Source organism: Notamacropus eugenii, chromosome 5 (genome assembly GCF_028372415.1).
Source record: "Notamacropus eugenii isolate mMacEug1 chromosome 5, mMacEug1.pri_v2, whole genome shotgun sequence".
Classification (NCBI taxonomy): Eukaryota; Metazoa; Chordata; class Mammalia; order Diprotodontia; family Macropodidae; genus Notamacropus; species Notamacropus eugenii.
In genome coordinates, this window is record NC_092876.1 from 321,668,711 (window position 1) to 321,957,068 (window position 288,358).

General features: G+C 36.9%; 1 long non-coding RNA gene and 1 pseudogene across 2 annotated transcripts; one reads left to right on the top strand and one right to left on the bottom strand.

Moving 5' to 3' along the window:
• Positions 1-58,597: 58,597 nt before the first annotated feature.
• LOC140506355 (uncharacterized) lies at positions 58,598-215,824 on the top strand. 2 transcript variants are annotated; one of them, XR_011967896.1, is made up of 5 exons: positions 58,599-58,692; positions 59,954-60,010; positions 167,930-168,057; positions 204,036-204,368; positions 215,068-215,824. It is a non-coding gene; the product is annotated as an uncharacterized lncRNA (long non-coding RNA). The 2 variants fall into 2 exon arrangements; XR_011967895.1 differs by lacking the exon at positions 215,068-215,824 and having other exon boundaries at positions 58,598-58,692; positions 204,036-204,423.
• Positions 158,795-160,474, bottom strand: LOC140509231 (F-box/LRR-repeat protein 6-like; annotated as a pseudogene).
• Positions 215,825-288,358: the final 72,534 nt, after the last annotated feature.

Here is a 288,358-nt window from a genome sequence, read left to right on the forward strand (position 1 = left end):
CTTTCAGAGACCCTGCATAATCTCTTTGATACCTTTCACATACAATCTAAAAGGCAGGTCTTCTGCCATATTGACATCCCTACTCCAAATGTTAAGGGATTATTAAGCAGCACTGAAAAGATTCCTGAATTCTTGGGTCTGCAGTTCTAATGAAATTTATTGAAAGCTCTAAAGAAAATTAATTCGACCCAGCGCAAAAGTGCAAGGAGGAGAAATGGGAGGAGACCTGTAAGTCAAAGTTGGCAAGAGTAGGGCACTCAGGAATACAACATTTAGCTGAGTGCCTTTGAGTGTTTTTCCAAAATATAGGAATGAAGTGTGACCTTGGTGTCAGTTTTGATGTTGTGTTATGAAGATTTCATCTTAGTTTGTAGAATCTGTAAGGATAAAAATTAAAATGCCAGGGATTTCTTGTCTCTACCATCTTTTGTTGGAGGTAGTTATTAATGTTCTATCAGGCCAGCATCAGTGTGTTAATTGTACCTTTAGCCACTGACCACTGTGAAGAGATTAGTGAACAGCACAGTTATACATCAGTGAGCTGTCAAGACCTAATTACCTTCATATGCATCTGCAAATGACATGAAGAGAAGCAGAATGGATGGGCTCCCCTCTTCTTATTGGGTACTAATATTTGTGAGCATGAATTAAATTGAAATCAGCCAAGTTCCTAAGCAACAAGTAAATTTCATTTAAAAGGAAATATGTGTTTAGAAGTTTCATTCCCATCTCTATACTTTTGCTTATGTGGTGTTTTCACATGATTGCTTACTACTTTTCCATAGTCTAACCATTCTTCAAGGCAGAAATTGAGTCTCAGTTACATCAGAACCTTCCTTTCCCAAGGTACTCCAGCCTATACTCATCTCTTCTTTTGCTGAGCTCCTTTAGCGCAAAGTCTCTGTAAAACTCCTTTGGACTTTGTCACATGCCATATTGCATTGGTATTTAAGTGTTACATAAGTTTCTATTTTTATGCCTTCAAAATCCTCAGAAGAAGGATCATAGTCTTATAGTTCCTTTCATCTCTTCAGTGCTTATTTCTGGGCACATTGTGGGCCCTCAGTGATTTGCTGAGTGGCTAGTTGATTTCATCTCTACAGATACTAAAGATGATAGTATGCCACCTGTACTACATTGTTATTTACTTTGATGATGCTGTAGCTTCCAGGAAGTACCTTGCTATCTTCCATTTTCCTCCCTTTATTGGAAAGAGTAAATCCTTTCTTTGCCATTTCACCGAACATAAAATCACACTCATTCTTCAAGGCTCATTTCAAATGTCATCACCTACATAAAGCCTTTTCTGATGTCAGAATTAGCAATGATCTCTCCCTTTACTGAACTCTATTACTTTGAATTTTATTGCTGTGTTAATCAACAATTCAATTTAAGTATCCATTAAGGACCTACCATGTAGAGGGTACTGTCCTGGCACTGAGGATACAGAAACTAAAAAAATGCAAAATAATCCTTTCTCCCAAAGCTTTTCTAGGTATCAGATCCTGAGTGATGCTTATTTATCTTTCTTTTTTATCTCCCCTACTAAAGCCAAAGTTCTTTGAGGGTAGAAACAGTTTCTTAAAAAACTTCACACCAGTGCCCAGTCCATTACCTTGTAAATAACAGGTAATAAATATTTGACGAGCAAATGAGCATATAATAACACCAGAAAATCTAAAATTAAATTGGAGAAAAAGTATACGTGACTTGAAATGCCCTTTTGAGGTATTTTATTTCTTTAATTTAAAAGCCTATAGCAAGCTGGACTATCATGTTCTGGTAGTGTATATTTAGCTCTTCCCCTTCCATATCCTGCCATGAGAGAATCCTATAGTATTAACATATCAATCAGTGTTCTACTCCCTGCAGACTTGAAGACTCAGTGGTTTTTCAAGCCCAGAGATACTACTATCATTTCATGCTTTATAATATGGTAGTTAGGAAATTAAATTCCCCACATAGTACAGAAATGCTAAGTTCTCCTTAGATCAGATCAGAATGAAAAAACGCAGTTTTGCATATCAGAAAGAGGAAAAAAAAGAAAGAACAAGACAGGTCACATTCTACCCATTTAAAGTAGATTATGAATAATGAGCAAGAGCTGGTAACTTGCACGTAACTGGAAATCTCTTTAGAATTATCCTTTCAACTTCAAGCTGTGGAATCCTGAGTGAAACTGGAATTTGTCATTGGACTTGAGAGTCCCCAATGCTATGGTGTGTAGAGGGCAAAGAGACTTTCCACTAAAATGAATTACTTTCTTTTGACAGTGCCAGCTGTTGAATTGGAGGGAGATGACTGATGCGCTGAAGCAGAAAAGGGCAGCCTGATGTATTAATAACAAAATCCTTGTCTTTCAGGCTGGGTCACAACACCGCCTTTTCTAACACTTGAAAAGAAAAAAAAATCTAGGTGCCTTTCTATGGCACAGAAGAGTTAGCTCCAAGCTTAGAGTCTAGACGTCTGGGTTTTAGTACTTTTTATTATAGAGATTAATCTTGTGATTTTAAGCAACCAATAGAAGGCAAGTAGAAAGAAACTCTGGCGGAGTAATGAATAAGAATTTTTTTTCATTTGAGACAAAAAAAATCAAGGGGGAAGAATAGTAGTGGTCACATTGAGGGCAGGTTCTGTTTCATCTCCCTCCAACCTCTCTCAGAACTTAGGAAAGTTCATAGCAAATAATAAGTTCTTAAAAACGCTTATTATTCGATGGTTTGGAATAGTAGACATTTATATACCTGCCACGTTTGCCTATAACTTTATTCCATTGCTCTCTCCTGGGACCATCTTCCCCTTCAACTTCTATGGAGTAATGCAGCTGTAAAATAAAAAGTCTTGGCATGAAAGTTGGCAGACCATCACAGGAAGGGACTATACTGGCACACAGAAGGTTGGCTTGAGTGAAGGAAACTCTTGGTTATTCTACATGAGTTATGGTGCTTGTCTCAGGACTAGGACTTCATAATCTTGAGTTTGGAATTCTAACAAAAGGAGGAAGTATGCTAGAAGATATCTAATGTCTCTCCCAGAGCTAACATTTTATAGTTCCATATTTGGGAAGAACAAGGGAACTGACGTGACAGTAGGAATGTGGTGGAAGCTACCTCTGTGCCTTCTTATTTGACTCTGGAAGAAATAGGAAATCATTAGAGTTTATTGAACCAGGAGACAAAATGGTCAGAATGGTGCTTTATAAAAATCACCTTGGAAAGTAAGTGATGGGTGAATTGGATTGTCAAGAGACTTGTGGCAGAGAGACCAATTAGAAGACTATTACAATATTCTAGACAAGGAGTGATGAGGCCTGTTCTACTATGATGGCTGTGGAAGTAGAGAAGAAGGGTCACGTACAAGGATGTTATAAATATATTAATGTCAGGTTTGGCAACTGATTGGATAAAGTGGAATGCAAGAGTGAGGAATTGAGAATGAACTTGAGTTTTCCAAACTGAGAGACTTTGGGGATAGTGATGTTCTAAACGGTAATAGACAAGTTCCATTGAAGAGAGGTTTTTGTTTTTCTTTTTTGGCAGGGGTGGAGTAGAGGTTCCAATGAGTTTTATTAGCAATATCTGAGAAGCAGTGATGATTAGGAGACTGACAAAGGTACTAGACACAGGCAACTATGCTGATTTTAAAAAACAGGGAAAACTGGGAGCAATTTAAACTTTACACTGATGACCTTGATTCCATTTTCTGGCAAATATCTATAAAGAACTATTAAAGGGATTATTTGTGATTCCTCTGAAAGGAAACAGGTAATCAATATGGGTCAAGATGGGTCTGTTAAGAACAAATCACTTATTTCTTGTATTCTTGTCATTTTATATGTGTTCTTTATTCTTCTAACTAAGGTATATGGTCCCTGAAGATAAGGCCTATGATCTGCTTCATCAGTATAGCTTCAGTGTTCAGCATCATGTATTGTACTTAATAAATGGTAATTAGAATTAAAATCTTGCCAGGTCAAGTTCATTTTAGTTTTGGCAAAGATTACTAGATAATAAATCAGTTAAATGTTGTAGACCAAGAGTATAGGTGGATTTCAACAGTACATTAAAGAAAATTCATCATAATATTGCTGTGGACAAAATAAAAGAAATATAATTCAATTTATTCAACAGCTAGGAGAATTGACATTTTTGAGTGCCTAGAACATAGAATATTAATTAATGAATTGGAGTCAAGCAACAGGGAAGTCTCTTGTCAAATGTGGCAAAACCCTATCCTTGACCCTATTATTTTCAATTTTTAAAAATTGAATTTATGAAGATATAGATGACATGCATAACAAATTTCTAGGTGACAGGAAACTAGGTGGGATAGAGCATTGTTTGACAAAAGAGGAATCTGAATTGAACTTGACAGGTTGAAAGAGTAGACTGAAGCTACCCAAATGAAAGTTAATCGGAATAAATACTAAGTTCTGCACTTTCCTTAAAGAATAAAGCAAAATCAAATGAGAATAGGATGGAGAGCAAAAAAGCAGTGAATGTCAGAAAGACCTCAGGTTTTTGTTTTTCAGCCACTTGGACATGGTTAACTCTTAATGACTCCATGGACCATAATATGCCAATATTGTCCATAGTGTTTTCTTGGCAAAATATTAGAGTGGTTTGTCATTTCTTTCTCCACAATATTGCTTTACATCTACAAATACATGAAATTAAGTCCATAATTAGGAAGGCAACAAACATTGTTTTCTGACTGTGAGAAACCACAATTGAATCACTGCATTCAGTTTTGGATATCTTATTTTCAGGAGAACATTAATACCTTAGAACATGTTAAAAAGATAGTGACCAGAATGACCTGGTCTCATGGAAATGAAAATGATGCCTTACAGAGATTGGTTAAAGAGACTAAGGATGTTTATTTTGGAGAAGAAAGGATTTAAAGAGAGATTAATGGCTGTTTTCAAATATTTGACATGCCACCATGTGAAAAAGGGATTATTATTTTTTGTTTGTTTTGTTGCTGCTACGTTGCTTCTTTTTTCTTTTTTGATTCTCCAAGACAGATCCAAGACCAGTCATAGAAGTTACAGGGACACAGATTTTGGTCCAACTTTTTCTAAAAATATAGCGGAAACAATAAGAGGATGTGTTCTTTTGACCCTGTTCCTTTCCAATAAGGAGAAAGTGGTTAATATAGTAATGATAGGTACTAAGAAAGAAATTTCAAAGTTCATGATAGGGTAGTAGCAGAAAACTAGTCATATCTGATGCAGATATTAGATTTAGAGAGAGGATATTTCACAGAAGTAAAATAAAAGACAGGGTCCCAGGAAATAAAATTCTACTAAAAACATTGGTCCAAGGAGAGGTAAAAAACTTTCCTGAATGACATATCAATGATACAAACACAAATGATTTGAGAGTGGGAGTGGGGAAGTGAATGCTACTTGTGGAAACCAGAGTAGATACACAGAGAATTAATTGACACAGACATAGATTTAGAAATGTATAGACAAAGGAAGCAACGGAAGGTACCCAAAGATGAGTTTAAAAAAAGAAAGGAATAGTCCATATTAGAATAATGTCAGAAACAACAATGCTTATAATAAGTTGAAGCTAGCAATGCATTCTGGGGGCAAGCAAGGGGGCTTTAAATTGCTATGAAGAAGAGAAAGGTCAAATACAGGACAAGACCACTATTTGAGATAAAAAGCACAATGATACCGAACAATGAAAAGAAGGGAGAAAAATTCCATACTTAATTTATTTCCATTTTTCCTAACAAAAAGAATGATATATAAATCAGGAAGGATATAAGAAAAATGATCAGTACTACATGAACTTAATTTCAGAATACGAAATAAACTATCAGATGTGACTTATGACTTACGACTCAACAATCTTTGAAAATCATAGATAATGGGAAAGGTGCCCTAGACTCACAATGGACAAATACACTGAAAAAAATACATATATACACACATATACCCATGTATATGTACAGATACATATCTATCATCTGTCTATCTATGTATCTGTGTATCTATCTATGATGTATATGAGTGTTCAGTGAAGACTAGTACTTCTAGTGTAAAGGCTACCAAATCCTTTTCAGGACTGCTTTCCACCTTTGATATTCATCTGCCACCCAACTGTTGCCTGTGGCTCCAAGAAGCTGTAGAATGCACAGGTGCCACACTCTGGTAAACCATTTCAGTAGATAGGCTAAAGCAGATTAAATGTAGCTGAGGGCCCTCAAACCCATTGGGGAGTTTGGGGGGGCACATCTACCCCCATGTGAAGACTTCCCCAGTAGAATAGGTAGATGTGAACAATTTGTTCTTATGGGCCAAGAAAGTGGAAGCAGGCACTGTAGAATGCTTAGAGATTGGTTAGATATTAAAGATGTTAAGGTCATCCACTGCATTTCTAACCATCACCAGTTATATTGGCTTTTCCCCAATTAATTCTGATGAGTTATATAAATAGCTAGCTATTGTTGATGTGGTGGTGGTGGTTATCCCCATAACTTCTACTTTCCAGAATTGTTATGAGGATCAAATGAGATAACATGCAAAATGTTTCACAAATCTCAAAAGTGCTATATAAATACCAGATATTATTACTGTTATAATTATTATTGGAACAAACTGAGAGAAGGATGAATTTGCCTCACTGCTATCATTAAATAAAAATGAGAGGTGTGGAAAGGAGAGAAGTTTGGGGATTTTTAAATAATCTTTTTCATGTCTTTTTGGTGTCATTATATGGAGTTTGACAGTGCTGTTCTGGTTTGTACCAGATTCTACCATGGTTACAGGTAGCATCACTTATGATATACTTTCAAAATATAAATATTTTGTCCACCTAAGAAACAAACTCTGAAGTGCCAAGTAGTACATGTACTCTTGAGTGTACTTGGAATATTAGTAAATTAAATTCCCTTTGAAACGCACAAGGGGAGCTGGACACTTAAAGAAGCCCTGCAGCAAATCCTTTTGAAAAGTGAACATACTCAAACCATACCACTTCAGTCAAGTACACTTCAAGCCCATGGTACCCACAGCCTGGAGAGTCAAGCATTTTAAGAGCTGTGTAAAAGGTGTTAGAAGACGAAATGGTGATGTTATTTGTATAGAAGCCAAGAATCTGGGAATAACATTAAGGGTCATAGTGGATATTGGCAGTACACTAAGGAAATAGTTTGATGAATTAAAAAGAACAATTGAATCAGAAGAACTTAGTACTGGCCCTTTCTGTTTCCCTCTTACCATGTGACATGGGTCAAGTTGCATTAGGGCCTTCCTTTCTTCATTTGCCGAATGACTGCCTACTTTATATGGTGAGAGGGAAAAGGTTTGTGAAAATCAAACGAGATTCTAGATGTGAAATAGCTATGAAAAGTGGGAAGGTCTGTCTAGACAATGTTTTCAGGGGAGTGTACTGGATTTCATTGGTTTAGAGAATTCCTAGTGAGGAACTTTCTCTGTCAATGAAAAATTGAACCTGCAGAAGAACAGGACCTACAATGTTACTCATCATTTTAGAGTTGTCAGAAGCCCCAAAAGTTAAAGTGATTTGCTCAAGGTCACACAGAGTGTATGTGTCACAGATAGGACTTACTTGAAGGTCAACTTCCTACTATATAAAGATAATAAAGATGCATTATTAGTGATCTACTCATCAGCTCCATGATCCAACAATCTCTATGCTCTGGCCAAGTCTAAGTCAGAGAAAGGAGAGTTTGTGGTGGGTTAAATGGATTGTACTTTTATGATATTGACCTAAAAAGGGAGAAGATAGACTTCCAAATGCTCACCTTAGTACGGGAGCAATGGAAATCCTCTTCTGACTCAGAAAATCATTGCCTCATCTATCTCATGAGGCAGTCATAAACTAACTTTGATCTTCCTCTAGCAAAGATTTAAAAAAAATCCCTTTTGTTTTGTGTTTAATATGTATCACTAGTTTCAGTTTATTCTGTAGAACTGCCATGTTGGAGTCACCTCAAAACTGTGTGTTAGAGACAATTGTTAAATTTTCAATGTGGGCATTTATATTTTAGAAATTGGCAATTGCTAAAAATCAGCATTTAATTTATTATTTTATTGATTACCGAGTTTTAAGAAAGTAATAGACAATGTTAATAATTGAGATTAAACTTAAATGTGTATCACATATGCATCTATTTTTTTGAGAAAACCAGTTGTTAACTATTTACTAGTATACCTGTGAGGGCTCATGTTCTCTCTGTTCCCCCTCTCCCCTAACTAGCTTAAGATTGTAGAAGCCTCTAAGGGAATAGATAAATGACCATCCTGACTGTTAAAATGCCAGTATGTTATCTGAGGGGAGAAGAAGGACAGTCATCTGAGTTTCTACCATTACCATTGCTATATGGATTTTGTCTATGGTTTTACTAGTTTTCACAAGGGAAGAGACAAGTTGTTTGAAGAGATATAGAGTGGGAGAATTTCACTGGTAATGGCATGCTTGAGCAGGAAGGGACCTGAGAGATATTTTAGTGTAACCCTTTTATTTTCTATTTTAAGGAAATAAGACCCTAGAAAGATTAAATAACTCAACCAAAGACAGGAGAGTTAATGACAAAGACAGAACTTGAACCTAGATATTCTGAGTCAAAGACCTGAATTTCCTTCTCTATAAGAGAGTGTCTTTCTATCATGGACCCTTTGGGAATTTGATGAAACCTAAGAATGAACCCCTTCTCAGAATAGTGTTTTTAAATTAATAAAATAAAATATATAAGATTTCAATGAAATGAAATTTTGTTGAAATGGTTACCAAAATATTAAAAATAAAACAAGTTCATAGACCTTAGGCTATATAATATTCAAGGATGGAGGGACAAATCTTAATAATTTTGGGGCAAGATAGGGACATTGGAGTAGGATAGGTGGACCCTGGAGAAATTTATTCCAGGATCCTCAAAGAGCTGACAGATTTCATTGCTGAGCCAGTGCTAGTGATCTGTGAAAGACCATGGAGAATAGAAATGACACTATAGGATAAGACAGGAGTAAATGTTTCAATTTTCAGGAAAACAAAAAGGGTGAAATCTGTGAAATATAGTGCAGTAAGTATGGTTTTGATTTGTGTAATGATTCTGTGACATGTTGTCACACTCAGGATCCACCTCAGTCATAAGCATCCATAAACCTACCCCACGTTTTATAGGTACTGTGGGGGCCAAAATTCTCTCAAAACCACAAGCCTCAATTTCCTAGTTCTCTAGAAGACACATTCAATTAAAAGCAAAGCTATTTAATGGGATAACAGAGTACTAAAAACAAACTCAGAATATTTTCCCTTAACATCCCCCTTAGGCCCAATTTCCCACAAATACCAAATTACAAAAATCAAAAAGAGAAATCCACAATAAACAGAGAATAAATAAGAAAAAATGAGTCCAAATTAGAACACATAACTATATACCAACATGCCTGGAAATGTAAATAAAATGGGAAAATATCTACAAAAATATAAAACAACTAAATTAACAAAATAGAATATAGAAAAAATTAAATAATCTGCTCTCAGGAAAATTATGCGATCCACCCACTAACTATAAAAAGAAAAAAGAACAACTCTTATACAACAAAAACTGTTAGGAAAAATTGAAAGAAACCTTATAATTTTCTTCTGTGACTCATATAATATCCTGATAAACATATTAGGAGAAATAAAGCAAAAGAAGACAAGTTCAAACTGAAAGCATTAATGAATATTAATGGAGACATGTGTATGTGTTATCCAAAGATGATACAACAACATGTTCAAAGATAATTATTATGACTTGGTCATCATGAGACTGTGTGCATTGGTCAACATTCTGGAAAAAAATTAGCGTAATTACATTTATAGTGAAAATCAAATTATGCCATTGGTTACAAAAAGCTATTAAAATATATTACTGATTTTAAAAAATCAGAGGTATATTAATGGAAAAGTATGCCTTTAATGTCATCAAAAGAACTCACCTAAAATTAAAAGTTATCATTATTTGCAATCAAGAATGACTGGAAACTTTAACAATGAGAGTGGTGAACCAAGCATGTCCACTGACCATTATTGTTTGATATATTTATTAAAATAGTAACTACTAATAATACATGAAATATATACTAAGGAAATATTCACAAAGAAGAGTCATGATTATCTCTGTTTGCAGAACACTTAAAGAATCTCAAGCAACAATAAAAATCAATCCAAATTATATAGCTTCAGAAAAGTAGCAGGAAAAATGAACTCTTAGAAATCATCCACAGTTCTGTATCTTACTAAGGAAAAGAGAGAAAAAAAGCTATGAGGAAAAAAATAATTTTAAAATAATCATAAAGTGCACTATGTTTCCAGGATGCTATGGATTCACACCCCACCTTTAACACATACTTATTTGAGCCCAGGCAAATCATTCAGTTTCTTAGGTTCCGTAAACAAACTTTCATTACCGTTAAGTACATACGAGGTGCTGAACCTCATTGGTATTGTGACTTACCTACAGAAAAACACAGGGTTAAGCAGGGGAAAAGTAATCAACAATCATCAAAATCACTAATAATGTGAAGAATGAAAATAACTTTGAAGTATCTCCCCACACACATCAAACTAGGGAAAATGAAAAGGATGAGAAGATGCAATGTAGGAGATCTGGAAAGTTGGCATGCTAATTCACTCCTTTTGGAGTTGTGAAAAGGTTTATTTACTCTAGAAAACAATTCAGAATTATGAAAGAATATTTATTAAATTATTCACACCCTTTGACCAAGAGATTCAGTTATTAAAATTATACCTCAAGAGGTTAATGACAATGAGAAAAAAAATCTATCTCCATAGCAGAATTATTTATAATAACATCTGCAAACAGTATTTGTTAGGCAATAACTAACTGATTTTAGATGAAGAAATTAAAGCTATCTATAGTCATATGGAAAAATGTTCTCAATCACTCTCAATTAGAGAAATGTAAATTAAAACAACTTTGAATTACTAACTCACACCTATCAAATAATATGGCTAATATGACAAAAAAGGAAAATGATAAATGTTGGAGAAAATGTGGGAGAATTGGAACGCACTAATGCATTGTTTGTGGAATTGTGAACTGATCCAACCATCCTGGAGAGCAATTTGGAACTATGCCTAAAGGGGTATAAAATTGCACACATTTTGATCCAGTACTACTGGATCTAGTCTACTATATCTGTACCCCAAAGAGATCATAAAAAGAGGAAAATACTCCCATGTACAAAAATATTTATAGCAGCTCTTTTTGTGGTAGCAAAGAACTGGGAATAGATGGGATATAAATCAATTGGGAAATGTTTGAACAAGATGTGGTATATGAATATAATGGAGTACTATTTTTTCCATAAGGAATGAGCAGAAAAACTTGGACTTACATGAACTTATGCTGAGTGAAGTAAGCAGAACCAGGAGAACATTGCACACAATAATAGCAACATAGTGTGATGACCAACTTTGATAGACTTAGATCTTCTCAGTTATGCAATGATCTAAGACAATTACCAGGGACTCATGATGGAAAATTCTGTCCACATCCAGAGGAAAAGAAAAAAAAAACCCTGTGGAATTTGAATGCATATGTAAGCATTTTATTTTCTCTTTTATTGTTTTTTTATTTCCTTTTTAAATTTTCCTTTTTGTTCTGATTCTTCTTTCACAAAATAACTAATATGGAAATGTGCTTAAGATGATTGTACATATATAGCCTATATCAGATTATATGCCTTTTGGGGAGCAGTGTAAGGGGAGGGAGGGAGGAAAAAATGGAACTCGAAATCTTGTAAGAGTGAATCTTGAAAACTATCTTTGTACTTAGAAAAATAAAATCCGATGTGGAAAAAAAAAAAAAGACTAACAAACTGAAGTAAAAAATGTAATGGAATACCATTTCACCACAAGGAATGATGAATATGAAAAATTCAGAGACACATTGGAAGATCTATATCAAATAATACAGGATGAATAATGTATATCCCAAAGAACAAAATACAAATTATACATACTTACTATGACACTGTTAATAAATACAATGTTAAATGACCAAACCTGGTCCAAATAAATTGGACCATGTCGACATTATTACAAGTGCTAAAACATGCAAAATTACTTTCTATTTAAGTGTATGCATGTGTATATATACATATATATATGTATGTATGTATGTAAGTATGTATATGTATTTAAACCAATAACCCCCATCCTAATCAGGCTATTAAATGGTTTTGTTGAACTATTTTCAGATTGTAATTTCTTTTGTGGAAGGGAGTTCTTTGTTTATCAGGGATCTACCTGTCTCCTCTGTCAATGCAAATGTATTATTGAAAAAATGAACAACAATAACAAAAACCAAACAACTTTAAACACTTTGATGTGATGATGCTAGTTTTGTTGAAAAAGGTAACGGACTATAGTGGTAGACTGGGGAAATACCATAAATGTGCTAGATTTTACCAAAGCTTTTAAAAATGTATTTCAAGATGTCCTTGTAAATAAGATGGAGAAATATTGGCTAAACTCTAAGCGGAGTGGGGAAATGGCTTAATAGTTAGACCTAAGAAGTTGACATTAATGAATCTCTGTCAGCTCTGAAGAATTTCTATAGTAGAATTCTCCAAAGAACCCATTCTTATCATTGAGTTTAATATTTTTATAAATTATTTTGGATAAAAGCATTTGGAGGAATTTGTGTTCATCAGATTTGCAGATGATTTGAGTAAGGAGGAAAAGCTAACACATTTCTTAAATTATAGGCTTCAAAAAGGTCTTAATATGCTGCAAGTAGCCAAATATACTAAGTTATAATCTTATAGGAATAATTATAAAGTTCTACATCTGAACTATTTTAAAAAAGCCAACTTCATGAGTATAGATTGTACCTGAACGTATTTCACATGAACAAACCTAGGGGCTTTAATGGACTGAAAGCTCATAATGAGACAAGTGTAAAATGCTAGCCAAAAAAAGTAATGCTATCCTTGTCTATTGAACATGCGCACACACACACACACACACACACACACACACACGCATGCAAGAGTTATAGTGTCCAGACATGGAAGCAAAATAAAGTGGATGAAGAACTCATACTCCATAATGTATTTAGTTATATAGGAAGCCCACTGAGTTAGTATATCTGGGCACATATCTTGGACGGGGACCAGCTATGGACAATGAAACAGGCCAAGAATTGAAAAGAAGAAAGAGAACGATCTAGACTACATTTGAAAAAAATATGCAACACTTTAAATTATTCCAAACTGCTCCCAGACTAACAGTGATCAGTTACATCAGTCTCCAGTCTCTAGAAGAGGGAGAATGTGCAGATAGAAAACCCTAGTTTGGTTGGTGAATATAAAGGAGTATAGTCTCTGACACTGAAGGAATTCTGTATAGCCTTATATTTAACCATATTTATTTGTCCTAAGTGGATGTATTTATAAAAGATTCTTTGTCTACCTCAATGTAAAAATCCTCTACAACTGACATCAGAAGGGCATCCAGAAACAGCTTGAACCAGACTGGTTTCTGAGGAATCACCTAACTGCACATGTGACTGTACTTGCTAACATAGGACAAAAAGTGAGGATCCTAGGATGAGTGAGGTGGAGAGTGTATACATCTTACCCTTTTTCTGCATAAGTGATTGGTCCACTAAATTTATTTGTAAACTCTGTAGCTATCTTATCATTGGGTTGAGGCTTTTTCTGTGCTCTTTACATTCCCAAACCTGACTTCCAAGGTCATACAGAACCTATCTTTTAAATACCAATATGGTTCTGGTGATACTTGTAGTGGTAACTATGAGAATTTAAAGATCTTCCCCACCCCTTAATGGGCCTGCCCTTTTGTTAATTTTGTTAATTTCCTGATAAGGTCCTGGTTCTCAAGGGCTGTGATGCCGTCTAGCTCTAAAACAATGTATAAATACTCTGAACTGAGGTTTTACTTTGGGACTTAATCACTGGAAGTGTTTATTTGGCCAGACAAGACTCTGGGCAGCTGCTAAGCAGCTCCTCAGAATTGAAAATCCAGATGTTGGTGCTTCTCTCTCTAATAACTATGTATGTAGGGTCAGATATGTCTGTTGATCTGTGACATATGTATTGCTTACCGTTAGGTAGTTGGTAGTCCTGTCTGTTGATTTTGATTTCTCTGTATGTTCTCTGAAGTTCAGGATGCTGACTTTTCCCCCTGAACTAAGTGAATGATACGTGTGCTTAAAGTGATTGTTGACCCCTCAAAAGTTGCTTTCCTTTTAGAAAAGCAGATCTAAGTACCTGTGAAAGGCCTTCCTGTGTATGCTGAGGTCCTTGCTGTTATAATACCACATATCTATATATATCTCTCTATATATATATCTCTATATCCATCTATATATCTATATCTATATCTATCTATCTATCTATCTATCTATCTATCTATCTATCTATCTATCTATCTATCTATCTATATATATATATATATATATCAACAGTTTGTAGAACACTATACAACAATCTCAGAATAACCAAAAAAAAAAAGTTTCCTCAGAGTTCACTGAAGACATACATAGTGCGTAAAATTCTACTACATTATCTTGTGATGACTTATATGAAGGAAGTAAGTTAAGGGCAGGAAGGTAATGGATGGAAGGGTAGAACTTGATGACATTACTAGTGATGACATATAAAGGAAGTAGCATTAAACACAATGCCTTATCCTAGCGACTTTATCAGTGTGGGTACTCAGGTGATGTGGATTGTGACCCATTCAATTCTGTCAATGCTGTAACATTCTTTCCTTGTCTTACTATAAATTCTCCAAAGGTTGCCTAACTAATAAGTTTGGAGTCTTTCTTGATATTGTATAACTATCAATGGAGCCCACAGCACTCCACCCCATCGTTTTCCCTCACAACACACCTGGCCCATCATCTTTCCCACTCATGCACCTTACTGATGTCATCCTTTACATTATAGCCTAAGACCAATTATCCAAAAAATACATTGTTAGAAAAGGAGGTAGGCTAATCATGTACAGAGATAGAACAAAGTCTGAGTGGATTGGTACCCACTAAGTATTAACACACCTAAAGGAAGATATTCAGTGTATTTGATATATCATTAATGCAATATTTATGTGGATATATTCCTACAAAAATAAACAAAACTATTTTGATTTCATCCTGTACTAGTGGAGAGTATTCATATCACTGAAATAATTGATCCATCATGGTACTGAATTATCAAATGTTCTGAGTTACTCTGAACTTTTATATACTTGACAAGATCATAACCTATATATATGTGTATATATATATTTTTTTGGGGGGGGTTGAGGGTATTTTGGGGAAGGATGTCCCTCCTTCACTTTCTTTTAGTTTTAGGATTAATTTTATTTAGTATAGGAATCATCCCCAAATGAGTCATAGGAGGTAGAAGTGACTTTTTCTTCCTAAACGGGACAGGAACCTCTAGATTCAAAACTAGAGTTTCTCAATGACTAATGCGGACTGGATTCAGAGGTGGTTTTCTATGTAGTAATAGAGTCAAGATGTCTTCAATTCAAAACTGACTGCTTTTCTAGCATGACTGTTAATGTAGGAGATTGGATTTCACACACACATATTTATATTTTCCTTTCTTTTGGAGGGAGGAGTAGCTTTAGATTCTATCAAGAAAGAACTTGATAAGGAGTCTTGACCAGTCGTAATAGATGAAGTTATTAAATCCAGATCTTGTAAGTTCTTCTCTGACCCTTACTCTTTTCATTTTTCTCTGGCTTGAAGTACAGTAGCCTCTTAACTCTTCTCCCTCTCTACTTTCCCAAAGCTCCTCCCTCCCCCCCACCTCCAGGATTTCTCTTTTTCCTTTGATTAGGCAGGGTAATTAAGGTTTCCCTTTGTCTTTCTTTTCTCCTTGAGGGTAGAAATGAGGGAGGAGAGTGGTTCTTCAATTTCTTTGTAATCAGAAAGAATTTTGTGAATAGAAAACTTCTATAGATCAGGGATGAGACTAGTCAATTTTTTTTCCTTTCCCTCTTTCTCTTTCTCCACCTCTCTCTGCCAGGAGTTAGAAAGCACATATAATCTTAGGTCTAGGCAGGCTCTGCTGGGGATGAAATCAGTAATGACATTAATCTATTGTCATCTGCCATACTCTCTCCTTTTGAGAAATATTTCTGTCTAGTATTTTTAGCCTTATTCTTAATAATTTTATTTTCATTATATAGAAATTAGTAAAGATTACACCAGTGTAGGAAAATGATTCTCATCCATCATGTGAGAACTTGGAAAGGCCTTTGGATATGGAATCAAAACACTTGAATTTTAATTCCAACACTAATATTTATTAGTTATGTAAATTGAGGTAAATTATTTCACCTCTCTGATTTTTAATTTTGTCCTCTGTAAATTGGGGATTATATTATTTGCATTACTTAGCTTCTTGGGTTAGTGGTAGTGAGGTGATACAGTGGATAAGAGCACTAGACTTGGGCTCAGAAAGACTAGAAAGTCTTTCTGTTCAACTATGAACTTACTCACTGTGTGACCCTAATCAAGTAACTTAATTTCTGTCTACATAAAATTAGAAAAGGAAAAGGAAAGAATAAACCATTCCAGCATCCTTGCCAAGAAAAACCCATGAACAATCAGGGTCAGGAAGAGTTAATGTAACTGAGTGACAGAATGACAAAATCTCATTGGATTGTTGTAAAAATAGTACTTTTTAAATACTGAAGTGGTGTGTGTGTGTGTGTACTATTACAATTATCACTCTAAATTGTCATTGGGTGTCCTTTAGACTTTAGGAACTTAACAATTTGCTGTAAATGTTTGAATGGTTTAACCATTCTAAGCATCCAGTTAAGACTTGGGATGCATGGAACATAATCTCAAAAAAAAATCTCTAAATAAACAATTGACCATTGACAGATTTGACTCCCTTGGAATCTAGTATCCTTCTGTAGCCTCCAGCAATTTCCCAAGCAGATTCAGACCCATGCTTCCGTGGAATTCTAATAGACAAATTCACTCTGTTGTGATGCCTTGAAACTAGCTACTTTGTTAATCCTTCAGTAGATAAATACTTAAGGGAACTTTAGCTCTACATATCCCTCCTGGATCTTTGCCTCTTAGTGGAGAAACTGACAGTGGGTTCAGATCTCGAACTTCCTGTTGCAAGACTCAGGCTGAAATTGAAGAAAGTAGGGAAAACTGTCAGACTGCATACATATGACCTAAATAACATGCTTATGAACATGAAGTCAAAGTGACAAAAAGATTTAAGATATTAGATTTGGTAGATTATGAAGAACTGTGGAGTTTTGCAATGTTGTACAGGAGGCAGTAACAACAAAAAAATTCCAAAGAAAAGAAGAGCAGTGACTGTCTAATGAGGCTTTACAAATAGCTGAGGAAAGAAGGTAAGCAAAAGGTGAAGAAGAAAGGGAAAGAAATAGCCAACTGAATGCAGAATTCCTGAGACTGCCAAAGAGAGATAAGGCTTTATTAAGTGAGCAGTGCAAAGAAATAGGAGAAAACAATAGAGTGGGAAATAAAAGAGACTTCTTCAAGAAAATTAGAGCTATTCAGGGAACGTTTCATGCAAAAATTGGCATGATAAGAGACAAGAAATGTAGGAGCTTAACAGAAGCAGAAAAGATTAAGAAGGGGTGACAAGAACCACAGTAGAACGATACAAGAAAGAGATCTTAACATCACCAATAAGCATGATAGTATGTTTACTGATCTAGAATCAGACATCTTGGAGATGAAGTCAATTGGGTCTTAGGAAACACTGTGAACACTAAGACAAATGGAGGTGATGGAATTCCAATTGAACTATTAAAACTTTAAAAGATGGTTGCTGTTAAAGTGTTGCACTCATTATGCCAGCAAATTTGGAAAACTCACCATTGACCACTAGATTGGAAAAGACCAGTTAATGTCCCAATCCTAAAGAATGTTTAAGTTTTTAATGCCAAAGAATGTTTAAATTGCTGAACAAGTTTGCTCATTTCATATGCCAGAAAAGTTATGCTTAAGATTTTGCAAGATAGGCTTGCAAGACAGGTGAATCAAAAATTACCACAAGAGCAGGCTGGTTATCAATGAGGCAAAGGAACTAGAGATCAAATTGTCAACATTTGCTGGATTATGGAACCAGCAAGAGAGTTCCATGAAAAACAAACAAACAAACAAACATTTACTTCTGCTTTATTGACCACAGTAAAATCTTTGACTGTGTGGATTGCAACAAAAAGTGGCAAGTCCTTAAGGAGATGGAGCTACCAGATTGTTTTATTTGTCTCCTGCAAAACCTTGCATGTAGGCCAAGAAGTAAGTTAAGACTGAACATGGAACAACTGATTGGTTTAATATTGGAAAAAAGAGTACAATAAAGTTGTTACTTTATTTATTTAACTTACATGCAAAGTACATCATACAAAATATCAGACTAGATGAATCAAAAGTTGGAATTAAGATTGCCTGGAGAAATAAACAAACAAACAAATAGATGAATAGATAGATAAATATATAAAAAATCTCAAATATATAGATGATACCATTCTGATGTCAGAATGTGAAGAAGAATTAATAAGCCTATTGACGAGGGTAAAGAGGAGAGTATAAAACATGGCTAATGCTTAACATTTAAAAAAACATTAAAAAAAATAAAATAAAAAGCAGTCTTGGCCTCTAGCCCCATCACTTTCTGGCAAAGAGGGTGAGGAAATTGAAGCAGTGTCAGATTTTATGTTTTGGGGTTCAAAGATCAATGTAGATGGCAACTGCTGCCATGAAATTAAGACATTTGTTACTTGGAAGCTATTTGAACAGTATAATAACAATCAGAGTTATCATCTTGCTGACAAAGGTCCATAGAGTCACATCTATGGTTTTTCCAGTAGCAATGAATGCCTGTGAGAATTGGACTACAAGAAAAGCTGAGTATCCCAGAATCTATGCTTTCAAATTGTGTGCCTGGAGAAGACTCTTGAGAGTCCCTTGGACAAGAAGGAGATCAAATCACTTAATACTTAAAGAAATTAATTCACACTATTCACTAGAAGATCAAATAAAGAAGCTGAACCTTAAATATTTTGACCATATTATGAGAAGATGGAACTCATCAGAAAAGACTCTAATGTTGGGACAGATTGAAGGAACAAAGAAAAGGGGGTGACAGAGGATGAGATAGTGTCATAGAACCAATGACATGAACTTGAACAGACTTCAGGACATAACAGAGGAAAGAAGGGCCTGGCATGCCATGGTCCGTGGGATCATGAAGAATCAGACATGACTGAATGACTGAACAATAGCAAAAGCTTAACACAGTGGTGTGAATCTTTATTAGTGAAAATTTAGGCATAATCATAGCTTGATTACAATGAGCAATGAATAAGTGAAAACTAGAAAAGGGGAAATATGGACTTTACGTAAAGAAAAGTTTTATGATAATCAGTCCTATAAAAGTGGAATAATTTGCCTCAGGATGCAACAGATTTATCTGTTGCCAAAAGCTGGATGAACATCTTTCAGATATGCTGTTCTGTGCAAGTAAAAGTTAGGCTAGATAACAGTAATATATTCATGTAGTGCTTTAAGTCTGCAAACCTCTTTTTTTCCCCAACACCTTTGTATAGAAGGTCATTTTTACAAATGAGAAAAGGGAGACTCAGAAAGTCTGTGATTTGCCAGGAGTCATGTTGGCTTATAAGCATCAGAATTGGGTAGAAGACTCTTTCCATTCAAGAATCAAGAAACAGAGTTAGAAGACATTTGGGCAGTCATTAGATCTACTTCTTTTGGAAATGGAAGCCCTACCATAAACTATTTGTCAAAGAGTTATCTAGCCTACAAATTCATGAGTGGCATAAGTTACCTCAGCAGTCACATAGTCCAGAATTACAACATATTGCCTCTTAAATTAACAAATAATTAATCAAATCAATTAATTAATTAATTTAATTAATCGTTCAGTCCTCTCCAACTCAATGATTTCTTGATATTTAGAAGCAAGGACTTTTTTCCTTGCACCTACAGATAAGCACTTGCCTCCTCCATCTATGTATGAAGCTAGTGATATCGATATCATTTCCTTCTGTGGGGAAAGGAAAGCAGAGTGTACACTGGCTGTCTGCTAAAGTTGATCTAACTCCCAAGAAAATTGTTTAGCATTCTGCTTGCATTTGCTTGGCTCACTTCAGCCTTTGGGTCATGTTAGAAGCTGAGAGATAATGATTCAGGGGCTGTGTAGGCACTAGAGGGCTATAAACCCTGTAATAGTTCCCATGGGGGCTTGTAGCTTACCTTGCATATAATTCCTGACCTAAAGAAGCTTACATTGAAGTGAGAGATAAGATGGCTGACACTGATATGATATAAATACACATAAAATACTTAGTGGAACTACTAAAGGCTTTGTCCCTTTATTCCTTAGGATTAGGAGCAGCCTATTCATGTATAGATGTGATATGAAAAACATAGGGAAGGCCCAGGATCCGAAATTTCTCCCTCCTGATATCTCATAGATGCCTGAAAAATGTCACAAGATTTAGGCCCAAAAAAAGGATGGTATAGATTAAGCTCCTCATTTAATAGTTGAAGAAACTGGGGTCCATAGAGCTTGAGTGACTTGTCTAAGGAGTTATAGGCAGCAAGTAGCAGAACTAGGGTTTTAACCTGCTGTTTTGTGAGTTCTCCACAATTAGACCACACATTCTTTGAGAGCAAAGGTTGTGCTATATATACACTTCTCCTATAAACTTTTTCTATGTAACTTAGGACTGGAAACAGTATAAGTCCAGAATACTTTTTTGAATACATAGTCTTTATTTGGGTCTTTGTTTCATCAACTGTACAGCAAGAACTAGAAGATGTGAAGTTCCTTCCATACTGAAAAGTTTTATCCTATGATCCTTTAAAAGGACAAACACAGCCAACTCCCAATTCCAGATGTTAATAGAACAGTGTCTCCTATATGAAAAATACTGAACTGAGCCCAATAAAATGCAATATAGCATATCAGTACTCATTATCTTTCCCCCAAAACTTCCTCCTCTTCCTAACTTCCCTATTACTATAAAGAACAAAACTATTTACCCAGTTACCTAGCTTCATAACCTTGGTGTTGCCCTGGACTCCTCCTTCTCATACTTCTCACATACTCAGTTTCAATATCCTACTGCTTGTCATCCATTCTTTCTGAATACTTCTTCCTCTCTGGGTTTCATTGCATTTTTCTGCTGGTTTTCCTACTTTGAATGACTTCTCAGTCTTCTCTACTCTATAACTGTACGTTGCTTTCGTTAAAATTGGCTATTCCCCCATACCTTTGGACCAGGTCCTATTTTCCTATATTCATTCTCCTCTAGGATCAGTTATTATCTCTGTAAAGATAACCCCCAAATCTAAATATCCAGTCTTAGTCTGTAATCTGAACCCTAGTCCCTCATCACCCAGTGTGTATTTTGTATGTTCAGCTGTATTTTAAACTCAACAAGCCCAAAATAGAACTCATTATCTTGTTCCAAAACCACTTGCTTCAAATTTCCCTATTTTTGTTATGAGTAGTGCAATAGTTCTAATCATTCAAGAATGCCTTAATATTCTTAAGGTCATCATTCTAAACCATATAAATTGTATTCTAGCTATCAAATTCATCCTCTTCAAACCTTTTCCACTGAAAACTTGAACTCTATCCTTGGAATGACTTTGAGCTAAATTTTATAGGAGAGCTTAACTTACCTAGAAAACTAGTCAACCAGATCTCTTTCTAACAACTAACTCCCATGGTACCATTTCAAGCATGGCTTCCCGCATGTCCACCTCACATTTATGCATTGTCTTCCCCCACTAGAATGTAAAATCCCTGTGGGCGGGTACTAGCTTTCTTTCTTATATTTATATCCCTAGGGCTTAACACAGTGTCTGACATATAGTACTTACTTGCTAAATGTTTTTTTCATTCATTCTGTGATTATTTCATTCATTCTATATTCTCCTTCTCACTCAGTAGCCAATCACTTGCCAAGTCATCTTAATTCTACCTCTAAAATACTGTTTATATCAGTCCCCTTCTCTGCAGTGATATTTTCATTTCCATAATTCAGTCCCTCAGCATCTCCTGCTTGAACCATTGCAATAACCTATGAATTTGTTTCATGATTTCTAATCACCCTCTTTTCTAATCCATTTTCCACACAGCTACCAAATTCACATCCCTAAAGCAAAAATCTGACCACATCACTATTCCACTCAAGAAACATCAGTGGTTCTCTCTTGCTTCCAGGAGAAATCCAAAACTCCATTTTTGCCATTTAAAGCCTTTCAAAACTCTTCTTTCTAGTCTGATTTCACATGTTTTCTATGTTCACAGCAAACTGGTTTACCTCATGCTCTTTGATAAACAACTTTTCATCTCTCTTTAACATCATGGTACAATTTTAATTTCTTAGTATCCCAAGTTTCCCTGAAGGTTAAGCTTAAGCATCTCCACCAACTTGAGGCCTTTCCTGACCCTCCTCTTAGTTTCCTTTGCCCTGAAATTTCTTTCTATTGATTCAACAATATGCTTGTTCTCCCCTCCCCAAGTACACCCCACTCTACCAGGGTAGAATGTAAACTTTTGGGGAATAGGCATTATTTCACTGTTTTTTCCTTTATATTCCTAGAACAAGCTCTAAAAAGAAAAGCTTTAGTTGAATGTAAAGAGAGCAAATACCATCATCAGACTGAAGTTATTCAGAGATGTCTGGGAAGAGTACATGAGATATATTCATGTGAGCTTTGAGAGATAGGATAGGAGAGTTGAGGCAGAGTTGTTTATATAACATTTCCTATCTAATAGGTGAGCTATCCTGACTTTATAGCTTCCCCATGCTTACCTGCTCCGTTTCCGAGATGCATCGACATCTCAGAATAGGCAGAGCACACACCTAAAGTGGAATTAGATTTTTCTAGCCATTTTTCTTTTTGGTTTACACTTTTCCTAAGCCAGGAAGGTAATTTTGGGAGAGTACAAGAAATTCCCTTCCAAATTCCACTGAGCTAGATTCTTCTTTTGGATGAGCAGCAGGAAAGATTAGATATTGACAGAGCACTTTTACTAAACAGAGTTGGTGACAGCTCTGATTAGGTTTTCAGAACAAAACAATCCACAAAGCAGGTTTTGTTGCGGTTGTTCTCTAGTTGTACCTGACTCTTCATGGCCCCATCTGGGGTTTTCTTGGCAAAGATACTGGAATAGTTTGCCATTCCCATCTCCAGCTCATTTTACAGATGGGGAAACTGAGGAAAACAGGGTTAAATGACTTGTCCAGGGTGACCCAGCTAGTAAGTGTATGAGGTTAGTTTGGTAAATAGGTTTTTCTGACTCCAGGCCCTGAACTATACTCACCTTGATCTACCATAAATCAGGTAATGTGATTCTATACCTAAGTCATGGTTCCTTCAAGGTCTACTTTCTCAAGGGATTTAGCATTTTTGAGGATACTATAACTCTAATTCATTAGAATTCTTCTTAGTAATCCCATCATTACAAAGTATACATCTTTCTCCAGCAAACAATTCTTAGAGGCTCAATCAATCATTTAACAAAGTGCTTTCTATTGGCAAGGTTCTATGCTACTTGAAAAGGGAGAAAGACATATAAGATATTGTCCCAGCTATCTTCAAGGAGTTTACTATTGAGATCAAGAGTCAAGAGAGATGAGGTGTCATTATCTCAGATATTTCTTCCTGATCTAAATAGTCTAGTCATAGTTTTAGGGTTCTTTCTACTCTTTGACTTGAGGTCTGTACAGGCAAGGCAATATTCACTGCACTGGTGGTGACTGAATATGCCAGAATAGTTCTCAATGGCCAAGTATAAAAGACTCTTCATATAGAAGGCAGAAGAAAAACATTTATTTAAACACCAGAAAGCCAAATCCCAGAACTAGAAGCAAAATCTGTCATGGTGACCAAAAAATTAATAATCATGATCACAATAGGGAGCAAAGCCATTCCCAAACCTCCTCCCCTCAGCCAGGGCCTTCTCACTATCAACTGTCATGAACCTCTGTTGGTTGCTCTGACTCAACCCTGCTCACTCCCTCCCAGTTCTACTCCACCTTTCCTGTTCCACCAGTTCAGCAAGCTCCTCCTACCACATGTGACCTAGGCTTCCAGGTGATTTCAGAACATCATATGGGCCTATTAATGAATGAGAAAGATCTTTCCATTTAAATTACTATTACGTTTGGCCCCAAGATCTTTCATATTCATTACATAGGTTGGTGGGGCAACTGTTATTAACAGAACTTTAACAAAGATAAGAGAAAATAAGCATATAAAACAATATCTTAGGCAACTAGTGTCAACTTTACAACAGAATAACAGGGATCCCACAAAATGAGTAGAAAAAAAAATTTAGGATGGGTCTTGAGCACAAGCACCCCATCATCCCCCTCATCAAATGGGGACTAAAATCTTGGGTAAGAGGTGAAGGTCTCTTCTTCCTAACTACTTCCTGCTGAGATTGGACATAGAGCTGTCCCTGCCCCAAGAGGTCACATTTGAGGTATCAGTTCTTTAACTGGCATCTGGAGTTTGATCGACTTCAGGTCCAGAGATGACATATCTTCATGGATAGGAAGCGACATCTGGCTTAAGTGATCAGGCATGTGCAGGTGGAAGGTACTAAGCCTATAGGAAACAAATATAGCAAACAAGTTTAACAGATGAAAAGCCAAAAAATAAACCAACAGCAGCAGCAACAACAACAATAACAAAACAAGGAAACAATAACCAGAAGCCGGATAGATATAGGATCAATTGTGTTTCTGGAGTCTATGAACACACTATCACAGTCTCATTCATGGTAGAATATGAGTTAAGGGTACAATTTCGTAATCATCCTCTCCTGAATAAACAACAGCTACAGTATCATGTTTCCCATGTGCCTTTGGTACATCATCTGGCTTCCATTTTACCCATACTTTAGCTCCCAATTTTATTCTATCAGTAGAACACAATCTTTCAGTTCCTTTATTAGTTATTTCAGAAGGAGGATAAGTTTTCACAAGTGGTCTTGTTTCATAAGGAATAATAATCACTTTAACTATTCTATCATTTTTACAAAACTATAAATCCATCACCTAAATTTAGGAATGTTACAATAATTTCTCCTTGATAATTAGAATCTATCACTCCAGCCAATGCATGTATTCCTTGAGCTGCTAATTCTGATTTAGGTAATATCCATCCAAAATGATTCTTAGGGATTCTCCCACAAATTTTGGTAGAGATTGTTCTTATTTCTTTCATATCTAACCAAAAGTCCTCTAAACAATGTAAATCATATCCTGCTGAACCAGGTGTCCCTGGATACAGTGCTGGAACATCTGGCCTCACGGTCCAATATTCAACATTTGGGATCTTATGCATTTGTTGTTTTCTGATTTGCAGGTTTGGGGTCATCATTCTGGCTAGAGGTGTACTCCCTCCCAATGGTCCATTATCCAAATTACATAAAGCAATGAACAAAGTATCTTTCCAATATTGATAGAAATTATTAGAACTTAATTTCCTTAACTGTTCTTTCAATAATCCATTCATTCTTTCAATTAACCCAGATGCTTGTGGATAATATGAAATATGATATATCCATTCTATGTTATTTAATATACAATATCTCTTCATTTCATTACCTTTGAAATGTGACCCATTGTCACTTTGAATCTATGTTGGGGTTCCATAATATAGAGTTATGATATCTAAAGTTTTACAGGTGTTTTTCTGGGTCACATTCTTATAGGGACAAGCCATTAGTATACCTGAATAGGTGTCAGCTCAAGTACATATGAATTTCCATCCTTTATCTTGGGATAGGGGTCCAATTATAATCTATTTGCCAAATTTGGGCTGGTACTTTTCCCCTTGCTATCTCTCCAGTTACTACCCAAGGGAGAGTTTATTCTTTTTCCAACTAACATATATAACGTTTTTTGGCTACTTGTTTTAACAATGAATGAGAAATACCAGTACCTTGGTCTTGTCCCCACTGGTGTGTGGCTTGGACCCCTAAATGGCTGGACATTTGATGGCACAGTTTGCTAGTACTGGATCATCAGCTGGTGTCAGAGTAGGGACAATATATTGAGTAGCAATATTTACTAGTCAATCAACCTGTGCATTGTACTCATGCTCTGGTGTGATGAGGGCCACGTGAGCATATGCATGAAAAACTGAAAAATTAGTAACCAAAGACATGTCCCATATATCTTCCCATAATTCTTTGCCCCAGACTTGTTTGCCATGAATTTCCCAATTTTGATTTTTCCACATTAGCATCCATGTAGCTAACCTATTAGTTACCACCCATAAATCAGTGAATACATGATACTGTCCTCCTTGTTCTGTTTTGATAACTTTGTTTACTGCCATAAGTTCAGCATATTGACTACTTCCACTCATCTCAGTATTTTCCAGAGTCTGCCTAGTACATGGATTATAGGCTACTACTTTCCAATGGCTTTTGTGACCCAAATATTTAGCTGTCCTATCAATAAATCATGCGTGTCTCTTTTGTTCTTCAATTAATCTATCATATCCCTCTTTCTATTTAATGAAGGACTGTAACAATTGTTGCTTTGGTTCAGAGGGTATATCATTTTCCTCAGTACCTATGTTTGCTATAGATCATGTAAAGCTGAAACTCTACTTTTACCTGTTATAGATCTATCTTGAATATACCATTTCCATTTAATTATGCTAGCTTCCTGTGCATGTCCAATTCTATGAGAAGCTGGGGTACTCATTATCCAGGTCATAATTGGAATTCCAAGCCTTAGCATTACTTAAAGTCAGCTGTTCAGTTTCTACCAAAGCCCAAAATATAGCTAACACTTGCTTTAGTAAAGGGGTATATTGAACTCCAGATGAAGAGAGTTTCCTAGACCAAAATCCTAAGGGTGCATTTTGGCTTTGCTGTTTTCAGCTTCAATTTGCATATTCATTCTGTACAGTGACTTGTAATTCCACTGGGCCACTTTGTACAACCCATAAATCTAGGGCCAATTGAATAGAAGCCTTAGCTTCATCAAAAGCTTTACTCTGCTCAAGTCCCCAATCAAATTCATATTTTTTTTTTTGTAATTTTAAATAAGGGTTTCAAAATTTGCCCTAGATGCAGTATGTAATGTCGCCAATATCCAAATGATCCTATAAACCTGTGGGTCTCTTTCTTATTTGTGGGGATAGGAAAATCCTGAATCTTTTGTCAGAATTGTGGGAGAGTCTCTTGAAGCCCCTGATTCCATTGTACCCAAAAACTTCATGGTTTGAGCTGGCCCTTGAATCTTTGCAGGATTAATCTCCCACCCTTTGATTTTCATACACTCAATTAAAAGTGTCAAACTCTTCTCCACTTCTTCTACAGTTTTTTCCCTGTATCATAATGTCATCTGTGTAGTGGGTAAGCTGTAAACCAGATAGTTCTAATTCATCCAAATGCTCAGCAACAATTCTATGACAAATAGTGGGGCTATGCAGATATCTTTGTGCAAACATGTAAGTATATTGTCTGCCCTGTCAAATGAAAGCAAATTGGTCCCACTGTTTTGAATCTATTGGGATAGTAAAGAAAGCATTGGCTAAATCAATAAATGCATACAAGTCCCATCATATTTCTGGATTTTTTCTATTAAGGTAATTGTATCTAGAATAGCAGCATACAAGGGAGGAGTAAATTTATTCAATTGTCTATAATCCACTGTCACCATCCATGTCCCAGCTGACTTTCATACTAGCCAGACAGGATTATTCCATCAAGTGGTTATAGGGACTAACGCTCCTGCCTCAAAACATTCTTTTATAATACTGGTAATCTCATCTTGTCCACCTGGCACATGATGTTGCTTTAAAGTAATCACTTCAGAAGGTTCAGGTAAAGTGATTGGGTCCATTTTTATTTTACTCAATAAAACTGTATTAATTTCTACCTTCCTTACTGCAAACTGGTATCTCCTCTCCGGTAAATTTAAAGTCATACATCCTGATATATCTATTCCAGTAATGTATTTAGGAATGGGTCCAGTTACCATGGTATATTCTTTCTTAGGTAATCCTTCAATTTTCATCATTTTATTCACTTGGCTGACTGATATTTCAGCCCCTCCCTATCCTATGATGGTGATGGGAATTCCATGTTTAAACTTATCAGGGTTTGCATATATAAAGAAAGCCTCCACCCCAGTATCTATTAATGTCTTAGTTACAATATTTGATTCATTTTTCCAATATATGGTCAAATTGATATGGGGTCTGTAATCCAGTCTGTGTATTTCTTTAATCTGAACTGGGGCTCGGCCAACTTCCTATTCTCCCTGAAGGTATGACCAACTTGGAAACAAGAGTTCAGAAGGATCTATAGTAGCATGTCTTACTTCCATATTTTTTCTAGTATCAAGTCCTTTTTCTTGGTACATTCTGTATAGTTCATTGGTTGGTATACTATCTATGGTTCCAGAATCTACCCCTGATCTCAATAAAGCAATAGATAATTCTCTCCTTGTCAATTTATCCTGATTTTGAATCCACTGACTATTTACTCTTCTCTCCCTAGCTATTTTGTGTTTTCCCCAGTGTCCTAAGTCACCTAACTGTGAAAACTTGTCCAGCACCTCTGAAAGAGGGTGCCCTATTTCCCCAATTATTAGAGTCAAAATCAAATGTTTATAAGTAGGAGGAGTTGCTTCACTATTACACTCCTATGGTAAATGGCAAATAGAATATCATAGCATGAATCTGCATTTCCAGTCATTATGGCAGTCTTCATTACCTCCTCCTTTAGCTTTTTATGCAGTCCCTAAGTGAATACCAGGGTCTGTTCCCACTAGACCACATAGAGTCAGTAGGATGCTGCCTACTGCAGCCTTCTGCAGTCAAAACTAATAGATTAGTTGTATTGAATATTGTAATCTCTAAAAGTTTTATGTGCAAAAGGATTCTGAAGAATACATGTAAATTTCAGATAGTCCATGGGACCTATAGCTATTCCTTCAACTCCTTCATCGCTGATTCTCCCTATCCAAGATATTAATGATTCTCCCATCCTTTGGGTGAATTTATTCAGAATGTCTGTGACCTCCTGCTGAGTAAAGTCCTCAGTTATTTCCCTGAACACTGTGTTACCTCCTTGGTTCTTCTGTTTCTGTTGAGCGTACTTCTGAATGAGAGATTCCTCCCTCTAAAATTTTATCCCTTCCATTGTCACTGGGGCAACAAGCCTGGGTCTGTTACAAAGGAGAGATGAACATTTCTTTTGTCAGCTTTCAGCTTCTTCTCATCTAAATGAACAGCCTTTTCTTCCACCTGAGATCCCCCCAGGCTGCTCTTGTAAAGTAGAGCCCAAAGGAATTCCCATGCAAACTAGCTAACACTTTTTCCATCTGAATTTTTTCCCTAAGCAGCTCATCTATGTTTCTACACATAATATGTTAGCCCATAATTAAAATCCAGCCTCTCTTACTTACCCCTGCCAACTCCTTCCCTTGCAAACACCTTTCCAAATCTTCAGGTTCTGCCTCCTGTAATCTCTCTTCTCAGTTTTTACAGGGTCCAGTGCTTTTAGTCTATTCCCTTGCTAGTGTGGAATATGGCAAATCTTCCCATCCTAGGATACTAATGTCTTCCTCTAAGTCTTTCCTGCTTCCAAATAGAGATTTTATACCTTGCGATCTTTTTTGTGGCACCAAATGTATCACCAAGGCAATATTCACAGCATGACTGGTGACTATGAATATGCCAGCATAGTTTTCAATTGCCAAGTATAAAAGATTCCCCATATAAAAGGCAGAAGAAAAACATTTATTTAAACACCAGAAAGCCAAATCCCAGAACCAGAAAGCCAAATCTATCATGGTGACAAAGAAGTTAATAAACATGATCGTAGCAAGGCAAAAAGTCATTCCCAAACCTCCTCCCCTCAGTCAGGCCTTCTCACTATCAACTGTCATAAGCCTTAGCCTGGCTGTGTTAGTTGGCCTGTGTTCTTTTTCCTTCTGACCTGACCCTGCTCACTCCCTCCCAGTTCCTCTCCACCCTTCCTGTTCTGCCTGTTCAGCAAGCTCCTCCTACCACATGTAAGCTAGTCTTCCAGGTGATTTTAGCAAATCATATTGGGCCTATTAATGAATGAGAATGATCTTTCCATTTAAATTACTGTTACATGGTCCCACCCAAGTTGAATCTAAACATATTATTATCTAGAACTCCCCTAAGCACAATTCTCAGTTCTCCTTTTAAGTACTCAGGGTTAAAAGGCTCAAAATGAATAGTAATTTTATTCATGAATTAAAGGACATAGAAAGGAATCTAAACCCAAATAGAATCAAGAAGAGCTGTACAGTTTTCATGACTTAGGGTATTTCCTTTTGCAGAGCCTTAGTAAGGAAGAAGGCTGGAGTTTTCCTTCCTCTGTTGGAACCTCCCCCAGCCCCTTCTTCTATACTCATATAGAGCTCAGGGCCATCCCTCAACTCAGAGGGTAGGTTATCAAGCATCCAGCTATTCCATGATTAATGCACTATATGAATTGACACTTTACCCACTGTACCTTATAATGCCATTCTGACTCTCTATCTTTACTATTAATAATCAGGCAGAGGACACAGTTACCAAGTAAAGACATTTAATAGCATATAATAGTAGGAAAAGCAATAGCAAAATGTTTTCTCCATAAAACTGAGGGCCACTCTCACATAAATACACCTAGCATGAACAGAAAGAATAGAAACAAATAAAGAACACAAGTAGAAGATGGAGTCAATATGGTAGAGTAGAGGCAGCAGCCTCTTGCAGCATTCTCCTCCAAACAACTACATGCAGCAAAAGAAGGGGGGAGAGGAAGAATGACAGAAATTATCTCACAAAAGGAGGTATACAAGGAAGAGCTTTTATAGTTGAGGAAAAATGGGAGAGTGGCAGGCAACATTTGGACCCAACTCTCATGGAAATTAGTTCAAACTGGGAAGAACACACACACATGTATAAGTATGTATGTATGCATATATGTATGTATGTGTCAACTGGATCAGAACCATCCTCTAACCTTGGAATGGCCAGAACCTAATAGAGCAGTCCTGAGGCAGGTGTGTTCAGGATTAAACAGAGGTTTAATTAACTTCAGAGTGAGGAAACTACTTGCAAACAGAAGCCCCACCCCCACCCCCACCCCAACATCCCCTGAAAGAGGGTGTAACATTCTGGGTCAAAGGCAAGTGAGCTACATAATAATTCTTACTAGTTCCCATGGGAAGTTCATGCATGAACAATGCAGGTGAATGAGACATAGATGTAGATAGCATTTTCCACAATGGGTCTTGGAATTGTCTTGGATCATTGTATTGTTGAGAAGAGCTAATAAGTTATTTACAGTTGATCACCACACAATATTGTTATTACTTTGTACAATTTTTTCCTGGTTCTACTCACTGCACTCAGTGTCAGTTCATTTGTAAGTCTTTCCTGGTTTTTCTGAAATTCTCTGGCTCATCATTATTTATAGCATAATAGTATTCCATTACTTTCATATGTCACAACTTGTTTATCCATTCCCCAATTGATGGGCATCCCCTCCATTTCCAATTCTTGGCCACCACAAAAAGAGCTGCTATAAATAATTTCTGTACATGTGGGTCTTTTCCCCATTTTTATGATCTCTTTGGGATACAAACCTAGAAGTGGTATAGCTGGATCAAAGGGTATGCACAGTTTTATAGCCTTTGGGGCATAGTTCCAAATTGCTTTCCAGAATGGTTGGATCAGTTCACAACTCCACCAAAAATGCATTAGTGTTTCAATTTTCTTACATCTTCTCCAAATACACAGTTATCTTACCTGAGAATGTGAATGGAATGAACTTACCTATGAAATGGAAGCAGGTAGCAGAATGGATTATAAACCAGAATTTGACTATATGTTGTTTATAAGAGACACACTTAAAACACACACACACACACACACACACACACACACACACATACACACACACACACACACACACACCAACTTAAAAGAAGGTGTTTTTGCATCCTGTGGGAACAGCTCTTAAATTGATGGTCTTAAGACTTAAGAGTCATTGAGCCATAAGGGGTGGGGTACAGAACCAGAGTTAAAATAAGGGACTGGAGCACAATCTATTATAATTCAACTAAAGTAAAGAGGGCAGTGGTAACAATCATGATTCTGGACAAATCAAAAATAAAAATTGACAACTAAAAGAGATAATCAGGGAAACAACATTTTGTTAAAATGCACTATCAATAATAAGGCCATACAAAAATATTTACAGCAAATTTTTTTTAACAAAGACCTCATTTCACAAATATATAGGGAAATGAGTTAATTTAGAAAAAAAAGCCATTTGCTAATTGATAAATGATCAAGGGATATAAACAAGAAATTTTCAGAAGAAATCAAAGCTATCTATAGACATTTGAAAAAATGCCCTAAATCACTATTGATTAGACAAATGAAAATTAAAACAACTCTGAGGTACCACTTAACACCTACCAGAAATTACAAATGCTTCAGGGATGTAAAAAAAATAACTATACTAATGAACTCTTGGTGGAAATGTGAACTGTTCCAACAATTCTGGAGAATGATTTGGAACTATGGTTCCAGAGCGTTAATAAAAATGCATATGCTCTTTGACCCAGCAATAACATTATTAGGTCATCTTCTCAAAGATATGAAAGAAAAAACAAAAAGGACCTATTATCTACCAAAACATTCATAGCAGTTCTTTTTTTGTGGCAAAGAATTGGAAATTGAGGGGATATGCATAAATTTGGGAGTGGCTGAACAAGTTGTGCTATATAATTGTGATGCAATACTATTGTGCTATAAGAAATGACAAGGGTGGTGGTTTCAGGAAAAAAAAAACCAGCAAGACCTACATGTATTGATGCTAAGTGAAGTGAGTAAAAGCAAGAGTCCACTGTATATAGTAATTGCAATATTGTAATGATGATCAACTGTGAAAGATTTAGTTACTTTGATCAATAAAATGATTCATAACAATTGGAGTGACCCATAATGAAAGTTACTATCTATGTACAGAGAGAGCTGATAAATTGTGATTGTTAATTGAAAAAAAATAACACAAAGGAAGAAACACATATGTAGGAAATATATTGTCAGGGCATGGAGTTTTGACCAAGGCACATTCATACTCATTGAAAATTCTTCACATCCTTTTGATACCACAGAGATGATAATATCTTTGGACTATTCCTACTGACACTCATCCCATAATCTTTCCTAGACATGCCAGTTCCACTGACTTCTGCTGAAGTCCCTGGAACTCAGCTAGCATGTTGTTATGTTAATTTATTTGGACTCTTAAGAAATAAAACAAATTTCTCACACTAAAGATGTTACAGTAAATTAGGGAGGAGGAAAGGTTAAAGGAGTGTAGAGTATGTGCTTTGGGTCTCTCAGCTCCAAAGCAAGTGATTCTCATCCTTAGGCACTAAGATCTTAAGAATAAGAATGAAATCCACCCAGCTGTTTCTTGCCCTTAGGCTTCACCATTTTTTTGGCTATGACTTCCTGATAAAGGGCTTAGCCACTGTGGTCAGAGACCTTACCCTAGCTTATGGTAACTCCATCATACTTCCCAAATTTATATTTTATCATCAGAGAATATTAACTAGTTCTGGTGTTCAGTATTATCCATTGTGTTTATTTGTTTTTAAAGTTTGCCTCTTCTATTTACTCAGGTAGATGAGTTGGTGGAGAACTAGTAGTATAAAGCCAGGGTAAGCCCTGTGTCACTATCAATGTCATTGTCTTTGCCATCTACTTAGTGGCATATAAATACCTTGCAAGTTTATATACTTTTTTGTCTCGCAGCTCTCCTCAGTTGCTGTTTTCTGTTATTATTCTTCCCCTCTGGTGAATCCCTTATCTCCACATGTGCAATGGTTCCTCTTACTGCTCTCCCTTAACTCTGCTTTGCTGTGCCCTACAATTTTCTCCCCTCTAGCAGCTGGTTCTTGTTACTTGCTCTTGAGAGGACCAGCTCTAGTGTAGCTGGAGTGTGAAAAGATTGTCCTAGTGTTGCAGGTGACAGTCTTAGAGCTCTTAATACTTCTGGACCAGAGTACCTCTGGACTTATAAAAAAAAGTATTTTTTTAAAAAAAATGTTGGTTCTATAAACCTACTTACTATATAAAGGGTCTGTTCAACTAGTTTTATAAACACCTTTGTTAGGCATTATAGGGGATACATGAAAAACATGAAACACAATTCTGGACCTTCCAGAACTTATGGTCTAGCTGGGAAGATGAGATGCATATATAAAAGTGGTATCAAGAATGAAAAAACACTATCAAAAGTGCAAAACCCCATCCAGCTGTAAGGAACCATGATGCAAAAGGACATTGTGACTTTCCTGTCCCACAAAAATGTCACAGTGTGGTTTATTCTCTAGGGTGGCTCCCTAACAAAATGTATGTCCCTCTACTTCCTCTACATTCCCCAAAGGGTCCAGTCCAAGGGTCTGCAGATACTAGAAACTTCCTTGAATTGGCACTGGCAGCTGAGAATTGACTGTGCCCTGGTGTTTTTCATTTATCTATTCAAATACTTATTAAGCCTCAGCTTTCTCACTCATTGGAACTAGAGTCCTGTCTCTAAAATCCCTCAGGGCTCTTTTCTGTGCCTATCATGGTGCTAAGCAACACAGCCTAATCAGAAAAAGTTTAGAGGAACAGACGTCAGGCAAGGAAGGTTAAGTTCAGCAAGTGCTTATTTTGTGAGACTCCAGAAGTCTGAAGTCTTATTTCCTGAGGTCTGGTATTATATAGAGATAAGCCAGAGACTCTTTGCTGGGCCAGGAATTTATCTTTTGCAGTTAACCCAAATCCCTCTCCTATGACTTGTTCTCCTAATTATCCTGTTTTCCTCCTCTAAACAACCAGGCAACTCATTCCTTTCATTCCTTTTCTGCTAGAGGAAATTCTGTATTCATAGATGCTCATCACTGACGTCACTCTCATGATCACAGACTTGACAAGGTAGTTGTTTCCTAGGCAAAGTCTGAAGCCTCTAGCCTTTATGTGTGGCCAACCACATGAAGCTTTGGACTTTTATGTGACATGTACTGCTTCACTTATTATGAAACAAATTCTGATGTGACATAGAGAGAAGACTTTTCTGTAATTAAAAACTTGCAGTTCTCAGCAACTAAGAAGAAAAATCAACATCCTGGTCTTGAATATGCCATTGAGGAGCTAAACTGACCCAAGAGGCAGGAAGAGCAGAGCCTTTGTTACAATTCACTTAACCTCTCAGTGCCTCTATATGATGAACAAGTTAGACAGACTGATCTCTGAGGCCTTTTTCCATATAAAGCTCTTTAAGTATGATAATTAATATGACAGAAGAAAAAGTGAATTATATTTATTAGAGAACTGGCCTCAGAATTAGGAAGATATGAGTTCAAGTTTTGCCTCAGAAACAGACTGATCCTAGATGAATCATTGAATCTTACAGTGCCCTCAGACAACTCTTTTTCAAAGTTTTAAAAAAATTATTTAATTTTAGTTCACAACATTTAGTTCCACAAGCTTTTGACTTTTCTTCCCCTCCCTCCCCTTTGCCTACTCCCCAATATGGCAAGCAAACTGATATAGGCTCTACATGTACTTTCATATTAAATATATTTTCACATTAGTCATATAAAGAAGAATTGCAACCGATGGAATGAACCACAAGAAAGAAGCAATGAAACAAAACAAAAAAGAGAGAGAGCAAATAGTAGTATACTTTAATGTGCATTCAGACTGTAATTCTTTCTCTGGGTGTGGATAGCACTTTGTCTCATGAGGCTTTTGGAGTTCAGACAACTCTTTAAGACAAAAAAATCACAGAAAAAGTGCCCATCTGCATTGGCAGAGGGAATTTCTTCTTAGGAGCATCTCTATACCTATGAAATCATACTTGTTTTTTTTTTTTTAAGTAGAATAAAAAAAAGTAGATCAAATATGATTCTTTAAGGTCACATCTGCAATTTAACAAGGACCTTCAATGCCTTAACTAGAAGGTAGCTCTAAAAATGAAAAGGGCTACTTTTGGCACACAGGGGAGGAAAAACGGGGTGGGGAGGGAAAAGCCAGGGAATAAAATAGAGATTAACTCTGAGTTAACTCTTAACGAGAACTTCTTAAACTGTGAGTCATGACCCCATATAGGGTGGAGAAATATTTGTCAACAGTAAAAGATTTCTGAATGCACAGGGACCAAAAATTAATTAAAAATCAAATAGGTAATGAATCCCAAGGTGTTTCTGGCAGGGTTTACACTCCTGTTGCATTGTCCAACTTCATCGTATCCTTGGTTCTGAAGACAAAGCAAGCACACTTTGTATTGGGCATGCCTCAAGGCCACATGATACCAACCAACACTGCAGAAATGTTGTTGAAATGCAGAGCAGGGTTGCAAGTGAAGAGCGGAAAAAGTTTAAGAAGCCTTGACTTACAGTTTATGAGTAAATGTCCTGTGTTGGGAACATTCTGCCATGCTTTGTGTTAAGGAAGAAGTTTTTGCTCAGATGACTGTTTTCTTCATTTAGAAGGGAAATCTATGCAGATTACACCCTCCAACCATATGTGTCCCTCCAGTTTCTATCCTGGATCTTCTTCTCTTCTCCCTCTATACTATTTTACTTAGTGATTTCATCAGCTCCCATCAATTTAATTACGATCTTGATGCTGATAATTCTCAAATATACCTATCCTTCCCCAAACTCTCTGTTGCCTCCAGTATTGCATCTCCTACTGCCTTTCATACATCCTGAAATGGATATGCAGTAGATGTCTTAAAGTCAAAATATCCAAAAGATAGTTCATTTTCTTTCACCCTAAACCACACTTCAAATTACCTCCCTATTATTTTAGAGGCAATATCATCTTTCCAGTCCTTCAGGTTCACAACCAATAAGTCATTCTGGATTTATAATTATCTCTTACCTCCATGTGTTGCCAAGGCCTGTTAATTTCTCCTTTGCAACATCTCCCAAATGTTCCTCCTTCTTCCTTCTGACACAGCTGGTACAGGGCCTGATCACTACAATAGCCTGTTGGTGGGTCTTCCTGCCTCAAATATCTCCATTCTCCATTCATTCATTAAAGTGATTTTCCTAAAATGCAAGTCTGATCATGTCACTTCCCATTCCCATTTAATAAACTCCAGTGACTTCCTATTGCCTCTAGGAGCAAATACAAAATGCTTTATTTGACATTCAAAGTCCTTCACAACCTAGCTTGCTACCACCTTTCCAGTCTTCTTAGATTTTATTCCCCAACACTTACTCTTCAATCCAATGATACTGGCCTCCTAGATGTACCAGGAAAAGATACTCCATCTCTCAGCTTGGGACATTCTCTCTGGCTGTGCAAAGAATTCTCTCCCTCATCCACTCTGACTACTGACCTCCCTGACTTCCTTGGAGTACCAACAAATGTCCCAGACCTTCCCCAATCCCTCTTAATTACAGTGTCTTCCCCCTGTTAATTATTTTCTATTTATGTATGTATAGCTTGCTTTGTATATATTTGCTTGCACTCCCACCCCCATTAGATTGTAAGCTTCTTGAGAATAGGGACTGTCTTTTGCCAAGTTTTGTATCCCTAGCACTTGGCAGTAGTAGGTGTTTTACAAATGTTTACTGAATTGAATTGATTGTCAGAATATAATTATTAAATGCAACAAGCATTTTTAAGCATAAACTATGTACAACTTGAAGTGGTATCAAAAGGAGTGCTACTAGAATAAGATTAAAATGTAACTGGGAAATGTTTAGCAAAATAAATAAAAATTCAGTACAGCATAAACAATGTTAATTTGTGTTTTTCTAAGTCAGCAGACTGTAGGAATTTGATTTGAGTCTGATACCACTGATGTAAAAGGTGCTGTAATTAGTCCTGGTGCTTGGTGCCAGTGATACAGAATTCAGAAATTAAATAGTCTCTGCCCTCAAGGAGATTCGATTTTACTGGAGGGAAGCAGCACATACAGAGATAAATCAATACAAATCAATTTGAGGGAGGAGAGAGCATTGGTGATTGGGGAGACACGGGAAGACTTCACAACGTAGATAGATACTAAACAGTGTCTTAAAGGAAGAAGGATTGTGATAGAGGTGAGAATGGAGAGAGGGCATTTAGGAATGAGGAATAGGGGGAAATGGCTCTGTTTTTATGAATGCACTGAGACAGGAGATGGAATGTCAAGTTCAAGTAAGATTAAATATGGTTTGATTGAAATATTGAATGCATAAAAAGGAATCATGTGAAATAAGGTTGGAAAGACAGACTGAAGACAAATTGTGGACAGCCTCAAATGGCTAAGGACTGTATTTGATTAGAAGCCCTGTATTCATGGCCAATAAAAGTTTTGAACAGACAAGTGACAAGGCCAGACTTGGGTTTTGGAAGTTTATTTTTCATAGTTGTATGGAAGATGGATTGGAAAGTAATGTAACTGAAATCAGGGTAACCAATTAGGTAGCTAACTCTGAGGTCAAGGATAGACATAATGAGTGCCTGAGCTAGGGGTGAGTTGGGTAAATGTTTACTAACTGTCTGGGAGAAAAATGGAGGCAGTCTATGCTTTGTTTTATTAACGCTTTCTTGTCTAGACAACCAACCAAACAATAATTCAAGCCTTCCTTTGTAATGTCTGCTGATATCCAAGGTGTAAAAACTCTGAAAATTTAACAGTCCAAGCCATTCAATCTGGCTCACGTACAACCATAGTCAGTTGAGTAAAGTGAAGGAGATGGATGCCAAAGATGTCGTGGAGATAGCAGTTAAGAGAACATTGACAGCTTTGGAGAGAACAATCTAAGGTCATTGATGGAGTTGCAAGTCAAGTCAAATCAAGAAGCGTTTGTTAAGTGCTTACTATGTACCAGTCACTGTGCTAAGCAACAGGGATACAAATAAAAGCAAAAAGAAAGACAGTCCCTGCTCTCAAGGAGCTTAAGTTCTAAAGGGTAAAACACAAAAGAGAGTGGAAAAGCAAGCAAGAAAGAAAGGTAGCTGTGTGAGAGCATTGTGAAGTTTTAAGAATGAAGGATGAGTAAGCTGGGCCCTTCAGCACAATGGAGGTTCTCAGAAGAACTCACTAAATGGGAGAGGGAGTCCCACAACAGTGGAGGGAGAGGGTCATAGTGATATACATAGGAAATCAATGGATAGTAAATAATAGCACACAATGCACATAGACAACACTTTCTGGGAACCTGGCCATGAAAAGGAGAAAAGATAGAGGGCAGTAGCTTGACCAAAGGTTTCAATAAAGGCCTTTCTACTCAAGAGGACAGGGTATGCTTGAGCATGTTGGCAGACATTTGAGAAAGAGTTATGGACAGAGAGAATTTGAAAAGTAAAGAGTATATCATTGGAGGGGCAAACTCCTGGAGAAGTTACAAAGGGTTAGTATCAAAGGAATAAGTAGAAAGACTTATCTTGACAAGGAGAGGAGACATTTCTTCCTCCATGACTTGTTGAAAGACGTGCGAATGGATGAAGATGTAGAAGGGTTTTGAATTGTGCAATTAGGGAAATGAAGTAGCTTATAGTAGCCCAAAAATCAAAGGAAAAAAAGAATATCCAGAAAGAGAAGGTTACCAACAGTTTCCAATGCTTCGAAAAAGACAAGGAGAATGAGGTCACTGGATTTGGCAGTTAAGAGATAGTTAGTGAGGTTTGAAAAGATAGTCACAATAGGATGGTGGAAACAAGACCCAGTCTGCAAAAGAATGAGTGAGAGTGGGCCCTATCTTGGCTGGATAATTTAACATTGATTAAATGCAAGTCTGGGCCTGTTGCAGAATTTTGTGATTTTTTTATGTGCCGTACTATATGTTGGTCATAGTACAAAGGATGGACCAATAATTTTACCCTTAGCTAGACTCCAGCCTATCCATTTTGGGGCAGCAATGCAGGGGAGCAGGAAGACATAATAGACATTCAACTTGCTAAGTTCAAGCCAGTGTAAAGAAAAATTAGATTAAAAAAGTATAATCAAAAGCCCCTTCTAGTCCCAAATTCTGTAAAGTTTTAATGTCCATTTATAGTATAAGATCAGATACATTTTTGAAGACAAAGCAATAAATTCCCTTCCCCCCTAAATAAAGTGTTATGATTTAAGAGTTAAGTTTTATTAGCATGGATAATACTGATATAATTGTTCTTATCTATGTGAAGGTTAATGGGATTATTTAAATATATGTTTCTTTGATATAAGTCAATTTAACATTTAAGAATATGAGTAGTATGGCAGAATGGCTACAGCACTTAATTTGCTACTAGGAAGACCTGAGTTCAAATTCTGCATCTATTAGGTAGGTTGCTTAACTCTCACAGTCCTGGCAACTCTCAGATGATATATTACAGATGAATTGCTGATTTGCTTAGTGAAGGCATTTTCCACACACTGATACAATTGTGGATTCAGACAAAGAAACATTAACTTAGCTGTTGCAGCTGTAAGTGGGAAAGACTTGTCAAGAAGAATCCTATATCATATCAACCTTGGTATTCTTCTCATAAATAAACCAGAAGACAAAAGGAAGATACAGCTTTCATCACTCTTTACAGCTGATATGATGGTATACTTAGAGTCCTAGAGAATCAAGTAAAAAATATTTGAAATAATTAAAAACTTTAGCAAAGTTGCAGTATATAAAATAAACCCACATAAATCATTGGCATTTCCATATATTACTAACAAAGCCCAAAAGCAAGAGATAGAAAGAGAAATTCCATCTAAAGTTACAGTAGACATCATAAAATATTTCAAATCTACTTGCCAAATCAAACTCATGAACTATATGAGCACAATTACAAAACACTTTTTATGCAAATAAAGTCAGGTCTAAGTAGCTGGAAAAAAAATAAGTTGCTAATGGGTAGGCCAAACTAGTATAATAAAAATGACAATTCTACCTAAATTAATTTACTTATTCACTGCCATACCAATCAATCTACAAAAAATTGCTTTATAGAGCTAGTAACAAAATTCATCTGAAAGAACAAAAGGGCTATGTAACTGTGCACACCATTTGATCCAAAATATCACTTCTAGGTCTGTATCTCAAAGAGATCATACAAATGGGAAAAGGACCCATATATACAAAAATATTCATAGCAGCTCTTATTGTGGTGACCAAGATTGGAAAATGAGGGAATGCCCGTCAATTGGAGAATGGTTGAATAAATATTGGTATAAGAATATAATGAAATAATGTTGTGCTATAAGAAATGATGAGCAGAGAAACTTCAGAAAAGACTCAAAATCTTATGGAAGTGAAGGTTGACAACTAAAAACAAACAAACAAATAATTAAATAGATAAATGAGTAAATAGATGAATGAATAAACAAATAAAAAACAGCAATCTTTTTAAAAATAATTTTATTTGTTTTTAGTGTTCTACAATCACTTCCATATATCTTAGATTTTTTCCTCCCTCTACCTCTTTCCCCCTTCAATCCCCCCACCTTTCCTGACACAACATGTAATCTTATATAGATTCTACACATACATGCTTATTAAATACATTTTTACCTTAATCATGTTGCATAGAAGAATTAAAATGAATGGGAGGAACCATAAAACAAAACAAAACATAACACAAGAGAAAATGATATGCTTCATTCTGTGATTCAGTTCCATAGTTCTTTCTGTGGCTGTGGAAGGTATTTTGCCTCAAGAATCCATTGGGAATTTTTTAGGTCCATGCATTGCTGTGAAGGACTAGGTCTACTAGAAAAATTCCTCACACACAGTGGTTGTTGCTATGTACAAAGTTCTCCTAGTTCTGCTCGTTTCACTCAGCATCAGTTCATATAAGTCTTTCCAGGCCTCTCTGAAGTCTTCCTCTTCATCATTTCTTACAGCACAATAGTATTACATTACATTCACATACCACAATTTGTTCAGCCATTCCCCAATTGATTTCCAGTTCCTGGTCACCACAAAGAGAGCTAGAAAGCAGCAATCTTGAACCCAGTTCCTTGGATTCCAAATCTAGCTCACTTTATACTTTACCATTCTGGCACCCAAGGGAATTCACTGCTCAGAGACTTTTCCTGAAGAAACAAATAAAGGAATTGGCAAAGATGGTTTTATCACACATCCAAAGGTAAAAGGAGACATCATTTCATAAAACATGTAGTCCCCTTGCCTTGCAGTATTATTGATAAGCAATTTCAAAAAGACTGTGATAAAAAATATTTACAACTTATGTACCAATATCTGGTATTGACGATGAGGAGGCAGATGGATTCTGGGGAACTTGAAATGACTTTCTAAATTAAACCAATCTTTTCTTTAATATATTATATCAATGATTAATTAGTTACTTCAATATAGGAAAATAGAAAAACATGTTGTAAGATCTTTCAAGAGTAAGAATTGAAAAAAGCTAAAAATTGAAATATGCAGAAATAATTCTGATTTGGAGAGGCAAAGAGTATCAAAACCTAAAGTTACAACCTATTTCGTTGGTTTCCTGTTCATTTCCTTTTTCATCAATAAATAATTATTAAGCAGCCTATGTGCTAATCACTATGCTAAGCACTAAGAATATAAAGACAGCTTTTGAAGAGCTCACCCTCACTAGGGAGATAACATGCAAACAACTATGTACAAATACATTATATACAGGGTAAGTGGGAAATAATCAACAAAGAAAAGACAACAAAAGTAAAAGAAATCAGAAAAGACTTCTAGAAAAAAAAAGACTTACTGTGTACCTCCCCTGTTTCCCCCAGGGGAATGAAATGCGGGGCTATGAAAATGTGTATAATTCCACCAGGCCTTGTTCTCAAAGACATTAAAGATCAAGCAGAGAAACAAGAGTAACATACACTGTGAAACGACAGAATATTTGTGGGACTACATGCTTGATATACATAATCAATCAACCAGAAAAAATCTTGAAAAGAATGACTAGTCAATGTGCACTTGGGTGGTAGTGATGGAAGGCTTTATGGAGATGGTTAAGCTTAAATTTAGCTTTGAAGGATCAGGATGATATGGGTAAGTGGACAACAGAAAGGATGATATTCTAGGTGTGTTTTTGTTGGGAATAGGATAAAGATGGCAGAAGGCACAGAGGTAGGAAATATTTGAGATATAGGTTGTTTTTGGGGAGAGAGGTCAGTTAGCATAATATTGGTTTCACCATATCATTCATTGGCTCAGTAATCTCCAGTGGTTTCCTTTTACCTCTTGGGTCATGTAGAACATCTTCTGTTTGGCCTTTAAAGTTCTTTCACATTATGGCTCCAAACGGTCTTTCCAGGCTTAGACATATTGGTGTCCTCCTCACTCAACATTCCAGCCAAACTATCCTTTTCACTGTTCCTCACACATGCTATTCCACCTCTGTCCTCAGGGCTTTGTGAAATCTGTCTTTGGTGCCTAGAATGTTCTCCCTCTGCACCTATGCCTCTCAGAATCCAGAGCTTCCTCCAAAGCTTAATTTAAGCACTGTCACATATACAGGGATTTTCCTGATCCCATCAGCTGCTAGTGCCTCCCTCCCCAAAATTACCCTACCTTTATATTTTATATATTTTACACTTATCATGCTACTTACAAGTTGTTTCCCCTGATGCCATCTAAGTTTCTTGCAGGCATAGACTGTTTAATGTTTGTCTTTATATTCCTAGTGTCTAGTAAGTCTCTGCCACATGGTAGGAGTTTAATAAATGCCTGATACTGATTGTTTGATACCAAATAGAGACCAGGGAGCCTCTACCTTTCAGCCTCTAACAACACATTTTTTTAATCAGTCCTAGTTAAGTCAAATTCCTGCTAACAGTCAAGTTTAATTGTGCTCCTATTTTCTAGTCAGTCCTGTGTTAGCTGATGAAGAGGGAAACAGAAATAGGAGAAAGAGGCTGTGGGTAGATTTTAAAAGAGGAAAAGCAAGACAGCATATCTCATCATAAAGGAAAATCACATCTTTTCTAATCAAGCAAAATGTGTTGAAAAATTTGATGTTAGATCTAATCCTTTCTACATTCTTTCTCTCACGTTCTCATTTTGCTAATACCCCTCCCAACCCAAATCTGAATAAGCAGTCATGTTCAGCTGATGCTTATGACTGCTCTAGCAGAAATCACAAAGAAACCCTATAATCTCCTGCCTGACACTGCAGTCATCAAACTACTTGGCTCCCTGCCTCTGTTGTCTACCAGCCTTCACAGCTGGGACCACTTACCTCTTACCTAAAGGTTCAACTCCTGCCTTCTCCCCCACTGTAAGTCTGATGTAACACTTTGTTTTGCATACATCTATTGAACTTACAGTGTATTCTTGTCTACCCCAATTGTCTGTGTTTTCATCTTATTTCTCTACTACAGTAAGTTTACCATGAGAGAGACTGTATGCATCATATCTGAACTTCATTTCTTATTTAGCTCCTAACATAGTCTTCCAACATATAGGTGAACAACAGATGTAGAATTATGGGTGGATAGATGGATAAATGGATTTGTTGAATGAATCCTATCCAAGGACAGGATGAATAATAGGAGTTTTAGAACAGTAACTCTTGTTTAGCAGATCAAACTTCCTGGTCTATCTGGTTTGTCTCTTGAACTTTGAACCTAGAGTCCAATAATTGTACTCTTGTCTTGATGTCCTGGGACCAAATTCCCAACCCCCTATGAACTGAATACTCTGGGTGCTATAGAAAATCAGGACCTAAAAGCAGGATAAATGAAAGACCATAGGAGGTAAGTTTTAATAGCATTACAAGAAAGTCCAGAAAGGACATCGACAAATGATATCAAAAGGTGATAGCTGAATCATTATCAAGTACAGAGAATATATTTAGCAGCATACCACAGTGGTGCAGAAAGGCAAGTAGTAACATGAGGAAGATATAGAGCAGATTGGTAGAGGTGAGGAGGAAGGAGAGAAGTCCAACCACTGGGATGGATTCAGGGCAGGACTGCAGTCCTGGACATGACTACATGCTGAATGTCTTTCATGACAACAGTAAACATCTTGGGTGGATTTATAGCTCTTTATTGACTTATTTATATACTGCTTGATGCTAATAACCACAGGGTTGTCAGGCAAAATTATCTATGTTGGCACATTTTTCAAGAAATCATGTCTCATTTTTATGTATGAATAGGAGACACCTTATCAGGAGAGAGACACTAATGAGTTATATTGCCCTACTGAATTATTTTTATTTTTCAATAATCAGATCCATGATTCTGTTGTTTTAAGGAACTCCCAAGGAGGAAACTCCATCTACTCATATAGACTGGCACCTGTTCTTCAGTTTGTAGTGTAACAGAATTTCCGGGGGCAGTGAGAGAGGTTTTATTCAAGGTCTCATAGCCACTATATTTTTAACTTAATTTTCCCTCAAATTTATTAATTTATTTGTTTTCAGTTTTCAAGAGTCAATTCCTTAAGTTCCAAATTTTCTCCCTCTCCCTCCCATAGACAGCATACGATCTTATATGGACTCTACACATACATTCCTATTAAACACATTTTCACATGGGTCATGTTGCAGAGAAGAATTAAAATGAATGGGAGAAACCATGAGAAAAACAAAATAAAACAAAAGAGAAAATAGTTTGCTTCATTCTGCATTCAAAGTCCATAGTTTTTTCTCTGGATGTGGATGGCATTTTGTATCATGAGTCATTTGGAAATGTTTAGATCCTTGCATTGCTGTGAAGGGCTAAGTCTATCAAAAACAGTCCTTGCACACTGTGACTGTTATTGTGTACAATGTCCTTCTGGTTCTGCTCACTTCGCTCAGCACCAGTTCATATAAATCTTTCCAGGTTTTTCTGAAGTCTGCCTGCTCATCATTTCTTATAGGACAATAGTATTCCATTACACTCATATACCACAACTTGTTCAGCCATTCCTCAATTGATGGGTATCCCCTTGATTTCCAGTTCTTGGTCACCACAAACAGAGCTGCTATAAATATTTTTGTACTTGTGAGCCCTTTCCTTTTTTAAAAAAATTGAAATTAATTTTTTAATGTTAAATTCCAAATTCTCTCCCTCCCTCGCTGCCCTTCCTTTCAATTCAGAAGGCAAGCAATTTGATATATTCTACATGTGCAGTCATACAAAACATATTTTATATTAGCTGTTCTGTGAAAGAAAACACTGATCAACCCCTTCCCCTTGCTCTAACAAGCAAAATAAAGACAGTTTTAAAAGATGTTCTTTGATCTGCATTCAGACTTCAGTTATTCCTTTGGAGGTAGATACCATTTTCATAATGAGTCCTTTGGAATTATCTTGGATTATTGTATTGCTGAGAATAGCTAAGTCATTCACAGTTTCTTATCATACAGTATTGCTGTCACTGTGTATAATGTTCTTCTGGTCCTGCTCATTTCACTTTACATCAGTTCTTGTAAGTCTTCCCAAGCTTTTATGAAATCATCCTGCTCATCCTTTCTTATTGCACAGCAGTATTCCATCATAGTCCTACAGCACAACTTGTTCAGTTGTTCCCAAATTGATGGGCATCCCTTCATTTTTTCAATTATTCTCCACTAAAAAAAGAGCTGCTATAAATATTTTTGTGCACATAGGTCCTTTCCTCTTTTTATTTTATCTCTTTGGGGGTACAAATCTAGTAGTGTTATTGCTGGATTACTGTATGTACAGTTTTATAGCTCTTTGGGGATAGTTTCAAATTGCTTTCCAGAATGACTGGGTCAATTCACAATTGGTTGGGAGAGTTTCTTTTTTTTTATTGTTAAATATATAATTTATTTATTTTTAAGTTCTTAACATTCACTTCCACAAGAATTTGAATTCAAAATTGTCTCCTCATCTCTCCCCAACCCCAACTCAGAACAGCATGCACACCATACACCTCTTCCTCTAGTCTGTCCTCCCTTCCATTATCCATACTTCTTCTATCCCCCTTCCCTTCCATTTTCCTGTAGGGCAAAATAGATTTCTACCCTCCATTGCCTATACAGCATAATTTACAGTTGCATGCTAAAACAATTTTCAACATTCATTCTTAAAGCTTTGAGTTCAAACAATTTTCAACATTCATTCTTAAAGCTTTGAGTTCCATATTCTCTCCCTCCCTCACCACCCATCCTCATTCAGAAAATAAGCAATTCAATACAGGTCAAAAATGTGTAGCAATGCAAAGTACTTCTAATAACAGTTATATTGTAGAAGACTAAGGACATTTCCCTCTGTCCTATCCTGCCCTTCATTCTTTCAGTTCTCTCCCTTCACCAGTCCTTCCACAGTAGTGTTTGCTTCTGATTATTCCTTTCCCCAATTTGCTGTTCCTTCTATTACCTTTCCTCTCCTATCTCCTTCCCCTTTGCCTTCCTGCAGGGTAAAATAGATTTCCATATCCAACTGAGTGCGTGTTATTCCCTCCTTCAGCCAAATCCAATGAGAGTTAGGCTCAATTATTTCCTTTCATTTCTACCCTCTTCCGCTCCATTGTAAAAGCTCTTTCTTCCATCTTGTATGTGAGATCATTTGCTACATTCCACCTCTCCCTTTTTCTTACTCCTAGTACATTCCATTCAACAGTAAATTTTATTTATTTAGGTATTCTCTCTTCATATTCAGTTCACCCTGTGCCCTCAATCTCTCTCTCTCTCTCTCTCTCTCTGTGTCTTTCTCTCTCTCTGTCTCTGTCTCTCTCTGTCTCTGTCTCTCTCTCTCTCTCTCTCTCTCTATATATATATACACACACACATACACACATGTGCATATACATACCTACATATATATAATATATACATACATACATACCCATACACACCTACATATATATTCCCTCTAACTACCCTAATACTTAAAAAGGTCTCATGGGTTACTAATAACATCTTTTCATGTAGGAATATAAACAGTTCAACTTTAATGAGCTTCTCAAGGTTTCTCTTTCCTGTTTACTTTTTCATGTTTCTCTTGATTCATGTATTTGAAAGTCAAATTTTCTATTCAGCTCTGGTCTTTTCAACAAGAATGTTTGGAAGTCCTCTATTTCATTGAAATTACATTTTTTCCCCTGAAGTAGTATACTCAGTTCTGCTGGATAGGAGATTCTTGGTTTTAATCCTATTTCCTCTGACCTCTGGAGTATTGTGTTCCAAATGCTTTGTTTTTCTTAGTGTAGTAGTAAATCCTGTGCTATCTTGATTGTATTTCCACAGTACTTGAATTGTTTCCTTCTGGCTGCTTGTAATAGTTTCTTCTTGACCTGGGAACTCTGGAATTTAACTACAATATTTCTAGAAGTTTTTCTTTGGAATCTCTTTCAGGATGTGATCAGTGAATTCTTTCTATTTCTATTTTACCCTCTGGGACTAGAATATCAGGGCAGTTTTCCTTGATAATTTCTTGGAAGATGATGTCTAGGATATTTTTTTGATCATGGTTTTCAGGTAGACTAATAAATTTTAAATTATCTCTTCTGGATCGATTTTCCAGATCGGTTGTTTTTCCAATGACATATTTCACATTGTCTTCTATTTTTTTTATTCTTTAGTTTTGTTTTATAATTTCTTGGTTCCTCATAAAAGTCATTAGCTTCCATCTACTCCATTCTAATTTTTAAAGAACTATTTTCTTCAGTGCACATCTGAATCTCCTTTTCCCTTTGGCCGATTCTGCTTTTTAAAACATTCTTCTCCTCATTGGTTTTTTTGGACCTCATTTGCCATTTAGTTAGTCTATTTTTAAAGGTGTTATTTTCTTCAACATTTCTTTGGGTCTCCTTTAGCAAGCTGTTGACTCACTTTTCGTGATTTTCTTGCATCGCTCTCATTTCTCTTCTCAATTTTTCCTCTACCTCTCTTACTTGATTTTCAAAATCTTTTTTGAACCCTTCCATGACCTGAGACCATTGCATATATTTTTTGGAGGTTTTGAATGTATTTGAATGAAAGCCTTGACTTTGATATGTTCCTATGATGGTATGCTTTGTTCTTCCTCATTCAAAAGAATGGAAGAAAACATCTTTTCACCAAGAAAATAACCTTCTATAGTCTTATTTTTTCCCCTTCCTTTTTGGCATTTTCTCAGGCAGTCACTTGACTTTTAACTACTTTTTCAAGTCTAGGGTTCAACCCTAGACTTCAGAGAGTTTGTGCCTCTGTTCCCTGAGATATCTGTATGGACTTGTAAGTTCTCAGTTCCCCCAAGTGGCACAATGAAGGGAGAGAATTTATCCCTCTCCTGGCCTGCACTCTTGTATGTGAGCAACCACTAGTACTCTTTTCTTCCCTGAAACTGTGAGTAGGGTTCCTTCTCAACAGCTACCACCAGCTTTACCATACCAACACTACTCCTCACCCCTGGACAGTCACTTATGCCTGAGACCCAGATTAATTGCTGAATTCCCAGAGGGTCTTTAGGCTGAGGGCTCCAAAAGTGGGGGCTGCTGCTACAGTGTCTATAGCTGCCATGGTGCTGGGGCTGGGACCAGACCACATTCCCTCTCACCCAGATGAAAGAGCTTTCTCACTGAACTTTAAAGCTATCTTTGATATTTGTGGTTTGAGAAATCTGGCAACTGCAGAGGCTATCCATGATTCTGTTCCCTGCTCCAGTCCTGTCCATGCCATGTTGCCCAGGCTGGGCTGCACTCTGCTCTGAGTCTGGTGTGGTAGATCTTTCCTGTGAGCCTTCCAGGCTGTCTTGGGCTTGACATCTGTTCTGTCTTTTTGTGGCTTCTGCTGCTCTAGAATTTGTTCAGAGTCATTTTTTATAGGTATTTTATGGGCTATGAGTGGATACCTTCTATAGGTCAGTCCTTCTACTTCCCCATCTTGGCTCAGTCCCCCTGTGTGTGTCCTTTGCATAACCACTATACTTTAGAAGCAGAACTTGAATCCAGATCTTGTCAAGTTTGATTGTGTTGTCGCACCCTGAGCACCAAGTGAATTCACAAGCTCACAACAAGATATTTTACCTTCTCAACCTAACTGCTTACTTGTATGTTGTTTAGTAAACAGAACTACCATGTATTTCTTTAGGTCTAGGGGCATTTTGAGAAAATTACCGAGAAACTAAAAACATCATAAACTGAGACAGGATTTTAGCTTCTGTAATACTAAAATGACTTTCCATATGATTTTATAGTTAAATAAATGATTTTCATAGTTAAATTTTGCTAACACACAATGTGATCATGTATTTTCTATCTTTTTCAATCAATAGTATATATCTCTAAAGATGTAGTCTGCTTTACAATATTATTTGTGAATATCCAGTTGATCCTTTCTCATAACTTCATCAAGGATCCTCTTAATATGTGTGTAGGTTATTCTCATAAAAATTTTATAGATATGAGAAAGTAGAGCAATATGGTAGTTATTAAAGTTTTATCAATTACTTTTTGATTAGTAATAATATAATCTCTATTTTTTTTATATCTTTCTCTCTTTCAAATATCTTGAGAAGTTTTCCCTCAAGATCCTCAAAGTTGTGTCACCTTCAATATGGACCTTCTCTCTTACTACTTGTTCTACTTCAACTTTTTTTTATCATCTTGGTTTTGTTTATTACTTTTTCTGCTTCCTCATGCCTTACATTAAAGACTGTAATATTTCGATCTAAATGTGTTTCCTTCATATGAATGGTATGAATAGTGAGTTAGTGTAAGTGATCTCATATGAGGCTATGACCTCCAGTTTAATAAGTACTGAAAGGGTTCTGAGTGGAAAAAGCTTAAGGATCCCTGAGCTAGACAAAGTTGTTTCAATTTTAGTCTGTTAGTTTTCTTCCTTCCACTTTCACCCTTATAAGCTCTCAGGATGGTCTAGCTTCACTTGGTTTTCCACTAAGTTTTCTATAATCTTATTTTCCCTTCCTTTGCTTCTTGCTCTTGAAATGCTTTTGCCAATTTTCCATTGTCCAGCTTGCTGAGATTTTACAAATTTTTTTTTAAATTAATTTTTTTATTTTTTTAATGTTTAACAATCACTGCCATACAATTGCGATTTTATCCCTCCCCACCCACCCCCCACTACCTCCCTCCCTCCCCACGACTGCATACAATTCTGTATAGATTCTACATATACTTTCCTATTGAGTATATTTTCACTATAGTCATGCTATGTAGTCAGACTAAGATAAATGAAAGAATCCGTATAACAAATCAGAACATGATACACAAACAGATACACATACACAAACATGATCTGCTACATTATGTGAGTGACTTCCATATTTCTCTCTCTGAGTGTGGAAGGCATTTTGCCTTGAGGTCCACCATTGGGATTTTTTTTTTTTTTCAGAAGTTCTTGTGTTATTACAAAAATCTAAGTCTACCAGAAAAAACTCTCACACACTGTGGTTGTTGCTGTGCATAAAGTTCTCCTGGTTCTGCTCCTTTCACTCAGCATCAGGTCATATAAGTCCTTCCAGGCCTCTCTGAAGTCTTCTTGTTCATCATTTCTTATGGCACAATAGTACTCCATTACATTCATATACCATAATTTATTCAGCCATTCCCCAATTGATGGACATCCCCTTGACTTCCAGTTTTTGGCAACTACATAGAGTGCTGCTATAAATATTTTTGTACATGTGGGACCCTTTCCCATTTTTATGATCTCTTGGGGATATAGTCCTAGTAGCGATATTGCTGGGTCAAAGAGTATGCACATTTTTGTAGCCCTTTGGGCATAGTTCCAAATTGCTCTCCAGAATGGTTGGATGCGCTCACAGCTCCACCAACAATGAATTAGTGTTCCAACTCTCCCACATCCTCTCCAGCATTTATCATTTTCTTGTTCTGTCATGTTTGCCAATCTTATAGGTGTGATGTGGTACCTCAGAGTTGTTTTGATTTGCATCTCTCTAACCAATAGTGATTTAGAGCATTTTTTCATATGATTATAGATAGCTTTAATTTCTTCCTCTGAAAATTGCCTGTTCATATCCTTTGACCATTTATCAATTGGGGAATGACTTGTATGATTATACATTTGGGTCAGTTCTCTATATATTCTAGAAATGAGGCCTTTATCCCCGAGCTTAGCTGTAAAAATTTTTTCCCAATTTACTACATCCCTCCGGATTTTGGTTGCATTGGGTTTGGTTGTGCAAAAACTTCTCAGTTTAATGTACTCAAAGTTATCCATTTTGCATTTCATAATGCATTCTATCTCTCCTTTAGTAAAGAATTCTTCCCTTCTCCATAGATCTGATAAATACACTATTCCTTGCTTCTCCAGTTTATTCATGGTATCAATCTTTATACCTAAATCATGTACCCATTTGGACTTTATTCTTCTGTACGGTGTCAGGTATGGGTCTATGCCTAATTTCCGCCACACTGTTATCCAGTTTTCCCAGCAATTTTTGTCAAACAATGAGTTCTTATCCCAGAAGCTGGGGTCCTTGGGTTTATCAAACAGAAGGTTGCTATATTCCTTGCCTACTGCATCTTGAGTGCGAAGTCTATTCCACTTGTCTACCTCTCTGTTTCTTAGCCAATACCAAGTGGTTTTGATAATTGCTGCTTTATAGTACAGTTTAAGGTCTGGTAGCGCTAGGCCACCTTCCCATGCATTTCTTTTCATTAGTCCCTTTGATATTCTGGACCTTTTGTTTTTCCAAATGAATTTTGATATTATTTTATCCAGCTCTAGAAAGTAATTGTCTGATAGTTTAATTGGTATGGCACTAAATAAGTATATTAATTTGGGTAGAATTGTCATTTTTATTATATTAGCACGGCCTACCCATGAGCAACTAATGTTTTTCCACTTACTTAAATCTGAGTTTATTTGTGCAAAAAGTGTCTTGTAATTGTGTTCATATAGTCCTTGGGTTTGTTTTGGCAGGTAGACTCCTAAGTATTTTATACTGTCTACCCTAACTTTAAATGGGATTTCTCTTTCTATCTCTTGCTGTTGAACTTTGTTGCTAATATATAGGAATGCAGAGGATTTGTGTGGGTTTATTTTGTACCTTGCAACTTTGCCAAAGTTGTTTATTAATTCAAGTAATTTTTTACTTGAATCTCTGGGATTCTCTAGGTAAATCATCATATCATCTGCAAAGAGTGATAACTTAGTTTCTTCTTTGGCTATTCTAATTCCTTGAATATCTTTATCTTGTCTAATTGCTACAGCTAACATTTCTAGTACCATATTGAATAATAGTGGTGATAATGGACAACCTTGTTTCACCCCTGATCTTATTGGGAATGCATCTAGCTTATCCCCATTGCATATAATGCTTGCTGAAGGTTTTAGATAGATACTGCTTATTATTTTATGGAAAGTTCCCTTTATTCCTACGTTCTCCAATGTTTTTAGTAGGAATGGATGTTGTATTTTGTCAAAAGCTTTTTCTGCATCTATTGAGATAATCATGTGGTTTTTGTTAGCTTTGTTGTTGATGTGGTCGATAATGCTAATAGTTTTCCTAATATTGAACCAGCCCTGTAGTCCTGGTATGAATCCTACCTGATCATAATGTATTAATCTCGTGATAAGATGCTGTATTCGTTTTGCTAAAATCTTATTTAAAATTTTTGCATCTATATTCATTAGGGAAATTGGTCTATAATTTTCTTTCTCTGTTTTGTCTCTTCCTGGTTTGGGTATCAAAACCATATTTGTATCATAGAAAGAATTTGGGAGGACTCCTTCTTCCCCAATTTTCAAGAATAGTGTATGTAGTATTGGAATTAACTGTTCTTTAAATGTTTGATAGAATTCACTTGTGAATCCATCTGGCCCTGGAGATTTTTTCCTAGGGAGTTCATTGATGGCTTGTTCAATTTCTTTTTCTGAGATGGGGTTGTTTAAGTATTCAACTTCCTCTTCTGTTAATCTGGGCAATTTGTATTTTTTAAAATATTCATCCATCTCGTTTAGATTATCGAATTTGTGGGCATAAAGTTGGGCAAAGTAGTTTCTAATTATTGTTTTAATTTCCTCCTCATTGGAGGTGAGTTCACCCCTTTCATTTTTAATGTTAGTAATTTGGTTTTCTTCTTTCTTTTTTTTGATCAGATTAACCAAAGGTTTATCAATTTTATTAGTTTTTTCATAAAACCAACTATTGGTTTTATTTATTAATTCAATAGTTTTCTTTATTTCAATTTTATTAATCTCTCCTTTGGTTTTCAGTATTTCTAATTTGGTATTTACTTGGGGGTTTTCAATTTGTTCTTTTTCTAGCTTTTTCAACTGCAAGCCTAAGTCATTGATCTCCTCTTTCTCTATTTTATTTATGTAAGCATTCAGAGATATAAAACTTCCCCTAATAACTGCTTTTGCAGTGTCCCATAAGTTTTGGTACGTTGTCTCACTATTGTCATTCTCTTGAATGAAGTTGTTGATTGTTTCTATGATTTCTTCTTTAACCCAATCCTTCTTTAGAATTAGATTATTTAGTTTCCAATTGATTTTTGGTTTCTCTTTCCATGGCCTTTTATTACATGTAATTTTTAATGCATTATGATCTGAAAAGGATGCATTGATTATCTCTACCTTTCTGCACTGGATTGTGAGATTTTTATGTCCTAGTACATGGTCAATTTTTGTAAATGTTCCATGTACCGCTGAGAAAAAGGTATATTCCTTTCTATTCCCATTTAATTTTCTCCAAAGATCTATCATATCTACCTTATCCAGAGTTTTATTTACCTCCTTAACCTCTTTCTTGTTTATTTTAAGGTTGGATTTATCTAGTTCAGAGAGGGGGAGGTTGAGGTCCCCCACTAGTATAGTTTTGCTATCAATTTCTTCCTTCAACTCCCCCAACCTCTCCTCTAAGAATCTGGATGCTATACCACTTGGAGCATACATGTTTAGTAATGATATTGCTTCATTGTCTATGGTGCCTTTTAGTAGGATATAGTTTCCATCCTTATCCCTTTTGATTAGATCTATTTCTGCTTTTGCTTTGTCTGAGATTAGGATTGCTACTCCTGCCTTTCTTACATGAGCTGAAGCACAATATATTCTGCTCCATCCTTTGACCTTTATCCTATGTGTATCCCCCCGTTTCAAATGTGTTTCTTGTAAGCAGCATATTGTTGGATTATGGCTTTTAATCCATTCTGCTATCCATCTCCGTTTTATGGGAGAGTTCATCCCATTCACATTCACAGTTATGATTACAATCTGTGTATTTCCCTCCACCCTCTTTCCCACCATTTGTGCTTTTAACTCTCCCGTCTCCCTTCCCCTCCTCAATAGTATTCACTTTTCTCCCCCTCCTCCTGCAGCCTTCCCCTCCTTCTTTTAGCCCCCCTCCCTTTTAGTCCCCTTTACTCTTATTGCTTCTTTCCTCCCTTTTAGCCACCCTCCCCTTTCTTCCCCCTTCCCCTCCTACTACCTATAGAGCTAGTTAGGATTATCTGCTTAAGGTTATTGTTCCCTCCTTTGAACAAATCAGATGAGAGTACCTCTCAAACAATGCTCATCTCCCTCCCCTCCTTCCCTCTACTATGGTTTTGTACTTCTTCCTGTGATATAATTTGCCATTTTCTGCTTCCCCCTTTCCACACCTCCTATTACATTCCCTTCTCATACTTAAATCATATTTTTGACATGACATCATTTACTTTATGCCCGTTCCCTCTACATATATCCCTTTTATCATAATAGCTGCACAGTTCTCAAGATTAACAGGTATCACCTTCCCTTACAGGGAGGTAAACAGATTGCCCTAATTGAGTTGCAAGTTTTTGTTTTTGTTTTATCCCCTCTGTTTACCTTTTTATGATTCTCTGGAGACCTGCATTTGAAGATCAAATTGTCTATTGAGTTCTGGTGTTTTGGTCAGGAAGCTCTGGAAATCCCTTATTTCGTTGAATGACTTTCTCCTTGCCTGAAATGTTATGCTGAACTTTGCTGGGTAGTTGATCCTCGGTTGGAGTCCCAACTCCTTTGCCTTACGGAATATTGGGTTCCAATTCTTTCGATCTTTTAATGTAGAAGCTGCAAGGTCCTGTGTGATCCTGACTGTGTGACCTTGATATTTAAATTGTTTCTTTCTGGCTGCTTGTAGTATTTTCTCCTTCACTTGATAGCTCTGGAATTTGGCAACTATATTTCTTGGGGTTTTGAGTTTGGGATCCCTTTCCGGTGGGGAACGGTGGATTCTTTCGATGACTATTTTGCCCTCTGAGTCTACTACTTCTGGGCAGTTTTCCTTGATGATTTCCTGGAAGATATTGTCCAGACTCTTTTCTTCATCATGGGTTTCTGGCAGGCCAATAATTCTTAGATTTTCTCTCCTGGATCTATTTTCCAGGTCAGTTGTTTTTCCAATTAAATATTTTAGATTTTCTTCTATCTTTTCATTCTTTAGATTTTGTTTGACTGATTCTTGTTGCCTCATTGAGTCATTAGTTTCTACTTGCCCAATTCTAATCTTGATCGTATTGTTTTCTTCAGTTAGCTTTCGCATCTCCTTTTCCATCTGGCCAATTTTTCCCTTTAAGGAGCTATTTTCTCCATTTAATTTTTGTACTTCTTTTTCCATTCGACCAATTTTCCCAGTTAGGTTTTGGGTTTCCTTTTCCATCTGATCAATTTTCCCTATTAGGTTTTGAGTTTCCTTTTCCGTTTGATTAACTCTTCCTTTTAGGGAATTATTCTCTCCAGTTAATTTTTGAACTTCCTTTTCCATTTCTTCAATTTTCTTTTTCAAATTGATGTTCTCATCAGTGAATTCTTTTTTTATGGTTTTAAAATCATTGGCCAGTTTTTCTTTTATATCCTTCTTCAGACGTTCCAGGTAATCTAGTTGTGCTTGCGAGAAATTCATAGTCCCATCTGAGGTTTCAGATGGAAGTACAGACTCAGCTCTGACCTCTTTGGTGTTTGTGTTTTGGTCCTTATCCCCATAGAAAGATTCTATGGTTTTTTCACTTTTCGTCTGCTTTTTCCGATTCATGATGTTGGCTGAGTGTTGTAGCTTTTGGTTCTTTCAGTCAGAAGGTACAGATCTTTTAAGTTGAGTTGATGTTTGTCTAGGCTAAAAGCAGGCTTTTTTTTTTGTTGTTGTTGTTGTTGTTGTTGTTTCCCAGATCAACCCTGGGTTTAGCTTGATAGGTGTGTGGGAGGGGTGGTCTGGTCTCAGGATATCTCCTCAGCTGGCCTGAGGCAAAGGCAAGGTCCGGGGGATGGTGATCCCAGCTTCCCTATTGTCTTCCCTTTCCCCTGGAGGGCTGGGGCACGCCTAGAGGCTAATGCGTGTTCCCGCCCCTCCTGGGGCTCGTCTCCTGGGCTGAGGCTTGCTTGGGTCTCAGTGCGAATTTTTCTCTGCCCTGGGTCGTCTGTCCCTCCAGATAGCCTCCGCCACGGTAGGAAGAATCCCCCTTTGCCACCTCTCCAGCCTCTGGTGTTATGAGACCACCCGCCCCCTTCTGCTGCTCCCACTGATCCAGGATCAATCTGGGGAAGAATTTTATGGTTCCCTCACGGTCATCGGGGGGGAGGGGAGAGCACTTACTGATCACTCCGGCATCCCAGCTTCTGGATGTTCAAGTAGTGACCCACTGAAGTCCCGTCTTTAGGCTGAAGATTTCAAAGGCTGTTGCGCTGATATCGTTGGCTCGGCCTGGCTTATCTCCTGCTCCGCTTGTCTCGCCCGCCACTCTTGGGCCCCTCGGGTCGCCTCCGCCCTGCCGCGCCGACCGCGCTGCGCTGTGCGCCGGGGTCTTACCCCCGCGGAACAGATCCCTCCCGTGGACCTTCCAGTCCAGCCTGGGCTCCGAATCTGTCAAAGTCCGTCTCCCACTGGATTCTACACCTCCAAAGTCTGGTCAGACTCTCCCCCCAGAGATATCCAAAGGAGTTTTTCCAGGAGCTTAGGTGAGTTGTTGCTTTCACTCCGCCATCTTGGCTCCGCCCTCTCCGATTTTACAAATTTTAATTCTAAGCTGGTGCTGTCCTTGGCTATCATATCTCTATCAGGCAAGGAGATTTTGTTTGAAAAAGTGGTTGCTATACTCTTTTGTTTTCCTCACATAGGGGTAATAATAACACCTACATCCCAGGGTTGTTGTGAGGATAAAATGACATGGTATTTGGGAAGTTCTTTGTAAATCTTAAAACATTAGCTATTAGTATTAAATAGAAAATCCAGGGTTTAAACTTAAGTCCTCTTATATTTATATCCATCTTCTTTTCCCACTGTTCTATAGTTCTTTTTTTATGACCTCACTAGCAGTGTAACCAAAGGCAAGTCTTTTACTCTTTTTCTAACTGTCTTCTTGAGGAAAGTGTTCATGAAGTATAGGTGTTAAGCTTGTGTTTATAAGTTTTATGCCTTTTTCATTTCTAGCTCCTGCAAAATATATTTCAACACATTTTGAATCATCCTTCCCATCCCTGCCTTAACAGTGAAGTCACCAAGTAGTCATCATTGATTTAATTCAGGGATTGATTCTAATAATTTCTTTGTCTTCTTATCCTTCACAACATATGTTGGCATATAAACTACAATTATCTTCATGGTGACCTTTTAAAATGTAGTAATTATGAACACAACAATAGGAGATGACCGAGAGTCCAGGAAATGATGTTTTTGGTTGCCTTGGATTCATAATAAATAGAACTCCATCAGCTCCTTTATCTTCCTCACTAGCAGGACTTCATGATCTATTCTTTTAGGTATGTTTTCCTTTCTCCTTATGGTTTCATATTCATATGTATAATTCAGTTGCTGCTGTGGTAGGCACATTTCTTGGTCATTGGACAAAGATCACACATTTACAATTCTCTATGCCATTTGTTTACAAACTATTACTCTTCCTCCCCATGGGCATTTTTCCCTCTACTCTGAAAAGGTCCTTATAGAAGTGGAACATCATCTTAGAACTGAAAGGCACCTTAGAGACCATCTAATTCAACTTCCTTATTTGAAATATGTGGAAGAGAAACTGATGAGATTAAATGAATTGCTAATGGTCTCATCAGCAGCCAGTATTTGAGGTGGGACTTGAACCCAGGTTCTCTGACTTCAGAGCCATTGTTATTTCCATTTAATCACTTTGAGATGATGCCAGAGAAAATATTCATGGCCTTCTTCAAAGTTTTTCTCTGCTTCGATTTCAGAGACATAATCTAGGGCTGGATGATCATGGGCTTTATGTGTTTAATGTCTTCTACTCTTCTCTCATTGTTCACATGTAGCAGTTGCAGGGCTCCTGTGCAATCCAGATTGAATATTGTTGAATTCACCACTAACCTTTGCCTTGTGTTCTATATAGAGAATGGTAAAAGATATGGGCAAAGTTGAGTTAAGGAAACTTCGGAGAGAGCTTTTTATGGGCTCTCCTTTGCTGCATTCAGAAACATGGAGATGAGAGAGAAGCAACATTTATAAATAACGTTTAAAAGTGAAGCCTTGCAGTTTTGCTATTTTAAATGAAGAGGTAACATTTATAAAAAAAAAAAAAACATTAATAACTAAAAATAAATGAGAGGACGAAAAAGCCCTTAGGTCTGATACAGAAATGAACAAGTTATGTGAGGGGATTGATAAAAGGAATCAGAAGATCATAAAACATGACCTTAGACAGAGTCATAAGAGTAAAGCTGAAATAAAACAATAGAAAATGAAATATTTTCCATGGAAAATCCCACCATGAGTACAGGGAAGACCAACAATGTGCAAAATGAATACATACTTCTATCAAGTCAGCAGGTCAGGCCCAAGCACTCACTTTCAAAAGTCAGATAGAGTCCTAAAAGTTTTTAAATGATATAAAGAGAATAGGCAAGAGTTTTAAAGAGAATTTAGTATAACCCTTCTTTTTGCTTTATAAAGTAACTGAGTCCCAGAGAATGGTAGTGAAATTTCTCATTGTCACATAGTCATTTAGTAGAAAAAAATGGGACTAGAACCTGATTTTTCTCTCTTCCAATTCAGGGTTCTTTCCACTGCCTGCTGCCAAAACGATCCACAAATTGGAAGACAGAGCTCCAGGTGGGTGCAATTTTAAGAAACCCCTTTAAATAAAATCTAAATTTACCAGATTCATCTAGTGCTACAGCATTTTAGAGGGGATGGGTGGGCATTGTGCCAAAGGCTGGTCCAATCAGGGAGGGATGAAGCTGATGACCTGAGATTACAGGAAGAGAAGGGGGTGGGGAGAAGGATAAAAAAAAAGCATCTATAGGAACTCAAAAATCACAGCAGTCTAGGAGACCAAGTTAGATGATGCTTGAAAATTACTTTACAATGATCAAGTATTGTACAAAGATACGTTGTGCATATAACACTGAACCTGGAGTCAGAAGACCCGAGTTTTACTAGTTGTGTGATCCTGAGAAGGTAACAAACTCTCTCAGCATCAATTCCTCATTTATGAAATGGAGATAATAATAATGGCATTTACCCAACAGGGTATTGTCAAGGTCAGATGAGATGACAGATGAATCACTTTTGCATGTTGTAAAGCACTATATAAAGGATACTTCTCTATCATCTCCATATATGTCTATATCTATGTATCTGTGTACACACACATACACATACATGTATATATATACTATGTACAATATATTATGTAGACATACTTATATGTGTGTATAAACAGGGATGTACATATATGTATATATGTATACATACATCTATATGTATATCTATATATAGACATATCCGTATAAATTTCCTTGTTGGTATAGGAGGAAGCCCACCTCAATAGGCTCGGATATTTGAGGCATTCTCGCGTAGCAGAAGGAACACTGTACTTGGAGTAAAGAGATCTGGGTTCAAATCCAGATTTCCAAACTTACTAGTTAAGTGACTCTGGAAAAATAATTTCAACTGTCTGAGTCTTATTTTCCTAACTAATAGGATGAACATAACATTGGACATGCCTACTTGTCAGGGTTGCTTTATAAATCATAAAGCATTCTAAAAATATGAGTTACTTCATTCACAGTGAGTCATCAATACAAGGCTAAATCATGGTCGGTATATTCTGTTTAAAATACAGCAGGGAAGCATGTAATCCATTTTAGAAAGAGTTCTATCAAAATGGTTATTATTTTTTAAGATTTGTTACTTAGAGGCTCTCTTTCAAGTTATCTGGAAAATTCATTTAAGTGGAACCTTGCCTTCTCCTGCCATGCCTGATAAATTAGGTGTTATTATAGTTCATTGTAATTTCTATAGGGATGATGACACAGATGAGTACAAAACATGGTTGTTCCTTTGGCAGCAAGATTGACTTTGGGAAAAATAATTCCAAAGGGGTTGAAGTTTGGCTTTAAATACAAGTTTTCCCTTTTTGAGCCTCCAGTGTTATTATTATAATAATTTTGCCCCCATCCAATGTCATTTAAGCTTCTATTAAGCATCTTTTACATGTAAGGCATGACAATCAAGCCAAAAGCACTAATTGAGCACCTAAGAATACAAAAGCAAAGAAAAACAGTCCCTTCCCTTGGGCTTCAAAGAGCCAGAAATGTGGACGGAGAGCATTTCAGAAACAGGAGATAATCTCTGTGAAGTCATGGGATTTAGAAATGGAAGTCCAAGTTCAATGATTAGGACACTTTGGTTAGAACACAGAGATCATGAAGGGGATTGTGCTAAATAAGCCTGAACAGGCTTCCTAGAGCTAGATTGTGAAAGTCTTTAAATGCTCAACTTGGGAGATTTTATTTTATCCTAGAGATAATAGGGAGCCTCTGAAGTTTCTTGAGCAGGAGAGAGACATTTTTATGGCCTAAATTAGGAAGATTATTTTGGCAGCCTGTGTGGACCATAGATTAGAGAAGGGAGAGCCTAGAAGTCAAGATCTAGTCAGAAAGCTGGTGTAATAGCTTATGAAATAAATAATGAGGATCTGAACTGGAGAGGCAACAATGTCCATGGAGAAAAGAGTCCCTGTGCAATCAACTCCTGCCTGATTTCAGAATAATTTGCACTTTCAGTCATTTATATCTTGGTACTGAATTAAATGTACGTTTTCCCTCTCCCTGGGTAATTCATAATTTGATCTTTATCTATAAATGTGTAACAGAAGGTTTGTTTTCCATGAAGGATATTTAAAATTTCTTTCTAGTCGGTGAGGAGGAATTTTTTTCAGGGGGGACAGAGTGTCCATCTAAAAGCATTTTAATAACCCACCATTCTGACTACTCCTTCTCTATCTCCTTTGCCCTATCATCATTCCTGTTCGCTCTCTAAATGTAGATATTCTCCAGGGCTTTGTCCTGGGCCTTCTCTTTCCTCTCTGCACTTCCTCATAGTAACCAGGTAACTTCCATGGGTTCAACCATCATTTATGCTAATGATTCCAAGATCTATATATCTAACCCAAGACTCACTCTCCATTTCCAGTCCTGGATAACCAACTGTCTATTTGAGAGTTCTGACTTCTTTAAGCATCTCAAACTCATGACCAAAACTGAAGTTGATTATCTTTCTCCCTAAACCTACCCTTCTTCTAAATTCTGTTTCTATTGAGAGTGCCACCATGCATCTAACCACCCAGATTCATAATCCTAGATCAGTCCTCTACTTCACTCAGAGGCAGCTGTTGGCACATTGGATAAAGTACTGGGCCTGGAGCAGAAAGACCTGAATTTAAATCTAGTCTCAGAGACTTACTAGCTATATGGTCCTGAGCAAATCATTTAACCTATTTACCTCAGTTTCCTCAGTAGTAAAATGGTGATAATAGTATAACCTGATTCACAAGGTTATTGTAAGGATAAAATGAGATGTTTGCTAAAAAGCACTTAGTACACAGTGCCTGGCACAAAGTCAATGCTATATTAATGCTTATTCTCTTCCCCTTTAACACCCATATCCACTCAGTTGCCAAGAGTTGTAAATTTTACCCGCAGAATATTTCTTATGGCAGTTCCCATCTCCCTGCTCACATAGCCACTTTTCTAGTTCAGCTTTTCTTCACTTGGACTATGACACATTCTCCTAATTCATCTCCCTTGCTCAGATCTCTTACATCTCCAATACATTTTGCACATGGCTGTTTGAAGTTACATTTCTACAGATAGTCTGACAGTCTCCCTCTCATGTTTACAAAAGATCTAGAGACTCATTACCTTATTTTTCGTGGGGAATATTTTAATTAGAAAAAGGTTTCAAATGTAAATTTCCTTGGGAAAGAATGAAATATTAACTCCTATCTTTGGCATGTAAAGCCTTTCACAGTCTGACTGGAGTCCACATCTCTGGTCACATTAAATGGTATTCCCCTTTGCATATGCTGTAGTCCAGAATAGCCAAGCTGGACTACTTATTGCTGATCAAACATGACATTCCATCTCTTTCTTTGTGACTTTCTGCAAGTTGTCTCCTGTACCTGGAATGCATCTTCTCCTCAACTTTGCCTCATAGTATCTCTAGTTCTCTTTTTTTTGCAGATGATTGGATCAGAGTATATACAATGTATGAGGATGGGACTGCATCCTGGTATGTTTGCTAAAGAGTACTTTGACTCTTTGCTAAAAGGCATGTATGACCTGGATTGGTCCCTCGTTCCCCAAGGTAGCTACGACAAATAGGATTGGTGACTTAGGCACATGGAACCACCTACTTGATAGGCTAAAAGGAGAGGTCAACGTTACTGCCACTTTTTCTTTTCCTTTCTTTTGAATTTAAGACTTGAGATTCTGACAGCCATGATTTAAACTTCCTGAGAGGGGAGGTGAAAATGATTTCCCTTCTCTCCCCTTCCCCAGCAGCAGCTATCACAGCTACCCACATATGTTAATGAGTCAATTTTGAGTTCCAAATTTTCTCCCTCCCTCTCACCCCTCCCCCACCCACTGAGAAAACAATTATACATGTGAAAAGATGCAAAACATTTCCATATTAGCTATATCACAAAAAAGTAAATAAAGCAAGAAAATTATGCTTTAATTTGCACTCAGGTCATCAGTTCTCTCTCTGGAGGCAGATAGCATTTTTTTCACCACTAGTTATATGGAATTATTTTGGATCATTGTATTGATCAGAGTTACCAAGTCTTTAATAGTTGATCATCATTACAACGTTACCCTTATTGTGAACAATGATATCTTGGTTCTTCTCACTATACTTTGCAGTAATACACATAGATCTTGCCATGGTTTTATTTTTTTCCTGAAACCTGACCCCCACCCCAGTCATTTCTTATAGCACTTTCATCACAATCATATAACACAACTTGTTCAGTCATTCCCAAATTGATCAATTTTCAATTTTTGCACCACAAAAATAGCTGCTATGAGTGTTTTGGTATATGTGAATCCTTTCTTCTTTGATCTCTTTGAGATAGTGACCTGGTAGTGATATTGGTGGATCAAAGGATATAGACTATTTTATAGCCCTTTGGAAATAATTACGGATTGTTCTTCAAAATGATTAGATCAGTTCACTACTCTACTAGCACTCCATTAGTGCAATTATTTCCCCATATTACTTGACCATTTGTCATTTGTGATAGGTGTAAGGTGGTACCTTAGAGTTGTTTTTAATGTGCCTTTTCCTTATCAATAGTGAATTAGAGCATTTTTTTTCAAATGACTGTAGATAACTTTGATTTCTTCTTCTGAAAGCTGCCCATTCATATCTTTTGATCATTTATCATTTGGGCAATAGTTCTTATTGTCTATAGATCTGACTAAATTTCCTATGTGCTTGAGAAATGAGACCTTTATCCAAGAAACTTTCTGTGAAGTTTGTTGATATAACTTTAGTCTATGATACCTTTTAACAAAATGTCATTTCCCTGATTGTCTCTTTCAATTAGGTTTATTTTTACTTTTGATTTGTCTGAGATTATGATTGGTACTCCTGCCCTCTTCACTTCAGCTGAAGCATAATAGACTGTGCTCTAACCCTTTATTTCAATTCTGTGTCTGTCTTTCTGTTCCAAGTTTATCTCTTGTACACAACTTATTTTTGTATTCTGATTTCTAATCCATTCTACTATTTGCTTCTCTTCTATAGGTTTACTCATCCCATTTATATTCACAGTTATGATTACTAACTGTGTGTTTCTCTCCATCTCATTTTATTCCTTCTCTCTCTTTTTATCCTGTTCCTCCTCAAAAGTTTACCTTGCTTCTGGCCACTGCCTCCTACAATCTGCCCTTCCCCCTTTCATGACCCCATCAGTTCTCTTACCCCGTTTTCTTCTTATTTCCTTGTTGGGTAACATAGTTTTCTGTAATCAACTGATTATGTATGTATACACAAAAGCACACACATATATTCTTCCCTCTTTGAACCAATTCTGAGGAGAGTGAAGTTCAAATATTGTCACCTCCATTTACCCCTCTACCATAAAAGTTTTTCCTTGAGTTCCTCCTTTGTGTGAGATAATTTGCCCCATTTTATCTCTCCTTTCCACCTCCTCTCAGCGCATCCCTCTTTCTCTCTCCTGCATTCTTCTTCTTCTTCTTTTTTGTTTTTTGGAGATCATCATAACATTATCAGCTCACACCCATGCCCTCTGTCTATGCAGACTCCTTCCAACTGTCCTAATAATGATAAAGTTCTTAGGAGATATAGTCAGGAGAATATGAAATCTGTTCAACAATCTCATAAATCTCCGAGAGTCTTTCCTCTTTCCTGGAAGAGTATTATAAGAGTACTGCATTACTTTTTAATGTTTAAATATTTGCTAATATGAGCTTATAAACCTTGTCTTTTTAAAGCATTTCTTTCATGTTGGTATAAATAAATAGCTATTCTCTTTCTTACATCTGCCATCTTGTACACTAACTTTTTTTAGAAGAGATCCTGCTAATTTGGGGGGGAAATGTGGTCCATACCAAAGCCTTTTAAAAGAGATATTACTTGGAACTAAAGAATGTGGGGCATAATGAGCCTGAGAGTAAAGAAAAAGCCCAATCCCTTTGTGATGTTTTTGTTAATTTGTCCCTCCTTTTTTCTTTAAATAATTTCTTTTGTCTTAATAGATGGCTCTCTGGGAAGATAGAATAAAAGGGATAGAAGTGGAAATGTATGTGATAGAAGAACAAAAATTAACAATGAAATCTAATAATTTTTCAGATTATGAAAATTTGGAAAAGTAGTTGGTTTCCCCCAGGAATGAGCTGGATTTCTCTGTATTGATATTTGGAGGATTTTTGAATGAAATGGCACACATTGATCTGTGGGTAACATTCTGAAGCTCAACTCAAGTACCATCTCCACTACCTGCTTCATGAGACTTGTCCTATTACCCTCTCCTCCACGCTCTATCCACTAACATTGTATTTTATCTACGTATTTTATATTCACTTGTACATGTTCATTTTGTCCTTCCCTATTCCCACCTCCCTAATACAATATAAAGTCTTTGTTCCTTGAGTGTCAGGATTTGTTTGTCTGTTGTAAATCCAGGCTACTGTATTTCCTGTATCTAGTAAGTATCTGATAAATCCTTGTGGATGTAATGACTTCTATTTAAGGCCAGGACCTAGGCAGGAATATAAGTAACTACTATTGTCTCCTTCTAGTATTACTCACATGACCCCCATACTGTGCTTACAAAATTTCTGTCTTATCTCTAAAATAAAGATAAAATTCTTGACTCAGTCGGTTCTGTGATAGTTTAACTTTTGACATACTTTTCTCCCATGTCTCCCTGACAAAGATTCTGGTTCTGAAAAAGAGCAGTGAAATGAAAACGTTTACATTTCCTTGTGAATGGAGAGAAATTGTTTGAGGGATAGGGTTTCCCTCAAATACTTTTTCACTGGTTATTCTGAGTAACTAAATCTATACTTAGTTATATAAGTTGTATAAGTCTATGCAACTATACTAACTTTAAAGGATAAATAAAAATGCCTTCCTCTTTAAGCCTTCTACTCAATAGACATCTTGCTACCTATCTTACATTACTCTTTTCTCTGAGATAGAAGGGTGGACAAGCATGCCACAGATGCAAGTCAAACCAGAAAGAAAAAAAAAACCCAAAGCAGACATGTATAAATGATTGCAACCTGGGAGACAAAAAGGGAGCTGATAGGAGGACAACATAATTTGTAGCTGTAGTGACAATGTGATATTCATTATGCCTACTGCAACCATGAAAATCCCAGTGTAATTCTGAATTGCAAAATATAACAGATTCTCCACTTGGAAGACAGAACCAAAACATTTATTCAGACACCAGAAAGTCAAATCCATCATAGTAACAAAGACATCTATACACAATAACAATGCAGTGGGCAATATCATCCCCAAGCCTTTCCCACACTATGCTTCCTGCAAACCAGATCCCTTAAACAAATCACAAACAGGCTCTTTCACTCCCACTAGTCAGCTGCTTACCTGCATCCTTCCTATATCTAACTGTTCTCATGACTGTCTTTCTGTCAGCTCTACTCTAGCTTTCCCTCTTCCTGCCCCACGCTTTCCTCTTCTACCCATTCAGCAAACTCCTCCAACTACAGGTTCCATGTGACTTAAACAGGTCATGTGGGCCTCTTGATAAATGGGAAAGAACTTCCCATTTAAGTTACCATTACAGGTCCAATGTACTTCTTCAGAGTCAAAGCTATTACTCTGCTCTGGTCAGTCTAGTTTCCTCATTGCCCTCATTGTTACACAACAGGCTTAGTCCTTCTTCTAGGTGTTATGTTCAGTTCTGGGAGCCAATTTAAGAAACAACTTTGATAATTTGGACATATAAAATGATTTCTACCAGGAGAGTGAAGGGCCTCTAGTTCATGTAGTTTCAGAATAGAATGAAGGAATTAGGGATGTTTAGCCATGAGAAGAGAAGGGGTGGGAGAGGAGGACTTGATCATTACCTTGAAGGATTTGAGAGGATATCATATGGAAGAGGGACAGAGGATAAATTTACAAGCAATGAATGGAAGTGGCAAAGGGCAGCTTTTGGACTGATAAGAGGAAAACCTTCCTAACAATTACCAATGTATAATGGATGTTGACTGTATATTCCCCCCACTGGAAATCTTCAAGCAAAGGTTGGATGACCATTTGTGAGGTAGGTCAGAGAGAAAAATTCTTCAGGTTTACATTAAACTAGATACCTATAGAGGTTTCTTTCATTTCTGAGTTTCTACAGTACTGTTATCTTTCATAAGAAGCAAAAAACTTACCCCTTATTTTATGTATATTTTTATACTTATAAACATGGGTCATTAGAGGTGGAAGACATTTTGATAGAAATTTAAGTCAAGCCTCTCATTTGACAGAAAACGAAGACCTGGAAAAATTGATTTGTCTACTATTAAATAACAAATTAGTGGCATAGCTAGGAAGAGAAAACCAAGGTCCTAATCCCCCCAGAACTCCTCTTACGTGGTAGAGCATTGTATTTCACTAAAATGAAGATAATTATGATTTAAATTTGGCATTTTGTAGGAAATTTTCCCTGGTGGGATTTTTACATTCAGATTTATATTTTATAGACACAATAGTAGCTTATTAGAGAACTGAACAATTCATATTCCCATTTTACAAAGAAGGAAATGATTAGTATGGCTAGTCATTTTTCAGTTGTGTACAATTCTTCCTGATGTGATTTGGGGTTTTCTTGGCAAAGATAATGGAGTAACTGATGAAAAAAGGAGGCAAAAAGGGTTAAGTGACTTATGTGTTCAGGGTCACGTAGCTAGTAAGCATCTGAGACCTGAATTCAGGTCTTCCTGAATCTAGGCCTGGGACACTAGCCATTGCACTATCTAGCTATCTGCTTTAGCAAGGGTTCCCAGGTAATTTAGAAGAAAAACTAGGACTAGACCCTAATTATTTGGAAACTCAGTTGCAGGCTCTTTCTGACTCACGAAACTGCTTCTTTCCAGGTAAAGACCAAATAATATTAAACTGATGCTTTCAGCCCTTTGAAAGGAAAAGTAATGTGATAGATATTTGTCTACTCCTGATATTTCCTATTTGCATGAGCTTGAACATATTACTAACCTCCCTGATCCTTTTAAATGAGGGAATTGGATTAGATCATTTTTGAGATCGTGTTCCAGGTGAAGATCTCTGATTGATTCAATGACACAAAAATTGGAATACAACTTTTGAGATATGAAAGTAGCCTTGAATCCTGTATTTTCCACTAGCACTCCTAAAATCTTAGTGGCAGATAAACTGAACCAAACAAGCAAGTCACAGACCAAAGTGTAAAATTTAGCATGAGTCTTTAATGCCTTGCTAAGATGAATATGCTTTTGCATGTTCCCTTGACCTCTTACACGATTTCTCTATAAAAGACTGACATTGTTCCTATGGCAAGCAGTATGATATACTATGTGGGACATCATCAACTAATTATATCTCCCAATATTTCCCAAACTTCCTGTCCTTTAGAGATGCATTCTTTTGTGTATATTTGAGGGATGGGATAAGAAATCATACATTAAGTCCCTCATGCCTCAGTGGGAATGTAGGAATTGGATAGTTTGCTTTTTGGTGGGTGAAATCCTGGAAGCAACACTAAGTCCATAGCAAACTGAGACTCAAAAAGTGAAAGGGGGAGGGAGATACAAGGATAGGGAATGAAAGAATAGTAGACTTCTGGAGCTAAATCACTTCTTATGAAAGAGTCAGCCTTTTATCCACTAGGCAGAAACTGTGATAATCTGCTCCATTGAAACCAGGGGCAGCCATCAAGAAACTGGCAGTGAAGATTTTTATTTGAAAGAATCAAATACAGGACTGTAGGTTCAAGGTGAAAGAATTGAGAGCAGTAGTAACGGATGAGGGAAAATTGGAGATGAAAATTGGAGATGAAAAAAGGGGGGAAAAGAAATCACAGTCAGTGATTTGAGAGAATTTTCTTTGAGGTTACATTAATTGAATGTTCCAACTATCCCTTCATCTCCCCAAGTCACCATTACACCCATTACTGTGGTGAGTCTTCTCTAGTTGTATTTTAAAAAGAGGGATAGAAGAAATTTTGAAAAGATACAAAAACATTTTATTTAACTCTACGTGTGTTCTAGTCACCTTTCAGGGTTTAGATAGAGATAAGCATTCTTCCAGAAGCCTTCCTTGATCACTCCATTCCCTCCCAAACTCTCCAAATTCTTACTCTCATATCACTCTTTTCTCATGAATAAATGCAATAATTTTTATGACTATAATTTTTTCAGGGTAAAAATGTATAACATTTGCTTGCAATTATTTGTACTTAAAGTGCATTTGCACAGGTAGGAGAAATTATAGTAAATCATAGGAAAATTATAAAAATTATGAAACATTCTTTCATCTATTAACAAAATTGACTCTCTCCATCTTTCTATTAAATACAAGGTCTTTGAGCACTTTGAAGCTAGCATGAGTTCACAAATAACAAATCAAGCCAAATTAACTTTATTGTCTTTTTTTGATATGGTTACCAGACTGCTTGATAGGGATGGTGCCATATTCTTAGCAATTCTTGATTTCAACAAGCTAATGAAATGTTTCATGATATCCCTAGGATAAAAATGAAGAAGTATGGGCTGCATAAAGTATTTAGTGAAGAAGACATAGTTGATTTATCAACCTGGTGCAAAGAATATTGATTAAAAGATCAATGTCAGTTTTAATGAAAATTTTCAGAAGCCTATCCCAAAGGTCTGTTGCACATCTTGATCAGTGGCTTGAATGAAGCCATGATTTTTTAAATTAATTTTGCAGATTATATAAAACTGAAAAGGACAACAATTATATTGGATACCAAGTATAATATTAGAAAAAGATCTTGTCATGTTGGAATGTTGGACATAAATCAATAAGATGAAAAATTTAACTGGAAAAAAATGTAAAGTCCTGCATTTATTTTTTTTTTTAATCATTTACACATGCATAGAATCAGGAGAACTTGGCTTAATATGATTTCAAAGGAAGAAAAGACCTAGGGATATGAATGAACTGGCAGTTTGACTTGAGCCAATGCTTTGATGTAGCTATTAAAAAATCTAATACATCTTTAGGCTCAATTAGTAGAAATGCAATGTCTAGGTCAGGGGAAGTAATGGTCACATCTTACTCTTTTCTAATCTGATGACTTGTACAGCACATTGTTTAATAGTATCTCACACTTTAAGGGATACAGGAGCACAATAAAATGCCTCCTGGAAGGTGAGGAATTTAGAAATTGTGCCATGAGGGATTATTCATGAAACTGGAAATAGTTACCTTGAAAAGAAAAAAAAAACAATTAGTACAAAGTGTTAGAATCAAGAGAATTTGAGTTTGAATCTAGTCTCAGATCCTTACCAGTTGTATGGCCCTGGGTAAGTCAGTTACCTTCCCTCAGACTCAGTTTCCTCATTTGTAAATTGGGTATAATAACATCACCTACTTCCCAAGGTTGTTGAGAGGATAACAGGAGATATTTGTAAAGCCCTTTGCAAACCTTAAACCATTATATATAAACTAGTTCTTACAATTCTTAAAAAAGACATGATAAATATCTTTACATATTTGAAGAGTTACAGGAGAAAGTGACTAGATTTCCTTTATAGAATCCTGAACCAGGACTAAATGAAAGGAGGAGTTTGATTTAATACAATAAGAACTTTCTAAATGCTTAGCAATTTTCTGACACTTGAACAGGTTCTCCTTCAACGAGAATCTCTTCATCACTGGAAGCATTCAAGGTAAGCCTGGACCTGTAAATCAATCAGTCAACACATGTTTATTAAGTACTTACTCTGTGCCAGGCAGGGCATCTAGGTCCCGTAGTGGATAGAATGTTGAGCCTGGAGTCAGGAAGACATTCCTTCCTAAGTTCCAATCTGGCCTCATATAGTTACTAAGTGTGTGGCCCTGGGCAAGTAACATAAAGTTATTTGCCTCAGTTTTCTCACCAATAAAATGAGTTGAAGAAGGAAATGTAAACCATAACCATAACTTTGCCAAGAAAATCCCAAATGGTGTCGGACATGACTGAAATGACTGAACAATGACAAGAAAATATTCCAGGTGTTGTCCTGTCTACTGAGAAAAATGAAACAAAGAGCTTAATTCTGTAGATGGAGACAACATATACACATATAAGTATATGCAAATATATACAAGGTAATTTTAAGAGAGAAGCGCTGGCAGCCAAGGAGATCACAAAAGGCCTCATGTAGCTGACATTTGCACTAAAATTGAAAGAATGATTGGGATTCTAAGAGGCAAAGGGGAGGAGCAAGTATATTCCAGATTTAGAGGACAGGCTGCACAAAAGAATGGAATGGAGAGATGAAACACTATGTGTGAAGAATAGTAGGAATAACAATGTCGTTGGATGCAAGCATGCAATGGGGAGTAGGGTTAAGAAAGCTAGCATGGTTGAGAGAAGTTAGAACTTTGAAGAACTGTGAAGAACTTTATTTGGCATACACAGGAATTTATATTTGATCGTAAAGGGAACAAAGTTAGTATCATTAAGCAAGGAATTTGAAGAAGGGATTCCTATATCTTTGAGGCTGGTGGACTGACTACACATGATCTCCAAATCCCCTTTTGAATATGCAATTCCATATTCCTATTGTTTTTTTCTTCAGGAACTCCATGGACAAATTTAGCCTTCTTGTCCACAGAGAAGCTGTTGTTCTCAGATTATACCAAAGAGTCTGAATAACAAGGTGATTTACTACCTAAATGGAGGGGTTGAGGTGTCCTAAAAATGCAAATTGAAACCTCCTGAGAGTAACAAATTGTTGCAGCAGAACACCTCTGGCCCAGTTCCTTTCATTCGAAGATGAGTTTCAGTTTAGTGCTGAACACCTCTGGCCCAGTTCCTTTCATTTGAAGATGAGTTTCAGTTTAGTGCTGATGTTATAAAACTTTGGAGGGACCTCAGGGCACTCAGATTTACTGTTAATAGAACTGAAATGGGGTTATAAAGAGCACTAGTGGTTTAAAAAAAATCACCCCTTTATTTGATCCTAGATATCATTAGATAATAGAAAATTAAGAGGTGGCCTTTCACCTTTTCTTACCTAAACTTCTCCCCACACAACAAACCACATATCCTGCTGTGATGTATATAAGATCTGCTTCCATGAAATATGATGGCTATCTACTTAGGGTAGAAAATGGTGCAGGGTCAGATCCTTTACATAAGCTGAAGCATAAAGAGATGGAAACAGACATATTATTTTGCTTCAGGCAGTATAAATTTACATCTTTGAAAACTGAAAACTAGACACTGCTCTGCAAGTCTTTCTTATCACCTCTCTCCTTTCCTTTTATGTCATCATTTTAATAATTGATATTTATAGACCTCTAACAAAGAACAGTGTAAAACTGCATTGTCAAATTGAGCTATATTTGTGAAGGTTCCTCCACCAGCCTCCCCCTTTTATTAGAAAGTAATTACAGTTTTGGTAAGATATTCATGGTCTGCCTTTTTACTCTTAACATGAAGATCAAGGGCTATTATGAATAGGGACAGCACAGAAGAGGAATTCATTATAGAGGAAGCAACATTATGTAAGAAGTGAGATTCGAAAATAAGTGCGGAGTTCTGCCCAATTCAGATAAATCTACATCTTCAACTAAAAACAAAGACTTTTGAAAAAGATTAAATGGGAGAACAGAGAAAATCAGAACAGTAAATGCTGAGCATGCTTTTTGTCTGGCAGAAGCCAAATCCACATTTTTGCAAATGGCAGCTTTCCCCTCTTCTTCTCTGATAGGGTACCAAACCAAAGTGTTTCTCCCTCTCTTCCCTTCTTTCCTCCATATCTTGCCTCCTTCTTCTATTATGAGACTGTATTTTCCCATTACACCTAGGCTAGAACTACACAGCTACTAACAACTTTTATCCATTACTGATTGGCAAGGGAGTTTTGACATGATCGATTTCCAATCTGGACTAGTTCACACCTTCTTAGATAATTCAGTGATTCTTCATTTCTGAAGGATCACCACATTGATATAAAATTTAATGCATAGTCCACTGCAGCTCAGAACTGTACTTACCTAAGTATCCCCAATAGTTGGAATCACCTGCATGCACTAAGAGGACTGGCCAGGTAATACTTAGTTAATGACATCACTAAATTAAACCCGAATAGGCAGTGGCTGTTTTTATTATCTTTGCATCAGAGATTTCCCATTAGGATAGAAAAAGGATATTTACTGATGACAGGAAACAAGTTCAGTAAAGCCCTTCACAGAGCCAACTGAGATTGTCAGCGTAGGTAATACATTTGTGGAAAGACAGTCTAAACTATGTTCAGGATGATGGGCTTAGATATCTCAAAGAGATTGGAGTACTCTGCAGTCTGTGCCCTTCAGATGTTAACAAAATTTGTTGCTTTAATGGAAAAAGGATCATACAGAGCTGGGAGGGCTTGAAAACAAAACAGTAAATACTCTCCTGCCTGAGTGTTAAGGTCAAAAATCCCAGGAGGAGTCAGACAACCAGCTCTGAAGGGAAGACATGGTGTTCATGAAGCTTTTTAGGCCCTTAATTATCCCCCATCCATGGACTATTGAAAACTGTGATGCCAATGCTCAAGGATGGTTTGATGCCACTGTGATGGACAAACTCTATTTGTGTTTGTGTAAAAGTAGAGTCTGGAGACTTTATTTATGACTTGATTAATGTGCATGAGTGAGGAAGAGGGCTTGGATTCTGGAGTATGGTCAACATAGAACTCAATGGCTTGGGAGATGATAGAGTGAGGGGCCTTCACTTGGATCTCTAGGAACAAGGGGGAGTCTAAAGAGCAGGAGAGGTTCCACAGACTGTAGTTATCTGGGGAAAATTCTACATCCAGTGCTTTCTGCCTGTGTATCTACCTGGAGAGATGCCACAAGCTCTGAGTCCTTATAATACCTTCCCTATACACAAGCATCTAGTAATTTTATTTGGGGAGCAATAGGGAGCTAATTGGGAAGTCCAGCACCAAGAAGTCATTTGGGAGATAAAAATTTAGAGTATCCTGAGGTTGGGACTGATCACCATTGCCATTGTTAGCAGGAATTTAATATGAGAATCCTAGTGTTGGACTACATTGGCTGGATATAGTCATACAGTCATGTTGCTGAGGCAGTTTTAGCAGAATGTGGAAACTAACAAAAACTTGTAGATGACCTAACATCAGTATGAATATTCACTCCTACTGATCCTCCATGTAACGTGGGGCTTATATGGCCAGTTGTTTGTGGGAAATCCATCTAGGTTGGGTAGAGTCACAACCACATGGGAAAGCAAACCAGAAACAGGTATGATGATGATAGGACCCTTAAGGAGTTCTAGTTCAAAGCAGGTAAGAAGACAGCACACCCCCCCCCAAGACTCCCACATACGTTTTGGGGGGCCACTTCATTGCTGAAACAATCCTTAATGGTTTTCAACCTCTAGTGAGGAAGCAGCATACCCTCTACATATCAGTGACCTGATAGGAGTTAGGAAGCTCTCCTGGATGTCAGTGGCCAATGACAAAGCTCCCATTGCTTTGAGGAAGAATAATGAGCAGCTGCTGGTTAGATTTAGTCATGTACCACTTCTGAATTTTCTGATCCTTCTTTAGTCTCCGTAGCAGAAAAAAAAAAGAACACTAAGTAGAAAAACTAGTGCAAGCTGATCCAGAGCTCAGGGAAAGACCGAGAAAGTGGTAGATATGTAAATATTTCTTTGTCACAAAGAACAAAGCATAACGCCTTCACGTTCATGATAGTAGCTGTCATAGGTCTGGTCACTACAACTCCAAAGTGACAGATCCTATGCAAAAAGTCAAATAGAGTGATCAAGCCAATTGATTTTTGCCATAGCTTCCTGCCTTTTGGGGGGCATGAATATAAATACAAATACCTACATGCCATGTACACACAGATACATTTTATGAACACATGGATGCAATTCCATATTTAAATTATTTTAAATTAATTATTTTAAAAGTAATAAAGTGTGCACATATGCATGTTTATATGTATGTATATGTACATATATGCATGTGTGTATGCATATGCAGGCATACATAGGGGCAGCTAGTTGGCACCGTGGATAGACCAATGAGCCTGGAGTCAGAAAGACCAGAAAGTTAAGAGCTCAAATCTGACCTGAGACACTTACTAGCTGTGTGACCCTGGAAAGTCACTTAAACCCTGCTTGCATAAAACTGGAGAAGGAAATGGCAAACTACTCTGGTATCTGTGCCAAGAAAACTCCACGGACAGTTGGCAAATGGAGTCACAAACACCTGGACACAATGAACAAAAACAACAAAAACCATAAATGCATATGTGCATGGATATATATGCATATGTATGTATATATTTATGTGTATATGTGCATGTGCGTGTATATGTACACATGCACTTGTATTTATATGGCTATGTGCATATGCATGTGCTCATGCATATATAAGCATATGTGCACATATATACATGTTCATGCAGAAATATACATGTAGATATACAGCATAAGAGTTCGATTTGTTAAATCTGAACTCAAGTTCCTAGACTGGCTCTTACTAGCTATTTGACCATGATCAACTCAGCAAATCTCTTAGAGCCTGAATTTTTGCTTTGGGATCAAGTAATAAAAGAATTCCAAGACTTGTAGTATGCTATGAAGCCTCAGGTCTATCAACCATGAATCTTCTTGCAAAAGAGAGGGAAAAAAGATGAAAGTGCTGGAAAGGGGGAGTATATAACATGCAAAAAATGGAATTCTCTCTTTGATCGTTCCATGTCTCTTTGATTTCATAAATGCTCATACTACATGCACTGCCTTCATACATCCAGATTACAACTCACTCTTGTCTTCTAATCATGTGTGACTTTTGTCCATCTCCTCCCACAATCCTTCAGAGGTGGTCTTCCAATGTGGTGGGTCCTTTTTCTAGGTCATCATTGTAAGTATAGCCACAGCACATGCAGGATGTCCATGATTTATCCTTTACTCTCAAGATATGACTGACTCACCTACTTTTCCAATCATATATCTGTCTGATGCTATATTTTATGTTGTGCCTCCTGATTATTTGTTCATATGTTCCAATCCACTCATGCCCACCATTCACCACTCTTATTGCCCTTATGTTATCTTTAGTTTAGTCTTTTTTTGCAATTATCTTTAGCTTTTCAAAGACTGTTGAATTTCAAGAATTACAGATGTGAAGCTTTGTTAGAAAGGTCCATTCAGATGCAAGGTCAGAGTCTTCAAAATATTAAATAATTTCACCAAAACAACCCAGTTCTTTCCTCCTTTACTTCCTATTCAATTGTTGGCACAGTCTATTGCCTATCCACAGTTTCTTTTCAAAATGTGTCATTGATGAATGGGCTCTGCGTGTTTATTGTTCCTCCAACAGAAAACAGCAACAGCAGCAGCAGTAACAACACAACACTACTTGGGCAAGTTCGTAGACTTTGCCAATCCTCAACCAATCCTCCTGACCTCTTTATATGCAAGTAGGCTGCTGCTGACGTAAAATGGTTACACCCTTACAACCTGAAAATTCAGACAGTCAAGCTGAGAGTAGTGAAACATTACAATTTCTGTTACCTGTTCTATGATTTCTATAATCTGTAATTGGATTTGAGGGATTTAACTGATGCTTTAGATACCTATCCATCCACCTATCTGTCTGTCTAGATGGGAAAGATCCTATCTAGCTACAATAGATTGATAAATAGATAAACCTATGGTGTGATTAGAATCTTAAGCACCCTGTGAGTGGGAACCCTTTTCATTCATTGTACTTGTGTCCTCATGACCTAGCGTAGTACCTGATTTATGATAGATGGTTAATAAATATTTGTTGATTAATTGGTTCATTCTTCCTCCTCCCCTTCCTCCAGTGTTATAGTCAAAGGTGCCTGGGATCTATTAATCCCATATTGGTACATATGTAAAGGGTACTCTTTTTGCTTCATATATTCTTGGGCATAAAGTAGGATACACCTGTTTTAATTTCATCCTAAAGATTTGCAACTTCAAGGGAGCTTCAGAGATTAATTAGACCAGCAATTCAATTCTGGAAGCAATAGTCCTTTATTGATATATTTGAACTCACTGTGGGGAATTCATGGCTTACCCAGAGATATCCAAGGATGGAACAAGAAGTCAGAGATGGGGCAACCAAAGAAAGGTATAAGGGAGCTTCCATCTTCCATATTATGACAACAGCTGCTAACATCTCCAAAACTGTAGCATCATATACTCTGAAAATTAGAATATCAGTTGACATTTCCAAGGATAGGAAAATAATTTCACTAAGAATGACACCAGAGTCTCAGACATGATTAACTTCAGGCCATGGAGTTTTTGAGAAGCTTTCTCCTAGGCTTGCAACATTATTATATCAAATTCTGGACACCCTTCCTGACTTCAACGAACAGTATTCCTGGATCTGTAATTACTCCATACATCAGGTTAGTTCATGGATATTGACCAAGCGTGGGTATTTTATGGGGAAGAGCAGCTTATTATCTAGTTGACTTAGAAGGACTATATTGGAGCAATAACACATTAGATTATGAAGTCAAGGCACCCCCCAAAAGACATATTGACATGCTAGAATAATGGGCCAAAAATAAGATGAAATTGTATACTGATAAACGTGAAATTTTGCACTTAGGTTGAAATGATCAGTTTTATAATTATAGATGAATAGGGTATGCTAGATAAAAGAAACTTAATAAAGTGAAAGCTTTATATGAGTTAATGATATAAAATGACAATTCAAAAAGCTAAGGCTACCCCATATTTCATTTAAAGAAGTGTAATACCAAGAATGGCGATAGTATTCCCACTGGAGTCTGCCCTCATCAGACCACATCTAAAGTTTTGTTTTCAGTTCTGGGCACCATGTTTTAGGAAGTACATTAAGAAGTAACAGTACATTCAATGAAACCACATGAAGGAGATGCTTGGGGTGGGGACAATGCCATATAAGGACTGGCTGAAGCAAGCGGAAATGTTTAGCCTGAAAAGGAGACAACTCAGAATAGAAATAATAGCTGTCTTAAGTGACTTGAAGGGCTCTAGTTTGGAAAAGAGACTTTGTTCTGTGTGGTCCCAAAGGACAGAATAAGGAAAAATGAGAAGAAGACTCATATAAACATAATTCAGCTTCATGTAAAAATACTTTCTCATTATTACAATTATCACAAGGCAGAAAGTGCTTTTTCTTTTTAGAGGTAAGGAGTAATGTTGTCTTTTCTATCAAGTTTTCAAGCAGTAGCTGGACCACCTATTATTGGTGATAATATAGAAGGAATTCTTTTAGTAGGACTTGGGATAGATGACTAATGAAGTCTCAGAGATTTGTGATTCTGCGACCCTGTGGTACTGTGGAGAAAACAAACAAGGAATGCAATGTGGTCCTTGCCGTTTGGGAAGAGAGATTGCCTGATGCATAGGAGGAACCTAATGTGTCAAAAAAACCCAAAACAAAACAAAACAAAAAACTACAATATAACAGCAGAACCTAGAATAATGCTGAGTACGTTAAAAACGTTCATTAACTATCAATTGATAATAACATATTGCCTTTGTATGGTTATAGCTTTTTTTTCATCAAAATATTTCATATACATTTTGTCCTGACATTATCATTTCTTTCCAAAAGTGTGTTTCTACAGATTCAAGTGATGTTATATATTCAAGAGACCCAGTAGATCATCTAGTACAATTTACTCATTTCAAAGATGAGGAAATTGAGTCCCAAAGAAGTGAAATGACTTGTCCAAAGTTACATATCTTTTTAATGGCAGAGACAGGGATGGAAGCTCTGATTTTTTGCTTCTCAGTCTAATGATTATTATACTACAATAAAGGCCATTTGATCAACTTTACCTTGTGATGTCCTTCAATACTTCCACTTTCATGTCTCCTCCCCCACCCCATATCCTCTTCTTCTTTGCACACCTCTATGGAACGTGTCAGGGAGTTAATTCTGACCAATTTGAGTATCATGGCAAATCTTGTGTGATGAGGCAAGGAGCTATGTCAAGGTCAGGGAAAGTTGCAATTATAAATCATTGAGCGTCTTTGTTCTGGGAGAAGTCTGTCCCCATATGTGTGAGAGGTTCTAATCTCCCTGAAAGCATCAAGGTCACCTTCCTTGTTCCAGAAATCCTACTAGTTGGATATGAGTTTCTCTGCTAAATTCTCAGATGTTACATGTAGGCTCTCCATATTGCCATCAAGGCAATGGAGTAGAGTTCCCAAACCAGTATTATATAAGAACTGCATTTGGAGCTGTTTGCTCCACATAGAATCACCCTTTGTCATATTTCTGATTTTTGTCCCACATGAGAACTTTACCAAGTGCTGCCTCAAGATGTTATGATACCCAGGGAAGGGAAACACGGATACGCACCCCCCCAGCCTGACTCCCTGTTGATTTGTATACTAAGAAAAAGACACAGAAGTATCCGTATGTGAGGAAAATTTTTCCTTGGGGAGACAACAACAGGACAATGTTCTTCTTAAATCCTGAAGGACCAGTCCTTCTCTTTCTTTGTTGGAAGTTCAAGCCATCTAATGACAATAAAGCAGCCAGACTAGTTAAATCTACTGACACCATTAAAAATCCTTCCTGCTTAATATCCATGCTAATGCTGCCCCTACATGCCGCTGCAGTGATTACCTCACTTTCCCATTGCTTTAATGCTAAACAAAGGAATTGTTCTTCCTGGCCTGAAGCTGACTGTTTCTATAATAAGGGTAAGATCAGGGTAAATTGGGAGCTCTTATGAAACTAAAATGGATGAGTTCTATTCAGAGTCCTTGCGGCCTAGCTGTCAGAATCATCTTCCTGGAGGCAGCCAAGAGGGCTGGGGAAGGGATATTTGGCTGGGAGCCGGTCACCAGCTTGGGTAAATTTCCTGCTTGTTCTTCCTTCCCTATCAGCATCAGCACTAAGGAATGTAAACAACATCAATCTGGAAGAAAATTATGTAAATATTTTGTTGACTGCCAGCAACCACTGTATATCCTTAGAAGAAACACAGTTGCATGCTGTAACAGGAGATAGGACATATCTTATGGCATGTGTTAGTTCTGGTGGTTTATGCCTTTCAGGGGAAATGGTCTAAGTGTGACACTCTCCCAAGTAATATATATCCAGTTCAAGAGGGTAGCAATCTGGATGATTTCTCAAGGACTTTTCTTTAGGGAGCCAAGATAATGCCTGTCCTATGAAGCAAAGTCATGACAGTTGCTGATAAAAGTAAAATAGATCCAAGAGCCATTGAGCAAGTAATGAGTGTCAAGGTAAAACAGAAAGCTCAATATATCCGATGATTGGATCATTTTGTTTTCCCATATTTCTTGAATTTATTTATTCTGATTTCATTCTTCCTTTTAATAATTTCCAGTTTAAGGTCTTTTAAAAACTCTGACTCTGGTGTTAGACTTCAAATTTCTCATCAGACTGATGTTGATATTTAGACTTATCTTGACCAAGTTTGTCATAAATGAGTGAACCAAATTAATAGTTCACCCATTTATGACAACCTTCAGCACATGGGCAGTAATGGAGAGAAATATCAAGTGATTGTGCTAGGCTTCATGAAATAGGATAGGTTCATGGGTATGTGGGAGTTAGCTCTTGAAATGGCTACAGAGAACTGATTGTTAAATTTTCAGTTAGAATATAATATAACTTGAAAATCGGCAAATACTGCAAGTAGATTTGATTTATTGTTTTGTTGGTGATGTTGATTATCAAGACTTTTAAGAGAGTGAAGGAAATGTTAATAATGAAGTTTAAACTGAAATGTGTCATGATTGTTGGGGTCTAAGGGTGCCAGGACCCCAAAATTCAATGGCAAGCAAAGCAGGTCCTGCCTCAAATGAATTTGACTCAAGCCTTCTTTCAGCCAGAGGTAAGGTTTATTAGGAAACTGATCAGGGTGGGTGAGATTTTAAGAATCCACTATATTTGTGACACTTGTATTGACAAAGAAGCCAGACTGTGATTCCAATACAACCAGGTCAGAGATTACAGACTGTGAAGGACTGGGCTGGGTTAGAAATAACAGAAAAGTAGATGTTTGGGAGTGGGGTCACAATGAAAGACCAGTTGAGTGGGATGGGTCAGTGCCTCAGGCGAGCACCAGAGACTTGATCATGTGGGAAAGTTCAAGGAATTTTGAGGTAAGGGAAGGTTCCCAGGGCCTATACCCCATCAACGATTTCTTTTCTTTTGGAGAGCCAGTTGTTAAACATTTCCCAGCATACCATTGGATAGGTCACTCCTTATTGTCCCCCACATTTCATGGGTTAAATAATGCAGTAACTCTATCTTTCCCTTTGGATATGACTGTCTCTCTAGGTACTTTCTTATCTTTGTCCTGCAGTCATGATTTGGATTCTTTTCAAGCTAACCATGGGATAGAAACAATTGGAATTGGAAGTATCTGAGATGTCTTCTATTACACAAAATCTAGCTTACCAAAGCTTTCCTCTGACTAAAGATAGCTAAACTTAATTGCCTAGGAAGATTTGGGTTGACATTTTCTCCCTGCTCTGAGAAGTTATTTTAAAAACTCAATAATTCACTTTTGTTGAGCTCTGAGCCCTTATGCCTAGAAACTTAAAAACAACTTTTTTAAATCTCACTTTCTGTGCATCCTCCCTTCCTTTATCCTGTCATTTTTCTCTCTTGCTCCATTGAATCTGAAAAGACCAGTAATGCAATGGTTATCCATATCTATCATCAAAAATATGTTTCAAAATTAATGCAATAACAGAAATCAAACAAACTCTAGACTCAGAGATTGATGACTAAGCTCATCTATTTCTCTGGAAGGAAAAGTAGGGAAAAAAAGAAAAGCAGAGAGGAGAAAATATCAGGAAGTGAGAAATCAATAACCCATTCTTTTCTTCATTGCTTGTCAGCATCTGGTTTGTGTTTTCGCCTTTGAAACACTGCTCACATATATCCCCTTCTCTCCTCTGACACTGTCACAACTCTTCTGCAGGCCCTTATCACCACACGCCTAGACTATTGCAATAGCCTGCTGATGTGTTTGCCTGCCTCAAGTATCTACACTCTTATCCAGTCACCAATAAGATTTTCCTTGAGTGCATGCTCCTGCCTTCACAATAAACTCCAGTGTCTCCAAATATAAAAAGCTGAGTTTGATATACAAACCCCTTCATAACATGCCTCCCCCCCATCTTTCAAGTCTTACACCTTACTCCACAACATGTACTTTGATCTAATAGCACTGATTCCCTTGCTATTCCATGAATAAGATACCCTATCTACCTGGGCATTTTCTCTGGCTGTCCCTTAAGTCTGGAATGCTCTCCCTCCTCAACTATGCCTACTGACTTCTTTGACTTCCTTTAAGTCTCAACTTTATGGGAAGTTTTATTAACCCCTCTTAACTCTAGTGCCTCACCTCTTAGTTATTCGCTGTTTATCCTGTATATAGCTTGCTTTAGTTGTGTGTGTGTGTGTGTGTATGTATAAAGACACACACACATAACAGCATAACATCACTTTATATCATGTTACATTGTATTGCATTGTATCATATTATTTCATGTTATTTCTTCCATTAGACTGTAAGCTTCTAGAGGGTAGGGTACACCTTTTTTGCCTCTTTTTGTATCTCTAGTGCTTAGAATATCACCTGACACGTAGAAGGTACTTAAGAAATGTTTAGTGATTGATTGATTGGTCTGGGGGGCCCCTGCACATCTGCTCACTATTTTTGTGATGTTCCAGCACTTGTTCCTCATAGTTCCCAGTGTCACACAGTGGCTATTTTTTATTCAGTTGTTTTGGTCATGGCCAATTTTTCATGACCTCATTTTGGGTTTTCCAGGCAAAGAGGAAGTGTGTACGTCTCTGTAAATATACTCTCTTCTCTGCTTCTCAGATTCTCCCATCCTCAACTCTCAACCTTTCCCCTTACCCAACCCCACTTTGAGCCCTAGCCACCCTTGATGGAAGCAGAAGTTCTATTTTTCTCTTCTCCAGATCTGTGTCTTCACTCTCTCACTCCAGTGGGGCTTCCCTTTTCAGTTATCATAGAGTACAGGACAGCTAGGTGGTGCAATGGATAGAGCACTAGTGCAGGAGTCAGGAGGACCTGAGTTCAAATCTCATCTTAGACACCAGACACTCACTAGCTCTGTGACCTTGGGCAAGTCACTGAACCCCAATTGCCTCATCCTGGGTCATCTCCAGTCATCCTGATGCATATCTGATCACTGGATTCAGATGGCTCTGGAGGAGAAGTGAGGTTGGTGATCTGCACAGCCCTCCCTCACTCAAAACAAAGTCAAATGCAAGTCATGTCACTATTTCTCTGATGGCATGGTCTTCTTTGGCAACAAAGGATGAATACACTTTGAGATCACAGTCAGAGACCACACTGCCTAGCTGCCCAGTGCCTTTCTTCAGCACATTCCATATGAGGTATACCCAATTCATACTCCAACATGCATGCATTTGTCTGTCTGTGGCTTCTTTTCTTTCAGGACAGAATCATGAATTCATGAAGGATTCATTTCATGAAAGCAGAGTAAAGGGAATTTTTATCCTGATCAGCTAAGATCCATCTTCAAAGTCCCTATCTTCTTAGAATCCCCAAATATTACTCCGAAGAGTATCTTGATATTATGCCTAAGTCCTTATATCTAACTATACCTAAAATCCTACAGTTTTACAAAGCAGTTCCTTATTCCTATTTATGGATACCAAGCTCTAAGCTTTAGCATACTTGCTAATCATGCACCAAAAAGTATTTATTAAGTGCCTAGAACATGCCAAGTTTTGTGTTCACTATTTGGGGAGGGGGTGGTAAAAGAGAAGAAGACATGGCCCTTGCCCTCACTGATTTTGCAACCTGGTTGGTGAAACACCAGTAATAGACTCTAACTAAGAAGATGATTCTCAATTGTGTACCTCAGGTGGTAAATGCTACAGATGCACAGAGAACAGGTGATAGGTAAATGTAGACTATAGTAATGGAAAGGAAACAAATGGTACTAGAGATATTTCAAGTGACAAACTGAGGAGAGTTGAAAGCCATGTACATATGAGGAAGAAGAGTGTGATGGGTTAGAAAGACACCAAGATTGATGTTCAGGATGACTTCCATGATTGATTCAGGTATGAGTGCCTGCTTGTATTGGGAACTGGCCGTGAATTGTTGCTATTCAATTCCGACTCTATCTAGATGCTCCTATATACCACCATGCTTCTCCCCTATTCTCTGTGCTTATTCTTGAGGACTGACTACTCTCATAAGAGGATTCACATAGACACTCTCTAGCTGAGAGTAAGAATGTTTTCAGTAATCAAGGTCCTCCATTGCTTTGGAGCTTCTCACTGTTGGCCTCCTGTTTGCTTTTCCCATTCCTTCAGCTCCAATATATTTCTTGATTCCTGAAAGTTTCTCTAGACAAACCACTACCTACCTCACTTGCTGTCAGAGCCCACAGCAGCACAAGTAAAAGCTGAACAAGGTGGAGGAATGACTACCTTGCTGCTAGCATAAATGGAGGCTGCCATCAGACACTTTGGATGAGACACAATGTCATTCATTGGCTTCTGGTGTTTCTCCCCTTATGGTGCACTTCACTCTATATAGACCTCACTCTACCTCTAAGCTTTGGACCTGTTGTTCCAGATGCATTTTGAACATCTTTTCTTAACCCAAGGATGGGGAATCACATGTAGCCCTCTAGGTCCTCAAGTGTAGCCCTTTGACTGAATCCAAACTTCACAGAACAAATACCTTTAATAAAAGGTTTTGTTCTGTAAAATTTGGACTCAGTCAAAAGGTCATACCTAAGGACATAGAAGGTTATATGTGACCTCAAGGCGACAAGTTCCTCACCCCTTTCCTAACCTGTTGGGCTGGGTACATCTATAAATTTATTTTAACTTTGACTTCTGTACAGAGTTCCATTTATTCTTTTTGGATCATTACTTCAACTGTGATATTGTCCCCCAGGCATATTCTTTCCCAGTGAAGACAGTTAATAATTTCTCCTTTTCATTGGCACATAGTGGCCTCTACTCCATTATCCCCATAGGGGGTAGTGAACCATCACTCTTTCTTCAGAACATTTTTGGATATCCTTGTTGTTGCTTTATCTTCCCCTGAACCACAGTCCTTTTTGTCCTTCAGTCAGGACACTCTCCCACTGTAGATTTCTCTACCATGTTCTTTTGTCTGCAGTGGGGAAAATCCTTTAGAATTAAGGGAAGAAGTCTCAGCCACCACAGTTAGACATACGGCTCCTGATAGAGATCATCTCCAGTCAGTTCAAAGTGTGGTATCATCTATGCTTATAACAGCACATTTACATACTCATGTTTATAACCAAAGAACAAATACCACTTTAATTCCTAGTCTCCTTGACCAGACATTTAGCATATGCAAAAAGGAAGAGAGAGAAACAAGGAAACCCAGACCCTAATAACTGTGCCCCAGTGCCATTTTCATTAATCCTACATGATTATTGCTATCTCATATTCTACTTAGAAAGTTTTTTCCACTATAAAAGCCATGTCTTGATAATCCTAAGACACCAAATCTCTTACCATTGACACTTCATCTTAAATATGGCACTAAAAATTGTCCAGAATAGTTAGAAGTGCTATGGAGAAAAATCCCTAATATATGGCCCCACTATTCTGTCTTGAAGAATTGTTCATTTAAATGTGTTACTGGTTAGAGTAGATTTCATACGTAATACTAGGACTGATGCAAGAAAAATCTTTGCAACAGAGCTGGTCAAAAATGTAATGGAATACATTAGTATATAATGGATTATAATGGAGGGAGAAATAGCTCCTCTGGTGTGAGGGCTCACTTAACCCTTTTCAGGGCTGCTGTCATCCAACTCTTGCCTATGAGTCTAACAAGCTACAGCATCCTTAGAAGCCATACCCTGGTTAAAAAAATCAAAATAAAAAAGAAAACAAAACATCTGAGCACATGGGCTAAAAAACGTTGAGGGTAACCAGTAGGCCTCAAACTTATCAGTAAGTTAGGGGGATGTCTACCCCAAGCATGTGAAGAATTCCACTGGCAAAATGGGTGGATAAGAACTATTTGTTTCAATGGTGATGAAGGTGGCTAAAGTGGGTGCTATGGATCACTTAGAGTTTGATCAGACATCAAAGTTGCCAAGATCATCCACTGCATCCTAGGCCATCATTATTTGTCTTGATTTTTGCCAAGTGAGGCTGAGGACTTTGCACAAGTCTACCTCACTTAAATCCAATTCACCACAAAATCAAGACATCATGTTCATGATGTCATTGTACCTCTTTGAAAATGAAGGACAAACAACAACTACCTCCTATCTCTGTTCTTTTATGCAAATGGCATACCCACCTGGCTCCAGAACACTGGCTTTCATCAGATCACCTAGAGACAACTAATTCTCTATCATGTATGAATGCCTGTTGCCTACGTTCTAAGCACTGATAGTGATTAGAAAATCAGTGTCACTTTTCATTAAGATTTATGAGAAATAAACTCATGAATGGAAGTTTAATTAGAGTCAGGGGTGGGCTTTGGGGAGGTGATGAATATTCTTTTGGACCTTGCTTTTTAGCTGGAATGAAATCTTTCAAGTACCAATATATAGGACTGGACCTCAGAAGAGAGGTTAGGGTTATCGTGTTAATCAGAGTCATCTAGGCAATAATGTATCTGGAACCATGTAAAGAATGAACTTATCCAGAAAAAGACTATAAAATAAGAATAGTGAAAGAGTCAGGGTTAAATGTTAGCAAGTACTCTTTAGATGGATCAGATGGAATCCCAAGGGAAACAAATCTCATACTTCTTGGTATTTTCAGGAATTACCTCATAGCCAAACCAAATCTTCTGTTGGGGTTTCATTATTTCCTTTGCTATTTTTATCTCAGAATCATGAAACCAATTGTACCATTCAAGGAAATCATTTTAATGAATTGAGCCAAACCACAAACGCAAATATGCTTGAGGCCCCAAACAAGCTTTGAATTTGTTGTACCCTTGATCTCCCCAGCATCTCCCAGTGATGGATGACATGAAAAAAATGATTCTTTCTCTGCTTGGAATATCTGAAAGGAGATAACTTCCCAGATCTGAACTGGAGAGACAATTGCCCCATCACTTCTTCATCTGTTCCACAGTGCTGTCACTAATTAGTGACCACATTTTAGAAAAGTTCCAGTATCAGCACAACCTGAGTGTAACAACATGCAACAAAGCTCAGTGAGTCCTCATGAATTGGAGCCCGTGTTTCTATCTGTCTCCCATTTTTTTAGTTGTTGTTGTTTTAAAGCAAATTGATAAAACTTAAACTCAGTGTGAAAAATGATCTCCAATGGAAAGCACAATAACAAAAGGAAAGAAAAGAGCAGGTCAACCATTACTTGTCTTCATATTCTTAAACAAATCAGACTACTTCTCAGGGCTGCAATTTTTTATCAATAAGATGGAATTTTTAATAATTTTAAATAATAATCCACGTTCTATCTCACATAGAAGGGTGTTGAAAGGATCCAAAGACAAAAGTAATGAAGAAAAGCCATTTGACAAAGACAAGTGCTTTAAGAAGCTCTTATTAGCCTGTTTATGTTTTGGGTTGGAAAGCAAGACTTGCTCAATGTAGAGGCAGACACCTATCTGGAGGGGAGCCAAAGTGCTTAACCATACCTTTCTATAATATCTTATATTTTGAAAATTGTTTTATATCTTTCATCTCATTCATCTGGGAGATAGGTAGGGTTATAATTATTACCTCCAGCATTATTAAACATGTTGAAGAAGAGGAAACTGAAATCTAGAGAATTTAATTGGCTTTGATCTTAACAATCATCAACAACTCACAAGAGGTGTAGTCAGTCAGTTAGCAAGCATTTATTAAGGGCTTGCCGTGTGCTGGACACTGTGATGAGCACTGTGATTACAATAAAAAAGGAGATGGAAAACTATGGCCCCTGTACCCAAGGAGTTCACTTTCTAGTGAGGGAGAAAACCTGAAAATAACTCTATAAGACACATAAAGTGTAAATAGAAGATAACCTCCGAGAGAAGGCAATGGGAAGAAAAGAAGTAGGGAAAATGGAAAGATAAAGAAAAACCTCTTACCAAAAGTGGGATTCAATCTGAATCTTAAAAGAAAGCAGGAAAGCAAGGGAGGAGAGTATTCCATATATGGGTGAACTGAGTGGTCAAGATTCGAACTCATATCTTCTAACTCCAAGTTCTGTAGTGCTTGTATCATTCATAGTATCATGGGATCATAGACTTAAAGCTGAAAGGTTCCTTAGAAATCAACTAGTATAACTTCTTTGCTTTACAGATGGAGAAACTGCGTCATGGATTTGTCCAATAGATAATTTTTATATTATTATTTAAATTTGTTTGAGTCTTATACAATCATGTGATTTTGAGGTGGAAACTGTCTCTCTTATTAAATTTCACCTTGAAATTTAAAAAATATTTCTCTCCTATTTCCAGTCCAGGATCAGGCATGCAGTAGTCACTTGGTGAAACACAAACAATAATAACTTGTTCAATAAGTCATCTCACTATCTTTATATCCCATGACTGTTCCTAGGCCTAGATGCCTCATCAGCTGAGTCTAACTATGTCACACCTGGACTCAGTGATGCCATTTTGTTCTATGTCTAACCCTTCTTTACCCAGGAAGCTTATTACTCCTTAATTCCTTCCAGTTCCAAGCTGATTATAAAAAATCAGCACACATTTGCTAAATGCCTTCTATTTTCAAGGCACTCTGCTAGGTATTATAGGATATGCAAAGATGGAACAGATGTGTGTTCTTCCTTTCTCCTGTCCTCCCCTGTCTCAAATATATTGAAGAAATTGAACCTTTTGTCATTAAAATTTCTATGAACAAAAACAATTATTACATGTCGACATCTGCACAATTGTCAATTAAATGCATATGTATTTCAGTAAACATTTATTTCTTATTTGTGTTAACATAAAGAGTACATGTTTAATTAAGTTCATTTAAATGATCTCACTTTCTTCACTGACTATTGAATCATATACATCTCACCACTGCTCCCACTTCTGTCATCAAGCAAAGCTTCTGTAAGGCACTTGACTTTTGTAATGACCTCTTCCTTTCCTCAGACAAATGTAGAGGAAGATTTTCTGGTAATAGACCTTGGAGGAAAAGAAAAACTCTTCATGCCAAGGAGGTGGAGGGGTTTCTTTATATGAACTGCTTGTCAATGCTCATCTTTCATTCTTTCTTTCCCTCCTTCCTCCCCTCCCTCCTCCCTCCCTCTCTCCCTCTTTCCTTCCTTTCTTCCTTCTCATCAGTTTCTCTCTTGCTGAGTGGAAAAGCATTTATAGAATTCTCTGAAGTTTCTCTTTATATCTCTCACTGATTGTCTGCATACTCTTACATGACACATACCACACAATCATCTGCCCCATTATCAACTGTTTTTTTCTACTTAGTGGCACCTGTCAATCCATGTACTCCACTGAAACCCAGGATCAGTTTCATTCCATGATGAAAATTGAGAGTATGACATCAGTAGATGAAAGAAGGAGAAAACTGTGTTCTGAAAAAAGCTCCAGCAAAATGAAGCATTTTCTGATTCCCCTCGACCTGGGAAAACATTTCTCTTCTCTGAACTCCTGGAACATATTGTTGGCTCTGGCCCTTTTCTACCTTTGAACATTTGATTTTGCTGCATCCTTATCCCATCTTAATGAAAAGATTCCTTCCCTCCTCTTCTTTCTCCTATTTTACCCTCCCTCCAATTGAAAGTTTTCCACCCTTTAAGATCTTTCATCATTCCCCACCTAGAAATTATTTCTTCCTATCCAATTTCTCATGACACTTTGTTCTGAATTTTCCTATGGACATATCAGAGTCTAATCTGCATTGCAGTTATTTGTATATAAGACTTTTGTTTTCTGAGGGCAAAGATTCTGTCTTTCTGTTGTAATTTTTAACTCAGTATATACACCATCACCTACTATCTGATACAAGTATGAGTGCATATCAAGTAGAAGATACATTGTTTTTTGATTCATTTATAATCATTCCTTTGGTTGCTTTGAACAGGGAGAATTGTCTCCCCAACTAGACTGTAAGATTTTCAAGACAGTGATTTTGTCACCTTCCATAGCATCCCAGGGTACAGTGGTAGGCATGTAGTAGGTTCTGTATAAATTCCTTTCAAGTGAATGAATGAATGAGGAATGAATACGTGAATGGATCACTAAACTGATGAAAACTGAGTTCTTGAATACAAAGAATGAATCTTAAACTTTTACAACATGGGTGGCTGTGTAGTGCAGCAGACTCACAATCAGCTGAATAGATTAGTTTCCTCACTTTCCATGAATAGACTACCCTCATTCACACCTGTGAATTCACACACTATTTCTTTAGCATGAAATGCTCTCCCATCCTTCAATTCTCACAATCTCTCCCCTTCCTAGAAGCCTTCCCTGGTAATAATCACTCCCAAGGATCTTTCCCTTTTCTCTAAATCTTCTCTCTCTTCCACATAGTCCATTAGGCTCCATCCTACATATGATTATCTTAAGAATGACTGACTACACAACCCCACCTCAAAAATATGCTTATACTGTACAATAATTGTTTGCTGTTTCATATACTTACATTTCATTTTCCCAATTGATTAAACAAAAACATTTGAGAACATTCCTTCTTATTTAATCATTCAATATCCAGGACAAAATTGGGCAAACAGTAGGTGCTTGATAGGTGCTTATTGAGTTTCATACTATATTTTCCATTTTAAACAAAGATTTATTGAAATAAGAAAGAGAAAGGAAAGTGGAAGGAGAGGAAATAAGGGGGTAGACAGAGGCAAGGGAGGAAGGGGACTGAGGAAGGGAAAAAGGGAGATGAGCTTTCCTTGAACCCTCAGGCATAATTTCTGTCCTGATATATCTCCTGATCATTTGCTTGTAGTTCTCTTATGCACTTAAAATTGTATGGTTTCTTTTTCTTTTAGAGCCCTTAAGGACAGGTGCAATATTTTTTTCACTTTTGAATATCTCTTGCTTCACAATACTTAGTAGATTTCTGCATAGTAGATCATATATATATATATGTGTATATATATATATGTGTGTGTGTGTGTGTGCACATGTATGTGTGTGCCTATATATATAAATATACACATATATATTCTTTTAGTTTAATAAGAAAAAGTAATAATAACTCAGCTTTGAGCATGTTCATTTTGCCTAATATGGAACACAATTCACCCTCTGCCATGTCGGTGGGATAGCATTCTTTGATTGGCTACCTTTTTCTTTAAAATTGGTGAGACCCAGCTGGCCCCTTTTTCTGGCCATTTTTTTTCAGTCCTAAAGACTCCTATCTACTTTGTTGGGCGCAGAGTAGATGCCATGAACTGAATCAGTTTGATGGGGGTGGGGTGGAGAGGAGCAACTTGCCCTTCCCCTGCTTTCCTTTTATTCAGCAAGAGAAATGGGTCTTAAGGTGCTTTTCTCTGCTTTATGTTATTTATCCTCTGTTTCAGGTGCTAGAGGTGATCATTGTTGGCTTGGGAGTTGCGCTATAACCATCTTAGATTGCAGATGGAGTGGGACAATAGCACCACTCGCCCAGAATAAAACTTTGAAAAATCAGGGTGCCTGGGACTCCACCCAGGGTGGTGGTGGGAGGGGGGGGGGTGAGGCGAGAAGAGTTGTGGATTCAAATCTAAACTCCTAATCCCTTTTTCCTTGCCAGAGACTGAGGTGGTATAGAAAAGGAAAGGGAATTATGACTCCCATGTGTTAGGGACTCAGAAGCTCCATGTCAGGTAAATTGAACATGCTCAGAGCCAGGTTCAGGTACACTAAACAGGGAGTTAGACCTGGGTTCTAGTCATAAGTCTACTGCTAACTAGCTTTGTGACCTTGGACAGGCTGCTCCAGTGAAATGAAGAGACTGGAGGAACTGATTTTTAGAATTCTCTCTCACTCTAAATTTCGAAATTCTCTGAAACAGGCTTTTGTGGAGGTGATCCAGACTCCACAGGAACCATGGAAGACATAGCAGGATTATAGCCAGTATTCCATTTGGCTTCCAGCCCCTATTTTGTGCAATCAGAAGGAAGAAAGGATTAGTGAAGGGTTGTTTGCTGCAGGCAGGAGGTCAAGACTCTGCTTTTGTGAATTTCTCCCTCCTGACTCAGTGCAGATGCTTTCCATATCCATTTAGCTTCCTTATAGAGTCATCAAGCTGGACTAGATTTCAGGGTGCTCCATTACTATGCTTGATTTGTTTAATCTTGATAAGGCCAATACATTGGGGAAACTGGGAAACCACTGTGTTTAGAGGTCAGCACTCCATATGGGGAAACCTGGGCCCCAGCTGGAAGCCCTTCCTTCTGCTATCCCGAATTATTTACACATTTAAATGCCCCCAAATTAGCCCTGAGGCTCATTAGTATAACATCTCTGCAGAGATCCTTGACTGTGATCATTTTTCTCATGTTGAAGAAGAAGCAGATGTGGGCACCTGTATTTCCAGCATATCTGCAGCAGCATAAATGCCTGGAGTGGAATTTCTTCCTGGAGGGAAAAGTGCCAATTGTCCTTGAAAGCTCTGACCTCTCAGTATCCCAGGACTACAAAAAACTTGTGAAAACCTTCATTCGAAGTGGAATTGATTTGGTCTCGGTTTGGTCTGCCATCACTGTGGAAGTCCTTGAAGGGTTAGACTGACCTACTTTGTATCAGGCAAAGGTCTAAAAATATAATTCAGCCTTCCTAGAATTTCTTCCAAATTTATAGAGTGATGATGTGTTTGTTTATTCTTCTATCAATTTATTTGCATATTTCCTCATGTTTTCTTGTGTTCCTATGGGTATTTTGTAGACATGGGAAAGCATGGTATGGTGGGAATTTTCCTGCCTTCAGAAGCAGAAGATCTGGATTCAAATCCTGTCTTGGATAGATATTACCTGAGCATATTTGGGCAAATTCTTTCCCTTCCTTACATTTCATTTTCCTTCTCTATAAAAAGAGATTGTCTCTGATGATCCCTGAGGTCTTTTCCAGCTTTTTTTAAAATATGTCTATGTTTCTTATTGTTCTGTGTTTACCTGTACTTGTGGCTGTGGAGGTTATTTTTTCTGCCTGTTCAAATATCACTGGTAAGGCAGCTAGATGGCTCAGTTGATAAAGCACTGCACCTAGAGTCGGTAAGACCTGAGTTCAAATCCAGCCTCACACACTTATTATATGGGTGATCCTGGGAAATGGAAATGACAAACCACTCCAGCACTTTCGTCAAAAACAAAACAAAACAAAACAAAAAAACAAAAAAATACCCAACATGGACAGTATTGGCATGATATGGTTAAAAGGGTCATGAAGAGTATGACATGACTGATTAACATTAACAAAAAATCACTGTCAGCTGAACAAATGCTTCCTAATAGCCTGCTCCATAGGCATTGTGTCAGAGAAGACCATTGTAAGCACTCTTGGCTAGAAGAGGAATAAACAAAGCGCCGAATTGTTGCTTGCATAGCAGCAGCAGAAGTGAATAGGAAGTCAGAAGAGAGGGCTTCTACTTCTTGGGAAAGCTCACTCTCTGATCATGAGCTTGTACTCCCTAAGAACTCGAGACTTAGCTGATTTCTTTTTGACCTCATGCAGGGCCAGATGTCCAAAAGCATGCTTCTCATGGCCGGAGTCAGGAACTGTCTTGGCAATAAATAATTATGGATAAGCATAAATGGATAAAGTATTGTTCTCATTGTCAGCAAGTCCTGGGTTCAAATATCACTTCAAACACTAACGGTGCAACTATGGATAAGCCACATCACCTCTTTGTGTCTAGATTCTCGCATCTGTAAAATGGGGATAAAAAAATCTGCAGTACCATCACTTTACAGGGTTGTTGTAAAGCTCAAACAAGACAATAAGCTCAAATGAGATATGCAAAATCATTTTGTAAATCTTAACGCACTATATAAATGTGTTAGGTTTCTTTTGTTGTTGTTGCTGTTGTCCAAGCTATTTATAAGTAAGTCTCTCAACCCAGCTTGTGATTGTTAACACTCTATTTTTTAACAGATTTCATTGTGCAGTGTATAGATCTTGCACTAGAGCTGGATATATTTGCTGGCATTTAGAAGGTAGCTATGTGTCTAATGCTAAGGTCCTCTGGTGGCACATAAGCTATGGAGGAGTCTTACCTGCAGGAAATCCTGATACAGATTATGACATCAAATGTACTGCTATACCCAATCCAGGAGACAGTTGAGAACATATTTGGAAACAATTTATTTTAATTCAATTAGTATTCATTTGTTCTCTACTAATTATCCAAAATGGTAATGGATGTTTGAGTGGTAATGTTTCTGTATTCTTTCCTTTGCCATTGGCTTTCCAAATAATCTAAATCCTGTACATCCTTGAAGGTCCAGTTCAAGTCCCACCCTTCTATTATATATTCTTCAACTTTCATTGATTTCTCCCACCTCAGTGTTTAGAGATGTGCTGTCTCTGCCATTCTTTGATCATTTAGCATATGCTAACATGTTGTTATTGATTACTTGGTATGACTATTGTTCACATTTTTATTGACCCAAATAGAGGTCACACTTCATCATGCCACCCAAACCAGAGAGCAGATTTTATACAAATTAATCTACTAGGTCCCTCTCTAAGGTTCTGATTCCTACATATAAGTATAAATGATCCTAGGACTGCAGAAGCATCTCCATGGAGGAAAGAGAGTAGACAGAGAGATAAATCCAATGTAATGGAATTTTAAAACTTTATACCATATCTAAGCACTTCTATGCTAGTGGTCTGAGTAAAAGAGGGAGATAATAGGTGAAAATTGATAGTCTCTTATTTATCCTCCAAAATCTACTTAAATTCTGGCTAATAAGTGAGTACTCATTATATTCTTAATGAAGACAGTGATGAGGAATTTTTGCAAGTTTGAAGATGTAGTAGATAGAGTACTAGGCTTGAAGTCAGGAAGACCTGAGTCCAAATCTTTCCTGACATTTACTTAACTCTGTGACTCTGGGAAAGTCATTTAGCCTCTCTTTTAGCCTCAATTTCCTCATCTGCAAAATTAGGATAAGAACACTTGTAGCTAAGTCTTCATTAGTAAGTATGTTATTTAATTTTGGATTGACCATGTTCCTTGGGCTTGAACAAATTACTATATTCTACATATCATAACACTGAATAATGTGAATTAGAAGTCATGTGACTTCTTCACTGGATTCATTATTTGCACTATTCAGGACTTAGCTGTGTCGCATGATATTGATATGAAGAACAAATGTAATGTCCTGTAAAGCAATTCGAAAACCTTAAAGTGCTATATAAGTACTTGTTGTTAATTTCATTTGTCCACATATGGACGCTGAGTTACCCAAGTTGCATGGTGGTAGGCCTTAGTGTAAGTCAGGATGGGGTACAGTTGTGTTTGGGATATTTGCATCCCAGTGTTGATGTCTGCCAAGTCCATGGTCAAGTTGGTGTGGTGAAAGTGGTAGGGGAAGGCAGATATATGCTACAGATCTTCAGAAGTGTTTTGGAGAAAGGACACTGTCATATGAGATGGCCATCAGAATGTTGGCAAGATTATTTTCTTCCCAAGAAGAATCCCCCTTGTATCATCAGCTGTTGGTTTTATACCTAATCTTGTCAGGATGCTCCTGAAATGGAAATAAAATTCAGGGGGAAGTTGTACCTGCATCTAGAAAGCCTAAAGTGCAAAATAATGATCGGCAGTAAATCCCACTGCTTTGGAGCTCCAAATACTCTAGGGTTTTTGTGATCCCATAAATGTGGATATTTCATTCAGTGATGCAGATTACAACCCATTAATGCCTACTGAGTCTGTGACTCCTGGATCCTTCTTTCCATACATTGACCATCAGGTCCACACAGCATGCTGAGCTTCTTCCTGGAGTCCTTTTGACATAATGTGCATACCAATGGAGTACATGATGGGATGCCCATCAGTTACCCTTTGCTCTTGTTGCATGATCATCTTTTTGTCCTGACACATGCTTTTTTAATTGCATCTACCATTGCATTACTTGTCCTGGGTCATTCATAACTTGGAATATATTGCTAACTACTCACTTACCCTATGTATCTCTTCATTCCCCCTTGGGAAATCTTCAATTCAAAATTCAATTCAACTTCAATTCAGTCTTTATTACTGCATATACAAAACATTTAATTTTAGAAACAATAATATCTCCCAAATAGGTCAATTTAATTAGCATCCAATAATCATATTTAACTCTTTTTATTGTATATTTGTGTATAGTTTTTCCTTTAAAAAATCTCAGTTTAGAGGAATAGCCTAGGTTTGGGGGAAAATAGATTTTATGGAATGCGTGATTGCAAGATTTTAATGTATTTATATAATGTTTTACCACTCAGTAACTAACAGTATTTGGATTTGACCTTATCTGCCTGACCCAGAAACATCTGGCAAGTTCATCTAAGAAATAAATTAAATTGTTAGGTAAAGCATCTGGATTACCGATTGGATTGATTATGTAATTCACATGAGGTTCTGAAATCATTTTGATGTGGTTTTAATCTCCTGCTTCTATGCCACTGAGAAAAATGGGCCTGTGACAAATGAAAGTGGATGGGGTAACTGAATATGGAAAGTGAAGTGGCTGGAAATTAAATTGTGGAAGAAATTAAATCGTAGACCCAGATGCTTTGGACTGACTTCAGTTATTTTCTCTCTAGCTATCTCTGTGTCTCTCTTTGTGTTTGTCTCTGTCTCTCTGCCTCTCTCTATTTACTTCTGGGTATCTGAATTTGTATCTTGGTCTGTCTCTCTGTGCCTCTGTCTCTGTTTTTCTTTTGTTCTGTCTCAGTGTCTGTCTTGCTGTCTTTGTCTCAGACTCTCTGTCTCTTTCTCTTCAAATTACCTTGTATTATATAGATTTGTGTTGAGAGTCATTGTTGAAGTTGCTAGAGTATCAGCTTTGGAGTCAGAATGCCTTGCTTTCAAGTCTAGCTTTTGACACATACTGACCTTATATGACCTTGGTCAAGTCACTGAGTTTTTCAGTAAACCCAGGCAAGTCTCTAAGACTATATAAACTAAAATTGTTCAGCCTATTAGGTAGAGAATTTCCAGTGAAATTCTCAGTACTGGGGAAAACAACAAAAACAACAAAGTGATTTCTGTGCTATCTTTCTCTCTCCCCCCACACCCCCTGGGATGGAACTATTCTACTTACATACACACAAACATACATACGTATAGATATACATGCACATATATGTGTGCATCCGGATATACACATGTGTATATATGCACATATACATACACATATACATATTATATATGTATGTATGTGTGTATTCTCATCACACAGGTCAGCACCTTGTATGTGGGTGGCTTTTAATAAATGTTTGTTGAATTGAAGTTTTCATCCAGTATTTCATACTTCAGAGACTATGCAGTGAGACCAAAATGATATCAGTTAGACACCAAATTTCTCAGAATATACATGTGGTGATTAAAATCTGTATGGTGATTAAAGAAGAGTTAATGGACATTTTATAGTTTTTGCCACTTTTCCTTCCACTCCTTGTTGCTACTTTTTTTCACTTTTTAATCACACTGCATATGCTCTATCACCACAAGAATATATCTTTCTTGAAGAACCTTGCTAATTAACATTAATGGCTGGGGGACCTTTCAAGAATACTAAGTAGTCAGGATCTGAGACAGACAGACAGAGAGATAGGAAAAAAGAGGGCAGGAAAGAGAACTTTTTAAAAATCCTCGTGCTTTATAAGGAAGGATAAGTTCATTAATTTTGATTGATATGTATAATTTTGCTTTAATTATTTATGATCATGTTTTATTTAAGCTACATGGTATAGAGTCTTTTGCAAGTGCACTAAGTGTTGGTGAGATGAGCCCACGCAGTGACACTTTGGCATACATCGGTGCTGAAAGCTGAAGGCAGATAACAACTTTTTATCTAGAATTAATGACCAGGCAGATTATGGAATGGAGAATTATCAGGCTTCTGACATATGGTATGAACACATTGGGAAGTTTTGAAGAAATACATTTAAAATATGAAAACTCAATTTGTCTGCAATTCATGGAGTACAATTAGTCATCACCTTGAAAGATGTAGGAATCATATTTTGAGTTAAAATGTGTAAATTCCAGCTTTGTGAATGAAAACAAGGTAATGGAAAAGGTGAATGTTATTTAGTATAATAAACAGGAAATGCCTCAAAGATACTTATACTGCCATTTGTGCCCAAATCGAGCAGCAACTCAAAAACCTTCTGTGGAAAGGGAACAGATTTGCATCAAAAAATTGATGGTGATGCTGATGAAGATGATGGTTATAGTTACTTCTGAATGAAACTGAAATAAGCAGAAATATACCTGAAGTTAATATCAGAATTCATTTTCCAGATCTGATGATGAGGAAGCAGGGTAACCAAATTTTCCCATTCCTGAAAAAAAAAAATTCCCAAAAGACATCATTAAGGATATTTTTTTCTGAAAAATTGTCATATTGGTGAACTTTTTCTTTAGTATTTCCAGTCTTCTTTCCTTGACCTCTCTTTCCACCTGCCACCATCACTCCTCTCATATTCTTTGTTGGGCAAAGAATTTATTCTTCCACTCTTATCCAGACTTATCCAAAGCTACCCTCAGTAATGGATCTCACATAATTTTGTTCAATTCTAACTTTATGTCAAGATCCCCCTAAGAAGTAACCTATAGGGGGTCGGAGCCAAGATGGCAGAGTAGAAAGACACACATACACATAGCTCCGAACCCACAACCCATAGAATGGCTACAGGGAAATAACTCACGGCAAATTCTGCACCCAGAGGCCACAGAACATTGGAGCGAGGGAGATTTCTGTTCCGGAAAGACCTGCAAACCTCTCGCAGGGGGTCCTTCGCGCTGCGGACTGGGCGCTGGGACTGGGAGCTGAGTGCAGCCCTGCCGCGACTGCGGCACAGAGAGGAAAAGATCCGAGCGGGCTTCAGGGACGGGATCTCCAGCGGCCACGTGGGTCCCTCCACCCACAGAGGGACCTGCAAACCTCTCGCAAAAGGTCCGTCGCGCTGCAGACGTGGAGCCCAGCCCAGACCTGCCACGGCCGCGGCACCAAGAGATACAGATCCAAGCAGGCTTCAGGGACAGGATCTCCAGCAGCTGCACAAGACCCTCCACCCACAGGTGATGGGGGTCCGTGAGAGAGTCTCTTTGGCGGGTTGAGAGGGGAGTGGGGTGCCCCCATAACTCAGCCCCCCCCCCCCCCGGGGAGGTAGAAGCTGAGAGGCGGCTGCAGACAGGGGCTCCCCAAGGGGACAGGAGCCTGGATCCATTGTGGAAGGTCTGTGCATAAACCCCCTGAAGGAACTGAGCCTGAGAGGCGGCCCTGCCCCAACCTCAGCACATGAACTTAATCTCACACTGAATAGCAGCCCTGTCCCCGCCAAAAGCCCTAAGGCTGGAAGCAGCATTTGAATCTCAGACCCCAAACGCTGGCTGGGAAGATCAGGAGGCAAGGTGGGTGTGAGGAGAATATTCAGAGGTCAAGTCACTGGCTGGGAAAATGCCCAGAAAAGGGAAAAGAAATAAGACAATAGAAGGTTACTTTCTTGGAGAACAGACATTTCCTCCCTTCCTTTCTGATGAGGAAGAACAATGCTTACCATCAGGCAAAGACACAGAAATCAAGGCTTCTGTGTCCCAGCCCACCCAATGGGCTCAGGCCATGGAAGAGCTCAAAAAGAATTTTGAAAATCAAGTTAGAGAGGTGGAGGAAAAACTGGGAAGAGAAATGAGAGAGATGAAAGAAAAGCATGAAAAGCAGATCAGCTCCCTACTAAAGGAGACCCAAAAAAATGTTAAAGAAATTAACACCTTGAAAACTAGGCTAACTCAATTGGCAAAAGAGGTTCAAAAAGCCAATGAGGAGAAGAATGCTTTCAAAAGCAGAATTAGCCAAATGGAAAAGGAAATTCAAAAGCTCACTGAAGAAAATAGTTCTTTCAAAATTAAAATGGCACAGATGGAGGCTAATGACTTTTTGAGAAAGCAAGATATCACAGAACAAAGAGAGAAGAATGGAAAAATGGAAGATAATGTGAAATATCTCATTGGAAAAACAACAGACCTGGAAAACAGATCCAGGAGAGACAATTTGAAAATTATGGGACTACCTGAACGTCATGATCAAAAGAAGAGCCTAGACATTATCTTTCATGAAATTATCAAGGAAAACTGCCCTGAGATTCTAGAACCAGAGGGCAAAATAAATATTCAAGAAATCCACAGAACACCGCATGAAAGAGATCCAAAAAGAGAAACTCCTAGGAACATTGTGGCCAAATTCCAGAGTTCCCAGGTCAAGGAGAAAATATTGCAAGCAGCTAGAAAGAAACAATTCAAGTATTGCGGAAATACAATCAGGATAACACAAGATCTAGCAGCTTCTACATTAAGGTATCAAAGGGCATGGAATAGGATATTCCAGAAGTCAAAGGAACTAGGACTAAAACCAAGAATCACCTACCCAGCAAAACTGAGTATAATACTTCAGGGGAAAAATTGGTCTTTCAATGAAATAGAGGATTTTCAAATTTTCTTGATGAAAAGACCAGAGCTGAAAAGAAAATTTGACTTTCAAACACAAGAATGAAGGAGCCATGAAAAGGTGAACAGCAAAGAGAAGTCATAAGGGACTTACTAAAGCTGAACTGTTTACAATCCTACATGGAAAGACAATATTTGTAACTCTTGAAACATTTCAGTATCTGGGTACTGGGTGGGATTACACACACACACATGCACACACGCACACATACATAGAGACAGAGTGCACAGAGCGAATTGAAGAGGATGGGATCATATCTTAAAAAAAAATGAAATCAAGCAGTGAGAGAGAAATATATTGGGAGGAGAAAGGGAGAAATTGAATGGGGCAAATTATCTCTCATAAAAGAGGCAAGCAAAAGACTCATTAGTGGAGGGATAAAGAGGGGAGGTGAGAGAACAACATGAAGTCTACTCTCATCACATTCCACTAAAGGAAAGAATAAAATGCACACTCATTTTAGTAGGAAAACCTATCTCACAATACAGGAAAGTGGGGGATAAGGGGACAAGCAGGGTGGGAGGGATGATAGAAGGGAGGGCATGGGGAGGAGAGTGCAATTCGAGGTCGACACTCATGGGGAGGGATAGGATCAAAAGAGAATAGAAGTAATGGGGGACAGGATAGGATGGAGGGAAATATAGTTAGTCCTATACAACACAACTATTGTGGAAGTCATTTGCAAAACTACACAGATTTGACCTATATTGAATTGCTTGCTTTCCAAAGGGAAGGGGTGGAGAGGGAGGGAGGTAAAGAAGTTGGAACTCAAAGTGTTAGGATCCACTGTCGAGTAATGTTCTTGCCACTAGGAAATAAGAAATACAGGTAAAGGGATATAGAAAGTTATCTGGCCCTACAGGACAAAAGAGAAGATGGAGACAAGGGCAGAGAGGTATGATAGAAGAGAGAGCAGATTGGCCATAGGGGCAATTAGAATGCTTGGTGTTTGGGGGGGGAGGGGATAAAAGGGGAGAAAATTTGTAACCCAAAATTTTGTGAAAATGAATGTTAAAAGTTAAATAAATAAATTTAACAAAAACAAACAAACAAAAAAAACAAACAAAAAAATTTATTAGGGCTCCTTCTTTGACAGTTTTCCCAAATGATTTATGTAGTATTGGAATGAATTGTTCTTTAAACATTTGGTAGAATTCATATGTGAATCCATCTGGTCATAGTGATTTTTTCTTAGGGATCTCACTGGTGGCTTATTCAAGTTCTTTTTCTGAGTTAGGGTTATGAACTATTTCCTTTTCTGATAACCTGGGAAATTTATAATCTTGTAAATTTCCATCCATTTCACTTAGGCAGTTAGATTTATTGCCATTTAATTGGGTAAAATAACTCTTAATAATTGCTTCAATTTCATCTTTATTGGTGGTAGCATCACTGTTTTCATTTTTGATACTAGTAATTTGGTTTTCTGTCCTTTTGAAATTGAATTGATCAATGGTTTATCCATTTTCTTATTTTTTAAGTGAAGCTAAGTTTAAAAAAAATGCTATATTAGTCCTATGGTTTTCTTACAGTTTTATTAATCTTACTTATTTTCAAGATTACTAATTTGGTGCTTAATGGGGAGTGTTTCATTTATTCTTTTTTATTTTTAATTGCATGCCAAATTCATTCATCTACTCTTTCTCTATTTATTGATATAAAATATAAAATTATCCCTTATTTTTAATTCTTTCTTTGAGACTGTTTGGAATATTTTCTCCTTGGTCTAGGAGCTCTGGATTTGTCTATATTATACTTGGACATTTTCATTTCGGAATCTTTTTCAGGAGGTGACTAGTGGATTCTTTCAATTTTTATTTTACGTTTGGTTTCTAGCATATTAGATCATCTTTCCTTGATAATTTCTTGAAAGATGATGTCTGGGATCTTTTTTTATTGCGGCTTTCAGATAATCCAATCATTCTTAAATTACTTCTCCTTGATATATTTTCCAGGTCACTTTGTTTTTCCAATAAGGTATTTGCCATTTACTTTCTTTCATTGTCTGGATTTTGTTTGATTGATTCTTCATATCTTATGGAGTTATTAGTTTCCATTTGTCCAATTCTAACTTTTAGGGAGTTAATTTCTTCAGTTAACTTTGTATCTCCTTTTCCATTTGGGCAAAGCTCCTTTCTAAGGGAGCTCTTCTCTTCAGCCGATTTTTCTGCCTCTTTTACCATTGGACCAATTTGGTTTTTAATGTCTTATTTTCTTCAAGACTTTTGTGCCTCCTTTTCCAAACTGTTGACTCTTGTTTTTATAATTTTCTTCTGTTGCTCTCATTTCTTTTCCTTACTTTTCCTCTACCTCTCTTATGTGATTTGTAAAATACATTTTGAGCTCTTCCAGCACCTTTCAGGATTTGAACTTTTTTCTCTTCTTCTGAGTTGGTTTTCAATCTTCTTTTTCACCATGATAACTTTCTATGGTCAGGTTGCTTTTTTGTTGTATGTTCATTTTTCTAGACTATTTTTTGACTTTTAACTTTATGCTAATAATAGGCTTTGTTTTGTGGAGTGGCAACTATCCCAAACATCAGGTTTTTTGTGCTTCGGTTTTCAGAGCTATTTCTGGGGGTCTACAAGTTTTTAGTTCTTTGAAGGTAGTATGATCTAAGGAGTGGCATCCTCACTCCTCTCCTGGACTGTGTTCTGGACTGTGATTGGCCATAAGCACTCTTTTCCTCCCTGAAACTGGCAAGCGTTCCTTTTCCTGTTAGTGCATTTCCTCACCTGGGACTGTGACCCAAAACTGCATGTGGGCAATGGAGCAGAGTCCTGCTCACAGTGCCAGTATAGGGTCCTCTGTAATCTTTTTCTGATTAATTATCCAACCCTATATTGTCTCTGGGCTGAGGGCTCAAGAAAATGCCACTTCCCATGCCAATTCAATTGCCCCCAAAGCCTTCTATTGTCTTGTGGCTGTGGCCTGCAATACACTCTCAACCCAGTGAAAGACTTTTCCTGCCAACTTTTTAAGTTGTCTTTGACTGGAAAATTGTTTCATCCCATCCTTCTGTTGATTCTGCCACTCCAGAATTCATTTGAGGCATGATTTAATGTTATTTGGAGGTGAATTTAAGAGAGCTCAGGTGAATCCCTGCCTTTACTCTGTCATCTTGTAGCTCCATTACAAGTCATGTCCCATCATTCATTTAATCCATCTGCAACATATTCAATTACTCAGTAAATATACCCCCAAATTCCCAAAGGAACCTAAGCAGTTCTTTCAAGCAGCTCCATTCTTTCTCCTCCCCCCCTCCCCTTCTGGAATGGAAAGAAGCCTGAAGTGGTAGTGCCAGACTTGGTGAAGCATATTGAAGTGGATTAAGTTTGGTTACCATGAGAAATAGGGTAATTATCCTGGAGTAGGTGACCATACTGTTAAGGAACTACAGGAACATAGGACTACGTAACTACAGGAACATAGCTACAGTCAGACTACTGAAAGAGTCCACATTAATGAGTACAGGAGAAATAGATGAATGGAAAGCTGAACTGGGACCGGAGGGGGAAACTTAACCTAAAGGAAGAGAACATCCAAAGAAGTAGCAACAGCTATCGCAGGAGATAGGAATGGAGACCAAGATGGAAGAAGAGGAACTTTCAAGGAAATAACGACTTTAATTTTCATCTTGGAGACTATTAATTTATCGCTGAATGATGAGTTTGGGGTATGGTGCTCCATTTGGGATGATGGCGGAGCTCATCAAATGAGCAAATTTGTATTGTCTTTTCTGTGTTTTTATTATCTCCATAAACCTGTTTGCTGTAGTTTTTGTTTGTTTGATGTTTTATTTGCTGCTTTAGCCAGCAAGCACTAAGGGGATTGGCCCTTCACCAAGGTCTTCACAGTTATTACAGATATCCTGGTCTATGAAATTTTGGAGATGCTGTTAAATTCTCTCTCTCTCTCTCTCTCTCTCTCTCTCTCTCTCTCTCTGTGTGTGTGTGTGTGTGTGTGTGTGTGTGTGTGTGTGTGTGTGTGTGTGTGTTTAGGGGCAGGATTCACCAGAAGTAATAGGTCTGTGGTCTATTTCTATTGACTTTTCTGTGTTCAATGTATCATTTCTAGCAGTCATGATCTTTTCAACATGTTTTATTCACCTCAGAGACTCAAGGTGAGAAGAAACCTTAGAAAGACATCAGCCAAGTTCTTATATTGTCAGAAGCTTAGCCTTTATGGAGGTTGAGAGATTAAAATCATTATGGAGACACAAGTTCCTAAGTTCGAACCCAACCATGTGTGTTCAGAGTTGAGATTCTGAGCTATAGGTTACATAAATGTCACTAATTGTCAAGAACTCTAGTTCAGAATGAACAGTATCAGGCCACAGGTATATCTCAAATACACCCTCCTGATTAAACAGATAATGTCATACCTGTTTGTTTCACGTGTATATTCAAAGGTGGCATGTTGTTCCAAATGTGGGTCTCAGTTCATCAGTAAAATAAGAAGGTTAAAGTATAAGCTCTGTAAAGTCTCTTTCCAGTCCTACAATTGTAGGAGTAAAACATTTATCTGGTTCACACTATAGACCTCAATACTGGGCTTTTCCACTTTGAGAAGCAATTTTGCGCTATTAATCAGGCTGCCATCTCATTATCTCCAATCCTATGCTGCAAAGTCTATAATTTTCCAAATCCCAACTCATGTTTTTATTCCATTACATTATTGAAAGTAATAGTTAATAGGAAGCATAAAGCACAATAGGTTTATCAGATAATCATCAGGATTTAGTGCCTTCCACTTTGTTTGGGGGATTATCCATCAAAATATCATAAATTATTCTGTGAAAAGATGCACTCTCAAAATCTGGGAGGCTTATATATAGAGATGTACTGAAATGTCTAAAAATATTACAGCCATGAAGTTTGGATAAATGGCTTTCAAGAACAAAGCCATCTCCTTTGGGGAAAAGGGCTGAGATTTTTATATACTGTAGTGCAAACACACAACGCTTGGTAAACTCTACCATACTGGCTGTCAGAAGCATAAAATATACCTCTGTTTTATGACACAAGGATTAGTAGAAATCAGGGAGGGCTTCTTGGAGGAACTGACACCTACGTAGTTATCTTGTCTTCCCCAGGTAAGACCCTTGAAGTCAATGGACACACTATATGTATTTCTATAGTGCTTCACACAGTGCCTTGATAATAGTTGAGACTTAGTAAATCTTTGGCAAGTAAATGTTAACAAAATGAATGGGCTCCTGATGGGGTTTGAAGCTTTGAACCACAGATCACTGGGGTTTATGAACACTTACCCCACAGAAACAGAATTAACCCTACTTGAGACACAATTCCTGTTCCCAAAAAATCATTTAGGGGAAGCATAGGAAGTACACAGATATGTAAATGAAGTGTCAAAAGATGACTAGAATGGTTCTTATTAGATTTCCAAATAGGATAATCTGATTCATTATTCTCATCTACCCAAAACCTTCTGAAGAGTCTCACCTGAATCTATGCGTATCTATGCTACCCAGGCTGTAGCAGAGTGTAGATGTAAGAGACTCTACTAGAGTCTCTTAATTGGAAGATGCTACTCTTGGGAGTCAACATGGTAGAATAATAATAGTGATAAAAATAATGATAGTAAATAACAAAATAGTTATTATCATCATTATTATTTACTAGCTATACGACTCTGGGCAAACCACAGTTTCCTTGTCTGTAAAAGGATATAATAATAGCTCCTACCTCCTAAGTTTGTTGTGAGAATAAAATGAGACATTTGTAAAAGTATTCTGAAGACCTTGAGACATTATATAAATAGCTATTAATATTATGAGCTATCATGAATCATAGGGTTTTTATAGTGCTTTAAGGTTTTCAAAATGCTTTTACCAATATAACATTTTATCCTTCCAATAAAACTGAGAGATAGCTGACTATGATTGTTCCCACTTTTCAGATGATGAAACTGAGGTATACAGAGATTTAGCAGTTTACCCAGGGTCACTCAGTTAATAATTGGCTGTATTTTAACTCATGTTTTCCTGACTCCAGTCAGTGGTCTATATACCACACCATCTACCTGCTCTGATTCTGATTCTGAATTATCATCATGCATTCAAATTGATAACATGATTATTTAAATATGCAATGAAATAGATCTCTTTGGAGAATTCTGAATGTACATATGACTCTTTATAAAAGAAGACTGCTAAACACCTGGTGAAACAGTGTTTGTTGGTGCCAGTAATATATAATACACATGGGGTAAAGATGCTATTGGCTACCAGGTATGACTGTAAGATATAAGGGATAGATCTTTTTGATTCATATTCCAGAACTTGACCATCCAAATGAACATAGCGGCTTCTATTTTTTCGCCCTATAATTCTGTTGCCATTCACTGTTAAACTGAAAAAAAATGGTCTAAACTGGCTACCTCTATCTTGTGTCTGCCTACTCGAACTTTAATCCATGCAACCTGACTCAGACTTCACTCTTCTTTTGAACATATTCTCTCTAGAGTGACTAATGACCTTTTAATCATAGGATCACAGAATTTCTTCAGGAAAGGGCCCCAGAGGTTCATGCTTAGCTGACTGAGAATTCTCTCCATGACAAACCCAACGAGTGGTCATTCACAGTGCCAAATTATGTGACATTTTGTCTGTTCTCATCCTCATTGACTTTTCTGCTATTATTAAGTCTATTGACCATTTTCTCTTTCCAGATAATGTCTCTTTCTTTGGGAGGTTTCAGAGATTGTAATGTTCTTCCATATATCCCCAATTACAGATGCTGAAAATCTTCATCTGACAAGGAAGTATTTGCTTTTTGGAAACAGGGAGAAACCATGGATAGTACTCATTTGGAAATGCAGTGCCACTGGAAGAAACATATGACCTTCAAAAGAAAGGGAAATTGTATGCGGTAGTCTGATATTTACTATAGTAGAATGTCAGTCACAGTTCTGATACCTGTATGGGCTTCTCTGGACCTCAAATTCTCATCTGCAGGATGATAACATTCAGATAAAAGGGATGATCAAAAATGGTTTATAGGACTGAAGATAGAATCTATGTCACTGTTCTTGGTAGAGAGGCAGAGAACTACGGGTTCTAAATTTGTACTTTAAATGTGCTATGTATTGGTTTCTTTTGCTTACTTGTTTTTCCCTGAGACAAAGGAAGTGTGTGTGTGTGTGTGTGTGTGTGTGTCTCCATGCGAGTGTATGGAGGGGGATGAATTCAAGAAATTATTGTGGTTTTAAAAAAGAAAAGCCATCAACCAAACTTTAAAAAAAAAATTAAACACATTAAACTAGATAATCTCTGAGGACCTTTCAAGGTCTGATTCATTTGAGAAGACTATTAGTCCTTTGTGTTAATCCATAACATTTGGTGGACTTGCTAGAAAAGAAAAATCTCTGTTTTTTTAATATTGTAAGTGTATATATATATATATATATATATATATATACACACACACACATATATACACATACATACACATAAATACATATACATATGTTGCACCTGCATACACACATACATGTATATCTATGTATAAAACATATTGTGTAGATAATGTAGCTATGTAAAAATGCCCACAATACATAAAACATATCATGCTCATATAAATATATATATTACAAAATATTATGCAAAAATATATATGTATTTTCAGGTACGTTCTTGATCCTCTTGTTTGTTATTTTTTATTTCTATGATCATCACCCATCACTCTTATACCCATTGATGATTCAGCCAGACCTGTCCTCAAAATCTAACAAAACTTATTCCTCAGCAGCTCACAAGAGTAGGAAAAGAACTGGAGACCATTAATTGGCCTGATCAATGGAGGAGTGTTTCCTTGTGAAAGGAAGGACAATCAGGAACACAAGACCAATAAATCAAGGCCCTGATTGGTGGGATTGATATGCTTCCATGTACATGCTAACACTGGTATTTTCTTTCCTAACCTTTCAGTGTGCTGCATCATCCAGAACTGCTAAACTACCTGAAGCATAAAATTGTGTTCTTTTGAGCCTGCTAAGACTGACGTGGTTAATATTTGTTCCTTCTTTGCTCTCTTTAACAAACACAAAAAGCTTGAAGGAATCAAAAGCCTTTTTTCTTCTGACTCCCTGAGTCACTATTAGAAAACACATTTTGTTCAAGATAACATTAGAAAATGAGAATAGCACAGAGTCTGATATTCTCCATGCAGAATAATTTATCATTATCATCATCATCATCATCAAAATTTATGCTGAACACCTTTGTGGTAGGATAATACAATATCTACTGAGATGAAAATCATCATATCATCAGGGAGTATGGCCCTTTAGAGTTCAAGGTCCAGTTATACTGCTGACTAATCATATGAACTTGAATAAGTAAGTTAACCTGCTTGGGCATAAATTTTCTTATTTACAAAGATATGCATATATTATATATGCATATAATATATATTTAAAATGAATAGACACATGCACATGTAAATATATATACGTATACATATATGCATACATACATACATATCTATCTAAAAAAAACAACCTCAATTGTCTTAAGATCAGCAAATATAATCATTGTAAAAGTACTTTAAAAGAATGAAGTTTGGAGAAATATAATAATTTACATATTTATATACCACTTTAAAGTTTTCAAAGGACTTGAAATATACTCATAGGATCTGTATTGATAATGCATTTTTGCTTATTGTTAATGTAATTTTGCTTCTTAATAGGAAGATATTTACCATACATTAATAGGCCCATGTGATCTGCTTAAGTCACATGGAAGCCTTAGTCACATGAGTCACATCACATGAAACAGGAAGAGGTGGAACAGAAAGGGTGGAATAGGAAGAGACAGAGCTAGAGGAGAGCTGGGAGGAAATTGGTTAGAACAGTCAGAACTGAGGGAGAGAGAAAGGCAGACAGCTAGGCACTTAAGTATTCATTTGTGAAAAGACCTGATAATGTGTATAGACTTCTTGGTTATAGTGATGGATTTCTTTGTTACTATGATGGATTTGGTTTTCTGGTGTTGGGATTTGGCTTTCTGGTGTCTGAATAAGTGTTTTGGTTCTGTCTTCCATATGAAGAGTCTGTTGTATTTTGCAATTCAGAATTACACTGGTGTATTTATGGTGCCATAAGACCTGTGAATATCATGTTGGTGCTACAGGATCATAACTGTAAGGAACCTTAGCGGCATTGAGTCCTCCCCCTCATTTTACAGATAAGGAAACTGAGGGTGAGAGAGGTTAAGTGACTTGTTCAGGATCACACAACTATTAAGTATTTCAGGCAGAATTTGTACTCACTACAAGTCCAGAACTGTACTTGACTTAATTGATCCATAAAACCCTATGAGGGCAGTACAAGTATTGTAACTCTTATTTTATGTATGAGAAAATTGAGCCTCAAATAGACTAAATGGTGTTTCCATGGTCACAAGCTAATTAATGCTAGAAGTGGGATTTCAACACTGGATTTCCTGATTTCAAGTCTAGCACTCAATCCATTCTATCATTCTGTTTCTTAATAAATAGATGTAAGATGTTAATATTAACAGTGCTATAGAATTGCTATTGTCTTTAATGTACAATATGATTGCCTCCCTCATTTTGGCAAATCTTAGTACTTTCTGCAAAGCCTCATTGTGATTTCTGTTAGTCTTGCTGAGGAATTATGACACAGTCTTGCAAAGATCAATTCATTCCTTAGCTTTACTCAATATTAAATAAATCTGGTATGTTCAAATTAAGGGTAAGGGTGCATTGTTCAGATGAAATAAGCATCTTTTGAAGGACTGACGATGGAAACTATGGAATTTGAGGATGTGTTGAAGAAACTGGGGATGTTTATCCTGGAGAAGAAAAGGCTCAGGGGAATATCATGGCTCTCTTCAGTATTTGAAGAGCTGTTATGTAGAATAAGTTTTAAACATGATCTGTCTGGCTCCCGGAGGCACAACTAGAGGAAATACGTCAAAGTGGATAATGTATTTAGAATCAGTATAAGGAAAAAGTTCCACTCACAGAGCTGTCTCTAAATGGAATGGGCTACCTTAGGAGTTATGGGCTCCATTTTGCCTCACTTCAAGTACAGGATGGATGACTACTTGTCAGTGACATTGAAGAGGAGATTTCAGGTAAGATTTGAACTAGAATTTGGTAACAGGGAGAAGTTTTTGTAGTATCTACAAAAAATGGTCTTTTAAAAATATCTTTAGAAAAAGTTTTATTGTATTTATCAATGAAGAAAAAAAAAACATTCTTAGCTCATGGCCTGAACAAAAACAGGCAGAGGGTTTGATTTGACACTATTAAAGTTGTTTGCTACTCTTGGAGTAGGTGATCTCTAAGGTTCTTTTCAGCTTTTTGATTTTATGCCCTATGTGAAATAAGACGTGCCATTCCCCTTCTCTGGGTCTTTGTTTCCTTATCTATAAAATGAAAGGATTGGAAGAAATGATTCCTAACTTCCCTTTCTGCTCTAAATCCTTGCCTCCTAAAAGGAACTGACCCTTTAAGATCACTATGTTCATAGTTATTGTAACCCAACTGAATTTATGGGATGTACCCTGAAGTTAATAATTGCTTCCTACTTTGTATTTCTTAGTGCCACACTGAATCGCATGCAGCATCATAAAGTAGTAGACAGAATTCTCTTCTTATGATACAATCTATAATACAGAGGGAGTAAGATTTGAAAATAATCTTCCTTATGCTCAGGGGCACACTCCATATGGAAAAACATAAAAAAATAAAAATAACCATAACCCATAATAACATTTTCCCAACCAAAATAAATGTGACAGCTAAAAAAATAATCATATCCTCCCAGTGGGTCTAATCATTTAAAAATATTGCCGGCCAGTGTTTACATGCTTTCTTGCTTGAAAGGTAAAGAACAAAGATGCTCCTGTCAAATGGATGAGGAACAGATGTTCAAGGTTCCAATTGCAGTCAGAAGAAAGATTGGGATAGATTTCTTGAAGTTGGGTTTTGCCTGAGTCTTCCTCACATGGCCCTTTCCCAGCACTCAAACTAGATTGTTCTACAACCTAATTCCTTAGTGAATTCTTTGTTCATTGTTGTCTCTGATCAGTAAGATATAATACAAAGCAAAATGTACCAAGACTCAGGAGACCATGGTCCTGGTCACAGATTTGCCATTAATTTTCTACGTGACCATGGAAATATCACTTAACCTCTTTAGGCTTCAGTTACAAAAGGAAGTACTTGAATTAGGTGATCTCTATGTATCTTTCTAGCCCCAACATTCTATTATGGGGATCTATCTTTTTTCATTGCTCTTGTCTAGGCAATGATATACTGAGAAACTTAGAGGAATGCAAATATAGCCTGGGTCCAAAGAGCTACTCTCTGGATCCTTTTCCTTCTCAATAAGGGAATTCTTCTGTTCTGAATCTATGTATATAGTGAGTAGGTTCAGTCCTGGAGGAAAAATGACTAGCTAAGGAAAGGGACAGACTCATTTTCTTAAACTTTTCCCCTCCTCATTACACCTTATCTTGGTAGCTAATAGTTTAAGTGTAGCACATATGTATGGGAGTCCCTTAAGAGGATGGGTAAAAAAAAGGTGCTCATATATTATGAATCAACTATACAACAGCTAATTATTTTCTTTACTTGCAAAAAATGCTAAATATAAAAGGTTCTCTCTCACCAATACAAGTTTTATAAGATTTTCTTAAAAGCAGCAATACTAGTTACTTTTTATAGTATTATTCTGTAGTATTATTCATACTCCAGGAGTATGAAATTTAAAACCATTTAAATATAAATTTTTTGATGGTCTTTTTGAACAAACTTTTCACATTTCACCTTGGCTGTTTACTGTTTAACCAGTTCTCTCCAAGCTTATATCTTCTGGCAAGTCATGCTAAGACTTGGCCTCCTTCTCTTCTTGGAGTTGGCTTTTCTAATCCAGAAACTCCTATTGTTTCCCATCATTTCTGAACAAAGGACCCACGATCTCTAAACATGAGGACTCACTAGGATGTCTCCAAGATTAAGTTAATTCATCCTTGAATCTCTATAGTCAGGGGAAAAATACAAAAATAAGAAAAAGAGAGGAAGTTAAAGACTGAGGCTAATCCTCATTTAGTTTACCTCCCTCCTACTCCACTACCCTACCCTGTTCTAGCTGCTGTATGGGAGTCATTGCCATGCTGCTGGAATGGATTAAGGGTGGTAACACTTTCCAAGCATTTCTTTATGGATAGATACAAATAGTTTTGAAGTGATCTGTGTATGAGAAGAGAGAAGCAGAGAGATTTAAAAATTTGAAAGATCTATCCAAAACATCAGCTTTTCCTACTTAGTAGTAAGGATCCATGAGTGTTCCTGTAGTCCCTGGAAGTTTTTGGAGAGTTCTAGGTGCTTTTTCCCTTGACTAGCCTCCGTAGGCCAATTCCCAGGAATGCCCCCTGGCAAAAGCTCCTGTTCTATCCCTGATATAATCAAATGAAAATTTTAGAGCTGGATCTTGTGGATATTTCCCACTAAATAAGTACATGCTAGGCAGACAGTGCCCTATATTTGGACTAGGTAGATCATTGCCTAACTGGTGTGAATTTTTTGAGGTCCCAGGAATATGCCTCCTTTTCCTCTCTCACTTTTCAAATGCCTTCTTCACCAATGGCCCAAATTAACACTCCTAAAATTTCAGCCTAAAACAAGCAAACAAAAACTTTTCAGAGAGTCATTTAATTTTTTGCTTATATTCCTAATATTTAGCATACAGATTTGCACAGAGTAGATACAGTGGCAATGTCTGTTAGTTAATTGATTTTATAAGCATTAACACGTGATTCTTACAACAGCACAAAAAATTAGGGATTATTATTCACATTTTATTGATGAAGAAACCAAGGCTGAGAAATTAAACAATTTGCTCAAGAATGGCGAATTAGAGCATTCACATTAATCTTACCAGATTTTAAAAAAGTAGCAGCATTTGAAAATTAAAACCACAGAACCACACTGATGTTCCTTCCTTCCCTCCCTCTGTCCTTCCTTCCTTCCTTTCTTCCTTCCTTCCTTCCTTCCTTCCTTCCTTCCTTCCTTCCTTCCTTCCTTCCTTCCTTCCTTCCTCCTTCCCTTTCTTTCTTCCTTCCCCTCCTTCCCTTCCTCCCTCCTTCCCTCCCTTGTTCCTTCCTTCCTTCCTCCCTTCCTTCCTTTCTTTCTTCCTCCATTCCTTCTTTTCTTTCTTCCTCCATTCCTCTCTCCATCTCAAAATGTTTTTATCTTACTTTTATACATCCTCTTCCTACTACAATGTAATGCCTTTCTAATTAGTTTTTATCATGTCTAAAATCCCACCTTTAGAACTACAATCTTTGGATTTAGTATTGCCCTCTCCAGGTTCCTCTTTTAAAAGGCAAATTCCCTTGGAAAAAGAATATATTAAGACTCTACTGCCGTTTGTTAATTGGTTTGTCAGATGCTTTCTAAAATTGGGAAACAGGAGGGCTTTGAATAGTCATATGGAAAGTAGAAAAAGGTCACAGCAAGAGAAGGGTATCATTTGAACACATTTTCCTATTTTGCTGAAGGCTGTTCCTAATTTGTAACCAATTTTCTTTTCCTTATCACCACCCCACCACCCCCTGCCCCAAGAATTCTGGCCTATGTCGCTGGACAATCCCTCTCCTACTTTTAAACTCATGTTTGTATATGGGTTGCTATTGTAGGCATTTGACATTGAATTCCAATGAGTTTCCATAATATTGACATCTGAGTGTATCTGCTTTTTACCTATTAGGATAAGGATGAATGATTATTCTCACCTACAAGCCTCTACATGTTCTGACCTTATAAAATTTTTTCAGCTTCCAGAAAATTCTGCTTCTGGAAATAACTGAATCTTCTCTTAGAGAGAGAGTTATAGCTCTAAAGAGAGGTTGAAAAGTATGAGAGGGACTAGGAGGAATCTTCTGTAAGATAAAAGGTACTTCTTTTTCTTTTTAATTAATCTAATATCCCTGTAGACATTGCCTCACTGAATAGTAGCTTTTGAGCTGAAGGGCACCTTATACGGCCATCCCTCTTATTATACAGAAAAGGAACCTGAAACAGAGATGTCAAGTGATTTGCTTGGTTACACAGCTAGTAGGAATTCAAAGCAGGGCTTGAATCCAGATTTTCCTGACTGCAAGATCGGTTCCCTATTCACTATGGTATGCTGTGTTGGAAAAACAAAAACAAAACAAAACCAACATCCACACAAAGTTCCTTCTCACAGCTATTATGATTATAATTTGGGTTTCCTAGTCCCACCATTCTAACTCAGGAGATATATATTTGACTGTCTACACAAAGAAATTCAAATGGTTAAAGAGAATGTTGTAGGGCCTAGATATTTACTGTAGAATCCAAAGGGAATGGTTTGCTTTAAATTATCCAGATCTGTAATCTACATTTAATTCAATAAACATTTATTAAGCACCTCTTGTCATATACTAGATTGGAGATACAAAGACAAAACTACAGCAACCCAGGGATTTAAGGTCCTTATATTCACCTGGAGGAAAACAACATATATTGAGACAAAGAAATGCAAAAATATATTCATAGTAACTTGGGAGTAGGAGGGAAGAGGGCAGAACCAAAAATTAGTCCCTTTAATGAAGATCACTTCAACTCAGCCTTGAAGGAAACTAGAGGTTCCAAGATGCAGAAGTTGGGAGGGCGGGAGGTATATCATCCTTGGGAATGTGCAAAAACAAGGAATAGGAGATTGAATATCATGTAAGGGACCAGTAAACAGGACAGGTTGGCTGGAAATTAGAGTATGTGGAAAAGGTATGTGTACATTCTATGACTATGTAAAATACTGCTTTTTTATTCTTGTCCACAAATCATGTAGCAACAATAAACATCAACCAATTACGGATAATTGCTATCAAAACAGGATAGAAGGAATTTAGATTTCTCTAGCTCTTAATATCTGCAACATTTATATCTAATTGATCATATACTTCATTTTACAATAATTACAGGATAAAATTTAATACAAAAGGATCTGGCCAGATGGACAAGGCTGTTGCCAGCTTTCAGAATGTAGCCCAGGAAGGGCTAATTTGAATTACGTATTTTCCTATACCTATTAAAGATAAAGGATCATGAGTTTGCCCCACCCCTCTACCTCCTGCTTGAGTCTGAAGTTAGAGTGTTGAGCCTGTGTTTATAATGATATCTTGGGCGGAGTGATCAGATACCCTGTGCTATTCTGATGGGTTGATCCTTTACTACGAGCCTTCATCCACCCATGCCATCACCTCAGAAACACAACCTTCTCCATCTATCCAATAAGATGAAAAACATTTTCTGAATTAGCTGTTTCTGTGTCCAGCCCCATTTGCTTCTTATGTCTAACATAGAGAGCTACAGGCTGGGTCACATGTGTACCACCAGCAGTTTAGGTTCCCTCTGGGGTGGCCTGGAAATGGAGAGGCTGATCTAATCAGACTTACCTGGTAAAGATAACAGGAGAATCACAAGATATCCACAGGATAGGAAGAATTTCTTTAATGCCTACAGTGATGGCCCTTTTACCATAAATGGCTTCTGCTTGTCAGAATGATAATATAGCAGCAGTAATTGAAAAACTCTGGCTTAGTGTTCTGAATTGAGGTGATAAAGGTTTCTGATTTCTTCTCTAGCTGGAAGTTCAGAAACATTTTTTTCTTCCAGTATTCTCATCAGTGTTGCCTAGATATATTTTGAATTTGGCTCAACTCAGCAATTATTGAATTAATACCTACCATGTGCCTTTTCTATTTCCCTGGTCTTGATCACAGGTGTGTCTAGGTGATCCTTGTTACCTGTTTGACCTTGGACAAATTACAACTTCTTTGGGCCTCAGTTTACTCAATTGAAAAAAATAAGGGTGTTGTACTAGATAGCCTCTAAGTTCCCCTCCAGCTCTAGCTCTTATAGTCCTAGGAATAGTCCTGGCCAGGAGCCACAGCCCAGAGCTTTCCAGTTAAATATGTCAGATTTTGTGGCAGGATGCCAATAGCAAGCACAAAGTCACTGACATCTGTGACTTTGTTAAATTCAAGAGTTCTATATACATTTTACCATTGAATATCAAAACCCATATAGAAAAGTAGAAACCTCCGTATGATAAACGCTCGGGGGTTTCCTGAAGCAAATAAAGGATTGACCCCTGAATTCTGCTAGAGAAGTTACACAATGGTGCTGACTGGATCAATTTCATAATTATTATTTAATTGCAAATGAGCCTTCACTGATACCTGTATCAACCCTTATGCTAATCTGTATGTTTGAAATGAATTTTGTAACATATTCATTAATTAATTTTTTGTTTTCAACATTCATTTCACAGGATTTTGCATTCCAAATTTTCTCTCCATCTCTGTCCTCTGCCCACTCCAAGACACCATGCATTCTGATTATCCCTTTCCCCAATGAACCCTCCCTTCTATCACATCCTTCCCTTTTCTTTTCCCCATCCCCTCTATTTTCTTGTAGGGCAGGATAGATTTATATACCCCATTGCCTGTATGTGTTATTTCCCAGTTGCATGTAAAAACAATTTTTAACATTCATTTTTAAGAATTCCAACTTCTCTCCTTTACTCCCTCCCCATCCATCACCACTGAGAAGGCAAGCAATTCGATATAGGGTTATACATGTATAGTCCTGCAAACTACTTCCATAACAATAATGTTGTGAAAGACTAATTATATTTCTTTCTATCCTCTTCTGGCCCCATTTATTTTATTCTCCCTTTTGACCTGGTCCCACCTCAAAAGTGTTTACTTCTAATTATCCTCTTCTCCCATTTGCCCTCCTTTCTATCCTCCCCCCACCCCTGCTTATCTACTTCTACCTTACTTTCCTATAGTGTAAGAAAGATTTTCATTCCAAATTAAGTGTGCATTTTATTCCCTTCTTAAGCTAAATATGATGAGAGTATGGTTCACTCTTTCCCAGTCACCTCCCCCCTTTTTCTCTCCATTGAAAAAACTTTTTCTTGCCTCCTTTAAATGAGAGATAATTAACCCTATTCTATTTCTTCCTTTCTCCTTCTCCCAATATATTCCTCCCACCCCATAATTGATTTTATTAGATATCATCCTTTTTTATTCAACTCACTCTGTGCCCTCTGTGTGTATTTATACTCTCTTCCCAACTACCCTAATATTGAGAAAAGTCTCAAGAGTTACAAATATGATCTTTTCATGTAGGAATGTAAACAGGTCAACTTTAGTAAGTCCCTTATGATTTCTCTTTCCTGTTTATCTTTACATGCTTCTCTTGATTCTTGTGTTTGAAAGTCATGTTTTCTATCTAACTCTGGTCTTTTCATCAAGAATGTTTGAATGTGCTCTATTTCCTTGAATGAGCAGTATTATACTCAGTTTTGCTGGGTAGGTGATTCTTGGTTTTAATCCTAGCTGCTTTGACTACTGGAATATCATATTCCAAGCACTCCAGACCCTTAATATAGAAACTGTTAGATCTTGTGTTATCCGGATTGTGTTTCTACCATACTCTAATTGTTCCTTTCTGGCTGCTTGCAATATTTTGTCCTTGACCTGGGAGCTCTGGAATTTGGCTACAATATTCCCAGGAGTTTTCTTTTTGGGATATCTTTCAGGAGGTACTCAGTGGATTCTTTCAATATCTATTTTACCCTCTGGTTCTAGAATATTAAGGCAGTTTTCCTTGATAATTTTTTGAAAGATGATGTATAGGATCTTTTTTTGATCATGGCTTTCAAGTAGTCCAATAATTTTTAAAATTGTCTCTCTTGGATCTATTTTCCAGGTCAGTTGTTTTGCCAGTGAGATAGTTCATATTGTCTGCTGTTTTTTCATTCCTTTGGTTTTGTTTTCTGATTTCTTGATTTTTCATAAAATCATTAGCTTCCATCTGCTCCATTCTAATCTTTAAAGAATACTTTTCTTCAGTGAGCTTTTGAACTTCATTTTCCATCTGACCAATTCTTTTTAAGGCATTCTCCTCATTGAATTTCTGGATCTCTTTTGCCATTTGGATTACTTTATTTTTTAAAGTGTCATTTTCTTCAGCATTTCTGGTGTCCCTTTTATCAAGTTGTTAACTCAATTTTCATAATTTTCTTGCATCACTCTTATTTCTCTTCCTTTTTGAACTCTTCCAAGGTTTGGGACCAATTCATATTTTCTGTGTAGGCTTTGGATGTAGTAGCTTTGACTTTGTTTTCTTCTCTTTGTATATTTTGGTCTTCTTGGTCACCAAAGTAAGATTTGATAACCTATTCTTTTTCCAGCTTTTGCTCATTTCGCCATCCATTTACTTGACTTTTGAGCTCTTCTCTACTTCCAGTGGGGATGGGGCATTGTAGTCAACTGCTCAGTCCCCCACAATCTGTGGACCTAGAGCTCCAGAGATAGCTACTGTGCTTTCCTTGCTGCTGCTGAGGCTGTAGCATACTCTACCCCCTCTGCTGCCCTGGGTCTGGGGCTGCACCACTCTACTCACCTCATATAGGTCTATAGGTTTTTTCAACTGACCTTCCAATTTGTCCTCAGCATTTTAGGATTGTGAAGTTTGGAAACCACCGCAGGTGCCAAAAATTAAGTGCCACCAACGCCTGCTCAGGTCCTGTCTGTTTTGGCATGACCCATGCTGGATTGTGGTTTGTTCCCAGCACAGCATGATAGATGTTTCCTGTTGACCTTCCAGGCTGTCTTAGGGCTGGAAATTTGATTTACTTCATGAATCTGTGGGTACTGCAGCTCCAAAATTTATTTGGAGTCATTTTTACAGGTATTTGGCTGGGTTTTGGGGGAAAGCTCTATCAAGTCCTTGCTTTTACTCCACCATCTTGGTTCTTCCTTCCTATGCTAATCTTATCAGATAAACTTGATTAATACTTTATAAATTTATATGCAAGAAAATGTAAACGTATGTGTGTATATATGTGTAAACATATACATACATATGTACACATACATATACATGTGCATTTATGCATGCATACATGTATGTATGTGTGTATGAGCACATGTGTGTGTCAATGATCTGTATTAGATGATTCCCTTTCTGCTCCCCAGATGCATTTCTAATATCCTTTAGAATCTTCAAGCTAGAAGTCAACCATTGGGTATCTCCAAAACATTTCAAATACATTATTGCTTATTCTTTTCTTCTTTGCTCTAATTTTAGGGGTAGAGGTGGTCCTTCCTCCTTGCTAAGGCCAACCCCTTTACTTATGCCTTTGAGCCTACTTACCTACTACTCTATCCCATTTAAGAGCTTGGCCCTTTGATCATACCTTACCTCATCAATCTTTTGATCTCTTCTTCTCCGCTCTCTTTCCCCATATTACTTTCTCAAACACCCAGATTGCTTCATCCTATTAAAATATTTGGCCCTACCAAAACCTCAAGTTATTTTTTTTTCTTTACTCCCTTTCACAGTCAAACTCTTAGGAAAATAGTTATCAATTCTTCTTGACTATCATTTGCCACCTCCCATTCATTTATAAACCCTTTGTAATCTTTTGACCCTACCACTCCACAGAAATTGTTCTTTCCAGCAACACTAATGCTAGTTTCATTGTGAAATCCAGTGGTCTCTTCTTGTGCCTCAAAGCTTCTGGACTTCAGTTGCATTAGTCATTTGATAGTCCCTTGCTGTTGGTTGTCATAATCTCCTTGACGCTTCATGGAATTCTCCTTTGTGGTTCTCCTAGCTGTATGGCTTCTTTTTCTGCATCTCCTTTGTAGTATCATCACATGTGCACTGCTATGAGTGAGTGCACCTTGTGGCTCTGTCCGAGGATTTCTTCTCTTCTCGTGTCTTTGCTCCTTTTAGTTTATCTTATTACCTCTGAAGAGTTCATCAGTCACTGTGATGTGGATAACTCACAAATATAGGAGGCAATTCTTATCACTTTCTTAAACTTTTGTCCTACATATCCAATTGAATCTGGGAAATTACCACATTTCAAAGACATCTCAAATTCAGTAGTTATACAACTGAACCCATTAAATTTACTTTAAAAATTATCATGAATTTAGAATCATCCACAAACATGACTATTTGCATAAACAGAGAAGCATCAATAACAAAAAAATTAAATGAAAAATGGGCATCTGTTACAGTTTTATTTTAAGTTACAAGTTAAATTTTATTACTATCCTTTCCTCTTAAATCCCATCTCTTTTTGATTCCAGATAATCTTGACTAACTGATTTCACATCACTTCCCCTTTACAATACACATTACAATCACATTGGTATATTTGATGCTTCTAGTATATGGGCATTCTATCTCTTCTTTCTGTGTCATTGCATAGGCATTCCTATCATATGATAGGTCAGGCAATATATGATATAACATATACATAATATATATCTATATATTTCTATGTATTCCTGAAATGCTTTCCTTTGTCACCTTTGCTTTTTGAAACGTACAACTCCTTTCAAGACTCAGCTCAAGTGTCACTTTCTGCTTGGCTCCTTTCTTGATTCCCCAAGTTCCAATGTTTCTTTCATAACCAGAATTCACTTCAACTAAAAAAAAATGATTTAAATGTGTATATATCCTTCCCACATTCCCTGTGGAGGGTAAGCTTCTCAAGAATATTAACTCTTGGGGAGGAGCCAAGATGGCAGAGTAGAAAGATACACATTTGCTACCTCCTAACCAACAGCCTATAAAATACCTGTAAAGAAGAACTCCCAACAAATTCTGGAGTAGCAGAAACCACAGAACAATGGAGTGGAGGAGATTTCTGTTCCAGAGAGACCTGAAAAACTGACACAAAAAGTCCATCACACACCAGACCTGGAGCAGAGCCCAGCCCTGCCTTGACCCTACAGCACTGAGAGGAGCAGATCCGAGCTTTAGGGACAGAATCTCCAAAATCAGCAAAGGTCTTTCCACCCACAGGTGCCAAAGGTCAGTGAGAGGGTCGTTTTGGCTGCCCAAAAAGGGAGTGGGGTGTCTCCATAACTCAGGCCCCCTCGGGAGGCAGCAGTGGAGGTGGCAGCAGACAGGGGCTTCCAAAGCAGGCAAGAGCCCAGATTCATGGTTGAAGGTCTCCTCACAAACCCCCTAAGGGAACTGAGCCCTGTGTGGTGGTCCTGCTCCCACCTGAGCACCTGAACTTAATTTTGCACTGAATAGCAGCCCTGCCCCCGCCCAAATCCCTGAGACTGGGAAGCAACATTTGAATCTCAGCCCCCAAGCACTAGCTGGGTTGATATGGAGGCAAGGTGGGTGTGGAGAGTATACTCAGAAGTCAAGTAACTGGCCAGGAACATACCCAGAAAAGGGAAAAAAATAAGACCATAAAAGGTTACTTTATTGGTGAACAGATATCTCCTCCCATCCTTTCAGATGAGGAAGAACAATGCTTGCCATCAGGGAAAGACATAAAAGTCAAGGCTTCTGTATCCCAAACATCCAAAATAAATATTCAATGGGCTCAGGCCATGGAAGAGCTCAAAAAGGATTTTGAAAATCAAGTTAGAGAGGTGGAGAAAAAACTGGGGAGAGAAATGAGAGAGAAGCAAGAAAAGCATGAAAAGAAGGTCAACACCTTGCTAAAGGAGAAACAAAAAATGCAGAAGAAAATAACACCTTAAAAAATAGAACTAATTCAACTGGCAAAAGAGGTTCAAAAAGCCAAAGAGGAGAAGAATGCTTTCAAAAGCAGAATTAGCCAAATGGAAAAGGAGGTTCAAAAGCTCACTGAAGAAAATAGTTCTTTCAAAATTAGAATGGAACAGATGGAGGCTAATGACTTTATGAGAAACCAAGAAATCACAAAACAAAACCAAAAGAATGAAAAAATGGAAGATAATGTGAAATATCTCATTGGAAAAACAACTGACCTGGTAAATAGATCCAGGAGAGACAATTTAAAAATTATGGGACTACCTGAAAGCCATGATCAAAAGAAGAGCCTAGACATCATCTTTCATGAAATTATCAAGGAAAACTGCCCTGAGATTCTAGAACCAGAGGGCAAAATAAGAATTCAAGGAACCTACTGATCAACGCCTGAAAGAGATCCAAAAAGAGAAACTCCTAGGAACATTGTGGCCAAATTCCAGAGTTCCCAGGTCAAGGAGAAAATATTGCAAGCAGCTAGAAAGAAACAGTTCAAGTATTGTGGAAATACAATCAGGACAATACAAGATCGAGCAGCTTCCACATTAAGGGATCAAAGGGCGTGGAATAGGATATTCCAGAAGTCAAAGGAACTAGGACTAAAACCAAGAATCACCTACCCAGCAAAACTGAGTATAATACTTCAGGGGAAAAAATTGGTCTTTCAATGAAATAGAGGACTTTCAAGCATTCTTGATGAAAAGACCAGAACTGAAAAGAAAATTTGACTTTCAAACACAAGAATGAAGAGAAGCATGAAAAAGTAAATAGCAAAGAGAAGTCATAAGGGACTTTACAAAAGTTGAACTGTTTACATTCCTACATGGAAAGACAATATTTGTAACTCTCAAAACTATTCGGCATATGGGTACAGGGTGGGATAACGCACACACACATGCACATGGACACGCACACACACATAGAGACAGAGTGCACAGAGTGAACTGAAGAGGAGGGGATCATATCTTAAAAAAAAATGAAATCAAGCAGTGAGAGAGAAATATATTGGGGGGAGAAAGGGAGAAATAGAATGAGACAAATTATCGCTCATAAAAGAGGCAAGCAAATGACTTTTTAGTGAAGGGAAAAAGAGGGGAGGTGAGAGAAAAACATGAAGTTTTCTCTCATCACATTCCACTAAAGGAAGGAATAAAATGCACAGTCATTTTGGTATGAAAACCTATCTTACAATACAGGAAAGTAGGGGATAAGGGGATAAGCAGGGTTGGGGGGATGATGGAAGGGAGGGCACGGGGAGGAGGGAGCAATTTGAGGTCAACACTTATGGGGAGAGACAGGATCAAAAGAGAGAACAGAAGTAATGGGGGACAGGATAGGATGGAGGCAAATATAATTAGTTCTTACACAACACTACTATTATGGAAGTCATTTGCAAAACTACACAGATCTGGCCTATATTGAATTGCTTGCCTTCCAAAGGGAAGGGGTGGGGAGGGAGGGAGGGCAGATTGGCAGACAGGGGCAATTAGAACGCTCGGTGTTTTGGGGTGAGGGAAGGGGACAAAAGGGGAGAAAATGTGGAACCCAAAATTTTGTGAAAATGAATGTTAAAAGTTAAATAAAAAAAATAAAAATGAAAAAAAAAAGAAATTATCCAGGAAAGTTTTCTTGATGTTCTAGAACCAAAAGGTAAAATAAATATTGAAAAAATCCAGCAATTACCTCCTGAAAGAGATCCAAAAAGAAAAACTCTTTGGAATATTGTAGTCGAATTCCAGAGTGCCCAGGTCAAGGAGAAAATATTGCAAGCAGCTAGAAACAAACAATTTGAGTATTGTGGAAATACAATCAGGATAACACAAACTCTAGCATCTTCTACATTAAGGGATCAAAGGGCATGGAATATAATATTCCAGAAGTCAAAGAAACTAGGATTAAAACCAAGAATCACCTACCCAAAAAACTGAATATAATACTTCAGGGGGAAAAATGGTCATTCAAAGAAATAGAAGACTTTCAGTCATTCTTGATGAAAAGACCAGAGCTGAATAGAAACTGACTTTCAAACACACAAATCAAGAGAAGCATGAAAGGTAAACAGGAAAGAGAAATCATAAGGGACTTACTAAAGTTGAACTGTTTACAATCCTACATGGAAAGACAATATTTTTAACTTTTGAAACTTTTCTCAGTGTTTGCGTTGTTGGAGGGATTACACACACACATATCTTCACATATATACACACACAGAGAGATGACAGGGTGAGTTGAATAGGAAGAGATCACATCTAAAAAAATAAAATTAAGGGGTGAGAGAGGAATATTTTGGGAAGAGAAAGGGAGAAATGGAATGGAGCAAATTATCTCTCATAAAAGAGGTAAGAGAGAAAGCTTTTTTAAAGGAAGGGAAAAGGGGCAAGGTGAGAGAGGAAAAAGTGAAGCTTACTCTCATCACATTTGACTCCTGGAAGGAATAATAGGCACACTCAATTTCGTATTAAAACCTATCTCACAGTACAGGACGGTAGGGGAGAAGAGTATAAGCAGAGTGGGGAGGGTGATATAAGGGAGGGCAAATGGGAGGAGACAGCAATTAGAAGTAAACACTCTTGGGGAAGGACAAGGTCAAGAGAGAGAATAGAAGAAATGGGGGCAGGATAGGATCGAGGGAAATATAGTTAGTTTTACACAACATGAGTGTTATGGAAGTCATTTGAAAACTACACATATATAACCTATATTGAATTGCCTGTCTTCTCAGTGGGGATGGGTGGGGAGGGAGGAAAGAAGAGAATTTGGAACTCAAAGTTTTAGGAACAAATGTTGAGAATGTTTTCGCATGCAACTGCAGGTAATGGGGTATAGATGTTTATCTTGCCCTATAGAAGATGAAGATAAGGGAAGGGAGGGGTATTAGAAGGGAGAGCAGGTTGGTGGAAGGGGTAATCAGCATGTACAGTGTTTTGGGGCTGGGGAGGAGAGAGATGGGGAGAAAATTTGGAACTCAAAATTTTGTGGAAATGAATGTTGAAAACTAAAAATAAATAAATAAATCATATTTATAAAGAGCCCCAAATCTTAAAAAGTTAATGAGTGTAAGAAGAAAAAAAGGAAGAAAGAAATGAGATAAATGCAATAAAATTATGAAGGGAGAATTAACAGGTTGTTTAAAAAGTCACCAAATAGGCAAGAAAAATAACTTTTTGAAAAGCAGAAATGACAAAATTATAAAATTAACACAAAATTTCAGTGATGAAAATAATTTCTTAAAGAAGTGGTTATGTAGAATTAATGAATCCATGAGATATCAAGAAAGAATCAAGAAAACCAAAAGACTGAAAAAAATAGAAGAAAATCAGAACTTTCTCATAGAACAAAAAAAACAGTTAACCTGGAAATTTGAAAGAGGTAATAGAAAAGTATATATATTAGACTACTTGAAAGTTATGACAAAAGGTCTTAGGTATCATATTCCAATAAATCACAAAAGAAAACTACCTACATATCTTAGGTTCAGATGGCAATGTAGAAATTGAAAGAATCCACCAATCTCTTCCTGATGGAAACCTCAAAATGAAAACTCTCAGAAATATTTTAATCAAATTCCAGAGCTTCCAGATCAAGGAGAAAATGCTGAAAGCAGAGAGAAAGATATGCAAATACTATAGAATCACAGTCAGGATCACATGAGATTCAGCAACTACCCTCTAAAGGAGCAGAAGAGTTGTAATATGATTTTTTGAAAAGCAAAGGAAATAGGATTACAACCAAGAATAAATTACCCAACAAAACTTAGGGGAAAAGTGGATATTTAAAGTAATAGACTTTCAAGCATTCCTAATGAAAAGGCCAGAGCTGAATAGAAAATCTGACATTCAAGCCCAAGACTCAAGAAAAGCATAAGAATGTAAACATGAAAGATGAATCATAAGGGAACATAAAATGTTTACATTCTCATATGGAAAAATGATACATGTAACCTGTATGAACTTTATTATCATTACGGTAGTTAAAAGGAGTCTACTTAGAAAGAGGGTATGAGTAAGTCTATTATGTTGAGATGATCTCAAAGGAAGAATGGCAGTATGAGAAATAGGGATGTAGTACTAGAAAGGGGAAAGAAAATGACAAATGGAAAAGAAAAAAAATCTCGTATTAAAGAGGCACACAAGAAAGAGTTTTGCTTTTTTTCCCAAAATATGTGAAAAAGAAGGAAGAGTGGGCAGTGCTTGAACCTCACTCTTATCTGAACTGATTTATAGAGGAAAGAATATATATATATATATATATATATATATATATATATATATATATATATATATATATATATATAGAGAGAGAGAGAGAGAGAGAGAGAGAGAGAGAGAGAGAGAGAGAGAGAGAAAGAGAGAGAGAGAGAGAAAGAGAGAGATATGCATAGATATATAGATACACATATGTGTGTGTGTATACACACACACACACATACACACACACAGATGGATATAGAAATATAGAAATTCATCTAACCCAAGAGGTAAGTGGTAGTGGTGATAGTGATAAAAGGAAAGAGAGATTAAGGGAGGCAGAGGTCAGAACCAAAACAGACTTTTGAGGATGGAATAAAGTTAAAATGTTGTATCATTTTTTTCAGTCATGTCTGACTCTGTGTAACCCCATTTGGAGTTTCCTTGGTAAATATACTAGAGTGGTTTGCCATTTCCTTCAACATTTTTATAGATGAGAAAAATGAGGCATATAGGGTTAAATGACTTAAATGAGTTTTATGCACCTAACATGTGCCTAGGGCCAGACTTGAACTCACAAAGATGTCTTCCTGACTCCTGGCCTGGAGTTCTCATCCATTGTGCCATCTAGTTACCAGGGTTAAAAAAGCAATGAATAAACAGAAGAGGGTTTTTAAAAATTCATGGCTAATGCAGAAATGTTTTGCATGACTTCATAGGGATAATGAGTATATGTCTTTCCTTTTCAATGAGTGAGAAGGGGAAGTACTTGAAACTGAAAAAAAAAAAAAGGTTTTGGGAGAGTTACAAGTTAAAATCATTTAGTGACCAGCCCTGTTCTGACTAATATTTATAAGAATGATTATGCTTGTCCTTGGTCAATGGACACATAGTACCTACTTGAAACCTTTCTAGCATGGTAGACACTTTCAGTTTGATGGCACATAAATTAGCGTTTTTAAGAGAAAATGAGGTTTTGGGGGATAGATTTTATTTTTTTATTGTGAAATTGCTAACAAAACAAACATTTCCATGTACAAGAAGAACTAAAATGATTAAACATGAAATTTAAAATCTATTACATAGGGCTTAGTTATTTTTAAAGTGCAAATTAAAATGAACAAGATAATATCACCATGCTTATTTATGTCCCTTTCTGAACTTCCTTCTACTCTCTTTGGAACATTTTTAATACTTTATTGCTTTTGTTTTGTTTTGTTTTGTTTGTTTTCACCATTAGTGTTGCTTCTCAATATCCCCCAACTCCTTTGACTAAAATGAAAGTTTTTCCTTATGACAAATATGTATGATCAAGTAAAGAAAGTTGAAATATTAACCCTGCATGAAAATGATATTTTTTTATTCAGCATTCTAATCCTTTATATTTCTCCAGATAAAGTGGGAAGCATGATTCCTCATCACGTTTCAGGTGTAATTAATGAAGACTTCATTGGTCAGAGTTCTTCAGTTTATTGTTTCCTTTACATTATTGTAGTTGTATAAAATATCCTCTTGGTTCTGATTATTTTGCTGATTGTACTAGTTCATCCAAGTCTTCTCAGGTTTCTATGAATCTATCCCTTTTGTCACTTCCTACAGCCTCCAAATATTTCATTACGTTTATATATCATAATTTGTTAAGTCATCTCACAATTTATGAGCCCTTACCTTTGTTTCCAATTCTTTACTATTTCTGCCATATTAAATTTGTCTATATTGTACCTTTCTAATCTCTCTTTGTCCTGTTGGGGGCACATATTTGTAAGTGATATTGCTGTATCAAAGTGTAACCAGAAATTAATAACTTTTAGCTCTGCCACCAGGAAATTAGTCTACCTATCCTCCCACAGCTCTTCCAAGCATTGTATTTTCCTTTTTTGTTATCTTTGTCATTCATATAATTTGTGGGGTAGAATCTCAAAATTGCCATATTTATGTTTTAAAGCATATGTTCATATTAGTGGTGATACTTTGTTTTTCTTCTATTCAGAACTGCCTATAAATAGCCTTTGGGACTTTGACTACTGGGATGGCTCTTGTACCTATAAATTACTAAGGAAATTAAATAAGTAAAAAAGAATCCCTATGTATCTTGGATATAAGACCTTTAGTAAAGAAATTAGCTGCAGATATTTTCCCCAGTTAATTATTTCTTTTCTAATTATGCCTTGGCTTTGTTTGTGTATTTTTTTTGCTATATTTTATGTAAACAAAACTATTTTTCATTCTTGATAATCTCTGTCATTTATTTGGGCAAGCGTTCTCCTCCTATCGTCTTTAAAGGTATCTCTTTCCCTTGTCCTCTAATTTGCTTATGATAAGGACTTTAATATCTAGGTCATGTATTCATTTAGATCTTGAAGTGTATGGCTTGAGATGCTGGTCTATATTACTTTCCATTTTTTCCCAGAATCTTTTATTGTAGTTGTTGTTCTTAGGATTATAGAACAGTATACTATTATGTTCTTACCTTCTAGATGGTGTGCCGCTAATATATTCCATTAATCAATATTGCTAAATTTTGACTAGCATAAAATTATTTTGATATTATGTTGCTTTACACTATAGACTGAAAATCTAGTGCTTAAAATGCTCTTTTATTCTTTTTCATAAAGATTCTTGAGAATCTTGTCCTTTTGTTTCTCCGTAGGAATTTCTTTATTTTTTTTTCTAGTTCTCTAAAGAAATGTTTGTTACTTTGATTGCTTTGGCAACAAAGTCATTAAATAAAAAAGGAGTTCTGTAATATTATGTTGCCCAAACATGAGTAATTTGTATCTCTTTAATTACTTACCATGTTATTTTTTATAAAAAATGCTTTATGATGATATTTACGTAATTCCTGTTTGTAACTTAGTAAATAGATTGCCAGATACTTTATTTTTTCTGTATTTTTAATGGAATTTCTTTTGTCCTATATCTTCCTACTGAATTTTTCTTAGATTGATATATTTTATAAAGCTTATTTGCTAACCTGTTTGCTTAAATTAGTAATGATTATAATTAATTTTAGCTTACTCTAGTGTTATCAAAACATTATATAAAAAGGACAATAATTTTGTTTCATCGTCTACCCTTATTGCCCTCTTATTACTTTTTCTTTTCTTATTGCTATAGTTAGCATTTCTAAAGCTACTATCTAGTAGTAAGAATATACCCTCCTTCTTTACCCATGATGGAAAGGAAAGGCATCTATTATTTCTCTGTTCCCAGTCCATAGCATATTATATACAATAATATGTTCTTAATATAATATTAGTTCTTAGTTTTACATAGATAAGGTTACTTTACTAATTTTTTTTGTGCTTTTTATTTTTTGCTATAAATGGTTTTCGCAATTTAAAAATAGGTTTTATTCATCTATTAGTAAAATTGTTGTGTTCCTTATTTTTGTTATTGGTATGTTATCACTTATGGTCACTTATGGTTATAGTTTTTCAATCTTGTGTTAATCCAATTTGGTTACAGTGTACAAACATGTATTACAGATATGTGTGTGTGTGTGTGTGTGTGAGAGACAGAGAGAGAGAGAAAAAGAGAGAGAGAGAGAGAGAGAGAGAGAGAGAGAGAGAGAGAGAGAGAGAGAGAGAGAGAGAGAAACTACTGAATTCCAGTTTTCCTTTTCTATTTTATCACTTGCTGATTGAGGGAGTAAAACCACATATGTGTGTCTTACAAGACCTTTGATAGAAGGTCTTCTTTCTCTGTTCTTGAAACTAATTTTTGAATATTGAAATTAATTGTTCTTGAGTGTTTGATAGAGTTCACTTTTAAGTACATTTAATACTGGATTATCCCCCACCTCCTTTTGTGTTTTTTTGTTGTTCAATTTCTTTTTGCTGAGTCTGAGACGTTTATTATTCATATTGGTAATTTACATTTTTGTGAATATCCATTAATTTCACTTATCAACAAAATTTAGTGAAATAGATTCTAATAATTTCCTTTGTTCTGGCCCTGAATTCTTTTGGTTTACATATCTTAATAAATAAAATCAGCTATTTTTTTCCATTTTATTAGGGTTTTTAGAAGATATTAGTTTTGTTTGTCAGTTTTTTTATGTTAAGTTTGCCTCTAGTTGATTTTTCAAATTTCCATTTGCAGTTTAGCTGATTTTAAAAATTTATTTTATAGTTTCTCCTTTTTTGTTATTTAATAACAAATACATTGACCCTCATTTTTTGGTCATTTTTGTTGATAGAAGTTAGCAGAGACATAAAATTACCCTCTTATGAATGCTTTGGCTGCATCCCCAAAATGTTGGTGTGTTGTTAATGATATACTGAGAAATATTTAACTATCAACTGTTGAGAGGGGAAAATTACACCTGACACAATTCTATACATAATCTTCATTACTAACATCTTCTCTATCACTTTAAAGTCTAGACAATCAACAAAATGATAAATCAAGCCCTGATTGTATTGTTTAATGATTTTTGAGGTATAAATTTTCACACTGAATATTTAACAGATCTTCAAAAGCCATTTCAGGTTGACTCCAGATTATCCCATACATTATTTCACTTTTTCTTATTCTGTGTGATGAAATTATGTATTTTTCTATGGTTTATTCTTTGATATACATGTTATTTAGGACTTAATTATTTAATCATATAAGTTTGATTCACTTTTTCAAGTGATTTTTAATAATTATATTGTTCATCATCTTGTAGTCATTAATACTTCTGCTTTAGCTTTGTTTATGAGAAATGTATGGACTAGTATATGGTTAATTTTGTAAGTATGTCACATATAGCTTAGAGATATTTAGCCTCCTTTCAGTTTCCATTTTAGTAATAATGATAGAAACTCTAATCTATTTTATCTAACATTTCTAAAATATATTCAGATCTTTAATATCTTTATTGCTTATAGATTTTTAAAATTAGATTTCTCTATGTCTAAATGGGAGCACATTGTGGGAACCAGCTATTATATTTTTTCTTTGTATTTCTTCCTGCAATTATATTACCTTTTTCTTTAAATATTGAAATGTGATGCCATTCAATGTTTGTGTGAATGTGTGTGTGTGTGTGTGTGTGTGTGTGTAAAGTATTGATAGTTTTCAATTATCTATGTCACCTTTACCCAGATTATATTTTCTTTATTTCTTTTAATCATGTATAATTTACCCTTGCTTTGTCTGAGATCATGATTGCCAACTATAATAGAGCTAACATCTACCAGGGTTGTTCCAGAATATGGGTCAGACCTTCCTCTCCTTTTTTCCTCCTGACCCAGGCTTAGTTTTCCCTAAAAGGAAATAAAGCAGTCCTGATACCTGGATGATTACAGTTTCCCAGACAAAGGTCCTAGTCACTTAAGAGCATAATCTCTCATCCATCTCTAGTCAGGATAATTTGGACTGAGTGGATTTCTGAAGGCCTTATTAGTCACCATATCCTTTACTATGTCACGCCTTGGTAACATAACACATTTCCGCATGGTGACAAGGGGAGCTGCATCCAGAGAAGCTAAGTGACCTTGTAAAATAAACTGTACTTCAACATATAATTTTAATTTTTTGAAGTTTTACATTTCAAGTATATTCCATTTAAACTCTATGCTATTGAATACTACTTTCTTATACATTTTTCTAGCTTCCTCTATGTCATGAGTAAGTTTATCCTATTATAGTCATGATTATGATTAATAATTGAGCAGCAGTAATTAACAATTAACACTATGAATAACGGCTATGATTAATTTGGTTTTACCCACCATCATATTCTATTATACATTTCCCTCTATCCTCTACTTATCTCTTTAGAAAGAAGAAAGTGGTTTAAAAAAAAGAAATTTGAACACTAATAATCTAAAATTAAAGTGGTTTGACATCCTGTCTCGTATCTCCTCATGTTACACAATCATTCTTTCAGATACTTTCCTTCTCACCTTGTAATGCCCACTTTGCAATTTACCCTCTGAAGTCAAAAGGTTTTTTTTGTTTGTGAGTATTCTCTTTCCTCCCATACTTTCCTTCTTAAATTTCTTTCCTCCTTCCCCTTTTTCACTGTTTAATGGACCTTATTTTTACACCAGCTTCCAGCTGCTTTTCCCTTACTTATTCACCTGGGGCAATTTATACAATAATAGAATTTCAAGTTGGAAGAGAATTAGAGGTCACCTACTAAAATGAATTGAGGATTCATTCAGTTGTAAGGCACCCACAGAGACAATCTGGTTCAGTACCAGTTGGGGAAAGAGTAGGAAGAAGCAGACCAGAGAAGAAAAGGTCAGTGAGGCCTCCATTTTCCAACACCTACACAGATGTTCTTTAGCAAGCAGTGCCCCAGATTACATCTAAGGTCTCTTCCACCTCTAAATCTTACGATCCAAAGAAACTATTTCACATTCCTCTCCACTTCCAACCCAACTAATTCAGTCCATCATCAGCTTATGCCAGGATTTCTACAACAGCCTCCTATCTTTTCTCACTTCTTTAATCCACTCAGCATGACCTTTTGACAGCTTAATCTTCCTAAAACCCTGTATACTTTCTTCTCCTTTATTCAAGGGTTATAGTGAAATATGCAATATTATTTTGCATTAGTTAGCATAATGTGATACATTATCAAACATGTTATTGGTTCATAAAGCAATAGGATCATTTACCTGTTTTTCTAAAAAGAGTAATACAAAAGACCTCAGAATTTATACAGCTCAAACTTGGCTTTTAATAGACTGTGGAAAGATGAGTCACAAGTTTAAGGTCACACAGTTACTTGCTGCAGACTTTATGTTTTAAAAGTCTAAACAAATATTTCTGGCATACGATGAAGCCATTTTTTTATGTGTTTTTTTCTTTCTATTTTGTTTCCTTTGTTACCTTAGCAAACAGATAACACTGCTCCTCTGGGTATAGTAGGTCATTTCCCTTTAGCTCTGAAGACCTAACAAGAATGTTACAGGCTGAATGAGTCTATACCTCTGGGTGCCTCAAGTCGGATCTGGGGAGATGTCTGTGTTACTTGCCCATATGGTTGGTTCCAAGGAGCAGATATCCACATGTTCTTTTTTGCAAGACCAGGGACTTTTTCTTGCACCTTGCTGTTCAGTTCAAATCAAAGTAATAACATAAAGAGTCCCCTCTGTACATTGTGCTAGGGGTTTGGGGAGGACGGGATTCAGAAAAGGAAATGCTAGACCTGATCCTTGGCAGCTAATTAGTATGCCAGGAAACCAATCACAGGCCCAGAAGCAATTATTTTAGTCATTTCAGATTTCTGCCAGCTAAAGATTCCTCATTCAGCAGGAACCACCCGCTGGGCAGAGCAGACTGGGTTCCTGATTGGTGCCTTTCATAGGAAGGTGATACACCGCACTTCCTGGGATGGAAACCATTCTTTAGAGATCCACTGGGAATGCTCCCTTCCTTACAATATTTCTATTTTGGGTCAGCTAATTATTCAGGAAGCTGATTTGAAATTTCCCTGCTGTGATTTTCACACTGTAGCTGAGTTATAAATATGTCCAGTTTAGGAGCCCTTGCTGATGAAGCTAAAATATAAGCTCTTAGCATGGCAGTTTTCTACAGCTCAGCATTCTATGATCCATGCAAACCATGGAATTCAGTCCACTTCAAGGTTGGATGGAACCATGGAATGAGTGCTGGATGTGGAGTCAGAGAACCTAAATCCACACACTAGCTCTGTCATTTAATATTTTTTAATAGTTTTTGCAAATCACTACCTCTCTTTGAGTATTAGTTTCCTTATTTGTAAAGTTAGGTATCTGAATTAGATGACCTCTAAGATATATATCGATGATCTTAAGTATTGATTTGCATAAGTATATATATATATATAAACATACAATATACATATTTGAGTATGTATACATATATGCATACACATGTCTATATGTACACATATTCAAATGTGCATATTTGTACTTATGCATACATAGAGGGGGGTGTGTGTCTGTGTGCACATGCATATACATACATACATATGTGTGAAGTTTTTGTTATCTATATACCTTTGACTTTCCTTATTATTTTTTCCTGGACCATGCTTTCCTGTATATTTTTCATCAGCCTCACTTTTCTCCACTTTTTCTTTGAAATCACCAATTGTCAGAGCACATGTGGATTTAATCTGGAGAGTCTTATCTAGTTCTTCATAGAATTTCTCTACCATTTTATCTTGAGCAACCAAATTGCGGTATTTTCATGGTGGTATTTTTTGCATATACTTATTAATACTGCAATATTTGATGACAAAATCTCATGAAAAAATGAGATTATTGTTACTTTTCTATTCATGTTAAAGCCTGCTTTTCTATTTTTTTCCTTTTTGTTTCTCCAAGGAATCATTTACTTTCAGGTTCCTTCTTCTGGGTATTATTTATAGTGACATTGTCAATCTTGTTTTTATTCAGTTCTTACAGCTATTTGTATACTTGTTAGTCATTGGAGAAGAATATCAGATTTAAAATACCATCAGTCAAATTCAAGTTTATTGATGACATAAAAGCTATTATTTCTAGTGTCCTCTAGATATGGCAACTCTCCAAAACACCATAGAGAATGAAATAAATTATATTTACACACATAAAATTATTTAGAAACAAGATAGAATAATAGTGAGAAAAAGATGAGTACAATTGAAAAAACTAGACTTAATTATTTAAACAAGTAATTGAAAACAAAAGTGGGAAATGGATGACAGAAATGATGTTAACAGTAACTATAATAGCTTTGTCTATAAGTTTAACCATGTAAATTAATTACCACAAAAATGAGATCAAAATGCTCAGAAAAATACCTTAACCATCATCTCATCTACTTGTCAGACTGAGAGATGGCTAGCAAAGGAAGCATTAAATTAGAATATAAACTCAATTCTAAATTCTTTGAAGAAAAAGATGAATAATTATGTGATGTATCATCTGAAAGACTAGAGAGAATCAGTGGAGGGTATAACCAACTTATTGAAATGTTGGCAAAATATCCAACTAAGCAAAGTCACCCCAAGACATCCAAGAGTAAAATGTAAGGACAACAGGGAGAATAAAAATAGAAATGATGTGCCAAAAAAAAATTAACAAACTGCTTCCTTCACCAAGGATGGTGCAGCCACCACACTTAGTCACTAACAGCACAGATCCAGATATGTTTAGAGTGGAGCTAAAAGCAACATCAAAAACATCAAAATGGAAAAACGTCTCTTTTATTAAAATACTTATTCATGTCTGTCAATTAACTATTGATATAGCTAAAGGTTCTTTCTTGGGCCACCTTCTCTTTTCTTTCTACAGTTTCTCATTTAGTGAACTCTTCAACATCCAAGGACTTAATTGCTCTCTCTGTTCACAAGAATCTCAAATCCATTTCCATCTGAAATCTCTCACCTAGGTCCCTGTGCTATATCACAATCTTCATATTAGAAACAACTAACTATATTTTCTATAGGTGTCTTATATTATTGGTATTTCTACTGGTCATGTCCTCCTGCTCGAGTTCCATTATGGGATATTGGGGGTTGTTTTGTTTATATTTGGTTCCCCACAGTGTTTAGCACAGGTATATTTATATACTGACTACTTAGTAAATCTTTGTTGAACTGAAATGGTATCCTGAGAGTTCAACCTTAATACCACACATCAGTAAAGTATTTTTTTTACACATAACTTTTCATTGGTTGACTAGGAAATTCCAAGGTAATAATTTACCTTGTTATTCTTTTCATTTAACTACATCTAGGGTTGACTCTACAGACAAGGTTATGTGACAACCAGCTGCTACACATAATATGATTTGAGGACAATCTATATTTCAATCTTACGTTTTCTACTTGGATGTCATAAGAACTCGAATGTCATTGTTAGAGATTCATTCCTTTAGTTCTTAAAGGTGTTATGTCTTAAGCCATTTTCAAACAAGTATATAGTAAGCATCTACTAGGGAAAATGACAAAGTGAAGAGGCAGTAATAAAGTTAATATTTAGTCTAATTTTAAATTTTACTTGATGCCTTTTGTACATCATATTTATATCTGCCAACTTGGACACATCATGCCTTCTTGGAATTTGGGAACTGAATCCTTCTGTGTAACAAAGAAAAATGCTTAAGGAAAAACAATAAACTCTGACTACATATACATACATATATACATACACATGCTACATATGTTACATACATACTATATATGTATGTATATACTGCATACATAGATTGCTATATAGATCTGTATCTGAAGATAAGTAGATCAATCTATACTGCTTCCTCATTATCTATCTACAGCATTATCCCTTCTGAGTGACTCTTTCCTCTTTCTGCCAAAAGAAGACAGATGAATTTTATTATCTGTTCTCCCAACCCACTACTGAATTTTCAGTTACTCAAAGGTATTCTTTAGGTGCTCTTTTCACTATCAATACCTAACCTTAAATAGATTTTCCATTTACTATCTGTGTGACAAGGGTGAACTATTTCATTTTTCTGAGTCTCATTTTGCTCAATCTGTTAAATATATATAATGATTTTCAACATATAAGGTCCTAAAAAGACTCAGAGAATGTTATACACATGCACATACATACGCACATACATGTATGTGTGCATATTTTTATCTATCTATCCTATTTTTATGACCTAGTTAGAGAAAAAATAAATAAGCACATGAAAAATTAAATGATAAAATGATACACTGAAGGAGTAAGTGACAAAAGAGTAGGTAAGTTTACCAGTGTTATGAATTCACTGGAAAAAAAATCAACTTGAGTTATAGTGATCACCAATTTAATTCAATTTCACAAGCATTTGTTAAACACCTACTATTCATTAGGTGCTGAATTAGATGCTGGGCATGCCAAAATAGAAATAAAAGCCTCCCTTCAAGGAACTTACATTCTACTTGGATTAACAATATGTAAAAAGATAAATACAAAGTAATGTTTTGGAGAGAACTACAGTTGAGAAAATCTGGAAAGCCCTCAAGTAAAAGGAAGCACTTGAAATGAGCCCTGAACAGAGAATGACAGGGGTCAAGAGGCAGAATTTCCCAAGCATTGAATAATGAACAATGCTAATGCATGGTGTTGGGAAATAGAATGTTGCATTTGGGAAATATCAAGTAGACCCGATTGTCTGGGACTTTGAAATCTCAAGAGGGTATGATATGTAGATGGACTGAAAAGATTAATTGGAGACAGATTATGAAGGAATGTGATAGCCAAATAGATATATTTGTGCTTTATCATAGTGATAACAAGCAATTACTGAAGCTTTTTGAGAGGGGTGGTGAATGATATGGTCATATTTGTGACTGTTGAAGGAATACTGAATGTGAAATACTTATGAGATATCCCTATATAAATGTCTAGTAGGCAATGGAAGTTTCTTAAGAGAGAACTAAGAACTGGATACATAGAGGTGGAATTCATCTGCATATGGTGGCACAATCAAGCCTGCACGCTGATCTGGGAGCACCCAGAAACTTCTCTGGCTAGAATCTACAAGTAGTAGAATTCCCTCTCCACAACCACCTTCAGTTCTGCCAGGCCAGCACTCAAGTCTAAGATTCAGATCAGCTGTTCAATTCCCCCAGGGGCTTTAGGAGAAAGGTTCCTAGGGAAAGGCTGCCACTCAATGTGAGATTAAGGTCAGCTGCTCAGTTCCCCAGAGACTTTAGGCAGGGGCAGGCTGCTAGTCAGGTCTGAGGTTCAAATCAGCTGCTCAATTACCCCAGAGGCTTTAAGCTGAGGGCTCCAACAATGGATGCTGGCTGCTTCTTGCCAAAGCCACTGCCACCACAGCCACTGCCACCCACTGCTGCTGCCTTCTCCACCACTGCCTGGGGCCAGAGCTAGGGGGAATCCCTGCTCCCTTCTTGCCTAGCTGAAAAAGCCCTCTCACCTTTGATGCTGCCTTTGGTGCCTGTGGGTTGAAGAATCTGAGAACCACTGCTGGTGCTGGGGATTCCACCCACAAGGCCTGCTCCTGTCCTGCTCCTCCTGGTGCTACATGGCCAAGGATGGACTGTGTTCCACTTTGCATCTGGTGTGACACACCTTTCCCATCAGCTTTCCAGGTCGCCCTAGGCTGGAAATCTCCTTCACTTCATCATTCTGTGGCTTCTGCTGCTCTAGAATTTGTTGAGAGTCATTCTTTGCAGCTATTTTATGGGTTGTAGTTATTGTACTCTAAAGGAGAGTTTATATTAACAAGTCCCTACATATTGTGGTTTTATGATTAATTCAGTTTTTCAGTGCCTACAAGGTCTAAGACTCTTCACTAAGTAAGCCTTGTGGACAAAAATGTTTGAAAAAACATAGCTTGTGTCATTGAGTTACTTACAGTCTAGTTAAACAATTACCCATTTAAATTTGTAATCAAATCATCCATACTTTTTATTAAAAACAAAACCACAACAACTGTATGTGATTGCATTAATTGCAATGGTATCATCCTATTTATGAAAGAGAGAAAACAATTCCACCATTTCAATGATATATTCCTGACACAAAACAAAATATAATATGTACCTATAGTGGATTATTTAAATTAAGGGACTTAATATATTTCAAGCAGTATACTTCTTTGTCATATATGTTCAAAGAAAACCTTGGAAAATCCTAGAAGTGATCTTATCATTAGAACATTTTGGGATTGCAATGAACTTGTGAATTCAAATATTCCCTGATGGCATGTTCTAGTTTTTAGATTCCATTTATACGTCCAAAATTTTTCATTTTCTTCTAAATCCTTCTGATGATTTTAACTTAGGTTGGCACTTTCAAAACATCTTTTACTTGATTTATATCTAGTTTTTCAATGTTCAAGACAACTGGTTGTCTGCATGAATAACTATAGCTAGTCAGCTTTTTTGCAAAGTGATGCAGTAGAAAAGATTTGTCCTTGTCATGGTTCTCAGATTTCTCACCTGTAAAATGTAGGGGTCAGATGATTTTATGTTTCAGTTGCTATCCAGTTTCACTGTGCCATGATTCTATAGGCAGGTTACACCCTGCCTTTCAATCTTATATGCTTCTTCCCTCTCTTATCCAGCCCCTTTCATTTTCTGTCACTCAGAGTTCAATATTTTCACCAGTATGTAACAAAAGTAATTCACTTAAGCCTCCAAGCATAGGCTGGTGAGTGGAAAGGGATAAATTTAACAAGAACATAAATATATTAGAAAAATATGTGTAGTGGATAGACAGCTGGCCTCAGGGATGAGAAGATATGGGTTCAAGTTGTATCTTTGGCACACATTTTTTTATTACTTTGAGATATAGATCTGATAGGAGAATTACTGGATAAAAGGGTATGCATGGTTTGGTTGCCCTTTGGTCATAGTTCCAATTTTCTCTCCAGAATGGTTGGATTAGTTCATAATTCAACCAATAATGCATTAGTGTCCCAATTTTCCCACATCTTCACCAACATTTATCATTTTCTTTTTCTGGTATATTAGACAATTTTATATGTGTGAATCAGTACTTCAGAGCTGTTTTAATTTGCTATTCCCTGATCAATACTTATTTAGAACATTTTTCATACCACTAGAAATAGCTTTAATTTCTTCCTCTGAAAACTCCCTGTTCATATCCTTTGGTCATTTATGAATTGGGTAACAATTTGTATTCTTATGCATTTGACTCAGCTTTCAATATATTTTAGAAATAAGGACTTTATCAGAAATATTGGCTGTAAAAAATTGTTTCCCATCTTTCTGCTTTCCTTTTAATCTTGGTTGCTTTTGCTTGTTTCAGCAAAACCTTTAAAATTAATGTAATCAAAATGACTAGTTTTGAATTTTATAACGTTTTCTATCTCTTGTTTGGTCATAAATTCTTCCCTTCTTCATAAATCTGACAGGCAAACTAATCATTGCTCTTCTAATTTCTTTTTATATCTAAATCATGTATTCATTTTGACCTTGTCTTCGTATATGGTGTTAGATGTTGGTCTGTGCCTATTTTCTGCCATAATATTTTCCAGTTTTCTTAGCAGTTTTTATCAAATACTGAGTTCTTTTCCCAAAGGCTGGGGTCTTTGGGTTTGTCAAAGAGGAGATTACTTTAGTCATTTGTTACTGTGTCTTGAATACCTAATCTATTCTATTGATCCACAACTCTATTTCTTAGCCAGTATCAAATAGTTTTGATAACTGCCACTTTGTAGCTGGTCTACCTTCCTTTGGAATTTTTTTCATTAATTCCCTTGATATTCTTGACCTTTTGTTCTTCTGGATGTGTTTTGTTATTATTTTTCTAGCTGTATAAAATAAATTTTTGATAGTTCAGTTGTTATGACATTGAATAAGTAAATTAATTCAGATAGAATTGCCATTTCCATTTTATTGGCTTGGCCCACCCATTAACAATTGATATTTTTCCAGATGTTTAGATCTGATTTTATTTGTGTGGAAGTGTTTTGTAATTGTTTTTGTATAGTTCCTGGGTTTGTCTTTGGATATAGAATCCCAAATATTTTATATTGTGTACAACTATTTTAAATAGAGCTTCTCTTTCTACTTCTTGGTGCTGGAGTTTGTTGGTCATGTAAAGAAATGCTGATGACTTCTGTGGGTTCATTTTATATCTTGCAACTTTGCTGAAATTGTTTATTCTTCCAAGTAGTTTTTTAGATGATTCTCTAGGATTCTCTGAGTATACCATCATATTGACTACAAATAGGTATAGTTTTGTTTACTCATTGTCTTCCTAACTGCTTCAATTTCTTTTTCTTCTCTTCTTGTTAAAGCTAATATTTTTAGCAGAACATTGAATAATGGCTGTGATAATCAACATCTTATTTGGAATGGTTGTGGCTTATCCCCATTACATATAATGCTTAATGATGATTTTAGAGAGATGCTACTTATCATTTTAAGGAAGTCTCCATTTATTCCTGTGATCTCTAGTGTTTTTAATAGGAATGGATGCTGTATTTTGTCAAAAGCTTTTTCAGTATTTATTGAGGCAATCATATAATTTTTGTTAGTTTTGTAATTGATATGGTCTGTCATGCTGAAAGTTTTCCTAAAATTGAACCAGCCCTGCATTCCTGATATAAATTCCACCTGGTCATAGTGTATTATTGTGGTGATAAATTGCTGTAATCTCTTTGTTAATATTTTTATTTAAACTTTTACATCAGTATACATTAGAGAAATTGGTCCATAATTTTCTTTCCCCATTTTTGCTCTTCCAGGTTTAGGTGTTTGCATCGTATTTGTGTCATGAAAGGAGTTTGGTAGGACTTCTTCTGTACCTATTTTTCCAAATAATTTATATTATATTGAGATTAATTTTTTGCAAACCCATCTGGCCCTGGGGAATTTTTCTTAGAGAGCTCATTAATGTATTTTTCAATTTCATTTTCTAGGATGGGGCTATTTAGACACTCTACTTCCTAATCCATTAATCTGGGTAATTTATATTTTTGTAAATATTCATTTATTTAGCTCAAACTGTTAGATTTCTTGGCATATGAATGGCCAAAATGTTTCCATATAATTGCTTTAACTTCTTTTTATTGGTGGTGTTTTCACCCTTTCATTTTTGATTCCAGACATTTAGTTTTCTCCACTGTTTCTATTTAATAAAAATGACCAATGACTTGTTTTTTGTAAATTTGTAAGAGGTTTTTTTTTTTCTTCACAAAACCAGCTCCTAAATTTACTTATTAGCTCAATAGTTGTTTTATTTTTAATTTTCACTCTTATTAGTCTCCTGTTCGATTTTCAGGATTTCCAATTTGGTGCTCAATTGGAGAACTTTAATTTTCTCTTTTTCTAGTTTTTTTTAAAAATTACATGTCCAATTCAATGATCTGTCATTTTTTGTTGTTGTAAGAATCTGGAGATAAATTTCTCCTTAAGTACTGCTTTCTCTGCATCCTATAAAGTGTGATAGGTTGTCTCATTGTTGTCATTTTCTTTAATGAAATTATCTATTATTTATATGATTTAGTCTTTGACCCACATATTCTTTAGGATTATTCAAGTTCCAATAAATTTTTCATCTATCTTTTCTGCATTTTGAGTATAGTTTATTAGGCTATCATTTGAAAAGAATACATTTAATATTTCAACCTTTTTGCATTTGATTTTGAAATTTTTATGCCCTAATACATGGTCAATTTTTGTGTAGATACCATGTGTTGCTGAGAGAACAAAAAGTATATTCCTTTCTGTTCCCATTCAGTTTCCTTCAAAGGTCTATTATATGTAACTCTTCTAATATTCTATTTACCTCCTTAGTCTCTTGTTTATTTTGTTATTGGATTTATTGAGTTCTGAGAGTGGACAGTTGAGGTCATCCACTAGCATAATTTTGCCGTCTATTTCTTCTCTTCTCCTTTAAGTAATTGGATGTTGTACCACTTGATGAATATGTGCTGAGTATTGCTATTATTTCACTGTGCAGGGTACCCTTTAGCAACATATGGTTTCCATTCTTATCTCTTTTAATTACATCTATTTTTTGACTTTACTTTGTCTGAGATCAGGATTACTACACCTATTTTGTAAATTTCAACTGAAGCATAAGACATTCTGCTCCAGTCCCTTTACTCTGTATGTGTCCCTCTGCTTCTAAGTAGGTATTGTGTAAACAACATATTGTAGAATTTTGGTTTTTGATCCATTCTGCTATCTGCTTCTATTTTATGGGAGAGTTCGTCTCATTCACATCCACAGTTATGGATACTAACTGTATTTCCCTTCATCCTATTTTTCCTCCTGTTTGTGTCCTCTCTCCTTTCCCCCTTCCCTTCTCACCTCTGTTTCACTTTTGTCTACTACCTCTCCTGATCTGGCCTCCCTACTGTCAGTCCCCTACTCTGTACTTTGTCTCCACCTCTCCTACTTCCCTGTCATTTAAGATGGATTTCTATATTCAATTGATCTTATATATTATTCCCTCTTTGAGCAAATACTTATGTGAGTGAAGTTCAAGCAATGCCCATTGCCCACCCTCCCATTTTTCCCTCCACTTTACTGTGTCTTTCATGCCTCTTCATCTGAAATAATTTACCTCATTCTACCTCTCCTCTCCTTCTGCATCCAGTGTACTCTTCTTTTTCGTCCCTTAATTATTTTTTATGTTATTCCCTCAAACTCATCTTATACCTTTACCCTCTGTCTATGTATTTCTTATAACTATAGTATTAGTGATATAGTTTTTAAGAATTACAAGTATCATCTTCCCATATATGATGTAAACAGTTTAGCTCTTTATCTCTTAAGATTGTTTTCCCCCTTTATACCTATTTATGCTTCTCTTGGGTCTTGATATTGGAGGTCAAATTTTGGGTTTCCCTCTTGACTTCTACTTATGAAAGCTTTAAATAATTTTGTTTCATTGAACAATCAATTTTTTTCCCTTGATGTATTATGCTTATCTGGGTAGGTGATTCTTTGTTGTAATTCCAGGTCGTTTGCTTCCCAGAATATCATGTTCCATGAACTATGATCCTTTAATGTTGCAGCTATTATGTCCTATTCAATCCCAGTTGTGCTTCCCTTATATTTTAATTGTTTCCTTTTCATTACTTGCAATATTTTTTCCTTGACTCGATAATTCTGAAATTTCACTATAGTGTTCCTTGCCTTGGAGTTTTTATTTTGAGATCATTTTCCTCAGGTGATTGGTGGATTCTTTCAGTGCCTATTTTGGCCTCTCATTCCAGGACCTCAGGGCAGTTTTCCTTGATAATTTCTGAAAAAAATGCTGTTTAGGTCTTCCTTTTGTTTATGGCTTTCAGGTAGTCCAATAATTTTAACATTGTCTCTCTTGGATCTGTTTTCCAGGTCAGTTGCTTTTTCTCATGAGATATTTTACATTTTCATCTATTTTTTCATCCTTTTGAATTTGTTTGATTGATTCTTGATATCTCATAGAGTCATTAATTCCCACTTGCTGATTTCCAGCGTTGAAGGCATTATTTTCCTTTTGTCCTTTCTTTTCTATTTGTTAGTTTTACTTTTTGAAGAGTTGTTTTCTTCAATGAATTTTAATATTTTTTACATTTGGTCAATCCTGCTTTTTAAGTAGTTGTTTTCTTTTTCCAAGCTATTAACTCTTTTGCCATTGTTCTCTTGCTTCATTCTCATTTCTTTTCCCAATTTTTCTTCTATTCTCTTACATGATTTTAAGCTCATTTTTGTGGTCTTCCATGAGTTCTGTCTGAGCTTGAGACCACTTTCTATTTTTCTTTGAGGTTTTGCCCATAGGTGTTTGACTTTGTTGTCCACTTCTGAGTTTGTGTCTTGATCTTCCCTGTCACCATAATAACTTCCTGTGGTCAGATTCTCTTTTGCTGTTGATTGTTTGCTCATTTTTTAAAATATTTTTTTCTTTTAAATTTGAACTCTGCACCTGTGATAGAATGGGCACATCTCAGGCTTCTTGTGTCAGAAGCTGTAGGTCCTGGATGTTTACTTGGTGTTGCACTAATGTTGACCTGGAGCCCAGGGAGGACCCTTGTGTCTTGTGCTGTGCTGAGAGGATGAGGAGTAGCTGGCACTCCTGGAGGCTGTAGGGGTCTGGTAGCTTATCTGATGCTGATTTGGGTCCTAGTTTTGGTATCTGAGGTTATTTGCCGAGGTGATTTCTGTGTTTTCCAATGGATACACAGAAGTATGTGATGGTGCCCCTGTGTTGGTGGCTTCCTGTTTGCTTAAGCACCCATAGTGTTGGCAGGTACCTATTTGCTTAGGGATACACTGAAGCATGTAGAGGCCTGGCTGCTGGCCAGGTGGTTTGGCCCAGTGATTTTAACTCATCGACAGTAGCGAAGTGCTCTATCTTCTGATTTATCTTGACCATCAACTTTCTTTCAACCACTTTTAGTCTATCTTGTACAGTTCAAAGATGATTTACTTTACCAGCAAAAAAGGATCAAAATAATATTTAATTTATAAAAAAATACTTTATTGCAAATTTAATAATCGCTAATAAATGCAAAATTTTAAGATGTCAAGATATTTGAACAAAACTATGGAGATCTCTTTTGTATAACTTGTTTTAAAATAGCATATTAAAATTTAACAAGATGGTAACAAAATTCTCCCTTTATGTGTGCAAGGGGGAAGGGAAAATGATTTATTAGGTATCTGCTATGTGCTAGACACTGAGTAAAATAATTTTCAAGTATATAATTTGATTTGTATTTTCTTCTGAAGTTGTCTTGAGACATTTTTGCTGTATTGATTTTTTTTCTTTTTAAAATTCTCTACCACTTCACTAAGTCTTTCCGAGCTTTCCTGAAATCATCATCCTAAATTACTGATATGGAAATGTTTCACATTATTGTACTTAAATAACCTATATCTGATTCTTACCATCTCAGATAGGGAAGAGGGGAGAGCAGAAAGGATAGAATTTTGAACTCAAAACTTTAAATAAAAATGATAAAGGAAAATATTTATCACTACTCTTTCATTCATCTCCCTATGGACTATAGCATACTTCAGTTTTATTGATGCCTTTTATGTTTGAATTACTTTCATTTCAATATATACTGTTGTATTCCTATAAGAAATAATTATATTCCAGTAAAACACGTTAATAGATTGGCCATTTCTAAAAAAAAATGCATGTGATATTCTTCACCCTTTGTCTACTACCTGTCTTCCAAAAATGAGGGACATGTTTCATCTTTACTATTTTGTAACTATGATCTTTCACTACATTAATCAGAATTCTGAAGACATTCAAAATTATTTTTGCTAACAATATTATTGTTCTTATCAAAGCATTTGGTGTCCTTGGGTTTATGAAACACTGTTTTTCAGTTATTTTTTATAGAATCTATTCCATTGATGAAGTTTTCTATTTTTTAGAAATAAGAACTAGATATATTTCATGACTAATGTTTATGAGCAAAATAAAAATTAAAAAGCCCTATTTTTTCTCTTTTTAAAGTTACCATTTACTAATTTACCTTAGGCATCAGTTCTTTCTCTTCTTTGATCCTCCCTCTTTCCCTTAATATAGTTAAACAAAAATGTAGTTCTGGTTAATTGTCCTTATCAGCCTCAGATTGTTATAAAACCAAACAATTCTGACAGTATTTTTATAAGGCAATGCCATTCTTGTTCCTCTAAATTATCTACCCTAGCTTCTATCTATACATGTTTTTTTTTTTTTTAACAATTTAAGTTGCTTGGTAAATTCCATGTTATTCTACATCAGTCTCTTTAAAATATAACCCTTTTCCTCCCCATTGGGTTTGTTTATCTTTGTGCCTTAAGTGTTTTAATTATTAATCATAAAATATATTTGTATGTCTAATTTGTATGTAATGTTAGTCTAAGTTATTGATATTTATTGTATCATATTTTAATGTTACTAGTTAAAATAATATTTTATTATTCAATTACAACCAAATTAATTTTTCTTGAGCTGACTACCTTTATATGATGGAGAATATAGTTCATGGAATCCTATGTATCCTTACTCTGATTCTTCTTAAATCTATTCTTCTCAAATCTAGATGAATGGCAGATCAGGTATGACTTTTTTCTCCTTTAAGAGGGAGTGGTTACTTTTCCCCCAAAGTTCCCTTCATTTCTGTCCCAACAACAGTGACTTTATACTGATGTTACCTGAAATAAAATTTTCCCTTTTTGCATCTATTCCTTGAGATCTTCATTTATTTTTTATGCTATCCAATAATATGTAAGATTTCTATGATAATATTTTATTCTTATTTCTGTCTTCATTGATCTCTGGGTATCTCCTATGCAGTATACTTCCTACCACTGGTTCCTGGTTGGTTTGTTTGTTTTTTTCACAAGAATTCGAATTTGTAATATACAATAGACCTCCATTTTCTCTTTTTCACTAAAATTCCCCAATAAAACACCTGAAATGTATAGAATGAGTGATGGAAATTCATCATTGGGCCCCTGAAACACTCAAGCCAACGAAAGGCCATTCAGATTTGCCTTGTTGTGTTAGAATTGGTGATGGCACTGATAACGCTATAGATACATTTTCTATAAGGTCTTTTATTGGAGTTGTTTTCCTTGTAGTAACAGATTCCATTGATCTAGTTATTTTTTCATCTGGTCCTCTTGTGACTTAAGGGCACATATATGAGATCTCTGCTTCAGGCTGGAGTATATCTATAGTCAGAGAATAGAGATAAGCTAAATGATACAACCGATTTAGGATCAAACCTATGATCTTGGCCACAATCACATCGAATTGTAGCAAATGAAAGGACTAGAGAAAATGAATATTGCATCTTTTCTTAGTATTTTACTGTACATTTTAGAATTCTGAAGGACCTAGAGATCTCCTGGTTCAGTCCCTTCATCTTATAGATGAGGAAAACTGAAATTCATAAAGATTAAATAGAATCACCATAGTGTCACAGTGTATAGGTTAATGCCTTGCAGTCAGAAAGATCTGATTTTGAGTCCTGTTTCAAACACATAATTGCTGTGTAACTCTGAGCAAGCCATTTAATCACCCTGAGATTTAATTTCTTCATCTGTAAAATGGAAACAACTCTGTCAATTTCCTTTAAGGGTTATTGTGAGGATCAAATGAGATAAAGAAAATAAGATGCATCCCAGGTCCCAGTGGCTTGTGATATAAATGCAAGTTAGTAAAATTATACAGATATTGAGTGCTAGAGACAATATTTGAATTCAGGTTGTCTGTTTCTGCTTAATAATTTTTTTTCTTCCTTTCTTCTTCCATTTCTTCCTCCCATCCTTCCTTCCTTTCACTATATTAAACTGTCTTTTAAGCAAGAGAGTTACTCAGTACCTATCTGTGTTATGCCAAGCAACTATTATTTGAGATGACAAGAAATACAAGAGTATTTCTTTCAATAATCCGATTGGAGAAACAAGAAACGTGTTAAAAGATAACTAAAAATCTAAGATAGTCTACATAAATGCTAAATGAATGTTGCAGATGTGAATGTTGCAGTTTAGTAGGGAGAGAAATCATTGTGGTATGGCATGGTCAGGGATGGTTTAACAAAGGAAATAGAATTTGAAAGACAAACCCATTTATTTGTCCCCCCTTCCAACATTATCTAGAATTAAGCTTGCAGCTGTACAATCAAAGTAAGAGTGAGAGATGAGCAATTATAGCAGCATCCATTGTAGCAAGCCTCATTATTACTCTATACGGTTCAGATTTGTCGCAGGTCAAGTAATGTCACAATACCTTAGGTGTAATATAATAAGCACTCAATAAATATTTATTGAACAAATGAATGACCTGAAATGTAATAATTTTGATAGTAAGTGCCTAATATAGCACACTTAAACTATAAGATACCTTCTTGCTTTATTCCCAAACACTTGCATTTCATGAAAGTTCCCCAGGATCTGGTGAACTTGGTGAGCCTAGACTATTGGGAGAAACCAAGAACTAGATAACTCTCCTCACTCTTTGGATAATTGCCTGGGTTCATGTTGTCTGATCATATCTATTGACATTTTTTACTACATGAAACTGGTTTTTGTGCAGTTACTAAGTATTTGTCTGCCTTACTATTTCTCTTTCCATAGGAGTTGAGTTCTAGGAAGTTTTAAAAAAAGAATCAGTGTGCCTTTATGATCACGTAGTTGTTGTTGTTGTTGTTGTTGTTTTTTCGTTTCATCAGTGAGGAAACTGAAGACCCAAGAAGATAAATAATTTGTTCAAGGTCACCTAGATACCAAAAAGCAGAGATAGAACTCAAACTTAAGCCTTCTGACTAGTACCCCTTTAGCATTGGTGCCTTCTTTATAGTAAAATTTTGTCAGAAGCTAAATAATTCATCCTAACCCCAAGGATTAATTAACGTGAGTTTATATTCCTTGCGCGTATTTCTCTCCTACTTGGGGAAATATGAACGATGCAGAGTAGAGAGACAGAAGGAGAAGGGGGAGGTGTCTAGTGAAATGATGGAAAAATGCTCCTCTGTGTGTTTATTTGTATCTATGTATATGGATGTAGGTGTATGTATATGTATTTATATGTGTGTATGTGTGTCTGTCTGTATGTAATAATTTGCCCAGGGATAATCCAGAATCAATTTTACTGATAGACTTCTGATAAAGCTGTAGCATGAAGAATATATTGGAAAGGAAGGACTAAGGGGATGTTACATTGAGAAAGGCAACGTATTCCCCTCTTGTATAGTTAGTAAGCCTTCTTTAAGCATTTACTATGTTCTTGGCACTGTTCTGAGTTCAGACAACTGCTTGCTGTGTGTAGATCAGGGGTCATTCTTCTTTAAGGTGATTCAGTGATTTACATTTAAATTCTATGAGAGTGGTGTCAGACTCAAATAGAAAAGGAGACCACTAAATCATACATAAGGATACCTTTGGGTCACACATTGACTTTAATACTATAAATTAACATTATATACGTTTTATTGTATTTTTAGTTTTTCAGAAAATATTTCCTAATCATATTTTAATTTAGGTGTGCATATGTGGGAGTGTTGCTACTAGATTGATCCTCAGTTCATGTGTTTCATGTCTCTGATCTAAATTAACTTGGGAGTTAACTTCCAGCCCTATCTAGTCCATAATTGCTCCCTATTTAACATGTATCTGACTGAAATTCTGACTCTGAAAGTTCACCTCAATATGATGAAAATGGAATATATCTTAGTGATTGAAAGTAGTATCTGGAGTACCAGAAATCCGATTGTCTGGGCTGACTACTTTTAGTGTCTCTGAAATAGGTGGAAATGCTCCTTTCTTTTATGTGTTTTAAGTTTAAATGCTCTCTGAGAATCCAAATTCAGTTTAGTGCAGGGATTGGTGGATGGGGGTGGGAAGATCTCCCTCTAGCAGTTAGTTGACACAGAATTAATTTCCCCCTCTATTCATTATTCAAATTCATTATCAAAACTAGTTTTCCTCTAAGGTACAGTACTGAAATTTCAAAACCAGTGCAGCCAGAGTACATAAGAATCTATTAAACAGTCAAATTATATCGTTTACACAATCATTTTCTTCACAGAGGTTTTCCAGTCTAAAATTTCTCACAGTCTGAACATGAGTTTTACATGAAATACTCTGGGACAAAAGAAGTATAATATCCTTCCAAATTATAGTTCAGCACCTGCCTAAAGAACAGTGCCAGCCAAGAAATGAGACAGCTTTGCAATTACCACAATAAGGTCCCTGGTACTCAAAGTCAGTCATAATATGTAGGTTGTGTCTCTGTTATACTCCTGATCTCTGCTAGGTAAGTAAATGGAGACTGAAAGTCACAAAGCAGGAAAGAGGACAGTGAAGACCATTCTAGCTCCTCAGTCACTAGAGAATGTGTTGTCATGCTGGGTTATATGTGGGAAGAGAACAAAATTAGGAGGGATTAGGAAGTTCAGCTAGGCAGAAAAGGCCTGAAAGATATAGTAGGCTGGAGAACTAAGGCATTGAGTTCTGGGAAGGATTAAAAAGGATTAATTAGGTAATGTTAATTCAAAATGAGTACAGAAATTAGGAAACCAGTAAGAACAGGCCCAGCTAATGTGGTTCAATGTAAAGTCTAGTGAATTTGGAGTCAGAGAATCTGAGTTTAATACCTGTTTTACTACCTATATAAACTTGATCAATTCACGTAACCCATCTCAGCCTCTATTTCTTCATCTGTAAAAATGTAGTATTAGGAAAGATAACTTCTAAGGCCCTATTCTAGAAGTGTAGAGCCATGATAGTGGAACATATGAAGCAATTCAACTGAACTTTCCCAACATTCCCCTCCAAATAACTTAAAAATAATATTTCAAATCAAATTCTAGAGTGGCAGAAATCACAAAAGGTCAAGGTGAGACATTTTTCCAGCACAAGACAGCTTAAAATGTCAGCAGAAGAGGTCAGTGACACTGGCATGATAGCACAGAGTGAAGTGGAGGCTGCAGCAGCACCAGCAGCAGGCCTTTTAGTCAGCTGCAAGAGCAACAGCTACATTCTCCTTATCTCTAAGCCCACAGATGATAAGAAGGTTAAAGAACTGGTCAAAAAAGATTACAGGATATCCTTTGCTGTCACTGTGTACAGGACCTTATTGGATTGCCTACACACACACACTTCCAGGTCACATTTTCAGGGCAAAAAGCAGTAGTGCTTTTGGCCCTAGGGGACCAGGGGTATCTGGCCACAGTTCTAGGGCAGAGAAGAATGCTTATGACCAATCACAGGGGAGCAGAGTGTATGGTCACAGTTCAAGGGCCAAGAGGGGACCTATCACTTGTGGTTTCAGAGAAGCAATGTCCCTTCCTGCTTAAAAACATGAGCATAGGCTAGAGGAGCAGTGACTGCAACTCTTCTTAGATCATTCTACCCTAGAAGCACCAAAAAGATAGAAACTCCCCAAACTAGTTCTGAAAACAAAAGCATGAAAAACCTAAAGCTTCTGACAGTGCTTCCTCCACCCTGGGAGGAGAGCCCAACTTAAATATAAAGTTAAAATTTAAGAAATAGGCTGGAAAATGGAGTAAATAACAAAAAGAAAACTTGACCATAAAAAGAGCTACTATGATTAAGTGAAGATGAAGACACAAACTTATTACAATGTCAAAAACATCAATGTCAAAAAAGGTACAAGCAAAGCCTCCAAGATAAATGTGAATTAGTCCTGATAATAATATAATAGTTGCTTAAGAAACAGAGTGATTAATAAGTGGAATAGATTAGGTTACACAATACACAATAACAAATGACCATAGTAATCTAATGTTTGATAAATGCAAAGATATAGGCTTTGAGGACAAGAACTCAGTATTTGACAAAAAATGCTGAAAGAACTAGAAACGAATTTGGCAGAGACTTGGCACAGAATATCTTACTCTGTATACCAAGAGGAGGCCAAAATGTGTACATGATTTAGCCATAAAGCATTATATAAATAAATCATTGGGGCGTGGAAAAATGTAATTGCCAGACGTGTGGATAAGAGGGAGAATTCATGACCAAACAAAAGACAGGTGAAATGATGGGAAATAAAATAGATAATTTGGATTGCATTATATTAAAAAAATGCACAAACAAAAATAATGCAGCCAAAATTAGAAGAATAAAGGATCTGGGGAGAAAATGACAAGTTCTCTGATAAAGGTCTCATTTTAAAAATATAGAGAGAATTGAATCAAATTTATAAGAATATAAACTGTTCCCCAACTGATAACTGGTCAAAGGATATGAACAGGCAGTTTTCAGAAGAAGGAATCAAAGCTATTGAGAGTCATATAAAATGCTTTAAATAACTTTTGATTAGAGAAATGCAGATTAAAACAAGTTTGAAGAATTGTCTCATACATATCAACTTGGTTAATATGACAGAAAGGTAAAATAACAAATGTTGGAGGGGATGTGAAAAAATTCATACACTAATGCACTATTGGTGGAGTTGTAAAGTGATTCAACCATTCAATAAAACAATTTGAAACAATGTTCAAAGTTCTAATAATATATGCCTACCATTTCACTCAGCAATGTCCCTAATAGGTCTTTATCCCCAAGAGATAAAAGACAAAAAAATAAAAAGAAAGATGTGATATTTATAACACCTCTTTTAATATAAAGATATTTATAACACCTCTTTTTATTGTGGCAAAGAATTACATATGTAGAGGACTGACTAAATAAGTTATGGTATATGATTGTAATGGGATACTATAATGCTATAAGAAATGATTCAAGAGTCAAAATGCTATCCATCCTCAGAAAATGAAGTGCATGAGTCTGAACGAAAAATGAAGCATATTTTTACTCTATTTTTTGCAACATGGCTAATATGGAAATAGGTTTGCATGATTTCATATGCATAATTGATATCACATTTCTTTCCTTCTCAAATGGTAGAGAAGTGATGGGAGGGAAAGATAGAATAAAGAACTCACTTTTTAAAAAAAAAAAAGAATGCTCAAAATTAATAAATAATTATTTTAAAGTAGCTCATTCCTCTCTTTATTTTATTTCTATTTGTATATATCACACATACACACACACGCACACACACACAAAGGCACAAAAAGAGAGACAGAAATAGAGATAGAGACCAAGAAAGATAGAGAGCTGCAAGGGCAACTTGCTTGAGATTTATATTTACAAAAAATTTAGGCCTTCTAGGAAGTTTTCACATAGAATTTTTGGAGATGAATGTAACCTTAGAGATTTCTAAAACAATCTTGTTATTTTGTAAATAAAGAAATTTTGGGTCAAATAGATGAAATAACAAGTGTACTAGCTAACATGGTTAAGCAGGTACAGTTGACCATAGAAAAAAATAGGTAGGAGGGCAAAAATGAAGAAAGAGTGGAAGGAATATATCAAAAGTCTATAACAGTGCATTGGGAAAAGGTGCTTAGTGAAGCAAGTGCTTTATGAAGCCTATGTGTAGATGGAAAGGACAAGAAAGGTTTCTGCAACTATTTAATAGCTTTCATCTTTGTCATTTTCAGTCGTGTACAGCTCTTTGTGACACGTTTTGGGGTTTTCTTGGCAAAAATGCTGGAGTGATTTGCCACTTCTTTCTCTAACTCATTTACAGATGAGGAAACTGAGGCAAAATGGTTAAGTGACCTCCCTGGGGTCACACAACTAGTAAGTATCTGAGGCCAGATTTGAACTCAGGTCTTCCTAATTCCAAGTACCATACTACCACATTACTACCTTTTAAGCTGAAGCAATTTAGGACAACCTGTTTGACCCTCTCCTATGGGGCTCATACTGTCACTGGGCCAGTAACCTCCCTGTCTATATCCTTTGGCACAGGTTTCTTTTACAGAAAGATGGAGAAACCCATAGGGGAATCCTAATGTTCAAGAGCTCAGAATGAAATATCATAACCCATTTCTTTCTATTGTTACAACTGAAACAATTCATTGGGGGTCCTAACCAAGGGGAAGTCACCCAACCTTTTAGTGGCACTGCCTACATTAGAATACTTGTCTTCTGATTGCCCAGTTCAACGTCATTTTCATGCCACAACATTGCATTTTTAAATACCAAATATTGCATCCTGATTACCTTGACATTTTCCCATATATTTTGCATCATATTGTCAAGCAAAAAAAAATTCTTATAAGGGCATGATTTAAAAAAAATGGTAGAACAGTAACAGCAAAGACTAGGTTTTTTATACTAAAGATTATATAAATATCCAGGTTAGATTTGCAAAGCAGACAGAGACAGCAGACAGAGAGCAGCAGAGAGGTTCAAGTAGATGAGAAGCACCAGGAGTATGTGTGTGTATGAGTGTGTATATGTGTGTGTGTGTGTGTGTGTGTGTATAAATGTAGTTAGCATGAGGAGTCAACAAAAGCTAAAATAGCATCTTTAATTTGGACCACAAACCACAATATGTCTCTTGGCACCCATCCCAGTTTAGAGACTTACCTTATTTAATTGATACTTTAGGTTAACATATGCTCTGAATATTGGTTTCTGCAGCATTATTCTGTCCCTTAGGCTATAGTCAGAGACTATCCCTGTTTAAACTACTTTGCACATAGTAGTACTCACTAAGATGCTTTCAGTGATGAAAATGATAGCAATGATGACAATGATGGTGATGTTCATGGTAATTAGGAGGACAGTGGTGATAGTGCTGACGTTAATGTGTAGGATAGCTAAGCAGATAAGGAAATTCATCCCTTCCAAGAGAGTCATCAGTCTCTTTTCTTCTGAGGGCTGCTACAATCTTCAGGCCTGTGGATGAAGTCTTCTCAATTCTCAACAGTTGCCAACTCTTGGTGACTTTAAAACCTCCTCAGTATCTCCTAATATCCTTTCCATTTATGCCACAACCACCTACATTTAGGTTTTTATCACCTCTTGCCCAGATTATTACAGTTACTTCCTACTTGATCTCCGTTTTCAACCTTTCTCTTATCCAATTCACCTTCCACATGTGCTGCATTGTTATTTCTGAAGTATAGGTCTGACCATGCCACATCCTTGCTCTAGAAGCTTTACTGACGTCCTGCTAAATCTAGTACAAAATGCAAACTCTTCTGTTTGGAGCTTAGCTTCATAGCCTGGTTCAAATCTATCTTTGCATGATGATTACACATTGCTTTCTCTCATGCACTCTCCAATCCAGTCAAACTGGCTTACCTAATGTCCCCAGTACAGGACTTTAACCTTCCACTTTGATGACTTTGCCAGTGCCTAGAATGCTACTCCTTCTCATCTCTGTCTCTTACAACTCCCAGTTCCTTTCACAACTCAACTAAAATGCCATCTCTTTTAAGAGACTTTTTCTAATTATCTCAGTTCCTCTAATTATTATTAATAATTATCTCTAATTCTTCATCAAATCACTTTGTATTTATTTTGTATACATTTTGCATATATTTATCTGTGAACATGGTGATTCTTCTTCCCCTTTTCCTATTTAAAATAAGCTTCTTGGGGGCTGGGAATGTTTTGCTTTTCTATTTGTGTCCCTAGCATTGAGCATACTGCCTTATGTGCAATAATCACTTAATAAACTTTTGCTTATGGTGATAAGAACTCAGTGAATAATTGTTTCTCCTCTATCCCCTACATCTATCACAAATCTAGGCCTTGTGAGCTGACTATTTAGTAATTTTTCCACTGAAGAATTAGTGGGAATAAAGGAAGACCATAGAAATGCTTTCAAAAATATGCTTGTACTGAAACTCTTTGATTTTTGCTTAACATGTGTTTTCTTAAAAATGTGTGTGTTTTCTCCACTGACCAAATATTTACACAAATTCTTTCTCCAGATGGGGAAATATTTCCTAACATATTTGTCCTCTCCTAAGTGTCAACAACAGATGCTATAATCAATAGATGAAGCATTTTTGTTTGAGTGCATTTGCATGCATATATATATATATATATGTATATATATTATATATATACACAAATATATGTATGGCATATACTTATATATGTTACAGTGGAAATGTTGGAATATCATATATTTCACTAATATTTATTTATTATTATTTTAGGTTCTAAACATGCATTTTATTAAATACATTTTCACCTTAGACATGTGGCATAGAAGAATTAAAATGAATGGGAGAAACCATTAAAAAAACATAACAGAAGAGAAAATGGTCTGCTTCATTCTGAGATCCAATCCTGCAGATCTTGCCCTGCATGTGGAAGGCATTTTGCCTCAATAGTCTGTAGGGAAATTTTAGGTCCTTGCACTGCTGTGAAGGGCTAAGTCTACCAGAAAAATTCCTTACACACTGTGATTGTTGCTGTGTACAAAGTTCTCCTAGTTCTGCTCCTTTCGCTCTGCATCAGTTCATATGAGTCATTCCAGGCCTCTCAGAAGTCTTCCTGTTCATCATTTCTTTTTTTTTTTTCAGTTCCAATGGAAAATTTTTTATGAACTGAGAGAAGAGAAACCAATGCAATATACACAATGTCTACAACATCAATGAAAACAATTTTAGAAGGTGGCTAATTATGGTGACCAATCTCATAATCTTTCTCGGTCTAGGAAAACAGGTGTTGAAACATTCTTTCCCCCTTCCTGTAGAGAGGTAAAGGGCTTTAGCTAGAGATGTTACATGAACTATCAAATGTAGCTGCTATGTCGATTGGCTTTACCAAACTGGTTTAATTATAAGACAGAGTTGGGGGTGCTGACATGGGGAATGACTATGAGGTAAAAACAGAAAGTATCAATACAACTTTCAACAAAAAGGAAGAATAAACATCTGGATAGAACAAACATTGGTATCCACATGTTAAAAGAACAAGTGCAAGGTTTCCAGTGTTCTAGGCTGTTAGGTCTTTGAGGGAGGATTTACAGAATATAGTCAAGAATCTACTATGGGCTAAAGAAGGGCTGTGGGACTTGGGCCCTTTATTCCCATATTCTTCCTGGATGCAGGGAATGAGATAAAGATCTGTCACCTAATCAACAAGTATTTATTAGGCACCTACTATAGGACTCTTCTGCTAGGCACTGGGGATAGAAGTATAAAGAATGAAAAAATTCCTCTCAAAAACAGTTTACATTCTAATGGGAAAGACACATTGATATAAAAAATAGACAACATAAATACAAAGTGAATGAATACAATTATATACAAAGTAGTGAAATGCAAGATAGCTTGGGAGGAGGACATTTGAAGTTGCATGGGAGGAGTCAGGAAAGGCTTCATTCAGAAGAATATGGATGCCAGAACTTTTTTAGAAATGATGAATTTAAGACATCTCTGGAAATCTGGCTTGAAATCACCTTCAACACCCTCAGAGCTTTTCTTTACTATTCCAATATATTCCAATAGTAATTCCATTACTATGTCCAATAGACATATTTCTTGTTATTTTTAGAAAAGGATTTTAATTTTACAAAATTTTTAATATTTTTTAAAATGGGAGAAGGGGAAGATACAAGAAGCATGCCCAGGAAGGGATACAGGGAGAGTGAGTGGGACAGCTGGGACCTAGGTGGCAGTAAGGAGCTAGTCCAAGCACCACTGGATCTCTGCTTGTCCTCAGTAGGCTCTCTTCAGGCCCCAAGAAAGGTATGAGCAGGAGGACAGGTTGAGGTAGCTGAGAGCTGAGCAACTGCTGATCACAGAGCTGACAGTTGCCACAGTAACTTGGGTACCCTTGGGCAGTGCCTATGCTCTGTGTTTGAGAAAGCTGCCAGGTCCTGCTTCAGATCCTCTGCATGGTAGTACTGGCCATTAAGGTCTAGCTCCTGGAGAGTGTGATGCCATTTCCACATGAACAGAGGGCTTCCCTTCTTGGGCAGGGTCACCCAAATTATGGACCCACACAGGCCCAGGTGTAGCTGTTCTAGGTCAGGGCAAGGCAAGTTGGTCAGGCCTGCAGGTATGAGGAGGCCATAGCCTCGGAGGTCCAGCTCCACCAACAATGAACCACAACAGGTGAAGAGATGCATGCAGCAGGTGGTGCAGGATCTCATCACTTATGTAGATGGTGGTGGACGTGATCAGATGGAGTTCCTGCAGGTCTGGGAAACCAGGCCCCAGGGATACCCCCATGCCTTCCTAGCTTGGGAGACCAAACCAGATTCAACAACTGCAGGACCTAGAATTGAGGACAGCCAGCCTACAGAACTTCAATCTGTATCCGAAAGCACTGGCTCTTGGGTTTCATTCCTATGTCCACCTCAAGAAGCTGGAGTTGGGGGCAACATCCATTCAACAGTGAGGAGATAATGGAGGTCATCTGGCTACTGGAAGTTAGTCACAGCTGCTGGAGTTGTTTGCCTGCTGCCTCCAGGAAGCCAACTACTGCTGCTGGCACCACCTGGCAGTTCTGCAGGTTGAGGCAATTCACCTGGGGTCAGGCCTTGGGCAAAGGAACCAAGGCCTCTGGTGTCACAGACTGACAGTGGGAAAGCTTGAGAGATGTGAGGTGGGACAAGACTCACTGAAAGATTTCAGCATCAGAGGTACATAGTTTTCCAGTTGAATAGAGAAAACTCCTGTGGTAATGAAAACCTGTTGGGCACCAGCCATTCTAGAGAACTGAGAATCCTCTTCTCCTCCTTTGACGGGGGACCCTTTGAATGAGAAGGCCAAGGTAGAGCCAGAGATATCTTCTACCACAGCATGGAGTGAGAAGCAGCATCACACCACAGGCGGCACACCTGGGTAGCTCTGTAAAGAAATGGCACTGCCCCATCAGATGCCATGAATACTTGAACCAAGTATTGGAATATTTGAACCAAGATCTCTAGAGGAATGTGGTCTCCCTAACCTGACCCTGAAGTAGTACTGTCCTGAGGAGATTGCCTCCCCTGCGCTAGGTTGAAATGTGCACTGTTTGGGGTCTCCATTTGATGTGGCTGGTGGACCTCTCATAGAGCTAACTTCTTGAGATGGGAGACCTTTTTCCTGTGGGTCAATTATGTTGACCTTTCTAGATTGGGTACAATCAGCAGCATGTCCTCAGCTTCATGAATGCGGTAAGCAACCCTTGCAGATGGTTGTCTTCATGTACCTCTTCTTTTCTTTTTCTTCTTGGGATCCAATTGGAACTGAGGGCCTTGACTTCTTGCTAAGTCTGCAACGTGAGTGCTGTGATGAACTGGAGTCCCCTTGAGGAGGTAAAGTCATTCTATTGCCAGCATTGGCAGAGACCTCCTCCATGTTCTCAAGAGATGGGACAAATCATAATGGTGCCCCTAGGAGATCCTGACTTGGGCCTAGGTCTCCCTCAGCCTTCTTTTCAACTTTCAGTCTTCCATGTGTTCAGTTGCCACTCTGTTCATCATTTCTTATGGCATAGTAGTATTGCATTACATTCACATATCACAACTTGTTCAGTCATTCCCTAATTGATGGGCATCTCCTTGATTTCCAGTTTTTGGCCACCACAAAGAGAGATGCTATAAATATTTTTGTACATGTGGGACCCTTTCCCTTTTTTATGGTTTCTTTGGGATATAGTCCTAGAAGTGATATTGCTGGGCACAAGGGTGTGCAGGTTTTTGTAGCCCTTTGGACATAGTTCCAAATTGCTCTCCAGAATGGTTGGATCAGCTCACAGCTCCACCAACAATGAATTAGTGTTTCAACTGTCCCACATCTTCTCCAACATTTATCTTCTTCCTGTTTTGTCATGTTAGCCAATCTGATAGATGATAGATGTTTTGATTTGCAATTCTTTAATCAATAGTGATATGAGCATTTTTTTCATATAACTATAGATAGCTTTAATTTCTTCTTCTTAAAGCTCCCTGTTCATATCCTTTGAGCATTTATCAATTGGGGAATGACATATTCTTGTACATGTTACTCAGTTCTCTATATATTTTAAAAATGAGGCCTTTATCACTGAAATTAGTAGCAAAAATCCTTTCTCAGTTTTCAGCTTCCCTTCTAATCTTTGTTGCATTGGGTTACTTTGTGCAAAATCTTTTCAATTTAATGTAATAAAAGTTATCCATATTGCACTTCATAATGTTCTCTATCTCTTGCTTGGTCAAACATTTCTCCATTCTCCATAAATCTGACAAAGACGCTATTCCTTGCTCCCTTAATTTGTTTATAGTATCAGTCTTTATACCTAGATCATGCATCCATTTGGACTTTATTCTTGTGTACAGTGTCACGCATTAGTCTGTGCCCAGTTTCTGCCATGCCGTTATCTAGTTTTTCCAGGAATTTTTGTCAAACAGTGAGTTCTTATCCAAGAAGCTAGAGTCCTTGGGTTTATCAGACAATAGATTGCTATATTCTTTGACTACTGTGTCTTGAGTATCTAACCTATTCCACTGGTCTATTTCTTAGTCAGTACCAAGTGGCTTTGATGATTGGTGCTTTAAAATACAATTTGAGATCTGGTAGGGCTAGGGCATCTTCCCTTGCACTTCATTTCATTAGTTCCCTCAGTATTCTGGACATTTTGTTCTTCCAGATGAATTTTGATATTATTTTTTCTAGCTCTAGAAAATATTTTTCTGGTAGCTTGATTTGCATGGCACAAAATAAGTAAATTAATTTAGGTAGAATTGTCATTTTTATTATATTAGCTCGGCTTACCCATGAGCAACTGATGTTTTTCCATTTACTTAGATCTGACATATTTGTATGAAAAGCGTTTTGGAATTGCGTTCAAATAGTCCCTGGGTTTGTTTTAGCAGGAGGTAGACTCCCAAATATTTTATAGTGTTTACTTAGCTTTAAATAGGATTTCTCTTTCTGTCTCTTGCTGTTGGACTTTTTTAGTAATACATAGAAATGCAGAAGATTTGTGTGAGTTTATTTTGTAACCTGCAACTTTGCCAAAGTTGTTTATTATTTCAAGTAGTTTTTTACTTGAATCTCTGGAATTCTCTAATTATATCATCCCATCATCTTCAAAGAGTGACAGCTTAGTTTCTTCTTTGTCTATTGTAATTCCTTCCATTTCTTTATCTTCTCTAATTGCTACAGTTAACAATTCTAGTGCCATATTGAATAATAGTGGTGATAATGAACATTCTTATTTCACCCCTTATTTTATTGGAAATGCATCTAGCTTATTTCCATTGCATATAGTGCTTGCTGAAAGTTTTAGGTAGATACTGCTTATTATATTATGGAAAGTTCCATTTATTCCTATGCTCTCCTGTGTTTTCAATAGGAATAGGTGTTATGTTTTGTGAAAAGGTTTTTCTGCATCTATTGAGATAATCATGTGGTTTCTATTAGTTTTGTTGTTGATATGATCAATAATGCTGATAGTTTTCCTAATACTGAATCAGGCCTGCATTTCTGGTATAAATTCTACCTGATCATAATATATTTTTCTGGTGATAATTTGCTGTATTCTTTTTGCTAATATTTAAAATTTTTGCATCTATATTCATTACATGTTTTGGGTCTGTTTTGGCTCCTCCTGATTTAGGTATCAGTACCATATTTGTGTCATAAAAACAATAAATAGGACTCCTTCTTCCCTGATTTCCCCAAATAGTCTGTGTAATATTGGAATTAACTGTTCTTTAAATGTTTAATAGAATTCATCTACCTAGCCCTTGTAAACACATCTAGCTCTTGTGATTTTTTCTTAGGGAGTTCATTGATGGTTTGTTCAATTTCTTTTTTCCGAGTTGGGCCTATTTAAGGATTCAACTTCCTCTTCTGTTGAATCTGGGCAATATATGTATATATATATATATATTCATCCATGTGTTTAGATTATAAAATTTAAGGGCCTATGGGCCTACACTTGGGCAAAGTAATATTTAATTATTGTTTTAATTTATTCCTTGTTGGAGGTGAGTTCATCCTTTTCATTTTTGATACTGGTAACTTGGTTTTCTTTTTTTTTTTAATCAAGTTGACCAAAAGTTCATCAATTTTATTGTGTTTTTTTCATAAAATCAACTCTTAGTTTTATTTATTAGTTCAATAGTTCTCTTAATTTCAATTTTATTAATCTCTCCTTTGGTTTTCAGTATTTCCAATACGGTATTTACTTGGGGATTTTCAATTCTTTCTTTTTCTAGTTTTTTCAGCTGCATGTCCAGTTCATTGGTCTCCTCTTTCTCCATTTTATTCATGTAGGCATTCAATGACATAAAACTTCCCATAAAAATTGCTTTTACAGAATTCCATAAGATTTGGTAGGTTGTCTCATTATTGTCATTCTCTTGAATGAAGTTGTTCATTGTTTCTATGATTTCTTGTTTAACCCACTCATTCTTCAGGGTTAGATTATTTAGTTTTCAATTCATTTTTTATTTATCTTTCCATGGTCTTTTATTCCATATAATTTCTATTGCATTATAATCTGGGAAGGAAACATTGACTATCTCTGCCCTTCTGCACTGAATTGTGAGGTTTTATGCCCTAGTACACAGTCAATTTTTGAATATGTGCCTTCTACTGCTGAGAAAAAGGTATATTCCTTTCTATCCCCATTCACTTTTCTCCAGAGATCTGTCAGATCTACCTTATCCAGAGTTTTATTCACCTCCTCAACTTTGTTCTTATTTATTTTGACATTAGATTTATCAGTTTCAGAGAGGGGGGATTTGATGTCCCCCACCAGCATAGTTTTGCTCTCTATTTCTTTCAGTGACTTCCTTAACTTCTCCTCTAAGAATTTGGATGCTGTACTACTTGGAACACGTATGTTTAGTAATGATATTGCTTCATTGTCTATGGTGTATTTTAGCAGGACATAGTTTACCTACTTATTTCTTTTGATTAGATCTATTTATGCTTTTGCTTTGTCTGAGATTAGGCTTGTTATCCCTGCCTTTTTACCCTAACTGAAGAACAATATATTCTGTTCCAACCTTTTACCTTTACCTTGTGTGTATCTCCCTGTTTCAAATGTGTTTCTTTTAAACAACATATTGCTGAATTATGGTTTTTAATCCATTCTGCTATTCATCTCTGTTTTATGGTAGAGTTCATTCCATTCACATTCACAGCTATGAATGCTATCTGTGTCTTTCCCTCCATCCTCTTTCCCCCATTTATGCTTTTAGTTCTCCCTTCTCCTTTCCTCTACAGAATAACCCCCCCCTCCCTTTTATTTCCCTTTTCCCTTATTATTTCTTCCCTCCCTTTTAGCCTCCCCTCCCTTTTCTTTCTCCATTCACCTCCTACTGACTATAGAGGTAGCTATATTTCTATGCTTAACTGAGTTTGTTGTTCCGTCCTTGAACTAAATGAGATGAGAATAAATTTCAAACAATGCTCACATCCTTCCCCTCTTTCCCTCTCTTGTAATATGTTTTTCTGCCTCTTCCTGTGATGTAATTTACCTTTTTCTGTCTCCTTCTTTTCAAATCTCCTATTGCAATCCCTTTGCATCTTTAAATCACATTCTTATCATCACATCATTCAATTTATATCTATTCCCTATATGTGTATATCCCTTTAAAATATCATAATAAATATGCAATTCTCAAGATTAACAAGCACCATCTTCCCTTAAAGGGATATAAACTGTTTGCCCATATTGAATAACAAGTTTCCCCCCCACCTTCTCGTTTACCTTTTTTACCTCTCTTGAGACTTGTGTTTGAAGATCAAATTTTCTATTGAGCTCTGTTCTTTTCATCAGGAAGGTCTCAAAATCCTATTTCCTTGAATGTCCATCTCCTTGACTGAAATATTATGCTCAGTTTTTCTGGGTAAGTGATCCTTGGTTTTAGTCCCTGCTCCTTTGCCTTATGGAATATTATATTCCAATCCCTTCGATCTTTTAAAGTTGAAGCTTCAAGGTCTTGTTTAATCCTGACTGTAGCTCCTCGATATTTGAAGTGTTCTTTTTGTGACTGCCTGCAGTATTTTCTCCTTCACTTCATTGTTCTGGAATTTTTCAATGATATTCCTTGGTGTTTTTCGTTTGGAATCCCTTTCAGGAGATGAATGGTGTATTCTTTCGATGACTATTTTTCTCTCTCATTGTAGGACCTCTGGGCAGTTTTCCTTCATGATTTCTTCAAAGATAATGTCTTTGGCTTTCTTTTGGCTATCAAGGCTTTCTGGTACACCAATAAGTCTTAGATTTTTCTCTCCTGGACATATTTTCCAGGTCAGTTGTTTTTCCAGTGAGATAGTTTACATTTTTTTCTATTTTTTCATTCTTTAGATTCTGTTTCACTGATTCTTGATGTCTTATAGAGTCATTAGCTTCTACTTGCCCACTTCTAATTTTTAATGGATTGTTTCCTTCAGTTAACTTTTGCATCTCCTTTTCCATCTTTCCAAGTGTTCCTTTTAAGGAGTTATTTTCTTCCGTTAGGTTTTGTACTTCCTTTTCCATGTGTCATATTTTCCTTTTTAAGGAGTTGTTCTCTTCAGTGAATTCTTTTTCATGTTTTTAAAATCATTGGCCAGTTTTTCTTCTACTTCTCTAATTTGCCTTTTAAAATCCTTCTTGAGCTCTTCCAAGAATGTTCTTTGGGCTTGAAACCAGTTCATATTCCCTTCTTAAGTTTCAGATGGGAGTACAATCTCAATGCAGACCTCTTTGGTATTAATGTTTTGGTCCTTTTCCTCATAGAAAAGTCATTTCTTTACTTGTTTGCTTCTTGCTGAAGATGATCATCCTTTTCCTGACTTTTAAAGTGTATCTATGCTTCCAGGGCACTGGGGGCTCTATCCCACACTTCTTGTGCCTTGAATTTGAGGCTTTGTATGTTGTGGCCTCTGGTTCTTTTAGCTAGAAGCTTAAATCCTGCAGTTGACTTGGTGCTGAGCTGGTTGTTGTTCGAAGCATTTCTGGGTTTCCCTGGAGTTACCCTGGAGATAGCTGCTTCAGGTGTGGGGGTGGGGCTGATCTGGTCATAGAAGGTCTAGTCTCAAGCTCAGTGGTTGGTGAACCCCATCTGCACTAGTGTCTTCCTGATTCCTCTGGCTGTGCTGAGGCCTGCCTAGTGTCCTGGTGTTGGCGATTAGGGGCTCCACCTCCATGGGGCTCAGGATCACTTCCTAGTTTGCTGAGGTGGGACTATCTGGGACAGCTCCAGTCTTATACTTGTCCCCTTCAGCCACAGAAGGAGGGATCCCCTTTGTGATCTTCTTAGCCCCATGGACTAAGAGACTGTTTACACCTTCTGCTGATCCCACTTTTCCAGGAATTTTTCTGGGGAAATATTCTTTGTGTTCTTCAAGGTCAACAAACAGAAGGGGATAGCTCAAATCATTCCAACATCTTGGCTTCTGGAAGTTCAAGTAGGTTACCTACAGACGTTTATTCTGCAGGCTGATCGTCTCAGGAGCTGCTGCTGCAGTTACCTAGAGTTCTGCCATTCTCTCTCATTCACTTCCACTGGACTTCCTTACTGGGCTAATATGTTTGAAAATATGCAGTACTTCTGCTGCTTCAGACTACCCAGGGCTTCCTGACTGGGTTTGCTATATAGGTGTCCACACTGGTACAGCCTGTGTGCTGTGCACTCTTCCAGCCCTGTGCAACAGATCCTTTCCCTCCACCTTCCAGGCTATCTTGGGTTGGAAATCTGTGGCACTCTGACTCCTGTTGTATTCTGTCCCACTTCCTTGCTTTGTGACCTTGGACAAATTCCTTCCCAAGGGATGCTGTGATATATTAGGAATTATACTGGATTTGAAGTCAGGAGAATCCTTACACCTCTCACAAATATTTATTGAAGAAATATTTGTGTATAATGTTGTGCTAATAGACATTTATTGAGAGAAAAAGAAGCATAAGACATAGCATCTTTTTTCAGCTGCCCCTTTAAGAACACCAGTTCAGAACTGATACACATGGTTTTGGTCCACTGTGATATTCTATGAAGGCACGATTTGATATATTTTAACCTATTCTCTAATTTGCCTCATCTTTTGATTTTTTCATTGGCTACTTGAATATCCATGTTCTCTTTTTTGTGGTATTAATATCCTTCTAACTCAATCACTGGCCTCACCTCCCAAGAATTACTGCTTTTTCTGTCTGGTTGGTTCTCTCTATCTCCATCATTGAACTCTACTCACATGGTTTTGAGCTCCCACTCAGCTTGTTTGGGATATTTCCTAGCCATTCCCCAAGTAATATGAGACCTTAGCCTTACCTCCCCCTCTTCAAGTTGTTGGATTACAAAAATTTAAATTGGATAAAGTGTAAAAATTTATATCTAAACCAATCCATTCACTTCCTCCCCCACCCCCAATATAGGCTAGACTTTAGTATTTCAAAAATCCAAACAGATTCATGCCTAGCCTACATTAAAAAAAATAAAACTTCCCACTTTCCAAAAGGTACCTACAAACTTCTTCCATTTTATAATACTTAATGTGGCTTAGGGCTCTTAGGGAGTCAATCCTTCCTTTGGGTAGGAAGCAAATAATAAAAAAGATTAATAGTTGCTAGAGTTTAGATTCAGCCCCAGAATTTCAAAGTCCACAATATTCACACACTGAGAGTGGTAAATTAGAAAGAGAGCACTAGTTCTGAAGAGAGCCAGAGAGTGACAGGGAGTAGAGGGGAGAGGAGGAAGGCATGCACAAGAAACCAAGAATGATATAGAACCTCACAGATATTGAGGAATAATAAAATCCAGAGCTGTGATGTCAAAATATATTGTAAATCTGTAACTTACTTTCCATTGGTGATATCCAATTCTATTTATTTAGGTCCTTGAACACCAAATACTACATGGGAATTTCTGATCTGAAATCAGGAGGACCTGAATTTTAATCTTGTTTTAGACACCAGTTGTATGACACCAGCCTCTTTCCACATCATCATATACTTTAAAAAGGTAATCTTTGGTGGGGGGTGGGGGGGAGTGAGCCAAGACAACAGAGGAGAAGGATGTATCTCTAGAAGCTCTCCTACAGCCCATAAAATACCATTAAAGATGACTCTAAACAAATTCTGGAGCAGCAGAAGTCATAAGGCCGACAAGCATGGTTTATTGCACCAGACGTGGGACGGAGTGCAGAACAGCATAGGCCACAATGCTACTAGGATAGGACTAGAACTGTCTTCAAGGCACCATCACCAGCAGCTGCAGGTTCTAGATTCTTCAACTTACAAACTCTAAAGACAGCTTTAAAGATTAGTGAAAAGGCTCTTTCACTTGCATGAGAAGGGAGCACAGTGGTCTAGCCCCGGCCCCAGGCAGTGACAGCTTCCATTGTTGGGGCCCTGGCCTAAAGGCCCTGAGGAAATTGAGCAGTTGATCTGGATCTCAGTCCTGAGTGGTGGCCCTGGGATGAGGAGGAGTGCTGGCTGGCATGGTGAAGCTGGTGGAGGCTCTAGAGAGGGAATCCTGCTCACAGACCACAGCACATGTCAGGAGAGAAATAAACACCTCTCCTTTGATTGTGCCACCTTGGAGGAATTGAGAACTTACACATCCCCAGAGTATACCCTTCCCTTGACAAAGAACTCAAAAGTCAAGTAACTGGCTGGGAAAAATCTCAAAAGTGGAAAAAAGAATAAGACGGTTAAGAAGGTTACTTTCTTGGTGAACAAGTATTTTATTCCATCCATTCATATGAGGAGGAACAATTTAGGTCTTCAGAGGAAGATCTAAAATTCAAGGCTTCTGCATCCAAAACCTCCAAAATAAGTATGCAATAGTTTCAGGCAATGGAAGAGCTCAAAAAGGTTTTTGAAAATAAAGTAAGAGAGGTAGAGAAAAAATTGGGAAGAGAAATGAGAGCAATGCAAGAAAATCATAAAAAGCAAGTCAACAGCTTGCTAAAGGAGACTCAAAAAATACTGTAGAAATTAACATCTTTAAAAAGACTAACTCAAATGGCAAAAGAGGCACAAAATGTCAATGAGGAGAAGAATGCTTTAAAGAGCTTTAAATTAGTGAAATGGAAAAGGAGGTTCAAAAGCTTACTAAAGAAAATAGTTCCTTTAAAAATTAGAATAGAGCAGATGGAATCTAATGACTTTATGAGAAACCAAGAAATTGCAAAACAAAACCAAAAGAATGAAAAAATAGAAGAAAATGGGATATCTCACTGGAAAGAAAACTGACCTGGAAAATAGATGCAGGAGAGTCAATTTAAAAAATATGGGACGACCTCAAAGCCATGATCAAAAAAAGAGCCTAGACATCATCTTTCATGAAATTATCAAGGAAAACTGCCCTGATATTCTGGAACCAGAGGATAAAATAAATATTGAAAGAATTCACCAGTCACCTCCTGAAAGAGATCTGAAGGGGGAGGAACCAAGATAGCAGAGTAGAAAGATACACATATGCTAGCTCCTAACCCACAGCCCATAAAATACCTGTAAAGAAGAACTCCCAACAAATTCTGGAGCAGCAGAAGCCATGGAACAAAGGAGCAGAGGAAATTTCTGTTCCAGAGAGACCTGAAAAACTGACACCAAAGGTCCGTCATGCACTGGACCTGGAGCTGAGCCCAACCCTGCCTTGGCTGCGTGGCACTGAGAGGAGCAGATCTGAGCAGGCTTCAGGGACAGAATCTCCAGCAGCAGCGAAGGTCCCTCCACCCATAGGCTCCAAAGGTCAGTGAGAGGGTCTTTTAGCTTGCTGAGAGGGGAGCAGACTGTCTCCATAACTCAGGCCCCCTTGGGAGGCAGCAGCGGAGGCAGCAGCAGACAGGGGCTCCCAAAGCAGACAGGAGCTTGGATCCATTGTTGAAGGTCTCTGCAAAACCCCCCTGAGGGAACTAAGCCCTGTGGAGTGACCCTGCCCCCACCTGAGCACCTGAACTTAATCTCACACTGAATAGCAGCCTGCCCCCACCCAAAGCCCAGAGGCTGGAAAGCAGCATTTGAATCTCAGCCCCTAAACCCTAGCTGGGCAGTACAGGAGGTGAGGCGGGTGTGGAGAGGAAACTCAGAAGTCAAATAACTGGCTGGGAAAATGCCCAGAAAAGGGGGAAAAAATAAGACCATAGAAGGTTACTTTCTTGGTGAACAGATAACTCCTCCCATCCTTTCTGATGAGGAAGAACAATGCTTACCATCAGGAAAAGACATAGAAGTCAAGGCTTCTGTATTTCAAACATCCAAAATAAATATTCAATGGTCTCAGGCCATGGGAGAGTTCAAAAAGGATTTTGAAAATCAAGTTAGAGAGGTGAAGGAGAAATTGGGAAGAGAAATGAGAGAGAAGCAAGAAAAGCATGAAAAGAAGGTCAACACCTTACTAAAGGAAACCCAAAAAAATGCAGAAGAAAATAACACCTTGAAAAATAGGCTAACTCAATTGGCAAAAGAGGTTCAAAATGCCAATGAGGAGAAGAATGCTTTCAAAAGCAGAATTAGCCAAATGGAAAAGGAGATTCAAAAGCTCACTGAAGAAAATAGTTCTTTCAAACTTAGAATGGAACAGATGGAGGCTAATGACGTTATGAGAAACCAAGAAATCACAAAACAAAACCAAAAGAATGAAAAAAATGGAAGATAATGTGAAATATCTCCTTGGAAAAGCAACTGACAAGGAAAGAGGGAAATGATATGACATTTCAGACTGCTAGAATGGATAAGATTTTGTTTCCCTCTTTAAATTATCAATCAGCATGCATTTATTGGGTGCCTTACATATGGTGAGCCCTGCTAGTGACACACAAGAATACTTCATGTCTACTGTTCTTGAAGAGCCCATAGTCAAGATGATAAAAAATAAGTCACATATATCAACGATGAAATGAAAATATATTACCAAATTTTCGAGAAGGTATAGTCCCAAGTCCAGGTAATATGAGCATATGAACAGAATTAGAGAGGTATTCAGTGGGTTCTGTTTTCAAAAATCCATTTTAATTTAAAGGAATGATTTATCTTAGAATTGAAGAGCCAATATCAACACTTTGTGCTAAGCTACAGTGGTCCTAAAGCTGCTCTTTGTAAATTGTATTTCAAACAAGGTACAAATCATCTTAACTGTCACATTCCCAAAGTATCTCCCTAAGATAAGAAATTGAAATGAGTTTTATTTTTTCATGTAGATCATTAAACTATTTGTTAATACACCTATGAACACCAGTAGAAGCCTTGCCAAAATGACAGACAGTTGCTTTGGAACCAGAAATTAAGATATTTTCCTTTGAGTACCAGTAAGATTACAACAAAAACTGGAGACCTTCTCATTCACACATCAATCAGAGGCTCCTTATGCTACAACTCTTTTGGGGGATGAACTACTAGGGCATGCCTTTATTTTTTTTAATGCCAGGTATTAGAAGCTCATTCCAAGTGTGTTTCAGCAGAAACACTACTGAGTTTGGGTTTAGAGGAATTGAGTTCCAGGCCTGGCTTTGCTATGTATTTTGACCTTAGGAAATTCATTTAATCTCTGTGTAACCTCAAGTTACTCATTTGTAAAATGAGAGTATTAGAGCAGATAACCTCTAAGGTGTACTTTAGCTCTGTCTACCATCATATCATCATGTTGTTGCAATTTTATGAATTAATTATTTCAATATTTAGTTAGTTTTAAAGTGCTATTTCTCATAATAGTAACAGTAACAATAATAATAGTTTTCTAGAGTGGATTTTTGTTATATCTAAGGCCACTCCTGAAGGAGTCCTATAAACAGTGGAAATGTGCATGCTTAGGTACATCATAGAGCAGTAGAAAGATGAATGGTAGTTAAGTTTAAACTATAACATAATCATGGCATCATAGTTTTAGGGACAGAAGGATCATTCTATAAAATTGAGATAATTTATAATAGCATTTACTTTACAGGACTGTTATGAGGACTAAATGAGAGATAACACATGTAAAATGTTTTGAAAACCTTAAAAGGTTAAACAGGGTATTCCACAAGTCTTAATATCATTTTAAACTTTAAGTTTTAATAGTTTAAAACCACATTAAATCTTTTGAGATACCCAATATAAATGATAGATATTGTTAATATTATTGTTATTACTGCAAGTACAATTAGTACTATGAATATGATAACTACAGTTATCATTACTGTTACCATTACTGCTATCTTAAAATATAGTTGCTTAATTTTGCAAATGAGGTATGTATGTATATATATATATATATATATATATATATATATATATATATATGTTAAGTACCTTGTCTGGGCTCACACAGCTATAATTTGTGATGTGATTCCATGCCCAACATCCTATTTGTTATGCCCTGTAGTCTACTTCCATCTATGAAGTGGAATGAAAGACATCACTTAAATGAAATATTATTGAAAAAAGAGGTGGGAAAATAATGTAGTGATTAAAAAATCCAGAGGAAGTTTTTCAGTCTGTTGGGCAGACCCCTAAAGAAGTTTATGGAGAATAATTATACTGGAATAGGAAAAGATATGCATGAGTTGTAATTGACACCATGGGAGAGAGTTAGTATATTAATGACATCACATGACAATGACATGAACAATTTGTATTATTTTATCTTAACTCATAGTATCTTTTCTGGAGAAAAACTTTTGATGTGAGAATACCATCTACTAATAAATACCTGTAATTTATGTGTGTCTTACTGTCTTAGAGAATTGCCAAAGGCACTGGGAGATTAAACAACTAGTCCATGACCATAGAGCTGGGATGTGTCAGAGACAGGAGTTAGGTCAAAGTTTTTCATCTCTAAGGCCATCCTCCTCTAGCCAACTATGCATCCTATTTCATGTTTTTGTTCATACAGATAGAATGGGTGACTATTTAAGTGCTGTGATTTTCTAAATGTTTATTTATTTATTTTTAGTTTTAAACATTCATTTACACAAAATTTTGAGGTCCAAATTTTCTCCCCATCTCTCTCCTCTCTCCACCCCGTAATACCTTACATTCTGATTACCCCTTCCCTCAAAATGCCTTCCTTTCTATTAAACCCCTCCCTTTGATTATCTTCAACTTCTCTCTGTTCTTGTAGGGTAAGGTAGATTTCTATATCCCATTACCTGCATTTCTTATTTCCCAGTTGTATGCAAAAACAATTCTCAACATTCCTTCCTAATACTTTGAGTTCCAACTTATCTCCCTTCCTCTCTCCCCCCCATCCCTACTGAGAAGGCCAGGAATTCAATATAGGCTATATGTAGTTTTGCAAAACTTCCATATTAGTCATGTTGTGTAAGATTAACTATATCTCCCTCCATTCTAACCTGCCCCCCCATTTATTCTAATTCTCTCTTTTGACCTTGTACCTCCTCAAGTGTTTACTTCTAATTACTCCCTCCTCCCATTTACCTGCCTTTCTATAATTCCCCTCACCCCACTTGTCCCCTTCTCCTCTACTTTCCTGTAGTGTAAGATAAATTTTCATACCAAATTGAAGGAGCATGATATTCCCTCCTTAAGCCAAATGTGAAGAGAGTAAGTTTCACTTTTTCTTTCTCACCTCCTCCCTTTTCTCCTCCATTGAAAAGTGTTTCTTTTGCCTCTTTTATGAGAAATAATTTGCCCCATTCCATTTCTGCCTTTCTCCTCCCAATATATTCCTCTCTCACTCCTTAATTTTATTTTCTTTATATCATCCCTTATTATTCAACTCATACTGTGCTCTGTGTCTATATATGTGTGGTGACATGGCCAAAATGGTGGAGTAAAAAGATGTATATACTCTAACTCATCCCCCACAGCCTATAAAATACCTGTAAAGAATGACTCTCAACAAATTCTAAACCAGCAGAAGCCGCAGAAGAGACTTCCAGCCCAGGGTGACCTGGAAGGCCAAAGGGAAAGATGTGTCACACTGGATGCAGAGCAGAGCCAAGCCTATCCTTGACTGTGTGGCACAGGGAGGAGTATTGAAGCAGACCTCTGGAGTGAAATCTCCACCAGTAGTAGTGGCAGTTCACATATCCCTCAACCCACAGGCACCAAAGATCAGTGAGAGGGCTTTTTCAGCTGGCCAAGAAGGGAGTAGGGTCCCCTCATAGCTCCAACCCCAGGCAGTGGTGGCAGAAGCCTCAGCCTACAGTGGTGGCTCCCATGGCAGGTAGCACCCAACATCCATTGTTGGAGGCCTCGTCATAAAGCCCCTGAGGGAAGTGAGTAGCTGATCTGAAGCTCAACCCTGAGTGCTGGCCTGGTGGAACTGGGGGTGAGGCTGTTGTGGAGAGGAAATTCTACTCGCAGATTCTGGGCACAAAATTTCTGATTGCTCCCAGATCAGCATGCAGGCTTGATTGTGCCACCTTGGAGAAGTGAGATCTTACAAATCCCCAGAGTATATCTTACTCTTGACAAAGAACTCAAAAGTCAAATAACTGGCTGGGAAAATGTCCAAAAAAGGGAAAAAAATAAGACTATAAAAGGTTATTTTCTTGGTGAACAGGCATCTTCTTCCATCCTTTCTGATGAGGAAGAACAATGCTTACCACCAGCGAAAGACATAAAAATCAAGGCTTCTGTATTCCAAACATCCAAAATAAATATTCAATGGTCTCAGGCCATGGAAGAGCTCAAAAAAGATTTTGAAAATCAAGTTAGAGAGGTGAAGGAAAAATTGGGAAGAGAAATGAGAGAGATGCAGGAAAAATATGAAAAGCAAGGCAATAGCTTGCTAAAGGAGACCCAAAAAAATGCTGAAGAAAATAACATCTTTAAAAATAGTCTAACTGAATTGGCAAAACAGGTTCAAAACGCCAATGAGGAGAAGAATGCTTTAAAAAGCAGAATTAGCTAAATGTAAAAGGAGATTCAAAAGCTTACTGAAGAAAATAGTTCTTTAAAAATTAGAATGGAACAGATGTAAGCTAATGACTTTATGAGAAACCAAGAAATCACAAAACAAAACCAAAAGAATGAAAAAATGGAAGATAATGTGAAATATCTCATTGGAAAAACAACTGACCTAGAAAATAGATCCAGGAGAGATAATTTTAAAATTATGGGACTACCTGAAAGCCATGATCAAAAAAAGATCCTAGACATTATCTTTCATGAAATTATCAAGGAAAATTGCTTTGATATTCTAGAACCAGAGGGCAAAATAAATGTTGAAAGAATCCACAGATCACCTCCTGAAAGAAGTCCAAAAGGAGAAACTCCTAGGAACATTGTAGCCAAATTCCATAGTTTCCAGGTCAAGGAGAAAATGTCGCCAGCATCCAGAAAGAAACAATTTGAGTATTGTGGAAGTACAATCAGGGTAACATAAGCTCTAGCATCTTCTGCATTAAGGGATCGAAGGGCATGGAATATGATATTCAAGAAGTCAAAGGAACTAGGACTAAAACCAAGAATCACCTACCCAGCAAAACTGAGGATAATACTTCAGGGTAGAAAAGGGTCTTTCAACGAAATAGAAGAGTTTCAAGCATTCCTCATGAAAAGACCAGAGAGGGAAAAAAAATTTGACTTTCAAACACAAGAATCAAGAGAAGCATGAAAAGGTAAACAGAAAAGAGAAATCATAAGGAACTTACTAAAGTTGAACTGTTTACATTCTTACATGGAAAGATAATATTTGTAACTCTTGAAACTTTTCTCAGTATTTGGGTAGTTGGTGGGATTACACACACACAGAGACACACACATTATACACAGAGAGAGAGAGAGAGAGAGAGAGAGAGAGAGAGAGAGAGAGAGAGAGAGAGAGAGAGAGAGAGAGAGAGCGCACATAGGGTGAGTTGAATAGGAAGGGATCATATCTAAAAAAAGTAAAATTAAGGGGTGAGAAAGGAATGTATTGGGAGGGGAAAGGGAAAAATGGAGTGGGGCAAATTCTCTTTCATAGAAGAGGCAAGAAAAAGCCTTTTTAATGGAGGGGAAAAAGAGGAAGGTGAGAGGGAAAAAATGAAGCTTACTCTCATCACATTTGGCCCAAGGAAAGAATATCATGCACACTCAATTTGATATGAAATATATCTTACAATACAGGAAGATAGGGGAGAAGTGGGTAAGCAGGGTGGGGGAGATGATGGAAGGGAGGGCAAATGGGAGGAGAGAGCAATTAAAAGTAAACTCTCTTGGGGAGGGACAAGATCAAAAGAGAGAATGGAAGAAATGGGGTCAGATTGGGATGGAGGGAAATATAGTTTGCCTTACACAACGTGACTATTATGGAAATCATTTGCAAAACTACCCATATCTACCCTATATTGAATTACTTGCCTTCTAAGTGGGTGTGGGTGAGGAGGGAGGAAGGAAAAGAAGTTGGAACTCAAAGTTTTAGGAAAAAAATGTTGAGTATTTTTCCTAAATACAACTGAGAAATAATAAATAGAGGTAATAGGGTATAGAAATTTATCTTGCCCTACAGGACAAAAGAGAAGATGTGGATAAGGGAAAGGAGTGATGTTAAAAGGGAGGGCAGATTGGTGGAGGAGGCAATCAGATTGCTCTCTGTTTTGGGGTGGGGGAGGGGAGAGGTGGGGAGAAAATTTGGAACTCAAAATTTTGTGGAAATGATTGTTAAAAACTTAAAATAAATAAATTAATGATTAAAAAAACAGATGTGTGTGTGTGTGTGTGTGTGTGTGTGTGTGTGTGTGTGTAATCCTTACAACTACCCAAACACTGAGAAAAGTCTAGACTTACAAATATTATCTTTCCATGTAGGTATGCAAACAGTTCAACTTTAGCATGTCTTTTTTGATTTTCCTTTCCTGTTTATCTTTTCATGCTTCTCTTGATTCTTGTGTTTGAAAGTCATATCTTCTATTCAGCCCTGGTCTTTTCCTCAAGAATGCTTGAAAGTCCTCTATTTCATTGAATGACCATTTTTCCCCCTGAAGTTTTATACTCAGTTTTGCTGGGCAGTGATTCTTGGTTTTAATCCTGATGTCTTTGGCTTCTGGAATATTATATTACAACCCCTTCCGTTCATTAATGTAGAAACTGCTAGATCTTATGTTATCCTGATTTTAATTCCACAATACTCAAATTGTTTCTTTCGAGCTGCTTGCAATATTTTCTCCTCAACCTGGGAACTCAGGAATTTGGCTACATTCTTCCTAGGTGTTTCTCTTTTCTAATCTCTTTCAGGAGGCAATCATTGGATTCTTTCAATATTTATTTTGCTTCTGATTCTAGAATATCAGGGAAGTTTTCTTTGATAATTTCATGATAGATGATATCTAGGCTGTTTTCTCTATAATGGCTTTCAGGTAGTCATATAATTTTTAAATTGTGTCTCCTGGATCTATTTTCCAGTTCAGTTGTTTTTCCAGTGAGATATCTCACATTATCTTCTATTCTTTCATTCTTTTGGATTTGTTTTGTAATTTCTTGGTTTCTCATAACGTCATTAAATTCCATCTGCTCTAGTCTAATTTTTAAAGAACTATTTTCTTCAGTGAGCTTTTGAATCTCCTTTTCCATTTGGCTAATTCTGCTCTTTAAAACATTCTAATATTGAACCAGTCCTACGTTACTGATATAAATCCTACTTGATCATAATGCATTATTCTCGTGAAGAGTTGCAGTAATCTTTTTGCTAATGTTTTATTAATTTTTGTATCTATATTCATTAAGGAAATTAATTTGTAATTTTCTCTGTTTTGAGTCTTCCTGATGTAAGCAACAGTAGCATATTTGTATCATAAAAAAAATTGATAGGACTCTTTCTTCATCTGTTTCTCCAAATAGCCTATAAAGTATTGCAATTAATTATTCTTTAAATATTTGATAGTATTCAATTGTAAATCCATCCATCCCAGGTGATTTTTTTCCCTAGGGATTCCATAGGAATCCATTGATGGATTGTTGAAGTTCTTTTTCCATAATGTGGTTGTTCGAGCATTTTGTTTCCTCTTCTTTTAATCTGAGCAATTTATATTTTTATATATTTTTCCATTTCATTGTTTTTTCAAATTTATTGGCATTCAGTTGGGCAAAATAGCTCTTAATTATTCTTTTAATTTGATCATGAATTCCCCCTTTTTCATTTTTGATACTGGCAATTTGGATTTTGGTGGGCTTTAATTTTTTTTTTTGGTTATCTTCTATCTTTTGTTTTCTTTCTTTCTCTCTTTGTTTCTTCCTCTCTCTCTCTCTCTCTCTCTCTCTCTCTCTCTCTCTCTCTCTCTCTCTCTCTCTCTCTCTCTCTCCCCCTTTCTCTCTCCCTTTCTCCCCCCCCTCTCTTTCTCTCTCTCTTTCTCTGTCTCTCTCTCTGTCTCTCTGTCTCTCTTTCTCCCTTTCTTTGCAACATTTCATAAGTTTTGGTATATTGTCTTATAATTGTCATTCTCTTGGATGAAGTTATTGATTGTTTCTATGATTTGTTGTTTGACCCACTCATTATTTGGGATTAAATTATTTAGTTTCCAATTAATTTTAATCTATCCTTCCATGGCCCTTTATGACACAAAATTTTTATTTTATCATGCTCTGAAAATGATGAATTTAATATTTTTGTCTGCATTGTCTTGTGAGGTTTTTAAATGCTTTAGTACATGGTCAATTTTTATATACATGCCAAGTACCACAAAGAAGAAGTTATATTCTTTTTTATTCTCATTCACTTTTATCCAAAAGTCTACCATGTCTAACTTTTCTAAAATTCTATTCTCATCCTAAACTTTTTTCTTATTTATTTTATGGTTCGTTTTATTTAACTCAGAGAAGGTGAAGTTGAGGTCCACCACTAATATAGTTTTGTTGTCTTTTTCTTTCTGTAACTCTCTTAACTTCTCTAAGAATTTGGATGCTATAACACTTGGCGTATATATTTTTAGTAACAATATTCATTGTCTGTAGTGCCTTTCAACAGGATATAGTTCACTTCCTTACCTCTTTTAATTAGATCTATCTTTACTTTTGCTTTCTCTGAGATTAGGATTGCTAGCCATGCTTCTTTTTTACTTCACCTGAGGCATAATATTGTTTACTCCAGTCTTTTACCTCTACGCTGTGAGTATCCCTTTGTTTCAGACATGTTTCTTGTAAACAACATGTTGTAGGATTGTGGTTTTTAATCCATTCTCCTATGTACTTCCAGTTTATGGGAGAGTCCTTCCCATTTAGATTCAGAGTTATACTTGCTATCTGTTTCATTCTTTCCATCCCATCCTCCCCCCCCATTTATATTTTTCTTTTTTTTTCTCCCTTTCCTTCTTCCCTAGAGTTCTACTTTTGTCAACTGAATCTCTCAATCTTCCCTCCTTTCTATCAGGCCCCTGCTTTTCTTTCCCTTTTCCCTTGCTACTTTTTACCTCCCTTCTATCCTGATTTTCCCTTTTTTTCATCTTCCCCCTCCAACTACTTATAGGGCAAATTTAATATCTATACCTGAATATGTTGTTCCCTCCTTGAGCCAAATCTGATGAGAGTAAATTTCAAACAACGCACATCTCCCTCTCTTCTTTCCCTCTACTATAATGTCTTTGTGCCTCATTATATGATGTAATTTACTCTTTCCTGTCTGCTCTTTTTCTCTCCTCCCAATACAATCCTTTTTCACTGCTTAATTAAGTTTTTTATCATCACATCAAAATCAACTTAAGTCCACCCCCTCTGTCTATGTATTTCCCTTCTAGATGGTGTAATAAAGACACAGTTCTCAAGAGGTAGAAGTACCATCTTCCCACATAGGGATGAAAAATTTGTTCTTATTGAAAAACATGTTTTGTTTTGGTCTTCCCTATTTACCTTTTTACACCTATCTTGAAGTCTCACGTTTGAAGATCAAATTTTCCATTGAGCTCTGGTCTTCTCATCAGGAAAGTCTGGAAGTCCCTTATTTTGATGAATGTTCATCTCCTCCTCCGAAATACTATGCTCAGTTTTGCTAGGTGGTTTATCCTTGGTTGTAATCCAAGCTCCTTTGTTTTATGAAATATTGTATTTCATGCCCTGATCTTTTAATGTAGAAGTTGCAAGATCCTGTGCAATCCTGACTATGATTCCACAATATCTGAATTGTTTCTTTCTGGTTGTGTGCAGTATTTTCTCCTTAACCTGAGAATTCTGGAATTTGGCTACAATATTCCTTGTTGTTTTCATTTTAGGAACTTTTTCAGGAGGTGATGGGTGGATTCTTTCATGACTATTTTAGCCTCTGCTTCTAGGACCTGAGGGCAGTTTTCATTAGTGATTTCTTGTGACATGCTGTCCAGGTCCTTTTTTTCATCATGGTACTCAGGTAGACCAGTCATTCTTAAATTATTTCTCCTGGATCTATTTTCCAGGTGAGTTGTTTTTCCAGTGAAGTATATCTTTTTCATTTTTCTGCTATTTTTTCATTCTTTTGATTTTTTTTTTTTGATTTTTGATGTCTCATAGAGTCATTAGTTTCCACTTTCCCAATTCTAATTTTTAACAAATTATTTTCTTCAATTAGCTTTGGTAACCTCCTTTTCCATTTGGCTAATTATACCTTTTAAGGAGTTATTTTCTTCAGTGTACTTTTTTGTTCCATTTTGTCAATTGCAATTTTAAAGGAATTGTTCGATATTTCCTCTACTTCACTTATTTGACTTTTAAAATTCTTTTTGAACTCTTCCAAGAAGATCTTTTTGACTTCAGACTAGTTCTTATTCCCCTTTGAGGTTTCAGATGTGGGTATACTGACCATGATATCCTCTCTTGAATCTATGTTTTAATCTTCCCTGTCACCAAGATATCTCTCTAGGGTCACTGTTTTTCTTTGTTGCTTTTTACTCCTGTTGTTTGCCTGTATTATGGCTTTCAAAGTTGATCTCTTCTTCTGGAGCACAGTGGGCATTGTTCTAGGCTATTTGTGCTGGGTGCTAGGGGTCTGGTTACTGGTTTTGTGTGCTGGAGTCTCAGGTCCTAGCAGTTTGTCTGGTGTTGAGCTGGAGCTGGTGGTGGCAGTTAGTGTGTGTCTGGTGTTGGTGCTTATCTGCTCCACCACCCTGGAGCACACGGTTTCCTGCTGGTTTGATGTGGTGAGGTTTGCTGCTGGCTTGCTAGGATACCTCTTATTTTGTACCAGTCTCCTTCAGTCACAGCAAGAGGGACCTTTCCCTTAATACCTCTAGCATCCAGAGATAAAAGACTGCTGTGTTTTGTCTTTCTGCTGACTCCACTATTCCAGGACTTTCTTGGGGACAATATTCTCTGAGTTTTTCAAAGTCACTAAGGGAGGGTGAGGGTGACTTACTGCTTACTCTGCCATCTTGGCTCCCAGCAGTCAAAAGAGGTGATTTTCACACATCCTGTCTGTGGGCTGGAGCTCCAGGAGCAGCCACTGCCACTTCTACTATTGTTGCTGCTCCGAATTCTGTCACTGCCAAGGCCTGCTCCTGATTTGTTGGGGCTAGGTCTGTATTGGAATGTCTTAAGCTGGACTACATTTCTCTCTCACATAGTTCCTAGAGACCCCTTCTGCTGACCTTCTAAGTTTTCTCCTGGTTCTGTGGGCTGCGAAGGCTGGAAATGTCCAATACTATTAATGATTCAGTCTCCCAAGTTGTCCTTTGACTTTGCTGGGGTCAGGTCTGTGCTGACATAATCTGTGCTAGACTGCTCTTTGCTCTGAGCCTGATGCAACAGACCCTTCATCTTGACCTTCCAGGTTATCTTGGGCTATAAATTTCCTCACTCAGTCTCTTTGTGGGTTCTGCCCCTCTAGAACTTCTTCAGTCATTTTTAAAAGGTATTTAAGAGGTTTGGGTAAGAGCTCAGGCAAGTCCTTGCTTTTGCTCTGTTGTCTGTGATCTGCCCAGCATTGCCCATTTTCTAAACCCATTTCAACCTTTCATCTTATGAACTCTTTTCTACATGTGAGGAAACTCTTTCATGTGAGTAAATTTTCCCTGCTGTTGCTTTTCTTTCCTTCTTCTCCCAATGCATCCCTCTTTCTCACCCTTCCATTCTTATTTTGATATCATCCTAACATAATAAACTCACAGTAAAGCCATCTATCTAATACACTCTTTCTAACTACAGTAATGATAAAGTTTTAAGAAGGGATTATAAAGTCATCTTTCCATATAGGAATGTAAATAGTTTAACTTTAAGTCCCTTGAGATTTATCTGTCATATTTACATTTTTATGCTTCTCTTGAGTCTTGTGTTTGCATCTTATTTTTTTTACTAATCTCTTCCCTTTTTATTATGAATAGTTGAGAATCCACTATGTCATTAAACATCCATTTGATCCTCTGTGGAATTATTTTCAGTTTTGCTGGATAATTTATCATTGGCAGTTATTCTAGATACTTTATCTTCTGCAATATAATTTTCCAATAACTTTCCTCTTTGATAGTGGTAGATGCTAAATTTTGTGTGATCCTGACTATTTGAATTGCTTTTGTCTGTATGCTTGCAATATTTTTTCCTTGACCTGGGAGCTCTGGAATTTCACTAGAATATACTTGGGGGTTTCCATTTTGGGATTTCTATCAGAAAGTGATTGGTTGATTTCCTCAATTTTTATTTTGCTCTCTGGTTGTAGATTATCTGGGTAATTTTCCTTAATAATATTTTAAAATATCTTGTGTAGGAAGTTTTTTTAATCATGGCCTTCTGGCAGTTCAAAAAAAAATTAAATTTTCTCTCCTCAATCTATTTTCCAGTTTAGTTGTCCTTTCTATAAAATACTTCACATTTTCTTTTATTTTTATTTCATTATTTCTTGATATCTCATTTATCTCATGTCATCATTCGCTTTAACTTTATCAATTCTAAATTTTAAGAGTTACTTTCTTTAGTGAGATTTTGCACCTATTTTATCATTTAGCCAATTCTACTTTTTGAGGGATTATTTCTTCAATATTTTTGTGCTTCTTTTATGAAGCTGTGAATTCTTTTATCAATAGTTTCTTTCTTTGCTCTTATTTTTTTCCCCATTTCCACTCTTACTTCTTATTTTTAAAAGATCTTTTGTAACTGTTAAAAAATCCAACTCTTTCTTTAGGTCTTCTAGCAATTATCTTTAAGTTCATGTCCAATCTGCAATTTTCCTTGAGCATGTGCTTGTAGATATTTTCAAGTTATTATCTCCTTCTTAGTTTGTGTCTTGATTTTCTCTTTTGCAATAGTAGCTTTTCATGGTGAAGTTCTATATCTGATGTTCTTTTTCCCCCTAGTCTATCTCTTGACTTCGGACTTTATGTGATAGTTGGGCTCTGCTCATTTCTGGAGCTTGTGATGAGCTTCTGTTTTTTATGATCTTCTATTACTTTTACATCCTATTAGGTACCTACCAATTTTCATATGTGGTATGGGGAAAGGACCAGTCACTGCCTTCTTTGTTTCTTTCAGAGTTAGTGTCCATGCTCCCTTTTAGCTGCAACCACCCCTTTCCTCCCTAGAATTTTGACCCAGAACTAAGTAATCAGCAACCAATAATCCTGGAACCAGCGTTAATACAGGTATAACTTGGTATATCTTTCTGACCAGGCATTCAATGCCATCACCAACCACAGGTACTTGACTGCTGCTACTGCTGCTGTGACTCCAGAGACTATGACTGTCATCACTTTTGCCATACTCTATCCTTGGCCAGCCCTCATCCCAGAGTCAATAGACTTCTTTGTCTTCTTAAGATGCTCTGGTCTGAAAAAAAGTTACTTTCTATGACTTTTTCTCTTCTCCATTCAGAATTTTGTTTGATGCATTTTTTAAAGTTGTAGTTAGTGCTGCATGTTGAGAGAACTTGGCAAAATGCTGATGTCACTCCACAACGTTCATTCAATTACTTTATGAAGGAAATCTATTTACACATTTTAGTTAAGATAAATAGCAAGTACCAATCCAGTATGTCACCTTTAACCTAGCATATCTCTTTTATTTCTCCTAGACCACCCTTACCACCCTCAGAATAAATCCAATCTACATTTAGATCCTTTTTATTCCTACTTATAACTGTAGTATAGTTTGAAGATATTAGAACTCTGTAAGGGCACTTATTTCTTCTCTTTCATTAGACTATTAGTACTTTTGTCATCATAGAGCTCTTTCTAATTGTTCACATAAATTATTTTTCTGTTTCCTGGACTCTTGTGCTTGTATTTCAAAGATCCTCCCCTCTTCCCCCACTACATATTTCAAAATTATCTATTTCACTAAAGGACCAGCCCCCACCATTAAAATTTCTTGATGCATAATAAAGTCATTGTTTCCTATTTGGTATATTCTAGTGTTTGTGGTATCTATTATTTGAATAAGTTTTACTAATTTCTTTTCTAAACTATGTATTTTTCTAATTATTTATTTATATTTATTTAGCCCCCCTTTTTTATCCCTTCTGATATTTATATACACCTTGGAGAAAATCATTTATTTCTTTCAATCTCTATTTGTAATCTTCAGACCTTCAGCATTTTTTCATGCTGGTTAGTGTGTCTCCTTTTGTTTACTTATCTCTCCAGCTTTCATTTCAGAATTGGGGCTTCATTCCTCTGTCTCATGCAGCATTTTTGGGTAGGATGTGGCACTTTGTCCTACTTGGACTCTGCCTAGAACACCTTGGTTCCTTTACTGATCTGCATCTACCAGATATAGGTTTCCACAGGATATTTGAACTCCAGAGGTCTAAACCTTCACAATCCTTTCTGAGATCTCAGCACATAATTCTATAGATGTCAGAGCACCTGTGGTGTCCAAGTCTTGGTGCTGCTGTGCTGTATTCACTGTTGCTACTCCCTGAGAATAAAGAGGTTTCCACTGTGAGATTCTGACCACATTTACGCTTTCTTATTCTCCTGGGCCTTTCTTTAAGGAAACCCTTTACTTATGCTACCTCTGAATACAGAGCCCTATATAATAATGTGTGTACAAATATGTATATGTGTATGTGTATGTATATATATATATATATATATATATATATATATATATATATATATATATATATATACATACATATATATGTGTGTGTATATATGTGTGTATATATGGAGTATGTGTATGTGTGTGGCTATATATATATATATATATATATATATATATATATATATATATATATATATATATATATATATATAGAGAGAGAGAGAGAGAGAGAGAGAGAGAGAGAGAGAGAGAGTGCTTGTTTTTGCATAATGTTTGTGTGTTGATCTTACTATTACATTTTGAGCTCCTTGAGAGCAAGACACTATCTTTTACCATTCCTTCTATAGAGCCTGGAACAGTGTAGACTCTAAACAAACGCTTATTGACTAATGACAGAAGACTTGGCTTTTAATCATTTTCTATTCCTTCTTCATCTTTATGGATTTTTCAGGGCCTTGGAGGAAGTCACACAGAACGCATAGAACTTGCCACATAGAAGACACTTAACAAATGTCCAGTGAATGTTAAATGAATGAATAAATATCAGTGAACAACTCTGGGATAAAACAATCTGGAAGAGACTTGAATGGCTCAGGATAAAAGGACGAAAGTTGTCAACTCCTTTCAGAGATGGTTACAGGGGAGCTATCCTTGGTGCTCCCTCTCAGTCTTTCTTTTTAGCTATAGAAGCCCACATAATACCTCCTCAAATAATCCTCACCCTCCATATTAATCCTATTTTAGACTTGATTCACAACTATGCCTCATCATCCCTTAGCCAAATAACTTAAACTGTTAATTTTATTTATGGCAAAAACATGATTTTGTCCAGAATCCTACCTTATATTATAACACTTTTTATACCCTGAAACTGTATACTGAAACATATTCTGATAGTCTCAGACAATTTGAGTTTTCTTTCCATACATAGGATCTACTTCTACCTCACTTAGGGTAAGATAGGAAACCAATAAACCTGTTAGTATTCAGTAGTGTTGAGCTTATTCTCTTCATGTGTCTATTTGTTTGAAAATAGTATCTATTGACTTATTAATGTAGATATGATAAATAGGCTCTTAAAAGTGACATAAATTTAAGTCCTTTGTTAGGCACTAGGGCAAGGTGATAAAGAGAGTATCCACCACTTGTATTCTGATGAATTTGATTTTGATGAAGAGATCAACCGGGATTACCACGTGACTATCTAGGCTTTATCCACCTTCCAGGAAACCTTATGCTGCTTATTTTCAGACTACATAGATACCAACTAACACTCATGACTCATTATCTCCCAGACATAATCCTGGAGCCTACAACTTGGACTTTCCTATATCAACTGATATATGTCAGCAGATCCATTTAATATCTGGAGGTTAGAAGGAAGCAAAGCTTAGTGTAAAGAGTTGTGCACTTGTAGTCATCAAAAACTTGAGTTCTTATCCCATCTGACATTTACATTAGTAATTCATTTAAATACTTGATGTCATCATATGTAAAATGAAGATATTAATATATGCAACACCTACCACATAGGATTTTTGTGAAGATTCAATACATTTTAACATCTTTATATGTGTGCATATATACACAACAATATATTAAAAGTATTTAGCCTATATATGCATAATTATATTTATGTGTAAAATACTTCATAAATTTATAAGGTTAAATTAAATTTAACCTTATTGTTGTTGTTATAATCGTTAATCCTGAATATGATTCAAGTCCAAGTATAATATTTTCCCACTTCTCCAAAAAATGTATGTGCACTTTACCTGGGCCTTTGGAGATAATAAAGTATTCTTTTTCACCTCCTCACACTTCTTGACCTCTTTCATAATTTGATGCTCTTCCTTTCCAAGATTCTCTTCCTTTGGTTGCTATCACAATAAGTTATTTTGCTGCCTCATCTTCTCTATCTCCTGGACTGGTTCTTTTTTCTTTTCTGTTGCTCTAAAGTTACATATCTACCAAGGTTGTGTCTTTGACTCTCTTGTCTTTGTATTCTCTCTTTCTCCCCTTTTTCTCTTTCACTCATCTTCTCCTTTTCTTCACCCACTTTCATAGCTTCAAATATCTCCTCTTTATGAATAATTCCTAAATGTATATTTCTGCTCCAAACCTCTCTCTGAAAATTCACACTTCCAGATCTTGAAACTCAACATATTCAAAAGTGAAGTCATGTTATATGGCAAAACTGCTCCTCCTCCATTTCAAACCTCCATTTCTCTCAATGGTACCACTATTTCCCTAACCACAAGTCTTAAAATGTTCCAGCTATACTTTAAGAATCTCTTTCCTATAGCATTAGCTACAAATAATTTCTGTGTCCTGGTGATTCTACCTCTGCAATGTCCTTTTTATCTATTCACTATTTTCCATTGTCCTGGGTAACATACTAGGTAGAAATCTACACTTTCGAAACAGAATCTTAATTTTTCTTCTCTTTTCTGATCTCATCTCTTTACTTTCTAATTTCCTTTACATGCTCCTGACTTTTTTTGTTCTAAGTTCAGCTGTGTTAATGGTGTATTTGTCTGAGAATTAGGACCCTTAATTACTAGTTCTGGCTATTTAAACAACTAGCTGCATGCCTTTGGTGAAGTTACTTTAACCTACTGGAACTTGGTTATATAATTTATCAAAGGAGTGAGACAAACTGAATGATCATCAAGTTTCTGTCCAAATATAACATTTTCTAACTATATAATCACATCACTGCCTTGTTTACATGCCTTCCAAAAAATCTATTTATCAAGTTGTCTGGATTCCTTAGCCTAGCCCTTAAGCCATATATTCATTAAATATGTAGGTAATCTGATCCCAACATAGCTTTATCTCCCATTATTCTTCCATACATGACCAATATTCAAGTTCAATTTTCTTCCTTTTTTGTTCTTCGTGTACCTTTTTTTTAATCCCAATCCTTCTGTCTTTAATTCACTTCCTTACATACATCTTAGTTTAGCTTCAACATTAACTGCTCAATGAAGCAAACATACCATGTTAAGATCATGTTGCAAACTTCAAGTTGCTCTAATTGGTTGTAAAACTCTGAAATATTTCAGTGTCCTTGACTGGATCTTCATTGAGATCATATCCATTAATTTTTTTTGGGCCAGGAGAGACTTGGTTCTGGGCCATTTTGTCTTTTCCTTCTGTCATACTTCATGTGTTTAATTCATGTATTCTTATAGATTTAATCATCATTTCTGTGCTGATGATTCTCAAATATAATTAACCAGCCTTCACCTTTATGCTATCCTCCAGACTCCTACATCCAATTGCCTATTGGGCACCTTGAACTGATATCTTGTAGATATCATAAAGTCAACATATCCTAAACTGAACTTGTTTTTCCCTCAACCATCTCCTCTTCATTGCTTCCTTATTACTGGTAAAAACAACACTATCTACATGAACTTCTGGGAGTCAAGATGGCAGAGTGATCATTAAATGCTCTCCCCCTCCCCTTGTTGACCTTGACAGAACGATATATTTCCCTAGATAAATCCTGAAACAGTGAAATCAGCAGAAGGGGGAAACAGTCTCTTTGCACATGGGGCTTGGAAAATCACTAAGGAGGGTCTTTCTTGCTGTGGCTGAAGGGGACCAGTGCAGGGCCAGAGCTGTCCCAGAGAACTCCACTTCAGCAAACCGGGAGGAGATCCTGAGCCCCAGGGGGTGGAGTCTGCAACTGCCAACACCAGGACCCCAGGTGTGCCTCAGCACCCCAGGGGAATTGGGAAGACACTAGGGCAGATGAGATCACCAACTGCTGAGCCTGTGTATGCTCTAGCTCATCAGAGGAGACCTCCTGTGGCCAGACCACTCCTCCCCACACTTAACAAGCTGGCTCCAGGATAAATCCAAGGAAACACAAAAAAAACTTCACCTGACCTCTGCTTTCTCACACCAGCCAGCTCAGCACCAGGTAAGTTGCAGTACTTTAAATTCTAGCTGAAAGAACCAAAGGCCAAAACATACAAAGCCTCAAGTTCAAGGCACAAAAACTGTGGAACAGAGCCCCTTGTACCCTAGAAGGAGACATCTACTTTAAAAGCCAGGAAAAGGGTGATTATCATCATCAGGAGTAAGAAACAAAGCAGAAAAGAAAAGACTATAAAATCTTTCTATGGGGACAACAACCAAAACACGAATACCAAAGAGGTCAGCATTGAGATTGTACATCCATCTGAAACTTCCTAAGGGACTATGAACTTGTCATAAGCACAAAGAGCACTCTTGGAAGAGCTGAAGAAGCATTTTAAAAGCCAGATTAGAGAAACAGAAGAAAAACTGGTCAAGGATTTTAAAAATATGAAAAAAGTATTCACTGAAGAGGACAGCTTCTTAAAAAGGAAAAATGGACAAATGGAAAAGTAAGCACAAAACTTAACTGGGAAAATTGGACAAATAGAAAAGGAAGTACAAAATCTAACTGAAGAAAATAACTCCTTAAAAGGAATAATTGGACAAATGCACAAGGAAATGCAAGAGTTAATTGAAGAAAACAATGTAGTAAAAATTAGAATTGGGCAAGTAGAGGCTAATGACTCTATGAGACATCAAGAATCAGTCAAACAGAATCTAAGGAGTGAAAAGATAGAATTAACTGTAAAATATTTAACTAGCAAAGTAGCTGACCTGGAAAATAGATCCAGAGAGAAAATCTTAGAATTACTGACCTACCAGAAAGCCATGATGAAAAAAGAGCCTGGACAACATCTTCCAAGAAATCATCAAGAAAAATTGCCCAGAAGTCCTAGAAAATAGTCATTGAAAGAATGCACCATTCATCTCCTGAAAGGGATCTCAAACTAAACACAACAAGGAATAAAGTTGTCAAATTCCAGAACTATCAAGTAAATGCAAAAATACTGCAGGCAGGGAGAAAGGAACAATTGAAATATCAAGGAACTAAAGTCAGGATCACACAAGACCTTGCAGGTTCTACTTTAAAAGATCGAAGGAATTGAAATATGATATTCCACAAGGCAAAGGAGCTGGGACTACAACCGAGGATAAATAACTCAGCAACGTTGAGCATAATATTTCAGGCAAGGAGATGGATATTCAATGATATAAGAGATTTCCTGACCTTCCTTATGAGAAGATCAGAACTCAATAGAAAATTAGATCTTCAAATACAGGTCTCAAGAGGGGCATAAAAAGGCAAACAGGGGGAAAAAAATCGTGTTACTCAATATGGGCAACCTGTTTACATCCCTATAAGGGAACATGATACTTGTTAATCTTGAGAATTGTATATTTATTATGAAATATAAAAGGGATGTACTTAGAAGGAGGGGGTATAAAGTAAATGATATGATGATAAAAATGTGATTTAAGGATAAGAAAGGATTGTAGCAGGAGTTGTGAAAAGTAGGAGGCAGAAAATGGTAAATTCCATCACAGAAAGGGGCACAAAATCATATTACAGTAGAGGGAAAGAGAGGAGGGAGATAAACATTGTTTGATATTTACTCTCATCTGATATTTTTTAAGGAGGGAACAGCAAATTAATTAAATATATAAATTGAACTAGCTCTATAGGCAGTAGAAGGGGAAGGGGAGAGAAAGGACAGGGGAGGCTAAAAGAGAGGGAAGAAGTAGTAAGGGTAAAGGGGAGTAAAAGAGAGGGGGATTGAAAGAAGGAAAACAAGACTGTAGGAGGTGGTAGTCAAAAATTAACTCTAGTGTGGAAGGGAAGGGAGAAAGGAGAACTAAAGGCTGAATTGGGGTAAAGAGGCTGGAGGGAAATACATGGATAGTAATCATAATTGTGAATGTAATTGGGATGAACTCTCCCATAAAATGGAGATGGATAGCAGACTGGATTAAAAACCATAATCCAGCGTTATGTTGTTTACATGAAAAACATTTGAAATAAGAGGATACACACAGGGTAAAGGTAAAATGTTGGAGCAGAATATATTGTGTTTCATGTGATTAAAAAAGCAGGGGTAGCAATCCTAATCTCAGACAAAGCAAAAGCAGAAAAAGATCTAATCAAAAGAGATAAGGGAAGAAACTACATCCTGCTGAAAGGCACCATACAAAATGAAGCAATGCCATTACTAAACATATATGCTTCAAGTGGCATAGCATCTAAATACTTAGAGAACAAGTTAAGGGAGTTACAAGAAAAAATAGATAGCAAAACTATACAAGTAGGGGACCTCAACCTCCCCCCTCTCTGAACATGATAAATATAACCTCAAAATAAACAAGAAAGAAGTTATGGAGGTGAATAAAACTCTGGATAATGTAGATAGGATAGATCTCTAGAGAAAACTGAATAGGGATGGAAAGGAATATACCTTTTTTATCAATGGTACATGGCACATGTACAATAAGTGACCATGTACTAGGCCATAAAAACCTCACAATCCAGTACAGAAAGACAGAGATAGTGAATGCATCCTTCTTAGATCATAATGCAATAAAAATTTTACGTAATAAAAGACCATGGAAAGATAGACCAAAACATAACTGGAAACTAAATAATCTAGTCCTAAAGAAGGAGTGGCTTAAACAAAAAATCATAGAAACAATCAACAACTTCATTCAAGAGAATGACAATAATGAGACAACCTACCAAATCTTGTGGGATACTTTAAATGCAGTTCTTAGGGAAAGCTTTGTATCTTTGAATGCCTACATAAATAAAATAGAGAAAGAGGAGATCAATAAATTGGGCATGCAGCTGAGAAAGCTTGAAAAAGGAAAAAATTGAAAATTCCCAAGTAAATATCAAAATTAGAAATACTGAAAACCAAAGGAGAGATTAATAAAATTGAAACTAAGAAAACTATTGAACTAATGAATAAAACTAAGAGTTGGTTTTGTGAAAACCAAACAATAAAATTGATAAACATTTGGTCAATTTGATTTAAAAAAAGAAAAAAAACCCAAATTACCAATATAAAAAATGAAAAGGGCGAATTCACCTCCAATGAGGAGGAAATTAAAACAATAATTAGAACTTATTTTGCCCAACTGTATGCCCATAAATTCGACAATCTAATTGAGATGGATGACTATTTTAAAACATATAAATTGCCCAGATTAACAGAACAGGAAGTTGAATACTTGAATAACCCCATCTGAGAAAAATAAATTGAACAAATCATCAGTAAACTCTGTAGGAAAAAATCTCCAGGGCCAGATGGCTTTACAGTGAATTCTATCAAACATTGAAAGAACAATTAATTCCAATACTATATAGACTATTTGGAAAAAATTGGGGAAGAAGGAGTCGTCCCAAATTCTTTCCATGACACAAATATGGTTTTGATACCTAAACCAGGAAGAACCAAAACAGAGAAAGAAAATTATAGACCAATTTCTCTAATGAATATAGATGCAACAATTTTAAATAAGATTTTACCAAAAAAAAAAAAATACAGCTTCTTATCACGAGAATAGTACATTGTGATCAGGTAGAATTTATACCAGGAATGCAGGGCTGGTTCAATATTAAGAAAACTATTAGCATTATTGATCATATCAACAACAAAACTAACAGAAACCACATGATTATCTCAATAGATGCAGAAAAAGCTTTTGATAAAATACAGCACCCATTCCCATTGAAAACACTAGAGAGCATAGGGATAAACGGAGCTTTCCATAAAATAATAAGCAGTATCTACCTAAAACCTTCAGCAAGCATTATATTCAATGGGGATGAGCTAGCTTCTTTTCCAATAAGATCAGGGGTAAAACAAGGATGCCCATTATCACCATTGTTATTCAATATGGTACTAGAAATTTTTCCGTAGCAACAGCAGAAGAAAAAGAAATTGAAGTAATTAGAATAGACAAAGGAGAAACTAAGTCATCACTCTTTGTAGATGATTAGATGATATATTTAGAGAATACCAGAGAATCAAGTAAAAAACTACTTGAAATAATAAACAACTTTGGCAAGTTGCAGGTTACAAAATAAACACAGAAATCTGCATTTCTACACATTGCTAACAAAGCTCAACAGCAAGAGATAGAAAGAGAAATCTCATTTAATGCTTTGGTAGACACTATAAAATACTTTGGTGTCTGCTTGCCAAAAAAAATTCAGGAAATATATGAACACAATTACAAAACACTTCTTGCACAAATAAAGTCAGATCTAAGTAAGTGAAAAAACATCAGTTGCTCATGAGTAGGTTGCGCCAATATAATAAAAATGACAATTCTATCTAAATTAATTTACTTATTCAGTGCCATACCAATCAAACTATCAAATAATTATTTTCTACAGCTAGAAAAATTATCAAAATTCATCTGGAAGAACAAAAGGTCCAGAATATCAAGGGAAATAATGAAAAGAAATGCTGGGGAAGGTGGTGTAGCTCTACCACATTTCAAATTGTATTATAAGGAAGCAATTATCAAAACCACTTGGAACTGGCTAACAAACAGAAGGGTAGACCAGTGGAATAGTTTAGGTGCTTAAGACACAGTAGTTAATGAATATAGCAATCTTCTGCTTCATAAACCCAAGGACCCCAGCTTCTGGGATATGAACTCACTGTTTGACAAAAATTGCTGGGAATACTGGATAATAGTATGGTGGAAACTAGGCATAGACCAATGCCTGACACCGTACACAAGAATAAATTTCAAATGGGTGCATGATCTAGGTATAAATATTGATACTATAAACAAATTAGTCAAGCAAGGAATAGTGTATTTATCATATTTATGGATAATGGAAGAATTTTTGACTAAACAAGAGGTAGAAAATATTATGAAGTGCAAAATGGATAATTTTGATTACATTTTACTGAAAATTTTTTGTACAAACAAAATTAGGAAAGAAGCAAAAAACTAGAAAAGAACTTTTGCAACCAGTATCTGTGATAAAGGTTTCATTTCTAAAATATAGAGAGAATTGAGTCAAATGTACAAGAATACAAGTCATTCCCCAATTGGTAAGTGGTCAGAGGATATGAACAGGCAGTTTTCAGTGGAAGAAATTAAAGCTATCTATAGTCATATGAAAAAATGCTCTAGGAGGCAGAGCCAAGATGGCAGAGTAGAAAGATGCACATACACTACCTCCGAACCCACTGCCCATAAAATACCTGTAAAAAAAAGAACCACTGATGAATTCTAGAGCAGCAGAAACCACAGAACGGAGCGGACGAGATTTCTACTCTAGAGAGACTGAAAACCTCTCACAAAAGGTCCCCTGTGCCCTGGACCCCGAGCAGAGCCCAACCCTGCCTCGGCAGCACAGCGCCGAAAGGAGCAGATCCAAGCAGGCTTCAGGGACGGAATCTCCAGCAGCCGCCTGGGTGCCTCCACCCACAGATGACAAGGGTCAGTGAGAGGGTCTCTTTGGCAGGTCGAGAGGGGAGTGGGGTGCCCCATAACTCAGGCCCTCTCAGAAGACAGCAGTGGAGGTGGGACCAGACCAGGGCTCCCCAAGCAGACAGGAGCCTGGATCCATTGTTGAAGTTTTCTGCATAAACCCCCTGAGGAAACAGAGCCCGTGAGGTGGCCCTGCCCTGACCTGAGCACCTGAACTTAATCTCACCTGAACAGCAGCCCTGCCCCCGCCCAAAGCCCTGAGAATGGGAGGCAGCATTTGAATCTCAGACCCCAAGTGCTGGCTGGGAGGATCAGGAGGTGAGGTGGGGGTGGAGAGGACACTCAGAAGTCAAGTCACTGGCTAGGAAAATGCCCAGAAAAGGGAAAAAAAAATAAGACTATAGAAAGTTACTTTCTTGGTGAACAGGCATTTCCTCCCTTCCTTTCTGATGAGGAAGAACAATGCTTACCATCAGGGAAAAACACAGAAGTCAAGGCTTCTGTGTCCCAGCCCACTCAATGGGCTCAGGACATGAAAGAGCTCAAAAAGGATTTTGAAAATCAAGTTAGAGAGGTGAAGGAAAAACTGGGAAGAGAATTGAGTGACATGCAAGCAAAGCATGAAAAACAAGAAAACACCCTGCTAAAGGAGACCCAAAAAAATGCTGAAGAAAATAACACCTTGAAAAATAGGCTGACTCAATTGGCAAAAGAGGTTCAAAAAGCCAATGAGGAGAAGAATGCTTTCAAAAGCAGAATTAGCCAAATGGAAAAGGAGATTCAAAAGGTCACTGAAGAAAATAGTTCTTTCAAAATTAGAATGGAACAGATGGAGGCTAATGACTTCATGAGAAACCAAGAAATCACAAAACAAAACCAAAAGAATGAAAAAATGGAAGATAACGTGAAATATCTCATTGGAAAAACAACTGACCTGGAAAATAGATCCAGGAGAGACAATTTAAAAATTATGGGACTACCTGAAAGCCATGATCAAAAAAAAAGCCTGGACTTCATCTTTCATGAAATTATCAAGGAAAACTGCCCTGAGATTCTAGAACCAGAGGCCAAAATAAGTATTCAAGGAATCCACAGATCACCTCCTGAAAGAGATCCAAAAAGAGAAACTCCTAGGAACATTGTGGCCAAATTCCAGAGTTCCCAGGTCAAGGAGAAAATATTGCAAGCAGCTAGAAAGAAACAATTCAAGTATTGTGGAAATACAATCAGGATAACACAAGATCTAGCAGCTTCTACATTAAGGGATCAAAGGGCATGGAATAGGATATTCCAGAAGTCAAAGGAACTAGGACTAAAACCAAGAATCACCTACCCAGCAAAATTGAGTATAATACTTCAGGGGAAAAATTGGTCTTTCAATGAAATAGAGGATTTTCAAGCATTCTTGATGAAAAGACCAGAGCTGAAAAGAAAATTTGACTTTCAAACACAAGAATGAAGAGAAGCATGAAAAGGTGAACAGCAAAGAGAAGTCATAAGGGACTTACTAAAGTTGAACTGTTTACATTCCTACATGGAAAGACAATATTTGTAACTCTTGAAACTTTTCAGTATCTGGGTACTGGGTGGGATTACACACACACACACATGCACATGCACATGCACACACACATAGAGACAGAGTGCACAGAGTGAATTGAAGAGGATGGGATCATATCTTAAAAAAATGAAATCAAGCAGTGAGAGAGAAATATATTGGGAGGAGAAAGGGAGAAATGGAATGGGGCAAATTATCTCTCATAAATGAGGCAAGCAAAAGACTTATTAGTTAAGGGATAAAGAGGGGAGGTGAGAGAAAAACATGAAGTTTACTCTCATCACATTCCACTAAAGGAAAGAATAAAATGCACACTCATTTTGGCATGCAAACCTATCTTACAATACAGGAAAGTGGGGGATAAGGGGATAAGCAGGGTTGAAGGGATGATGGAAGGGAGGGCATGGGGAGGAGGGAGCAATGTGAGGTCAACACTCATGGGGAGGGATAGGATCAAAAGAGAATAGAAGTAATGCGGGACAGGATAGGATGGAGGGAAATATAGTTAGTCTTATACAGCACAACTGTTATGGAAGTCATTTGCAAAACTGCACAGATTTGGCCTATATTGAATTGCTTGCATGCCAGAGGGAAGGGGTGGGGAGGGAGGGAGGAAGAGAAGTTGGAACTCAAAGTTTTAGGAACAACTGTCAAGTACTGTTCTTGCCACTAGGAAATAAGAAATACAGGTTAAGGGGTATAGGATGGAGATAAGGACAGAGAGGGATGATAAAAGAGAGGGCAGATTGGCAGACAGGGGCAATTAGAACGCTCGGTGTTTTGGGGTGGGGGGAGGGGACAAAAGGGGAGAAAATTTGGAACCCAAAATTTTGTGAAAATGAATGTTATAAGTTAAATAAAAAGAAATAAAAATGAAAAAAAAATGCTCTAAATCACTATTGATTGGAGAGATGCAAATCAAAACAACTCTGAGATACCACATCACACCTATCAGATTGGCTAACATGACAAAACAGGAAGATGATAAATGCTGGAGAAGATGTGGGAGAGTTGGAACACTAATTCGTTGTTGGTGGAGCTGTGAGCTGATCCAACCATTATGAAGAGCAATTTGAAACTATGACCAAAGGCGTCCAAAAATGTGCATACCCATTGACTCAGCAGTACTGCTTCCAGGACTATATCTCAAAGAGACCGTTAAAAAATGGAAAAAGGTCCCACATATATAAAAATATTTATGGGAACTCTCTTTTTTTTTAGCTAAAAGTTGGAAATGAAGGGGATATCCATCAAATGGGGAATAGCTGAAAAAATTGTGGTGTATGAATGTTATGGAATACTATTGTACTGTAACACATGATGAGCGGGAAGACTTCAGAGAGGCCTGGAAAGACTTATATGAACTAATGCTGAGTGAAAAGAGCAGAACCAGGAGAAATTGTACACAACAATAACCACAGTGTACAAGGCATTTTTCTGGTAGACTTAGTACTTCATTTCAATGCAAGGACTTAAAAAATTCCCAAGGGTCTCTTAAGGCAAAATGCCTTCCACATCCAGAGAATGAACTCTGGAATTTGATTGCAGAATGAAGCAGACTATTTTCTTTTGTGTTATGTTTTGTTTTGTTTTGTTTTGTGGTTTCTTCCATTCATTGTATTTCTTCTATTCAACATGACTAAGGTGAAAATGTATTTAATAGGAATGCATTGTAGAACCTATAGAGGATTGCATGCCATCTCTGGGAGAGAGTTGGGAAAGAGGCACGAAGGAGGCAGAGGCAGGGGAAAAAACCTAAGATACGTAGAAGTGATTGTAGAACACTGAAAAGAAATAAAATAATAATAATTTTTTAAATTAATTTATTTATTTGACATTCATTTTAACAAAATTTTGGGTTACAAATTTTCTCCCCTTTTATCCCCTCCCCCTCAAACACCAAGCATTCTAATTGCCCCTATGACCAATCTGCTCTCTCTTCTATCATCCTTCTCTGCCCTTGTCTCCGTCTTCTCTTTTGTCCTGTAGGGCCAGATAACTTTCTATACCCCTTTACCTGTATTTCTTATTTCCTAGTGGCAAGCACCTCACGGGCTCTGTTCCCTCAGGGGGTTTATGCAGAAAACTTCAACAATGGATCCAGGCTCCTGTCTGCTTGGGGAGCCCTGGTCTGCCACTGCCTCTCAGCTTCTGCCTGCCGATGGGGCCTGAGTTATGGGGCACCCCACTCCCCTCTCGACCTGCCAAAGAGACGCTCTCACTGGCCCCTGTCATCTGTGGGTGGAGGGACCTGTGTGGCCGCTGGAGATCCCATCCCTGAAGCCTGCTCAGATCTCTTCCTCTTGGTGCCGCGGCTGCGGCAGGTCTGGGCTGGGCTCCGCGTCCACAGCACAACGGACCTTTTGCGAGAGGTTTGCAGGTCCCTCTGGAACAGAAATCTTCTTCGCTCCACTGTTCTGTGGCCTCTATTGCTCCAGAATTCTCCGTGAGTTACTTTATACAGATATTCTATTGGTTGTGGGTTCGGAGCTATGTGTATGTGCGTCTTTCTACTCCGCCATCTTGGCTCTGCCCCCATAATAATTTTTTTAAAAAGAACATCATTATTCTTCCAGTCACCCAAGACTGAAACCTAGGTGTCATCTTTTATCCTTCACTCTCACTCTGTCCAAATTCCACCAGTTGTCAAGGGCTATCAATTTTACCTTCAGAAAACCTCTCTTTAATACATTTCTTTTTCCCCTCTGAGACTGCTACCACCCTGATGTAGACCCTTATCACTTTACTCCTGGATTAATGCAATAGATAGTTATTTGGTTTACCTTCCACAGATCTCTACCTACTGTAGTACATCTTCCACTCAACTGTTAAAATTATCTTCCTAAAATGTATATATGACTATTACCCCCCCCCCTTTATTTAGCAAAATGCAATAACTGTAATAACTCTCAGTCACCTCGAGGATAAAATTTTAAAATCCTGTATGATGTTCAACACCTTTAACAACTTGGTGCCCATCTTACCTGTTCAGTTTTCTTGCACCTTATTCCTCTACCCCCAATAGATTCTTCAATTCAGTGACACTAGATTCTTTGCCATTATTTGAACAAATTTGCAATGGCTGATCCACATGCTTGGAACTTTCTCTCTCTGTCTCTCTCTGTCTCTGTCTCTGTCTCTCTCTGTCTCTCTCTCTGTCTCTGTGTGTCTCTCTCCTGCCCCCTTCTGTGCCTCCTGAATTCTTTCATATTAGAACAAATCCCACATTCTGTAGGAATCTTTCATAAATAACACTTTCTCTAGTACACCCTAATGTTGATTATTTCCCATGTATCCTATAATGTAACTTGGTGGTGCATACTTGTCTGTACATTATCTCCCCCATCATATTGTGAGTTTCTCAATGGTAGAGACTGTCATTTGCCTTTCTTTATATTATTTGTTCTTAACAGTCCCTGGCATGTTTATGGACTGGATTGATTGAGATCTGATTGGTTAGAAAGCACTTCCTTTAAGAGTTTTTAAGTCCTAAAATAATCTTTATGCATACAGTAATCAATTTGCCATGTTTTAGTTATGAGATCTCAATCTTTTATATTGTTTTCAAAGATACTGCCTCCTATAAGAAGAGCAGAAATGTAACCACAGACAAATCATCAGAATTGAAGGACAGATTATTAAAGCTATAATTTTCAAAAACTAGATGTGGCTGAGAAATATATGGGGGACTGGCATTAAAATGAGGGCTACTGTCTAATATAATAAGGAAAAAAGAAAAGTCTTTAAGTGTATCCCCTGGGCCTAGATGGTTATTTTGAATGCTTATTAATTGGAGAAAAGAGACTTCTAAAACCCAAATTTACTACTTTTTCCTTATATAGCCTTATAATTCAAAGACTAAATATCTCCCTGACTTTAACATAAAATAGTAGGACAAAAGGGGCAGCTAGGTGGTGCAGTGGATAGAGCACCAATGTAGGAGTCAGGAGGACCTGAGTTCAAATCTCACCTCACTTGACACTCACTAGCTGTGTGATGTTGGGCAAGTCACTTAACCCCAACTGCCTCATCCTGAGTCATCTCCAGTCATCCTGATGAATATCTGGTCACTGGATTCAGATGGCTCTGGAGGAGAAGTGAGGCTGGTGACCTGCACAGCCCTGCCTCACTCAAAATAAAGTCAACTGCAAGTCATGTCATTATTTCTCTGATGGCATGGTCTTCTTCAGCAAGGAAAAATGAACACACACAGTAGAAGAAAATGCCTTAAAGTTTTCCAGAAGAATTTTTAAATCTAACCAACTAATATTTAAGTTAGTAGCTACTATATTTAATGTAATATACCCTCTTGGAAAGGGGTCACATTTTTTGGAGTGGACCAGACCTATGATTTCATCCATATATGGGGCACCCAATGAGGAAATTCCATCTACTAGTGCAGACCAACAATGGTATGCATAGCCTTAGAGAGATGCCTATGCTTAAGAGGTTAAGTGATTTGCCCAGGATCACATTGTCAATAAGTAAATACATACATAGAAATATAGATGTTTATAGATATTTATAGGATAACTATAGATATAGCTATATCTGCATATACTTATATTCTCTGCTTTCTTATCTAGTTGAAGGGTAAACTTAATGTACATTTAAAAACAACAAAGAATGTCTCAAAACAAAACATAATTAAGTTCTAATTTGAGCAGTAGAGATTGCTAGTGCTATTAGAGGTCAATTAAGTATCATGTGAATAACAACAGCTTAATGAATATGGAGGAAATTGAGGTTTCAAGGAATATGTTCTATAGAAATTCAGTGAAGACTTCAAAATGGCATCCTCATTAGTCTTTTATCTTTTTCAATTTATAGCATAAATCTGTTGACCAAGAAATGCTCTCTGTACTCCATTCTTCCATCACCATATTTTCATCAATAACAGAAAATCCAGGGAATGAAAATGTCCACTTTAGAATCTCTAAAATGTCCAGTATAGAAGTCCAAAGATCAGGCCCATAGACCAGGGATAGCCAATAGTATTACGGAAAACAGTGGTTGGTAAGAAATCATAGAGCCGTGGAATAGAGATTAGTAACCATCTAATCCATCTCCCTTATTTTGTTGTTGAAGCAACTATTTCATCTTATGTCGTTGCCTATGGTTTTGTGAATTCAATTCAATAAAATAGTACTAGGTAGGTCACTTCCATCAGCTTCTCATTCTTTTTATTTCTTCCCAACATCCCTGCTCTGTCTTTGATATGCCTGGAATATTGGCACAGCAAAATTCCTATCATTGGGAAGCATGACCTATAAGATCTGGCTGGAATGAAGTAATATGTCAAATTGAAAAGGTCATGCTCTGTGTCAAAATGACAGCAATTCCAAATTATTCATTAATCTCCCAGTTGAAAATCATCATTCTTCTTATTACAGCTAGCTGACCACTCAGATTCAAAAAGTACCCTCTTCTCCTTAAGACAAAGCATCTTCTTATTAGCTGGCAGCCCAAATTGGCAACCTTCTCCACCTTTAAATATTAATGGAGCATTTGCTATAAAGTCATGGCTGCTTAGCTGGTAGAGCATATGTAAGAAAACAACCAAAAGGGTTGCGATTGATTTTCTTGTCTCATCTGTTATGGCTAGTGCTTTATTATTAGTACAACATACCTGACACACTGACCCAGGAACAGCTCTCAGTCGTATCAGATGAAGGGTAAGGTTTTCAAATGTCCTTTTCATTCCTGTATGTCAGAGCTGGGGTGAGGCATTTGTGTTCTCTTATGTGCTCTCACTAAGGTTTGAAAAGTATACCTCTGTGTGTGTGTTTTTGTTACAGAAGTCTTTCAACCATTATTAAAATGATGGAGCATCACTTCAGCTTCTCAGAAAATAATTAGTTCTTGTTACAAATAGTAGAATATGTTGGCATGAAAATGTGTATTTATAAAATTTGATGTTAAAAGAGTGCCTTCTGTGTCATGCTCTAGGCAGCTGCTTTTCTTACCTATAGCTAGTTTCAACTCTGCTCCCAACTGCCCAGTTCTGTTGATCCAGAATGTGAGAAGCTGAGGGTAAAATGTACTATTTAGACTATTTGACCTTCCAATGACATCGTGTTGGTAATTAATTTAACAAAACACAAATCACTGGAAGTAGTTACATACACATACACACACATATACATACACACACATATGTGTGTATAGGTATGTATATATAGAATGTGTATGTGCATATATAGGTATGTGTTTGTATGTATGCATACATATAAACATATGTGTATATGTGTGTATGTGTATGTATATGTATAGCAGTAGAGGAAGTGCTTTGGGTCTTGAAAGTATTTTTCTTGCCTGTGGAAGACTTGAATTTTTTATTCCTATAGGATTTTATAAAGATCATCTTCATCCCAATCTCCTTATTAAAAAAAAAACAAAACACTACCCTTTCCATTTCATTAGCAGTTTGTAATTTGCAAATCACTATATGAATTGTTAGGTTATAATATTAATAATTCATATTGTGTGCCTCCCTCTGTTGTGTTCCTTTCTCCAAAGTCTCATTGGAGCGTGGATGAATCTCTGGTATCTTGAAGTGGAACATGAGTTGTTGCAGGTTCTATAAAGCTGGAAAAGATTCAAGTAGAATCATAAACCAGGAGGAAACTGAGAACCAGGGAAGTTGAATGACTTCCTCTGAGGACATCAGAGAAAGAATTTGAACCCAGCTCCTCTGGCCACACAATCAATGCCCTTTCACCCATACCATTCTCACTCCTGGTCAAGTAAGATCTAAGAAATGGACTGGGTGAATGATTTCTGAGAATCATCCTCATTAAATATAGAGAGCCTCACTACAAAATTATTTGTCTTAAATGAGCAGCTATTTTGGCCATGATAATTCATGAAGTACTGTGTACTAAGGTCTCGAAGGGTTGTGATCTCTGTCATTGGAAAGAGTATAAATACTGAATAAATCATGAATCCTTGGAATACTCAAGTATGTAAAAGAGGTAACATGGTAGAAAGAGTTTAGAACTGAGAACAGAAGAGTGCTGGATTTGAATTCTGTCTTAGTCTCACACTCATTCTCTGATCTTGAAGAAATCCTTTTAAGTTCTTTAGGGTTCAATTTCATTATCTGTAAAAAGGAGATTATAATATTTGCAATGCCCATCTCACAGCGTTGTTATGTTGTGAATTCTTTGTTAATGTTGCATTTCTATGCAAATATAAGTTGTTATTATTACTTACATACTTCTTCAGTGAAGAAAATTGGAGAACATGTAATTCATGAATTCCTAAGTTGTGACCAGTGTTTTCAGAAACCTCCAAGATTGATTAGAACACGTGGGTCAAATAAAACACAGAGATAACACAGCAAACTCAAGTCTATTGCTGGTTCAGCCTGGAAGCCTTGAGAGAGGGCAACTCAAAAGGCAAAAATCCCTTTTATCCCTTTTATTATAGCCCTTGGCAAACAAAAAGGGATATAGTATTTGAATATAAGTTCCTCATTTTATCTAAAGGTTGTTTCCATGACATCATCATATCTGGAGAAAAAAAGTTCGAAAAGAAAATTAGTCTATCACACTTACCTTTGCCGTCACTTCATGTTAGTCATCCAGATTATTAAAAGCATTGAGAGTTGATAATTATTTACAATGACAGCACAATGGTGGTTAGGGTTGAAAACCATGATTGGCCATATGCCCTCCCCCCAAAAAAGGGGGATCTGCTCTCCATCTCAGCTATCAAAGAGCTCTCAATCAAAGGGTGAGACATCCAGCTTTCCCTCCACAGTCAGTCTTCACTGTGGGAGGTTCACTATTTTCCTGATTTTAAATAGTTTTCTGTGCTTCAGTCAGAGACTTCTCTCAAAATCCTTGCTTCATGCCAGCACCTGTGTCTGCATTCTCAGGCCATCTTATCAGCATTTATTTTCCCCCTTAGATATAGGCAGGGTAAAACATTTATAGAACAGTAATTGAATAATTTTATAGTTTCTGCTTGCCTCTAACCAAGCCAGCAGGAACACTTGGAGGAGAAGGCCACAGGTTTGAGTTTATTTTTGACAAATTCTTTTGCTATACTTCAATTCAGTTTTTCTAGTGGGTGACTTCTTAGGTTGATAGAAAGGGTAATAATAGATTCTGGGGTTTTAGTCTGTTGATACTCAAGCTTCCTCTGCATGGTACTCCCACCTCCTTGTACTTCATGAAACAAAAAAATGGCTTATTTTCATTGCTCCACAAACTAAGCTTGACTCTGAATTCTTTTCTATATTTGTCTCTTTGTAGGTACTACTGTTCTATTCATTGGAAGGACAAATACTTTGGCCACATACTGAGAAGACAGGAATCATTGGAAAAGATTCTGATGCTGGGAAAGGTCTAAGGCTAAAGGAGAAGGGGATTGCAGGGAATGAGCTGGGTAGACAGCGTCATGAAAGCAATGAACATGACCTTGGAAAGACTTTGAGAGATAGTACAGGATAGACAACGCTGGTGTGCTATGGTCCAGGGAGTTTTGAAGAGTTGAACAGGAATGAACAACAACAACAACGACAATGATGACGATGACAACGATGATGATGATGATGATGATGATGATGTACTCCTGTTACTCTGCAGGTATAATTGCTTTATTTCTATTGTCATATAGAAAAAAACAAATAAACAAACAAACAAAAACAAATCTTTGAATTGTCAGGCTTATTCTTTCTTAGTCCAGCAAATCGTGTTTTCTTCTCATGCCTATTAACCACTCCTTTTTCTTTTTTCTTTTTTCATCCTGTCCCTTCTCTAGAACTTAAGCTATTTGGCACCGTTTTGTCTGTGAGCTCAGAGGGAGAAAACCAATCAAACCTTGACCAAAGGAACTTCCCTTTCTTATAACATATCTAAAATGTTCCTGACTTCAGAAATGTCTTGAGCCGTAGACCCAAGTATTCCAAACAAAAGTTTGTATGACCATTCCTCAAGCCCTGGAAACCTTATCTTGCAAAAACCTTTCTCTAGTTATGGCCTGAAGACCATCTTATTTATGACTTTCTGGTAACATTTCAGGTTGCATCTCATCCCTGTTCATTCCAGCCTCATTTTTGAGTTATCCATCTAGGACCTCATGTTGGAGGGTGGATATCTACTCTCATTAGGGAGAGTCATTCTCTGCTTCAGGGTGAGAGAGTTAGCAAGCTATTATGATTTAGAGGTAGGAGCTGCTGTATCAGTATGAGGGTTATACTGCCCTAGGAACTTTCATTGTCCTTGTCTTCTTTCTCATGGTCCATTACATGTCATCAACTAGGACTAATGATCTATCCTCAAATATGCTAAGTAAAAATTCTCATTGCTTTCAGTAAAAACCCTTTTAGATCCAGCAACAGATCCCAGAAACTTCAAACCGCATGCCCCATACTTCAAACTCTTGAGGCTAGTTTGTCATCTGCCATGTAACAGAGCTCACCTTATGCGTAGGCAGAATATGACAATGACACTGGAGGAGGAATTGAAAAAGTCCCTCCTGACCCCTTAAAATATCCCCTCCTCTACTTAGTATTCCAACATTGGAGATTTATTGTTAAAACATTGTTCCATTTTACATTACAAATAGTGAGATATGAAATAAAGATTCAAGCTAGTAGAATTAGGTTTGAATTTTGGCTCTGCCAATTGTTATTGTGTACTCTTAACTAAATCATCACAAATATTGAGGGAGGGGTATGGACAGAAATTGGCCATTTCTGCCTAAGGCATTAGGACAAAGCTCATTACCGTTCTTTGACTAGGGTTATTACCAAAAACAGGAAAGGTCTTAACCATCTATAACTTTCCATTAATTGATTACAACCCAAATGATAAATTTTATTATATTGAAGTACTCTATATTACCTTTGATTACCTTGGTTACACTACTTTTTATTTCAATGACATGCAATTAAAAAATTAGTCTATTGAGTTAATACGGGAAGATTGCACTATATTTCCAAAGATGTACTATGTGCAAAAAAAAATGATATGAAGGAATGTAGAATTGGAAATGGAGTGGGTCAGTAATAAAACAAGAACAAGGAATAACAGAGGGACTGTCTATGTATTTCACTAATACCCATGAAATACATTTTTTAAATTAAAGATATTTAGCATAATCTATGGATTACTTTTTTAGGATCTTGGGGAAAACAGAGACAAGAATCACACCAGATGAAAAGGTGTGGGTGAGTGTCATCTGCAAGTGGATGGACTGCCCACATTAATGGAAGAACTGGCAAATCCATTGCATTCAAGTAATGGAGTGATATTAATTTTTGAAGAAAGTGTACTTTATGCCAAAAAACCTCTGTGTTGTTAAGTGGCTCACTTGTAACAACATCTAGATTGTCCTGCTTTGGCTGTGGATAAATATATATAGTGCAAATGCATTAGAGGTTTATTTTTCACTATCCTATGTAAGAAATTAATGAGAGGCCTCAGAATGACCTTAACCAATCATCATTAGAGCACCATAGGATCTTTACACATTTAAAGCTGGAAGGAGTCTTAAAAGTCATTTGGTTCAATCCTTTCATTTTAGAGATGAAGATGTTGAGGTCCTGAAAAGTTAAATTACTTCCCCAAGGTCACAGAAGTACAAACTGTCCAAAGAGCATCTGAACCTGGGGTTCTCTTATTCTGATGATATTTTTCTGTCTAACACATGATACCTTTGTCCCAGATATTGCAGTTCTCAGGGCTGGCTACAATTGCAATCATTTGAAATTATTGTATTCAAAACTTTTTTTGAACTTCAAAGAAGCCTGCTGAAATTGTTGAAACATTTGATCACTTTTGCATTTAAAAATAAGAAGTAGTGGACAGTTAAAGTTGTTTTAACCATATATGTATATATATATATATGTATATATATATATACATATATATATATATATATATAATTAAATAATAATATTTTAGACTTAGATTAACAAATATTTCCCCTAATGTACTATTTATAAAGTATTAATTTCTTCTGTAATATGAATAATGAAAATCATCTCAGAATTCAAGATTCCCGATTTCCCCAAAACCTTCAAGATGTTCAGTCTCAATAGCTTTTAGGCTATAGGGATAATAATAACTCACATGTATAAAGCCCTGTAAAGTTACAAAGTAGTTGTATGCATCCATAAGATTTACAAAGTCCTTATGTACACACACTCATATATGTACATTGTTCTGCTTGGTTCTTACAACAGTTCTAGGAAATAGTTAATATTATTATCCTCATTTGACAGATGAGGACACTAAAGCAAAAGTCAGAGAGCAAGTAAATGCCAGAAGCTGAAACTGAACTTAGGTCTTCCTGACTTCAAATCTAGTGCTTCATCACCTGGGACATGCAGTCTCTTTAAGCCCCTGCTGGCAACTCCACAGGAAGGAAATCAATGAGAGAAGAGCTGATTCATCCTCCCCATGAAGCTGTGCCATGTGTTTCCCACCAGTAGTTCCTGCAGAACTATTTCTGCCTAGGCTCCCTGCCTAGTAGTCCTCTGGCCTCTTTTTTTCTCTTTTTACATTTTTACTCTTTACTTGACTTTACTTGGAAAACAAAACAAAACAAAAAAATTGCCACTTTTTCTTCTCTAGTTTTAAATCTCTTAATGAAGAATTATGTGTCCGTTTCTTTGGATGTTGTTCCTCCAGGATGGACTAGATATTTCTCTAATGCACTCTTTTATCCATTGTTATGCTGATAAATATTTAGCAACTGATTCTTTCCAGAAAATAAACTGGTATGCATGACACATTTTTTAGTTTAACATATATTATGATTAGCATTCTTTTCCATTTAAGTATAGAAAATTGTCAAAACAACCAATCAAGTCTTGATTTGTAGTTTTTCCCCATTTCTAGAGTGTAAAAGGGAAACTAGGTGATGCAGTACATAAAGTTTCAGGTCTGGAATCAGAAAGATCTGAGTTCAAATCAAGTCTCAGATACTTACTAATTGTATGACTTTGGGCAAGACACTTACCCCTGTTTGCCTCAATTTCCTCATCTACAAAATGAGCTGGAGGAGGAAATGGCAAAACACTCCAATATCTCTGTCAAAAAAAACAAACCAAAAATGGGGTCAAAAAGAGTTGGAAATGATTCAACAAATGTTAACATATCTCTTGAATATTTAACAATCAGCTCTCATGAGCCAATACAAACTGGCTCTAGCATGCCCTGTCTTCTAACTGTAACATTCTATGGTTCTAGGGGAAGGAAATATAGTGAAGTTTTGGATTGGAGTGAGAGGACCTGGGCACAAATCTCTTTTTTCTTCTTATGCATCTCTGTTTTCATGACACTTTATCATTCTAAATCTAGGCCTTAGTTCCCTCATCTATCAGCTAGGTGATACAGTGGATAAAAGCACTGGGTTGGGAGTCAAAAAGACCTGGGTTCAAATCCATTCTTAGACATTTACTACTGAGCAATTGACTTAACCTCTATCTACCTCATTTTCCACAACTGTAAGGTGAGGGTAATAATAGTATCAACCTTGTTGTTTAGTTGTTTTTCAGTTCAGTCTGGCTCTTTGTGACCACATTTGGTGTTTCCATGGCAAAGATACTGCAGTGGTTTGCCATTTTCTTTTCCAGTTCATTTGACAGATGAGGAAACTGAAGCAGACAGGGTTAATTGACTTGTCCAGGGTCACACAATCGAGTTTCTGAAGCTAGTTTTGAACTCAGATCCTCCTGACTCCAGAGTTAGTATTCTGTCCATTGTGCTCTGCATGCTGCCTCTAGTACCTACCTATCAGGGTTATTTTAAGGAACACATGACATAATATTTGTTAGAGCTTAGCTCAATGTTTGGTTCAATGTAGTCACTATAAAATGCATGTTCCTTCCCTCCAACCAACCCCCCTCCCCCAACTTTGTTTAAAATAAAAGCATCAAAATGGATTTTGTCCATGATTTCTTCCAGGTCTCCACCTACTATCCTATTATTCTGTTTCTACTAAGGAGTTATGAAGCAGAAAGCACTTTGCTAGATACTGAGGACTCATACAAATAAGTGAAAGAATGATCTTAGTCTTTTTCCCAAGCTTTGTTAATATGTTCTATATCATTTAAGAATTTTTTATACATTAAATTAACCAGACCACATTGCTAGCTTACATTTATATGGCATCTCACAAAGAAAGGAGTTCTTTCTTTTTTCCTGAAAGATTCAGGAATGTTTTCATAAGCAGGTAGGAAATACACTGGATAGAAAACTGAATCAGGGCCCTAGACCATCAGGAAGACCTTAGTTCAAATCTTGCCTCAGATACTTACTATTCTGAGATCCTTGGCAACTCACTTCACCTCCCTCAGTTTCAGTTTTCTCATCTGTGAAGTAAGGATAATAGCACCTACCTCTCAGGGCTGTAAGTGGCACAGAGGATAGAATGCCAGAAAGACTGTTTCCTAAGTTTAAATCTGGCCTCAAACTCTATATGACCCTAAACAAGTCACTTAATGTTTGCCTCAATTTTCTTATCTATGATAAACCATTCCAGTGGTTCTTTGCTAAGGAAACCCCTACAAGAATCATGAAGAATTGACCACAACTGAAATGACTGAACAGCAACAACCATGGTTGCTGTGAGGAATAACTGAGATACTATACTGAAGAGTCCTTTGCAAAATTTAAAGAGCAAATAAAATAACAGCTACCTTTATTATTATAATTTATCAACATTCATCATCGTCATTGTGATTCTCTGTGCCTAAGCTTCCTTATCTATAAAACTCTTCTTCTGTAAAATATAATCTCTAGCTGCTTAATCCTACACATCAATAGAAGGAAACTGAGGTTTGGGGAGAAGAAGAGACATAGAAGCAAAATTAATAAAATAAAATGAAAACTCTAGTCCTTTGAGACCCACTCTTTGTTAACTAAAACCTTCTCTGGCTTATCCAGGTCACAGGAATATCTCTCCCATAGTTCAGAATTTAGAACATTGGCTTGATCACTCACTCAATTATTTATTGAAATGCATGCAGAAGGAGTATTTATAGAGGAGCAGGCAGCATAAAAAGTTGGAATGAGTGCTGATCTCAGAAATAAGAAACTTGGGTTTAAATTGTAGATGGATCATTTAGGAAATCATTCTGGGTCTCACTTTTTTTTTTAACATGTAAAATGGGATACTAGGTTATATCAAACCAATCTCATTTGTTCATACTTTGTTTTTGACTAGGGTGCTGGGTTAGTAAATCAGGGAAGTGCTGAAGACTTAGTTTATCTGGATTTCAGCAAAGTATTTGTTAGCTTTGCTTCTGATTCTCTGGATTTTGTCACAGGTGTATTAATTCATTTCTTATGTGTTGTCTTCCTCTATTAGAGGACAAGGGCTTTTTTTGTTTTTGTTTTAGTTTATATTCTCAATACTTAGCATGATAAGTGATAAGGGTTTAACTAATGCTTGTCAACTGAGCTAGTGTGTAACTTCAGGGGGGACTGAGTGTTGCTTCTGAAACAGAAAGTTGATCTAGGATGGTGTAATGGTAATTTAAATGGGAAGATCTTTCCCATTCATTAATAGGCCCATGTGACTTATTTAAATCACATGGAAATCTAAGTTATATGTGGTGGGAGGAGTTTGCTTGAAGGGTGAAACAGGAAGGGTGGAGAAGAACTGAGAGGAAGTTGGTGAGAGTGGTTGGGGGTGAAGGAAAGAGGCAGGTACTGAAAGGCACAAAAGTGTTTGCTTGTGGGAAGACTCTGACTCTCCAGTGTGGCTTGGGAGGTTTGCTTTGTCCCCTGAAATGCTTAGGTGTATTGATTTCTTGGTTACCATGATAGATTTGGCTTTCTGGTGTTAGGATTTGACTTTATGCTATTTAAATAAATGTCTTCCTTCTGCCTTCTATACGGAGAATCTGTTATACTTTGTGCTTCAGAATTATGCTGGCATAATCATAGTTGGCCTTGGAGCTGTGAATATTGCCTGGGTGATACAGATGGGAAGCAGAGAGCCTGTGGAATGGTGGAACATGCAGGAAGACAGGAAGAGACTTTATTAACCAGACTAGAGCAGCATTGGTGAGACTACCAAAATCCAATCCATAGCACATATCTGCCTGATGCTTCCTGGGAGCTATGCCTGAGAAAATAATCCTAGTTCCTTCATTACATCTTTGAATACTTTCACTCCTCGTTTCTTTTCTGACCAGTAGAAAGAGATGCCAGGATTAAAAGCAAGTGAAAAGATTCAATAACTGGCTAAAGTCATTGTGGCTGATTTGTGGAAGTCTCTTCATTTAAATGTTTGCTTTTATTTCTATGTTATTAGAAATTATTAATAAGGTCAATGACCAATAATGATGATTTTAATCCACGCATGTAAAGTTTGGCATTATGAGAGGGCAAGTAATGAAAAAGGGAGAGAATTTTTCCTTTTTGGATCTCTTTCATGTGGTGTTCTGCGGATTCCTTGAATATTTATTTTGCCTTCTGGTTCTAGAATCTCAGAGCAGTTTTCCTTGATAATTTCATGGAAGATGATGTCTAGGCTCTTCTTTTGATCATGGTTTTCAGGTAGTCCCAGAATTTTTACATTGTCTCTCCTGATTCTATTTTCCAGGTCAGTTGTTTTTCCAATAAGATATTTCACATTATCTTTCATTTTTCGAATCTGCGCGATATGTTCTGAGATATCTGTCTTTCTCGAAAAGTCCAAAGCTTCCATCTGTACCATTCCAGATTTGAGAGATCTATTTTCTTCAGTAAGCTTTTGAATCTCCTTTTCCATTTGGTTAATTCTGCTTTTGAAAGCATTCTTCTTCTCATTGGCCCCTTGCACCTCCCTTGCCAGCTGAGTTAGGCTAGTTCTCAAGGTGCCAATTTCTTCAAGATTTTTTTGGTTCTCCTTTAGCAGGGAGCTGATCTGCTTTTCATGCTTCTCCCTCATCCCTCTCATTTCCCTCCCCAGTCTTTCCTCCACCTCTCTAACTTGATTTTCAAAATTCCTCTTGAGCTCTTCCATGGCCCGAGCCCATTGGGTGGGCTGGGACACAGAATCCTCGATTTCTGTGTCTTTGCCTGATGGCAAGCATTGTTCCTCCCCATCAGAAAGGAAGGGAGGAAGTGTCTTTTCTCCGAGGAAGTACCCTTCAATAGTTTTATTTCTTTTCCCTTTTCTTGGCATTGTCTCCACCTAGTGGCCTGACCTCTGAATGTTCTCCTCACACCCACCTCGCCTCCTGGTCCTCCCAGCCAGCGTTTGGGAACTGAGATTCAGATGCTGCTTCCCGCCTTAGGATTTTTGGCGGGGGCAGGGCTGCTATTCAGTGTGAGAATTAAGTTCAGGTGGTCAGGGGCAGGGCTGCCTCTCTGGCTCAGTTCCCTCTAGGGGTTTATGCATAGACCTTCCACAATGGATCCAGGCGCCCGCCCGTTTGGGGAGCCCCTGTCTGCAGCCGCCTCTCAGCTTCTATCTCCTGGGGGGGCCCGAGCCATGGGTGCTCCCCACTCCCCTCTTGACCCACCAAAGACATTCTCTCACCTACCCCCGTCAGTCACCTGTTGGTGGGGGGGCTTGTGCCACCACTGGAGATCCCGTCTCTGGAGCCTTCTCAGATCTGTACCTCTCGGAGCTGCGGCCACTGCCGCCGGTCCGGGCTGGGCTCCGCGTCTGCTGCGCGAAGGACCTTTTGCGAGAGGTTTGCAGGTCCTTCTGTGGGTGGAGGGACCCGTGTGACCACTGGAGATCCCGTCCCCGTAGCCCGCTTGGATCTTTTCCTCACGCTGCCGCGGCAGGGCTGCCCTCTGCTCCCCATCCCGGCGCCCAGTCCACGGCACGAAGGACCCCCTGCGAGAGGGTTGGAGGTCTCTCTGGAACAGAAATCTCCCTCGCTCCAATATTCCGTGGTCTCTGGGTGCAGAATTTGCCCTGGGTTGGTCCCCTCTAGCCGTTCTGTGGTTTGTGGGTTCGGAGCTGTGTGTATGTGCGTCTTTCTACTTCGCCATCTTGGCTCCGCCCCCGAGAACTTTTCCTTATCTCAGACTGACATTGGAGTAAGCCAAGAAGAAAGAAGATGTCTACAATGTTAGTAATCTCTGAGATATCCATAATAATTACACTGAATGTAACCCATGGAGAGAAAATAAAAAACATAAGCCAATGAGAGAAAGAAGTTGCTGCATTTTTTTCAGCTAACCACAGATTGAATATGATACCCAGTTGATGACTCACCTGGCACTTTCTTTCTCTCTCTCTCTTTGTATACATATGTGTGTATGTATGTATATATAATATATATATGTGTGTGTGTGTGTGTACACATGCAAACATATGCATATATTAATTAAAGGTAATTTCAAATGCCAAATATGAAAAGGCAGATTAAAGCATTGAGATGTGATGTATAACCCTGAGCTCCTGATTTGTATGGCACTAAAGGTAACCTTCTGACCTTTTTGCATGGAATATTAAAGAACATTAATACAAATTACTGTTGTATGCAATTATATATGATTATTCTTGCTTTCTAGCTTGCTATTTATTGGTGGGCAGAAATAACAGTCATCAAAAATCAAAGTTCTCTTGGGAAAGTCATTTCTCTTTATTTCCTCATGCTTTCTAGCTTCTACCAGCTGGGTGTCCATCATGAACTTAAATGGTATAGTAGGCCACAGTCAGGCCTGTGCACGTTATCTACTGTACTTGATCAAGTTCTAGGAGGCACAAACAATTTCAAGGGGAAGAGTATCAAAGCTATGGAGTATAAGGGATTACAAGTCATATGAGAATTAGGAGATATTGCTTACCAATAGTTCTTTCCCTGAAAGTAAAAAGAGACTTAAAGCTGGGATTCTTAACTTTTTTTATGTCATAGATCCCTTGGCAGTCTGGTGATAGTTATAGACCCCTATTCAGAATGAAATTTTTAAAAAATATATTTTAATACTTTGTTTTTTCTAAAATTACATATAAAATAATTTTAACATTTTTTTTAAATTTAGAGTTTCAAACTCCTCCCTCCTTCCCTTCCCTTCCCTCCCCCCTTATTGAGAGGCCACAAACTTTGATACAGGTTATACATGTGCAGTCATGCAAAACATATTTCTATCTTTGTCATGTTGTGAAAGGAGACCCTGACAATATAACCTGAGAAAAATAAAGAAAGCAAAAAATAAATAAGCTTGTACCTGCATTCACCCTCCATCATTTTTTCCCTCAAGACATAGATAGTATTTTCATCACAAATCCTTTGGAATTATCTTGAATCACTGTATCGCTGAGAACAGCTAATTTCTTCATGGTTGATCATAGTACAATATTGCTGTTACTGTGCACAATATTCTGTGTCTGCTCATTTCACTTTGCATCAGTTCATGGAAGTCTCTCTAGGTTCAGGTTTTTCTGAGAGCATTCTGCCCATTATTTCTTATACCACAATAGTATTCCATTACAACCATATACAAAAATTTATTTAGCCATTGCTCAATTGATGGACATCCCCTCAATTTCTAATTGTTTGCCATCATTAAAAGAGCTGTTATAAATATTTTTGTACATATAGATCCTTTTCTTTTTTTTAAATGTCTTTGAGATACAGACCTAATAGTGCTATTGCTTGATTAAAGGGTATGCATGGTTTTATAACCCTTTAGGCATAGTTCCAAATTGCTTTACAGGATGGTTGAATCAGGGTGCAACTTTATCAATAGTGCAGTAATGTCTCAATTTTCCTACATCCATTCCAATAAATGTCATTTTCCTTTTCTGTCATATCAAGCCAACTTGATAGATATACGGTGGTAGCTCAGAGTTGTTTTAATTTGCAATTCTTTAATTAATAGTGATTTAAAGCATTTTTTCATGACTACAGATAGTTTTAATTACTTTGAAAACTTCTTGTAGAATGATATTTTAATGTGTAAAATGCATGAGATTAGAAAAAAACTAATCATATAGAGATAGTTACTAAAAATTTTTTTTTAAAGTTCATAGACCCTCAATGGGGTTCCATAAGGACCCCTGGAGTAAATTTTCTTTGTTTCATGCTTAATACAAAACTTTAAGCAGGTGAAATGGAACTTGGTATGCCTGGGAACAATAAAAGCACCGAGTAACCATGCACCCCTCCACTATTCTAGGATTTTATGCGATCTCTACTTTGGGCAGGCCATATTCATCACATTTTGAGACCATTTCCATGGAGGAATGGAGAGCAGAGAAGTTAGAGCTCAATAGAACTAGAACAAGGACAAGACAAATGATATATAACTTTATACTATATTTGATGAATGTATCCTTACAGACTAAATAGACCTTTTATCCCCTCCCCCTTGTCTGTTTCAGATCAGTCATTTTTACCATTCTGATATCTGACTTTGGAATTTCTGCCAGCAGCCCTCCTAAGACAGTGTTTTTACAAGGAAGGCAAAACAGAAAAGTGCTTTAAGCTGAAGAGTTCACGTTAGGATCCAGAGGAAGAAACTTCCCTACCCTCAGTTAAGTTGACATGTCAGAGAATGGCCACATTGGCTCAAGGAAGAGAGGCATTTAGAGGCATTTGAAATCAAGAAAGCCGTTAGTTCTGATTTGAAGCAAACAGAACAAACCAAAAGAACAAAGTGACTTCTAGTTTAACTGCCTTGCAAAATCATCAAAACCAGGTTTTTAAAGCCTATATGTCTTACAAGTTTCTTCAGCTAGGTATATTCCCCGCCCTCCTTTCTAGCTATCAGAGATAGAAAGACAATACATGGATATCAAAACCCTCTTTCAAATTATGAAAACTAATTTCTGATTAGGTTTGAATGACCTAAATTCTGTGGGCAGGTGCCATCTAGTGATTCCACATGAATAAGTTTTCCTTCATGGACCACTATAGATACAATAGTTATCTTGGCCTTCAGGATGTGTCAAACTCCATCTGTCCTCCTACTACATTTTCCAGGCTGATATTTTATTTACTACACAAGTCCACTTTGGACACAACAAACAACATGGGAAATTCATCAGCAACCTTTGTTCTTTCAATCATTGCCTGAATCCTCTTGGACAGGTTTATTAAATTTCCATGTGTGTCTGATGCCGTGGCACTTTATTATCTTAAACAGGTGTACTTGGTCATTTGAACAAATGAAAGTTCACAAGGTTTGTCTGGCATCCTGATTATGTAGTAATAGGGGCAGCTAGGTGGTGCAGTGGATAGAGCACCAATGCAGGAGTCAGGAGGACCTGAGTTCAAAACTCATCTCAGACATTTGACACTCTTTAGCTGTGTGACCTTGGGCAAGTCACTTAACCCCAATTACCTCATCCTAGGTCATCTGCAGTCATTCTGAAGAATATCAGGTCACTGTATTCAGATGGTTGTGGAGGAGAAGTGAGGATGGTGACCTGCACAGCCTTCCTGCACTCAAAACAAAGTCAACTGCAAGTCATGTCATTATTTCTCTGATGGCATGGTCTTCTTTGGCAATGAAGGACAAACACACACACAATATATAGCAATAGCCCGTATTCATATAGTGTTCTGATAAAGGTCTACAAAGGCCTGTCTTCACACTAATGTTGTGAGATAATATGGTAGGTGGAATAAACCCACACTATAGATTTATATTACCTGAGATCTAACCCTGGTTCTGCTACTTGGAACCTGAGTGACATTGAAAAATTCATATTGTCTTTCTGCCTCAGTTCCCTCATATGTAAAATGAGGGTGTTGGACAAGAAGCCCTCTAAATACCCTTCTAGCTCTAAGAACCATGATCATATAAGGGAGATTAGTATAGACAAGATGCATTTTATAGAAGAAGAAACAAGGGCTCCAAGAAGGTAAATGACTTGTCCAAGATAACATTAAGTTATAAGCCAAGGTTCTAGCCTATCTTCTTATGATAAACCCATTCTACCATGGCTGCCTTTCCACTTCCCTTTCCCAAATAACTAATGACTATTAAGTTGTATGGTTATCTATGACACTTGACTGCCATATAAAACCTGAGCTCTTGGAAGACTCATGCCAGAAATGGACATAGAGAAAATTTCCTACACCCATTTCCCTGTGGGTAGAAGGGATAATGTTAAAAACATTTCGTTTTAAAGGAAACAATGCAGGACCTGTGGGAAGAGCACTTTCACAGCAGGCATTAGTAAAGCCCAATCAACCTCCTTGTGGGAGGACAATTAACGGAATTAAAAGTTGGAATTTTAATTATCATACAAATTAGGAGGAAATTAATCAGCTCATATTTTATGACTTGCCTCTGCACTGAGCACTGCCAGTTGAGTTTTATGGCAAATTTTTGATTAATTGAGACGCAGTGTGAAAGCATAAATTCCAGACTCTGGTCGCATGTTAATGTTTCCCTTGTCTCATGTGTCGCCCCAAGGTTAGTGATGGCTAGAAGGAAAGATATATGGTGCTTAGAAATACGTTTATTTCTGACTTCACCTTAATTGTTTTCACATGTAGGATCTTGAGCTCAAAGGGACCAAAGAGCAGTTTGTATAATTATCATGTTTCTTTCACAAATAAGGAAATTGAGACTCAGTAAAGAGAAATGATTATCATATAATAAATAGTAGAGTCAAGATTTGAAACCAACTCCTGTGTCTCCAGATTCAAAGCTTGTTCTCAATACCTTGGCGGCTTCCTACAATAGTCACTGTTTGCCTTTCCCTTACATTCTTAGGTCCTTTAAGTATCTTCAGTGCCAACCTTTCATTCCATCATGTTCTTTCTGACCTACCTATTCTGACAGTCATCCTTTAAAGTAGAAAAGTTTGAGCAAGATCATCTCTAGGGCTTGACCACTTGTCTAGACCTCCAACATCATTGCAGGGCTATCCATCAGAAAATCATGTCTGCCATTCCCTGATTCCCATTCTCTTCCAGAGTCCTAGACCAAATAAGAAATCAGCATTTGGATTCTGGTCACACAAGGCCAGTCCAATATTTCCCCAACTTCAAACATTAGCTGGTCAGCCTTCTAGAGGTGAAGGGGAGAACATCATTGATCAAAGCAGCAAAGGGCTTTGAGAACAAAGATAGAAGGCAGACAATTGTACACTTGGGACTTGAATATGTTGCCCTGAAAGACAAAACCTGTTAATATATCAGTATAGTGAAAGAGGGGAAAACGATTTTTTTTTTTTTTTTTTTTTTTTTACAAATTATTACTGTGCTAAGCAATTCTCAGGTGGTGGGAAAAATTAAAGGCTCAGCAGTTCAGTCTTCCTGCAGTTAATATCAAGACTAAAATGAAAGTCCCCCAGAAACTCCTTTAAGAAAATCACATTCCTGGGCATTTAATAATATTTAGAATTCAAAATTGAAAGAATTTAACACTTCCATGGGGTATGGGTTATGGAGCTATGTAGTATCACTAAACAGTAGAGAAAGCATTGTGAACTCTAAGGTTGATAACAAAGCCCAGTTAATTATGATGTCATTTGAAGCATGATTCACAGGGCTGAGTCTGAAAATAATTGTGAAGTTACTGAAGTTGAATATGGATTCTAAGTTCCTTACTATTCTGAAAATTACTTGACTTCCAAGAATTCTTATTATATCAATATCTCTACAAATTACCTGATGTCTTCAAGTATCTTCAATCCTCCTTGATTCTTATTTACCCTGCTCCCTCCCAAAAAGAACCACAACTGTTCCTGGAAACTGTTACCTGAAGAAAGAAGAAACTATTTCTTCATTAACCACTGTCAAAAAGAGCTCTATTACTTTCATTCCTTGTATGGCCTTAGACAAGTCACTTTCCTCTTTGAGCCTTAGTTTTCTCACTTGAAAAATGAGGGCAATGGACTAGATGATCTCTAAAGTTTCTTTCAATGCTATAAATCATCAGATAGTTTTGCTGTTGAGACACTAACCTGATTCTATTCACTCCAAAAGGACTTCATTCTGGGAAATATAATTTTCTTTTAAATATTTTTTTTATTTTTGATTTATAGAATGAAACAAGCAATCCCATAACATAGTATAATAAAGATGATTGCACATGAAACTGAAAATCTATTATGTGCAACTTGCTATTATTTTTAAATATATAATAAAATTGTCTTGTAAAATTTATTTATTTCCATTTTTTTCTCTCCACCCACCGTAGAGATGGATATATATATATGTATATGCATATATGTATAAATGTTGTATATAGAAGCAGACACACATTTATATACATATATGTGTGTCGATGTGTATGTACATACACAAATATGTATACATGCATACACATATGTACATATATGTTTGTGTGTATATATGCATACATAATTATACACCTATATGTATGTGTGTATATATTATATATATATACATATATAATACCTACACATGTAATTATTCTGTAAAACTATGTATCAGTTTTTATTCTAGATGCAGATAGTGGCTTTCTTTATATGTTCTTTATAGTTAATTAAGGTATTAATAATTTTTAAAATGATCACTCAAAGTCATTTTTAAGACAATGTTACTCTTTTTGTATATAATGTTGTCTTGTTTCTGTTTGTTTTTTTCTTCATTATTTCGTGCAAATCTTTCCATGTTTGAAAATTTTACTTCCAAACTAAATAATTAGAAATATCATTTTCACACTCACAACTATGTGTTCTGTTTCACTGAGAAGGAATGCTAGAAAACATTTTATTCCCCACCTTCACTTATTCCCAGGTAGCCATATAATAATAAGTACTCCAAGATGCTGTTTTTTTTAATTTCAGTGTCTTATCTTCATGGGCATGCCCACCCTCATAGGCTATGTGTCAAGGGACAGTGAGGGGTTGAAGGTATGGACATCTAAGACATGGTGCATGTTATACTTATGCACACTCTCCTAAAATGATTTAGCAACAGCATAGTAGGGTGGATGCTGGAATTTAAATAATAAGATATTGGTTCTCATTCTATTTCTATCACTTTCCACTTGTATGTCATTTTTAAGTTACTTGCTCTATCTGGGCCTCAGTTCCCTCGTGTTTAAACTGAGGGAGCTGTGAATTAAGGGTTCTTCTAGGTCTAAATTTTTGATGCTATGATTCCTTTTCACTCTAAATCTATGAATTTATAGATGTTGTCCCATTCCTTACAGAATGAAGTCGAAATGCCTTGATTTGGCATTCAAGATTCTCTAACAGCTGTTCCCATTATGCTTTCCTGGTTTTATCTCCTGTCACCAACGAAACCAAAATTTCCACTAATGATAACAGTTTTCCACACTTTGCAAATTCATCTTACACTTTTACTTCCTAGCTTTTGTTCATTTCCTGATATCCCCATCACTCTTCGTTATTCAAATCTGACGCACTCTTTAATATCAATGAACAAAAATCCTTTATCTGTCCCCAGATAAAGGTTTTAAGACAAGTTATTTTGATGAGAGACTTCTGGAAGAGACTTTAATCTCAAAATGAAAGTAAGTGACCCTTTGGGATACCATAAATTCACAACTGGAAAGATCACCATTCCAAGACTTAGAAAGGTAGAGAGTAACTTACTCAGCATAAATAGATGACAGGGTAGGGTAGGAAATATTCTATATATTAACTCCCGATATTAACTCATGATTTTTTATAAGAAGGTTCTTTAAATTTTGGCTTTTCTGTCTAAGAAAGGTGTATAAGTCTTTGGGAGCCCTCAAGCTTCAATGCCCTGAGTCAAAGTTCCAGTAACCCTTCTTTAGTTATGGGTCTGAATCTGATGTCCAGAGAAATGAAATGATTTTCCAAAGATTAGTTAGCGAATAAGTAGCATAATAAGACTCATCTAAAGGACTTACTATTTCCTTTTTCTTGATAATCTCTTTGAGGACTGAGAAAATTTGTTATATGTGCATTTTCTTGTATTTATTTATTTATTTATTAGTTAATTTATTTGATATTTTATGTTTTTAAATTTATTTTAGTGTTCTACAATCACTACCACATAACTTAGATTTTTTTCTCCTCCCTATGACCTCCTTTCCCCCTCACTCCCCAAGATGGCATACAATTTTATATAGGTTCTACACAGACATTCCTATTAAATATATTTTAACCATAGTGATATTGTGTATAAAAATTAAAATATATGGGAGAAATCATATTACAAACCAAAACATAACACAAAAGAAAAATGATCTGTTATATTCTGTGATTGAATTCCATAGTTCTTTCTCTGGATGTGGAAGGCATTTTGCCTTCAAAGACCACTGAGAACTTTTTAAGTGCTTGTATTGCAATGAAGTTCCAAGTCTACCAGAAAAAACATCTCACACACTGTGGTCATTTCTGTGCCCAAAGTTCTCCTGGTTCTGCTCCTTTCACTCAGCATCAGATCATATAAGTCTTTCCAGGCCTCTCAGAAGTCTTCCTGCTCATCATTTTTTATAGCACAATAGTATTCCATTACATTCATATACCATAATTTATTTCAACCATTCCCCAATTGATGGGCATCCCCCTGATTTCCAGTTTTGGGCCACCAAAAAGAGTGCTGCTATAAATATTTTTGTATATGTGGGACCCTTTCCCATTCTTATGGTCTCTTGGGGATACGGTCCTAGAAGTGATATTGGTGAGTCAAAGGGTATGCACATTTTTGTGGCCTTTTGGGGATAGTTCTAAATTGCTCTCCAGAATGGTTGGATCAGCTCAAAGCTCCACCAACAATGAATTAGTTTTCCAACTCTCCCACATCTTCTCCTACACTTATCACCATCCTATTTTGTCATGTTAGCCAATCTGATAGGTGTGATGTGTTACATCAGAGCTGTTTTAATTTGCATCTCTCTAATCAATAGAGATTTAGAGCATTTTTTCATATGACTATAGATATCTTTAATTTCTTCCTCTGAAAACTGCCTGTTAACATCCTTTGACCATTTATCAATTGGGGAATGACTTGTATTCTTGTACATTTGACTCAGGTTTCTATATATTTTAGAAATGAGGCTTTTATCACAGAAAAAAGTTGCAAAAATTCTTTCCCAGTTTTCTGCATCCCTCTGAATCTTGGTTGCATTGGATTTGGTTGTGCAAAAACTTTTCAGTTTAATGTAATCAAAATTATCCATTTTACACTTTATAATGCTTTCTATTTCTTCTTTAGTCAAAAAGTCTTCCCTTCTCCATAAATCTGACAAATACACTATTGCTTCCTCCACTGATTTGTTTATAGTATCAATGTTTATACCTAGACAATGTACCCACTTGAATTTTATTTTTATGTATGGTGTCTGGCTGTTATCCAGTTTTCCCAGAAGTTTTTGTCCAACATCGAGTTCTTGTCCCAGAAGCTGGGGTCCTTGGGTTTTTGTTATATTCATTGCCTACTGTGTCTTGACTATCTAGCTTATTCCACTTGTCTACCCTTCTGTTTCTTAGCCAGTACCAAGTGCTTTTGATAATTGCTGCTTTATAATACAATTTGAGATCTGGTAGAGCTAGCCCACCTTCTTTGCATTTCTTTTCATTAGTCCCCTTGATATTCTGGACCTTTTGTTTTTCCAGATGAATTTTGATATTATTTTTTCCAGCTGTAGAAAATAATTATCAAATAGTTTGATTAGTATGGCAATAAATAAATAAATTAATTTAGGTAGAATTGTCATTTTTATGTATTGGTGCAGCTTATCCATGAGCAACTGATGTTTTTCCACTTACTTAGATCTGACTTTATTTGTGTGAAAAGTGTCTTGTAATTTTGTTCATGTAGTGCCTGGATTTCTTTTGGCAGGTAGATTCCCCAATATTTTATAATATCTATCCTAGCTTTAAATGGGATTTCTCTTTCTACCTCTTGCTCTTGGGTTTTGTTACTGATACATAGAAATGCAGAGGATTTGTGTGGATTTATTTTTTAACCTGCAACTTTGCAAAAATTGTTTATTATTTCAAGTGGTTTTTTACTTGAATATCTGGGATTCTCTTTAAGTATATCATCATATCATCTGGAAAGAGTGATAACTTGGTTTCTTCTTTGCCTATTCTAATTCCTTCAATTTCTTTATCTTCTCTAATTGCTACAGCTAGCATTTCTAGTATCATGTTGAATAATAGAGATTATAATGGACATCCTTGTTTCACCCTTAATCTTATTGGAAATGCATCTAGCTTATCTCCATTGAATATACTGCTTGCTGAAGGTTTTAGGTAGATACTGCTTATTATATTATGGAAAGCTCCATTTATTGCTATGCCTCCCAGTGTTTTTAAATAGGAATGGGTGTTGTATTTTGTCAAAAGCTTTTTCTGCATCTATGTAGACCATCATGTGGTTTCTGTTAGGTTTGTTGTTGATATGGTCAATAATGTTAATAGTTTTACTAATATTGAACCAGCCCTGCATTCCTGGTATGAATCCTACCTGACCATAACATATTGTTCTCATGATAAGTTTCTGTATTCTTTTTGCTAAAATCTTATTTAAAATTTTTGCATCTATATTCATTAGAGAAATTGTTGTATAATTTTCTCTCTCTGTTTTGGCTCTTCCCGGTTTAGGTATCAAAACTATACTTGTATCATAAAAAGAATTTGGGAGGACTCCTTCTTCCCCAGTTTTCTAAAGTAGTCTATATAGTAGTGGAATTAACTGGTCTTTAAATGTTTGACAGAATTCATTTGTAAATCCATCTGGCCTTGGAGATATTTTCCTAGGGAGTTCATTGATGGCTTGTTCAATTTCTTTTTCTGAGATGGGATTGTTTAAGTATTTAACTTCTTCTTCTGTTAATCTGGGCAATTTATATTTTTTAAAATACTCATCCACCTCATTTAGATTGTCGAACTTATGGACATAAAGTTGGGCAAAGTAATTTCTAATTAATGTTTTAATTTCCTCCTCATTGGAGGTGAGTTCAACCCTTTCATTTTTGATATTGGTAATTTGATCTTCTCCTTTCTTATTTTTAATCAAATTGACCAAAATTTTATCAATTTTATTGTTTTTATCATAAAACCAGCTCTTAGTTTTATTTATTAGTTCAATAGTTTTCTAATTTCGATTTTATTAATTTCCCCTTTGGTTTCCAGTATTTCTAATTTGGTATTTTCTTGGGGATTTTCAGTTTGTTCTTTCTTGAGATTTTTCAGAAACATGCCCAATTTATTGATCTCCTCTTTCTCTATTTTATTCATGTAGGCACTCAAAAATATAAAACTTCCCTTAATAACTGCTTTTTGCAGTATCCCATAACCTTTGGTAGGTTGTCTCATTACTGTCATTCTTTTGAATGAAGTTGTTGATCATTTCTATACTTTGTTGTTTAACCCATTCATTTGTTAGGATTAGATTGTTTAGTTTCCAAGTAGTTTTTGGTTTATGTTGCCATGGACTTTGATTACCTGTAAGTTTCATTGTCTTATGATCTGACAAAGATGCATTGACTATCTCTACCTTTCTGCACTGCATTGTGAGGTTTTTATGCCCTGGTACATGGTCAACTTTTGTGTATGTGCCATGTACCACCGAGAAAAATGTATATTCCTTTCTATCCCCACGCAGTTTTCTCCAGAGATCCATCATATCTACCTTATCCAGAGTTTTATTCACATCCTTAACTTCTTTCTTATTTATTTTAAGGTTAGATTTATCAGGTTCAGAGAGGGGAAGGTTGAGGTCCCCCACTAGTATAGCCTTGCTGTCTATTTCTTCCTGTAACTCCCTTAACTTCTCCTCTAAGAATTTGGATGCTATACCACTTGGAGCATATATGTTTAGTAATGATATTGCTTCATTGTCTATGGTGCCTTTTAGCAGGATAGTTTCCTTCCTTATCTCTTTACATTAGATGATTTTCTGCTTTTTCTTTTTCTGAGATTAGGATTACTACCCCTGCTTTTCTTAAATCAGCTGAAACACAATACATTCTGGTCCAACCGTTACCTTTACCCTGTGTGCATCCCCCCTTTCCAAATGTGTTTCTTGTAAACAACATATTGTTGGATTATGCCTTCTAATTCATTCTGCTATCTATCTCCATTTTATGGGAGAGTTCATTTCATTCACATTCACAGTTATGATTACAATCTGTGTCTTTTTCTCCATACTCTTTCCCACCATTTGTGCTTTCAGTTCTACCATCTCCCTTCCCCTTATCAATAGAGTTTTCACTTTTCACCACCATGTCCTGCAGTCTCCCCTTCCTTCTTTCAGCCTCCCCTCTGTTTTACTCCCCTTGACCCTTACTACTTCTTCCCTTCCTTTTAGCCTGCCCTCCCCTTTCTTTCCCCCTTCCACCCATACTGCCTATTGAGCTATTTAGATTAATGTACTTAATTAAGTTTATTGTTCCGTCTTTGAACTAAATCAGATGAGAGTATCTCTCAAACAATGCTCATCTCCCTCCCATCTTTCCTTCTACTGTAATATAATTTTGTACTTCTTATGATGTAATTTACCATTTTCTGCTTCCCCCTTTTCATATCTCCTGTTATACTCCCTTTGCATGCTTAAATCACTTTTTTATCATCGCATCATTTACTTTGTACACTTTCCCTCTATCTATGTATATCCCTTTTATATTTCAAAATAGATGTACAATTCTCAAGATTAACAAGTATTATCTTCCATTATAGGGAAGCAAACAGCTTTCCCAAATTGAGTAACAAGTTTTTCTTTTCCCCTATTTACCTTTTTATACCTCTCTTGAGACCTGCATTTGAAGATCGAATTTTCTATTGAGTTCTGGTCATTTTATCAGGAAGGTCTGGAAATCCCCTATTTCATTGAATGTCCATCTCCTTGCCTGAAATGTTATGCTGAACTTTGCTGGATAATTGATCCTTGGTTGTAGTCCCAGCTCCTTTGTCCTGTGAAATACCATATTGCAATTCCTTCAATATTTTAATGTAGAAGCTTCAAGGTCCTGTATGATCCTGACTATAACTCCTCAATATTTGAATGTTTTTTTCTGGCTGCCTGTAATATTTTCTCCTTCACTTGATAGTTCTGGAATTTGGCAACAATATTTCTTGGTGTTTTCAGTTTGGGATCCCTTTTGGGATGTGAATGGTGGATTCTTTTAATTTTTTATTAAATTATTTTTTATTTTACCCTCTGCATGTAGCACTTCTGGGAAGTCTTCCTTGATGATATCTTGGAAGATATTGTCCAGACTCTTTTTTCATCATGACTTTCTGGTAGGCCAATAATTCTTAAATTTTCTCTCCTGGGTCTATTTTCCAGGTCAGTTGTTTTCCCAATTATATATTTTACATTTTCTTCTATCTTTTCATTCTTTAGATTTTGTTTGACTGATTCTTGATGTCTCATAGAGTCATTAGCTTCTACTTACCAATTCTAATTTTCATCAAGTTGTTTTCTTTAGTTAACTTTTGCATCTCCTTTCACATCTGTCCAATTATTCCTTTTAAGGAATGATTTTCTCCAGTTACTCTTTGTACTTCCTTTTCCATTTGTCAAATTTTCTCACTTAGGTTTTGTGCTTCCTTTTCCATTTATTCAATATTTTTTAAAGAGCTGTTCTCTTCCGTGAATTCTTTTTTCATACTTTTAAAATCATTGATCATTTTTTCTTCTATTTCCTTCTTCAACTGTTCCAAGAGTGCTCTTTGTGCATGTGAGCAGTTTATAGTCCTTTCTGAAGTTCCAGATGGTAATGCAGTCTCAATACTGACCTCTTTGGTATTCGTATTTTGGTCCTTGTCCCCACAGAAAGATTCTATGATCTTTTCCTACTTTCCTTGCTTCTTCTTACTCATGATGATGAAACTTTGGGTACTATGGTCTCTAGAAGCTAGAGAACCTGGTGCTGAGCTGACTGGTGTGAGAAAGCAAAGGGCAGGTGTGTGTGTGTGTGTGTGTGTGTGTGTGTGTGTGTGTGTGTCCCTGGATAGCCCTAGAGCTAGCTTTTTAAGTGTGGGGGAAGGGTGGTCTGGTCATGGGAGAGCTCCTCAGTTGAGCCAGACCAAAGGCAAGCTCAGTGCCTGGTGATCCCCATGGCCTTAATGTCTTCCCATTTTTCCTGGAACTCTGAGGCACCTGGGTCCTAGGGCGAGGCTCCTCCCCACCCCCCCCAGGGCTCCTCTTGATTGGTTCACTGAGGTGGGGCTGTCTGGGACAGCTCGAGTCCACCAAAGTAAGAGGAATCCCCCTTAGCTATTTTCCTAGCCTCAGGTGCTATGAGATTGTTTGTCGCTTCTGTTGATCCCACTGATCCAGGATTTTTCTGGGGAAATATTTTATGGTCCTTTCGAGGTCAGCAAGGGGAGGGGAAGAGTGCATTTACTGATCATTCTGCCATTTTGGCTCCCAGAAGTTCAAGTAGGTGACTTACAGTCATTTAATCTTCAGGCTGATAGTCTCAGGAGTGGCTGCGGCTAATACCTGGGGCTCAGCATCTCTCATTTGCTCAGCTCAGCTGGTCTCCTGCCCTGAGCTGCAACTCTATCATTCTGCTTGCTGCACCTTCCTGTGTATCAGGCTGCCCCGGGGCTTTCCTGCTCAGCCATGCAGTCGTGGGGATGTGCTGTGCTGTGTGTTGTATGCTCCTCCACCTTCATGGAACAGATCCTTCCCATTAATCTTCCAGTCTGTCCTGGGCTGTGAATCTGCCACAGTCTGTCTCCTATTGGGTTCTGCACCTCCAAATTTGGTCAGATTCTCTTTTTAGAAGTATCTGAAGGAGTTTGTCTAAGAGTTTAGGTTAGTGAGTTACTCTCACTCCACCATCTTGGCTGTGCCCCCCATATGTATATTTTCCCCAACACTTTATATATAATGTATATTTTTAAAATTCATTTACATTTATTTCTTGATGATTTAACATATTGCTCTACTTATGGATTTTTTTTGTTTTGTTTTAAAATAAGGACCTGGAGACACAAATGCTTACTGCAAAGGAATAAATTCTGATGGTTGAACTTCTGATATATCTAGAGAAGCCCTATTCCACTTTTTTATAAGACTGAGCCCAGCAGCATCTTTTCCCAACATGATATTTCCTGGTGAGAGAGCTTCATCTTTGATTAGACCCTGAACTCCTTGATGTTTCTTTCATATTTGGGCCTATGGGGTTTGGAGGAGATTTAAATTGACTTTATAGAATGAAAAAGCTAAGCCAGGGTAAGAATCTTTCTTTTTTTGAGAATATTTGTGAGTATGATAACAAGATGTCTGATATTATATCTCCTTTTGGATCACTGATCTACATCATTTAAAAGGATAACCTGGATTCCTCGAGCCCTTCTATAAGTGATAAAAATTGAAAATCTAAATTAAACATCATTATGTTCTAATGTTGAAATAATTTTTAAAAAGAATGGGAGGAGAGAGGGGAATTATTCTCAGATTCTAAAACTATGCCAGATTACGTAGAACATCCCAAGTTTTGTATTCTCTTTGATGTCTACTACCTATGATAACTAGAACACCAAGCAGGAGTCTTTCCATTGGAGGCATTCAGGGTTGCAAAAACTGTAAGCATTAGACAGCTTGGCACATGCTCAGGTGGTGGGGTTGAGTGGGTAGCATAATCACTTTTAAGAAATCTTATATAAAAGATTCAAACATTAGGTATGGCTTTAAGTATATGGCCACTCTGATCTGTTTTGTAATGATGTCAGTTTGCCAAGGATACTTACACTAGGGGATTCAAAGACAGTAAAAAGTACATAAAATGATAGCCTTTTAATACTACATTGGACAGAAGAGATATGATTGGATAATAGATATAGAGTAGGACAACCCATAGAATGGTTACAGGGAAGTAACTCACGGCGAATTCCGCACCTAGAGGCCACGGAACATTGGAGCGAGGGAGATTTCTGTTCCAGAGAGACCTGCAAACCTCTCGCGGGGGGGTCCTTCGCGCTGCGGACTGGGCGCCGGGACTGGGAGCTGAGTACAGCCCTGCCGCGGCCGCGGCACCGAGAGGAAAAGATCCGAGCAGGCTTCACAGACAGGATCTCCAGCGGCCACGCGGGTCCCTCCACCCACAGAGGGATCTGCAAACCTCTCGCAAAAGGTCCGTGGCGCTGCAGACACAAAGCCCAGCCCAGACCTGCTGCGGCCACGGCTGCGGCACCGAGAGAAACAGATCCGAGCAGGCTTCAGGGACGGGATCTCCAGCGGCCGCACAAGTCCCTCCACCCACAGGTGACAGGGGTGGGTGAGAGAGTCTCTTTGGCGGGTCAAGAGGGGAGTGGGGTGCCCCCATAATTCAGGCCCCCCCCCCCACGGGAGGTAGAAGCTGAGAGGCGGCTGCAGACAGGGGCTCCCCAAGCGGGCGGGAGCCTGAATCCATTGTTGAAGGTCTGTGCATAAACCCCCTGAGGGAACTGAGCCTGAGAGGTGGCCCTGCCCCGACCTCAGCACCAGAACATAATCTCATACTGAATAGCAGCCCTGCCCCCGCCAAAAGCCCTGAGGCTGGAAGCAGCATTTGAATCTCAGACCACAAACACGGGCTGGGAGGATCAGGAGGTGAGGTGGGTGTGAGGAAAATATTCAGAGGTCAAGTCACTGGCTGGGAAAATGCCCAGAAAAGGGAAAAGAAATAAGACTATAGAAGGTTACTTTCTTGGCGAACAGGCATTTCCTCCCTTCCTTTCTGATGAGGAAGAACAATGCTTACCATCAGGCAAAGACACAGAAATCAAGGCTTCTGTGTCCCAGCCCACCCAATGGGCTCAGGCCATGGAAGAGCTCAAAAAGAATTTTGAAAATCAAGTTAGAGAGGTGGAGGAAAAGCTGGGAAGAGAAATGAGAGACATGAAGTCAAAGCATGAACAGCAGATCAGCTCCCTGCTAAGGGAGACCCAAAAAAATGTTGAAGAAATTAACACCTTGAAAACTAGCCTAACTCAATTGGCAAAAGAGGTTCAAAAAGCCAATGAGGAGAAGAATGCTTTCAAAAGCAGAAATAGCCAAATGGAAAAGGAGATTCAAAAGGTCACTGAAGAAAATAGTTCTTTCAAAATTAGAATGGCACAGATGGAGGCTAATGACTTTATGCAAAACCAAGAAATCACAGAACAAAGAGAGAAGAATGGAAAAATGGAAGATAATGTGAAATATCTCATTGGAAAAACAACAGACCTGGAAAATAGATCCAGGAGAGACAATTTAAAAATTATGGGACTACCTGAAAGCCATGATCAAAAGAAGAGCCTAGACATCATCTTTCATGAAATTATCAAGGAAAACTGCCCTGAGATTCTAGAACCAGAGGGCAAAATAAATATTCAAGGAATCCACAGAACACCGCCTGAAAGAGATCCAAAAAGAGAAACTCCTAGGAACATTGTGGCCAAATTCCAGAGTTCCCAGGTCAAGGAGAAAATACTGCAGGCAGCTAGAAAGAAACAATTCAAGTATTGTGGAAATACAATCAGGATAACACAAGATCTAGCAGCCTCTACATTAAGGGATCGAAGGGCATGGAACAGTATATTCCAGAAGTCAAAGGAACTAGGACTAAAACCAAGAATCACCTACCCAGCAAAACTGAGTATAATACTTCAGGGGAAAAAATGGTCTTTCAATGAAATAGAGGATTTTCAAGTATTCTTGATGAAAAGACCAGAGCTGAAAAGAAAATTTGACTTTCAAACACAAGAATGAAGAGAACCATGAAAAGGTGAACAGCAAAGTGAAGTCATAAGGGACTTACTAAAGCTGAACTATTTACATTCCTACATGGAAAGACAATATTTGTAACTCTTGAAACATTTCAGTATCTGGGTACTGGGTGGGATTACACATGCACACACGCTCACATACATAGAGACAGAGTGCACAGAGTGAATTGAATAGGATGGGATCATATCTTTAAAACAAAATGAAATCAAGCAGTGAGAGAGAAATATATTGGGAAGAGAAAGGGAGAAATTGAATGGGGCAAATTATCTCTCATAAAAGAGGCAATCAAAAGACTCATTGGTGGAGGGATAAAGAGGGGAGGTGAGAGAAAAACATGAAGTCTACTCTCATCACATTCCACTAAAGAAAAGAATAAAGTGCACACTCATTTTGGTAGGAAAACCTATCTCACAATACAGGAAAGTGGGGGATAAGGGGACAAGCAGGGTGGGGGGGATGATAGAAGGGAGGGCATGAGGAGGAGAGTGCAATTCGAGGTCGACACTCATGGGGAGGGATAGGATCAAAGGAGAATAGAAGTAATGGGGGACAGGATAGGATGGAGGGAAATATAGTTAGTCCTATACAACACAACTATTATGGAGGTCATTTGCAAAACTACACGGATATGGCCTATATTGAATTGCTTGCCTTCCAAGGGGAGGGGGTGGGGAGGGAGGGAGGAAGAGAAGTTGGAACTCAAAGTGTTAGGATCAACTGTCGAGTAATGTTCTTGCCACTAGGAAATGGGAAAGACAGGTAAAGGGGTATAGAAGGCTATCTGCCCCTACAGGACAGGGGAGAAGATGGAGACAAGGGCAGAGAGGGATGATAGAAGAGAGAGCAGATTGGTCATAGGGGCAATTAGAATGCTTGATGTTTGGGGGGGGAGGGGATAAAAGGGGAGAAAATTTGTAACCCAAAATTTTGTGAAAATGAATGTTAAAAGTTAAATAAATAAATTTAATAATAAAAAAAATAAAAAAAAAATTACCAATGGAAAAAAAAAAATAAAAATGAACAAAGTATGAAAAAAAAAAATAGATATAGAGTAGGGAGAGACCTAAGAGTATGTTCAGTCTAAATGCTTTATTTTATTGTTGTTGTGTTCATCCTTTGTTGCCAAAGAAGACTATGCCATCAAAGAAATGATGACGTGACTTGCACTTGACTTTGTTCTGAGTGAGGGAAGGCTGATATGTAAGGTCCAGAGAGGTTAAATAACTTCCTCAAAGTCACACGGGCAATGTCAAGGATAGGAATTGAACCCAGGTCCTCTGACTTAAATAAACAATCTTCTTTCTGCTGTATTGTATTGCCCCTTCCTCTGAGACTACAATCATAAGATACCTTGAATCCTGGCTCTACTAATTAATGTTCTACTCAAATGACCTTGGGAAAGTCAATTTTTCTCTACAAGACTCAGTTTCTTCATCTATGAAATGGATTGATCTATGTGACCTTTGAGATTTCTTCCAGTCCTGTTTTTTATATTGTAGTTCCTCAGTGTCTTCCCTATTACTTCATATACACACACACAAATACACACACATGTGTATATACATATATACACACATATGTGTATATGTGTGTATATATGTAGATATGTGTATATATACACAAATCTATACATACACACACACTAAGTCACACAGTTTACCTCAGTTTCTTCATCTGTTAAACAAACTGGAGAAGAAAACTGGAAGCTACTTCAATATCTTTGCCAAGAAAACCTCAAATGAGGTCACAAAGAGTCAGATATGACTTCAAATTGGTTGCACAACAAATATCTGTATCTATCTATCTATCTATCTATCTATCTATCTATCTATCTATCATCTATCTATCTATATACACTTATATTCATATATATGTATGTGTGATTCTTTGAACTCCTTTGTCAATTTGACTATTCACTTGTCACTCATGCTACCAACTTTGTTATTTATGGAAACGTGTTTCCTGATAAATTTTAGCTTCCTTCCCCAAACTGGTTTGCTTCTCCTTTCTTTGGAGGAAACTTAGTTGACTAATGTCATATGATGACATGAAAGGGACACTAGATTTGTTGTCAGAAGACCTGGGTTTGAACATTAATAAAATATTTCCACTGTGATCTTGTCAAAATTACTTTTCTGCTAAATTCTAAGTCTTTTTAAACTCTAAATACTATAACTATTAACCCATGCCTCTTTTCATGGACAACTTTTAAAAAATTCTTCCTTACAAGAATCTTCCTTTCCTGTTAAACCTCATCCTTCACTCCTGAGGGTTCCCTTGTAAACTAAAAGACAAGAAGACTGATGAACAGAAGCAGCTATGTGGTGTAGTGAAGAAAATATTAAACTGTAAAGTGAGGATTATCTGCATTCATACCCTGATGTATATACTTAATTAGCTATGGGACCTTGATCAAATCATTTGAACTCTCTGTCTAAGTTTCTTCATCTAAAATGAATATTATAATAACACTCACCTTATAGCATTAATGTAAAGATGAAATGAGATTATGTACTACTAACTTTCAGGTACTATATAAACTCCATTAGTATTAGTTAGATTCCATATTTCAGCAAATAGATGGGGTTCCAATAAGTAACAATTAAGCTCCTGGAATTCTGAGTAAATAGTGAGAGAATAATAAATGTTTGTTTCAAAGAATTAATGGTGGAAATATCTTATGATCCCATTCAGATTTCAGAGCTCATGTCTCCTACATATTTAAAGAAGCTTGCTTGAAAAAACAAAACAAAACTCACAGAGTGCTGCCATTTGTTTCACCATGTGCTACATCTACATAATGCCAAAATAATCAATCAGTTCTGGAAGAATGAAACAAAGACTAGTGGAAAAACAGCTGTTTGCTATTGTATAGAAAACAACAACTAGTTGATAGATTTATTTGTTTACGTTTCAGCCAGTTATTTAGAAATCTTATGAACATAAGAAGTTTGCATGTCTGTAATATGTCAGTGTCAGTTCCATTTTTAGGGCCAATAACACATTCTATGAGCTTGATATTTACTTTTTTTTGCATAATATAAACTTATTGTAGCAATAAAAGAATTTAACTATTTTCAAATACCACATACCAGCATAATTATATATAATAAGAACATAAATTTTGAACTAGAAAGGATTTTATTCATCTGATCAAACCTCCTCACTTTACAAATGAAGAAACTGTGGACAAGTGAGGTAAACTAGATTGTTCTAATTCACACTGGAAATTTGGGATTTGGACTCATGTTCCCTGACTTCCAATCCAGCACATCATCATCATCAAAAATAAAGCTAAAAGGCTTGGAGTCAGGAGATCTAAGTTCAAATATAATTTCTAATGCCTTTTAGCTATGTGATCTTTGGTAAGTCACTTAACTTCTTTGACGAGTTTAATTGCCTGTGAAAAAGGAACATTTTAGCCAAGTTTAATCTGACTGGTTTATATTCCAAGGTCCATTTTTAAGGGGTAATTAATAGAAGAGTGCTCACATTGAGGGAGGACTCTGAGTGGAATATTTGAAGGTAAATAAAAAGAGAAACAAAAATAGTAATCATCGCAAAGCTAGCTTACTTTTATCCTCCAGCCAATAACATTTGCTAAGACTTTGGAAGTAAAAGAATGACCTGTTTGGAATAGAACCTAGATCTGAGTAGAAATAATGAACACACAAAAGGTAAGTGAGAAGTGGAAAGTTCACAGAAAGCAGATAATTGGAGTAAACATTTCCAATAAACTGAGTTCCTGTGACAAGGCAAAAAGATTCCTAGTCAGAGAAGATGAATTTTCTTCAGGGAGAAGGTGTGTCTTTACAGGAAATTTACAATTGATGAAGTAAAAGGAGAAATCTTTAATTAAAGCTAACATTTCCTAATCAAGCATGATGATCCAAGTCTCAGAATCTCTCAAGAAGGTAGAAGGGCAGAGTACTCCAGAGGTTGTAGTCAAAAATAGTTTTGATGTGATGGGTGTATTTTAGCCCAAAAAAGCAGGTCTGTGCATCTCAGAGTAAAAGAAATCATGTAATTCTGAGGATGAGAACTGGAGCTTTTGATTCATATAGGAAATGGAATCTTCCTAAGGTTAAGAATCAGAGATTCTTAAACTGTGGGTCATGACCCCATCTGAGGTCACATAACTGAAGGTGGCTATAGTGAAAAACTTGGCAACAGTAAAAAGATTTCTGAACAAGTCATAACCGAAAATTAAATAAAAATCAAATGTGCAATGAATTTGCAATGTTTCTGGGCCATGTTTGCCAGTGTTGCATCACATAACTTCACTGTAATCTTGGTTCTGAACACACAACATGCACACTCTGTACTGTGCATGCTGTCACACCATGCAAAGGCAATGAATGCTGCCAGAAACACCTTGGCTCAGATCTGAGACTGTTGTATGTTATGAATCACAGCGTTTTTACTGTACATACAAAGTTTTCTGCTCTTACAGAAATGTATAGTTTAATATGGAAAATAAAGAGTTTCAATATTTTCCTACCATCATTCCTCAGCATGTTAGTATCAAATTAGTACATCTTTGGATTGTATTGTGTTAGAATGTTTGATTTTTTAAAAATGCTGTTATCTCCTTCTTTTACAGAAGCAAGTGTTCAATTGAAGCAAGTGAAGATAAAAGCCCTTTAATATTTCTCCACCATCATTGCTCTATGTATATGTTACTGTGAATATCAATTTTTAAAATTAAGAACAAATATAATTTCATATGCTAAAATTAGTATTTGAGAAATTATTAGCAATATTTATATTTTAGAACAATTTTTTGTTATGAATAAGTGGCTAAATTTGGACAGAAGAGGTAACATACTGATGACAATATGGCAGAGTTTTTGCTTCCAGGTTTTTGTACACTTAAATTGACAAGAAAAAAAATATGTTGAATCATTTTTGCAATATGAATTTATTTTTGATAATGATGATGGAAAAACCTTTTTGCTTAATTTGTAATGAAGTCTTGGCTGTGGAAATCATGATGCCAGCCAAATTAAAACATTTTAATACCAAGCAATAAACCAAATCAATATTTCAAACAACTTTTAACATCTTCAAATAAAGAAAAACAATATTTGAAAAATTTGCTTTCAATGAAAAGTGTTTACTTGTATCTTACAGAACTTCTTAATTCAAAAAACTGAAAAAGCTGCACATGATAGCAAAAGACATTGTGCTACCTGCTACTAAAATGTCAGAAGTAGCTCATGGGAAAAAGGTATGAGGAATGAATTCATAAAATTCCTTTATCAAATGGTGCTGGAGAATTGATGGGTAAGAATGCTGGATTTTTAGCAAAAGCCAGATGTGCATCATGATTCTATCAAAATCATTAACTTCATAAAAAGCCATGTCCTTAACAGTCATTTGTTTTCAGACTTTTGGAAAAACATGGACTCCAATTACAAAAGTTTATTTCTACATGCAGAGGTAAGGTGGCTCTTGATAGAGTGGAGTTTAAAGAGATTACTGAAATTGAAAGATGAGATTGTTATATTTTTGACTTAGCAAAAATCTGATTTTGTTAATTTTTTACATAATCACGGCTTTGGAAACTGTGTTATTTGTCAGATACTTCCAAAAGAAATTTCAATGGTTTAAACATGTCACTTCAGTAAAAATTGTAACATTTATGCTAAAAAATAAAATTGAAAATTTTAACATTAAAATATGGAAGAACAGAGTGGAAAATGGTTCTTTAGAAATGTTTACAGCAACAGATGATTTTATATTGAAAATTACCTTCTTAAATAATTAATTGTAAGAGATATAATTGGTCATCTGAAGTGCCTACAGGAAGAGTTTCAGAAATACTTCCCTTTAAATTTTAATTCTGAAAAATTAAGTCACTTTCATAAATTATACTAAAATAAATCATATGTTTGCTATTAAAATTTCACGAAGAATTTGCCCAGTTATCAAGTGAAACAGATTTAAAACTGGAGTTTCCTAAAAAGATTGCTAAATGTATTTTGATTTGGCTTTAAGACAGAATTTCCAACAACTTCTGAAATGGTCCTAAATGCACTTCTGCCATTTTGTCCTACATATTTATGCAAAGTGGCATCCTGAGCATTGACAATTATAAAATCAAAACATAGATCAACCCTGATAAACACTGAAGTTGTTTTACCTTCTTTAGTATCAAATATTCCACCAAGATTTAATTTTTATGTAAAAATAAACAAATATATCCAACTCATTTGTATGCAAATTTGCTTTTGTCTTTAATAAATGGCAAAATTATATGTATACCAAAGAACTGTTTTCAAATAAATTTCTTTATGACTTATTATCAGTAAATCTTTGATTTGTATACTTATTTCATACACCTATATACCTGGGATAGTGTAAAAATTTCGTGGATAAAAAAGGGTTGTTCTAAGTGGAAAAAGTTTAAGAAGCCTTAATCTGGAGGACTTCACTAGATTTCACATTGAGGGCAATGAGATTTATTCTTGCATCCAAATTTTAAAAGATATCTTCAAGTTCTTTGGCAAAAATTAAAATTTTATGAGGGAGTGAGTCTTATCCACAGGTGCAGCTATATCACCACTTATTTTATCTCTATCTGTGATTGAAGATTTGGAACAGAAAGGCTTGGAATTTAAAGAATTATAACTTGTAGTTGAGTTAACAAGTGAATGAAAGTTAATATTGATCCTCTGTGCTTATTTTACCTATTACTATGTTTTGGGTAATTTAAACATTTATTGTAACTATATATTGAGACTGAATAAAGATAAAACATGAGGATGGGATGAAGGGATGAGTGTTTATAATGAAAAGAACTTTGGGGACATAAACCCTGTTTGGGTAATTAACACATATAAATCCTAGCTTAATAATGTGACAAATCCCTTCCATGTGGAGAGTCACTAAGAGGAAGATAGCTATCTGAGAAGCAAAGAGAACTTGGAAGCTACCTCAGAATCTGATCATAACAGTTGTGCATGAGTATTTGAGTGACAGCAACTAGTACTTATTAATGAACCGATCTAAGTAATCGTCACCTGCCTAGTTATGACACCTACGTAAAACGGGGACAATAGTATTTTTTATTGTCTATCTTAAATAGGGAATGAAGACTTAAAACAAAATTCTTCCATGATTTTGATATTCACATTTAAATGATTTAGACAAATTGTTAGATTTCGTAGTTTAGTCTATAAAAGAAAAAGTGTCCAAGTCAAAATATGTAATGCTAATTATCACACCAAATATGGAAATTTCTGAAAAATGTGACAATTTATTTTCTGACTCTTTTTGATGGGAAAACAGGATGGTTTATAAAAGAAAAGAACTAGAATACAAAACTTCATTTTTACTCATTTAAATGTATTTTTAATAATACTTTTCTATAAATAGAAGAAGGTAGTTTCAAAATGTTAAATTTGTATATTTGATTTTTCAATGACACAATTGCTTCTAAGACATGTGGAAATTTCGTCCTGAAATCTGTTTCCCTCTGTAATCTGCACTGACATAAGCATAAGGAGAACAGATGTTCAACTGCAGAATATAAGAATCCCAGTTCCACATTTCTAGTTCCAAAAAGTACCCCAATTGGCCGCTGAATTTTTGTACAAAAGCCCTCCACCTTTTTCTCCTTTTGTCCTCCCCAGAAACACATTCTATAAGATCCAGATCTGCTCTTCTTCCCATGTCTTTCACCAATTAGTCAACAAATATTTTTGAGTGCCTTTTATGCGCTTTTTCAAACAAGCTGTTTTCTTGGGGAAAAAACTATTTCTCAGTGAAAGGTGTCCAAAATAATTCTGCTAAAATTTCCAGAAATGTTCCATTTCATCTGAAAGTAAATATGACCCATTTTTCTCAGTCCTCAGACCTTAAACCCCTTTTGAAAAGCCTTAAGTAAAATGTTAAGTGCTCATCTAGATAATTCTAGAGATTCATAGAAATATATGATATAGTCCCTACTTTCAAAATACTTACAATATGATTAGGGAAATGATTCAATGCAATGCAATAAATATTTATTGAGTATTCACTTTGTGCAATTCATCAGGATTATATTTTTAAAAGACATATTTCATTTCTGCAAGGATTTCATAATTTAACAGTAGGACAAGTCATGTAAGCAAATGACTATAGAAAATTAGAATATTTATTAATGTATACATATACACATATGTATACATGCATGTGTATACCCATGTGTATGCACATATGTATGCATGTGTTGCAATGCTAATCAGAGAATTAAAGATCTTTCCCATCCATTACTGGACCTGACCATTAAGGGAAGCTTGATTAGGGGAGACCCACACCTTTTGTTAATTTTCTAATGAGGCACTGGTTCTCAAGTGTTGTGATGACCTCTGGCTCTGTAAAGTGTATAAACACTCTGAGGTGAGGTTTAACTTTGGGGTTTTCCCTTTGGAAGGGTTTGTTTGGCCAGATAAAACTCTTGGCATCCACTAAAGAGCTCCCTGACTTTGAGAACACAGGTGTTGCTGTGTCTTTCTCAGGTAACTATGTATGACTGCTTATAGTCAGACAGTTGGAAGCCCTGTCTGTTGATTTCTGTTTCTATTTTCTCTGAAGTTCAAGGTGCTGGCTTTTTCCCCTGAATTAAGTGAATGATATATGTGCTTGATTAAAGTGATTATTGACCCCTCAGAAGTTGCTTTCCTTTTAGAAAAGTAGATCTAAGAACCTGTGATAGCAGGCCCTCCTGTGTATGTTGGAGTCCTTGCTGATACTTATGTATATATACTTATACACACACATGCATAGATACATACACATATACATGCATGTATTGTGTATATAATACATGTATGTATTATATATATATATATATAGTCACAAGATTACACATAAGTAGTTGACTTGAAAGCCTACAAGTAAGAGTAAGCAATTGCTTCTAGAGGAGGAAGCCCAACCCTCTTGTGAACAACTCCCAAGTAGGAAGCCTTTATTGGCATACAATGTGAATTTCTGTCTTTGAAACTTTCCTCTCTTTTTCCAGGCCTTGCTCTCTGAGACAGAGCAAAGTAATCTAATCCTTCCTTCACATGACAGCACTTCAAATTCTTGAGAAAGCTAACCTTTCTCCCTTGAGTGTATGCTTCTGCAGTTGCTTCAGCCATTCCTCATACAACATGGACTCAACACCTTTCACCATCCTGGATTTTTCTTCTGGATACTCTCCAGTGTGTAGCAATGCCCTTTAAAAATGTGGTACACAAATTTGAACACAATATTAGAGAGAGGGTGTGAGGAGAGCAGAGTACATTAGGACAATGACTTGACAGTTCTAGAAATTATGACCCTCTTATTACATCTCAAGCTCATGTTAACTTTTTTGATCATCATATTCCACTTCTGATCTCAGTTATACACTTTCGATTTGTGAGTTAATTTTTATACCCAAGTTCAAGCCTATTAAAAAGAATTATATTGAGCCCAAAGCTCTAGTAAGGCAAGATCTTTTGATTGAACAAATAAGGATTTGAGCTTGAGGAGAAAAATGAATCATTTTTTGCTGGGGAAATCACTTTTAGCAGCCAAGGAGGAGGTAACACCAGAGTTCAGTGAAAGGCAACTAGCCTGACGGTTTGACCAAAGAAAGGAAGGAAGATGTTCTTCACAAAAAAATAGAGGGAGATCACAGGTTGAAATCAGAAAATAACAAACAGATCAGTGTAGCTGGAGTATAGAGAAAATAGAATTGTATGAAAGGGAGTATTGTGTTGTAAGACTGGAAAGATAGTTTGTAGCTAGGGTGTGTGTCTGTGTGTATGTGTATGTGTATGTGTGTGTGTGTGTGTATGTGCGCGTGTGTGTACGTGTGTTGGGGATAAGGAAAGGGAAGTGAAGTACCAAGTTAAGGAGTTTGTCTTTTATCTTGTAGGCAATTTGAGTTACTGAATATCTATGGGGAAAATAGTTACAAGATAAGACCTATAAATAAAGACTGAACTTGTTAAATACAATACCAAGCAATACATAAATATCATTGAAAAATGCAAGCAGTAGATAGAGGAGAGACCACTGCAGGATGGAGTGAATGTGGAATGAGTCCTAAAGACTATGAGACTTTGAGTTTTTCAGGAGACAGAAATAAGATAAACAGAGTAGAAGGCATTCCAGATGGGGAGAGAAGGGCATGAACAATTAAACAGAGGCAAGAATGTGCAAGATTGTTTTCATGACAGTTTCGTTGAATTTAAAATTTGAAAGGCCTTTTAAAGTTTTTGTCCATTTCCTTATTTTATGAATAAGTAAACTTATCCATAAGTAGCATGTGAACAAATAATAATATAACCTAACAGACATTATAGAAACCTTTATGTTTCTAGAACATTCTATATATATATATATATATATATATATATATATATATATATATATATATATATATATATATATATAATCTCATTTGAGAGTTTCAATAATCCTGGGAAATAGACCCTACAATTATTGCTATTTCATGGATAAAGACAGTGAGTCTCAGAAAGTTTAAGTGACTTCCCCATTGTCACACAGTAAATAGTATAGCTGAGATTTGAGCTTTCATCCTCAGAAATGGAGAAGGTGAAGAAAGAGACTTGGCTTAGTCTTCCATTTAAAGTGACTGGTATGTCCATCCACTTAGGTAGACTAATTTCTTCCTTTGATTACTTTAGATCACTCAATACATATAAAGAAGCAAGTTCCAGAATATTTACTAAATACCTGCCTGTGTTCTGAGTCAGACTGATATTTTCCTCAGTTAGGGAAGGTCAATAGCTGGGAGTTACTGCAAGAAGAGAGGAACAGCATTATTTACCTTCCTTGAAATATCAATGCTTTACTCAGATAATTCTCAGGATATTCCTGAAACTCAGCCTCTTCAGCAAGCAACCTACAGCATCCTACGATTCAGCTGTGTGGACAACGTACTTGGCATTCCATAGATGGACTTCTAATGTTAATGCATAATAGTTTTAGAAAAACCAGTTATATTCTTGGGACCCTAACCGTTCAATTTGACTGGCAAATTTGAGAATTTGGACAAAGAGGGCATTAGGCAATCAGAGCATGATACACTTCAAGGTAATTTTCAGATTGGAGAATTTGAACAGAGAGGTCATTAGGACATTTTAGACAAAAGGGAATTAGGATTCGAGTGTGGTAAGCACAGGGAAGCTCCATTTGAGTGATGTAAGTTGTATGATTGTGGTTCCATATCTTGTAACAGGTTGCTTTCACCCTCTTTAAGGACAAAGGAGTCACTATATCTCCTTCTGACACAGACTTCTAACCCCAAAGCTAGTACTTTTCTCTCTACATTAGACCTTCTTCTTCATAAACCATCTTTACATAATCCATTATCCTCCGTTTTGCCCAAATTATCTGCGAACAACCTTATATAAATATGTAACTCCCTCACTCTTATTTGCACATAGTATTTTCTCTTTAAGTATGATAAGAACAATTTCTATTAGGGTTCTTAATAGAAAGAGTATATTAGTTTTCCCCTAAAAAAACAAAGAAGTTATCCTTAAAAATTGATTCAGGGAACTGACCTTGCTTGTTTTCTGTCATTAAAAAACTCTGACCCTCACAGGTTAGTGGTACAGGCAGTAAATCTACATTTTTTTCCATCTGTTTCTTGAAAACTGCTAAAGGAATTTTCTCTTTCTTATTCAGTGCAGTCTATTTAAAATCTGCATGTATTTATACTTTAAAGACAGTCAGGGCTGTGTAATGGACAACTTCCTACAGCCAATGATTATATTCCTCTGACATGGTGCATGTGTGCTTTGGAAAAGTAAGGGGAAAAAAACCACTGCTAAACTTGAATTACAGGATATGAAATGTGCATATGAAAGTAGTGAGACTGGTCAAATTATACCATTTCAAATTCAGAGATTTCCCAAGCTTGTGTGTGATGTGTAAAGTTTATTGCATTAAAAAACACATGAAGTAAGTCATGACATTGTTCAGGGTTTTCAAGTTTTTCTGGAGTAAAGATTATGATTATACTGGGAAAGCATGGTTATAACAGAAGTCAGTGTGATGAAGGGGAAAGAGTGCTGAATTCAGAGCCAGAGGGCCAGAGTTTGAATTCTTGCTTTTCTGTTTGTAACCTGTTTGACCTCAGGCAAATCACATTTCCGGGGCTTCAGTTTTCTTGTTTATAAGATGAGGTGGAATGGATTCCCTTAGAAAAATTCTAAGATCCCAGATCATATCTAAATTTAATTATAGTTTGATTGGCATTTAACTTACAACATAGAAAAAAACTTAAGGGGCACAGCCAAGATGGCAGAGTAGAAAGATGCACATATACTAGCTCTTCCCCCACAGCCCATAAAATACCTGTAAAGAAAGACTCTCAACAAATTCTAGAGCAGCAGAAGCCACAGAACAATGGAGTGAAGGAGATTTCCAGCCCAAGGTGACCTCAAAGGCCAACAGGAAAGGTCTGTCACACTGGATACAGAGCAGAGCCCAGCTCAGCCTTGGCCATGCAGCACAGGGGAGGACTCGAGCAGGCCTCCAGGGCAGAATCCCCAGGGGCAGTAGCGTGGTTTGCAGATCCCTCAAACCACAGGCTTCAAAGGTCAGTGAGAGTGTTTTTGTTCAGCTGGCTGAGAAGGGAGGAGGGTCTTCCCATAGCTCCAGCCTCAGGCAGAGGATGCAGAAGCCACATGAGGCAACAGCAGCTCCCACAGCAGCCCACATCCATTGTTGGATCATAAAGTCTCTGGAGGATCTGAGCAGCTGATCCTTACCTCAGCCCTGTGTGGCAGCCCTGCTCCCACCTAATGCTCCTGGGGGATTTGAACAGCTGATCTTAATCTCATACTGAATGGTGGCCCTGTGTCCACATAAAGCCCCTGGGGGAATTGAGCAGCTCATCGGAATCTCAGCCCCCAGTGGAACTGGAAGCCAGGTGGTAGTGGGAAAAAAAAAAAACTCTACTACTCAAAGATTCTGGGCACAAAAGCTTCTGGTTGCTCCCAGACCAGTGTATATGCTTGACTATGCCACCTTGGAGGTACTGAGATCTTGCAGATCAACAGAGTATACCTTACTCTTGACAAAGGACCCAAAAGTCAAGTAACTGGTTGGGAAAATGCCCAGAAAAGGGAAAAAAAACCAAGACTATAGAAGGTTACTTTCTTGGTAAACAGATATCTTCTCCCATCCTGTCTGATGAGGAAGAACAATGCTTACCATCAGAGAAAGACATAAAAGTCAAGGCTTCTGTATCCCAAACATCCAAAAAAAAATATTCAATGGTCTTAGGCCATGGAAGAGCTCAAAAAGGATTTTGAAAATTAAGTAAGAGAGGTGAAGGAAAAACTGGGAAGAGAAATGAGAGAGAGGCAAGAAAATCATGAAAAGCAAGTCAACAATTTCCTAAAGGAGGCCCAAAAAATGCTGAAGAAAATAATAGCTTTAAAAATAGGCTAACTCAATTGGCAAAAGAGGTTCAAAAAGCCAATGAGGAGAAGAATGCTTTCAAAAGTAGAATTAGCCAAATGGAAAAGGAGATTCAAAAGCTCACTGAAGAAAATAGTTCTTTCAAAATTAGAATGGAACAGATGGAGGCTAATGACTTTATGAGAAACCAAGAAATCACAAAACAAAACCAAAAGAATGAGAAAATGGAAGATAATGTGAAATATCTCATTGGAAAAAAACAACTGACCTGGAAAATAGATCCAAGAGAGACAATTTAAAAATTATGGGACTACCTGAGAGCCATGACCAAAAGAAGAGCCTAGACATCATCTTTTATGAAATTATGAAGGAAAACTGCCCTGATGTTCTAGAAACAAAGGGCTAAATAAATATTGAAAGAATCCACCTATCACCACCTGAAAGAGAACCAAAAAGAGAAACTCCTAGGAACATTGTGGCCAGATTCCAGAGTTACCAGATCAAGGAGAAAATATTGCAAGCAGTTAGAAAGAAACAATTTAAGTATTGCGGAAATACAATTAGGATAACACAAGAACTAGAAGCTTTTACATTAAGGCATCGAAGGGCATGGAATATGATATTCCAGATGTCAAAGGAACTAGGAGTAAAACCACGAGTCACGTACTCAGCAAAAGTGAGTATAATACTTCAGGGGAAAAATAGTTTTTCAATGAAGTAGAGAACTTTCAAGAATTCTTGATGAAAAGATCAGAGCCGAAAAGAAAATTTTACTTTCAAACACAGGAATCCAGAGAAGTATGAAAAGATAAACAGGAAAGAGAAATCATAAGGGACTTACTAAAGTTGAACTGTCTACATTCCTACATGGAAAGACAACATTTATAACACTTGAAACTTTTTTCAGTATCTGGGAAGTTGGTGGGATTATTCACACACACACACACACACACACACACACACACACATGCACACACAGAAAGAGAGACAGAGAGCACAGGGTGAGTTGAACAGGAAGGGATCCTATTTTTAAAAAATAATATTAAGGGGTAAGAGAGAAATATATTGGGAGGAGAAGGGGAGAAAAGGAATGGGGCAAATTATCTCTCATAAAAGAGGCAAGAAAAAGACTTCTCAATGGAGGGAAAAGGGGAGTAGGTGAGAGGGAAAACGTGAAGCTTACTGTCATCACATTTGACTCAAGGAAGGAATAAAATGCACACTCATTTTGATATGAAAACCTATCTTACAATACAGGAAAGTTGGGGAGAAGGGATAAGCAGGGTGGGGGGATGATAGAAGGGAGGGCAATGGGAAGAGGGAGTAATTAGAAGTCAACACTATTGGGGAGGGACAAGGTCAAAAGAGAGAATAGGAGAAATGGGGGGCAGGATAGGATGGAGGGAAATATAGTCTTACACAACATGACTATTATGGAAGTCATTTGCAAAACTACACTTATATAGTCTATATTGAATTGCTTGCCTTCCCAATTGGGATGGGTGGGGAGGGAGAAAGGAAGAGAAGTTGGAACTCAAAGTTTTAGGAATAACTGTTGAGTATTGTTTTTGCATACAACTAGGAAATAAGAAATACAGGTAATAGGGTATAGAAATTTATCTTGCCCTACAGGACAAAAGAGAAGATGGGGATAAAGGAAGGGAGGGATGTTAGAAGAGACGGCTGATTGGTGGTAGGGTTAATTAGAAGGCTCAGCGTTTTGAGGTGGGGAGAGGGGAAAGATGGGGAGAGAATTTAGAACTCAAAATTTTGTTATAATGATTGTTGAAAACAAATAAATAAATTTTAAAAACAGTTAATCACTCAAATGCAATGAGTGTTTAATGGAATTCTTCCTTTTTCTTTTACTAAACTTCATTTTATTTTCAGTTCTGAATTTTCTCCCTCCAACTTCTTTGTTCCTTATCCATTGAGAAAGCAAGAAAAACAAAAGCCATTACAAATATATATAGTGAAGCAAAACACATTTCCACATTAGCCATATCCAATGCATATGCATTTTGTCTGTCTGTCTATCTATCATCTATCTATCTATCTATCTATCTATCTATCTATCTATCTATCTATCTATCTATCTATCTATGTATCTATCTATCTATCTATCTATCTATCTATCTATCTATCTATCATCTGTCTATCTATCTGTCTTTCTATCTATCTCTCCATCTGTCTACACTAAATTCACCATATGTACGTGGGCAGCAAGATTCATCATAACTCCTCTAGAATTGTGGTTGGTTCCATTGTGTTAATCAAAGTTACCAAGTCTTTTAAAATTGTTTGTCTTAGTATTGTATAAGACTGTATAAAATCTGTACGATAGAGAATTGTATAAATTGTTCCTCTGGTTCTGTTTATTTCACTTTGCATTAGTGCATATCAGTTCTCCTAAGTTCATTTTCCTAAAATCATCCCCATCATTATTTCCTTCAGCACAATAGAATGCCATCATACACATATGCCACAATTTGCTCAACCATTCCCAAATTTATAAACTATGATGTTCTTCTCAAAGACCATTAGAAGAATTCTGATTTCATACTTTGTATTACTGTGGTATAGGAGAAAAAAACTCAGACTTAAGGAATATCTGCTCTTTCTATATCTACTGACAAATAACTGAGGGCTTTTGCTTCTTAATTTTGTTGCCAATGGTGAGTACAGTGTAGCCACAGAGTTAAAGCTTAATAAATGCTTACTGCCTGAATGATTATTCAGGCAAGTTCCTTCATCTTTCCCTACGATATTGGGATTAGACTAATAATTATTACTAATCATTATTATTATATTATTAATAATAACACAATAGTAATAACTGATAATAACTGACATTTACATAACACATAGTTTTCAAAACACATTATCCATATTTCCTCTTTGATTCTCATAACAACATGATAGCTTCATAGCAGCACATCTCCTTGTCCTACAAATAGAAGGGGGGAGGAGCCAAGATGGCAGAGTAGAAAGATTCACATATGCTAGCTCCGAACCCACAGACCGTAAATTACTTGTAAAAAAGAATTCCCAACAAATTCTGGAGCAGCAGAAGCCACAGAACAATGGAGCAGAGGAGATTTCTGTTCCAGAGAGCCCTGAAAAACCAACACGAAAGGTCCATTGTGCCCTGGACCCGGGGCCGAGCCCAGCCCTGCCTTGGCCATGTGGCACCGAGAGGAGTGGATCTGAGCAGGTTTCAAGGATGGAATCTCCAGCAGCCGTGCGGGTCCTTCCACCCACAGGCCCCAAAGGTTAGTGAGAGGGTCTTTTCAGCTTGCCAAGAGGGGAGAGGGGTGTCTCCATAACTCAGGCCCCCTTGGGAAGCAGCAGCAGCGGCAGCAGCAGACTGGGGCTCCCAATGCAGTAAGGAGCTTGGATTCATTGTTGAAGGTCTCTGCATAAACCCCCTGAGGGAACTGAGTCTGGTGTGGCAGCCCTGCCCCCACCTGAGCAGCTGAAATTAATCTCACACTGAATAGCAGCCCCGCCCCCACCCAAAGCCCTGAGGCTGGGAAGCAGTATTTGAATCTCAGACCCCAAGCCCTGGCTGGGCAGATCTGGAGGCATGGTGGATGTGGAAAGAAAACTCAGAAGTCAAGTCACTGGCTGGGAAAATGCCCAGAAAAGGGAAAAAAAATAAGACTACAGAAGGTTACTTTCTTGGTGAACAGGTATTTCCTCCCTTCCTTTCTGATGAGGAATAACAATGCTTAACATCAGGGAAAGACATAGAAATCAAGGCTTCTGTATCCCAGACCACCCAATGGGTTCAGGCCATGGAAGAGCTCAAAAAGGATTTTGAAAATCAAGTCAGAGAGGTGGAGAAAAAACTGGGAACAGAAATGAGAGAGATGCAAGAAAACCATGAAAAGCATGTCAACAGCTTACTAAAGGAGACCCAAAAAATGCTGAAGAAAATAACAGCTTTAAAAATAGGCTAACTCAATTGGCAAAAGAGGTTCAAAAAGCCAATGAGGAGAAGAATGCTTTCAAAAGCAGAATTAGCCAAATGGAAAAGGAGATTCAAAAGCTCACTGAAGAAAATAGTTCTTTCAAAATTAGAATGGAACAAATGGAGGCTAATGACTTTATGAGAAACCAAGAAACCACAAAACAAAACCAAAAGAATGAAAAAAATGGAAGATAATGTGAAATATCTCATTGGAAAAACAACTGACCTGGAAAATAGATCCAGGAGAGACAATTTAAAAATTATGGGACTACCTGAAAGCCATGATCAAAAAAAGAGCCTAGACATCATCTTTCATGAAATTATCAAGGAAAACTGCCCTGAGATTCTAGAACCAGAGGGCAAAATAAGAATTCAAGGAATCTACTGATCAACGCCTGAAAGAGATCCAAAAAGAGAAACTCCTAGGAACATTGTGGCCAAATTCCAGAGTTCCCAGGTCAAGGAGAAAATATTGCAAGCAGCTAGAAAGAAACAATTCAAGTATTGTGGAAATACAATCAGGATAATACAAGATCTAGCAGCTTCCACATTAAGGGATCAAAGGGCGTGGAATAGGATATTCCACAATTCAAAGGAACTAGGACTAAAACCAAGAATCACCTACCCAGCAAAACTGAGTATAATACTTCAGGGGAAAAATGGTCTTTCAATGAAATAGAGGACTTTCAAGCATTCTTGATGAGAAGACCAGAGCTGAAAAGAAAATTTGACTTTTAAACACAAGATTGAAGAGAAGCATGAAAAGGTAAACAGTAAAGAGAAGTCATAAGGGACTTACTAAAGTTGAACTGTTTACATTCCTACATGGAAAGACAATATTTGTAACTCTTGAAACTTTTCAGTATCTGGGTAGTGGGTGGGATTACACACACACACACACACATGCACATGCGCACACACACAGAGACAGAGTGCACAGAGTGAATTGAAGAGGATGAGATCATATCTTAAAAAAATGAAATTAAGCAGTGAGAGAGAAATATATTGGGAGGAGAAAGGGAGAAATGGAATGGGGTAAATTATCTCTCATAAAAGAGGCAAGCAAAAGACTTTTTAGTGGAGGAAAAAAGAGGGAAGGGGAGAGAAAAACATGAAGTTTACTCTCATCACATTCCACTAAAGGAAGGAATAAAATGCCCATTCATTTTGGTTTGAAAACCTATCTTACAATACAGGAAAGTCGGGGATAAAGGGATAAGCAGGGTGGGGGGGATGATGGAAGGGAGGGCATTGGGAGGAGGGAGCAATTTGAGGTCGACACTCATGGGGAGGAACAGGATCAAAAGAGAGAATAGAAGCAATGGGGGGCAGGATAGAATGGAGGGAAATATAGTTAGTCTTATACAACACGACTATTATGGAAGTCATTTGCTAAACTACACAGATATGGCCTATATTGAATTGCTTGTTTCCAAAGGGAAGGGGTGGGGAGGGAGGGAGGAAGAGAAGTTGGAACTCAAAGTTTTAGGAACAACTGTTGAGTACTGTTCTTGCTACTAGGAAACAAGAAATATAGGTAAAGGGGTATAAAAAGTTATTTGGCCCTACAGGACAAAAGAGAAGATGGGGACAAGGGCAGAGAGGGATGATAGAAGAGAGGGCAGACTGGTGATAGGGGAAATTAGAATGTGTTTTGGGGTGGGGACAAATGGGGAGAACATTTGGAACCCAAAATTTTGTGAAAATGAATGTTAAAAATTAAATAAATTAATTGAAATTAAAAAAAATATAAGGAAAAAGAATTAAAAATTTGAAATTTAAGACTTTCTATAATTTATTTCCAACCTAGCTTTTCAATTTTATTTTGCTGCCACACTAGACCACTTTTTGATTGTATGATAGAAAATGGAGAAATTTCAATTGTGCAAATATATACACTGAATGATTTAACAACCAAATTCTTTTTTAATTTTTTTAATTTTTCAAAATTTATTTATTTGTTTTTAGTTTTCAACATCCATAACCACAGGATTTTGAGTTCCAAATTTTCTCCCCATTTTGCCCCTCCCCCAATCCCAAGACACCAGGCATTCTGATTAACCCCTTCCCCAATTTACCCACCCTTCTATCACACACCTCCCTTCCCTTATCCCCATCTTCTCTTTTTCCTTGTAGGGCAAGGTAGATTTCTATACCCCATTACCTATATTCCTTGCATGCAGAAACAATTCTCAACATTCATTTCTCAAACTTTGAGTTGCAATTTCTCTCCCGTCCTCTCTCCGCACCCATCCCCACTGAGAAGACAAGCAATTCAACATATGCTATACATGTGTAGTTATGCAAAAGATTTCCATAATAGTCATGTTGTGAAAGACTAACTATATTTCCCTCCATCCTATTTTGCCCTCCCCCCATTTATTCTCTTCTCTCTTTTGATCTTGTCCCTACCTAAAATGTTTACTTCTAATTACTTCCTCCTCCCATTTACTCTCCCTTCTATCATCCCCCCACTCCATTTATCCCTTCTACCCTACTTTCCTGTAGGGTAAGATATATTTTCATTCCAAATTGAGTGTGCATGTTGTTCCCTCCTTAAGATAACTGTGATGATAGTAAGCTTCAAATTTTCTCTCACCTCCCCCTTTTCCCCTCCATTGAAAAAGCTTTTCTTCCCTCTTTTATGAGAGATAATTTATCCCGTTCATTTCTCCCTTTTTCCTTTCAATATATTTCTCTCACCCCCCTTAATTTAATTTTCCTTAGATATCATCCCTTGCTATTCAACTCACCCTGTGTAATCTGTCTATATATAAATCCCTCCAACTACCCAAACACTGAGAAAGGTTTAAAGACTTACAAATACTATCTTTCCATGTAGGAATGTAAATAATTCAACTTTAGTCAGTCTCTTATGATTTCTCTTTCCTGTTTACCTTTTCATGTTTCTCTTCATTCTTGTGTTTGGAAGTCAAATTTTCAATTCAGCTCTGGTCTTTTCATCAAGAATACTTGAAAGTCCTCTATTTCATTGAATGAACACTTTTCTCCTGAAGTATTATACTCAGTTTTGCTGGGTAGGTGATTCTTGATTTTAATCCTAGTTCCTTTGACTTCTGGAATATCATATTCCAAGCCCTTTGATCTCTTAATGTAGAAGATGCTAGATCTTCTGTTATCCTGATTGTATTTCTGCAATACTCTAATTGTTTCTTTCTGGCTGCTTGCAATATTTTTTCCTTGACATGGGACCACTGGAATTTGGCTACAAGTTTTACAGGAATTTGTCTTTTCAGATCTCTTTCAGGAGGTGATCAGTGATTTTTTTTCCATTTCTATTTTACCCTCTAGGTTTAGAATACCAGGGCAGTTTTTCTTGATAATTTCATTAAAGATGATATGTAGGCTATTTTTTTTTGATCATGACTTTCAGGTAGTCCCACAATTTTTAAATTATCTGTCTTGGATCTATTTTCCAGGTCACTTGTTTTTCCAATAATATATTTCACATTGTCTTCTATTTTTTTATTCTTTTGGTTTGGTTTTGTGATTTCTTGGTTTCTCTTAAAGTCATTAGCTTCCATCTGCTCCATTCTAATTTATAAAGAACTATTTTCTTCATCGAGCTTTTGAATCTCCTTTTCCATTTGGCTAATTCTGCTTTTGAAAGTATTCTTCTCCTCATTGACTTTTTGAACCTCTTTTGCATTTTGGGTTAGTCTATTTTTTTAAAATTTTATTTATTTTCAGTGCTCTACAATCATTTTTATGTATCTTAGATTTTTCCTCTCCCTCTCCCCTTCCCCCTTACCTCCCCATTCCCTCCCTGAGACAGCATAGAGTTTTATATAGGTTCTACACATACATTCCTATTAAACACATTTTCACTTTACTCCTGTTGCATAGAAGAATTAAAATGAGTGGGAGAAATCATAAAATAAATCAAAACATAATACAAGAGAACATGATCTGCCTCACTCCACATTTGATTTCCATAATTCTTTCCCTGTATGGGGAAGGCATTTTGCCCTAAGAGAACATTGGGAATTATTTAAATCCTTGTGTTAAAATGAAGTACTAAGTCTACCAGAAAATGTCCTCGCACACTGTGGCTGTTGCTGTGTACAAAGTTCTCCTGGTTCTGCTCCTTTCACTCAGCATCAGTTCATGTAAGTGTGTCCAAGCCTCTCTGAAGTCTTCTTTTTCATCATTTCTTAAAGCACAATAATATTCCATTACATGAAGCTTATTATCTTATGGAAGGTTCCATTTATTCCTATGCTCTCCAGTGTTTTCAATAGGAATAGGTGTTGTATTTTATCAAAAGTTTTTTCTGCATCTATTGGTAGAGCTGTGAGCTGCTCCAACCATTCTGGAGAGCAATTTGAAACTATGCTCAAAGGGTTACAAAAATGTATAAACCGTTTTACTCAGCAATATTACTTCTAGGACTGTATCCCAAAGAGATAATAAAACTGTGAAAGGGTCCCACATGTACAAAAATATTTATGGCAGCTTTCTTTGTGGTGGCCAAAAACTGGAAATCAAGGGGATGCCCATGAATTGGTGAATGGCTGAACAATTTGTTGAGTAGGACCAGGAGAACATTTTGCACAGTAACAACCACAGTGTGTGAGGAATTTTTCTGGTAGACTTAATCCTTCATAGCAATACAAGGACATAAAAAATTCCTAATGGACTTTTGAGGCAAAACTCCTTCCATATCCAGAGAAAGAACTATGGAATTGGATGAGAGAATGAAGCAGATCATTTTCTTTTGTACTATGTTTTGCTTTTTTTTTTTATGATTTCTCCCATTGATTTTATTTCTTCTATTCAACATGACTAAGGTGAAAAATGTCCTTAATAGGAATGTATTGTAGGACCTATATAAGATTGCACCTTCTGTGGGAGGGAGTTGGGAGGAGGAAGTGTGGAAGGAGGGATAAGGAGAGGAAAAAATTTAAAATATATGGTAGGGATTGCAGAACACTGAAAACAAATGAAATAATTAAAAAATATTTCTTTTGGTGGTTTTGGATGCGGAAGCCTTGGCTTTTAGGTCTTCCTCTGATGGTATGCTTTGTTCTTCCTCATCCAAAAGGAGGGAAGAAAATACCTGTTCACCAAGAAAATAACCTTCCATTTTCTTATTTTTTTCCCTTTTTTTGGCAGTTTCCCAGCCAGTTACTTGACTTTTGAGTCCTTTGTCAAGTGGAGGATATACTCTTGAGACCTATAGGCTCTCAGGTCCTTCAAGGAAGGTAGCATAATCAAGGGAGAGGAGTTACTCTTCTCCTAGCCTGCACTCTGGCCTGGACACAACCACAAGTTTCTCAGTCCAAGATCTGTCTGTAGAATTCCCTCCCCAGAGCCTCCACCAGCCAATGCTCTTCCTCACCCTAGGACTGTCACTCAGGACTGACACCCAGATCAGCCACTCCATTCCCCAAGCATCTTTAGACTGAGGACTCCAAAACGAATGTTGTGCCACAGTGATTCCTGCTGCCTCAGGGCTGGAGCTTGGGCTGGACCCTGCTCCCTTCTTACCCAAATGAAAAAGCTTTCTTACTGACCTTCGAATCTGTATTTGGCTTTTGTGGGTTGAGAAATCTAGGAACCACAGCTATTACCCATGATTCCATGCCCTGAACCTGCTCCAGTTCTGTGCATGTGGTGCTGCATGACCAAGGCTGGGCTGCACTCCTCTCTCAGCTTGGTATGACAGACCTTTCCTGTTGACCTTCCAGGCAGTCTTGGGCTGGAAATCTCTTTCACTCTGTCATTTCGTTTTGTGGCTTTTGCTCCTCTAGAATTTGTTTAGAGTCATTTTTTACAGATATTTCATGGGCTATGGGAATAGAGCTAGAGCAGCTCCATCCTTGTGGTCCTTCTACTCCACCATCTTGGCTCTGCCCCTAGCACCCAAATATTTAAAGGAAGAGTTAACTGACTTACAGAAAGATAAAAAAAACACAGTGAAACTAGTGGGAGACCACAATTTATCCCCCTCAGAACTAGATAAATCTAGTCATAAAATAAATAAGGAGAGGAGTAGAATTTTAAAAAAATGACATGATGGACCTCTGGAAAAAATGAATAGAAATAGAAAGCAGTATGCCCTTTTCTTATGTACATAGAAAAATTGAGCATATGTTAGGGCACAAAAACCTCAAAATGAAGAAAAATTAAAAATATTAAGTCACTATTTTGGAATAATAATGTGATAAAAATTACACAGCCTTTCAAGCATTGATTAAAAAGTAATTGGAACCCAATAATCAAATCCTAAAGCATAAGTGGTTCAAAGAATACATCATAGAAATAATTAATAATTTCATTAAAATAACCACAACAATAAGACTTCATAAAGAAATTATGGGATGCAGATGACTTAAGGAAAATTTATATCTCTGAACTCTTACATGAATCAAAGAGAGAAAAAGAAGATTAATGAATTGCAACTAAAATGCAAATAAAATAGAATAAAAATGAAAAATATGCAATTAAACAACAAAACAAAAATCATGAAAACATAGTCAGAGATAAAGCAGACATTTTAAAAATAAATATTTAATTAATAAATGAAAATAAGAGTTGGTTTTATGAAAAAATAGAATGTATAAACCTTTGGTAAATTTTATTTAAAAAAAGAAGAAAATCAATTGTAATTACTTATAAAAAGAGTGAATACACTATCATTGATGATGAAATTGAAAAAAATTATTAGGTATATCTGTGAGACAGGATAGTGGAGTCACCAGTAAATTTCTGCAATTCTTCCATATTCACCTCCAAACAATCATGTGATAACTCAGACAAACAAATCTTGGAATAGCAGAACCAGCAAAAAATAAGGTGAGAGAATTTTTAGACTGAGAAACTTGGAAGATTGGCAAGAAAGATCCATCTTACACTGGTAAAAGGGGAGTGCATTCCAGGATAAGAAGTATCCCAGTAAGCCAGCAGCAAGCACCACATAAGCAAAATATCTAGATATCTTTAGCCCAAGCATGGTAGAGCAGGCAAACACCAACACTAGGAACCTGCATGTCCCTTAGCATAGCTAGGAGAACTGGCATATTTCTGTCTTGAGAACTACCACATGCTTCAGGGTAATCCTGGGCAAACAGGTGTCCTGTGGAGGGCCGATCTCTGGACCGTGGTCCCCTGGTGAGCCCGGAGATGCCCGGGGGTGAGAACCCACCTTCGGGTGCTGGAAACGCCCCTTATGGAGCTGAGCTCTGCCTCCAGGGCAGAACATGAGAGGAGCTACAGCAGGGTATATAAGGGGGAACACGGGAAGGTCGGGAAGACTGGGGTAAGCAATAAAGTGCAGTAAGCAGCCTCCTCCAGTGTACTGTTTGGTCATTCCCCTCCCCCACAGGAGGGGGCCGGAACCACTGGAAGACCCGTATAGCGGGTGGCTTACAGAAGAGGTAAGTTTCTAGGCGACGGCCCCGGGCAGGCCCGGTGCAGTGTCCTTCAGAGGTTAAATCTCCATATGCCTCAGTGGAGCCCTGGAGAAACAAAGAAACACCCCACCAGACCTCAGCACAGGTCAGACATTGCCACTAGGAACCCAACTCAGCACCAGGTAAACCAGATCCCTACAGACTCCAGTAATACTAGCCACCCTCCCCAACAGCCTCAGCACAGCACCAAACACAAAGGGTCCCCCAGACCTCAGATAAACATCAGGGTACTACCAGGTAAACAGTCAGGGCCTACAGCCTCTGGCAGAAGAAACCTGAGACAGGACCCCTTCTACTTTGGGTGCAAAGCTCAAATTTAAAAGAAAGGAAAATGCCCCACCCAAAAAAAAGATGAGTAAAAACACACCAAAAAGAATCTGATCATAAAAAGTTATTAACAGGGAAGGAGGTCAAGACACAAACTCAGAAGAGGACAACAATGTCAAAACACCCATGGGCAAGACCCCAAAGTAAAATGGGATCTCATCTCAAGATCAGAAAGAACTCATGGAAGAGCTCAAAAAGGAGCTTACAAATCATATAAGAGAAGTAGAAGAAGAAATGGGAAAAGAAATGAGTCCGATGCAAGCAAATTAAAAAACAAAATTTCAACAGTTTGGAAAACTCCTTAAAATGTAAAATTGGCCAAATGAAAAAGGAGATATAAAAATCCACTGAAGAAAACAACTCCTAAAAGAGTACAGTTGACTAAACAGAAAAGAAAGTACAAATGCTAATTGAGGAAAGCAATACCTTAACAGTGAGAACTGGGCAAATGGAAGCTAATGACTCTATGAGACATCAAGAATCAATCAAACAAACACAAAAGAATGAAAAAAGTGAAAGAAAGTTTAAAATACCTCAATGAAAAAAACAACTGACCTGGAAAATAGATCCAGGAGAGACAATATTGGAATCATTGGAAGTGAAAGCTATAATGAAAAGGAGGACCTAAACAGCAACTTTCAGCAAAGTATGAAGGAAGACTGCTGCCATGATGTCCTGGAACCAGAAGGCAAAATAGGAATCAAAAGAATCCACCTCAGGAAAGAGATCTCAAAATAAAAACTTCAAAGAACATTATAATCAAATTTCAGAACTATTAGGTCAAGGAAAAAAATACTACAAGTGGACAGAAAGAAACAATTCAAATATTGGGGAGTCACAATCAGGATCAAACAACACTAAACAGCTGCAATATTAAATGCTCAGAGTTCATGGGACATAATTTCCCAGAGGGCAAAGGAGCTAGGACTACAAACATTTACTCGGCAAAATTAAGCATAATACATCAAGGAAAAAAAAACTAGTCATTCAATGAAATAGAATAATTTAAAGGTTTCAAAAGGATAAAACAAGAACTAAACCAAAAATTTGACCTCCACCATCAAGACTGAAGAAAAGAATAAACAGGTTAAAAAGGGAAAAGAAAATGTAAGGGATTCAATAGATCCAAACCATTTACAACCGTACATGGGAAGATGATAATTGTAATTCTTAAAAACTGTGTCACTAACACTACAGCTAACAGGAATATACATAAACAAAGAGTATGAATATAAGGTGAATTTGAGGGAATGGCATTAAAAAGAATAAGTAATGAGAAAGAGGATTGCAATGGGTGCAGAAGGAAGGGAGTGGTAGAATGAAGTAAATGATTTCACATGAAGAGATGCTAAAGACCTATTAGAGTAGAGGGGAAGATGGGAGGATGGGCAATGAGTATCACTTGAACCTTACTCACATCAGAATTAGCTCAAAGAGGGAATCATATACACAGTCACTTGAATATAGAAATCTTTCTTACCTGACAGAGGAACTCAAACAGGGGGGAAGGGGTAATGGGAACTGACAGAAGAGAGGGCAGATAAGGGGAGGTGAAGGACAGAAGCAAAACATTAGTGAAGAGTGAAAGGGTGAAAGGAGAGGACAAACATGAGAAAGAACTGGATGGAGGGAAATATACAGATATTAATTATAACTGTGAATAAGAATTGGATGAACTCTCCCATAAAATGGAAGCAGATAGCAGAGTGGATCAAAAACCAGAACCACATTTGAAGTAGAGAGACATACACAGATAAGGGACTGGAGCAGAATCTGTTATGGTTCAGCTGAAATTTAACAAAAAGAAAAAAGAAAACAGCAGGGTTATAATCCTGACCTCAGACAAAGTAAAAGCAAAAATAAATTCAATTAAAAGAAATAAGAAAAGAAACTACATCTTGCTAAAAGGTACAATAGACAATAAAGTTATGTCAGTACTAAATATATATGTATCAAATGTTATAGCATCCAAATTCTTAAAGGAGAAATTAAGTGAGTTATAAGAAGAAAGACATATAAAAACTATACTGTGGGGGAACTATACTGTCCCCTCTCAGAACTCAATAAATTCAACCAAAAAAAACCTCAAGAAATAAATTTAGTAGGCAAATAGAACTTTACAAAAGTTACACATGACAGGCCTTTGGCATGATTTAGACATAAAGTGTGACACTATCAGCAAATTAGAAGAGTAAGGTAAGTGTATCAGTCAGATCTATGGAGACAGCAAGAATTTATGATCAAACAAGAGATAAAGAGAATTATAAAATGTAAAAGAGATAATTTTGATCATATTAAATTAAAAAAACAACTTTGGTACAAACAAAACCAATGCAAGCAAGATTAGAAGGAAAGAAGAAAGATGGGAAACAATCTTTACAGCAAGTGTCTCTGATAAAGGTTTCATTTCTCAAATATATAGAGATCTGAGTAAATTTTACAGCAACGCAAGCATTCCCTAATTGATAAATGGCCAGAAGATATGAGCAGTTCTCAGTCAGTTCTCAGAAGAAGAAATCAAAACTATCTATAGGCGTATGAAGAAGTGCTCTAAATCACTTTTGATCAGACAAAGGCAAATTAAAATTACTCCGGGGTACTACCTCACACCTATCAGATTGGATATTATGGCACAGAAGGCAAATGATTAATATTGGAGAGGATGTGGGAAAAATTGGGTCACTAATTCACTGTTGGAGAGCAATTTAGAACTATGTCCAAAGGGCAACCAAACCATGCATAATCTTTGATCCAGCAATAACACTTCTAGGCCTGTATCCTAGAGATCATAGAAAGGAGAAAAGGACCTAAATGTGCAAATGTATTTATAGCCGCTCTTTTCATGGTGGCAATATATGGAAAGTGAGGGGATGACCATAAATTGGAGGGCGACAAAACAAGTTATGGCATATTAATGTAGTGGAATGCTATTGTGTAACAGGAAGATTTCAGAAAAAACTTGGAAATATTTGTACAAACTGATGCAAAGTGAAATGAGCAGAATCAGGAAAACATTGTACATAGTATCAGCAACATTGTGTTTTGATCAACTATGAATGATTTGATTCTTCTCAGTAACACAATGATCCAAGACAAGTACAAAGGACTCACAAAGGAAAATATTATCCATATCCAGATAAAAAGATGGCCTCTGAATGCAGATTGAAGCATACTTTTTCACTTATTTTGTTCTTTCTAATTTTTCCCTTTTGATCTGTTTCTTCTTTAACAATTATGATTAATATGGAAATATTACGTAATAGCACATGTACAAACTATATCAAACTCTCTACCATTTTCAGAAGAGGTGAGAGGAGGGAGGGAAAGAAAACTGGAACTCAGAATCTTGCAAAATGGATGCTAAAATTTTTCTTGACACATAACTGAGGAAAATAAAATACCATTCACAAACAATAATTAGGAGTCATTTTGCCTAATTATATGACAATAATCCTGATAATCTTAATCAAATAGAGGAATATTTACCAAAAAAGTATAAAGTACCTGAATTAACAGAATAGAATTCTTAAATAATCCTATCCTAAAAGAAATTGAATAAGTTATAAATGAGTTCAGTAAGAAAAAAAAAGTCTACAGGAGCAGATGGACTTATGAGTGAATTTGGTTAAATATTTAAGGAACACAATTAAAATACTACATACACTATTTGAAAAAAAAATAGGTAAAGAAGTTCTACCAAATTCTTTCTGTTACACAAATATTATTTACTACTTAAGCCAGTGATAGCTAACACCAAGAAAGAAAAGTACAGACCAATTTCTCTCATGAATATTGATGCAAACATTTTAAATGAAATATTATCAAGGAGATTACAACAATGTATTATGAAGATAATATGCTAGGATCAGATGAGAGTTATACCTGGAATGCAGGGCTGGTTAAATATTATGAAAACTGTAAGTATAATATTCCTGAATGGTATTCTTACATTCAATCTAAACTGATCAGTTTATAAAAAATGTCTTTGTGAAAGTGTTTCTTTCACACCTGGGAGGAAAAATATTTTCCCCTTCCAATCTCCTTTTCTTCTGTCTATTCAACTAAATTTTCAATTATATATTATAGATTAACCACGTACTATGTTCGAATCATCATGCTAAATACTTAGGATATTAAGACAAATGGAAAAAAGTCTCTGCCCTCTAGTAGCTTACGTACTAGAGGGGTGATTACAATATGTAAAACTAAATATATAAATTCAAAGAAGATTGAGAAGGCCGAAAGTAATGAGATATCTGGAAAGGATTCTCTTTCAGGCAAAATTATTGTCATTCTTACCCTTCAAAGCCAATATCTTGTACCAATACACCCTGAAGATTTCTTCCAAACTTTAGCCTTTACCCCTACTTCTCCCACTGCCTTCTTTACCTCATCATGCTACAAATATGAATTCTCAGGGTAGGGATTGTGCTATTTTTAAATTTTTATCATAGTTTCATTAATGCCTTCTGCAAAACAGATGTTTAATCAATACTTCTGAATGGAATTATTTGAATTGAACTGTCATTGGTGATAACCATGCGAGATCCAAAATTAAATGCTCTGATTATTGCTGTTGTTATTTTTAATTCTCAGAGAGGACCATGGCACAAATCTTAATTTAATACATGTGGAAATAGGTTGTCCCACCCCCTTTGGGGCTAAAGACCAACTAATTTTTAAAAAAAATATATTTTTTAATTTATGAAATAAAACAAGCATTTCCATCACATAGTAAAATATAAAGATGATAGTATATGAAACTGTAAAGCTATTATGTACAACTTGCAATTCCTTGCAAATATACAGCAAAATTGATATGCAAATTTATTTTTTTCTTCCCTCCTCCACCCCTAGACATGGATATCATTAGACACAAATAAGTATATATGTGTGAAATTATTTTATACATACTTCTATTCATCAGATCTTTCTCTGGATACAGATAGTGTCTTTATTCAAATGTCCTTTAAATTAATTTGGGTTAATTTGGTTTAAATTCACTCAAAGTTGTTCTTGAGACAATTTTGCTGTTACTGTAAATAATGCTCACAGTTCTGCTCATTTTTCTCTTCATTGTTACAAGTCTTTTCATCTTTTTTTAAAAAAATCTTTGACCTCATGATTTATGTAATGTTCTAGTAATAAAATAATAATAATATAAGAACAGTAGTATTCCATTAAAATCATATGCCACAACATTTTTTGGCAGTGATTCTCTAAATGATGGGCATTCCTTCAATGTCAAGTTCTTTGCCACCACAAAAGGAGCTGTTTCTTTTACAAAGACATTTTAGAATATATCAGTTATTTTCCTTTTTTCATAATTATCTTTGGAAACAAATTAAGTAATGATATTGCTGGGTCAAACGGTATAGGTAGTTTAATAAACCTTTCAGCATATTTCCAAATTACTCCTCAAAATGGCTGGATCAGTTCACAATTCCACCAACAATGAATTAGTGTTCCAATTTTTGCACATCCCCTCAAATATTTGTCACTTTCCTCTTCTATCACTTTAGCCAATCTGGTACATGTAAAATGATATATCAAGGTTGTTTTAATCTGCATTTCTCCAATCAATAATTATTTGGAGCATTTTTCATATAACTGTAAAGTGTTTTGATTTCTTCTTTGAAAAATTGCCTGTTCATATCCTTTGACCATTTGTCAGCTGGGGAATGACATGACAAAAGAATTTTGAAAAAAAAAAAAGGTTTATAACAATGGTGATGACCTAAAAGAAAGAAAATTTTCCTCATGTGTTTTGTTTTTACATTATAGTATTCCCCTTACATGAAACATCTCTTCTAATAAAGTAAAACTATTAAGAATGAATAATACAGTGTTCTCATCTCAGAGGGCATGAAATATTTCCACTAGCAATACTTTTCTATTAAAAATAAGTGAAAGCCATTGTCTTACCCTATAAACCCCCTTGCCTCATTGTCAAAATATTAAAAAATATTACAAATATGCAGTCAAGCAAAACAATCCTCTCACTGTGTTCCTATAATAATACCTATGTCTCATTCTGAGCCCTAAATCCATCACTACTTTGTAATGGATAGAATGTTTCATCATTGGTCCTCTGTGATCATGAATTGTCACTGTATTGATTATTTCTCAGAGCTTTTAAAATTGCTTATTTTTTATGCTGTTGTTTTTATACATACATATACACATATGTAAATGTATAATATATTTTATATATATATATATGTGTATATATATATATATGTATATATATATATATATATACATATATATATATATATATCTGCACATATGTGCCTGTGTGTGTATTTAGTTCTATTGGTCCTCCTCATTTCATTCTCCATTTACGAAAGTCCTCATAACTGACAAATGGTTTAAGGATGTGAACAGACAGCTCTTAAGTGAAAAAACCCAGGCTATTTATAGCATATGTAGAAAAATGCTTCAAATCACTAATTAGAGAAATGCAAAATAAGTAATTCTAAAGTTTCTACTTCACAACCTTCAGAGTAGCAAAAAGGACAATGATAAATATTGGAAGGGCTGTGAGTAAACAGGCATATTGATATACTGTTGATTGACATGTGAATAGATATAACCATTTAGGAAAGCAATTTGGAACTATACTAAATAGTCTCTGACCTTTGACCCAGCTACATTACTGCTAAGCCTATACCTAAAAGAAATCAGGGAAAGAGCAAAAGATCTTTTTATGTACAAAAAATATTTATGGAAGTTCTTTTGGAGGTAGCAAAAATTTTTGAAACTCAAAGGATGTCCAACAATTGAGGAATGACTGAAAAAGTTGTGGTGTATGAAAGTGATGAAGAATGAAGAAATAAGGAAATGTATGATTTTAGAAAGACATGAAAGACTTCATGAAATGGTGCAGAGTGAAATGAGTAGAACCAGAAGAATAATTAATACTATAATATCATTATTATAAAAATATGGATGAGATGTATATTAATGTCTTAGCTTAGTCTCAACTGAGATCTGATGGTGAAGCCTGAAACTAGCCCTCTCAGAATGAACTCATAAAGTTCTAGATTCAGAAGGTCTTATTGTCACACTGTTCCTTTCTCAAAAATGGCTAAACATTTTCATTTCAGTAGTTTAGAAATAAACACCTATTAACATCACATATTCTGTAACAAAAATTTCCCATTCGCCATCTCATAAAATCTAAGTTTTTGAGGGTGAAAATATTGGAATGCATATCCAAAGTCTAATCTCCTTTAAAGATTAGAAATTTCTTAGAACTATGGAACAATTTGTTTGGAAAGCTTCCAAGGGACAGTCTAGTAGCCTCCCTGACTTGGGTGTTCTCCGACTGACTTCCCCTAGGTAGGGTGGGAATTTACTGTTGTACTGAGGTTGAGAGGAAGAATATTTAGATAATCATGTTGTATGAATCTAGTCCTGAAATTTCACCATATGAAATTCATTCTTTTGGCTTATGGTTTTATGTCTAGGTATAGCGAAAATCACTCAGGGTGAATCACGTACAAGACTCTATCCATCGTTTTATCTCCCTGTGAATTAGGAAATCATGTTGCTTTAAGCAATATTGGTAGCAGCCCAATCTTAGGACTCTTAGCCTAGAATTAATTTATTTCCAATCATTTTTCTTATATAAAGGTGTGGGACAAATCGCCTTTCAAATCTTTGTTGGCCATATCTCTATGTGAATTTTTTAGGCAGGTAGCAGACACTCACTTGACCTTCTAGGATTACCTTTGACTTATCTATAACACTACTGGGTCTATGACCTCTAAAAAAGTTAAAGAAAAGAAGTGATAGACACACAAACAAACAGACAGATAGGTAGGTAGATAGATAGATAGATAGATAGATAGATAGATAGATAGATAGATAGATAGACACACATATATACACACAGATACATCATACAAAATATTTACAATAACTTTTTTTTCAAAATTCAGAAACTCAAGATTTATTTTCCTGTCTGGCAACTAAATAAATTACAGTTAATGAACATAATGGAATATAATTGTGCTACAAGAAATTTTAGAGAACAATTTCAGAGGAAATGGTTTATGGACTCATGAAGAGTGAAGTTAGCAGAATTTTGAGAACAATGTATATGACAAAAACATTATAGAGCAAAACAATTAGAAATATTTTAGAACTCGGATCTGTTCAATGATAAACCATAAGTCTAGAAGATCAAAGATGAAACACACTGCTCACCTGCTACAGAGGTGATAAACGTAACATGCCAAGAGAGGAATACATTTCAGATCTGGCCAACATAGGAATTTATATGGCTGGATTAGGAGTGTTTATGATGAGGGCTTTATTTTTTTATTTTAGGTTTTTTTTGTTTTTAATGAATCTTGCAATCATTGGACAAGTCACTTAATCATCATGGGCCTGAGGTTCCTCATTTTTGAAGTAAGGATATTGGACAAGACAGCCTCTGAGACCTCTCCAAATTTTGATCTTGCTTTTAGCAAGTCAAGAATGCCCTATCCTTTCCTCTAAAAACCATGTGGCTTGCTCCTGGAGCTAAAATTCTCCTGCTGAGGAACGAAGAAGGCTTAGTAGCCACAACCTTGAAGGAACAAGACAGCAAAAGCTTTTTGTTGATGCTAGAATATGGTAATATCCTCTGATTATTAAATGTAAATACATCAGTGGAGGCTCATGAGTCATGGTTTCAGCGCACAAACCTACAGAGTCATTTGTCTGCTTTGGGGATCTGCCACATGAATGGAGAAGGGAGTGACCTTACTATATTTTATTTTCTGTTGGCAGAGAGGAGATAGCGAGTGAAGACTACAGGAACCTCCAGCAACAAGTTGCTGAACAAGTTTCAGGGAAGCAAGAGACCTTTCAGTGCTGTTGCTGCTCAGTCATTTTCAGACGCTTGGTGACTCCATTTGGAGTTTTCTTGCAAAGATGCTAAGATGGTTTGCCATTTCTTTCTCCAGCTCATTTTACAGATGAGGAACTGAGGCAAACAGGGTTAAGTGACTTGCTCAGGGTCATACAACTAGCAATTCTTTGAGGTCAGATTTGAATTTAGGAAGCTAAGTCTTCCTGAGTCCAGGCCCAGTACTCTATGCACTGCACTACTTAGCTATCCAACCAAGCTATGAGGGAAGAAGATAACATTTCTCTAGTCCTTAGTTTCCTCATCTTAAAACAAAAAGATCCTTGAGACTTAATTCCTTTGTCTTATGATCCCGTGATAGATATCTCCCCTTCCACCCAGCAAGAACAACAACAAAAGACATTTTGTAGTCAAGTCAAATTATTAAGCATCTACTGGGTGCCAAGTAACATATGCTAAGCACTGAAAAGATACAAAAAGCTTAACAATCTTCACACTCAAAACACAGCTTCATTGGGACTACAACATGAAAACAACTACGCACAAAAGAAAAAAAAGATATATTCAGCACAAATTGGAGATAATCTTAGAATAAAAGGCACTAAGATTAAGTGTGGGAAAGGCTCCCCCCTCTCTCTTCCCCAAAGGTGGGACTTTAACTAAAACTTGAAGTCAAAAACAGCTCCTCCCCCACCCCACTTTCAGTTACCTTTTGTGTGTTATCTTTTCCCATTAGATTGTACTCTTCCTGAGGGCACAGTCTATCTTCTTTTTTTAATTGTTTTACTTAATTTTTTTAATGATTTGTTTTTTGGGTTTTTTAAAAATTATTAATTTATTTGTTTTGTTTTCTACTTCCATATATCTTTGTTTTTATTTGTATCCACAGAACTTAGCACATTGCCTGGCACATAGTCAGCGCTTAACAAATGTTTATGGGGGGAACCTGGGAATCAAGGAGGCAAGAGGAAGGAGAAGGTTCAAGGCACGGGAGACAACCAGTGAAAATGCTTGTTGTCTTTGACTTTCTAGTCAGTCAGGTAAGGAGGCCTTTTTCCTCTGCGGCACCTCCTGTCAACCTATATGCTTTGTGGCTTTTTTCCCCATATACTAGTGCTCATAACTTGTTATTTAAACTGATTATACTAATTTAACTTGGGGCAGGGAGCACTGCAAAAGAGCAAGAAAACATATTGGGTAATTTACATAGGATCTTGCACCCCTCCTGGGACGTTGATGCCTCCATATAAAGGGGAATAATGGGGATGGGGAGTGAGAGGGGGACTAAAGCTCAGTGGGCAGATGGTATGGAATATAGGAAGCAACTGCTTTGCTAAACTGCCTGGTGAAATGAAACAGATATTGCATATTTACCTGAGATCAGCTGGCCAAGAAGTGAATGAACCACCACCTCCCTTGACTGGAACTCGACTTCTCCATTTCTGCCAGCCTGTTGGATTGGCCCTTCATTTTCTGAGCTTTCTCTGACGCCTGTGGGAGCCCCCAGCATGCTTTCTGTAATGCTCTCTGTGGCTTTTCCCTTTTCTCTGCCCTGTCATCTGGCAACCACTATGTTGGCTATGATTCTAATGGCCCTGAGACTGGGGAAAGATTGCAGTCACCAGCTGTTACACCTGACTGGCAATTCGAACAGAGCTCTTCCCCATCATCCATCATTAGAGAAGGACACCCTGGTCTTTGGAGGGGCACCAAGAAGTATATATGCTATTTAGCCTATCCCTGGTTTCTTTGAACCATGTCCTGTTTTCCCCTGACTCCAAGTAGAATAGATTAAAAACATTTTGGAGAATAAGTATGCAAACCTCCTTCTCCCACCCCTCACTAAATGAGTTCTTCTGTGAGACTCCACAGGCATTTAACCATGGACTTTGTGTAAAATTGCAAAATCAGGAAGTTAGAGACAGTTAAGTGGTTCAGTAGACCAATGGGTCTAGAGTCAGAGAGACCTGAGTTCAAATTTGACAATCTAATAGCTATGAAACCCCGGGCAAGTCACATAACCTCTCTGTGCCTCAGTTTTCTCTTCCATAAAATGGAGATAATAATAGCACCTACTTCCTAAAGTTCTTGTGAGAATTAAACAAGATTATATTGCCCTCGAATTTAGTAGGCACTTAAATTATTTGCTTCTTTTATCTTTGACCTTACCTGCCCTACCTTAGCCTCCTAGACCAGTACTCTTTTCACACCTCTGCCCTGTTCTTTTATTGTCTAACATAAAATTCCCTCCTTTCATCCAAGCTTAGTCTCAAAAGGCAGTGCAAAAGAAGGGATACTGAGTACTACAGCATTGGTTTTGGTTTGGCTGCTGAGTCATTAGGTGATTTGGGGCAAATCCCTTAATTTCCCTGGATGTCAATTTCCCCATATTTCAAATGAAAATACTATTATGTTGTCATTTGGTTCTTTCCATGTCTAGCACTCCCAATTCTTTTCTATTTATGAAATATTTCTGAATATATCCTGAGTTTTCTAAGTATTTAACCAATTTTAAGACTCTTTTGTTCTTAAGCTTGAGCATATTTAAAAATATATATCATCTTGCATTGCTTTCACAATGAAGTGGCCTAATATAAACAAACAAACAAATAAAATGAGAACTCTGGACTAGCATATTATATGGATAAGCACTGTGTCCAGAATAACTCTATCATATACACTCTGCTGCTGCCATTCTTGTAACATGCACATATCTTTTTAGCCAATAGGGGCAATTTATCCACAAAATTTTTCCCTTAATTTGCTAGTCGATTGAACATCACCCCAGTCTACTCAGTTGATTGGCCAGGGTTGACCTAATAATGATTTTCCTCAAGTATGGCATGAATTATGTCAATTAATGGGTAAATACAGTGTCTGAAAGGACTAAGTTTGGCTACAGCCTCAAAGAAGACTGAACAAAAATTTGGCTTCAGTAAATCTTTGCAAAGATGCTGAAAAGGAGTATGCCATATTTGAGGATGGCATTTTGTCAGTCCAAAATTTGGTACTGCCTATGTATTCAGATACATTGGAGTCAAGGGACAATTATGTGGGAATGTCAGCTAAGGATCATAAGGAGTATTGTTAACCCAGATGAAAAAACATACTTTCCGCCCTTACAAGATCAATGAATGATATCTTTGATTTTCTAGTATTTCTTTTGAAGTATGAAGACTAGTCTACTCTAATGTCAAATATCAAAAAAAACTACATAAAAGTCAATGGCCAGAGACAACTGGATGATTAGTAAGATTCACTTACCAGTCACATTCTGTGAAACTTATTCATACCAATGTATTAATGACTAATACAGCAAAAAACCCTTCACATTGGTATATGCATTTTATTCCAGATCAAACACTCCCAAATGATAGAAGTTCAGGCATCACTGATTAGGTAAAGGAGGTATTTGTGGGGAGTGGTTAAGGCTTTTCTGATACCCTTGAATTTACATCACATAAGCAGTTCTATCAATTAGGGCCCTTGCTTTTGATACTCCTGAGGAACACAGGTTGCTTAATATGTTAGCATGTGCTACACATGTTAGCCTGGAAAGTGTGATGGTTCATTCTAAGGAAATTTAAAAGACTGAAAATGAGCACATTTCTTTTTTCCCTACTTAATATTTTATTTTTTCTAAGTACATGTAAGTATAGTTTTCAACATTCACTTTTACAAGACTTTGAGTTCCACATTTTTTTTGCAACCAATCTGATATAGATTATATATGTAAAATCAAATTAAAATTTTATACACCAGTCATGATGTGAAGGAAAAATCAGAACAAAAGGGAAAAACCATGAGAAAGAAAAAAAAGAGAAAACAGTATGCTTAGATCTATATTTAGACTACATAGTTCTTTCTCTGGATGTGGACAGCATTTTCCATCATGAGTCCCTTAGAATTGTTTTATATCATTGAACTATTGAAAAGAGTTAAATCTATCAAAATTGGTAATTGCACAATGTTGCTGTTACTGTGTACCATGTTCTCCTGGTTCAGCTCACTTCACTCAGCATCAGTTCATGTAAGTCTTTCCAGGTTTTTTTTTTTCCTGAAATCTGGCTGCTCATCATTTCTTATAGATTAATAATATTCTGTTACATTCACATGCCACAACTTGCTCAGCAACTCTTCAGTTGATGGATATCCCCTCAATTCTTTGCCACTATAAAAGGAACAGCTACGTGTATTTTTTACATGTGGGTCCTTTTCCCTTTAATGAGCACATTTCAATGACATATCACTACCAATATTAATTTATGAAATATTAGAGTGAGAAGGAACCTTGAAGATGAGTTAATCCAATTTTCTTTCTCAGATTATGTAAGAGAAGCCCAGATTATATAAATAAAGTCACACAGCTAATAATAAATTCTAGATAAGCTGGGTCTGCTGTCAGAAAGACGACTTCAAATTTGACCCAGACATTTAGTAGCTATATGACACTGGGCCAGTCATTTATCCCTATTTGCTTCAGTTTCCTCATCTGTTAAATGGGCTGTACAAGTAAATGGAAAATCATTCCAGTATCTTTGCCAAGAAAACTCCCAAATGGGTCACAAAGAGTCAGACATGACTGAAAAATGACCAATCAAACAAACAAATAAACAAAAAACCACACAGAGCTACAATCCAAATCTCCATGCGCAGGATCCTCATCTCAACTGCTTCCTGCTGCCTATTTTTTGGTACTTTTTAAAAGTTCTTGTGAAGTCAAGGAAGTTGTCAAAGGTGGTGGTGGTATCCCTCAGTGCTTCACGCTAGAAATGACTTGATGAATAACCAGATAATATGTGATTTTATTCCTTTTTCTATATCATTAAATTCACATGCGGCTGCTATTTTTCTGAGCCAGCTGCGAGATCAGTTCAACAACCTACCTTAATGTGATCTGGCTTGCCTAAAGACAGGTATTTCAAATTCATCATTTTCCCTTGGCCTAAAGCATCCCGTGAGCTTTCTAAATGCTTTAGTGGGGTTCACTCTCTTGCCTGGATCTCTGCAGTGCCTGAGAAAAGAATTCAAATGGGGGCTAGCTTCTCTCTGACTGGGGACTCCCCCACCCCTTCCCTGTGCTATTATCAGTAATGCGGAAAGGGCTATGCAGACTTCTCTCTGAATTCCATATGCTTACTGCAGCATTTGTACAGCGTCCCTCATGCACCAAGGAAGATAAGTATGAAGTGTGGCCAATCTGTTTTGCAGTTGGACCAGAACTTCCTAGTGACACTGTGTGCTTCGTGCTGGGTATAATGACAACCATACCGTGAAAAATCCTTTGATAATGCACAGTCCGCTACCCACAGGATGAGGTCTTCTTTCCACGGGAGAACAGACTGAAGCTTTTCCAGTGTACTTTGGACATACTGAAGAGGCTTGGGATGTGGGGCAGGGACTTTTGCATACCTCCTTCTGCTTTTTTCTTCCTGAAACAGTACTAACAAGACCCAGATGCCACAGTCCAAAAGAGCATTTCCAGATGTGAACATCTGTCTTTGGAGGCCTCTGTATATTGGTGGTTTTATTTTGGTCTAGGAAGGGTCTGTCACTAATTGCAGCTGCTAAAGGGCTCTGACATGCTGGCATTTGGTTCCTATTTTATCCATCACTCTTTCTAGGTCAGCTCCTTTAAGGTGAGCTGAATTTCTGATCAGAGTATGTATTCAAATCTTGACTCTCTCATTTGCCTTACTTAACCTTGGACTAGTAATTTTGCCTTTCAGAACCTTTGTTTCCTTATCTGTAAAAAGATGGGGTTGCATTAGATGATTGTAAGGATCCTTACAGGTTTAAATCCATGATCTTAGGATCACTTCAGCAACATCAGTGTATAGAAGGATATTGAGATACCTTTGGGTGCTTGGTTTTCATTGTGTGGGGAAGGCACTAGGTGGCTTAACATGCTATGAGGAAAATATTAGAAAAAAAATCTGCCAGGCATTACCTTTAAGGAGTATGCAATGTAATACATATTCAGCACACACTGAACAGGAACAAAATTAGTGAGGAAGTTGGCCCCAAAGCAAGGGCAACAGAAGCATATTTGTACATAGTATCAGTAAAGCATTTTCCTCTGACTCTCTAAATCCCACCACAGATGGCATGTTAGTGTAATGCATTCTTTATAGGCATGATTTTCCACAAAGACTACTATTGAACTGTACATTCCTTTTGGCAGATTCCTTTTAGGAATTTGATTTCTGAGAGAGAGAGAGAGAGAGAGAGAGAATCAGAGAGAGAGAAAGAGAAAGAGAGAGAGAGAGAGAGAGAGAGAGAGAGAGAATTTCTCAGATAGCCCATTATAGTCTAAGATAGAACAAAAGTATATTTGCATATGTAAGTATTCCCAAAAGATCAGAGATCACTTTGCTAAGGAGAAAAGGCCTGAGCTAAATTTAAACTCTGTATAGATTATTTGTGGTCTTTTTAAAAATGCCAATTTTCTTTGCAGCTCAAGTGTCTAATTGAATCTGACTTACCATGTATCACCAGCGCAGGTCCTCAAGGGGTGTGTGTGTTTGGAGTGGGGGGGGGTGTGTGGGAGAGAATAAAACAAAACAGGCAAAACACATAAGGGAGATTGCAATGTGGAAGCAAGAATAGACTGATCCATAAGTCACATTTTATGCATCTCTGTTTCAATTAGGAAAATGTGTCTATTTCTTCTTTTCCCCAGTGTTAATATCTCACTAATAAACAATCTTGTTGAATCAGACAATGAGGGAAATCAATCTTTTTGATTCACCAATTTGCATGAGCTGTCATCATGAAACCTGAATTACAGAATAAATAACAAAAATGGAAACTGCTCCAAAAGCTGGAGGACTGTCACTAGATTCACTTAATAGCACAGCATATGTATGTATGTATATATGTATGCATGGGTGTCTATATGTATATATAGTATGTATATACATATATATATAATTATTTCTAATGAGACATGAACACAGTTAATATTGCTGTCAACAGCCACAAACCATGTAATGATATGCTATTTGCTACAAGCAAAATAATAATGCCTTTATTATGTAGAATAAAAAGGAGCCTATCTTGATGACTACCCCTTGAGTGGCAAACTAAACATTAATGCAATTGACTATGTGGGTTGGGCTACACTACCACTAAGAATTCCTGTGTTTTGTTTTGTTTCCTGTGGTTGGCTACTGAAATATTTTACCAAGGACACATAAATAGCCTTTGTATGATGGTGGTAGCTTTCAGGAAAAAAACCAAAAAAAAAAGCTTAACCGTCATCGTAGCTATGTTTAAACTGGAACCCTGCCAAAACTGAAAATCTTAAAGGCAATCTAGTTCTACTGAGAAAAGACCCTGTTGGTTTTTAAGTGCCCCATATAGAGGGTTACCTAATAAATAGGTCAAGTATTTGGTGAAGTGGTAATTAATGAGAATTCTAAAAGAGCACTCAGGTTAGGCTGTAAGATGAAGAAAAAGAAGGGGAAGCTGGGAGGAAGAAAACAAATTCAAGGCTTAAATTAAGTGGTACTGAAGAAGCTTAATCACTGGATTCATTATATATTGGTAATGTATTTATGATAGTGGCACTTGGTGCTAGTGATCTGCTCTGGCTGGTTGTTTCCACTCATGCAGGGCAAGTTATCAATGAAAAACGTGATAAGAATTTCAAGAATGCTGCTATCAGGACTGTGCCCTTAAACTGTAACCCAATGATTTCAAAAGACTTAGCCAGGTGCCACATCCATTGAGTAGTGGAGCTCTGATTAAAATTTAGGTCTTCAGTATACCAATTTCCTCCTTTAGCAGTAGTGCAATAATGACTCTAGAAAAAAACTAACTATAGCTTACCTTTATAAAACATTTAACATTTAAACTTCTAAAGGTGAAGTAGTAGAGAAATCCTATGAAGAACTGGATAAGACTGCTCAAATCAAATCAATATACTTTATAACTTCAGGACAAAAGAGGATGGAGAGAAGTTTTGGAAAAGCATAATTACAGTTAAAAAATGAGAGATTAAAAGCCTGTAGAAGTCATTCCCCAACTGATAAATTGTCAAAGAATATGAACAGGCAGTTTTCAGAGGAAGAAATGAAAGCTATCTATAGTCATATGAAAAAATGCGCTAAATCACTATTGATTAGAGAGATGCAAATCAAAACAAATCTGAGGTACCACATCACACCTATCAGATTGGCTAACATGACAAAACAGGAAGAAGATACATGTTGGAAATGATGTGGGAGAGTTGGAACACAAATTCATTGTTGGTGGAGCTGTGAACTGATTCAACTATTCTGAAGAGCAATTTGGAACTGCGCCCAAAGGGCTACAAAAATGTGCATACCCTCTAACCCAGCAATATTGCTTCTGGAACTTTATCGCAAAGAGATCATAGAAATGGGGAAAAGTCCCACATGTACAGAAATATTTATAGCAACTCTTGTGGTGGCCAAGAACTGGAAATTGAGGGAATGCTCATCCATTGGGGAATGGCTAAATGAGTTGTGGTATATGAATGTAATGGAATACCATTTTGTTTTAAGAAATGATGAACAGTCAAACTTCCGAAAAACCTGGAAAGACTTATATGAACTGAGTGAAGTGAGCAGAACCAAAAGAACATTGTACACATCAACAGTCACAGTGTGCATGTACTGTAACTGATAGAGTAAGCCCTTCACAGCAATGTAAGGCCCTAAAACATCCCCAAAGGACTCTTGAGACAAAATGCCACCCATATCCAGAGAAAAACTATGGAATCAGAATGCAGAATGAAGCAGACTATTTTCTGTTATGTTTTGTCTTGCTTTGGGTTTTCTCATGGTTTTCCCATTAATTTTTATTCTTCTCTGCAATATGACTAATGTGAAAATGTGTTTAATAAGAATGTATGTGTAGAACTCATATAAGTTTCCATGCCATTTCAGGGAGGGAGGGGACAGGAAGAGGGAGAAAATTTAAGACTAATAGAAGTGGTAGTTGAAAACTGAAAACAAATCGATTAATTTTTTTAAAAAAACTTGTAGATCATACAGAAGTCTCATGCTTCTGTATCATGAACCCTTTCTTTAAAACGAATGAACAAAGAAAAACAGTGAATCAGTAGTTTTTGAACATGGCAAACAGAATAATATCCACAAAGAATGAAATTAAGTAAAAATGAAATTGTAGCAAACATTTTAACTACACCTTCACCAAGGAGAATAAGCCTGCAATATTTGGAATCAAACATCACAATTCCTGAAATACTTGTAGAGGATAAAGTTGTGACACTAAAGAGAGAATAAAAATGTGTGGGTGGGTAGGGGAATAAACAGAATAGATCAAGTATAGAGAGAAAATCTGGCCTAGAATCAAAACAATTTTAACTACATTGATGGATTGAAATTGGTTATTTGGTTGATTGTTGTTCTTAGTTTTCAAAGAAAGCCAACATGACATCACTATGTCGGGGTCAAAGTACAGTGTATATGAGTGTGACTGATCAGACCAATATGAGCTCACAGGGCTCTACCACAGGTTGGGCACAAGTAGTCCATAACATTTAGAGTGAAGATTAATTTGTTTTTACCTACAACTCAGATTTAGCAAATAAGTAAATCCTGCCTTTAGGAATCCAAACATACCATGGTAAGTACATAAGATAAAGGTTGTTAGGATGGGTCACACTGAAATTCTTCCTAACACGCTCCAAGAGTACCTATAGTTTTAACGAAGAAAACTGGAGGATCATAGAATCTCTATTTGGACAGGACTTCAAAAGGCATCTAGTTTAACTATGACAAACCTCCCCCTCTTCTGAACTTCCCTGTTATTTTCCAACATTATTACCACCATCCTCTGAGTTATCCAGGCTCAGGACTTCAGTGCCTTCCTTAACTTCCCTCTCTTCCTCACCCCATATATTCAATCTGTTGCCAAATCTTGTTTCTGCCTACACAACATTTCTTATATGCCACCCCTTCCTTTCATTTACATAGTCACCAAAACAGTTTAAGCCCTCTCACCAGCACTATGCTAATTACCTTTTTTTCTTTCTTTGCAAATTAATTATATATTTTTCCATAAGCAAAAATCCAAATTCTACCCCTCCCTCTCCAGTACCCCCCCTCCCACCAAACTAAGAACAACAATGAAAACAAAACTGTTTAATATGTATAGTCAAACAAAAACAAATGGTCCTACATTGACCATGATCAACAAATATATGCATTATTCTGCACTTTGATTCTCTCATCTTCCTATCACGAGTTTGGGTAACATTTCACCATTATTCCAGTGAAACTGTGATTAGTTATTATTCTAATTAGAGTTCCTAAGTCATTCAAATTTCCTTGTCTTTTCTAATAGTGTTGTCATTATACAGATCATTGTGGTTGTATCCATTTCAATCTGTATCAATGAATACAAGTCTTCCCAAGTTTTCTGAAGCCATCCCTTTCATTATTTCTTAGAGTTCAAGTGTATTTCATTACATTCATATATTGTGATTTGTTTAGGCATTTCCCAGTTGATGGTCACTCCCTTTTCCACCACAAAAAAGTTATGAATATTTTTGCATACCCTTATTTAAAGTATGTCTTGCTTAGGACTGATACTTTCCTTAATATATCCCCTGCCCATTCTTCCTTCTATGTTTTCTTCTCCAGTTTCCCTGTTGAGTGAAATTCATTTCTCTGGTCAACTATATGTATATATGTTTATATGCAAACACATGTCAATATTAATCTTTTGTTTGACCAGTTCAAATGAGAGTGAGGTTAAAGTGAACAATGTTTCGTAAATGTTTTTTCTTCCATCTATAGGTCAATGATTTTTCCTCTGGGATACCTTAATTTTAGTCTTTTTTCAGTCTTTTGATCTTATTTCCCTATTTATTTTTGTAACATGGCATCAATGACCTTTATTTGGTTTATTCTAATTTTCAGAAAGTTTGTTTGGACGAGGTTGCATACCTTTTCCGCAACATGGCAATTCCTTTTCCCAGTATATCTTCTATATCTCTCATTTTTTTTCAAATTTTTCATTACATTAAATTTTCTCATTATATTTACAAGCAAATTTTAAACTCATTTAAATAAAAAAACTGTTTCATCTATTCAATGATTTTTAGTTGAATTCATACTTAAGCTGTATTTTTCTTTGAGGCTTTCATTGCAGATGTTTTTGAGACATTCTTGTCTTTTGAATTTGTGTCTTGAGGGTTCCTGTCACCATCATAGCTTTTTTTTTTTAATTAATTTATTTAACTTTTAACATTTTAACAAAATTTTGGGTTACAAATTTTCTCCCCTTTTATCTCCTCCCCCCCTGCCCCAAACACCAAGCATTCTAATTGCCCCTATGACCAATCTGCTCTCTCTTCTATCATCCCTCTCTGCCCTTGTCTCCGTCTTCTCTTTTGTCCTCTAGGGGCAGATAACTTTCTATACCCCTTTACCTGTATTTTTTATTTCCTAGTGGCAAAAACATTTCTTGGCAGTTGATCCTAACACTTTGAGTTCCAACTTCTTTACCTTCCTCCCTCCCCACCCCTTCCCTTTGGAAGGCAAGCAATTCAATATAGGCCAAATCTGTGTAGTTTTGCAAATGACTTCCATAATAGTTGTGTTGTATAAGACTAACTATATTTCCCTCCATCTTATCCTGTCCCCCATTACTTCTATTCTCTTTTGATCCTGTCTCTCCCCATGAGTGTCGACCTCAAATTGCTCCCTCCTCCCCATGCCCTCCCTTCTATCATCCCCCCCACCCTGCTTGTCCCCTTCTCCCCCACTTTCCTGTATTGTAAGATAGGTTTTCATACCAAAATGAGAGTGCATTTTATTCTTTCCTTTAGTGGAATGTGGAGAGTAAACTTCATGTTTTTCTCTCACCTTCCCTCTTTATCCCTCCACTAATAAGTCTTTTGCTTGCCTCTTTTATGAGAGATAATTTGCCCCATTCCATTTCTCCCTTTCTCCTCCCAATATAGGTCTCTCTCACTGCTTGATTTAATTTTTTTAATATATGATCCCATCCTCTTCTATTCACTCTGTGCACTCTGTCTCTATGTGTGTGTGCGTGTGTGCATGTGTGTGTGTGTAATCTCACCCAGTACCCAGAGACTGCAAAGTTTCAAGAGTTACAAATATTGTCTTTCCATGTAGGAATGTAAACAGTTCAACTTTAGTAAGTCCCTTATGACTTCTCTTTACTGTTTACCTTTTCATGCTTCTCTTCATTCTTGTGTTTGAAAGTCAAATTTTCTTTTCAGCTCTGGTCTTTTCATCAAGAATGCTTGAAAGTCCTCTATTTCATTGAAAGACAAATTTTTCCCCTGAAGTCTTATACTCAGTTTTGCTGGGTAGGTGATGCTTGGTTTTAGTGCTAGTTCCTTTGACTTCTGGAATATCCTATTCCATGCCCTTCGATCCCTTAATGTAGAAGCTGCTAGATCTTGTGTTATCCTGATTGTATTTCCACAATACTTGAATTGTTTCTTTCTTAGATGTTTGCAATATTTTCTCCTTGACCTGGGAACTCTGGAATTTGGCCACAATGTTCCTAGGAGTTTCTCTTTTTGGATCTCTTTCAGGCGGTGTTCTGTGGTTTCCTTGAATATTTATTTTGCCCTCTGGTTCTAGAATCTCAGGGCAGTTTTCCTTGATAATTTCATGAAAGATGATGTCTAGGCTCTTTTTTTGATCATGGCTTTCAGGTAGTCCCATAATTTTTAAATTGTCTCTCCTGGATCTATTTTCCAGGTCAGTTGTTTTTCCAATGAGATATTTCACATTATCTTCCATTATTTCATTCTTTTGGTTTTGTTTTGTGATTTCTTGGTTTCTCATAAAGTCATTAGCCTCCATTTGTTCCATTCTAATTTTGAAAGAACTATTTTCTTCAGTGAGCTTTTGAACCTCCTTTTCCATTTGGCTAATTCTGCTTTTGAAAGCATTCTTCTCCTCATTGGCTTTTTGAACCTCTTTTGCCAATTGAGTTAGCCTAGTTTTCAAGGTGTTATTTTCTTCAGCATTTTTTTTGGGTCTCCTTTAGCAGGGTGCTGACCTGCTGTTCATGCTTTGATTTCATGTCTCTCATTTCTCTTCCCAGCTTTTCCTCCATCTCTCTAACTTGATTTCAAAATTCTTTTTGAGCTCTTCCATGGCCTGAGCCCATTGGGTGGGCTGGGACACAGAAGCCTTGACTTCTGTGTCTTTGCCTGATGGTAAGCATTGTTCTTCCTCATCAGAAAGGAAGGGAGGAAATGCCTGTTCACCAAGAAAGTAACCTTCTATAGTCTTATTTCTTTTCCCTTTTCTGGGCATTTTCCCAGCCAGTTACTTGACCTCTGAATATTCTGCTCACATCCACCTCGCCTCCTGATCCTCCCAGCCAGAGCTTGGGGTCTGAGATTCAAATGCTGCTCCCCAGCCTCGGGGCTTCGGCAGGGGCAGGGCTGCTATTTAGTGTGAGATTAAGTTCAGGTGCTCAGGTCAGGGCAGGGCTGCCTCTCAGGCTCAGTTCCCTCAGGGGGTTTATGCACAGACCTTCAACAATGGATCCAGGCTCCTGCCTGCTTGGGGAGCCCTGGTCTGCCACTGCCTCAGCTTCTGCCTCCCGAGGGGGCCTGAGTCATGGGGGCACCACACTCCCCTCTCGACCCACCAAAGAGACCCTCTCACCAACCCCCGTCACCTGTGGGTGGAGGGACCTGCGTGGCCGCTGGAGATCCTGTCCCTGAAGCCTGCTCGGATCTTTTCCTCTCGGTGCCGTGGCCGCGGCATTGCTGGGCTGATCTGGGCTCCGCGTCTGCAGTGCGACGGACCTTTTGTGAGAGGTTTGCAGGTCCCTCTGGAACAGAAATCTCCTTCGCTCCACTGTGCTGTGGCCTCACTGCTCCAGAATTCGCTGTGAGTTACTTTATACAGATGTTCTATGGATTGTGGGTTCGGAGCTATGTGTATGTGCGTCTTTCTACTCCACCATCTTGGCTCTGCCCCCCATCATAGCTTTTATTATAGGATTGTTTGGGTTTTTTCTCTCATTCTTCCAGCCTACTTCCTAATTTTGAAATTGATGTAAGGGCCAAGAACTGGGTACTAGTGAAGGAAATGCCTGTGCTGGTCCTGTTGTTTCTTAGAACACTGAGTGTTATTTTATTCAAAGATCTCAGGGACTGCTCAGTCTAGGGACCTACAAGTTTTTAGTGCTCACATAGTGGTCATACTCAAGGAAAATTTTGATGTTGTCCTCTGGTCTGAGTTTTCTGCATGTTCTTGACCTGGATTTGGGTCTGGGAAATAGTACACTATTGCTGGACTCAGCCACAATCAGGCAGCTAAAAAGCTCTACTGGTTCAGAGGTACAGAAGTAGAGGTTCCCCTTTGGACTAGAATTCCTGCTTTGGCTCTATAGGCTTAAGACTGGGCTGGAGTCGAACTGAGACTCAACTTTTCTTCAGGCATATGAACCACACTGCTGCTCTTGTCTCTTAATTTCTTCCTCTTTCAGTACACAGGCCAACTATTCAACCACTTATTATCCTAGAATGCCACCCTTAGGCATATGTACCCTCCTTCTTATTCCATTCTGGATCTGTGACCCCTGTGTATATCTTGTATGTAAAAGAAATTCATATTTTGTCTCTACCATTAGAACATGATTTTTGAGTTCAGGGACTATGTCTTTGCCTTTTTTGTGCAGTGTTGGAGGTTTTGAATCAAGAGCAACAGGGCCACATTATAATGAGACACCAATAGTGTCAGTGTACTGGTGTACCCTCCCTCCCCTTGCCCTCAATGTTCCTAGTAAGGGTATTACAAACCAAGTGGAGTGACTTCAGAACCATACTATGACTTTTACCCTTTGGTCAAACACACAGAACCTATTAGGACTCAAACTTATGTAGTGTTTTAGATAAAGAGCTTGCTAACACTAACAGGAGACCTACCTGTCTTCCATAGGGGAAGATATACAAGATAGATGAATTGAGAACATTTTCTAAATTGCCTAACAAAGAGTAAGTAATGATGGATGTTGGGAAGTTAACTCTTACTGTGCCATTCAGAAAAATATTAGGGGTTGGGGTAATTCTGAGATTACTAGCTTTATTATACATGCATCCTTGGGTGCTAGGGCCATATGAGTCAAACTGCTTCTCACAAATTCATATCTTACATCCTTATTATTTAGCACAGAACCTAGATGAGTGTAAGTAAGTGTTTGCTGTTGATGACTAACAGAAAAGTGGTCATTCATCCTTTTCTTAAAGGATCTCAAGTCATGAGGAACTAGATAGGCTCTGAGCTAGCTCATTCCTTTTGGACAGCTTTAATAAGAAAAAAAAATTTCTTATACTTGTCAAAATCTACTTCTCAGAAAATTCCATCCATTGGTCTTTTTCTATGTTCTGGGTCCAATTAAAATAAAGTCTAATATTCTTTCCAAATGATGGCCTTTCAAATACTAAGATAGATCATTCCTAATTCTTCTCTTGGATAAACATCTTTAGTTCTTTCAATAGCTCTCTTATTCTTAATGTCCCCTTTTGTTAAGAGTATCCACCTAGTGTCATACATAGCATTTCGTTTTCCATCTTCTCTAATGTACTGTTTATATAATATTTTATTATTGTATTTTTCATAACATTGTATATTATAATTATCCATATTAGTGCCTTATCTCCCTACTGAAATGAAAATCCTATGTAAGTAAGTACTCTGTCCTCCAATACCAATCACAATTCTCTACTCAAAACAAATCATGAATTCTTGTTAGCACAATATTATGGGGAGGCAGCTAGGTGGCACAGTGGCTAGAGCACTAGCCCTGGACTCACGAGGACCTGAGTTCAAATGTGGTCTCAGACACTTGACACTTACCAGCTGTGTGACCCTAGGCAAGTTATTTAACTGAAATTGCTTTGCCCCTCCAAAAAATATTATAATGGAAAGGACATTGGTCTTGGAACAAGAAGTCCTCAGTTGAAGTCTCAACTCTTAGACTACATGTCACTTTATCTCTGAACATTGATTCTGTTTTCTATAAAACTATAGCAAAAAACACTTGTGTGATCTACTTAACAGACTGTGAGGAAGGAGCTTTGAAGCCTTTAAATACTGTATAATTGGGATTTATTGTTATGGTTTTATATTTGCTCCCCACAGTGGTTTCTATCCTCTGACTACATTTCAGTTTGTCTACACAGTTCCTAAACTGGGGGCCAAAACTTATCATCTAAGCAATAAATATATCTAATACATTATTATATTATTAATTAATATACATTATTATAATATTAATATAATAATATATTATTATAGTATATATAATAATATCATTATACTATTACCTAATATCTAATAATATCTAAACAGTAATTTGGATGTGACCCAATGAGAGTAGAGCACAATGCAACAACAAGTCCTCATTTTGGAAATGATGCATCTAGTGAATTCAGACTGCCTGTTAAATTGTTGACTCACTGAGTTTGCAGTCCAATAAATCTCCCAAGCTTTTTGCATTTACTGTTATTACATTTCTAATTTATTAGATTCAACCCATCATTCTAGCTTGTCAAGGTCTTTTTGCATCCTTATTCTCTTACATCTGTTGTGTGAGCTATGCCTCCTAACTTCATGTCATCTGCAAATTTGATAAACGTGTCATTCAAATGTATAAACATGGCCACGGATAGAACAATTCACCTACCTCAAGGTTGTTAGCAGTAATAACAGTTCACTTTATGTGGCACTTTATAAGCTTTAAAGTGCTTTGCAAACATAATTTCATTTAAGCATCATGAAATCCTTGTGCAAATATTATTCTTATTTATGGATAAGGAAATTGAGCCTTAGCTCAGTTATAAATTGGGAGACAGGTGCCCTAAGGGATACAGTTTTAGACTTGGAGTTAGGAAAACCTAGGTTCAAACTCTGCCTCTATCACTTAGCTAAGAGACTCTGAGAAAGTCACTTAATCTTTCTGAGCCTCAGGTTTCTCATCTGCAAGATGGGGATATTAATATCTGTAATAGCCAATCCCATAGGATTTTTGTTAGACTCAAATGAGATAATGAAAATCACCTTGAAAATCTCAAAATATCATAGAGACGTAACCTTTTATCATGATTATATGACTTGTCAAATTTTCACATGACTAGTTAGTGACATAGTTGGGTTAATCCATATTATCTTTTCATTAATCACTTATTCTTTATGTTTTATTAGTCAATGCATTTGTAACATATCTAACTGCACTATCATCTATCCCATATCTCACACTCTAGTCACAAACATGTTATAAATTTTTTTTGTGAAATAGATAATTTTGATTATATAAATTTTCTTAAGAAGTTTGCACAAACAAAACCAATGCAACCAAAATTATAAGGAAAGAAGAAAACTTTGGGGGAGCGAATTTTCAACAAACCTTTCTGAAAAATGTTTCATTTTTCAAATGCATATAGAACTGAGTCAAATTTATAAAAAAATAAGTTATTTCACAATTGATAAATGGATACAGTAGATGAACAGGGAGTTTTCAGACAAAGAAATCAAAGCCATCTATAGTCATATGAAAAAGTGTTCTAAATCGCTAATTGTCAGAGAAATTCAAATTAAAGCAACTCTGAAGTACCACCTCACACTTATAAAAATGGCATATATGACAAAAAAGGAAAATGTTGGATGTAAGAGTGTATGTGAGAAAACTGGGATGCTAATGCACTGTTGGAACTCTGAACTGTTCCCACAATTCTGGAGAGTGATTTGGAACTATGCCCAAAGGACTTGAAAACTGTCCATACCCTTTGATCCAGCAATACCACTGCTAGCTCTATATCCCAAATACATCCAAGAAAGGGAGAAAATGACATATTTAAACAAAAATATTTGTAGCAGCTCTTTTTGTGTTGGTTAAGAATTGGAACTCAAAGGGATACCCATCAATTGGGGAATGGCTAAATAAGCTATTGTATATGATTGTAATGGAATAATATTGTGCTTTAAGAATTGAGAAGCAGGATGTAGCTACTCTAGGAAAAAAAACAAACAAACATGTATTCAGCTCTTACTTCAGTAAGCTGGTCTTCATTTGAGAGCCTTGTTTCATTCTGGGCTGCTATTTGGATGTGATACATACTGAGTTTTCTCACAAGAGCAGTTCATCTTTTAGGTCTACTGAATTCTGTGTTGTCTATAAATGAATACACATTCCAGGTATTGACAGTGAGTGGAATCATTTTTGCAGAAGTATTTGTATATTTGTGTGTATGTGTGTGTGTGTGTGTGTGTGTGTGTGTGTGTGTGTTTCTACCACAGGGTGGAATCCCTACCTGCTGCCCTAATCAGGCCAGGGTTGGGTAAGCAAACAACTTTTAGACACCTTTTATAGCCCCTTCATCACACCAAGAGGTGAGCAGTATGATCCTTAAAAAGCTTCTCAGACACCCAGGGCACTGCAAAATCCTACTGCTGCTTCCAGTGAGAAGATAACCCTTTGGCCTGAGCTGTCTATGTGCAAGGTTGTGACTACAACTCCCATTGTATCTGTACTGGCTGCTTTTTCACTTGCTTATTGCCCTAAGACTTTGAGATAGGTAAAAATGATAAAGTGGTATGAGTGATGACTTTTGATTCATGCATAAGTTGGATTTAAGTGAGGCAGAGTTGTGCTACATCATGAGCCTCACTCTCTCCTCCAGAGTCATCACAGTTCAGTACCAGGACAGTGTCCAGATGACTGGTGATGGCTCAGGGTTGGTGTTTTCAATGCCTAACCAAGCTCTAAGCACTCCACAATATCTGCTTCAGCTGCCTTCATGGCTGTTGGAACAAATTGTTCTCATCCACACATTCCACCAGGGGAGGTCTTCACATGATTGAGGTAGACACCCCCTAACTCACCTATGGGTTTGAGATCCTTTGGTTACCCTCAACCTGGTCTAAAACTTCTGCCAAAATAATTTACTAGGGTATGGCCTCTGTGCCTGCTATAGCTTGTTGGAGCCACAGGTGAGAATTTGGTGGATCAGGTAGACACACAAATGTGTAAAGCAGTCCTGAAAAGGGCTTCAAAGTCCTCATACCAGAGGCACTAGTCTTCCCTGAACATACCCTACACCCCAAGGCAGAGATAAGGAGGGAGAGACATGGGGTACAGTCAGAGAAAATGTAGAATTATGAGACAAGTGTCTTGTATAAGGAAGAGCAAAAAAAGCCAGTGTCCCTGGATCAAAGGGCACACGGGAAGGAATAAGGTATAAGAAGACTGGAAAGGTTGGAGTGGAGGGCAGGTAGTCTGTGCCTCTCTGCCTTGAGAAAGAAAGTTTATCATTAGCAGTAGTAGTTTTCAATAATTCAGCACATTTTTGTGGTCTTTATATTTTCATTGTTCTAGTTGCTTCATTGTTTCTCACATTCTGTTTATTTGTTTATGCATCAGCTCAGGAAAAAATGTACGGTTCTCTCCATTCTTAACACTTGTGATATCTTACTGAACAATAATATTCCATTATGTTGACATGTTGCATTTTGTTTAAGCATTTCCTAATTAACAGTCACTCATTTGTTTCTAGTTCTTTCCTATCATGAAAAAGAGGACCCAGTGTTTTAACCACTTCTATATTCCCCTTCTGATCTCTCTCTCTCTCTCTTCTCTCTCTCTCTGTCTCTCTTTCTCTGTCTCTGTTTCTCTGTCTCTGTCTCTCTCTCTTTCTCTCTCTCCTTTTCCTGCTGAGAGCCTGGAATCATGTTTCCTCTCAAAATTAGAAGCTAGAAAACCAGGATCTCTCCTCTCCCAAGACCTTACCAACTCTTATCTCTCACATAAGCTAGCAGCATGAAGTAATCATTTGCTCTATCAATGAGGACAACATTACACAAATTCTACACTCCAGCGCCAGGTAACAGTAGCAAAATAAGAATTTAGTATTTCTCCCTTCTTTGGTATCCATTATCGTCATTCCTTCCATCCAATTAGAATTCAAGTTCCTTTAGGGCAGGAACTATTTTGTATTTGCCTTTGTATCCACCCAATAAAGTAGATGTTGAGGGCTTTTGATGACAGAGATTTAGAAAATGGGTATAATGACTTCAACTGAAGGAAGTCCATATTTATTTCTCCCCAAAGAATGCCAAGGATATGAAATATCTTTTTAAAATGTTAGTTTAGTTCAATAAAACTTTACTTTCTATTTTCCTTTTTATTGAGAAGAAATAGGATAAGAATAATATTTCCTTTTATTGTAGCCTCATCTTTCTTGAGGATACTGGTCTTGTTTGCATTTGTAGGCCTTTCAGGGAAGAAAGATTAATTTCATATTAATTTCATATATACTATATGAACACTCTGGAAACAGGTGTCATTTAATTTGTATCTTTATATCCCCAACCTTTAGGATGGTGTCAGACACATAGTAGGCACTTAATAAATACTTGTTAACTGATCGATAAGCCCTGTGGAATTCAATTTCACTCCTTCCAAACTGACCTACTCAAAGTCTTGTAACTCCATTTTGCACTCCCCCTAAGAGCTGCCTGCATTCAGGCATCTGGTGGTTACCTTCAGTTCAAACACATAGCTTCCAGCAAAATAACAATTACAGAAACAGTCCTTCCAGCAAGACAGAAAATACCATAACAATAATTACAATAGTTGTCATCGATCTAGCACTTCAAAGTTTACAAGATGTTTTGTAGAAAACATCTTGTTTAGTCCTTAGAACTAAATAAGGTAGGCATTATAGACATTACTCAACATATGAGGATACAGGCTCAGAATAGCCAAGGAATCCACCTAGGGTCATATGAGTAAGTATCAGGACTGAGATTAAAATTTAGAATTCAGTGCCCTTGCTACCATAATATAGTTTCCTCTTTGTCTTGCATTTGGCACAATAGTACTTCATACATCTCTAAATGAGTAATTTTCACACCCACATATGTAGGATCTTACAAGCCTTCTAGTCAAACCTCCAGATTTAATCCTCAAAATCTATTTCTATTTCATTTTCTTTAGCCATTCTCTATCTTAATAAAGGAAGGAGAGTAGTAATTGAAATCCACAACTATTTATGCCATAAACTCTCTCAAAGACTTTCTCTAGAAGGATTGCTATGTTTTATTTACTACATTAATGGGACTTTAAAAAAAAGTCTGAAAAGTGCTATCTTTACTTTAGATGACAAAATAATCTTTCAACAACTCCTGTACAAGTGGGGGCATAGAGCTACTTCACATTTCCTTTGATAAAGCAGTTCTGAGCTAGTCTGTACAAAAGTGCTTCCAGAGTGAATATCCTGTAAGCACAGAAGGCCAAGACAACCAATTAGTCTCTTCTGCTGTTTTATTGACTTTGTTCAAGTATCCCTGTGGGAGAAACATCCTTTGTTTCATTCTAATTATATAGATAACTGGGTATCAATTGGGAACATTCCAAGAAGGAAGTTTCCTAGCATATTTCCTCCTCTGTTGGGCTGACCAATTATTACGCCCACCAAATATAAATTCAAACTTATATGTCTACTGGTATATGAGTCTACAGGATTTTTAATGAAGAGATGGAAGGAATAATGTTTTACTGAAAATATTAATACAAGAAAAATGTATAGTTGCTATTAAATTTTGCATAGTAACATCTAATTTTATATATAACCTAATTCAAAACTAATATTTAAAAGATATTTTATATCCTTCACATTTTTTGAGAAGCAAACTATGAACTTTCTTCAATTGAAGTCAAATCCATTTTCCAAATCTCTGTTCTTATCAAATTCTTCCATATTAAGTCTTTGTGGATGATGCAAAAGAATGAGAACTCAGAGTATTAAACTTGTCTTGGAATTTATTAAGTTCACCTGCAAAGGCAGGGACTCCCCAAACTTAGTTAACATTGGACTTATATATGCTTAAACAACGAAGGAGTAAGGCTTCAGGAGAGGGGAGATTGGGAAGGGATTTGCAAGAGTTGGGTTATTAGATAAGACATATTGACCGGAATGACCCAGTTCATCCCCAAGTCAGGGAACCTTTGAGCTTTCCCTGAACAGATGTTATCACATAGGATAATCCTGTGGAGGGGTCACTGAGACAAGGAGAATGACAAGGAGGTCCTTTAATTGGTGAGCTAATGCTTAACACCAGATGGAGGCAATTGTGCTCAGTTTCGGATACACACCTAAATGTGATGCTCCAAATAGTACCTTTCAACACTCGTAACTATAAAAGAGTCTTGTAAACACAAGGTTAGTCCTCAGTTTCTTTTCTAGAGGCATCCCCATTTGGAATCTTCTCATACTAATATTCCCATGATTTACTCTGTACACCCTTGTATCAGCTCCAAAATTAATATTCACAGGTTTCAAATTCTCTTTAGGAGCAGTTTCCTCTCTCTGATTTCTTATAAGCCCCTCTTAAAAGCCCCACTTTTTAGGAGGACTTAGAAGAATGCCATGGTTTCACCACAATATGACTATTCACTACCTCAAAAGGTTCTACACAAGAACATTCTGGAACTAACATAACCATTATAACACCTGACAATTCAAACAAATTCTTCATTACCATAACATTACCTGAGAATCGGTAGTCTCAAACTTCAATATATACATCAAAACCCAATAAAAACCCTGCATTTGGCCTGCAGTCTATGCTGATTATCCCTGTTAGGTAAAGATTGGGAACTTTTCCAAGACTTTACTCCATTTTAGCATTATTTAGATCTAAAACGTTTCAGGCAAAAATAGGATGATAGAAAGAACTTTTAGCTTATGCCTATCAGGTATATACAGTGTTCTAAAGCCCAAATATTGCTTCATGTAATGCATCTATCATAGAACTGAGATCCTCTGAGAGGACACAGTACTCACACGTTCCCTGGCTACCCCGATGCGGGTATCAAATGTGTTCTGCCTTAGTCAGCAAGGTGCTAATAAGAATCCTAATAGGACTTTTACTCAAAGTTTGAGCTTGAGCCAAACAAAAACAAAAGGAACCCACACTCTTCCTTTTATTGATTAGGGCTACTTATTAGGATGGGAGGGAGGGAGGGAGAAAGGAAAGGAAACAAGCATTTGTTAAGTGCCTACTATAGGTCAGGCATTGTGGCATTTGCTTTACAAGTAATATATCAAAACAACACCAGGAGCTAAGTGATGCTATTATCCTCATACTGCGGTTGAGAACTGAAGCAGACAAAGGAGGGATTTGCCCAGGGTCACACAGCTGGTAAGCATGTGAGGATGGATTTAAACTCAGATGTTCCTGACTCCAGGTCCAGTGTTCTATCTACTGTGCCCACTTAAAGGCTCATGAGCTAACGTGAGCTAAATCAGGAAAGCCTAATGGAAGTGTGCTACGGACTTCATATTGACCTGTAAATGGACAACTTCTCTGGCCTTCTATAATTTTACATTTTGTAACACACAGGTCAATTCTACAAACATTTATTAAATTCCCTCAGAGTGCATAGCTTTGCAGTCTGCCCTAGGTTCTAGGTACTGAAGGAGATATTGTCAAGTATTGCATAGGAAACAATCATTACTCTCATGGAGTTTGTAGTCCAGTAGGAAGTTAAGACACTTATGTAATGATACATGACGATCATATAAAATCAAATCAAAAAGCACTAAGTAGCTACTCGGTGCAAGGTTTATAGAGAGCCAGGGAAATTGGGGAAGATAGTATCATGTTAGGACTGAGAGGAGCACAAATCACTCACAAGTTCCCTGGTAGAGCTCTAAGAATGAGTACCAAAGCTACACACTTTAACATCCAGGCCTGGACTACACACACACACACACACACACACATACACACACACACAGAGCAAAAAAAAATAACTTCTAGAATCCTGAAGTATTGCAGAATGAAGGCAAACTAGGGAAGGTGCAAGGCACAAAATAAGTCTGACCTACAGTAGGAGATAGGGGAAGAGCAGCAGCTATTCCCAGCATGGGGTGTCCCAGTGATCCTATCCACAGCAGGAAATACAGCATCCAGGCAAACTGGTCCTTATCTGCAACAGGAGATGAGGCCAGGCCATTTCTGTGGAAGGCA